Source organism: Chanos chanos, chromosome 14, assembly GCF_902362185.1.
Source record: "Chanos chanos chromosome 14, fChaCha1.1, whole genome shotgun sequence".
NCBI classification, from domain to species: Eukaryota; Metazoa; Chordata; class Actinopteri; order Gonorynchiformes; family Chanidae; genus Chanos; species Chanos chanos.
In genome coordinates this window covers 17,557,001-17,819,426 of record NC_044508.1, presented here as the reverse complement: position 1 = coordinate 17,819,426, position 262,426 = coordinate 17,557,001, and the positions used below count along the sequence as shown (strand labels likewise).

At 41.5% G+C, this 262,426-nt stretch overlaps 13 protein-coding genes across 19 annotated transcripts; 6 read left to right on the top strand and 7 right to left on the bottom strand.

Moving 5' to 3' along the window:
- Positions 1–8,822: 8,822 nt before the first annotated feature.
- On the bottom strand, positions 8,823–29,117 carry ect2 (epithelial cell transforming 2). 2 transcript variants are annotated; one of them, XM_030791646.1, is made up of 23 exons: positions 28,985–29,117; positions 28,754–28,833; positions 25,956–26,138; positions 24,941–25,030; positions 24,745–24,852; positions 23,306–23,379; positions 22,510–22,640; positions 21,990–22,105; positions 21,619–21,681; positions 21,131–21,353; positions 19,913–20,037; positions 19,161–19,280; positions 18,990–19,058; positions 18,773–18,883; positions 17,610–17,706; positions 17,158–17,239; positions 16,968–17,046; positions 16,035–16,154; positions 14,580–14,718; positions 13,395–13,549; positions 12,522–12,629; positions 11,767–11,907; positions 8,823–8,912 (listed from the first exon to the last, which is right to left on the bottom strand). In XM_030791646.1, the coding sequence occupies exons 1-23, from the start codon at positions 29,115–29,117 to the stop codon at positions 8,823–8,825; spliced, it is 2,637 nt and encodes an 878-aa protein (XP_030647506.1). The 2 variants fall into 2 exon arrangements, with proteins under 2 accessions (XP_030647506.1, XP_030647507.1); XM_030791647.1 differs by having other exon boundaries at positions 19,913–20,030; positions 21,199–21,353.
- Positions 29,118–33,897: 4,780 nt separating this feature from the next.
- mcf2l2 (MCF.2 cell line derived transforming sequence-like 2) lies at positions 33,898–99,662 on the bottom strand. Of its 2 annotated transcripts, XM_030791157.1 has the most exons (34): positions 98,315–98,480; positions 89,564–89,647; positions 85,963–86,077; positions 83,063–83,153; positions 82,169–82,282; positions 80,829–80,945; positions 80,376–80,525; positions 79,982–80,106; positions 79,588–79,702; positions 79,317–79,436; positions 76,541–76,732; positions 76,203–76,394; positions 75,803–75,980; positions 74,099–74,202; positions 73,043–73,131; positions 65,078–65,144; positions 64,794–64,909; positions 63,815–63,884; positions 63,599–63,691; positions 61,630–61,722; positions 60,710–60,835; positions 60,150–60,371; positions 57,330–57,422; positions 51,958–52,036; positions 51,155–51,209; positions 50,932–51,032; positions 41,125–41,223; positions 39,585–39,671; positions 38,956–39,027; positions 38,417–38,506; positions 38,062–38,177; positions 36,564–36,679; positions 34,976–35,070; positions 33,898–34,008 (listed from the first exon to the last, which is right to left on the bottom strand). In XM_030791157.1, the coding sequence occupies exons 1-34, from the start codon at positions 98,478–98,480 to the stop codon at positions 33,908–33,910; spliced, it is 3,843 nt and encodes a 1,280-aa protein (XP_030647017.1). In that variant the 3' UTR covers positions 33,898–33,907. The 2 variants fall into 2 exon arrangements, with proteins under 2 accessions (XP_030647017.1, XP_030647018.1); XM_030791158.1 differs by lacking the exons at positions 34,976–35,070; positions 38,417–38,506; positions 38,956–39,027; ... (1 more) ...; positions 41,125–41,223; positions 98,315–98,480 and adding an exon at positions 99,480–99,662 and having other exon boundaries at positions 33,922–34,008.
- On the top strand, positions 69,849–70,979 carry b3gnt5a (UDP-GlcNAc:betaGal beta-1,3-N-acetylglucosaminyltransferase 5a). The gene has a single exon (XM_030791159.1). The coding sequence runs from the start codon at positions 69,849–69,851 to the stop codon at positions 70,977–70,979; it is 1,131 nt and encodes a 376-aa protein (XP_030647019.1).
- Positions 99,663–108,213: 8,551 nt separating the features above from the next.
- Positions 108,214–115,634, top strand: rfc4 (replication factor C (activator 1) 4). Its single transcript, XM_030791948.1, has 11 exons — positions 108,214–108,283; positions 108,533–108,653; positions 109,553–109,631; positions 110,972–111,051; positions 111,966–112,085; positions 112,293–112,436; positions 112,535–112,655; positions 114,778–114,903; positions 115,009–115,089; positions 115,281–115,394; positions 115,507–115,634. The coding sequence occupies exons 2-11, from the start codon at positions 108,541–108,543 to the stop codon at positions 115,600–115,602; spliced, it is 1,074 nt and encodes a 357-aa protein (XP_030647808.1). The 5' UTR covers positions 108,214–108,283; positions 108,533–108,540; the 3' UTR covers positions 115,603–115,634.
- Positions 115,635–116,088: 454 nt separating this feature from the next.
- Positions 116,089–120,820, bottom strand: LOC115827515 (eukaryotic initiation factor 4A-II). 2 transcript variants are annotated; one of them, XM_030791392.1, is made up of 11 exons: positions 120,764–120,820; positions 119,897–119,954; positions 119,663–119,795; positions 119,275–119,414; positions 118,914–119,082; positions 118,687–118,796; positions 118,042–118,185; positions 117,561–117,698; positions 117,371–117,460; positions 116,947–117,026; positions 116,089–116,836 (listed from the first exon to the last, which is right to left on the bottom strand). In XM_030791392.1, exons 1-11 carry the CDS (start codon positions 120,790–120,792, stop codon positions 116,692–116,694), a joined length of 1,236 nt encoding a protein of 411 aa, XP_030647252.1. In that variant the 5' UTR covers positions 120,793–120,820; the 3' UTR covers positions 116,089–116,691. The 2 variants fall into 2 exon arrangements, with proteins under 2 accessions (XP_030647252.1, XP_030647253.1); XM_030791393.1 differs by having other exon boundaries at positions 119,897–119,942; positions 120,764–120,792.
- A 1,373-nt stretch (positions 120,821–122,193) lies between these two features.
- Positions 122,194–123,691, bottom strand: plaat1 (phospholipase A and acyltransferase 1). The gene is made up of 4 exons (XM_030791656.1): positions 123,659–123,691; positions 123,198–123,336; positions 122,635–122,903; positions 122,194–122,295 (listed from the first exon to the last, which is right to left on the bottom strand). Exons 1-4 carry the CDS (start codon positions 123,689–123,691, stop codon positions 122,194–122,196), a joined length of 543 nt encoding a protein of 180 aa, XP_030647516.1.
- A 1,971-nt stretch (positions 123,692–125,662) lies between these two features.
- On the top strand, positions 125,663–136,714 carry mfn1b (mitofusin 1b). Of its 3 annotated transcripts, none has more exons than XM_030791219.1 (19): positions 125,663–125,719; positions 126,789–126,825; positions 126,921–127,046; positions 127,139–127,274; positions 127,578–127,740; positions 128,478–128,602; positions 128,925–129,033; positions 129,962–130,069; positions 130,517–130,655; positions 131,086–131,153; positions 132,480–132,601; positions 132,827–132,953; positions 133,313–133,417; positions 133,729–133,831; positions 134,175–134,401; positions 134,721–134,933; positions 135,294–135,490; positions 135,873–136,007; positions 136,284–136,714. In XM_030791219.1, exons 3-19 carry the CDS (start codon positions 126,932–126,934, stop codon positions 136,351–136,353), a joined length of 2,262 nt encoding a protein of 753 aa, XP_030647079.1. In that variant the 5' UTR covers positions 125,663–125,719; positions 126,789–126,825; positions 126,921–126,931; the 3' UTR covers positions 136,354–136,714. The 3 variants fall into 3 exon arrangements, with proteins under 3 accessions (XP_030647079.1, XP_030647077.1, XP_030647078.1); XM_030791217.1 differs by having other exon boundaries at positions 130,517–130,670; XM_030791218.1 differs by lacking the exon at positions 126,789–126,825 and having other exon boundaries at positions 125,664–125,719; positions 130,517–130,670.
- Positions 136,715–140,555: 3,841 nt separating this feature from the next.
- LOC115827354 (guanine nucleotide-binding protein subunit beta-4-like) lies at positions 140,556–150,587 on the bottom strand. The gene is made up of 10 exons (XM_030791160.1): positions 150,503–150,587; positions 147,124–147,214; positions 146,717–146,755; positions 146,478–146,584; positions 144,644–144,707; positions 144,296–144,458; positions 144,140–144,206; positions 143,621–143,822; positions 142,882–143,098; positions 140,556–141,099 (listed from the first exon to the last, which is right to left on the bottom strand). Exons 2-10 carry the CDS (start codon positions 147,178–147,180, stop codon positions 140,993–140,995), a joined length of 1,023 nt encoding a protein of 340 aa, XP_030647020.1. The 5' UTR covers positions 147,181–147,214; positions 150,503–150,587; the 3' UTR covers positions 140,556–140,992.
- Positions 150,588–154,131: 3,544 nt separating this feature from the next.
- Positions 154,132–159,796, top strand: actl6a (actin-like 6A). Of its 2 annotated transcripts, none has more exons than XM_030791559.1 (14): positions 154,132–154,235; positions 154,919–154,995; positions 155,182–155,356; positions 155,662–155,762; positions 155,935–156,032; positions 156,207–156,301; positions 156,881–156,987; positions 157,640–157,729; positions 157,858–157,919; positions 158,192–158,306; positions 158,393–158,473; positions 158,647–158,742; positions 158,862–158,948; positions 159,201–159,796. In XM_030791559.1, exons 1-14 carry the CDS (start codon positions 154,211–154,213, stop codon positions 159,279–159,281), a joined length of 1,290 nt encoding a protein of 429 aa, XP_030647419.1. In that variant the 5' UTR covers positions 154,132–154,210; the 3' UTR covers positions 159,282–159,796. The 2 variants fall into 2 exon arrangements, with proteins under 2 accessions (XP_030647419.1, XP_030647418.1); XM_030791558.1 differs by having other exon boundaries at positions 156,881–157,002.
- Positions 159,797–159,798: 2 nt separating this feature from the next.
- Positions 159,799–162,060, bottom strand: mrpl47 (mitochondrial ribosomal protein L47). Its single transcript, XM_030791560.1, has 7 exons — positions 161,930–162,060; positions 161,612–161,751; positions 161,379–161,439; positions 161,193–161,289; positions 160,787–160,917; positions 160,494–160,589; positions 159,799–160,303 (listed from the first exon to the last, which is right to left on the bottom strand). Exons 1-7 carry the CDS (start codon positions 162,058–162,060, stop codon positions 160,195–160,197), a joined length of 765 nt encoding a protein of 254 aa, XP_030647420.1. The 3' UTR covers positions 159,799–160,194.
- A 272-nt stretch (positions 162,061–162,332) lies between these two features.
- On the top strand, positions 162,333–164,725 carry ndufb5 (NADH:ubiquinone oxidoreductase subunit B5). The gene is made up of 6 exons (XM_030791547.1): positions 162,333–162,452; positions 163,043–163,128; positions 163,402–163,468; positions 163,758–163,819; positions 164,018–164,124; positions 164,495–164,725. The coding sequence occupies exons 1-6, from the start codon at positions 162,335–162,337 to the stop codon at positions 164,613–164,615; spliced, it is 561 nt and encodes a 186-aa protein (XP_030647407.1). The 5' UTR covers positions 162,333–162,334; the 3' UTR covers positions 164,616–164,725.
- Positions 164,726–166,315: 1,590 nt separating this feature from the next.
- On the top strand, positions 166,316–187,201 carry usp13 (ubiquitin specific peptidase 13). The gene is made up of 21 exons (XM_030791129.1): positions 166,316–166,426; positions 167,976–168,101; positions 169,669–169,729; positions 171,075–171,196; positions 171,981–172,123; positions 172,314–172,498; positions 172,994–173,088; positions 174,404–174,591; positions 174,981–175,052; positions 175,268–175,361; positions 176,325–176,450; positions 177,948–178,101; positions 178,458–178,632; positions 178,936–179,024; positions 179,828–179,950; positions 180,555–180,581; positions 180,953–181,096; positions 183,876–184,042; positions 186,061–186,253; positions 186,773–186,857; positions 187,081–187,201. The coding sequence occupies exons 1-21, from the start codon at positions 166,316–166,318 to the stop codon at positions 187,199–187,201; spliced, it is 2,601 nt and encodes an 866-aa protein (XP_030646989.1).
- Positions 187,202–194,692: 7,491 nt separating this feature from the next.
- Positions 194,693–221,580, bottom strand: pex5la (peroxisomal biogenesis factor 5-like a). Its single transcript, XM_030791410.1, has 14 exons — positions 221,482–221,580; positions 213,817–213,928; positions 211,623–211,832; positions 210,671–210,794; positions 210,319–210,409; positions 209,793–209,822; positions 208,210–208,305; positions 202,041–202,157; positions 201,299–201,442; positions 199,452–199,522; positions 197,251–197,457; positions 196,538–196,703; positions 195,623–195,780; positions 194,693–194,894 (listed from the first exon to the last, which is right to left on the bottom strand). The coding sequence occupies exons 1-14, from the start codon at positions 221,548–221,550 to the stop codon at positions 194,693–194,695; spliced, it is 1,797 nt and encodes a 598-aa protein (XP_030647270.1). The 5' UTR covers positions 221,551–221,580.
- Between the last annotated feature and the right edge of the window lie 40,846 nt (positions 221,581–262,426).

Here is a 262,426-nt window from a genome sequence, read left to right as displayed (position 1 = left end):
TCCAGATGAAAGACCTTCTGCTGGTCTGAATGCACGGGGGTGTACAATTTATGCATAAGGAAATGTGCATGTGTAAATATGCATACATGCTCTTTTTTTATTTATCCATCCGAAATGTACATCAGGCACATGACAATTTGTAAACGGAAATTATCCATGCTACAGGACTACGGGGAAAGAGAAATGCGGATGTTGGGTTGGGATAAGATGAAATGGAAACAGATGAAATGGAAACAAATGGGAGAATTTGAATGAACATATGCATGTATGCATCATTCTCCCGCTTCTGCACGTCAAAATATTTGGAGGGAGACTTTTTGTGAGATCCACACTGCCCTTGGTATTTCTCAGCCTTCCAGTCTGCCCCAGATTAACTGCCTCAGAATAACTGCCCGTGGTATTTCTCAGCCTTCCAGTCTGCCCCAGATTAACTGCCTTAGAATAACTGTCCGCGTCTTTTTGTAGCTATATTGCCTCCGGGTTCTCTTAACACTACACGCAACAATGCTCTGAGCAGCACGAGCTTAGATAAATGTAACATTACATAATAAACCTGCTGTGAATGTTCTTTCTTTTCTTTTTTCTTAAAAAAAAAAAAAAAAAAACACTGTCTCTGAAAACATAATTGTGCACATAATGACCTGGAAATGGTTTGTGTGGCACACACATTCCAAACAAGGTTATGAGGAAAAACTGCACCCTGAAAAAGGCATAAATACGTAGCTATAAACAAGTTTCTGTTCAAAGTAGAGAATGTAGCGATGAAACTTTAAGTGTGGTAACAGCTTTAGCAGTGTGTAGCAGCATGCTCATCTAAATGAACTGACTTTCAGTTTGCGGGGGCGGGGGTCGATGGGGGGGTTCTCGGGAGTTATTTGACGAGGCAGTTAGGAACACACTGAGTAGACACGTTTAAACGGAGTCTCCGTCACTCACCTACCGTCTTCCAATCGATCGGCCACACACAAACACGCGCACACACACACACACACACACACACTCCTCAGGGGCCTCAGTGGGTATTCCTTTCCTTGGCAGTCAGCTATATCTACATTCCCATTTAGCCAACAGTGCTGAAACCAACATGTAGTCAGTTCACTGCTGATTCACACATAGCAAGTTAGACTGCAGCTCTCCCTCTCCTTGGGCAAACCACACCTATAATCCTGGATCCCGCATCTCAAACTGGTTTGCGGCCGTAAGTCCAAACGGTTGGTAAAGGATTAGACAACAATGAAAAACAAAACCGGTCCAAGTAACGTGTCATGCAGTCAACAGGAAGAGCCTCGCATGCGGAGGAAGTGGAGTGTGGATGCAGAATAAACAAAAGGTGTTTATCGAGTGGCCATGGAAAGACAGCGTTTGCATTGTGCAGTATTGGCATGGTGCGGAGATTAATTATGCCCATGGTGTCTCGTAATTGGTAAACAATTATTATAATCCAAGCTTACATGTATAATTCATTCATTCATAAGGAGTGCGGTACTGTAGGAGGTCTATAAAGAGAATATTTAATATGTGGTGTTGTTTTTTTTAATTGCTGAAGCATGGATTTGCTATGTAAATTCCTTCCCGCTGTGTTTTTTTGATAAACTGCATTGAACCAGTACTCATTTTCCGTTTAGTCTCACCACTAAATCATTCTCAGAATCATTCCCGTCAGTAGACGTCACTTAAACATAGACAGCACAAGCCCCATTAAAAGATTACCGTGTAATTAGGCATTTGAAAGAAGTCCTCAGTTAAACACCTGATCATGAATGGGAAATGCCCACATAGCTGGATCCATAAGCATGATGAAGAGACAAGCCCAAATCAACACAGGCCGGTAACTCTCTTCAAACAAAGTTACTGAGGAATCTAAATATTTTGAATTTTGGCCAGGGATAATAAAGCATGCTTTTCAAAGACCCATTTAGGAGTTCTCCAGCCAGATATTACCCCTCCAGTGACACATTTACCTAAAAAAAAAAAAAAAAAAAAAGGACATTTCACAGGCCAGTAGACTTTCAGTGCAATATGTCACACTTAAGGGAAATAATGTCAGGACTGATGAGGTAAGGTGTTTAACCCCAAAATAAGCAATTCTTCATATGCTAAAAGACGGGTCATGTTCATAAAGAGCAACAAATGGATAAGAAGCATGGTTTAATTAAAAATAAAAAGAAGAAGAAAACAGTTCATCACGTGTTGTAGTTTCTCACCGAGCGTGTGCAGAAACAGAGAGGCTGTCTCATGTTTAGAGATGTCACTTTACTCTGGAGGCACATATCATAAACTGTAGTTTGGGAACTTGATGAATATTCGCATGAATACAAAAAGCAGAGGCGGAGAGAAGGATGCTGAATAACTCTGTGACAAGGAAAGAAAGTCTGAGAGTAAAATAGACGGGGGGGGGGGGGGAGGTCGGAGAGAGCCGACAAGCTGATCTGTTTAACTAACGTACAGTTGTTGAGGCGACCAGGCTAGCGCGACTGACAGACGCTGGAGGAGAGAGGGTTCCCTAAAAAAAAAAAAAAAAAAGAGAAAAAAAAGATAAACTGTTTGCTCTGAGCCCCGGAGAACCGACTGGTAAACATCTTGCCTCTCGCGCATCTCCCAGGAAATCTGTACAAAAATCATAGGAGTCTTTCTGATCAGATGTGGTAAACACAACATTGTCATGTTGGGGAGAGTCACGATACTCATTTCTCCACGGGGGAGAAGACAGAAAGCCTCTTGAAATCTGAAAATTGCCTTTGACTGGCTCCAGATGCCAAACACGGTATGTCAGCAAGAAAAAGAAAGGGACTACACTGCCTCATCACAGCAGCAGTGTGAAGATAGAGTTGGATTTGAAACCAAAATGTGGGCCGTGGAATATCAGACAGCTTCAAGAATGGGCGATAGTTTTTAGCCTTGATCATTAAAACATGACACAAAAACTGAGAATCTCCGAGGGAGGTCGTTAATCATGTGTACAGTACCCATAGACCAGGATCGCAGATGAGCATTTCGAAATGTAAGCTTCATGAACACAATATGGTAGAGGAAGAACAGATTGTGTGTGTGGTGTGTTTTGTGAGGTGATGTAATTACCTACAGTCAGATGACTAAGGTCCAGCAATCTGATCAGCTTGGAATGCAGTTCTGTGATTAAATGGGGGCAGTTAGATGCACAACGGTAGAACAGGCAAAAGTCTGAATGATGAATGTTTGGAAAACATCAAGGAAAATGGTTAATATGCAAAGATCCCGGGGCCTCATACTATTAATCAAAATTAAAATTCACATGGCTCAGTCAGCGCTCACAAAGCCAAGCGAATCATGTCAGCATCAAAGCTGCCAGACTTTTGATAGCTACAAGAAATCTCTTGTGGGAGGGCGAGGCATTGGCTGCACATAATAGAGGGACAATTACCGATTATTTTACCCTACTAATCGAGCACTATTGAACCAGCTCACGATGAAACAATTTTACTCTCAGAAATGCCAGCAAGGTTCGTGGAAATTACTCTTCACAATTATTTCTCCTTTTCCTCCCACACAAAGGGGTGAACCGCGGCCCTCGGCTGGAAGACTTCATTCTGCAAGTTCTAAAGTAGCGTTGTACCCCCCCCCCCCCCCCCCCCCCCCCCCCCCCCCCCCCCCCCCCCCCCCAAAAAAGTTCTTTCGCAAACATCCCTGTTAGTAGAAAAGAGGGGGGAACAAGGCTCATCTCTAGGCAAACCAAAAAGCAGTCAAGGTGGTAGAATGTGACAGTAATTCAAATTTTAGTTCAAACTCTGCTAGCACTGTCAACGATAACACGAATAAAGAGACACTTCTACTCTCTCACAAGAGTCTTTAAATAGAATGTTTTGTGAGGGAAAAATGTGTGAGGTTTTATTTATCAGCGATCTTGTGTAACCACACATACTGTGTTTGGCGTGCATTATTACTTTGAGCTGACAGGGAGAGGTAGATGCTTTCTCCTGTGGTAAAATGAAAGGGATTTATTGAACAGTTATTCTGATGGGTAAAGGTAGGACATCTTTAAAAAGCCAGAATGAATTCTTGAAGTTGTTTCCCTTTAATGGCCACGAGACAACCTGGAAGTTTTCTGGGTTTTGTTTTTTTTTTTTTTTTGGAGAAAAAATACATTTAATTGGTAGCATTTATAAACTGTACTTCTGTGCGGCTTTTGTGGCGACGGGACAAGCTAATTCTTGGAGACAAGAGGAGCTCTCTTAATTTTCCCAGCATTCTCTGTCTGGAGGTCTTTATCTTTACCTTCTGAGAGCTAATATGGTGCAAGCCCATTTATGGACAATCACTGTCTTTTGAACTCATAGAGCTCTTCAATTGACTGAGGAACTTTTGCAAGAAGCAATTACTGAGGAGGGGGGGAGTTAAAAAAAAAAAAAAAAAAAAAAAAAAAAAAGAATGAGAGCCAGCTAAGAAACTTAAGAGGCGGAGAGGGAAAAGAGGGATTAGAGAAGAGAGAATTGGGATTCTGCGGTCTGTTTCTCCACTCAAACCTGACTGTAATGAAGGATAGCTAACACTAACTAAATCGTTTCGCGTTCCTAGTTCCCTTCGCTAACAGCGGGTCAGCCCGAGCCTCAGCACAGCGCAGCGCTATTCCGGCTTTTAGATAATCACCCGCGGAGAGAGATCTTCAGTGGGACCCTCGGCGTTCAAGGTGATTGCATCATCAATGAATCATTAGCACCATCAATTACAAAAGACACATCAGCATTCCGGTGAGCATTACAGTTATAATCCCTCGACCACAGAACAAACACTTTGCTCCATGCTCTGTAGTTAAAGTCCATCGGTTATTTGTCTTTAGCCTGCATCCCTCACATGTCTTTTCTTTGTTTTTTTTTCTGTTCATTGTCTCTCTTTTCTCTCACTTTCCATCCCTTATTCCCTGTGGCAGCATGAAAAGGACAGTCAGAAGGGCTAGGAGTGAGTGAGAGAGAGAGAGAGAGAGAGAGACCTCGCCGTGCATGTTGAAGAGTCTGACATCATGAAAGCAAATCCGCGGTGACCAGCCCCAGCGGGTTGCCACGGATGCCGTACAATCACACGGATACGTGCCGCGAGGCGCTAAAGCCAGACAAGGACTGCTGCGTGCCACCTTCTCGTAACTCGCCACGCTAACCGTCCTGCAAGCGCTCGGGCCATGGTCACGCCTCCGCCAAATTCTCCATACCAACCAACTGACGCCAAACAGTGTGAGATCAACTACTTACCCCCTCATTAATGAGCACTATAATGAAACTGAACTGAACTGAACAAGTACAGAATAATGAATTTCTCCAGAGCAAGCCAGCTTTCATCAACAGGAGGTTAAAGTAGCATACACAAGGCTGGTTTATGTAAATACGGATCTGATTGTGGGGTGTTGAACATGTCACTGACCTCACAGTAAAGCTCCATCCATTTGAACTGCTCAGCGTGGAGTTGAGTCTGAGCTGTAACAGTGCAGGTCTCAATCACTTTGGTGTGATGCCATCACCAGTGATGTACAGTATCATCAGTCATATCCTCAAACTGATATTTGTATTGGTTCTTTCATATGGAACGAATTAATGTATAAAGTCAGACTTAAGAGATGTATCAGTAAATTTGTGTATGAATGGATATCTAAGACAATCCAACCAACATGAAGCAAAGCTGTAGCCAGCTCAAAAGACAAGGTAAAAATGATAATTCACCAATACAATAATAAACAGAAAACTAAATGCTATAATGAATCATTGTCGTATAAGGTAAGCATAGTCCATATTTTGTCATCCACTCGATGGCCTGACTTCAGAATAAACTCCAAGCTCAGCGAGATGCCAATAATGTTTTTGGGTGTTTTGTTTTTTTACCTGATGAAGACTCAAACCCTAAAGTAACACATCAATTTTTTCCTCATTCGGGCAATTGATCTGTCTCCAGGGTCTGGATCTGTCATCCAGAAAGCATCACAATTAAGGCAGGAACAGGCAAACTCAATTCCAATATTCTCAGATTCTCTCAATTTGAAACGTGTTAACTGGAACGCATCCCATGAATGTGTGTGAGGAGTATCTGTCTAAATTGAGTTTTCATCAGGAAAGTTTGATGAAGTAATTTTGGAGCTTATACCCAGTGGCTCCATACGAATATGACAAGTCTATTTGAAATCCATTCGCTTTTATAAAGTTGTTTTTTTATTGATTTACTTAATATAGACTATGGTAAATTCACAAACTTATGAAAATGAGTTGCATGCATTTCTTTATATATTTCTTGCTACATTTATATATTTCTTGCTACAAGGGTTTCGGTGCTCCATTGAAGTTGGAGTTTAGTTTATCCATACTAATCTTCAGTCTGTTGAGTACACGTCTGCCATAGAGGTGGCTCAGCTTGCCTCTTTACCGAGCAGGAACTAGACTTTATACTGCCGTTTGTGTTTTTAATTGAACGTATCTGAGATTCTGTGTCATTTGTTCCAGGAATATTTTGGGTTTTTTTTTAGGCTTTGAGCCATGTGTAGACTTGTAGAAAAGTCTTTATGACTTGTGACTAGCCCCTGAGCAGTCACAGACTTGAATAATTTGTGATGTAGATTTTGGACCGACTACACAGTGGACAACAGATCGTCAGCGCCCTGCTTTGTTTTCAAAGGGAGACAAATCCTGAGAGGTCTACTTTCTCCCTCAGGCAGGAGAATCCCAGCACCATCACACATCTTACCAGGTCAAATGGGGAGGGGGGGGGGGGGGTGGATCTCTAGGCACCAGCATGCTCCAGATGTTGATCTAACCTTTAAAGAAAAGCATTTACCCCCCCCACCTGTGACCTTGTCTGGACAGAAATCCCCCCCCCCAGCCCCCCAAAGCAAAGTGCAGCCAGACATCAGACCATTAAAGCCTAACCAACCAGCAACCCCCCCTCCACAGTATCTCTGTCCCCCCCACCCCCTCACCTTAAATGGGCTTTGTTCACACACTTTCATGCAGAAGAAAATGAAAATATGAAAAGAAAATGAATACTTTGGCGTGTTCTTTGTATCATTATTTTACAGGTCTATTATTCCCTAAGGGTTCCTGTGTTGGTTCAGTATCGTGCAGACCATCCATTGTCTGAGCCTGGGAGTCAAAAGAGAAGGACAACCACATGAAGCCAGGCAATGCATCACCGCAACACATAGCGCGGAGAACACACAAAAAAACAAATCAACAAAAACAACAGTCAGCCCACCAAAGGCAGGAAAATAAAATAACAAAATTCTTCCTGCAATATTTACAGGATTTTAAATTACCTGCAAAAAAAAAAAAAAAAAGAAAAAATCCCTGGTTTTGGCCAACAGCACAGCTCAACCAATTTTCTTTCATGGTTTTTCTTTTTTTTTTCCCCCTCCTCTGGTCAGCTTGTTTGCATTGTCTCCTAATGCACTATATCTCAGAGGAGCAAGAAAAAAAACCCCCACACACACACTGAATACGTGGTCCATTGGCGAGTGCTGCATTCAGGATGGACGCAGGACTCACTGGGGCATAACAGTGGGGTCAGAACAAATGAATGGGCTCTGATGAGGAGCTGTCAATCAACATCTCACAAGCTATTCATCATCCTGCTTTACTCTGGTTAAAGCCTGACCTCATATTCTTTGCTTACTTCACCTTTAAACCTTTTATGGCTTGAATCATGTTAAATAAAGGACCACCGAAGCCACTGGATAACTAAGCGGATATCGGTCTGCGTGAAACAGGTTACTGTGGGTTCTATGAACACACACAGCTGAAGAAAAAAAGGAGGGGGAAAAAAAAAAAGAGTTATCAAAGTCTACAGGATTATGCATTTTGTAAAGGCACTGAAAACATCAGAAATAGGTCGATTTCCGCAGAATCATTCGGACCTGAAAATACAGAGATGAGGTTCGTCATCGTATTTCCATAAAAACATAAAACAGTACAACCTCAGAATATGGAAATGATCTCCTTTTATTGAAAACGAGTACATGAGATTTGTTAAAAAGGGATAGTGGGTAATCAGGACACATCCAAACATGTGCTCAGTTTTCAGTGTGGTCCCTCAGACTGGGAAAATTAAAAAAAAAAAAATAACAACAACAAAAGAAACTGACAACAACTGTACACATAGATGGACAAGTGCCTGAGATTCCGAGGCGACAGAATAAGTAAAAAGTAAAGGTAAACCCAGAAATAAGAGAGAGAGAATGAATAAGTAAGACATCATTTCAAACAGAAAAGAAAGGGAAAGAAAGACAAGATATACACTTAAATAGGAAAAAAAAAATCAAGAGACAGTGACAGAATGTATATATATACTATTTATATAGCTTTTTTGAGAATAAATACAAAACTCTATTATCTATCTATAAGTAGCATCGCTACTGTGTAGCCCTTTTCAGAACAGGTCACGCAAACACATGAGACGCAAAATCACTTTAAAATGGACGACAGCCGGCGCTACCGCTGCTCCCATTCTCATCTGTTTGTATTAAAAGTGGTGATAGCTTTATAAAAGCTGGAAAAGTACAGTGACTGCTATAGGCTTTTTTTTTTTTTTTTACCCCCGAAATAAAATGTTAATAAGTACACGAAAATCTATCCCTCTAGGAAATGTCAGTTATTAAATGATTATTTGTTAGTTGAAGGTGACCAACCGTTTTGATCTAAACAAAGCGACGATAACACTTATTCCAAAAGCAATCCTTCATTTATCAAGTCAAAGAGCCTCGCTCGGAAATCAAAACTGGAAGATTAGGATGGCAAGAGACTGTGCCGTACCGTGGTAACAAGCTTAGGAGAGGCAGGAGAGGAAAGAGCAGACGTCTGGGCTGAGGGGGGGGGGGGTTATATGAGGTGTGTGGTAGACCGACTGAAGGTGTGGTATTTTCTCTCAAACGCTGAAGAGAGGTTGACCAGAGACGGAGAATGGATGGCCTAGAGAAAACAAATCACATTTACAGACAAACATGCACACGCGCACACACACACACACACACACACAAAAAGACTCCATTAGGTAACCCGGACACAGTCAAGCTTCATACGATTGATTATTTGTCCATAACCGCAAAATGTGCGTGTGCTTTTTGAAATCATTTTTTTTAATGCGTGTTGCGCGCGGGAAGAACCCTGCACGAGCCTGAGAAGCGGGAAAATAAGCAGTCAAACAGGCAGGACAGGTCTCTACGGAGCTGCTTTGGTAAAAGGGGCCTGGATGTTTTATACGTACCTGTCACATTTAATTACCCCTCCAGACATTGCTTTTAGTACCGTCCCAGCGTTTGGATTGACGGTGGACAACGAACTAATCAAGTGAGTGACACGTCTCTCAATTTGCAATTTCATCTCCTGCGAGCCAAACAGCTGAAACCACTGAAGGCAATAAAAAGCATTTTTCTGTATTATCATGCCCATATTTATTTAGTTTGACAAAAAGGGGTCTTTTCTCCCTGCCCTCTGGCATTCAGCTCTTTTAATGGGATCTATTGAGCAGAAAGCCTTGATTATATGTTTCTGGAGTGACTGCAGAGGTGGAGGTGAAAGACAATGTGTAAACAATCAGGCACACAGACGGCCGTGCAAGGTCCCTCCGCTGACAACGCGCTCAAACACACACACACATTTGAACCTCATTAAGTGCCCCCCACTTCTTCTGAGAACACACTTAATGCAGACACACACACACACACACAAAATATATTCTTCCCTTTTAATTCTACATGGAAATGCAAGGGTAAGAAAGAGGTTGGCTGGAATAGGCAACCAATTTATCTCCCCACCCCCACCCCATCCCACCTGCTTTTGATGTATCCATGAGCACCACACCAGACATGCTCTCGCTGTCTCTCTCTCTCTCTCTGTGTCTCTCTTTGCAGACACACATTCACACAGCAGTGACAAAGGCAAATGCCTCTTACGAAAGCCTCTTAATGAGCCTGGAGCTGGCCTTTGGATCAATAGCGGTGGCGGGAGACGAGCCTGCTGAACCCAGAAGGCCGTTTTCGCTCTAATGCCGCGTGATGCATTGCCAGCAGAGGTGCGATGTCGCACGGCTAATATTAAAGTCAGTTCCCCCGGCAGATGTGGCTTTATTGGACTAATTTAGTGGAGGAACATTTGATATTACTGTCATCACTCTGGCTTTGGCTGTCATAGATCAATGGGTTCGTGGATGGACGCTAGCATGACAGTTACAAATGGACGAATGAGGCTTCTAATATAGCTCTTCGCCGCGGCTAATGAAACATTAGCATTAAACACACGCGCCACTAGATTCGCCCCAACTTTGCCCTCAATCAACATATTCCACCGCTACGATTGAAAAGGCAAATCCAGTTCAGAAATTAGTATTAAAAGGGAACTTCTCTGTAGATTAAAGAGAATATGAGTGTCACCAAAGCCCAGCCAGTGAGTGTTGGGGATAGGGGACGGGGGGTTAGTGTGTTGGGTGTCACCACCAGTTCCCATTGAAAAGTTAGTGCATTAGAGAGCCAGAAGTGCTGTGCTCACATTATGGGGTGGGGGGGGGGTTCTACAGGAGCGTCTCTCTGCGGGGGGTGCCCGGTGCTTTGCTCTGAACGCAGGACACCAGCAGCTTCTGGCACGGACCCGGTGAAGGAGTGGGCGCCGCAGGCGGGGCCGCAGGGCGGGCCGAGGGAGGGGGTTTGGGTTGGGCCTGGGCCTGGGCCTGGGCGGGGCTGGGGTCGGCAGGGGGGCCGTTTTCAGAGGAACAAGCGGGTCGGACAACGACGGGGACGCGAGGGCGCGGGGCGTGGTCCAGAGAGTTGGAGCGCTGCACCACAGCGTTCTTGGTGGAGCCGCTGAGGCTGAAGGTGGAGGCTGAACGAGACATCTGGAGACACAAACGTGCGCCCCCCCCTCCTCCTCAGAGAAGGAGGGAGGGATGAGAGGATGAATAAAGAGAGTTAAGCATTGTCATCCTCCGGCCCTGCATGGTGCATTTAGCTATCTTTCCTTTGAGTCTAGAGCTGGCACTGCAGGGTAACCTCTTGTGGCTCCACGCTCTGTCACACAGTTAACACTAGGATGATTCACCCTCTTCTCTTCACAATGAAAGATCTAGGAGGAGCTAAGAAAGGAAAGGAAAGGAGCCCTGTGTGTTGAAAGGCAGAGGGGTATCGAAGACGACACATTACCGAGACGTGAGAGAAAAAAAAAAAAAAAACACCAAGGAGAAACGCTGAAAGCGAAAAGAACATCTAGGGACAGCACTCAACTGAAAAAACATAAACCGTGGCTTCCCTAACATCCACCCTGAAAGTTTCATAAGGTTAAAAAAGTGTCTTGCAACTACAAACCATTTTCTGTAAAAAGAAGAAAAAGTAAGAAAAGAAAAGAAAAAAAGAGAGAAACAAAAACAATCTTCAACCAAATTACACACTTTTACTACCAAAAAAAAAAACCCATTGTTATCTAAAATGTTATATATGAGAAACTGTCGCCAAAAAAATAAACTTTGTTTGATAAAGCGTGTATAGCTATATGTCCTTCTGTAAGCCAACTTAATGGAAATGGCATTCATAGATGGAAAGACGTGATCGATCCGTATGATCCGTGTGTACCTAATACCAGGATAAGTTATCATGGTATTCCCAAGCTAAGGCCACGTGATTTACATTAGACTACATACATATACATTAAGACTATGTACATACAGACTGTGCTAATGGACAATGATAGCAGAGGATGAGTGAACAGACAGTTGAAAATCAAGAGAAAGAAGGAAGGAAACTGAGGAAAGGGGAGAGAGAGTGAGCGAGCGACTTACAGCCAGGGTGGAGGTACTGGCCATGCGGGCCATGTGTTCAGAGCCTTGTCCAGGGCTCTTGTCATCTGGGGTACTGCTGGCCATGAATGCTCTCTGGATCACGCGCTTTGGGGTTTTAGTGAAAGAAAACGCTCTAGTGACCTGCAAACACGCGCACGTGCACACACACACACACACACACACACACACACACACACAGACACGCATTACAAACACAATTAGTCTAGCCTCCAGATCACTCCGCAGCAATCCTCTGAGTGTGTTCTGCTGGGTTTAATGGGCATTTACATCATGTAGGTCAGAGGAGACACATGTTTATAACAGTGATAAAGTAACTTAATGTGTTTAGTTCTGTGACTTTGCACATTGTCTTTAATGTTAGGACTAAGGCTCAGATAATTACGTACTAGTTTGAGTCACTTACGGCACAATGTGTCTTTTAAATTCATTATTGTGCAAATGACCAGCATGCCTGTGTGCGTGTGTGTGTGTGCGCGTGCGTGTGCGCGTGTGTGTGTGCGCGTGAGAGTGAGTGGGCGTGCATGTGTGTCAGAGAGAAAGTGAGTGGGCGTATGTGTGTGTGTGTGTGTGTGTGTGTGTGCGCGTGTGAGGGAGACTGTGTGAGAGAGTGTGTGTGTGTGTGGGTGAGTGAGACGGTGTGACTGTATGTGTGTGTGAGTCAGACTGTGTGAGAGAGTGAATGAGTGTGCATGTGTGTGTGCGTGACAGACAGGTGTCACGTGGTACACTCCTACCTTCTTTGAGGTCTTCTTGATGGCGCGGGAGGCCCTGCTCAGGGTGCTGTCCATGTCCTTGGTACTGACTTGAACAGAATCCGGATCAGTGCACTGAATCAGATCCTCCTGTTTTAAAATAAAGAATAAATGACGAGACATGTAGACCTTTGTCAAAATACAGAGCGTGTGAAGCATCACTGTTCGTCTTTTTTAATTAGCTAATACTAGTTGGTATTCAAAAAGAGAGAGAGGGAGCCAGAGAGAGAGAGGGAGCGAGAGAGAGAGAGAGAGAGAGAGAGTGTGTGAGAGAGTGAGTGGCTGATGGGGGAGGAAAAACACATAGCAAACACTGCCATCTAGTGGACACATTACAGGAAGCTCTGCTTGACACTAGCAGTCAGCTCCAGGGGATTGGGGAAGCTTGTTTTTTCATTATAAAGAGAAATATCCACATGCGTCTGTAGAAGCCAATTATGCACGGCCGCTTGGCAGGTTCTGAGCCTGTGGTGCTACATCACGGATGGGCTGGGGTGTCTGCAGAACCGCAGCTGGTCCGATAAACTCATCCGTAGTCCTGCGAGTTAAAGTTCAAGTACAATTCTGCTCCTAATTACATTAATCTGTCTCCCAGCTTAACCACTGCGAACAATCTAATAGGATTAAAGCAAGGCCCGAACAGGGCCCTGACGTGGCCGCGTAATTTGTTGGCGTAATAAAAAAACGAGAAGGGGCTAATAAAATAAATAATTGCGCTTCAGCGCACGGTAGCTAGCTCTAATTGTCTGCTGGGCGGAGGGGAGTGGGGGAGGGATGGGTCATTTGAGGGCAGGGCAGGGAGACAGAGAGAGCGATAGGTGAGTGGATGGAGAAGCCAGCGGATGGGTCTCTTACCGCGTCGGCTCTGCAGATCGTGTTGGCCACTTGACGGCACAGCGTCTTCAGCCAGGTGGATTTGGGCGTGTCTTCGGCTGTTAGCTGGAAGCTGAAGAGCAAGTTTTCTTGTTCCGTCGGGGGGTGCACCACCAGGGCGAAAGCATTCTGGCACTCTGGACATGTACACCCAGGAAAGGGGGGTGGGGGTGGAGAAAGGGGGGTGGGGGTGGAATGCAATGAACACAAATCAGAGTGGGAAGATGCAGAGCATACAAGTGATAGAGGAGGACATTTTAGCTCTAACGCTAATGCTACGGTTAATATGGACAGATGGGGAAGAATGACAGCCAGCTCTAAGCCAGTGTTGGACTGGAATGGGAACATTTTCACATATTGCTGCTTTGAAATGTTGACAGGGATTAGGAAGGAAGCCCACGTGGATGAAGCTGTCAGATCGTGACGACAGTAAAATGACCGGCTGTAATCAGAAACAATCGGTTTGGATGAGAAATACGTCCAATCTTACAGACGGAGCTTTACATTTATGGACAGCGTTTGTGAGTCAGTCAAAGCAATACAGACCTGATATCCCTGATCCAATCCAAAATGAGGTCTTGTCTAATGAGCTACTCAAACGAAATTAAAGTTTGCAAAACGCAGAACCTGGCGGCTCAATCCAAACATAAAAGAGTCTCAAAATGTATGTGGGAGGAACAGGACGTTTTGTGATTCAAGTGTCCACTCTTGCTTCCTCCATAAAAGGAAAAGTAGGGCAGACTGATGGATCTGGTCTGATATTTCTCAAATATTTCTCCATAATAAGGACTATTAAGCATTTATATAAAAAATAATTAAAAAGCCACATGAAAAAAGCCACTCATGAAAGACCCTGGGAGAAGCTTTCAAAAGAACCCCCCCCCCCCATTCAAAACCATCTGAGGTAACATTCTCTTTGTAAGGTTTAGAGGATTCTTTCTCCACAATTACATCCTGTCCTCAGCAAATGAACCAGACACTTCAAATGGTCTTTGTTCCAAAATCTTGCCATGGAATCAACTTGAGGGCTGAGTTATTAGAGAGAAGGTGCATGTGTTTGGGGAAACAACGGAACAGCCATATGAGTGACCAATGACTAACGTCCGACCATGAACACAGGTGCGTGAGACTGTGTGTGTGTGTGTGTGTGTGTGTGCGGGATGTTACCCTCCGTGTCCTGCAGGTCCAGAACCCTCCTGATCTGAGACAGGGGCATGAGGGCTATGTGTTTGAGCTGTGCTGGCGGCCGTGTCTGTCCCAGCGGACTCTTAAACGTACTGATCACTTTATGCCTCTTCCTGGCAATCTGCACACGCACGCGCACACACAAAGACACACACGCAGGGAGAGTTAACATTTGCATGTGACATGCCTTTCCGTGTTTCTGTGTTTGCGTCTGCGAGCGTAGCATCGGTCAGTGTGACGAATCGACAGAGCTGTGAATGGAGGTAAGTGCTTTGGCTCATTAATGACTCTTAAACTGGACAGGGCCAAGTTGGACCACACCTGATGACACGAGAAACAACAAGACAATGAGATAGAGATAGAGAGAGAGAGAGAGGGAGGGAGGGAGATATAGAGAGAGGGAGAGAGAGAGAGAGAAAGAGAGAGAGAAGGAGAGAGAGGGAGGGAGGGTGCGAGAGAAGGAGGAAGGAGAGATATGCATACAGAAGAGTTCATCAATGAATAATTGAGGAGAGAAAGCCCACCTCTCCCTGACGTTCATTACTAAGGCAGGCAGCCACGCTGTACAAACAGGAGAGCACACGCTGCCTGGGCTCCAGATAGCTCAGACCCATTCTATCGCTGGCCCTCCCACCCTCGTTAATTAGGACAGAGCACAGAAGCTGTGTCAGCAACGATAGATTGCATACCCATAAATAATTCATCTCTTCTCTCCCTTAGCCAAAAAAAAAAGAGAAAAAAAAAAAAAAAAGCGCGGCTACCCGCAAACTGAATGTGCACTTTTCACATCTCAAAGTCCATCCAATTCTCAGATGAAGGGGAGGAAAAAGAAGGAAGTGAATAAAGCTAAACGATGAGGAGGAGAGGAGGAGGGGGAGAGGAGGAGTTGATTGAACAGTCGAGTTTCTGAAGACGGCGTTAACCTCGAAGGAAGTTGAGAGAAAGAGAGAGAGAGAGAGAGGCGAGAGAGAGGGAGAGAGAGAGAACGACCTTGTGAAAGCCAGACAGATGAAAAGATATGAGTATTAAACACCAGCCAAAGGTAAAGTAGGAAAACCGAAAATGGACTGAATGACTAAAATACCAGATGATATAAAAGTCAAAACCCAAATGAAATGTGTCCTTATGAGTCAGGTAGAGAAAGGGTATTTAACTATTTATCATCAAAAGGGAGGATTCCTACACTGTTCCTTAGTGCCTCGCGAGTCTTTTTACCCAATGCACATGTGATCATTCACATACATCAATAAGTTTATTTATCTGAAAAATGCACCCAGTGTGACTTCAGAAACATAACGCTTGTCTATTTCAGTGACTAAATCTGACTTCTAATTTGTAATAATTATGCTTCTTCACTCTTAACATTTAAAAGCCAACCGCTGAAAACCCTCCCTCTGATGTCTCGTTTGATTAGTCAGTGTTGCATAGCAACCTCACCTCCAAGCAGTCATTGAAGAGGAAGAGCGTGACGTGTTCCCCGCGGTCGCAGGGCTTGTCCCCCAGGGCGATGGTCTCCACACGCAGCACCAGGCTCCGGTGAGACGACAGCAGGTTGGCCTGCGACAGCACCAGGGCACAGAGTGTCAGTCTTACTCTACACACACACACACACACACACACACAGTTACACAAACACACATGGCCAAGCATGGACCCTATATACACACGCATATATATATTGCTCACACAAAATACAGACACAGAGTTAATAACACACACAAAGCTGCTTGTGTCTCCAAAACACACACACCTACACACAAACACACACAAACTACGCACAAACACAAATTGCTGCATTTGCTCCTAAATAAAGAAAAAACACGGAGACCCTTGAAATGGGAAAGAGTAGATTTTTGATTATCCAATCAGACGGGTGTTGTAATGGCACAAACATGGCCAACCTATGACTTGGCTCTTTACATGCTCTTCACTTGTCATTTTTCCCCCTCATCAAAGCTAGATCATATTATCCCCAACCAAACACACACACACACACACACACACACACACACAAAAAACCTGATTATCTAAAGCCATTCACTCATATATTTAGTACTAAGGCACAAGAGTAGCACTTAAGCCAGTGAAAAAGCATTTCCATTCTACCCGATTATCTAGCCAAGGAAAAGCACACCCCCAAAAAACAAGGTTTTAGCAATAATTTCTGTCTAGACACTAAACTGTGCCAGAGAAGGAGGGGGTCTTGGCGTTTAGTGTTTAATAAGTCTGTCTTTTATGAGTAGAGTGGAGAGAGAGAGAGAGAGAGAGAGGGGGAAAAAGACAGATTAACTGTGCTGAGCTGAACTGAGTTCTGAGACAAAATGACCGAACAAGGCGGTCGCACATGGCAAACTGCACAAAACATCTTACAGGGCAGCCGTCCACTTCATAGACCACGTCAAAGATCTGTTTCTGACCCTCCGTTTTCCGTTTGTCCTCGTTTATGTGACTGGTTGATAAAAAAGGGAAAAATGTGTCGGCGGTTTGTCAAAAAAAAACGGAAACTTTACCAAATGAAACAAAAAAAGAATTAGCTGTGAGTGAGTTCAGAGTTACTCACGTCATGACTTCTTTGAGAGACTCAATGGCTTTTTCCAGAGTCACTTTGTCTGGGTTATCATCAGAGGTGTGTTTCCTTATGTCTAAGACACATGAATTTATTCAACGTTTCTGCATTAACAGTGTCCACATTCTGTAATGAGTAACGACTCTACACACACGAACAGCTGAGTCATACAAATGTGTGGCTTCCGGCTCGACTTCACAGCATGACAATTCACAAACCCAAAACATTACAAAACCGGTGAGCATAAAAAGCTGATTATACACTGAAAACTGCTAACTGAATACACATTCCTTTTTCATATGGAAATATTACTTGAGACTGTTATCAGGTCCTGAGAGAACCTTCTTATATAAGCTTATGTTAACCTTATGTAAGTTATAGTGAAAGAGAGTCTGTGTATCTCTGGCTGGTGTGTGCATGTGTGTGTGTGTGTGTGTGTGTGCTACCGTTGAGCAGAAGAGCCACACTGGGCAGTCTCTGAACAGGGCGAATGAGCAGCTCCACCAGTGTCTGCCTCCCACACTCTGGCTTTGCCTGATTGATCTGAAGAGGAGAGGATAATAAAATGCAGGGAGGAATGCAGAGGAGCTCCACATAAACACTCACACACTGCCTCACACTTACTCTCCACATAAACACTCACACATTGCCTCACACTTACTCTCCACATAAACACTCACACACTGCCTCACACTTACTCTCCACATAAACACTCACACATTGCCTCACACTTACTCTCCACATAAACACTCACACACTGCCTCACACTTACTCTCCACATAAACACTCACACATTCTTCCTCTAACACACTGCCTCACACTTACTCTCCACATAAACACTCACACACTGCCTCACACTTACTCTCCACATAAACACTCACACACTCTTCCTCTAACACACTGCCTCACACTTACTCTCCACATAAACACTCACACACTCTTCCTGACACACTGCCTCACACTTACTCTCCACATAAACCCTCACACACTCTTCCTGACACACTGCCTCACACTTACTCTCCACATAAACACTCACACACTCTTCCTGACACACTGCCTCACACTTACTCTCCACATAAACACTCACACACTCTTCCTGACACACTGCCTCACACTTACTCTCCACATAAACACTCACACACTGCCTTACACTTACTCTCCACATAAACACTCACACACTCTTCCTGACGCACTGCCTCACACTTACTCTCCACATAAACACACACATACTCTTCCTCTGACACAGTCGTGCAATTAGGCACTGATACACAAAATACACATCAACAGACACACAAAGACATTCACAAAACTCCCACACACATACTCCCACCTCCCCATCAAACATTCCCATCCAGCTGCATACACACTGACACACACCCAACCAAGCCCACATACACACACACATCCAACTCCACACACACACACACCCCCAAGGCCACATACACACCCATTCAACTCCACACACACACACACACACACACCCATCCTACTCCCCACACACACACACCCACTCAAGCCCACATACACACCCATTCAACTCCACACACACACACACACACACACACACACACAAGCACACAGAAGACCTCACGCACACATGTGGGTGTACCTTTAGAAAAGCGTGGAACCTGGGTTTCTGTTTCTCACACCTCACTATGGTCTCTTTACTCATCTCAAAAAAGTTCACAAACGGAGGGTACGCCTTTACCAGCTCTCCAGACTATGGCACATCAGAGAGACACGTGTCAGTACCACCAGCCACCACAGCGCCAATGCGGGACAAGCAATCAGAACACATTATCATCACGAAGCCTCTTCACACTCACATATTTCAGAATGATGTCTCCCACACTTTTATCCTCGGACCAGTTCATCACCAGCTCCTCCAGATCAGCCTGTCAGGGAGAGGAGACGGGATTAAAACAGGCATTTTCACTCTCCCCACACTGGGTGTTTGCTGATTTCGTCTCTATGCTTCCGTGGCTACGCCTACGCACTTTTATCCTGGTGTGAACCTCATAGATGTCTGGGATGCTGCCAAAAATGGTTTTGATCTCCTCTTGAGCCAGAATTGGCCCCCCGACCTGGCCCTCCTTCTCCAACGGCAACTTGAAGAGCTGAAACGGCAGGAGTTAATGGTGAAACTCTCAAAACTCAACTCCCCGCAAACCTAAAACCAACACAACAAATTCTCTGGAACAGACTACTTGGTACGTCTTCATAAACAGGCCGTGTTCTGCTCACTGGAAAAGCACAACAAAAATGTTTTTAAAGGAGAAAATGATCCGGGCAGATTAAAGACAGTGCGTGATCAGTGAATAAATCAGTGTGACTGAACATACAGCCATTCCGTTAAAAAGGAACTCTGCTTATTTATTTTTTTTTTTTGTTTGGAAAAATGGAACAAATAAGCAACCTCTCTGAGGTCGACGGCTTTCGTCGACTTCACGCTAGGCCTCACACCGAGTCTTGGTGCTCATCTGATAAAGCAGCTGTACACGTGCGTGCACAAACTCAATGTGTGTGTGTGTGTGTGTGTGGTCCAGGTGCTGTGCCACAGGTGAGTGGGCCCTGTGGAAGCCCTGCTGATTCTAGCACTGGGGCTCCAGTCTAATTAATTTTCCCCCCCAATAGTTTGAGGAGCTGGGACACACTGATAAGAGACCTGACAGAACTCAGCAGTCCTGTAGTGTGTGTGTGTGTGTGTGTGTGTGTGTGTGAGACAGCAAGAGAGAGAGAGAGCGCAGACCTGCAGGACCGTAGCGAGGATGTCCACGTAGTTGCTCTCGGTCTGGTATAGTTCCTTTGAGACCTGCCATCGGGCGGACTGCTTGGGCAGGGCTGGCGTGGAGCTTTTGGAGGGCCTGCTGTTCTCTGAGAGGAGCGGCCAGATAAGCAGAGGTGAACACGGAGATAACGCTTCTCAGAAAACATGTCTCTCTCTTTTTTTTTTTCTTTTTTTGTCATTCTTCACCACCACAAAAGAAATGCATTTAATTTCATGGGGATTTTTTTTTTTTGTACTAGCTGATATATATTGAAATTTATGGACTCTGGGGTCTAAGAAGAAGTTGGATAAAGAAATGAAACCCGGTCACACTGAAGAGAGAGTGTCAAACACAATGTACTTCAGAGGCACACTGACAGACCTTGACTGAACCTAAACTCAAATCCGTTTCAAATCCATCTTTTTACTGTACAAATTAGACCTGCTGAATAAGAGTGAACATTCAAAACTTTGTCTTCTCGGGCTACAGGCACTGGTCACACACACACACTCTCACACACACACACACACACACACACACAGCTTTCCTGTGTTTGAATCTTTAAAGTCTTAAGCGTTTGAATCCTCTCAAAACATACTGGATCAAGCTTATTTAACTTTGCATACAGCCACATATCCTTAAATGACTTTATGCTGATTCTGTACATTACACTCTCTTTTACCAAGCTGCTGAAAAAGCTCAACCCTCATTGGCCCTTTCAGATGCTCATCACCTGCAGTCCCGTCCTCACTCCGAAGGCCGTACACAAACACGCCCTCCACAGACGAATCCAGGGAGAACCCCTCCCCCTGAGGAGAGCTGGCACAATGGAGGTGCCAGGGTCCATCTGCTCTACTCCTCCTTCTCCTCTCTCTGCTACTCCTCCTTTCCTTCTTCTGCCTCATCCTTTCTTTCCTATCCCTGCGTTCTACGCTACACTCTGAAAGAGAGAACTCACTCAGTACGCTTCAATATGCGGTCAGACAGGAGAGCAGATGTGGCCCAATCTTTGACTTGAAGTTTGGCTGGTGACTTAACATGCATACAGCTGAATATCTAACGTGGGGTGGGCCTAACTGGCTTTAGACTGGACTGCGTTTCAACAACTGGGTAAAACTGAAGATGGGTGGACACAGGGTGCCTCCTCTCTCTCTCTCTTTCTTCGGCTCACTCTCTCTCGCTCACGTGCGCACTCCTACCTCCCATGGCTTTGCAGGTCTCTGGGGTGTTGGAGATATCCAGGAGGGAGCCCATGGAGAGAGAGTGCTCTGCAGACGGCCTCTTGCGAGGGGGAAAGGGCGAGATCTCCGTCTCCTTGGTGAGCTGGGCCAAGGTCTCACGGAGACGTCGGCGTTTTCGGTTGCTGTTGGGCGTGCTGAGAGACAGCAGGGAGACGGCCTTCTTCATGACCGGGCTCTCCGGCTACAACAGGAGAGGAGAGGCGAGGGGGAAAATATATTAGACACGGCAACGGAACGATGAGCCAGCTACGAAGAGAGACTATTCCAACACGTTCACAAATGATGGTGGCGAGTGAGCGAAAGTGACTCCGCGATCAATGGCAATAACGGTGGGTCACAGTGTCTGACACTTGATATTTAGATATCAAATCATTTACTGGTGAGAAAGTCTATCCTGCACATAAACATTCGGCTGCAGCAATGCCCAGTAAACACGTCTGCCTTACCTTCTCATACAAATACATCGATTCTCCTGCCCGAGCATCCATCTGAATACTCCCCCAAAACCACTGACAGAGAGACAGAGACAAAGCATTGATCAATATCCCAAACGTCTAACACTGATCAAAGTGAAACTATTGTGACCAGCACTTGTGGAGAGTAGGCTAATTCTACAGAGACAGGAGAAAGGCTGGATTGTCTATGTTAGTCTCTGTGAGACCTCTCTGGAACTCTCAGGCAGTTTTTCTCTGCCAATCTGGGGTTTTTTTTTTTGTGTTGTTGTTGTTGGGTTTTTTTTTTTTTACCCTGTCTTTGAAAGGAATAAGCAAAGGGTCTTGAGTTCAGCTGTCCCTCCCTGTCTGTCTCTTTCTCTCACCTCCTGTTTCACAACGTATAATCTCTTGGATGGTACAAAGGGGAGCTCTTTAATGGAGTTCTCCTCCACCACCATGTGGGTGCACTTCTCATCTCCGGCCTCAAGGTACCGACCACCTGCAGAGACAGAGACGGAGCAAAAGAGAGAGAGAGAGAGAGAGAGACAGTCAGTGAGAGGGGAGAGAAAGCCTTAGAGATTTAGCTCAAAAAAGAATGCCACAAAAAAAAAAAAAAAAAAAAAAAAAAAGGGAGGAAAAAATGAATCTGGGAACATTTTTTAAGGTGTTCCAGAAAATTATATTTCAGCGTGCTTGAGTCGATCGTGAAAACACATCAGAAAACAAAAACAAAACTATTTTCACGCCAAACCTTTACAGCATCGAGTGAAAGGGGTTGCTGCATTTGAAACAGCAGGTATCAAAATATTTTCTATATATGCTTTCATACACACAGCACACAGTTTGTAACTTGCCATACTATAGAAACCATTTGTCCTTGTCTGAGGCTCTGGAATAAAGTACCATGCTTTACTGTCCTCTCCTCCATGTTGGCTTTGTCCTCCTCAGAGAAACCCAAGAAACTCAGAACACAGTCCTGAAACGGGGGGACTTTGAATTCTGAGCGGAATTCTTCATCGCCGGCATGGAAATTACTGGAAAGGAACAGAGCCATCAAAAACTGTAGCTGAAATAAAACACTACAGCATTTCATTAAGGTAAACACAGATGAAAATTTAGAAGCCACGCTTTCTGAGAGATAATCTGGGTTATTCTAATATATGTAAGTAAACCTCTTAAAGCCTTACAATGATGTCACAGGACATTTGAGGTAGAAAATGACCCTCGCTTTGATAGCTAATTTGGGCAATTCTAATATATATAAGTAAACCTCTTCAGGCCTTACAATGATGTCATAGGATATTTGTAGTAGAAAATGGCCCTCGCCTTAAGCAGTCAATTTACAGACCTAGAATTTTAAGGAAATGCAGCCCTTGTGTATAATGATTATCAACAAGTGCACTGTCTTTCCCTTACCCCTGACAATTCAAAGAAAATGTCCAAAGACACAGGATTATTGAAGCTGCTGACGGTTAATTCACCTTAAAACGCGGGGCCAAAGGCTTTCTCTTATAATTTTAGAAAGTCCGCTATCTGATTTTGTTCCAATTTCTCTGATTCACCATCTTTTTTCACTCTGCTTATGTAAGTTACAGATATGGCACTAATCTAAAAGCAGCTTGTAAGAGAGCCCATATTTTTTCGTATGAAACGTGTTTGTGTTGAGCGAGGGGCACCATTAACCTCCACACACACTCACATGTCATCTCTGTGCTCCCAGGCTCTATGGATCCACTGTGGGGTGAGGATGGGGGTACCCATACACACAGCCAGCTAGAGCAACAGACACAAGAGCACACTGAGTCAGGTCGCGTCACACACACACACACACACACACACACACGCACACGCCTCACAGCAGGGGTTCTAAATATGCATTCAGCGTATGGTTAAGACTAAGTGAGCAGCCTCTCTTCTGTGCAAGCTGCTTTAAACATGCACGTGTACAATCAAATCATGATCTCCCAAAAAAGAAAGAAAGGAAAAAAAAAAAAGAAAAGAACCAATCACGCGTTTCAACATCAGCCTGGAGAGCGAGCCAGACTTCTCACTTACAGTGAGAGTGTGAGTTGGAGATCAGAGACCAGACAATGCCTCCCATTTATAAATATCTACTGATCCCTCCTGACCTTGTGATAATCAACATTCTCACCCTGAACATTATGCTGAGAAAAAAAAAAAAAAATACAGCCACTCAAATACAGCGCAGTTATACAGTTGAATGATAACAGATTATCTTTTTTTTTTTCCTTTGCTGTTTTTAATCTACATAAACAACAGCGGTAATTAGATGCATTACGCCCACGTAAAGGGTGCAAATGGATTCTTCATCTTCACATCCACAGTCAGGAGGGAGGCAAGTGCGCATATGAAACATAGGTTATTTTAGTCATTCACAGTCCGTCTGTGTAGGCATGTGTTGCCAAATGCAAAACAAAAAAAAATGGGGAGAAAAAAAAAAAAAACGAGGCACATTTGAGCGAGCTGCTGGTGTAGCAGAGCATGGAGAAGATCTGAGTCTTTTGAGTTTTGTGAGACAGGGTTGATTAGATTCCAAAAAGTGAAAGCGAGTGAATCCACCAAAACGAACGCCTCACAGTGATTTGTTAAATCTCTCTGAAGAGAAAAAGCAACCCCCCCCCCCACCACACACACACACACACACACACACACACACGCGCGGTGACACACACACACACACACCCGGGGGAAACTACAGTAGAGGGCTTAGCGTGGTTTATGAGCAGTGCATAACTGCTCAAAACCATGTGATCAGCTCATATCAATACCAAATGGGCAAGAGTGTTGGCTAATCAAGAAAATGCTAGAAAAATCACTATCACAACAAGGGAACAAAAAAAAAGACAAAAAAAAAGTTCAAAACAGACTATGAAGACTTCCCAGCGTGGTAACACAATGAAAACAATTAATAATTATACTGTCAAACTTTAAGGATGGTTTCTTTCCATTCTTAGTCCCATTTTAATTTTAATGTAGATAAACAACTGGAGGGATTAGATGCATTATACCCATATTCATTTTTTTTCATATTTTAAAAAGAACTTTTGAATTTATTTATGTATTTCTCAGCTGTGTGAAAGATTAAATGGGACTGAATGTGTGGGTCTTAATACAGACCCTGTACTTCTCTCCATGTGTTGAATGAGCAATGAGGTGTGTGACTTTGGCGCTGAAGTCTTTGCGGATGGTCCCTCCCATGTGATGGACCAGGTTGACCAGGTTTACCTGTGGAACAAACGAACATTTGAATGGACCAATCAGCTGCAGTGCAAGATGTCAATGACTAACAGATGTCCAATCATTCTCAACTTACCACTTCCTCTTTCTTGCGAAAGCCTGTGAAGCACAGAGCCAAGTTCAGCATGGTGGTGGAGTAGAGAGGACGGGACGAGAAAGGTAGAGGCTAGAGAAAGAGAGAGATAAAGAGAGAGAGGGGGAGAGAGAGAGAGAGAGAAAGAGAAAGAGAAAGAGAGAAAGAGAGAGAGAAAGAGAGAGAGAGAGAGAGAAAGAGAGAAAGAGAGAAAGAGAGAGAGAGAAAGAGAGAAAGAGAGAAAGAGAGAGAGAGAAAGAGAAAGAGAAAGAGAGAGAGAGAAAGGGAGAGAGAGAGAGAGAGAGAGAGAGAGAGAAGGTGAGAGAATGCAGTGATGTTTGACAGCGCATAATGCTTGTAAGATCAAATCACAAGGTTGCAGAAATTACACACGTTATACAACTGAAATACTTTTGCACAAACACATATGGATTTTTTTTTTAAATCTATCCTGTTTTAAAAACAGTTTTCAAACTGAGCGATATCTTAAAGCGAAAACACCTCTAAACAAAACATCTTTAATGCAGGAAAAACACCACCTCATTTCTCATCTTGTAATGTTCTGCCGGTATCTCTAAAGCAGCGGGAGCAGAGTCCGTCCTTGTCCTACTTTTTAAAGCATTTCTCTGTATATCAGCGCTAATCTGGGCACGGCGAGTGATGCAGTGATCTGCCGCTCGGCCGTATGTTCATCTTACGCTGTAATCTGAGCAAACCAAACAGGTGCTCTGTCTCCACCGAGATAACCGGGAAACGTTTTGTTTTTTTTCTTTCCCTCCTCCCCTCTCCAAGTCGCGGGGAACAAACAAAAGTCAAGCATAAATCCTTTTAACTCGGCACCGATTCTTTTTCACTGTGTCCTACTCCACTCCCTGCAGCGGGCGGTGGTGAAACCAGACTGAAGCAGTTAGAAACTCTAATGTTCAGCTGTGGAGGGGAAAATCCAGGGGGTCTGGGCTCTTAGAGTGAGACGCCCGGGCTCTAAACTGCTCCGCGGATGCCCTGTTCCAGGACTTACCTCCTTATTGCTCGAACAGTGAAGCACCACAGGGGGGCCCAGGATGCGGTTGTCGTTCTTGTAAAGGTAGTTGTAGTCTGGAGACTGGAAATCGTTCAGCACAAACACCGTCTCGAACTCAGCGTTTTCCCCGTCGCCAAACTCCCTGACGTTGTCCGTCTTTATGTAAGGTGCGTTTATGTCCTAAACGTATGGAAAGTGGCCGTCAGCAATAGTTAGGGATTGACGGTTGAAGATGCTACACTCTGGAGTGTCTCACCCATAAAGCTGACCTGATGCATCATACACACATTATGCATGATTGACTAGTCCAGTCCAGTGCCCTGACACAATGGTTCCAGTGCCTATTTCCACTAAGTACCACTCACACTAACACGACCTCTGGCTGAAACAGGGGGGAAAACAGTGACTCAGTACCATATACCTGTACTTATCTTTCTTAAACAGACCTACCCTGGGTCTGACAGCTTGAGAATTTATCTGGGAACATTCACTGGGGAAAAATAATAAAGCCCTGAAAATATTATATAGTCTACACCAATATCACTGCATTAGTTCAGATGTTGCCCATTCATACAGGTCTGTATTACTGTGTGTATTATTTGCATCAGGACACTTTGAAGGTGCGTCTCTGTCCAGCGCGAGAAACGTTGACAAACAGACGTTACTGCAGGTTAGAAAGAGGCGACAGACCTGTTTGTCAGAGTGTACATTAGGCAGAAAGACACAAAAGGATAGGACCTCATGTGAATCTGCAGCATTGTGAAACACACACACACACACACACACACACACACACACACACACAGACACACACACACACAGACACAGACATAGGCATGGTCAGAATGAGGATCTCTTACTGAACCGTTTTTCACAAAACGATGCGAGGGAATCTCGACAAACATATCTGTCATTCCTTACATGCCAGAGCTGCAGCTGGCCCACTGTGCTTACTGTACTCTGCGCTCCGAGCACAAAACGCTAAACTTAAAGAATAGTTTTAATCTTACTTAACGACCTTAACAGATTTACACAACGCTGCCCATGAGGCAACCTTTTCACAGTCTAAAACCCACTGAGACATCAGCTTAATACAATGAGAGCTGTTTCTGATGGCCTGCTCAACCTGTGCTCCAAGCACATTATTAAGTTAGGATGCTGAAAAAGATGTTGCACGTTAACTGCACTGTATTAAGGAATGCTGGTCAAGTCAGAAAACTCTACACAGGATTTTAGACTGTAAATAGGGTTCCAAACTACACTCAGGTCTTAAGATTTGACATGTAACTCACAGTCATCCCTGATTCTATAGGTGATCATCATGGTACAAAGCCCAGCCCAATCAGAGACCAAAACCCATATTAAGAGACAGAGACTGACAAACAGAGAATCAGGTTAGAGCACACGGTTAGAATTGTCCTGTTAGGGAACACCAAGGGTTACCAGTGAACTGCAAGGGCAGGGTCTGTGAGGTCACACCAGCCATCTTGGCATCGTGGCTCATGCAAAACGAATCCCCTCGTGTGAATTAAAACATGCAAAAACCCCTCCTCAAATCTTTGGACACATACCATAGTCACTATAGATTTGATCAATTTTTCGCCCGTCTCGGAGCCGGGTTCACCCCCTTTAATCTTTACCACCGGGACTTCCATTACTCTCACGCCCTGTAAAAATGAAGCATTGACGTCAACCTGGCAAAGGGGCTGCAGATGACAAAACGCCCAAACGCAGGAAGGGGGTGGGGCAAGACCCAGGAGGCAGGGACTTCAAACAAATGTCAAGCACAATCCAGGAGGAAAGTTCTGCTAAATTAACAGAAGTTCAAAGCGATGAGAGCTTTTTTTTTCTTTTGTCTGGCCCAATTCACGCTGCAGAAGTTCATGTCCCGATTAAGCCGTCTGCTCGGTGGATCTGCCATTACTGCAGAGTGGCAGAAAGCAGACCTTTTCTGACCAATGGGCTTCTTTCACATGACTTCCAGGTCAGGCAGAGCAAGGACAAAGACCTGGGCAGCACGTCACACTGAAAATCACACATCTGCCTTTCAGCCCCCCCCCCCCCCCAATTATAAGAAGAGACTTCAAATGTGCATATAATGCTGGAGACACATGTTAAATTTTAAGGGAGCAGTACTAAAACTACAGTCCAGTTAGCTCCTTCTGTTACAATCAGCACCTGACTGTGAGAAAACAAATTCTCTGTGCCTGATTAGTTATTTTTTTCACCACCTCTCCTCTCCAAGAAAAACGACTGAGGAAAAACATACAGTTACACTTTACGTTAATGAAGAAATATGGAGAATACACTGTCATTTCCACAGGCAAACAGGAAACATGGCTGTGAATGTGTGCTTGTAAACAACTCCATCAGCCTCTAGCTGTAAACACATTAGAAAACCCTTTATTTTGTGCAGATACTTGATTTCATTCCACTCTCAGAGTGCTGGCATATTTAGGACAACCCATTATGCCTGTACACTGTGGACTGATTTCTCTAACCTGTCTATGCAGATATACAAACCTATTAACAGGTGCACCTCACAGATGACTGATACTAAAAGGAGACGTACCTCAACATAAGTTTTTTTAGTGAACAGTGTTAACATTACAATCCTTATTACCAGAATAAGAAAAATAACATATTTCATTTTATTCAGCAAGGACCTGTATGTTATCTTGAGACCATGTAAAAACACATGTCCCCCCTTTCAACAAACCATTAATACCTAAACCACTGAACTGATAATCTGGATAGAATTCAATTCATCGACACAGATTACAGTGGTACTCTACCTGAAGTGCTTTCACCAGCTCTGCGTTGTCACTCGCTTCTCCTACCAGCACAACTCTGGTCTCAACTCTGGGAAGCATTTCTGAAAGAAAATTCAAAAGACCAGAGGCAAGGTGAATCTCAAAGGAAAGGACCTCTTTTGTTAAATTGAGTTATACAGAGGTACAGTGCTTAGTCTTAAGGGAAAGCACTTGATATCTGACTGATTGAGCCAAGAGGGCATCCTCATTTACCCTCAGCGTCATCTGTCGCCAGACCCACGAATGTGTTCTCCTTGGAGGTCTCAGCCAGTCTGGAGTCGTATACAGACGAGTCCACGAGCAGGCTACGGGCTGTCCCCAATGTAAGTATGCTGCTGTCAGCCATGGCAGGGTGACAAGGGGTGGTGACCCAGTACTCTCAAAGCAATCACAAGTTGAACGACTTCCAAAAGTGAAGAAAAGAGTGAAAGAGAGAAAAAAAAACAGTCTGTCAGATGCCCCATTATTTTTAAAACACTGAAACGTGTTAAACTCCTCGTCAGAGGTTCCGTTAACTCATATAGAAGGAGCTTGATTAAAATGATTCGAACAACAGGTCAAATTGGGGTATTTAGTTGAATTATGAAAACGAACAAAAACACATACATTAGCTAACGTTAGCTAAGTTCAGAAAGCTAACTGACCAGGAATGTAAATTCCTTTGCAAATGACAGCTAAGCAATTAGTTTGAAAAAGCAAGATAAACTGGGTGGCTACAATGTTTGTTAGCAGTGAATTCAATGTTAGTTTAAAACAAAGATCCATATCAGCCGCCTGGCATGCAAAACATGAACATTTCGAACAGGACGTCTTACCGATATTCGCAGGATATTAAGTAGTAGTGGAAGCCGTTCCTTGGTGAAGTTTACAAAAACGTACAATAAGCTGATTGACCTCGCTGGCTAGACGACCAGCTAACCAACTAGCTTAAGCCTGACAGACAGACACTGTCTTTCGCTACTAACTGCAATTATGAAAACGGAATTGAGAATCAAAACATTCCGCTGTAAATAAACGTGGAAATCCCTGTCTTCGTGCCACCGTCTGTATTTAAAATAAGTTATATTTTCCTACAGACTTCTTCAGCTGTAAACCCCATCTTCGTAACATTGTAGTATGGCAGTCAACTCTATCTGAATTATCTGAATTCAAAATGTTAGGCAAACAGACGAGACTCGTAGTGATTGGCTGACAACGGCACGTTTGGCGGAAGTAGTCATGTCCAACCCACCTAATTGGCTGTTGAATTCAAACTGCAACGCAATGCGCCCTATGCAGGTGATGAGGTCATACAGAAAGACCAACAAACTTTCGCAGTGTCTCGCAGGCTAGTCAAACAGCTGTCAAGTCTGCTGAACTTATCTGCAGTTTCTTACCCTCTGTTGCTCCAATACAGGTTTCAGAGCATTTTAGCTTGCACTAATTGAAGATATTTTTATGTTCAAGTAATTTTCCTTACTGAATGTACGCGTAAATAATCAATAATTCAGTTCAGGGTAGGCCTGAACTTGCAAGCGAATTTATGATTAGGTGCATTTCATCGCGTTGCCTACCAATTTTGCTATAATTCTAAAGCTGATCGGTGGTTGTGTATGCAACTGAAGTGACCGTCTGTAATTTAAACTGTGTGTGTGTGTGTGTGTGTGTGTGTGTGTGTGTGTGTGTAAAATAGGTCTTTGAATCCACTGTCTATGTTTAATGTTAAGAGAATAACTTTTTTTTTTTTTTTTCAAATGAGAGACTCTCTTAGAAGTCTCCTTCTTTGTTCTGCCCCTGACTCCCTAGTGCCATCGATGGGAGTTTGTTTAAGGGGCAAAGGCTCATGATGAATTCACCCCCCATCTGTGCTTGCCGCTGTCGGGGTAGTGATGGTGCCTTCAGAGGCGCCTCTGGAAACCTGCGCCTAGCTTGAAGGACAAAGTGATATGCGCTAGTCTCTTTTTTTCTTCTCTCTCTCTCTCTCTCTCTCTCTCTCTCTCTCTCTCTTTCTTTTTAGCCACTGGTCTCTGCATGCCTGTCACATCTCTTCTGCTCTTTGTGCCAGCTCCGTCTCTCCTTTTCTCCCCCTCTCTGGAGCTTGAAAGACAGTCTCTGTAGAACAAAGCTCAATGAAGCAAGCCATGCCCCCTCCCTCCTTACCCCTAAACCACAGTCTCCTCAGGAATGATTGATTGACATAGACTAAATGTTTACTTGGCCAATATGAATCCCGCCAGCCACCACACACACACACACACACAAATTTTGGAAGGCTACTGGATAATTTTCTAGTTTTGATCTGGTGATGGTAAAAAGTTACGGATTCCTCGTGTGTGTTTCATATTGCCTTCTTTTTTGGTGTAAATCGAAGTGCAGAACATTTTCAACCTCATGTGAACCGCATATCGTAATCATTAGTTGCTCTGTCCTCCAAAGTTAGATGAAAGACTCAAAGAGACCCAGCGGTTTAACGTTTGTGACATTTTTTAGCTCTGAAAGAGTCGCTTTGCTTTTTTTTCCCCCTGAATAAGTATTGAGTGCACACTATTTACCTCAAGGCTATGCATATATCCTACAGAACACTGCTTTCCAATCAATAAAAGCATAAGACAATAATGAGATGGAACTGAACAAAAAAAAAAAAAGAAATTACAATCCGTACCCCTAAGAATATAAAGCTTATGAAGTTACAAATGTCCTTTATACAGGGACAGCATAGTTAAAGTTTGATACCAGAAATGTAATCACATTTATTAAATTCACTTCAAAAAGATTTCACAAGGCCTTGAACAAAAAACATATAAGCTCACTCAAACTATCTTAGTTATCATTGAATACATTGGAATTTACCATCTGAAAGCTGGTGATTGATTCACTCTCCCTAAATACCGTGAGAAGGACAGGTCTCTGGTTTTGCTGCGGTCCTTTGTGTAAATCAAGGGGTAAGTTAATATGAAATAATACCATGTCAGATTGTTTTGAGCCAAACTGTGTTTCCACATGATCAATGTCGCCTACGCATCAAACCTCCAAAATGTGAAAAACCTTTTTAATACGCTTGCCTTTGAAATATGATTTCATCTTCACAGACAAAAAGTTTGTGCCAGACACCAACAGAGGGAATATATTATGTTTTAAGTTCAACGTTAATGGCTTTTTTTTTTCTATTCTTGAGAGTGCAGAGATGGGTTGGCAGGAGAATTATAATGATATACTGGCTCCACATTGCCATAACTGAAAGAACGTTGATCACCAACAAAAGGAAAAGTCATGAATGCTAGCTTTTATTGTCAATGTATTTTATGGTCTGATTAAAAATAGAGCTTCTTTGAGTGGTAATTCTCATTTGTCTCCGCACTGACTTTGTCAACAAAGAATGGTAAATTCTTTAGGTCATTTAGCTCTTTAAAAACATTTTCATCTATTAACATATAGCAATAAATCAGAATTAAACAGCGAAAAACGTTCATGACTGAGATTTTCTTCTAAGTATGATACCAGTTAGCAATGAGACACGTTTAACTGGGTGTTGGGCCATCTTATTCACTTCTGTCTTCTTGCTCTTTTCTGAACAGAAAAAAGATTACAGATTGATGACGTATCACAGCCCTTAGAGGGCTTTATAAACCAAACTATCATTCAACGTTTGGTTACTTTTCTACAGATGCTAAGTGGACATACACACATTTCAAGCCTATACATATATATATATATATGTGTGTGTGTGTGTATATATATGTATATGTATATAGATATATATATATACACACACACATACACATATATATGTATGTATGTAGAGAGAGAGAGAGATTAGATATAGATATAGATAGATAGACAATTCAATATAACCATGACTATAATATACAATATACCATTACCGAGTACTGAGGTTTTGAATGTTATTTTTAATAGAATAAGAAGTGAAATATTCTCTTGTATTTGAGAATACAGTACAATGACAGTTTCAGTAACAATTCTTTCATCTGATCTTCTTCCCAGGGTAGTGTGTGTTGGATTCTGTTTACATTAATATAAAAACGAGACCCTTAAAAACATTCTAACAAGGCAGTGCTTCAAAGCCACAGTGTCCCATGAAATCCTTACAGTACAGTTGGACTTGCTGTGCTACACTGATAAGACTCTAAAATATAAGAGGATTAATGGAATACTGTTCAGAGCAAATACTTAACCCTTCCTTAAATATTCGACAGAATAAGGTGCTGTTGCAATGATAATCTTTTTTTCTTTTTTTTCCAAAACCAGTCCGTAAAAGTATTTGAGATCAGCGCATACAAGAGCAATATATGTCAATATTTTAAACGACACAGTTTTACAATGATCAAACTGAAAATAAACATTTACAAAGTAGTTACACAATTAAAATATGTCAAACATATAAAAGAGTATATAATATCTTGCATTACACAGATTTTAGGTTCTTATTTCATTAAAAAGTGCTGTGTTTATGATCCATAGAATCGAAATATTGTTTGAGACTTTCATTTAAATGTCATATACTTCAAAAAAAAAATCTGGTAAACTCGAAAAAATCCACTTGCAAAGTCAGCAGGACAATACAGTCTCTAGACACTTGCTCAGGGCCTTGAAGTATTCAACAGATCCCCGACAAGAAACCGTTTTTTAGCCTATTTGATAATCCCGTTCCATTTAGCATGCATTCCAGTTTTCTCATGGTCCTTCATGTTCCATTTCGCTCTCAGAATGTTCCATTCACAATGTCAGAGCGTTCACTGCAAAGGCAAAGCAGAGAAGCTTAATGAAAGCACTGAGGACAAGTTCAAATGATAGATTTCCGTCCCTTCAGAGGACATGACAGCTCACTGCCTGCGTCATTTGTTGAGCAACATCAGCCACTGGTGCAGAGAACAAGGGTGCAAAAGGCCAAAGATATTCAGAGCGCTTGTAACTCTTCAGGTCTATAGCGCTGGGCGTCTGTCAGCGTGGCTGGGCTGGGCGTAGCAGCAAACAGAAGTCACCTACACTTCTTCTGCAATGCTTTTCTTTTCTTTTCTTTTCTTTTCTTTTCTTTTTTGTAAGCCTTTGCTTAAGCTGTGTAGTGTTCAGGTGTAGGTGGCCTACAGGGTCAAAGCAAAAAAAAAACAAAAAAAAACAAAAGAAAACATCACATCAGGATCAACATTCAAGTCTGTTCTCTGGGGTGGGCTTCATATCAGCGCTGTCGTCTGTCTCCTCTGTATCTGTCAGGGCAGCGGTACACAGGTCACTGAAGACGTCTGAAAAGCAGAGAGACAGAAGGAAAAGTTCAGCAACGCAATCTTTTTGGGGGTGGGGTCACATACAACTCTTTGTATAAATGCTATGCCTCAAGCATGTGGTGCGACAAGACAGTTAGAGCCGTCAAACAGATTCAGTGTGTGCAGCCGTAGCAGAAGCAGTGCCATGATTCGGCACAGGAAAGCGAGGGGTGAAGATGCAGACCACTACAAAACGACTGTGACAGCACTGAGGCCAATGAAGGGAAGCATTAAGACAAACCATTGCTCTAACACTTGCAGACATTAAAGCACCTCATACTTGCAAAGTGTAAAAACGCTAAGTCGCAAGAATGCTAAGTGGTAAGAATGAGAAAGTTCCCAGTAGCACAAAGCACCCAAGAGACGTCCTTTGTTTCTCGTAAAAAAGCTCCTTATCCTACTTTCAGCCTTTAGTGTATGCGAGAACATCCATTCACTGCTACGCGCTATGACAAGGACATGTTGGAGAGACAATGCAGCCGAACAGGTATGTGAAGAGAGCAAGGCCTCGCTTTGTGGGACTCATCGCATGCCTCCAGTGGTGACGCCATGCTCTGGTTGTTCACTTTCTGGCTGAGAGCCTCATGGCATTCCCACACAGCCCATCCAACTCATTCCCAAGACACTTTGCTTTTACAGGATGCCTCGTGCGCGCTCACTTCTGTCAGACGTGTCGGAGTGAAAAAGAGGGGGGTAAGTCACGTCACGCACAACATATCTACGGCACGTTGCGTGTCAAACCGTATGGTGCGAACCATAGGAACTGCTTTCGAAAACAATTACTCAAATCAGACTAAACGGACAAACAAAATGACTCCTCAGCTTATCGCCGAGAGAGAGAATCCGATTTGTCACTCGTTTCACTTACGAAGCGTAATCATTAAATCGTCAGTTACACCCCTCTTACACTCGTCCCCTTCATGGGTTAGTTAGATATACTGTATACCAGTGTCACTGTAAATGTCAGCTCCTCCTGCTGCTGACTGAAGGATAATAGGTGGAACCAACCCTGTCCTCTGAGTAATTACATTCTTGACTAGCCTAGAACATGAGAGAGAACATTTGGTTTAACGGAAGGACTAAAAGAAGTGCAACAAGCCAGGATATGCACACTCAGATTACTCCAGGAGTGACTGTCAAAAAAAAAAAATCACAGTTCAAGGATAAAAATTTTTAGATTTTAAAAATAAATGAATAAAGTCTTGGTTTTAGTCTTGGTTGTCTTGGTGAAGTGTCATTTTGGATGAATTGGAAAACTGAGTGAAATATATATATTTCATCTCCAGCAGTTTTAGCAGGCTTTAGTAAAATATGTCATTCGTCATTTTTTTAAGTAGGTTTTCCTGTTCAGGAGAATGTCTTCATGGGTGTATTTAATCTTCTCTCTCTCTGCCTGCACACCCTAACCCTCATCTATGCCGGAGTGGAGTTGGCCTTTGCCTGATGCTAATGTGACATCAGGATTAAAAAGAATGTCGTCCTAATTTCTGAGGAGAATGAGCCGTCAACAGCAAGGTGAACGTGGGGCTTGCGTGTGGAGAAAAAAAAACAAAGGGTGTGAATCAGACACCTTCGCCTAGGGTCGACGCGTGCACTCCTGGGAGCGATGTGCTAACTTCGAGCCAAACCGTGTCGGTTTGATCCGCCAGCAGAAAAGCACAAAAAAAAAAAAAACCTTAAAAAGCCAACAGAGGTTTGCCGCAGTCATAGCGGGCGAATGTTGACTTGTGTCCATGAAAGCTTACTGCTGAATTCTTTATAAGTTTCAGGATTGTTAGAAGTTGCAGAGGAGTGCGTGTTGCATCACACCCTTTCGTGTTGAAACCCCAAAGATGCAAATGATTGAGGATGGGTTTTAAAGATGAAATATGCATGAGGTGATGAAATATGAGCATATTCGAGGCGTTTTCTAAGTACAGCTTTAATTTCATAGGGTGTTAGTCACCCCGAAAATGCACTACAAAAGCTACCGCCAAAACTAAAAAGACATCCATCCATTCCTCACAATGGGTTCTGGAGGCGATATGTGAGACTAGCAATAACCACTCTTTGTGGAGGAGGAGTGAACTGAATGGAGCAATCTATTATTCATTTTAACACCGTATTTTCATTGCCGTAATAATATACACATCCACTGCAGAAACATTTTTAATACTCCGGATGCTCTCCAAGACCAGCTTTAAGTGGGAGATTTTCATTCGGGAGCCTCCAGTAGAAGAAAGTGAAGCCGAAACGATGATGCAATTTTAATAGGTTTCCTCCTTTAAATCATTAGCTCTATCCGGTAAGTCATTACTGCATGAGTCTTAATGAGGGAGGTGTCAGTGATGTATTTAAGGGTGTCTGAGGATGGGGGAAGGCGGCGGGAGAGGTGCGGCGGATCTAGCTCGCTTTGCGCCGGGGCAGGCTCCGTCCGCCCCCCCCTCCGAATCCCGCGGTCTCTGCAGACGCCCGGTGCATCTCTCTGAGGCCAGAGAGACGGGGCATGCAGGAGGGACCAGGCGCTGAATGCGGAGGGCATAGCCATTACTCACCAGTGCCCATTCTCAGCCTCCTCCAGGAACTGCACTAAATCTCCAGACTCCAGAGAGAGGTCCTGAGCCGTCCGCGACGCATACGTCAGCTGCACCTGAAAGCGATCGTGCTCCCCCTAAGAAAGGAGGAAGAGGAGGAGGAGGATTAAGAGAGAAGAGAGGGAAATAGAAAATAAGTCAAAGACTTTGAGCCATTGAAGGTGAAGCAGGCTGGTCGTTTGAGATAAAGAGGATATGTTGAATTAGATTTTTAGGTTTTTGAAAAATAGACTGTATTTTGTCATTTTGGCTAATTTAGAGCAGCAATTACAACCTAAAACCAAGCCTAATTTGTAAATTCACAACGGAATGGTTTACAGTCACCTTTGGCCCTCATTTCATTTTGAGGTATATTCTGGCCAAAAACATACAGTACTATGACAATTCAACAGCGCCATCTAGTGGTAGGGCTTCAGAATGGCCATGCACATATGAGTTTATAGCAGTGACCCTATCTTTTTCAGATCACAGATCCTTTGTCGGTGGGTTTTCCCCCAGCAAATACATAAATAAACATAATATAAACACAACACTGACCAATATACTTCAAAGCACATGTACAGGAACAAGCTAGAATTGGCATAATTCCTCAGTAATCTTGTAACTCTACACAACATACTGTGATGCATCTTGATTGATGAATTGTCAGTCAAAAATGTTAGTTTGCCTGTGTGCATTTCAGTTTAGTGTGTTAAAAAACAACATTTTTTAACAATTACACAATAATTTCCTCAAAAGCAATCCTGACCCCTGACTCCTTAATACAAACATAATACTATGACACATTAATATGCAGGTTTATAGTTCTCACTGTGATATCTAATATACTAATTCATGAAACGTGATCGTGTCTGGTTAACTTGCATTTTTCCCAGGAGCTCTCTGCATAGGTTTAGTCTAAGCTTAAGGTAATTTGTGCGTTCGTAATCGTCGACTTCTAAACTTTATTATAAACCAATGACCCGTTTTTGCCACATCTTTGGGAGTGCTGGCGCTTACAATACATAAAACATGGTTAAGGCCATAATATGAGAGCCACTGGTCTACAGGAGTGGAAATGTCTTTTTCTCTCAGAGTGCAGTCAGAGACAACGCTCTGATCCCTCCGCCACTGTTGTGTTGACATGATCAAAGTCTTCCATTATCCATTAAAGGAGATCTTCTCCTCTCATAGATCAGGCAGATTAGAATGCTAGGCAGTAGGGATATTTATGACCCAGCTAATCTATTCTTCCCTTTGTCTTCTAAATGTCAAGTCTCTTTAGTTAATAATCAGTAATGCGGGGAATTAATAAACTCCAGGTTTGTTATTCGTGGTGGTACTGTTGTTCTGTTTTCAGAGGGACTGAAAGAAGACTTAATTAACGTTATGGTCTGCATGAAGATGGAGGGGAAAAAAGGTTTTGAGGTAATTAAGGAGCATTCTGACTCACTGCGGAAAAAAAGGGGGAAAAACGTACATTTTTAGCGTTGTTGTCTTCTTCCCCGTCTGAAGAATTGGACAGCTCCTCAGCACTGGACGGAATGGTCTCAAAATCTTCTGTGTCCATTGATGGCAGATGTCGCTGGGTCCAACCTCGATACAAAAACAGAAATGCAGAAATTCACTGAGCAACTACTGGAACTACTGCTCGAGAACGAGGGCTGAAGAAAACAGTTTTTTCAAAAATAAAAAAATTAGGGAAAAAAAAAAACATACCAAATTCAGCAAAACACTTCAAAACCGCACCAAAAAAAAAACAACAAAACAAAACGCATTTGTAAAGAGCTTCTGAGGGCAGTTAATTTTTTTTATTTTTTTCTTCGTGTGGTTACCTGGTTGAGAAGAGGACCTAGGCACAGCTGGCTTGGTACCTAAAGCAGCTTTGTTTCTGCTGTCAGCAGGCAGTGCACCTCGTAAAGTATCTGAGAGAAAATTAACCCTGCGTGGTCAGCCTGGGGTTTTCAAATACAGCATCAGCACGAGGAATAATCAGTAACATGCATTCAAAGTCAACCAAAACAAAACAAACCAAAAAAAAAACAATAACATCCCAACTTGAAAAACCAGGGACACAGCTCACGGAAAACATGCTATTCAACTGAACGAGTATACACCGCAATCACAATTAATGACTGTATCACATCTCAATACAAATAATAAGGGAAAAATAATAACCAAAAAAATGGTTATTAAACAGTAAAAAAAACAGTAAAATCACCCCATGTTGGACACACATGCCAATACCATGCCTCACATAAATAACAACACAACACCATCAGTCCTCAGACAACACCCAAATATAATAAACTGATAAAACTCAATTTCATACTCCATATTCAACATGCACCACTCCCAATACACAAACCAATACCTTCATAGCCAAACGGTGTGGGATCACTCTTAATTTCATGTCTCTTGCTTTTATAGCTAGTAGAGAGAGGACCTGAGTAATATGAAAAAAACATATTAATGACCTCATGATAGAAGTTATCTTTCTAGATAAAAAGAAGTCAGTCATAGCTTAGTCATAGTCATGAGGGGGAAATTACAGAATATACAGTTATAATGAAAAACATCTTTTTTTTTTTTCATCGAGGTACATTCACTTTCTCATCTGCATTCTGCAAACTGCCGCAGCAATCCCCACACTCAACGACATGTGATATTCCAAATGTCAGCTTATCCCGTATCCATGCTAGTCATTACTGATGAGACTTCAATTATCCTTTGTGTGTCACCTCTCTCTCTCTCTCTCTCTCTCTCTCTCTCTCTCTCTCGAAGCATTTACAAACTTCTGTGAAAAAAAAAAATCCTGACATCAGAGAGCGTGACTGGTTTCCAGTTTGCCCATCAAGCTGCCTAATTAACCCCACGTTTGTTGTGTGACAGTAAAAGGGGGCGTAAGGTTGCGGTCGGTGCCTGTTTTTGGGTAGTGTGGTGAAAAGTGTGTGATTGCAGGCAGGTTAAGCTGGGCAGGGAGAAGCACAGGACATCAGGTACCTTTTGTGCGTGCACTGGAAGAGGAGGTAACGATAGAAGAAGCTAAAGAGAAACGACGCGGGACTTCTGCTTCTTTAGGTGCAGGTTCTGAAGGTTAGAAACAAACCACAGCAGGGAGGGGTTAGCAATTAGGAAAGCATAGGACCAGTGGGGGAAAAAAAAAATAAAAATCAAGAGAAAAAGGAAAGATAAGGCAGAAAGGGGAGATAGAGACAGCATGAGGAAAGCAGATAGAAAAGGCTTTCAAAGACTGCAGAACTGAGGCAAGCCCTCTGCCTTGTGGCAGGCCATTGATTTCTGTATTAAACAGGTCTGTGGTCATAAGCTCTTGATTTGTCCCTGGTACCGGCCAGATGTAGCACGGATTCATGAATTTTCCAGAATGTTTTCTCTTTTCTGGTGAGCCAGGGCGGTTGGTTCAGGCACTGCCAAATGCATTATGAATAAAGGAGACAGCGAGATGGAGGGCTGATGGAGACAAACTGTGGACACTCAGCGGAGCTGCTGATTCTCGAGATGAAAAATCGATGGTGGAGATTCTAACAAAGCAAAATTTATAGACACCTGAAGTTCCCAGTCATGTGTTATCTCTGCAGGGTAACTGCTTTTAACATTTTGTGTGTGTGTGTGTGTGTGTGTGTGTGTGTGCGTGCGTGTGTGCGTGCGTGTGTGCCTGCATGTGAATTTCAGAGAATCCAGTTTTTCAGTCTCTGGTCTGGCCTTACGACAGACGACAAAGGGACTAATAACAACACAATCCACAAGAAGAAACCATATTGTTCATGGTCAGATAAAGCGATAAAACGTGTTAATGTAATTTTTCATCCTACCTCATAGTTAATTTTTTTTTTTAATATATTCTGGTTACCCTGACACTGCTAATTATGGATTGCATTTCCTCATTTGAAATATTCAGTGAAAATGAAAAATTTACTAGTTTCGGATCTTCGTTCACTAAGAATTTTGCAAGTTTTGAGTTTCCCTCAAACCAGTGAAATCATAGGAAACACTGAATCAATATATCTTTCTCGAAAAAAGCTGATACTCTGTTAATACGTTTCTTTTTGTAAATGTCAAGAGGCATATTGAAACACGACAGCGTGACATTTTCTTGAGCCCTATGAATTTATCCTTTCTGTTTTTCTCTTTTTTTCTTCTCTTTTCTTTCGTTTTTTTTTTTTTGGCTGAGAGGTTGTCCTGTTTTGCTGAAAATTCCAAGCTCCCTTAAGTACAGTTTAATAATAACATTCATGCTTTAAATATATATAGATATATAAAATAAAATGAAAGACTCTCAATATTTGATTGTTTATCCCTTCCTCAGTGAAGGAGATGGACAAACCAATCCAGGAAGAGTTGACCAACGATGATGAAGATGTGATGAGTTTCTTACAAAACAAACGTTTCGATGGGGAAAAAAAAACCCAACAAAACATGCTGAACGAGAGGGGGGATGGGCGCAGACAGATATGATCGCAAGAGACATGTTGGATAAACCATGAGTCGACCACAGACAGCGCTGCTCGCGCAGTAGCTTTACCTGAGGGTAGAGACCTGCGGTTGGAGAGGCCTTGTAAGGTGAAGCGTTTTCTGGCCTGAGCTGCGGAGCGATCGGGGTTATTACTGGCAGAAGCGTCGGCTAAGGAGGCAAGGGGAAGAGGAAAGGAATAAGCGAGGAGGAAGAAGAGGAAACTCCCGAGGGGAGGAAGAGTGTAAAAAAGTTGAGAATAAAAGTTGTTAAGTGACAGTGGGTTAGATGCCGTGCTTAGAGGCCTGGATCAGAGTGTATCTGAGAGGAAAAGACTAAAGCGTCTTGAAAGTGTGACTTAATACAAGCATACTGACACTCTCAGATTCCTCATCTGATATTTAGAATATGCCAATAGTGGGTGAAGATCTCGTAACAAATCTATCCCAGGTCAGACAAAGAGAGCACACAGTGAGTATTTTTTCATGAGGAGGTTAAGGCAGCTCTGTGTATGCTGAGATCTAAGTGAGAAATAATCATGGAGCCAGTGCATGATGTGATCACTCTTAGAACCAAGTGAAAGAACCACAGTTCTGCTTTTCCTAACAAATTTGCATTGGTGCATTGCTTCCTAATGCAAATTCTTTAGTATGAAGTTCCCAAAGCTGATCTCGCCGCTCTCCCGGAAGGACTATCTAAAATGTCCACATTGTCTTTTTCGGCGTTGTCCCTTCCTGGTTGTACAAAAATAGAATGATCAAGTTTCGAGCAAGTGAATGAGCAGGTTCTCTGAATTCGGAAACAGCTGCACGCTAAACTCCCCAAAACCTCTGTCAGACGTGACAAATTAAGAGAGATGTCATAGTCAGATTGCTCCTCAGAACACAAGGGTTACATATGAAGGCAAGGAACACCATATTTCTGCCCAAGCATTCGCTTTGAATATACAAATGACATTGTTATGCAGTAAACTCACATCACTATGACAGACATACATTTGAATGGATGACTCCTAGCGGTTTTAGTGAAATGCTGAAATAAAAGTTAAAGAATAAATAATAAAAAGTTTACTGATGAAAATTCAAGATCCAATAATAATAACAGAGCTGGTATACTAGCACAGCAAATAGTGCTTAATGCATGCTGGTACAGCGAGCTGTCAGGTATAAGCACACAGCATGTACAAGTGTGGCGTACGCTTACTTAAAGTCTTAAATTAAGTGTTCATTGTTTATTATAATATCGGAGCAATTAATGCCCATCACTGTTAGGCAACATGAAAACATATGTTGCCTGACAGTGTATAAAAATGAAAATGACATGTATGAAAGTGCAAACGGCACAGTTTTGCATCATGCGCACTATTATGTGTTGGGTTCTGTGCTGTTCTCTATGTCCAGTGTTATAACATTGTTTAACCTAGGGTTCTGTGAAGGTGTCAGTATATGTTCTCTGCTGGGCTAAAAGGCTGTCAGAATCAGTTACTCACAAAAACTCCAGTACCCCGCAGTTCACCGCGCTCCTCTATCAACCCCTGCCACGCGCAGAAACCTCAAAGACCTACCTCTTCCCTCCAAAACATCTTTCCCACAGAGAAGAGTCAAAGTCTCTTTTCTTTTTTCCATTCTCTCCCTGCCTCTCTCTTACTTAGTGAATGGTTCTGAGAGCATATCCAATAACTCACACACACACACACACACACACACACACATTCCCTTTCAGTAACCACAGGACACTGTTGGTCAGGTGAAGTCAGTTGGACATTTGCGTTTCCTTCTCTGTTTGTACCAGACCGAGGTTCAAATGGCTCAGGTTATTTAGACTCTCGTCTCTGTTAATGGAATTATGCTCCAATCTGCAGGACGGTTAAAAAAAAAAAAACAGTGGGAGTGGATCCGGCTCCTGTTCCTGGTTCACAAACCTCATATTAGTGGGATGGGACCAACTGGTCTGTGCTTATTTCTGTCAAATTACCAGTCAACAGATGGTCGTTAAGCAATTAGTCAGTTATGGCCACACATAGTACGAGTTTGCTTCGATACACATTCAAATGTTTTGATTTGAAGTAAAACTGACACAAAGACAACAATGTATTGATTTAAGTTTGGTGTTTATTTTATTTTATTTTTTTGTTTGTTTGTTTTTCTTATTAAAGTGGGCCTAGCAATTATGAGGACAAATAATAAAAAAGGACACATAAATCCCAAAATCTAATAGCTAAGCCAGCCAAAATGCTCCAAGGTGTTGTCCAGACACTCAGATGTTCCCATTATTTCCAGACTTGCCTTCACATTTTCACCATGGAAACTGTACTGAGAGTGCAGTCTGTTCATACAAAGACTGAGAAAAACTGGCAAGAAGTCTCTCACCTTCGCCGTATACCTGTCCTTTCAGTTTTTGAAAACTATGAGAGCAGTCTTTACTTTTTGGCCAAAGAACTTTCTGTGCAAAAACTAGGAAGATGCACAACTAGTAAAAACTGATCCGGCAGCAGAAAAAAAAACAGTTAGAGTCTAATGAAGTAAAGGAGGTAAGGGTATTAGCTGAGCATTTTCTGAATCTAAATGTTGATTTAGTAACTGTCTCTTTTTTTGAGAGGAGATTGGCTGTCAAAAGGCTTGCTAACTAAATAACTTATCTAAGCTTAGCAACATTAGCTAGCTATGCTTAATCGATGGTCATGTGCTATTTTAGACAGTGAAATTTAATTGGTCAGCTATTTGTTTTCTATTTCAGACTAGTTTTTCATATATTGGTCAAGTATAAAAATCGGTTCTTCTTGTCCAAACAAAATATATCAAACCCTAAACTGGACAAGTCCCAGTGGGATCTACATCAACCCAATGATTACAGTGACTGTTTGTTACAGTGGATAAGTTGGCCTTTCAGAGCAAACATTATTGGCCCCTACCATTACCATCAATATCTGGACACCATGAAGCAAACAATGTTTTCAGTAAATCACTTTTCATTTCCCTTTCTATACTTCTTATTAGTCTTCAATTCCCTTTATTACTTCCCTTAATTCTTCCTTCCTCAATTCCCTTTATTAGCTGATACTAAGCATTCAAGTTGTGGGAGAGGCGTGACCTTTGAACCAGATAGCCGCGTAGTTTATTCGCTCGGCACAGTTTTAGCTTTAATTCGAATATAACTCCTTCACTGTTGCTATCCCTGGTCATACTTAAACAGCGTCGCAATATCTTGAAGTCACGCTTCGAAACGGTGTGATATTCTCACGAGAGCAAGGAGGACTGCCAACATTAAAAACACAGGAAGTTTTAAGAGTCTTGGCGCCACTGCTAACAACACTAATGCGGCCGCTGACGCAACCATTAGCCAAACGCCATCTATGGACGACATAATGACCAAACTAAAATCTCACCGTCTAGAGCTTTGTGATAAGCGTGATGGAACTGTTACGCATCTGTCTGAAATAGCAAGCAAAGTATCCACCTTGGAGAACACTGTCCCCACTACCAAGAACAGGATCGCGGGCGATGAAGGCCGTCTGGAGGAGGCCTAGGAGAGGATGATGCACCTCGAAAACTCACTATCTGCAAATCAATCTGCTCTTGCTTAGGCCAGTAAAAGTTGCTCTCCTGGAATCTAAGACTGATTATCCTGAAAACAGGGGCCGAAGGAAAAACCCCGTCCTGCTGATCCTGCCATAGTCGGCTAAAGGCAAACATCCGCAGCCAATTACTCCGCGCTTTCTGAAATATACCGACAAAGAAGTGATACTCCAAGCATCGCGACGGAGCCCTGTTAACGTTAGCAATAGGAGGCACATTTAGATAAAGCAAACGTTAGTAAAGCCGGTGTAAGATAACTAACTTGTCTCAAAGTAACTGTAATTGCCTATTGTACTTGTACTTTTTCTTCATGCCTGCCCATGTGCTCTAGCCGCTGGTTGCACATTCTGATGGGTTGCAAAAAATGATAGGACAACGGTTCCTAATTCCCTGCAGCATTTGCACATGTCGACGCTACCTAAGTGGTTAGCTAGCTAGCTAGCTGGCTTTTCTAAATTTGTGTTTTCTGGCACAGCAATAGAGTGGCAGTACTCCCTCTGTCATTCTGTTTTTGTTATTATCATTATTTTGTCCATTTTACCCGGTTAGCTACAACAAACAAAAAGCTATCAGCTTTTGTATCTGTTCATTTAGCTGCAGGAATTGTCGGCTTAAGCAGAGTAGGTACAGGCATTGTTACAGTTTAGTTGGACTGTGCAAGGCAACTGGGCTCTAAATTCCTGTTGTTTCAGAACAGCCTCGTGGTCTTTTTTTTTTTTTTTGTGGCAATAAACGGGAATGTCGGATTATTTGGGAATCTGTCTGGGATGTCCAGGTTCTCTTTGTAAAGTTTTTTATTATTATTAGCAGCATTCATTTTTGTAACTATTGAGAACGTTTAATTTCCTAATACTTTCCTAATAAGCTGTGGCTAGCAGCACTCAATTAAATATGATTTCATGTCATGTAAATGGACTGGGACATCCGATAAAGAGAAAAAAAAAAAATTACAGCCGTTGGAAAAGGAGAGAACAGATATTGCCGTGTTACAGCAGACGCACTTAAACGACACCGAACACGCTTAATTACGTAGACACTGGGTGGGGCAGGTGTATTTTTCCTCTTATAGTACTAATACTAGTAGCCGGGGAACTGCAATCTTAATTTGCAGACAGATTCCGTTCATATTTGAGAAAAATCTATCCGATCCTGAGGGAAGGTTCACTATAATTATTGGAACCTTGTATGGGCGGCCATTGGCTATTTTCTATATATATGCCCCCAGTACAGACAACCCCAGATTCATGTCTAATATGATATCGCTATTTAATGAGCATTGCACGGGTTTTGGATTCTTAGCTGGTGACTTTAACTGTACTTTAAATTCAAATTTAGATAAATCATCACAAACCCAGGCCTCTAACTCAGGCTGCTGAATTAGTGAATACTTTGGGGCAGGAGAGACTGGACTGGTGGATATACGGAGAGAGTTCAATGGCACCACAAAGTATTATGCATTTTACTCAAATGTACATAAGTCATACTCATGTATAGATTATTTTCTTATTCCACAATATTTTGTTAACATCATTCACTCATGCACTATCAGGCCTATGTTTCTCTAAGACATCTCTCATGTAAGGTTATCATTTGATCGCAGTAAAGACATCCCTAAATTGAGGAGCTGGCAGTTCAACAGCTCCCTACTTGCAAATGAGGATTTTAAAAATGAAATGTGTGCATGGACTGATGACTATAAACAGAATAATGCTGATTCCCCAGTTTCCCCTGCTACTATTTGGGAGGCTGCTAAATAGGGTGACCAGACGTCCCTGCTCTCCAGGGACGGCCCCCATTTTTGGCGGCCTGTCCCTGGCTGGAGCTGTCCCCGAAAATGTCCCTGTTTTAAACTGTGAATTAAAACCAAACAGGAGAGAAACACCAGGCAGCGGAGCAGACAGGCAGACGTCTCGTGTTGTGCTTGTTTTGGCCAACAGAGGGGGCTGGCTGCTTGCTATGGCAGCTTCATCTCACTCTTATTCTACTACTAATTCTACTCTACTTCTGTTATACTTCTCTAGTTTTAGAGAAAAATGCTGTGAAAAATCCTGACCAGAAACTTTTGTCAAGTGAATCCACAACATCACCACAAATGTCTTTTCAAGCCAGGAGGTAACTCACAGTTAGAATCAGAGGTGGGGTTACGGGACTTGTAGTACCAGGTGACAGGTAGCTGATTTACAGGCATGCAATCTGCTTGGATGTAGGCTATCATGCGATCTACAAATACAGTGCATCAGTTTCAATTTAACCTGTTTAACATGCGATTTGTTTAGCAGGCGTAGAGGGCGAATGTGGGCCGCCTTGCTGTATAAATTATAGATGGGGAATATGACTGAAAAAATATTCAGTCAGAATTTTTTTTTTTTAATTCCGACTCTATTCTCGCAATATTACGACTTAATTCTCGTAATATTACAACTTTATTCTTGTTAAATTATGACTTTATTCTCAAAATCTCAGAATTGTTTTATCCTCAGTGTGGCCCTAATACTCCATCACAGTTTTCAGTGTCAGCAACAGAACTCAAAACATTATGATCAACACAAGAACGCACTTCAGGTCTAATTAAGCCTTAAACTCTTTTGTTAGAAATTCCCTCATCTCTACAGGACAGCCAACAAACATTTCTCTTAAATAAGGCCATGGATGGGGAATGTCTCGCTGCTCTGAGTCTGCTCCGTCAGCAGTGTTGTCTGGTTCATATCAACCATGTCGCTACGAGTTCTCCCTGTCACAGACAGCACACACTCATCACATCGCACCTTCTCTCCACGGTCGAGTCCCCCTCTCTTGTCTGTTTTGTTTTGTTACATCTTTTACGTCATTTTCGTCTTGTTACGAGTCGTGGGTGATATGCACCAATGGATACACTAAGGTATCGTCTTTTCTGTGTGTTAATGTCCCATCCATTTAGGTTGAAATCTGTCTTGATATTGGGAAGGCGCGCAATGATGCAAAATAAAAATAATCGATAATTCCCCTCAAATGCATTCAAACTAAAGCATCGAGCCTGTTTTACAGATGTAAGGAGTGGAAAGTACAGATATTTGTGTTAAAATGTAGGGGGTAAAAGGTTGTCAGAAAAATAAATACTCAAGTAAAGTACAGATACCTGAAAACTCTATACAATACAGTAACAAAGTACTCGTACCTCATTACTTCTCACCTCTGCCCAGCAGGTTACCAGCTTATCCATCAAAAAAGGAGCTACCAGAGCGAACCATTGCTGCTATTCAGAGGAACAATAATGAATTACGTATGACCCTCTAATGATAAATGAAACTTTTTATGATTTTTATAAGAACCTGTATACTCCTGAATGTGCATGTTCGGCTGACGAGCTGAGCCTGTTTCTGGAAAATATCCCCTTACCAAAAACTGTCTGATCTCAACAGACAAAGGCTGAACTTACCGTTTACATTTGAGGAAGTATGGGAAACTTACTGTCTCTGTGCCATCCCACAAAAGTCCCGGTGTCCCATCATTTTTTGCAACCCATCAGAACGTGCAACCAGCAGGTAGTGTGCATGCGTAGGCATGAAAAAACGGTAAAGCTTATAGAACCAAATGCCCATCCACAATCTGTTGCGTCCTCAGAGGGTAGAAACGGTCTTTAAAAATGTAGGTAAAACTTTTGGAATTGTTGCCCACTCATTCACTCGCTATTTTTAAACAATAGTTTGATAGATAGTGATAATCTCATGTTGGTAGCATTTTCTGACAAGATCTATTTGTTACTGTTTCTATAACATGTCAAAATCATGTAAAAGTTGCTGCCTTCCAGTAGCATTTTTTGACCTGGTAGCAATAATTCATAGACTACGCTATAAATTCCCACGACCGGTAGCAAAATCTGATAAGGACACAAAACATGACCAACTCAAATCTGTTTTCATGCCAGTGTTGTTCGATTTTTGTGAGAATGCAACTCTCCCTGAGATAATGAAATCTGCTTGTATTTAACCTTTATTTAAAAAAAAGATAAGGATCCACTAAATTGCTCATCATATCAGCGAACTACCTTGCTCAACTGCAATCTCACCGCAGCTGGAAATGCTCCTGCTAAAATCGATAAGGCCAGATCAGACTGGGTTTATCATGAACAGGTACTCCTTCGACAACATCAGGCAACTCCCTCATGTAACAGACCATGTAAACTCTCAGTGCACACCGGCTATATTAATCTCTTTAGATGCTGAAAAAGCCTTTGACATGCTCCAACAGGGCTTTCTGTTTGCTGTTTTACAGAAATCTGAAATGGGCCTCATCTTCATATGCTGAATAAAAGCTTTATATGCCAATTGAAGTGCAGTTGTCTCCACCAATGGCTCGAGCTCAGACACGTTTTCACTGGGCAGGAGAACCAGACAGGGTTGCCCTCTATCTCCTTTGCATTTTGTACTGGGTGTGAAGCCCTTGGCAGCTAAACTATCATATGCATACACCACTCTGTCAGAAAGATCATGCTGCTCTCTCGCACCCCTTAGAAAATCTTGGGAGAAAGATTTGGAAATGGCTATCAGTGATGACTTATGGTCAGACATCTGTAAGAAGATATATCACTCACTTACCAGCATAAAGGTAAATGGAATCCAACTATAAATTTATTCACAGATATTATTATGCTCCACTGCCACTCCACAGAATGAATTCAGAAATATCCCCAATTTGCAGGAAGTGTAATTCTGAAATCGGGACATATATGCGAGTATTTTGGACCTGTAAAGAAATTTCTATATTCTGGCAATCAATTTATGATGCTGTCCAAAAAATTTTGGGCTGTCAGTTTGATCTAAATCCTTGTCTATATCTTCTCTACGCAGAGGATGATTTTGTTTTTGACCTCGACAAAGAATACTTATTCATAATTATGTGCTATCTTGCTAAAAAAAAAGGCATTCTTCTCCTATGGAATAGTAAATCCATCCCCTTTTTCAACACGTGGGTTCACCAAATTATGGAATTTCTTCCCCTTGAAAGGCTGGCATACGATATCCGTCAGAAATTTTGGAAAATATGCTCCGCGTTGGTAAACTATTGAGAGCATACCTGTTTGATCTGAGCCCTCATGGTGATGATGAAATGATAGTTATTTTGGGTACGCTGCTATGCCTACATCTCTATCCCCCATATGTCTAAATGTATGTCTATATCTGTGTTGATATGCAATGTTGCTGCTGTTTTAATTCCTTTTTCCCCCCTCTCCAATCGTGTTTTGTGGCTGTTGGAAATTCAAAAAAAAAAAAAAAAAAAAAAAGGACAGGGACATCCCTTTGTTTTTCAAAGGAGTTGTCACTGAAGTAAGTAAAGGAACAATACAGTTCACCGTGTTTATACTCATGGAGAAATCTTAAACAGGACTTTGAAACCTGCCTATGCAGCAAACTACCTTTTTCAAAAAAAAAACATTTCACTTCTCTGTAATTTCTTGGATTCAGAGTTTCAGTATTATTTTTCTTTCGTTTTTCTATGTCACTTGTCTTGAATTTGCTGAGACTGTTACACTTCTCAGAAAGTAAGGCAAGGGAACTCTTTAAGCAAATACTTGATAAGCTCCGAGTTTGTTTTGGGAATATTTCATCAACAGTTGGCCAAGTCATGCCAGTGGACTATACAGTCATTTTATTGTTTTACATAACTCCCATTTCTCGACATCTCAGCAACCAGGACCTTGTCTGGCGTTCGGTGCGCTGTGAATTTCAATTTCCCCAGCTGTTTACCCAACCAAAAAAGGCATTAGTAAGATGCAGACTTGGCTCTCATAACTGACTTGACTGCTTCTACTTGTGCTAAACCATAACTGTTGAGGGTATTCTAAAAATAATGTTTCCAAAGAAATTTACAGGAAATGTGCCCAGTGGTAGACTTTTGAATTCACAAAATAAATGTCTATTTGGCAAAAAAAAAAAGCATTTCAGTAGCAAAACGCTTAATAATAATAATCATAATAATCATAATAATAATAATAATAATAATACAAATTTGTTTAGAGACCAATATCACTATTTATAGCCTCAAAGAGCTTTACATGGCCACAACAAAGTTAAATCAAAATTATATTATCCATAAGTTAGAGAAAATAGATAAAGTTCAGTTAAGTTTAGTTTTAAAGGTATGAAGAGAGTTTGCCTCCCTAATTTCTGTAGGTAGACCATTCCAGAGGAAGGGAGAGCAGTAGGAAAAGGCTCATGAGAGATCTTTAATTTTGTATTCATATAACGTAATCTGTTTTTCAGTATTTGTCACTGGGGGCAGTCAGGCAGGACTTGGGGGGGGGGGGGGGGGGGGGGTTGTCACTCACCTCTTCTCTGTCTCATATAGGGACCAGAGTCTCCACCACGTCTGAGGCCTGTCTCTGGACTGGAGGAGTCAGACTGCCTGAGGGGAGCCTTACGTCCACTCCTGCCAGAGAAAAACACTACAGTAAACTGGTGAAAATCAGTAAAGTATCAGACAGTAAACACAGCACTCCACTCACACAACTGTCCGATCAAACAGGCTTCTAGGAGGAGAACGTACGATACCTCATAGGGGCATGGTAGATGTTCTCTGTGATCCTTTGATGGAGCTGACTTGCCTCTGTGGATTGAGAGAACAGAAAAGGTTCAACAAAAAAAGAGACTGCGTTATGTCTCTCTTACTCACATGTGCCCAGTCATATTTGTCTTAGATCAACATTAATTAATTTCAAGGTACATTTGCTGATGAGAAACATCTCTAGCAACTGCACAAAGAAAATTGACATGTATTTAAATTGGCACTAAAGTTACATGCAAGGCAAGCTACATGTGTTTACTTTGACTATTTGGACTGAGGGTTTGAAGCTGATGACAGTTGAAAAAGCACTGATGAAAAGAATAAAATAAAATAAAATAAATAAAATGGCTTGATTAAAGCAGTGAGTCGAGCCATGGTTGTGGCTAAACATTTCCACATATGTTGCAAACTGGCTTGACCAATGAGCTTCTTTGTCATTCAGTGATGCCATAGCACTACGAAAAAGAGCGTTTTTCTCGATACGTGAGAAAGTAGCCCATAGATCAGTGTTAAATGCGTATCTTTGCATGCGTATGTCAAATTTCTTTTTCCCTTCCTCTTTCACTTCTGCCAACACACACCCAAACACACTCACTCACATACATATACACACACATACTCGCACGCATACAGACAAAGACACAGTGTCAGCAGAAACAGAGGCAAGTGACAGTTTTTGTATATGTCTGGATTTCAGTGTTGATGTAATGTGTGATTAACATTGTGAGTGTGATGCGCGAGTTTTTGCAGTAGCTGTCACCAGGACGCTTCCAAGTGAGTCCAGCATTACCTCTGCAGGCCTCCAGCTGTCCTGTCAACACCTTGCGTATCTCAGACACCCACATGTTCTTCACATCCATGGATGAAGCCTGGAAATACAGAGATAAAACAGTTTCATACTGAAGGCTCAAAACCATGCTCCACCTGACACAGGACCACTCCACGTTTCTTCTCTGAACAGACCAGCAATGCCTCCCAGTGGTCAACAGTGAGATGACACCAAGTCATTTCAGGTACCAGACAATGCAGGTACCAGAAAATACAAGACCAAGAAACACATTTTGACCAATACCAAGCAAAGATAAGGGGTAGGTAATCAAGAAATAAGTTGAATCAGGTGTGATAGCACTGGGCTATAGCAAAAAGTGTTGTCTTGTGGGTCCACAGGACTGGAATTGAGAAACACTGTCATGGCTAAACTAAAAAAACAAAACAAAACACAAGAGTTAGTGATGGATACAAAGCACACCGAATGGAAGCGCTACAGGACAGGTGAGTTTTCTCAGTGACCCTGAAAAGAGGAACTGATTGGTCACATTTGAAAGGAGCTTCGGTGATGAAAACAACTAACTTGTTGATGCGAGACTTGACTGAATCACAAGCCTAACGTGACACTGACGTGGAATTCTGAGGGAAGAACGAGATCAGCTTGGTTTAACTGTGGCCAAAAGTGCATTTGTTTCAAATACAAGGGTGAACAGACCCTTCAAATCAAATATTATTCAAATCAAATATTAACCTAAGCCTATAGCACACAGCTTTGTCAAGAATGGCCTGATGAGAGCTTCCCCGGGAGAAATACTATGGTTGTCATATGCTAAGTCAATGAATGATTGCATGGTGCAGACCAACAAGCACCCAGATGCCAACATACTCCAACATGGATAAGATGGCACTCACCGAGGTTGATGTCTTTGGGTCTTCCTCCTGCCACCAACGCTATATATTATTTATTTTAGCTTTAGTATTTATCTTAAATGTACAGATCACCTACACAACAGTAGAGAGGCGCCCCTGGATATCAGTTAAGTTCACCATGAACTTACCTTTAGCCTTTCTGATTTTGGCTGTATTCTACGCTCACACTCCACTAACTCCAACCGGCAAAGCCCAGCAACACCGGCCTCAGGTGAGCTGACGGACAGAGCGGTCAAGATGGAAGCGTGGCAAGAGAGGTGGGCTACATGCTAGGATAAAGGCAAGGGCTACGTGACCACTGCTATCTAGCCTGCTTCTAGCTAATGTGAGATCAGGCAGTGTTGTGCTCTCATTCTCATGGAAACCTGGCTCTCGGACACCACACCAGACTTGGTGATCCGGCTACAAACACACTCCGTCCACCATGGGGACCGCACATTGGCATTGGACAAGAACAGAGGCAGTGGTGTCTGCATCTACGTGAACAACAGGTGGTGTTCAGACGTACAGACTTTCGAAAAAAACACTGATTTAGAACTGCTGATGGTGAAGTGCAAACCCTATTATCTGCCGAGGGAGTTTAGCGCAGTGTTCATACTGGCTGTTTACGTACTGCCACGGGCGAACTGTGCGACTGCGCTGGGGATGCTGCACGACATGATCAGCAAAACAAGAGACTGTACACCTGGACGCTGTGTTCATCGTAGCCAGCGATTTCAACCACTGCAGCCTGAGCACTGTCCGCCCCAAGTACCATCGGCACATGAACTTTACGATGACGGAGAGCAACGTGAGGGGTGCCCATAAGGCTGCACTCCAGCTGCATTTCAGACAGCCTGACCACATCTCTGTGTTTCTCTACCCATTGAACAGACAACTTCTCAAGCAAGCCCCCTCAGTGAGCAAAACCGTTAAAGTGTGGAATGAAGAAACTGATTTGGTGCTTCAGGACTGCTTTGAAAGTACAAACTGGGATGTATTCAAAACTGCTGCTTTGCAAGAGGAATGCACTGTTGATTTAGAGGACTATGCCTCTGGGGTAACTGGCTACATTAGCACCTGTATTGAGATCGTTGTTCCCACACAACGCTGCAGGAAATATCCCAATAAAAACCTTGGATAAACTGAAGTCGAGTCCATGCTAAGCGCTTGCTCCACTGCATTTGTTTCAGGCAACGCCGATGACTACAAAAGGGCCAGTTATGACCTGCGTAGGTCCAAGAGACAATACAGACTGAAGCTGGAGAGATACTACACCACCGCTGACTCCCGGCACATGTGGCAAGGCCTGAGGCACATCACAGATTACCAGCAGAGGAGCAGGGAGGTCACAACCAGCCACGGCACACTGCCAGATGAGCTAAACGAGTTCTACGTTCACTTTGAGGCCCTCAACGCCGACCGACGGAAAGGGGTTATGGCCACAGAGCGCACACAGAACACATCACTCACTGTGTCAACGGCAGAAGTGTGTAAGGCTGTGAGGAGAATAAACCCACGGAAGGCAGGTGGCCCAGACAACATCCCCAGGCGTGCACTCCGGGTTTGCTCATCAGAGCTGGCTGATGTGTTTGCAGACATTTTCAATCTTTGCGCAAGCTTCTGTGCATTCCTGCTTCAAGTCCACTACCACTGTGCCCCTCCCAAAGAAAAGCTCCATGACTCGCCTAAATGACTATCGTCCCATTGCACTCACTCCAGCTGTGATGAAGTGTTTCGAAGGGATAGTCATGACTTCACATCCAAGAGACCATTCCAGACACCTTAGACCCTCTGCAGTTTGTGTACCATCAGAACCGGTCCACTGACGACGCAGTCAGCACTGCCACTCACACAGCCCTCACACACCTGGAGGGCAAGGACACCTATGTTAGAATGCTGTTTATCGACTACAGCTCCGCCGTCAACACAGTCATCCCACGCAAACTCTCTGGAAAGCTCCTCACCCTTGGACTGACACCCACTCTTTGTAACTGGATGCTGAACTTTCTGACGGACAGACCCCAGTCCGTCAGAGTTGGCAGCCGCACATACAGCATAAGAACTGTAAGCACATGGACCCCTCAGGGCTGTGTGCTTAGCCCCCTGCTGTACACACTCTTCACGCACAACTGCTTGGATCCTAAAACAACACCAGTATCATCAAGTTTGCTGACGACATAACAGTCATTGGACTGATCACTGGTGGAGACAAGACGCCGTACAGGAGGCAGGTGGCAGATCTGGTGGCCTGGTGTCATTACAACAATCTTTCCCTTAATGCAGACAAAACCAAGGAGATGATTGTTGACCCAAGGAGGAGGGGGGAGCTGCACACACCACTGCACATAGGTGGGACAGAGATGGAGACGGTGAAAATCTTCAAATTCCTTTGGCGTCTACACCAGTGAGGATCTCACCTGGTCGCCCAACACACACCACATCATCAGGAAGTCCCAGCAGCGACTGTACTTCCCAAGAAGGCTGAGGAAATTTGGCACGCCAGCCAAATTTCTCAGGAACTTCTACAGAAGTACGGTCGACAGTGTTCTTACCAGCTCCATCACAGTCTGATATTGAAACTGCACCGCTCAGGACAGGAAGGCTCTCCAGCGTGTGATCAAAACTGCACAGTCCATTTCAGGAGCAGCCCTCCCCTTACTGCAGAACATTTACCTCACCAGGGTCATCAGGAGGGTCCACAGCATCATCAGGGACTGGATACCGTACAGCCTCTTCACACTTACAGAAGTGTGAAGTCCAGGACAACAAAGCCCCTTTCATACATGCACTGCAACCCTAAAATAATCAGGATTCTAACCGAAGGGGCTGTATGGGTAAATAAAAATGTCAGAATCAGTCGACTAGGATTCTAAACGGACTTTATTCTACCAGCCCTCTAGTACAAACTCACAGCGAGCAAGTGGGCGTGTTGATGCTGTTTCTAACATGTGACTGGCGCGAAACTAGAAGAACACAAACATCCGAGGATGAAGAAGAAGGGTCATTTACATGAAGACGCCAATGAAAATGACTTACTGGAGAGGCGACGAGATTCGGGAACTTCTGTCGGTAAGGGCCGATGCCGAAATCGTCAGGCAAAAGTCAGTAGCCTCGTCCACCTTTTTCGACTTGTTGTAAACAAAACACTGCGATTTTCGCAGAAGTACTTTTTGCGTCATGTCCTGCCTCCTGCACACTCTACCCCGGCGCCAACCCCGCCTAAACTAAACGGACTATTTCGAGTATGTGTGAAAGCGTCTGACTCGGACTATCTGCTGCTGTGTGCTGCATGTGTGAAAGGGCACCTTCGGACATAATGCGAACTTGATTCTGCGGTTATAGTTCGTAGTGCATATGTGAAAACGGCTCAAGGCTGACAAACGGTTCCTGTCCACAGGCAATCAGGCTTGTGAATGACTCTCTCACACACTGCCCCCTCCCACCACCCTGAACTGGTTGATCTCTGGCTGACACACACACACACACACACATTATTTACTGTACCTTACTCAACTCTGACGTACACATTTATTTATTGCCTCTGTCTTCTACTGTTATCTACAATAATGCTCTCTGCCCTTTGCACAACACCGCACATGCAGCCTTAATTACTAAGTTCACTTATTCTAGATCCTACCCCAGATTTTTTTAATATTTTTATAAAAGATTTTTATTTTTTACATTTATCTTTTTTTTTTCTTTTTTTTTTTGGTAAACGAAGGATAAGCAAAGTAAGAATTGCATTGTACAGTGTAACTGCCTGTTTTGCTGTGCATATGACAATAAAAGTTTTGAATCTTGAATCTAACAGTGCAGGAGTATTTCTGTTCCAGTTTGAGGTGCATTCTCTGGCACAGTTTAAGTCCACTTGTCCCCTGAATGGTCTAATGACATAGGAAACTAAGAGAACCGAATGCTATCGCTATCCGTGACACCAGATATGAAATTGTTTGAACACTTATGGAAATGGTGCCCAAGATAGCGTTTTACACCACCATCAATAAAGCATTTAGTAATGGAATTTCCATGGAAGGATGGTGTCACATCCACCCAACAGCATTGCTGACACTTAAAGAATCTATGCCATGCTCCACTGAGGCTCTTAGACTGGCTCATTGACCAGTTAAATCATTGTATGTTGGTGTTTGCTCTCTTTCGTAGTTCCCAGTAGATTTCAAGATATGGGTGTGTTGTGTTTGCACAGAACCTGTTTACCAGACTTTATCTAAAATAAGGCCACGTGTGAGGACTACGCATGACAGAAAAGTTGGATGATGGGCATTCAGTTGCTGTCTTATCACCATTATCTCTTATTTATATCACCTTACCGTTAATACCATTAATTCAGTACTTGGGTTCTTAATGCTTGGTTACCAAGCCTTAATAACAAGTTGCTGAACAAAGATGTTTTTATGTTTTAAAGACTTGTCATTTCAAATTCAACGCTGCAGCTTCCTTCCAGTAAAGGGACTGGCCACCCACCTGAATGATATAGACTTCCTCTCTCCCATTGTACCAAACTTCGAACTTCTTGTTGTCTCCTTTCACGTTCTCAGTGATTCCCACAGCACTCATCTGCAAAAAGACATTGAAAATAACACGTATTTTAGTGTTTCCTGAGTCTTATTAAAGTTACTTTCATGCCGTTTCTAAAAACCTATGCAGGATCAAGGTCTTTCTCCATTTTGTTTTGCAGTCTGTTAAGAGCTTCCTGCTTTTATGAAAAGATCAATTAGGCATCATTATTTGTTGTGTCTCTGGAGAAAAGTTTCAGTTCCAGACATCAATAGGCAATTACTGATCTGCAGAACATTCCAAAGTCATTCCTGCACCACAAAGACATGCCCGAGGCCCAAAAAAAGGAGTTTTTACACGACATTTTACACAAAAATAAATACACAGAGGGTTTTCATTTTATTTAAAAAGTAAATTATGTAGGTTCACATTATTAACCTGAGTTCAGCTGCTTTTAGCTGTTAAAGTTTTGTTGACATTTAGCATTTAGCATGCACTCTGTTTTTGAGGAAAAATACACCAGCATAGGACAGCAAATGCTGTTTGTCACCAACTGATAAATAAACAAACAAGCAAATAAATAAATAAATAAATAAGATACATGGTATTTCTGTGTTCTATACTGCATGTTGTGTTAACTTGGAAAGAAGAGCAGAAGGCCTTCAGTCATGCTTAATTCTGTGTTTAAAATTGGGGGGAAAAAAATACAAGCACATGCACTATGATGCTTTTGCCTCTCCTCTCCTGACCTGTTCCCCGTTACAGCTGCCACCATAGCCAGGACTACATTTAAGAAAGGTCAAGTGTGAAAGTGAAAGTCAAAATATGTGCTCTCATACCTGTGGAATGGTAGCAAACACAGATAAGCATGTAAATGGATCGAAATATGTGATTTCATATCTGGTATCTGGAATGCTGCAGATGACGTCAAGAGCTCACTGAGGCTGAGGTGTCAAAATGCCCCACAAGTTAATTGTAAAGTTTACGTGTTTTGAGTAGAATCGCAACCAGTAACTGGAAATATTCATATTGGACTACATTGGTACTTTAACCATGGTGATGACATCATGACATATCTAAACATCAAAACACAATTTCTTTTTTTTTTTTTTTTGGCAATAATAACTTATATGGTGCAATTGCATTCGATACAATGTACAACAGTAGCTTCTGACATGCTCCTTTTTAATATGCCGCAATAGTAGCTTTTGATATGCCACTTCTTTTTTAATTGCTTTTTTATTATTATTTTATTATTATTCATCTTATATGGGCAGGTGTGTGTATGCGTGTGTGTGTGTGTGTGTGTGTGTGTAATCATGTGTGGAATGTTAAATGAACTGTTTCAGGAGCTGCACAGCAAATTTCATTGTATAACAGTAAAGGCATTCTGTCCTATTCTATTCCTATTGTTGCAGCTTTCAACTGATAAGTTGCTAGTGGACCGAACAACTCCTGTGAAAACAGGGTGTGGCTGAGTAATTTCCAGAAACATTTATGGAAACAATCAACATGTGTTCAGAAGTTCATTTTGAAACACAAACGCCCAAACAGCAGTAAATCTTGAAGCTTTGGAGAATCTGAGGAGAATTTGAAGTTACAAGAATTTCATGTGAGCTGAGAGTATAGAGCACGCAGATATTTGCTTCCTGGCTCATATTTCTACTCAACGTTTCTAGCAGCTCTGCAGACAAATGCAGACAAATGACTAACCCGTGAACTTTGACCTCCTCAATGTCACACCCTTAAAGTTACAGTTACAGTTTAAGTTAAAGTTTCACTGCTCACTGTTCACGGTGTGTGTGTGTGTGTGTGTGTGTACAATCACGGAGATTTACATTACACTTAAAAAAGACTATTCCGACTAAAGCTAATCAAATATGCAAATATACAAAAAATATAAACACACAACCATATAAATAACGTTAAATGCAACAGGGACTTATACATATATTTAACCAATGTCTATATATGTTAAGCAGTGTTAAACATCCCCATTAAAGTTTTCTGACTAAAAAACAGCCAAAATAAACCTTTTATGGACAAACACATTCTGCAGTAATGACACAACACTGTATAATGAAGAGGTAAAACTTATATCTCAAACCCATGGACAAAAACAGATGAGGCATTCTCAGACACTCTCTGATAAGGCCACATTTTTGACTTTACGGTATGAGCTGACATAAGAGATAGGAAGTGAGGCCTGCTTACGCACGAGGTTGTTCTAGATCATTATCTCAGAGAGTATCGTCACCCTTTTTGAACATATGGGTGTTTGTCTGTACCTCTGACATTTTTTCATCTGGAATTTTAAGTTTTGTACTTCTTGTCAAAAATACTTGATATATGGCTTTTGTAGAATATACTCAGAACTGTATACAGTTAATACAGTTAATGTCAACACTTAAAAAGTAAATGTTTTCAATCAATAAAAGATCTCTTTTTCTGACAGTACATGATTGCCCACAACTGATGTCCTGATGTTCTCATTTGATAGGAGTGGATTATGTCTCCTTCTGTTTTGTAATTACACTCAGATGGACTACAAACTATAATGAGAAGAAACATTAATGCGCGCGCTCACGCACACACACACACACACACATACACACACACACACAGCAGAACTGAAGTGGCCGAGCAACCTAATTCTATCAGGGAGAAAGAACAGCAAAATTGTTTTGCAGTCGACAAGCTTCGCCGGAAATGAGTATAATCACAGGAAGACCCAGGCACATCTCATTATTTTACATTCAGACAGTTGGACAAGAAGCCCAGTCTCACCTTTAAAGAGTGTTTGAAACTGTAAGAGGGGGACTTTTCGTGGCCGTCCGAGGTCTCCTCGCGTTTCTTACAGAACAGAAGCATTTTGTTGTAAAGAAACAGGTGTCTTTGCATGGGTTTGAAGCGGGCCAGGTCCTTGACCTTGTTGTGACCTTTCTTATGGTCTGTCCATACGTTAAAGGACCCCTGCATAAGCAGCTTGCCCAAGTCATTCAGGTTACCCTAGGAGGCAAGAAAATACACACACACACACACACACACACACACACACAGGTGCACAGACAAACACAATTGTGCACACACATACACACACACACACACACACATACACATACACAAACATTCAATGGACCTCTTGTAATGACTTTTCCATACCTAGAACACAATGTCCTTCCACTGATTAGTCAAGCTTAGACTAACACGTGTAACGACAATGTGTCTGGCAAAACGTTCTAGGTTATCATTGCCTTCTGTACTGGATGGGATGTCTTCCTCACTAGTTTTACCCACCCCATTTATCTGTGTATCTGTTCAGAAGTTCAGCTGTAGGCTAAGAATACCTCAAAGCCAGTGATGGCTATCTGGTGCATGGAGTCGTTCACAGACTTAACAATCTCCAGCATGGTTGCTAAGGCCTCCTCCAGCTCTGAAGTTCCTTCCGAGTTTTTACTGCATTTCAGCATCTCCTAAAAAATAAACAAATAAATCAATCAAAAGTAAAAATAAGCTAAAGATGAGTTAAATAATAAAAAATAAAATAAACTAATGCTGCATACACTACAGACAGACATAGCTATATATCATATTTGTCATAGAAAAATAAATAAATAAACAAATAATAATAATAATAGTAACAACCACGTATGTACTCTTTCTTCTTATAGGCTGTAATAATAATCAGATAATTACATAAGTTACATAAATTAGGTTCACATACAAACACATACGTAGTCACACTGTACAGACAAGGTCATGAATCTAGACAGGTATGCAGTAAAATGTAAGTATAAATGTAAGTGTGTTTATATGCAAATAAAATTCATATGCAAAGGCAGTGTTTCCCTGTTCTTTATGTCCCACAGACCTGCACATGTTTTTTTTTTTAATTCTTTCCGTTTTCATTTATGTCAGCGCCTTTACCTCAGAACAGCTGACAATTATTCCAACCTCTATCAATGTCAAAGGCTACACACCTCTGGATAACTGTGAGGTTGATTATCCCCTCAGTCAAGGACTCCCAGCCAATGAGTTGTGGTTTGAATTCACAACCCTCCAGTCACTCCACAAGCTCCCAAACCAACATGCCCCCACAGCCCCCAGAGCAAAGAGAGGGAGATACAGAGAACTTGCCCAGCCCCCATTTAAGTCATCTGGGGTTGAGCCATAACAATGGGCTTTCAGGACTAGGTTTGAGGAACAGTGTGTCAATATGCTAATGCCCAGGTTAAAACTGGGCTTTGGTTAGAGTGACTTAACTTACCTTCAGCATGAGTTGATATTTGGTGATCCTTTGCACAGGCTTGAGAAGGTAAGCATCCAATGAAAGTTTGTGGTCCAGTCTTTTCTGACATTCCTGTATCATTGATCAGTAAATAACAGAGAGTGTTATTGAAACTGTTCAGAAAACAAACAAAAAAAAAAAATACATGATTCTTTTCTATCAATAGTAAACTTTTCTTTTTTTCAAGAGCCTTTTACTACTGCCATTAACAGAAAACAATACATTAGTTTATCTGAACTCGTTTTTTACAGGGGCACATTGAAGGAATGCTTGATAGTTTAGGCTTGCTAAAGATCTACAGCCAAAGGCCAGGTCAGGCCAGGCCTGGTCCACAGGCCCCGTGTGTGGGACCGGGGTTGGGGGAGGGGTGCTCCCACACTAACATCAACTTTGGCCACTTCCCTGGCCGTTCAATTCATTCATTTATTTATTCGGGCCATCCCCGGTCATGTGCACTCTCTCTGGTTTTTTTTTATAACACTAGCAAACATTTAGCAGCAGCTGCAGAAAATGTTTTAGACTTGATAGTTCCTTAGTTTGCCATTAACCAGCTTTGTCCATATCCTTTCCTGTACGCTAATAGAACAATGGATGGAAATGAAAAAGTTTTGCAGTTCACGCTGACTAAACAGGCTTACACAAGAGAGGAGCATTGTTGGTGCCATTCAAAGGAAACATTAACTTAAAGCCATCCACACGGAAATCACACACTTTATTCAAATGGTTTGTCAAAAGAAAAGCTTTTATATGCTAATGATAAGAGACAAAGTCATGACCTATATAGAGCCTGTCAAGAAGTCTGCAAACCACAGAACATGGTCTATAGTGGTGATAAATGAAAGACTTATTTGTGTTGGTCAAATATACTATTTAATTTTAAAATACTATTTTAACTACTATTTACTATTTGCCAATTTAGATTAGTCGCTAACTTCAGTCTGTTGCTGATATTAGCTGGCTAACTGAAAGGCAACAAAAAGCTATAAGAAAATGATCAAGGTTAAATGGAAACTCAACTAAATTTATAAATGAACCCTTCGTGATTTTCACATGACTACATTTTTGTACATCAACCTGCAAAGTGTGGAGGGGCACAGCTCTTTAGAGATGATTTCATATCAGTTTGGCATATTTTTGCATTTCTACTCATTTACTATTTAAAATCTGCTTCTATGCTCATTCATCTATGGTTTGGTCTTCAGAAAGAAAAAGACATAACTAGAAAAATCAGGATAAAAAGTAATCAAACAGACTTTATGGTCTGTTTGAAACATAAAATAATATCCAGTTAAAAACTGTTTAGCTGCTTGATGCTTCCAGCAAAAGTTTTAGAGGCCTAACATATGTAATTAAATATCAATATGCTTGTTTTAATTGGGCAAATTAAAACAGGACAGGAAACACAGAGAAAACAGAGGGAATATACATTCAAGGGATTAAGCTTTTGAATGTGGGCATTTTTACAACAGTTGGAGCAACTGTAATTAGCCAGCACAAAATAATCTCCACAGTAATTAAAGAAGCTCTAACAGGAACTAAAGCTGCTCTGAACATAAACAGCAGCCTAATTGGAGAGTACGTATTAATATATTGATTCATCTTTCCTTTATTATGGATTCCTCCTGTTTTTCATCTGATATTTGAGGTTGAACAGTGATTATGCTATTTATTAATGTTTAATCATAGTTACGTAACAGTTTACAAATACTTCAGAGTGGTCTAAACAACACCAACATGTTTACGTGATACATGTTTTTAAAACAAATATGACATGTTCATCTATATATTTCACCACTCTGAGGTGTTTTGAGTTTGAGGAAAACGAATTTAAAAGACAAAACAGTAGAGAAGGAGGAAGTGGGAAATGGCAGGGACCTGTGTCAGTTAGTTACAGTCTTATCAGTGCAGTGTGCATGGGAGCGCATAAACCAAGAGTGTGACACGGTACCTGAAAGAACAGCGAATCTCCACACTGTCTCCACAGGGCTTCCGAGCGGGGCTTGTTTTGACAGTATTTCTCATAAACCTGTAACTCCTCTTTCTGAAAGCAAACAGAGGACTGTCCTTCAGCTCTCCTTTTGACACTTACCTCTTCAGTTTACATAAAACAGTTTAGCCTGTATCATTTTCATTCACCCATGTTTAGTGTCCAGGAACCACTCACCCTCTTTAAGAAACACGTCCCGACTAATTCCGGCTTTTCGACGCAGTTTTCTAACTCTCTTAGAAATGTTCTGTAATAAGAAATAGTGGAGTTAAGGGAGTGTCTGAGAAGAAAAGAATTTTTCCTTAATGGTCTTGAACTATGAACCTCAAGGTTAACATGTGGCAAAGCAACTGCGCCTGCAATCTTCATTAAAAGAAAAAATAGTGACAGTTAATGCCAAAGAGTTTATACTGCATCAAACAGGAATTTCAGCTAGCACTTCACTGGTACGGATTCTTGGTGAATCCTCAGTGACAGGCCATTGTTTAAAGTGGAGAGAGAGAGAATGCAAGCGGCGCTAAAGCCGGGGTGTAACTGAAACGAGAAGGGGCGCGTTTCTTTGTGCGTGACCGAGGCTCTGTGGAAACAGGCGCTGGGGAGACGCCCCGACGATAGGGCCCACGATGGAATCTCATTGTTAAGCCGCTCATCTGTTCTTCCTGTAACTCTATCTCACCTAGGACTGTGCACCGTCAGGAGGAGTGAAACCTTCCATGAGGCCAACCAAACAATGCGACCCAAACAGCCTGAAGGCAGAACCAAACAACAATAGCCACACTAGTCCATTCCCTCCAACTGGTGTCTGAGGGAATGTTTGTTTACATGGTACGAGGTACCTTTGACAGGGAGAGAGTTCTCCCATATGAAAACACAGAGCCAGGTGTGTATTCAAAAACAAACAAACAAGACAGTTTACTAGAAGATGATATGGGGGGGGGGGGGGGGGGGGGGCGCGCAAAAGCGAAAGGCTCAAAGCAGCTGTTACGCCTAACCGCCTATAGCAGTCAAACCACGGCAGGAATGCGTCTCGCAGGCACAGAGCCGTTGGTGCTGGCAGCCAGAACTGGAGCATCAGAAAAGACAAGTTTGTCTGTTTCCTCTCCCCATACACAGAATAGAAACGGAGCTGGACTACTTTTTTTTTTTTTTTTTTTACCTGTTGTGGAAGTCATAGATTTCCTCGAGGTTTCCAAAGAGCACATCTTTCTTGTTTTCTAGTGCGGCTGGGATGAGGTGCGATAGTTCAGCGTTGTCCAGCGATGCAGCATATCCCTATAGCAATAAGAGAGTTTGTTTACCAACAAAATACAAACAAATGAAGGAGCTGGCATAGCGCACGTAAAACCAAACAACAACTTATTGTATTATGGCAAAGGCAAACCTACATGTCAATTTTAAGTTGGAATGCTGAGAGTCTATTTAATGATGAGATTTGTGTACCTCTATGATGCTTTGGAGCTCTTCAACATATAGTCTTTCTGTTTCTATCAGTTCGTTTATAATGTGTCTGTAAGGAGAAACAAAGCAAAAGGTTATCGGCGTGGCTATGGATACAATTAACCGACGTCCATAATTAGGAGCTACAGACAATCAACAGTCATCATCAATATGATTAAGAAAATAACCCTCAAATATTAAGCGGTGGAGAGAGAAACTGTAGTGCACAGCCCTGTTTGGCTTCTGTGGTATGTCACATGTGGTTTAATTTTAGAAAGAGGTTTGTGCGTGGTTAGGGTTAGCATTGGGTGTGGGGTAATGAAGGGGGCCTTTGAGTGTTTGTACAGGATTCAACAGAAAATTAGAAGGCAGATGAAGCTGTAAAACAAAGCACTAACATTTCCCATCTTTAATGAGGCCTGTAATGGACACATTTGTATGACTCCCGGGGTTTTTATGCCCCCTCATGAGATTGTCAGTCTGCTCCATGCCACTCGGATGGACGTCCGCATTTTTACTGTCAAATAAATGAACGCTGCCGCACGCACGCACACACACACACACACACATTTTTCATTCCCACTGAGTTGGATGTACATCCGTCCCAAAGATCAGGCGAGACAGTAGATGATATCATATCGTAACTCTCCCTTATTACCATACCCAAGCAGTCACTGACAGTTATTACCGGGAACTTACGTTGCCTGGTTTTCTCTGTTTTCTCTCGCTGGCTGCACCTCATTTCCATGGGCTGAACTGGCTTGGAGATAGTGTTTACATGAAACATATGAGGTTGTTAACCTAATAATTGTGACTTATTAAAAGGCGGTGTCTAACGACTGAACAGACTAGCTTCTCCATTTGATGCCTTAACAATAAGCACATGCATTTCAACACCATCAGCAATAAATATACCACAGATTAAGATAAGGTGTTGTCAGCACGCCGACACAGTCTATATTGTGTAGACCTTGTTGGGCTGGTTACAATCTTGGCTTGAATTGTGCTCCTTATGACCAGTGAATTAGACTTAATGTGTTTCTTTCTTTCTTTTTTTTTAAAATATTTTTCAGATGACAAACATTCCATTCCATATTGTGACACAGCCAGCCTCAGCCAATTAAATCTGAACAGCACAGAAGTCTACAACCAAAGGTAGTGGGAAGTAATATTTAATAAAAAAAAAAAGGGAAAGAAAAGGCTAAAAAAAAATAGGAGAGAAGGAGAACCTCCCCAAACAGAGAATGTCCACTCCTCCCTCCAACCACTCCCCTCCACTTTCCACTTACAGACTGACGCAGCCCTGGCAACAGTCGTGCATTCACGACTCAGAGAAGTACAGCCAGGCCTCTGATGGCTCCTGGATCTCTCACAGAAAAGCAGTCAGAGAAAGAAAGTAGAGAGCAGAAGCCCAGTACTTTTCCAACAACATGGATATACTCCTATACATCCTGGTGAGTCACATGAGAGCAGAGCTGTTTATTGTTTTGGGGGTTTTTTTTTACGCCAGAGGCATATGTACTCAGAGTGTGAATGGGAGAAGGTAAAACGAGAGAGAAGTCAGCTGTACAGCGCACAACCGTGTCTTTTTTAAATGTGTGTCAACTTGTGTGAACAGTTGGAGTTTGTCACTGATAGGCTGTGAGTCTGATTAGGAGCACGGACAAACCTTTGTAAAGGGAACACTGGACAACACCCTTAATGTTCCCGCACCTACAGACCACTCTCTTCATTCTGAAACCCATAAGCCTTAAATCTTCTGCACTGTTAAAAGTGTGTAAAAAAATAGACTTCGGTCTGGCTTGTTGTGGTCTGTTGATTTTATTTTGGGTGGGGACCACCGGTCGCAGCACCAAAACATCTATCTTTTGTTGCAAATGTTTTTGGACAGAAGCTCTTAGCTGGTAACCAACTCCGACCTAAAAATATTTCTTGAACTCGCTCAAAACTCACGGACGAGGTATTGTGACAGTTCAAATAATTTTACCAAAGTGGAACCAAAGCAAATAACAAGGAACGCTTTTCACTGGGTGTTCACTGGGTGATTTCACTGGGTGTTTGTGAGATCTGGAGGAACACAGATGTGTAAGTCAATCTGTCAGGCAGTATGCTAGTGGAAGTGTCAGAAGGAGAGAACAGACAATGTGCTTAAACAGTACTGTGGAATATTTTCATCTCATACAGCTGTCCTCTAGAGCCCACAAACTATTCCTTAAGAAACGGAAGTGTTTCAGTAACTGTTAGTTCATGAGGGAAAAGCTAACACATATGCAACTGAATAAATATTCCTCATTCCTGTTCTTAACGTTGTTCATTAATAACATAATAAATAAATAAAAGCCTACTTATACAAAAAGCATAATCTGATCTGACTAGTTATACTGTGCTGACAAGGTTACGGCACATACACAGTCACACGGACATACACTATCTATCTATCTATCTATCTATCTATCTATCTGTCTGTCTGTCTGTCTGTCTGTGTGTCTGATTATGTGTATATACTTATATATCTGTGCATGCGTGCGTTTCACAAATATCAAATATTTACGAGAATTGCTAAAAGCTACTATAACAAGACCCCAGTATTAAGCTTGAAATAAAACACTGTCTTTAAAACTTACAAGATCTGAAAATTGACAGAAGATTTTCAGTTTAAATTTTCTTTTTTTCAAATCAGATCTTTAGTTCAGAGCAGTTTTTTTTTTTTTCTGAAAACAACGAACAATTTCTTTACACAGACTGGTTACATCAGGCTTCATAGGAGATGATCCCAGCAGAGATCCGCATGTGACAAGCCACAGCGTTAAGTGAATCTGCTGTTGTAATGATCTTTTTTTGTTGTTGCCAGTGTTTTTGCATAGCACTCAGCGGTTCCGTGGGGTACGTATTAAAGCCCACCATTATCTCCCCTAAAGCCGGCTCGCCGAAGGCTTTCAGTCCACAACTTTCTGCGTGTTCTTTTTTTGTTTTTTTCCCTCTCCCCTACACACACTGCCCACATATAGGGGTCAGCATGTTTGTGAAACAGGTCTGTGATCTATAAAATCTGAATAAAAAACAGACACACTAATTAAATTATTCACATAACAAATATCATTATCATATCTCAATTGTTTTTGTTTTGTCCTCCCGTGAAATAATATGTACAGGCCATGAACAATACGAAAGAAAAACTAGTTTTACTGGATCTATCACTTCCTCCCTGTTCTCACACATGAGAAATGACTGTTGGCTCATTTGCTGGTTAATACAAACGAGAGCCTCTGAAAGCAAACATATTAAAAATGGTCTTACTTTTGACTTTTTCACAAGCAGATATTGCATCAGGTAAAGCTTCAAATAACCTTAAACATTTTGCAAACTCAGTTGACAAAGAGGTATTTTTCCCTCTCTTTATCAGCACATGTGATTTATTTTCTGGCTGGACACATGTGATGTAGGAGAGCATAATGTAGCATGCACACAATTGTCCTTCACAGATGAAGCAGGGCAGCCCATACATGTAAAAATACTCGGAACTGGGGAACACAATTGTTCCACGGAAAATCATTTTAGAAGGTTCTAATTTCCCAGACCAGTGAACATGTTCCCACACATGTGTCTGACAATTACTCATAGCCATCTTAACAATCATTCCACAGAAACAACAATCAGGTGGTGTAGTTTTATGGGCAGATTTGTAAAAGGCAACTTTGGAAGTTGATATAATCTTACCTGACTGACCTATAATGACCCCATGAGACTTTATCTGAAAGTGAAACACTGAAATGTCTAAATGGTCTGACACTCAGCTCTCTAACCTTGTAGATAATATAAACTAGTAATAGTAATGGTATTTTATCTACCTCACATACCTAAAAAAAGAGTCACCAGCGTGTCTTTCTAATTATGATGCACAGAGTTAATCATACTTTCTCTACAACTTCTTTTGAATATTGCACTTGTCTCTTTTGCAATCACCAGATGAGAAGCAAATTTCTCTGATACAGAGCGATCTGATAATGCAAATGTCACAACTAGGAGAATGCCTGGTGACTCAGATGACTTAATACAGTACACTTAGATCGCTGGTCTAGGTCCCTACCACTCAAAGTAATTCAGATAAAAAGAAATTCATTCCTGGCTGCTATCCACGTTTGATTTCAAATGGTGTGTCTTAACCTGCTCTCTACTTAAAAAAAAATATTGTGGCCTTTGTTTTTCCACACCTTATGTTTTTGCTTTTGTTTTTTTTTCTGATATATTTTACCTTTATTTGCAGAGACAGATACCCAGGCTTACCAAGTTTAAAAGTCCAAGTTAAAAGTTCAGATACCAGATTGTTTGAAGTTCAATAGGTTCTAATTTCAAAGTGAGGTTATTTTCAGTACAGCTGAAAATAACCTCACAACATTCTGAATGTTGTGCTCACAGGCACACAATTTAACGGTCATTATCTTCTCCTTCCCTTCTCAGACAAATCTGTGACCAAGCTCCTGATGACACGATGAGCACAAAATTGCCAGTGTTTGATTATCGGACTTCTACTCTACTGATTTTATGATAGAATCAAGAAAAATCATTCTCAAAGAAGAGAAAGACAACTCGTGCATTGTTCCTCCATGACCAGTGCATGCCCAGAGTGGATGAATATGATGGATAGATCCGGAAAAGCTCAACTCTGGGGTAGCACTTACGGCAATAAACAGGGCTTTGAAGAATTGAAAACCAAGGCCTGACAGAGACAAACAGAAGAAGGAGACCACTGAAAGACTGAAAGAAGGACAGCAGGATGTTCATGAGAATAAAGAAATGTCAGTTTCTACAGCTGATCTCAATGTGCTGTGTTTTCTCAGTATTAATGGTCTGCTGGGAAGATGTGGATCACCACGTGGTTAGTCATATGAGGTCTTATTCGTACCGATACTTCATTAACAGTTACAACTTCTTAAACAAGAGCTTCAGCGTTAGCCGTGAGGAGGCTAAGAGCTTCAGCAGGTTCCCCTATCTCATCAACCATAAAAATGTTTGCAAGGGGTCAGAAGTACTACTTATTCTATGTGTCAAGTCTTCTCCAGAGAACTTCAAGAGAAGACAAGATATCCGTGCTACATGGGGTAACGAGACGTACATTGATCGGGAGCTTGGGGTTTCTGTGAAAGTAATCTTTGTCATGGGTGTCCACCACGACCATCACACGAGAGATGAGATCCAGAAAAAGCTTGTCAGGGAAGACAGGATCTTTGGAGATCTGGTGCAGCAGAACTTTCTGGACACTTTCCACAATCTTACCTTGAAGCTACTCCTTCAGTTCCACTGGGTACACAGCAACTGCGCCAATGCACAGTTTGTCATGTCTGCTGATGACGACATCTTTATTCACATGCCAAATCTAGTTCACTATCTACAGGAACGTAGTCGCCAACAAGTTAGGGATTTTTGGGTGGGCCACGTCCATAGAGGATCCCCTCCTATTCGCCGCAAGGACAGCAAATACTACATGCCCTTCGACATGTACCAGTGGTCATCTTACCCAGACTACACCGCAGGAGCTGCATATGTGGTCTCCAAAGACGTGGCCGCCAAAGTATACCACGCAACTTTGACGCTGAACGCCTCCATCTACATCGATGACGTCTTCATGGGTATCTGTGGCAATGCTATGGGGGTGTCCCCCCAGGAACACGTGTATTTCTCGGGTGAGGGTAAAACAGTCTACCACCCATGCATCTATGAGAAAATGATGACCTCACACGGGCATGACAAGGACATTAGGTACTTGTGGAAAGTGGCAACCGATCCAAATGTAAAAGGTATCTCTTCTGGACTCTTAGGGAAATTGTACTGCACGGCCGTGAAAGTGACCCTCCTCTGTAAGCCGTATAATGTTAACTCATATCCCTGTAGAGCTGCTTTTTCATAGTTCAGTGTGAGCTGCACAACAGGAAAATGTCGGAACGTCTTTCATCCTCTGGTTCAGTGTTGCAGGTGAAGCAACTATAAATTAACAAAGCTTAAGTCATGTACTTCTGCACACGTTTACAAAGCCTTTACATTGGAACATGCTGGAAACTTGAAATGTGGATCAGGGAATAGACATCTGACTGACACCCTCGTTGAGGTGAGGGAATATTCAAATGGATTGTTGTATCTTTTGTTAGGAAGTGTCTCAGATACTTGGACTTAATGCCAATAAATAACAAGTTTTTTTTACTGTTGTTTTTATAAAGTGGTTTTTTTTTGTTTTGTTTTTTTTATGCTGCTGCTTGAAATTAAATTGCCTCACCGTGTGCATTTCATTGTTTGTCATTTCCTTCCTTACTTGTGTGTAACATACGCTCTTTTCTGTTTCTCCTCTATGTCTCTCCCTCTTCCTCTCCATTCTCTTCCACATAGACACCAAAACCAACAGAAGGCATTTCCTGCCACTGGTATTTTCCACAACATCACAGAGCTCTGACAGCCCACATCCTGCCCCCTAAATCTTTCCACATGAATTCTACAAGTACTCTTATAGGTGCCATCTGGGCTTTAAAAAAGGTAATAAAAGGAATGTGGAAGATTTTGTGGGTATTTACAGGATAACACAAATCACTGGTGATTGATTCTGCTGATGCTTATGAGGCCTAATGTGGGACCCTGAATGTGGATCACACATAAATAGCAGATTTATGCTAATCGTCCTGAGTTCATGTTACCTTATATGGTAGCCAGTCAGTACTGAAGTTAATCCAACATATCCTGATGAAAATGAAGAAAACACACATCCAATAATGGCAGTTACAAAAGAAATGACAGCCTGTGAGAATTTATCATGGACTAGAGAGAAAGAGCTGCGTTTTAAAACTGTACAAGGGTCACAAGTTTATGTCTGTACTGTAGTTTTACTTTACTCAGCATTCAGCAACACAGTGATGTGCTATCACGGCTCGTCACAATGGCAGCACAGCCTTAACACATGATGCTTGACCCTCTCGGTGATAGTAGTGACCAAACCTATGTGCTATGTGTGTCCCAACTATTTTATCTGTAAATGTAGCAGTAGGAAAATCAGACTGCATCAACCATTACCCCTATTACCCCCTACAATCTTGTTGTGGAGAACTGAAATCGAAAAACTGCTAAGGGGAACAAGGATGTTAAATGATGGGCTCATGAATGTCACTTTAATCATTTCAAGAAATTTGCTTTCATACAAAATTAAAATGAAAGAAATGTATGACTTGTTTGACGCATCATTGTCAGAACGGATATTTATCTTTAAAAATGATCTTTGTATGCTGATCTTAAAGCAACCTCCTGTTCTGTTTGATGTTAAGAACCTGGCTCTTTCTGTCAAAGGAGACAAGAGTGTCATTTGACATTTATTTGAAACTGATTGCAGTTATTTCCCGTTACTTGGCTTAGAAAATCTTGAGTGTGCTTTCAGGCAGCAGTAGATGTGTGTGAATTAAAATGATTTAGAGAACCAGAACATCATTTTGTTAAAAAAAAAAAGCCAGTTGAAAAGAGTGAACATTAATGAGCTCGCTGGGACACTGACATTGACTGAGACTCAAATGCAGTGGGTGTATGGTCACATGTTCCAACATTATGATCTCAAAGACTTATTTTGACACCATTTTGTACTTCTGTCAAAAATCCTACACTCAGTGGTGACAATATTGCTTAGTGAAAAATTGCTTTTAGAAATTTTTGCCTGATTAATGGATAAAAAAAGTAAAAAAAATAAAAATCATTTTTACATTGTATCAGCAGAAGCAAACAACTATTGTTCTTCACAATGGAATGAGTCACAGGTTGCCAGAGCACGGTGCATAATAGTGTTAACTCAGCAGTCTATGCGGCAATACACATACACATGCATCGCATGTGACAAGCTAAGACAAATAAAATGAGTCTCTCAAATGCGTGAAATTATTTCAGGCAGGTGGAATAAGTGGTTCTCAGTCCAACTATGTATGTAGACAAAAAGGAAACACTTACTTCCGTCGGTTGGTCAAATTCTCCTCAGACTCATTCGTCATCAGCAAATGACTTGATCCTCCCTGACTTGCCTCATGCACAACTTCAATCTGAAAAAAAAAAAAGACTCGTTGTCTCATAGAACTGGTTGGACAAGAAATAGAAAATATAGGTCTACAACTACACCACCTCCAACTGTACAAACATTTCACTCTCACACTGTATACTCTGCCAGCAGACGGCATGAAAACCTAGATATAAGATGTGTTGACATGGTATAGGTGTATCTGTTTTTGTTTGTACTACTCTACAGGCAAATGGAATGGAGTCATTTCCTTAGAACTGGCCAGCTCCAGGAAATACAAGCTATGTTAACATAAGTCGGAGAAACAGGCTGTAAGTATTACTTTCTGTGTTTATTTGTTGCTTTGCTGTGCATTGCTGTAACGTCAACACCTCAGTACACAGTTCATAATGTGTGTTATGATTCTCATATAGTCATAACTGTCGTGAATTTATACAAATGCCGTTTACCACCACACACATTCAAAAGAAACAAGTCGCTTCCCATACAGAGTCCCAAGTGATAGGGGAAGCATAGCAGCTGTCATTGCCGCTTGCTACAGCTGAAACTGTGGACATACCCTGTCAATACTTCATAGAAGCCTAAAGATAAAATATTGATGAGATTATCATCTGAGCAATGTGGAGTCTTTTTTTCTCCCGATTTGCTGGAGGGAAGGCAGCAGTAGATTATGGTGCATTAGACAATCCCCCTGTCCAAGTGTAACACTATCAACACTGACATAAACCTATTAACAACAGGAGGAAAGACAGCAAAAGTCACTGATTTTTGGCGTTATTCATTTGTTTGTTTGTTTTTGTTTTTGTTTATTTGTCGTTGTGGTGACAAAGAGCTTCTCAGACAGTCATGAATAATTTAGTAATCGATGCCAAAAGCATGCTAGCCCAACACTGCAGTGCGAACATTTCATTGATGAGTTACTGTGGTTTGGGCGGAGTCTTATTTGGATGCCTTATGAGCAGGACACAGAAAGAAGTGACCTAATAACTCACTTTTATCCCTCCCTTGGCTTTGCGAATATTCTTCTTCTTTGCAAGTTCTGCTTCAGAGGCCTGTTTGGCAGCACTGGAGTGTTCAGAAGCTCTACGATTTGGTGCTGTTCAAGATTGGGGAACGACAAGAACGAGAAAAACGTTAGATGGGGAACTTAAACTAGACAGAACCTCAACAGGACATTTTCTTCTCCACAGGGAAACAGACAGTTTTCATTTCATGTACGGGAAAAAAAAAAAAAAAAAGAACAGGCCTATGATCTCATAAAACGTTTAACACCGTCACACATTCCTGTCTGGGTGTTAGCACACATTCCACACGAAACACTTGAATCATCACATGCTTGCCTATTCAGTGGTCCCAGGTGAAACCGTGCCCTGTTCTTATATTCCAATGGCTTGTAATGCATGACCAAATGATTTGCAATGGACAGATATTATATACAGTTTAAAAACAGCACAATGATTTATTTTTATCTTACCTTCAGTTAACATTTACTGTTTTACTGCTTTACTCCTTCATATTTAATACTTCATATCCTTTTTCTCCTTTATTTTACTGTTTTAATGATCTATACTTTTACTTATTTGTTTAACCTTTTAAGTTGTTTAACCTTTTATTTATGTCAATGTCTCACCAAGCTTCTTAATATGCTTTTTAATCATATCTTATAATGTTACAGACAGTAACCTGAACAGGAAGTGGCTGTGTTATACCTATGAAAGATGGACAGCCCTTTAGGTGAAAAGGAGATGAAAATTAAGAAAAAAGGTTAAAATAAATAAATAAATAAATTTAAAAAAACATTAAGGATACATTGCATTTGCATTCTTACACAAAACCCACTCTACATTTTGCATTCCCTGAAAACAAAATGATTCGGGCTTCCCGGTGCCTCTGGGAAGTCTGATTTGTTCAGGTTTGTGATCTGAACAAGTCTGCCGAGGTTAAGCTATATATTATACTTTACTCTGAGTGTGCACTTCAACATAAGGGGAAAATGTAAGCTCTACAAATGACATTTTAAACTGCAAAGGACTAGGTACAGTCAATTAAGAAATGCTAATCAGGTTGACAGTAGTAGAAAGCAGAGAATATGCTTGCAGTAGTCTTGATACTGATGTTGAGGTAGCACAATGTGTTGCCAAGCCAAGTTCCCTCAACTCAACTACATTTTTGTAAAACTGAGTGGTATTTTTCTAATCACATCTTTATCAACTGTTGTTACAATGAAATTATTAACACAGAAGCTTAGCTGACAAATGACAAGAAAATCACTATTTTTCCAAACAATTAGGCATTACAACAGAAAACAAAAGCAGACTCAGACTTAGAGGACTCAGTCTTTTGATCTGAGTCCCCTAAAGGACTTTGTGGTGCTGTTTTATGTCAGCGTGATATTTCTCACACCATGTGAAACCAGTGTGGATCATGTAAAAACAACTGAGACGTGGGAAATAAGTACCACATATCTAACATATCCTTTTCGTGTTGCTGATGAATTTCAAGAGTTGTCTGGTTTCAACCTCAGGCTGAAACTTTTGCTATAGGTGCAGAGCCCACTGGTTCCTCTAAGTCTGGGTTACCACCATGGAAACCAAAGCGTGCACAGTCAAATGGTGCACTGCAGCACTCAGGAAGTCAACATTGTGATCGTGAGGTGTTATGCATTTTAGTCCCCTAAAGGTCTTAGTACCACTCACCTGGGCCCGGGGGGCGAGGTGTTTTAGGTGAAGGGCGTTTAGGGGAGGATTCAGGTCGAGGGGCAACAGGTTGAACTGGCCTGGTCTGTTTAGCGGAGAGCTTCTTAAGACTAGCGTGTCTCTTCTCAAACATTTCCTGAACATCCTCCAACCTCTTCAAAGTCCTCTGCACATTGACCTAGATGCAATAATATCACAGATCAACTGCTTGAAAGATCAGATAATGTGTTTTTCCCCTATTGAGATTAACTCTTGAGTTTAAACTGTACTTGTAAAATATTCTCTAGGCTAATTTTAAGTTTAACCACTGATTACAAACCCAAACTGAAGCCTCCCACCAGACTTTGGTGGATTGTTTTGATGCTGAGACATGACGTCTGTTGAAAAGGGCTTGTCATACCTTGATGGGCTCAGAGAGGACGATCATGTATTGGTTGTGAAGATCTTTGAGCTCATTGAGTCCCTGCTCCAGAGCAGTGTTCATATATTTCTCAATATCCTGCAAAGCTGCCTCTGCTCCTTCCTGAGACTGGCACTTATCTACAGCCTGGGAGGCCAACAGATACACACCAGCCTCGCACCACTGGTTAACCTGAGGACACACACATACACACACACGCACGCACGCGCACACACACACACACACACACACACACACAAGCTCATTCAAAAACATGTTTGGATTTGTTCCACTGGTTTCTACTGGTTCTATCAAGTTTTTCCACAGCCATTTCTGACCTTGTCCATAACTTTGTGTATCTGCAGAGACTTGGACAGAATGTCGTATTTCTTCTTTGCTTCATTGCTAAAATCGTCACAGATTCGTCTAAGCTCCACACACTTAGGTCGTATGGAATCCACAGCATAGTGGTTGCTCTGAATCAGTTGATCGCCATGCGACGCATGCAGCTGGGCCTTCTCCAAAGATTCCTGTCAAAAATTCATTGCCCAGTACGTTACTTTTCATACAGCAAAACATTACAGCAACAGCAACATACAAATCAAAATTAATAATAAGTTTATTTAGGGCCCAGTATCACTTTTTGTAGTCTCAAAGGGCTTTACATGTCTATAACAAAGTCAAATCAAAATTATACTATCCATAAGTTCGAGAAAATAGATAAGTGTTTGGTCTGGTTTTAAAGGTATGGAGAGAGTTTGCCTCCCTAACTTCTATAGATAAACCATCCAGAGGAAGGGAGAGTGGTAGGAGAAGGTTCGGTTGCCAGCAGACTTCTTTTTAACTCTTGGAACGACTTATAGTCCAGAATCTTGAGGGCGCAGGGTGCAAGGTGGGTTATAGGGTGTAATTAAGTCAGACAGGTAGGAAGGCGCAAGCCCATGTAAAATTTTATATGTTAATAAGAGGACCTTAAAATCTGCCCTTGCATGAATGAAGGGAGGCCAGGACAGGTGTAATGTGATCAGACTTCCTTGTTCTGGTCAGAATTCCGGCAGCAACATTCTGGACCAGCTGAAGACTTTTGGTACTAGAGGCAGGCAGGCCAGAGTACAGAACATTGCAGTAATCGAGGCGAGATGTGACAAACGTGTGAACAATGGTTTCTGCATCGGCCATACTTAGAAAGGGCCTCATTTTAGCAATATTACGTAGGTGATAAAAGGCAGTTGTGGTTGTGTTTTTGATATTTATAACTAACGAGAGACTAGAGTCAAAAATTACACCAAGGTTTTTAGCTGAAGAGTTTTGAGAGACGATGCAGTTGTCAAAATTTAGGGTAAGATCACTAAAAAGATGCTTATGCTTAGGACTACCAATGACCAGCATTTCAGTCTTGCCTGCGTTAAGCATCAGGAAATGAAATGAAATGAATGAAGACATCCAACCCTTAATAGCACAAAGACACGCCTCAAGGTTAGCCAATTCAGAGTGGTCATTGTGCTGGATAGGTAAGAAAATCTGAGTATCGTCAGCATAACAAGGGAAGTTGACGTTGTAACTATGAGTAATGTCACCCAAAGGGAGCATGTAAATAGAGAATAGAAGAGGGCCAAGGACTGATCCCTGAGGAACACCATAGTTAAGTTCACGGTATTCAGAGGTCACATTATTACGGTGGACACACTGTTTTCTCTGAGAGAGATAAGATTTAAACCAAGAGACCACCAGGCCACGCATGCCAATTTGATTTTCCAGGCGCTTTAACAATATAGTGTGATCAACCGTGTCAAATGCTGCACTCAGATCAAGCAGAATAAGAATAGAAGTAGCACCAGCCTCAATGGCTAATAAAAGATCATTAGTTACTCTGGTAAGTGTGGTTTCAGTAGAGTGAAGCCTGACTGAAATATTTCAAACAGACTGTTAGAGGGCATATGGGCTATCAGCTGAACAGCTACAATTTTTTCAAGTATTTTTGAAAGAAACGGGAGATCAGAGATCGGCCTATAATTATTTAAGGGCTCAGGATCAAGGTTCATTTTTTAAGTAAAGGCCCGATCACAGCTGTTTTAAAAGCGGAGGGTAAAACACCAGATTTAAGTGACATATTTAGAAGGTTTATCATTGTTGGGCCGAGAACCGAGAAAAGCCCTATGTAAAGTTTAGCAGGTAGGGGATCAAGGGGGCAAGAGGCTGGTTTAGCAGAATGCACCAATTTAGACAGCACAATTTGGAGAGCGTGCAGGCAGTCTGATTTGAAGTCTATTTTTTGTGAGAAAAAATTCAACAAAATCGTTTGCAGTAAAAGGGCTAGATTGAGGGGAGTGATTCTGGGTAAGTTTAGATACTGTATCAAAAAGAAACCTGGGGTTATTTTTGTTAACAATGATTTTCGAGTAATACATGGATTTGGCTATGTAAAGAGTGCATTCTAAAGCTGAGTTAAAAGAAGACATAAAATGATTAAATATATCAGCTTTTGTTTTCTTGTTATGATTATAGCTGTCACAGGGTATAATGAAAAATTTTTAAACAAAGAGTTATGAAAGGGTTGTAACTACTTATCTGGAAAAGCAAGAGGCCAACATCAGGGTAATCTCTGCCAAAAACCTGAACAACCTGAGGTGGTTGTTTTTGGGTTTTGGTATTTGACTCTGCCATTTTACATTATCAGTTGTATTCTGACTAGGGGTGCACCGATCCACTTTTTTCAGTTCCAATCTGATTCTGATACCGGAATGTGGACATCTGCCTATACCAATATTGATACCGGTACCAGAGCTCCTTTTCCTTGAATATTATTGTTAGCATTATTATTATTATTATTATTATTATTATTATTATTATTATTATTATTCGTGGTGGTGGGATTATGTGTAAGGTTACATGAGGCTGTAGTAAACCACACAGCACCTTTTATTCAAAGAGCAGAGAATATACAAAAATGCATTAAATTTACCACTGTATTTAAATTTTTAATATACCTTGGCCCTGAATGCACGTTCCAACAGGCTGCAAAATCCAACATTTTCAACGACAGATAGTGATTGATCACTGAGTATGATGAAATTGGGCAAATTCTCTGTTGTATCGACGTGAGAGGAAACTCACCTGAGCTGTGTCTTCCAGAGTTTTCAACTCCTTCAGTAGCTGTTCCACATGAATGACACAATCACCAGTGTCAGAGAGAGCAGCTAATGTCTGCATTAGACTGTCCAAAGACACTTTCACCTTCAGAGAAGAACAGCAATCTTAGTATGATTTTTTTAACACAAACAAGAGATTATCAACAAAAAGTGAAATGTAACTAAACAAGGATTTTTTTAAATTTTTAATGCAGACAGTAAACAGCAATATGGGTAGGCTGAGCAAGTATTGGTACCTCTCTGAAATCTTGCTCAAAATGCCTCAGCTGTAGACAGTGCTCTAACTTGAGATGATGTTTGGACCAGAACTGCTCAAAAGCATTTTCTGTCTCATCCAGTTGTGCCAACAACCTGAGACAGACAAATGAAATAAAATATACATTTCTTTGTTTTCTTTCAACATCTCAGGAAAATATATGTAAAAGAACGCCCGTTAACATGATTGTGATAATGCAGATATTTCTTATGGGCATATCTCTCCAAACTGGAGGAAGGTTTTGGGTTTTTTTTTTTTATTGCTTGAGAAGTCAGTTGAAATTGACAGCACTTAACCATGCAAGTTAAAAAGAACTGAGAAAAAAAGAGAAGAAAAACAAAGCAGGTGGGGGTGGGGGGGAAATGAGGCCAGACCTCTCGACTGTGGAGAGATTTTCCGTTTCATCTGGGTTTAGTTTGTGACTCTCACTTTTACTCGCTTGGTCTTTAATGCAAGAAAGCAATGTTGTTCCTTGTTTCATTGCTAACTTAAGTTCATCCTGTTAAAAAAAAAAAAAAAAGTGATCACCAAACTTATTCATGTCAAATAATAGATAATAGTAAATCACCATTCTGGCTGCATGTTTGTTTGTAAATCTATATCTATAAATGCACAATTAACATATCGAAGAATTATTTAGCTAAAACATTTTTTCTTCTTCACTCGATGCAATTGCAATAGGAGAATGCACTTTTGTAGTGGGGTTTTTTATGTTTTTATGTGTTTTTTATGTATTTTATGTGTTGCTCAATAGTTACATTTACTCACTTTGAGCTTATCATGTTTTTCTGTGTGGGAAACGAGGAGATCTTTTGTGCACTGCACATCATTGGGCAGCTCAGTTTCCGCCAGTTCACTGCCAAATCTCTGCAGCATTTGCCCCGTTGATTTCACAGTCACAGCAAAGTTTTCAATAGCCTGCCATTGCAAAGTAAAGCTTTTTATGAAAGTCACATCTGTCATGATCAGAATCAAATAAATAAAAGCTCGAAACATTGCGTTGAAGTCACTCTGAAATACAGATAATGTGGAAAAAATTATGAATGTCTGTCGAAGATGACAGTAAGTGCATTGGACTAAATTACAGTAAATTTGCTTCAGGTTTATAGTAGTCTTTCCCTCAAGTGTGAATGTAACACAGAATCAGGGTGCAGTTCAAAAGAAGAGAGGAGAGGAGAGGAGAGGAGAGGAAAGGAGAGGAGAGGACAAACTGTCACTCACTGTGCGATGATGGATCCATTGGCTGTGACTGTATTCCAAACTTCCTCCTAGCTCACACGTCAGCTGGCTTTTGTCCACATAGCCATGCAAGTCAGATAGGGAGTTCAGCATAACAATCTGAAAAAGCAGGAAGAATCACTGAAAAAATTCTTAACAAAGTAATATATTTACACTGAGACTTTGCTGAAGTGCTTAATCATTGGCTAATGGTGTTAATCGGATAGATAAACTATGTAATCATTCCCTAAAGCTGTAACGAGGGAGTCAATTTTGGTCTATTTCCTTTTCATGCTTAGAGCTAACAGACTGGAGCTTTTTTTATATGTAAGATAGTAGGTTCAGATCATGTAGTGTCATTACCATTCTGTGACAGACACATATAAAATTCAGAATGTAAAGTATTGTCAAAACAAGTTACAAAAGCCATTTTGGTATGAAGTGGTGAACATGTGGGTTTTGTTTTTCAAAAATGCTGAGAATCAAGAATGAGCAACTTCTTTCATCATAAGAACAACAGTGCGCTGAATGAATTAGACTTGAACAGAAGCACAACAGAAGCGGCAGAGTGTTAAAAAAAAAAAAGACTTGCTAGAAGCTCAGCATGTTTTCACACTTCACACTGCAACCTTCAACACATCTTTTTTTTTTTCATTTGCGTGTGATTTTTTGACTGCGTGTTAAGTAGGAGAACGGCGCGTCAAGTTCTTTACATCCAACGAATGCTAACAAAACAGAGATAAGTCATGAGTCCACCTGTTAGATTATATTTTGCTATGTTTCAATTGTTATGTTTACAGGGGTGGAAGAAAGTAAAAGTAGAAATACTCTTGCTAAAAAAACTACTTTAAGCAGAGTTAAACTGACAGCCGTTTTTGTAAATTGTAAATGAGTGACTATTTTACTCTTACTGAAGTATTTTTCAAGTACTTGAGGTACTTTAACTCAGAGTATTTTTTAGCCTCTACTTCCACCCACGTATGTTCATGTTTCTTTCTTTATTGCTCAAAAGCACTGTTGACAACTGATGCATGAAATATTTGCATATTGTGAAGAGAAGACAGAGACTACCTATTGAAGTCTGTCATACAGTCTTTCCATCATGCAAATACAAAGCGACATGAGATGCGAAAGCGCCATTTTCACAGACTCTAGCACGCTTGGGTTTTGAGGTCTTCAGCGTCATGTTTCAAGTTTCCTCTGCATCGAGCACAACAAGAAGTTGATGCAATGTGACAGTGAGACCTGTGAGATTGTCACAGAAGGTCTTCTGCTAAGGCAGAATGTGCAGGGAGGGTTTGTAGAGAAGAAGAGCACTCTCCAGAGGCAATGGACACCAGTACCTTCATTTTAAAGTCATCGCGGTGTAACCTGATGCCGATGTCGGCGATGGCTCTTTGGATAAAACGCGAGGGCCTCAGCACCAGGACCTGCTGCAGATTCCCTGGAAACGCCCCCTGTAAAACATTAAAGCAAATTACACCTCCTCCTCATCCTGTCGGAAAACGTCACCTTATTCAGGGAACTCATTCAGCGATCTCAAATCTGTCTGTATGCGACTTAAAAATGCTGTGTGATGTGTTTCAGTACTTTGGTGTTAACAGCCCTAAATCATGTTAATGTGAACATATCCGTTTGCAACTAAGGAACGCGAACTTGAGCATCTTTCAGGTTCGCGTGAGATTCGGAATTCTCCGGGTGTCGAAAACACAGAGCGCACATGGTTCACTGTAAACAACACTGGCTAGCTTAACCATTTTTTTGCAAAATGGCCAGTGCAAGTGGCGATTCAGACAATGCAGCTAGCGGTACTGCTGAGGTCAGTTCATATCATTATTTGAAGGAGTTTTATGAATTAGTCAGTAGAGATTTTGAAGGAAAAAATCTCACATTTTTATGCAAATTGTTCCCACCAAGTCTGAAAAAACAGGTCTGAGCGTCAGCCACATCATCATCATCATCAAATTTGAAATGACACATCGATTTGAACCATCCGTCTAGTCTTGGGAAATGAACTGGGACTATGAAGCTGTTCAGAATTCAAAACTGTGAGCTATGAACGTGAACTTGCTCGTTTTAATCTGTGTGAATTGAACTTTGAGCTAGCTCTTGTGAAGGGTGAACTTGCACAGCACTTTTCAAAACCACATCTGTTGTGTGCAGTGTCCTGCATAGAGCCATTCCACAATAGACATGATGACTGATAAAGTATGTGAAAAAAAACAAAATGGACAAACCGCAATCCGCGCCAGCGAAGACTTCACTGCGCTCCATTTGTCCCGACGACGATCTATGATAATAATGAAGCCAATGCTGGCAGCATCCAGACTACAAAACAAATAAACAAATAAACAGACACTTTGGATTTAAATGAATAACAGTTAAGCATTTATGAAGCATAAATGAAAAACATCCTGAGAGTTTAAGTATGACTTATTTTGACAGTGAACTTGGACATTTGATCTTTTTGTGTCACACAAACAGGAACATCTGAAGAGGAAGAACCAACGGAGTAAGTTTTGGGGTTTTTCCCTGTATAACTGCACCTCTGTATCAGATCACGTCCATACCCCCTGTGTAAGCTCTCAGAATTAGAAACACAATCACATGGAACATATAAGAGTAAAAATACAGAAAACAGTGGGCCTCTTACAAGCAGCCAAAAGAGGTAAACTGGTTCACTGGGTCTCACCAGAGGGTCTGTAAGGCCCTATAACTCGAGGGATATCTATCTATCTATCTATCTATCTATCTATCTATCTATCTATGTGTATCTTTCTCTCTGTCTCTCTCTATATATACATATATATAAAAAGATATAAAGATATATATATATACATATATATATACAGAGAGAGAGAGAGAGAGAGAGAGAAGAAGAAGAAGAAGAAGTACTTTATTGATCCCCTTGGGGAAATTTGTCCTCTGCATGTAACCCATCCTATATATATACTAGAAGCAGCAGGCAGCCACGAGCAACACCCAGGGACCAACTCTGGTTCTTCTGCCGGTGCCTTGGTCAAGGGCACTGATAAGATTATGAACCCTAACACACGTCTTTTACTATGTGTATAACCAAAGGGAAATATGCGTAGAAGAAAAAGGACACTGAACTCTGTGTGTGTGTGTGTCACAACCTGCACCGCCATTTTGGACTTTTAGTTTGCTATGTCTTTGTGCTTTTGCTGTGTCTGTCTCCGCCCCTCACCTGTTCCTGTTTGTCTAATTATTAACCTTGTTAATTTCTACCAATCCTGTGTTGCCCTCTTTTAGTTCTCCCTCTATTTATGTCCTAGTGTTTGCCTTGTCCATTGTCTATCGTTGTTTGTGTTTTGCGCACACTGTTATGCTGCACCTTTTTGTTATCGGCTTTTGTTATCAGTTTGCACTTGTATTTTAATCTTCAGTTTATCAGTAAAGTCTTCCGTTTTGTCACTTCAATCATTGTGTCTTTGCACTTGGGTCCTGCACCACACCACCAGCGTGACAGAACGATAGACCAAACAAGGACCCAGCAGACACTTCTGTCCCCCGGGCAGAGACGGCTCCAGCTCCTGACCTGGGTGCGGCGGGGCTCCCTCTCTCAGTAGGTTCTCCAGCCCCTAACCCGGGGGGGGACTTTTTTGGGGGGGCCTCCCAGCCCTAGACCCAGGCACCACATGGACTGTGGTGCTGGGCCCAACCATCTCTAGGGCTGTGTCTGCTCCTGGGTCTCCTGTCTCTGCCACCCTGAATCCCCCTCTTCAAGCAGTGATTCCGAAGGCACCATGGAGGGTGCGCTGCCCAGCACGAGGAATGCGCTCCCCGGCGCACCATGGAGGGTGCGCTGTCCTGCCCTGTTCCCGAGGCCGCTTTCCCGGCCCTGGTCAGCTCCCATGCTGACGCCCTGTCCTGGTCAGCTCCCATGCTGACGCCCTGTCCTGTTCCCGAGGCCCTTTCCCCGACCCAGCTCAGCCCTCTAGCCGACGTCGAGGCTGTCTTGAAGAGTCTGCTCCGTTCCTGTTCCTCTGCCGGTTTGGAAAGTCTGTTCCAGCCAACCCCTCACCTGCTCGGCCGCAGAGGGGGCCCGTCGGCTGCAGCACCTTCGGTCATCCCTCTGTGCGCGCCCCCCCCCCCACCCGGTCTGTTCTGGACTTTGTTTTTCTTTTGGGCCGTCTGGGAGCCACCCCTTAAGGGGGGGGGGGGCTCTGTCACAACCTGCACTGCCATTTTGGACTTTTGGTTTGACATGTCTTTGTGCTCCTGTTCTGTCTGTCTCCGCCCCTCACCTGTACCTGTTTGTCTAATTATTACCTTGTTAATTTTATCCAATCCTGTTTTGCCCTGTTTAGTTCTCCCTTGTATTTAAGTCCTAGTGTTTGCCTTGTACTTTGTCTATCGTTGTTTGTGTATTTTTGCGCACTGTCATGCTGCACCTTTGTTATTGGCTTTTGTTATTAGTCTGCACTGTATTTTAAGTAAAGCCTTCCGTTTCGTCACCGTCAACCATCGTGTCTCTGCTCTTGGGTCCTGCACCACACCACCAGCGTGACAGTGTGAGATATAACCAAACTTCCATGAAAAATTCCAAAATTTGGTGTGTTGTGCGTGGTATGGGGGGGAAACACTGTCTACAGCAACATTCCAGAAGCTTCCATAGATGGTCTCACAGTTCGAGATCAGGTGACTGAGAAAGCTGTGTCTAATGCTTTATGTTTTCATGCCTGTTTAACCATTCAGTGACCATTGGGGCCTGTAGAGAGAGACACACTGCTTCACCACAGGATTCAAATGATTGCTTTTAATAATTCTGTATTTACTGCCGTTTATGTGTGCACAGTCTCCTCACCTCGTGAAACAAACACCCTGCTTCAGGAGCGTTGTTTGGTTTGAACCACAGACAAAATGGTGTGATTACTGAGAACTCCTGTGATGTGGCCCTTATTTCCTCTTGTCGTGGTTCACTGTCCCCATTCTTTATACCTCTTTACTGTTCTAATTTATTCAAGCGCTTGCCTCATTTTGGTAGTTACCTAGAACTGTTATTTGCTCGTGTGTGAACATCACCCAAGCTTTTCTCACTTAAGAAAACCACATTGTTCACAGTATTTATATCTGTTCACAGAGACTGATACAAAGTTAGACAGAAGAGTCTGACCTTGGTATGCTCGTAAGGTATGTCACCACATTGATAAAATCTTCATCAGAAATGTCATTAAAGCCAGAGAATTCTGGGAAGGTGATGATAGGAGCTCCATCTTTTCCTCGCCCTCCTGCAGAGAGAGAGAGAGAGACGACACAACTTGTGTAATATAAAATCCAGTCATATCCCAAACATAATGTTTTCACCTTCTGCGAGATTTCTCAGAAAAGTGGCTTCCTAAATCATTAAACCATACAAAGAGATTTGATTTCAGCAAATGAAAAAATACATTACATTAATCTGAACATGCGTTGTCTGAAAATTACCATTGTTGGCATGGTGAGACATTAGGAACAGAGTGTGTGTGTGTCTGTTTGTGTGTGTATGTTTAGCCACTAGAGGGAGATAAGGGGCAAGATAATGCATACCATGCCCTGAGGAATGGGACAAGACGAATTACAGAGGCTTTTAGTAGAAGTGCTGTTCAGTTTAAAAAATACAATCAAGTTTCTGTAAACATTATAACCGGCCAAGAGCCTCACTTTAAATAAATAATTAAATAAACATAGTCCATGGGGTCATGGCTTTGTCGTCGACAGAAAACTTTTAGATCTTCATTTGGTATGCACACAGACACGTTTGATTTTTTCTGTGGAAACTGGTTGGGGAATTCTGTGAGCTCTCTTCTGGATTCAGTTACTAAACTAATTTTTCTCCTGTTTGATGAGCTCCTTCACCGCCCCTGTTATGATTTTACTCACTGATCACAGTGATTTTAAGGGATTTAGGACTGATGTCTACAGTGTTGCAGACTCATGATGAGGAATTCAGCTAACGACAAAAAAACCTGATGAAAACTTCAGTGTATATTTGGGCAATTTTGGTCTGACCTCAGTCCCCCCTCACACACACAAACACATGCGCACACACACACGCACCCACACACACAGTCACACACACATGCAAACGCACACACACACGCACCCACACACACACACACATACACACACATGCAAACACATAACAGGCAAACACACTCACACACACAGAGTTCAATTTCCTTTTTCCTCTAAGCAGCTTGAGCACAGCATGCAACCTCACCAACCACTCCTGCCAAAGACACACTTCCAATTAATGGAGCAAACTGGGAAAAAAAATCGATAGATAACAAAGATGCTCAAACAGTAAATGGATGTAGGCCTACAGAGGACATCAAACTTTGCACACAGGTCCCTGACCTTGGATTACAACCAGTGTGCTGAATCCTACCCACAACCACAGCATACATAGCCCTGTAAACTAAAACTTCACAAACCGCACGAACAGAAAGTGCCAGCCGAAGCTACACGTTCCACACGCTTCTGAAGGCCGAACTTGTATGAGACTCTGTTATAAATGTCGTCGTCATGGAGATGTCCATCTGAGGCAAATAAAGAATGAGCTTCCTCATTCAGAATTACACGTTTACGATGTTAATCAGTGCTGACTCATCTAAGTGTTAGAGAATAACCAACGTGCATTGTGACATTCAGGAAGAAAGACACTCTCTGAAAACTGAAAGGTGAGGTTACATTCGATTTTGTTCAGCATAGTCAAATCAAGCAGGACCGAGAGACACGTATAAAGACCAAATAAAATCAACTGACTACATTAGCTCGAGGCCCGTCGGGAGAGGCAGGGAGAAGCCATTTAAAGTCGAGTATGTAAGGTTTGTTTCTCTCCCAGTAACATTACATAACGTTTTTGTAGTCATGCTGGTCCAACTCATCATCCGTTCTGTGAGAGGCTCTCGGTGAACTGGTGGGGACACGGACCAGTGCCAACACGGCCCTAGTGCTTCTTACATGACTGTAAAGGAATGGAAAAGATCTCTGTGGAGCAAAGTGTCTAAGACTGCGTGACCCCACCCATCAACAGTCACTGCTCTCTCAGCAATTCTGCCTAACTACTCACCATAGAGCTAAAAAAGAAAAAGAAAAAGAGAAAAACCCTCATCATAGAGCTAAAAAAAACTAGACGTGTTTGAGCAAGAGCAGCTATGAGCAACTTCAAAGACTGCTTTAATTGCTTATGGGAGAGGGAAAAACCATCACATTTCTTTTTATACTGCATCAGTTTGTAGATTTACTTTTGAGAGCACGTTGCCACCTGCTGGCGTGACTGACTGCCCCAGAAATGGTGCTTCCATCATCACCACAGTGGAAATCAGAAGGCACCAAACTGTGTTCTCTGTGTTGTTGTTGTTGTTGTTTTTTAATGTATGTTGCTTGCAAGGTTATATCATTCCCTAATGACAGCAGCCACACACAAACGTGAGGAATCATCAAACTGAAGTATTGGTGGGAGGAACATCTGTCTGCTAATGTCTTTCATGAAATTATGTTTTTCGTCTAATTATGTTTTTTTGGTTTTTTTGGTTTTTAAGCATCTAACAGAATGTCTCCCCTATAAAACCATCACTCAAGACAAGCATCTCTGTAGTTCTCTCAACAAATCTGACCTTTATCAAGCTCATAGTTTTGTTTTGTTTTTACCCCGGACTGTGTGTGACAAGGAAGCTGCTCTCCTATTGATTTTTCCATGAGGTAACATGTGGTTGACATTGGAGGAGGTGACAGGGTCTCCAGAGAGCAGTCAGTCTTACAGTGTCCAAGACAAAGATCTAAGAGAGATTAGTGCTGAGTGCTAAGTGTGTTTTGTATCCCTGTGTCAGTGTAGACAAAGACTACACTGGGTCCTCTGAACGAATCTGACATTACTGCTGTTAGAGAGAAAACAGAAATACCATAATTACCATGCTGTTCATTTTGCAATGAAAAAAAAAAAAAGTTTTGCATTTTGGAGGAACAACGTTTTAATATATTTATTTTTGCTGCAGAGATATGCATCTTTAAGACTTTTACATGAGAAAGAGGCAATTACCACAGGGCAGTGTTCCTGTACACAATATCTCCATTCATATGCTCTAAGGCTGTTCTCAGATATATAATGATGTACAGACAACCTCACCAAATCAGATGTGCGAGACATCTCCCCCTCATTAAGTGGGCAAGGTTTGCGCTCCATGCAGGAATAAACAGCCAGGGTAGAGACAAACTCAGCCAGGAAATGGGAAATGCGTAATCTAATAAGAGAAGCAATACTGTGGAGAAGGACCCTAGCTTCAGCTGTGAGACGGTAAGTCATTAGACAGCATTAACGCTGATCACCGCTCATCATGCTAGATTCTAGAAGCATAGAGAATATTCTTGTTCACTCCCGCCTCACTCAAAAGGTCCAGGAACATCCAAAGGCCGATAGGATAAAAGGTAATAAGTCTATGCCTGGAAATGAGTATCATCAGAAGCTATTTTTTCCCTTGTGCTGCTCCAAACTGACGTAACTGTGGAATGTGTACTCGTTAAAGGCCTCAGACTGCAGCCTGTAGACAGCCTTTGGTGTTTAGAGGATAAAAGACAAAACGCATGCACTGTATGCATGTCAGTAAATGCTCGTACATGATATCAGATCACTGCATATTGTTTCTAGCTGCATAAAACAGAAACACCTGTGAGAAAAAGAGGGAGAGTCAGAGAGAGAGAGAGAGAGAGAGAGAGAGAGAGAGAGAGACTCTTACCTGAGAGCATGGCAAACTGTCTGTGGAGTTGTTCTATGATGTCAACAGCCAACAAGGGCCGGATCTCCTGTTGCATAATCTCATCTATGGAATAGTGAGAGTGAGAGAGAGAGAGAGAGAGAGAGACAAAACACTGAGTCAGATAGATCAGCGGACACACCTACACCAGGACTCCCACAGATCTCCCCACAAAACACAAACACATCTCACAAACACATCTCCTCACAAATCACAAACACACCTCCCTACAAAACACACACACATCTCCTCACAAATCACAAACACATCTCCTCACAAACACTTTTCCTCCCAAATCAAAAATACACCTCCTCACAAATCACACACACACATCTCCTCACAAAACACATACACACCTCCCCACAAAACAGACACACATCTCCTCACAAACACACCTCCCCACAAAACACACACACATCTCCTCACAAAACACACACACATCTCCTCACAAACAGATCTCCTCACAAATCACAAACACATATCTCCTCACAAACACTTTTCCTCCCAAATCACACACACACATCTCCCAACAAAACACTAACACATCTCCCGACAAAACACACACACATCTCCCAACAAATCACAAACACACCTCCCCACAAAACACAAACACATCTCCTCACAAACACTTTTCCTCCCAAATCAAAAATACACCTCTTCACAAATCATACACACACACACATCTCCTCACTAATCACAAACACATCTCCCCACAAATCACACACACATCTCCTCACAAATCACAAAGTAGAGCCCGACCGATAAATCGGCGTACCGATATTATCAGCCAATATGAACTAATTGCAGATGAATCAGTATCGGCATTTATAACAGCCCATAAATGACAGTTAAAAAAGAGACAGAAGATGGATCCTTCAACCATGTTATGACATTCATGTCAGCCATGCCTGGCTTCGCTGCAGTAACGTGAAAGCCTGTACAGTCAGTCAAACATCAATATTGCATTTAACATTATGGTAGTTGAGTGGTGTAGACTAAGCTGTTGACAAACTTGATTGTAGGTTTATTTATGAAACAGCGTGGTAGTTCTAGCGAGTAAACAAACAACGGTCCTGTCATTTCTCCCTCATCTCTTTTAGAAATTCTGTGGCAACATCGCTTACAGCAGCTCATAATGCTGTCCATTGCTAAATTAGGTTACCAACAAAACAAGCTAATGCCATGTTTATCAGTGGAAGACCGCTAACGTTCATGAGCGATTTAAATGTAGCGTTTAACTTATTCTGCCTACATAAAGCAATAGTAAATATATCTGCAACTCGCATGTCTGTAGTTTCCGTCGGCACATTGGAAATTATTCAACCAGAGGGGACACATAAATTAACGTGAACTCAACAAGCAACTAACATGGCTTGGTAGCAAACCGATATCAGCCGATCATTATCGGATATCATTATCGGATTTTTAAATCATCAAATATCGAAATCGGTATCGGTCTGAAAAATCCTATATCAGTCGGGCTCTATCAAAAAGCACTTTATCAGGCGGCACAATTCACAGCATCATACACTCAGTCATCAGATAATGTACTGTGGGGAAAAATTAGGTCAAGGGAAGGAATTAAGCTGGACAGGAGTTTCCATTTTCCAGGATCCTTAGCCATGAACACAGCCCTGGTTTTGTTGGTCTGTTCTAAGGGAATCACTCTTTCAGACAAATCATCCATTCATGGCACTTATTCCAAAGAAACAGAATTAGTTGACTCTATTCATCTAGAGCTCCATTCTGTGCTGAATCAGTGAAGATCACCCCAAAGTGCAGTAGAGTTTCCAGAAAAACAAAACCCCTTCTGTGTAGCGCACAAAAAAATGCATTAAGATTACATTCTATTAAAAAGCATTAAGTCTTGAGACAAGACACATCTGTGCTGTATGCTGGAGGCAGTTTTATTCATAACTGGATTAAAATACATATGGAGTAAGCTGGAAACTGTCAAATAATATAAAGCATAAAAAATCAGAGACTACTGATGCAGAGAGCATCTGCACTACAGAGAATAGCAATACTTTTGCAAATTTTTTATCACAATAGTATTACCTCTGTCTCTATCTCTCCATCTCACATACACACACACACACACACACACACACACACACACCCTTGAAAGTGCTGTGTATCAGAGGAAGGTCCATGTGCGTCAGGGACTATGTGAACTATAGATCTTATCTGCCCCGGGATCAGCAGCGGACAAGAAACCAGGGAAAGGTCAAACTATACCACTCCCTGAGGGAGAACAAAGACAGTATCTACCCCTACAACACCTCACGCAAAGGGCTATTCCATCTGCAGGAAATCCATAATACGGAAAAGCAGCATCAAACAGACTGAGGTGTCTACCTTTGTTTAAAGTCAACACTGAGTACACATTACATCATCTCAGGTTATCATTTTCCAGCTGTCACTGTTAAAATTGCATACACACACGCTATATATAAGCGCAGATTTTTATTTATGTAGCAGAATATATGTATATACACATATAGGTAGCTGTGAGCTGCTCAAGGTTTGTAGCAGGTTGTGTGAGTGAATTGTGGGTGATGGGAATACTGTTGGCATGGAAACGTAAACAAAAAAAAGCTGCTCCCTGCTGTCTGGGCACACTGTTCACCTCAGGTCTTGTTGCCCCATTGCTCCACCCATCTGTCTAATGATCAGCCTGCCACTCAGAAACAAACCCACTCTCTCTGCTTTTCATGCTGACACCTGCCTCACACAGATATAAAGCACAGTGTGTGTGTGTGTGTGCGTGTGTGTGTGTGCGTGTGTATTTGTGTGTGCGTGTGAGAGAGAGAGAGAGAGAGAGAGAGAGAGGGAGGGAGGGAGGGAGAGAGAGGGGGGAGAGAGAGAGAGTGAAACTTAAGATGGGTTGACTTTGAAGACAACCTCATAATTTTCCAAACAGCAGAGCAGCACTAAAAATGAACAATCCAGTACTAATGTAAACCAGTCTTAGTGGGACTTGGTAAAACCATGCTGACCTATAGTTTGTGAGAGTTGAGCAAGACCTGTAAACACCTCAAAAGCAAGGAGGGCAAAACCATGACAGTTACCTCTGGAGGAAGATATCTAAAAACCATCTCACTGTCGCATTAAAGTTAGGTTGAAATGAAAATTTTACTTTGAAATCCTTGCTATGTGTGAGACATCATTTCCTATGTTAACATCACCCCTCCCATTTCCGAACAACAACAACAACAAAGACAAGTAAAATGCTTCAACCATATTTCTTGTTTCCACTTCAAGCAAAAAAATTCCTGAACCTTTCACATTTAAGAGTTACAAAACACAGTGGGTCTAGCAACAGAACTCCCACTCAAAACCACAGACCAAGTGAAACACTTTGTCTTCCAGGCACCTCAAAGCCGACAGAAGCAGCTTACAGCTTACTACAACTTCTGGAAAGAAATCCAGGGAGTATTTTACTTACAATACCAATTCTCTGAGTCTAGTTAAAAAGCATGTCTAGGTCTACTTCTCAGTCCAGCCCCAAAGTCAAACACTGTGTTTATGACATAAACAGGCACAGAACCTCTTACCTATTACGGGTCTAGTTTGTTTGATCATACTTAAAATCACAGGGATCCAGGTGTGAAATATCAGATCCTTTAAAAATTCAGCAGAGCGTTTGCCAAAGCTGGACCAGTGGCTCCACCATCCTTGTCTTTCACTTCTCTTTCGTCTCCCTCCCTCAGACAGCGCAGCAGCTGTGCCGAAGCCTCTGGCAGGAGCGGGGAGGCATTTTTGTGGAAAGCCATGCGTATTTGGTCATTTTTTCCAGCCTTCCTAAGTCCTCCTCTCCCAGAGCATAATCTCTTAAGGGCTTTGGGCGCGAGGCAAACACAGCCTGGCTAACCTATCAGGGGTTTAGAGAGGGGCAGGGAGAGAGAGAGAGAGAGAGGCAGCAGCGGCAGACTTCGGTAAAAAAAAAAAAAAAGCAGAGGGGCGGAGAGGCTAGACCACAAAAAAAAAAAAAATCTCTTTATTTCACAAGTTGTGTGAGTGTCTTGGGGCAAGAAGGAGAGACACAACTGGAACAGTGCACAGGAGGAGAGGGGAGCCTGCTTCCGGAGTTCTCGTTCCCTGGCAACGGTACAAATGAAAGTCACGTGCTGCATCTTACCCACCTCCATCCCTCCACCACCCTCCTACCCCCTCTCTCTCAACCCCACCCCACCCCACCCCTCTACCCCCTCTCTCACAACCCTCCACCCCCCTCCAACCCCCTCTCTCTCAACCCCACCCCACCCCACAATGAGTGTTTTCTGTGGATGAATGAACGTAAGCTAGGCCATTTAAACCCCGGACCTTCAGCGTCAGCCGCTGCCTGTGAGCACAGAACTGTTTATGATCCTGGAGGAAGCATTTCCCCCAAACACCAGTCACCACCGCTTAAGCATTGTCTGCGAAACAAGCCCTTTTCCTTCCTGTCGCTAACTCCGTTTACAGAAACGGTGAGATTCAGTGACACGCCGAATCTCATGTCATGGCTTTGACAAGTCCGCCGCGTCCGCATGACAGGACAATGGACAAAAGCAGACACCCAGACCCGCCCATAACTATATCAGCATCTGTTTCGTAACACAGTGAGATACACGATTTGACGCGTTTGGCTTTGTCCTAGCTGAACGTATTAAGCCCAATTAGCACCAGCAGATGAAAACTCACTTGAGAGGCTAATTGCATACGATGCAAAGAAAAGGACTTGTTAGAGCCAGCAGTGGCTATGCCACACAAAGGGGGAAAAAAAGAGAACCGATTTGATTCGGCATGACCGGATAATTAGCTAGGTGTTTTAATCGCTCTTCTAGCCAGCACCAGTTCATAGTGTGAGGCTCAGTGGCGTCCCGTCGTCCAGCCTCAATTCTCCTGGCCTTCGCACCACCCTGGACCTCCAGAACCACACAATGGACGTTTGTGTCTGAGCCTTACGTAACGGCCGAGTCGTTTTACAGGGCAGAAACGAGGAGATGGGCACACGGAGAATCGACGCGTTAATGACAACGAGGCCTCGTGCTTCACTAAAGCACGTAAGAAACTCAGTAAAGCCTTAATGTTCTGTACGCGCTGAAGAGGATCCCTCACACGTCCGCTCCACACTAGCCTCATTCATCCAAGCCAGGCAAACCTGGGGTTACAAGTTCAGCCTGAGGGGAGGATGGGTCGTCTAAAAATAGCTAACGCGTTAGAGCAATCTTCCAATGAGCGCCCTAAGGGAGAATACCCAAAACAAAAACTTCTCCTCAGCTTCACACAAAGCCATACCACTGCTTAAAAGACGCCTCAGACATGTGACAGGAGAGACTGAACCAAAAAAAAAAAACAAAAAAAAAAACTGAAACCTAGAGAAGGCTTCATGGTCTTATGATCCTGTTCATCCTGGTACCGAGCGGGCTCTGCTCCGAGCCAGAGAAAAACGCAGGCCTGGATTTCTCATCTTGACGACAGTCCAAACCTTGATTCAGACGCCAGACGCCGTTGCGTAATATCATGTAAACACGTCTTCCCTGGGACACACTTGTATTTCACAGACAGATGGGTTTGTTCGTTCTCTCCAACTCACATATCAACGGCAGATTTTCAATGGCATCCGCAAAGAATGGCTGCAGTGTCACAATGTCATTTGGATAGGCTTTTCTAAGGATACAGTCAGAAGGATAGAAGAAAAATGATACAGTTTTCAAAAACATTGGCAAATCAAACTAAAACACATCATTTTTTTTTATCTCCCTTTCCTTTAGATTTCAAAATTTCTGCTAGTGCATGCTAGTGTAACGCGACATATGTAAAATTATGAATTTAAACAGGAAGTTCACTCCTATTGACACACAGGCACATTCTAACAGTTACGATCATGGAATTAGCTTGGTTTTTTTGGATGTGTTATTTCAGTAGACTAATGTTCAGCTGTTTTTCGTTGTTGTTGTTCGTTTGGTTGTTTGTTTGTTTAATTTTTAAAGTCAGTACGCGTATAAGCTCGTAGCTTTACAGACTGAACATTTCAGAGACAATGATTTGGATGTATTGTTTTGGATAAAAAATACAGGCAAGCTAACAATCCCTGTGAGTGAAATAATCCGAGGTAAAGACAGATAACTGTCTGACATGACAAACAAACATAACGGTAAACGTCACAATGAGCATGTAAGTTAAAAAGCACAAGCTTTCTGCTAAACCACAGAGGCAAAACTGCTGAAAATAAAATTGCATCAAATAAAACTCAGGGCCTTGTGATCTTAATTCTATTTTATGGCAGTCAGTACACTAGAATGATAACAAAAGCTTCTGCACAAGGAACTGCTGTTTGCTGGCCTGGACCAAACGCCTCACGCTCAAAGCAGGGCATGAAATAAAAGAGAGAGAGAGAGAGAGAGGAGGGGAGAGCAAAGCGAGTGCCTCTCCACCACCACACACCCAGAGGAGCAGTACACACATATGTGTGGGAGGAGTGGCACACACACACACACACACACACACACACTCATGTACACACATGTACACACGCACACACACGTACACACGCACGCACACACGCACGCACACACACGCACACACATACACACACACAGGTACACATGCGCACACACACACACACACACACACATGTACACACATACACACCCACACACACACACACACACATACTGGTTATGTTTATGACTCCCTTAACCACAGTAGCTCACACCATGGTGGAGGAAGGTAGAGAAAAAAAGGGGCCAGGTTTCACTGACTGCGCTCAGCTGCAGGAAAAGTCAAAGCCTCTGGACTGTTTGCGCTGCCACAGTTCAGATCAGATTGAACTGTGCTTACAAAAAAAAAAAAAAAAAAGGAGAAGAATTTTGAGAAATATAGATATAATACTTCATATCTGTTTCACTATAAGAACTACAATTCTTCAGGCATGATCCACGTTAATTGTAATATATCAAGGAAGGAAGGCTTCTGCAATATCTTTTTTTTTTTTTAAGTGAACAATGAAAAACCTCCTAATCGGTATCCTCTGAGCATTGCCCAGGAAAAAGGAGCAGCAGAGCACACACACACACACAGTAACAATAATAGGATGTCTAAGACAGGGCCATTTATCTCTAGGGAAGAAAGCACTGCTGAAAACGAGCCCTGCGCTACAAAAAGCCAGAGTCTGTCCATGCCTAACAATTAGTCTCTCCCAAATACAGGGCATGTACTCCAACACGGTAACCCAATGAAAGGAAGATAAGTTCCCAGGAAAACATACGTATATGAAAAAGGACTCATGTGCTTCTACATTTTGTATAAATCGTGTTTCTAGATACAGCTTTTCTCTGACGCTGCATCCACATCCTCAGGGAAAATCTTCAGAGGCTGAATTCTGTGTGTCTGCAGTGTGTGTTTTGCATGCATGTGCGTTTACACACACATGTTACATCTCTATAGGCCGCATTCCTGAGGTCTAGCACACATGGTGAGGTTTGTCTGACCAGGTCTATACAGATGGCTTTGATTAGGATAGTCTATAAGTGGCTTTCCAGAGAAGTGGGAATGTGTTTGAGGAACAAGGCCCCAGAACCGACCACAGAGAGAGACTTCCACAATGCCAAGCATACTGAGGTCTAGATTACAAAGAAACATACAAACAAGCCTGCCCTTAAAAGAGATGTGACCAGAACACACTGGAAGGTGCCGGACCCCTAATAAAAGGCATCTTGCTTATTTAAGGTGTATTAAAAGCAATTGGCTTTGATTGTTCTAAAGGTGACTACAAAACGCATTTAAATTGTCTCAGTGAGGTACTTTGTGATGGAAAAGGCAGCCCTGCCCGACTGGTCACAGTAGCAGCATTTTCACTAGGAAAAAAAATTTCATAATTGGTTATAGTAACTGTAGTTTAGTAACTGTAAGTATAATGCTTTAATAATGTTAAGTTCTTGTAATATATAGACAAAATACTGAGCATAATCACACAGGAGGATTCTGAGAGCATCGGGGAAACGTCGTATTTAACATAGAGAAGGACCTGATGAATACTGCTCAAAGCTGTTAAAACTGAATGGATATAAAAGAATGGAATAGTTGTATACAGTCCAAAAAGATCAGGAATAGATTGAAAACGGAAATGTTTTCTTCAATACAAGCTTTTTCTGTCTGAGTCAAATCTGTAACTCAAGCCAGTAAAGAGAGGCTCTGCTGTGCTGAGTTTTGCTATTAGGAAAGCTGTTCGAAGGTTAACAAGACACATTATCAAACTCCTAAAATTTCACATCAGACTGGCCTGTTACGAGAAAACCCAGAAAGAAGTCTTTCTGTTCCTGCTTGGCTCATTCTGTTTCCTGAGCACAGTAACTGCTTTGATAAACGCTGGCTCTTTCCACCTCTTAATCTAATCCACAGCATGAGGTTATAACTGTCAACGCTCCAGCTTACACACACACACACACACACACACACACACACACACACACACATAGACACACTTCACAGAACGCCCACCTGTGGAACTCTTATTATCACCTTCAACCTCAAACATTTCTCTAACATTTCTCTGACACTATCAGAAATATACACACTTCTATTTTAATGAGTCAATCCACAGCTCATGTCTAAAAATACACACACACACACACACACACACACACACACACACACACACACACACACACACACATACACAGATACACAGATACCTGCACTAATGGGAGAGAGGGAGAGGGAGAGAGAGAGAAGTCGAGGACATACTTCTTCTGGTGGCTGAATCCGTCCCTCGGCACACACTCAGGAGATGATGGTACGATTCCATCTCTCCGATAGAAATGTGCACAGTGGAGAAAGGCGAGCCACCCATTCGCCTCCCGCAAGCCGAGCATGGTGTCGGGAGCGTCTGGTACTGTGGTATACCCTCCATGCTACTCCACAACGCCAGACAATCGTTTCAACGGCATGCATGCTCCGTTAGCCACTCTCCCAGGCTCTGTTTGCGTGTGTGTGTGTGTGTGTGTGTGTGTAAGGGGGGGGGGGTTCCTGAGCTTAGAGTAGACTGCTTAGGCAGTAGCGGCAGTAGTGCTGCCCAGTTGATCCAAGGTCAGAGCAGGTAGAGCTGGGAAAGATGAGGCAGAGTAACGTCACTCTCTCAGGTTAAGTCAATTAGTCCTGCATGCTGTCTCTCTATCTCTCTCTCTCTCGCTCCCCCGCATGCTGTTTCTCTATCTCTCTCTCTCTCACCCCCCCGCATGCTGTCTCTCTATCTCTCTCACCCCCCCCCCACTCCGCATGGGGCTTATTCACAGCCTGCTCAGCCAGCGTGTATGGTTTCTGTCAACACTCAGCATCAACAACACTTGCACAAACACACACAGACACACACACACACACACACACACACACACACACAAGCAAGTCTTGCTGTGAAATGCAAAACTGCACCTCTTGCCCTGATGAAAAGAAGTCGTTACTGAAGTTGCATACCTTAAGAAATATGTATCATGTTTCTTTAAGTAGAAGTAGAGCATTCTGCTGATTTAAACACAATGCGTTGTTAGACTTTCAGTTTAACGTCCTCTCTTACGTAAGGCAGCGGTGTCACAGGTTCTTCAGGTAATAACTGGGAACTTTTCTGGGTCTCATAGCTGTGGGTATTAACAGTTATTAGGCACCCAGAGCTTCTCACGGAGAACGTCACCAGGAAACATCACCCTATGCAACACCACCTCCAGTCTAACACTCCTTAATTATATCTCACCAATTAAAATACCTACTTCACCCAGCAGGCAGACAGAGAGAGAGAGAGAGAGAGAGAGAGAGAGAGAGTGGGAGAAAGAGAGAGCCAGGGAGAAGAGAGAGAAAGAGAATGAAAGTTCTCCTTGTCAAGCAGAACAGTTTAAGCGCCTGGAAAGTGTTGACTTACAAAGAATGGAGCCCATCGCAGTGAAGAAAGTTCCGGACTCCGTGTGTGTGTAATGATGGTCTGGAGAATCACAGTGGCCAGAAGATGGCCTGTTTTCTTTTTCTTTTTCTCTTACTCTTTTTCTTTCTGTTTTTGCTCCCTCAGTAGAGCTTCCAGACAGCGGTGTGTGGCTATTCCTCAGGACTACGGCACACATTGGCACTGCGTATGTGTGTGTGAGTGTGTGAATGTGAGTGTGTGTGTGTGTACACAAATATTCCTCAACAATGCCTGAAGCTTCGGGGGCTTCCCTTTCCTCTCCCACCCAGTGAAGCATTCATCATTGTGGACCCTGAATGTTGTGCGTCAGGAGGAACCTTTCACAAAGACGGACTGCTTCTTGTTTTTCTCCACCTCTCTCTCTCTCTCTCTCTCTCTCTCTCTTTTTCTCTCTCTCTCTCCTCCATTTCTCTCATTCATAGCCCTCTCTTACCCCTCCCGGTACACACTCAGCATGCCAGCACAGAGTGTCATGTGGCCTTAAGTGCTATTAAACTAAATCAAAACCTGTGGACTAACCATGCAACTCATGTTATAGAACTATTTAAAGGCTTTTACGAGTGGAAAAATACACAATCTGTTTAATAAGCAGCGTAACGTGTCCTTAAATTAATTTGTTTTTATAAAAATTAAAAATAGCGTTATGATGTCCCAAAATGAAAATTCAAGGCAAACCAAAGGAAAGAAAGAAAAAATAGCTCATATTTCAGAGCAAAACATAATTAAGTCGCACTAACTGCTCTGCTGATACATTCCTAAACTTTGCATAAAACCTAAGAAATAAAGGCTAACCTATGTCACTTGAGTAGGAGTGCTGTAAAGCTACAAAAAGTATGTTTGAAACAATTCATAATTCACTTCCACTTTCATAATTTACAATTATGAAAGTAGAGTTTGAGCGTAAATAAGGACCTAGGCACATGTGATGGTTCTACTCAACCTCATCAGCCAAGCTGCATCTGTACTTAACTAAAGCCATTCCACGCAAACCACGCTGCCTGTAACTCTGGTTAACCAGAGATTACACTAAACACTTGACGGTATTTTAAGGTAATCTCTGAGTAATAAACACAGGGCCTTGCCTTTAATCTGATTATAATTTTCTCTTCAAGGAGACTTTCACTAACAGAGGTATGTTTGGCATGGTGTTTACCTCCATATGCAAATTATTGACTCAAAGATCATTGGCTGACCAGACGCCTTCATTTAATTAAACATACACTTTAAGACAGTGTCTGACATACAGTGTACTGTCTCTGCTATAAGACCCACAAACTGTAAATATGAACGAAATGAGAAAATTAATGTAAATAGAAGGACACAAGGAGCCAGACGACATTTAATTAAATGGGTAAATCATACAAATAAACTGTTATCTGCCACATTTAACCAACCTCTTTACTCTTTACTCCATCACTCCTCCAGCACATTTAACCAACCTCTTTACTCCATCACTCCTCCAGCACATTTAACCAACCTCTTTACTCTTTACTCCGTCACTCCTCCAGCACATTTAACCAACCTCTTTACTCTTTACTCCATCATTCCTCCAGCACATTTAACCAACCTCTTTACTCTTTACTCCATCACTCCTCCAGCACCACGTACCCTGTGAGATCAGTAGGGCGGGCACACGCTCACATACGACTCCCACAGAGAGGAGGAGAGTGACGGAGAGCAGAACGATCGTAATTGTGGAGAGGTGGATGAAAGTGGCTGGAAATCTAATAGACTCCTCTAACCGAGCACATAAACAGAAATGGATGAGGTCATAAAACCCTACAGCTGGGGTCACCACAGGTCAGTCAGTTGCCATTAATCCTCAGTGGCAGGTATAATATGAATAGCAATCTCATATCTTTGGGGGGGGCTGCATTTAAAAATTGAACAAGCTCTAATTCCCAAAGGGCTGCACCACTATGTCCAAACAATACCACAAATCAATGCAAGATATCCTGACTCTGCCCTCTGCTAACTCAACTAAGCCTGTGCCATGTGACGATACATTTGAAATAAAATGTTTAAATTACATTCTTAAAAAACGTATTAAATGTGATAATACAATGCAATTTACTACCCAAAAGAGGGCAGAGGTCAGAGTTGTGCTGGCATTTATACTGCTCTCTGTCATTTCGGTGTTATGCTCACACTGACATCTGTGTATTACCCACTAAATCACGGAGCAAGTGACATCATACGACTTTAACAGAGGAGACAGAGACAAATGACCTTTGCTATTCATCCGTTGTCGTTCATCCGTGTGCAGTAAAAAGATGCAAACAGGAATACAAGGCTTATTAAAAGTAACAGGCACTAGCTTGGATCCGGAGTTTGTGCTTCCTGTGTCTGCTACCATCCCCTGTCTCCCATCTCAGCCAATAGGAAAGGATCCCGTCTAAAACAGTTAGTTTCCTATGGATACGTACTGTCCCTTCCTCTGCAGCAGTGTCCGCTCACATGTACATGCACGCACACACGCACACACTCACAAACACAAACACAAACACATGTGAGTGCGTGCGTGCACTTACACACATACACTCACACACTCACACACACACACACACACACATATTGAAGACACAGACATACTGAGAATGTAAGATGGCTGTGCAATAGAAGCAAAATTGAATGAACTCAACATTTTCATAATTTATTTTCATATCTAACTATCTAATCATGTCATTAAAGATCTTAATAAATATCTTGGAACAACTTCACATGGCAGACAACGTGAGTAGACACTGGGCAATACCATGTATATACACTGCCTGGCTAAAAAAAAGTCGCCGTTTGGATTTGGAGCCTCTGGAGGCAGTGTTATGATCTGGGGCAACGTTACATGACAACAAAATGAAGTCAGCTGAGTACCTTAACATAATGAATGACCAGGTTATCCTATCAGTGGGGGTTTTTTTCCCTGATGACCCGGGCATATTCCAGGACGACAATGCAAAGATTTATCAGGCTCGAATTGGGAGAAAAAAGGTTCAGGGAGCATGAGGAATCATTTTCACATATGAATTGGCCACCACAGAGCCCTGACCTTAACCCCACTGAAAGTCTTTGGGATGTGCTGGAGAGGACTCTGTGGAGTGGTCCGACTCTCCCGTCGCCAACACAAGGTCTCGGCCAAAAATGAATGCAGCTCTGGACGGAAATAAATGTTGTGACATTGCATAAGGTCGTCGAAACGATGCCACGGCGAATGCGCACTGTAATCAAAGCTAAAGGTGGTCCACAGGCAGTGTATAAGCAGTATGTTAATGATTAATACTATCAGTATATATAGACACAACTTGACACATTTATGGATGAATAAAGCATCACTTTTTACAAACAGCAGTATTCCCCATCATAGCTAAGATGGAGGTAGAGTTTGCCCAGCCTGTGGCACTGTGTTTACACAGGTGTGGGATTTACAGCCCACAGATCACAGACTGGTGAATGTGCCTCAAACTAACTAACAAAGGCCATGGTTATTAAATGCCATGTGCCTTCCAAAGCATTTATGGCTTTGAACAAAGACAAGTGTTTAAACAACTCTGTTACAAAAGCCACACGTAGTCAAAGCCTTACACAGGCAAATCCAGAAAGACTACATTTCAATTGTATGGACAATCTACTGAATTTGATTCACACACAAAACGGCCTGAATTATGAAGTATTAATATTGCTGTTGTTGTTGTTATTACATTTAGACCAGTTTTATTTTGAGGCAGAATGATTGTACCAGTGTCAAAAACCTATTTCATTCAAGGTTAAATGAAAAAACCTACTTCATTTAAGGTTATCCTGTTCAGTATCCTGACTGTCACATTATATTAATGGCAGCTGTAATGACTGGTGTGTTTTCAGCATAGTGTGAAACACCTTGAGCAGGTAACCTCGGGATTATGCCCTTCTCACACACACACACACACACACACAGATGTTCGCGGTGGGTTTAGGATAGAGGGACGGGGGAAGAGATGGAAGTCCTATGACCTTCCTATTGTTCACCTCCTGTGTTCTCAGTGAAACTCCTGCTTCCCACCCCCCATCTCGGTTCTGGGCCAAGGTCTGCAGATGAGCTAGTGCCTCTACAGAGACCTCTACCCAGGGTGTGTTTCTGTTTATAGGACGTTTTCACCTCAACCCCAGCTGTTAGACACATCAGATGCCAAGACAGTAAAACACTGATTACTGTGGGGGGTTTTTTCCTCAGCAAAAGAAAAGAAAAGAAACCATCTCACAAAATTCAAATTTGTACTAACTTAATGGTGCATAATTTATGTAGTGACATGCTAATACACAGTGTAACCTAATTAAGGTAGTGCATATCATTGTAAATATACTAAACTAATAAACTAAATCAAAAGTGTATGTTGGTAATTTTCATGTTTCATTGATGCTATGCCTCCAAGTTTTTCAGTTAGCACTGACTAGGTTGTAGCATTGCACCAACATTCAGGTTTTGGAATCTGCAGCCTGATACTCATGTATAGCATTTCCCTACGCAATTTCCCAACACATATGCGAGAAATTTGCTTTAAAACTAATTGTCTGTCACATATTTTCCAACTTACTTTGATATTTATACATTAATTTATCTTTTATTGTTTTGTCCACAAGGTTCCTTTTTCTAAACACCTAAACTTTGTAAAGCTAACCCACATTTAAGAGTGTTCTCTTAAAAAAATAAATAAATAAATTTAAAAAAACCTCCAGACTCTTTTAATTCCTTGTGCTTGCAGTGGTGCCATAGCCTACTTTAAATGGTCTGACAGTGTTAATCCCCTTAGCCTAATTAGATAGGAATGACTGAACACCTACTTCCTCATTATTTTGCGAAACTGAAAGCAAAAACTATATTTTATTCAGCTAAGCCTTTGCCATTTCACATGTCCATATGTACCCAGCACTGATGTTTCCTATAAAGACATGAATGTTCGTGTGGATGGGGTGTCTTTAGTTCGAACAATAAATGTTGTTGTGCCACCGTATGATGGAAACGTTTTCACCCTTTGAAAAGTGCACTGGAAACACAAGAAATGACGTGAGTGTGAAACCAAAGGGAATGAATTTCACTGTGTTCATTGTCTCATCCTGCGTACGTTCCACAAATTAAAAAACAACTATTTCGGTATTGACTAAAAGATCTGAAGCATTTTTGCTAACCTTAGGCTTTTGACATCCATTTTTGCCTTCGCCAGAATGGCATTGCTTTTATTTTCACAATTACGTTTTTACATTGATCTGGAGGTGACCTCTAACAGTAAGCTCTTACTTGTAAGCTGCTCTATTGACAAGTGCGGCTGTGATATATGTTCACACACTGAAATATTCATGATCTCTATATATTCAGTGGTTTATCACACTGCCTTCACACTCTAGAAGGATAACATCACCAGCAACCAATCAAAAAGCAGATCCTGCCAAGCGCTCCTCAGTGAGTCATCTGTTTTAGGGTTGATCAGTCACACCTATGATTCATTTCACTTCCAATGATTTCATCACCCACAACACCCATTGGTCAGTTCTAGAACAACACATTTGCCAGGCAAATATGTCAAAGTGCTATCACTGAATCAAGTCTATCACTGAATCACAGTATCACTTAACACTGAAATGAAAGAACAGATATGAGATACACAAAAAAACCAAAAGGCTAATTTACTATAATTCATCCTCACGCACAGTTTCTCAAAGGTCAATGGGGGGAGAGGGCGGGGTCATATTTCCTTAATGATCTGTTTAACATGATAAGCGGTTTGAAGGCATTTAGGTCAAACTTGGCATAAATGCAGCACAACGGCAGGCGTGTGCAATGCTCAGGCTATAATGCATTACGGGTGAGTAGCTATGGGCTTACTGACCGTAAGGAATCGGGCTCCTTTTTTTAGATCACTCATACAGGGAGAATGGAGTGATAAAGCTGCAGCTGAGGGACTGGTTTTAACACAAAGTTAATTAAGATAATGGGGAATCCCTGATGAATTAGGGAAGGGAACAAGAGGAAGCAGCGCTGTAAATTGGACACGCCAGTCAAGGCTGCTGCCGTGAATCAATATGGCGGGATGCACAGGCACATCTCAGTTTCCATGGAAACGGTCTCTTCATCTCCCTGAGGGGCTGATGCAGAGCTGAAGACTCAAATACGAATGACTATCTAACACTGTGGCACAATAACCTACTTCCCTTCTCTAGTCTTACACACACACACACACACACACACACAGCGGCAAAGATTTCTCTGGGACTGCTTCTGCTGATTTCTCTGAGACAGCAAACTAGATGTTACCATAATATTTTAAAAATGAATATGCTTAGTATACAGTTAGATGTGTCACCAGTAATGGGGCAAATTCAGTTAATGATGTCTTTTTTTTTTATTTAGGGTTTTTCAAATTACGACAACTCTCAGAATTAAACGACACCAGAAATCTGATGTGAAAAAGATTTCAGTGACCGTATCAAGCACATTACCAAAGCGCAGATTGTCCACTTGGTTTGTATTCTGCTCAAACAAATTAAGCATTTATTTAACAGTGTAATGGGCATGCATCTCTAATTCTGATATGGGGGAATACTAGTAATTTGAAAACTCACCACAAAAAAGAAAAAAAAAAGAAAACTGGAGTAGCTATCTGACAAGTCAGGACCACACTATGTGCTGCATTTAAACACACACACACACACACACACACACACACACACACACGTTATTATCCCTCTGTTCATATGTACTGTACTTACTGTACATGTGAAATATCACTACAGCAGGAATCAGTGGAACTGAAGTGAAGAACAAAATTAATGTAAACTATACTGGTCACTCTACAATGTGGTTTTTTTTTTATCAAAAAGACCAATATTTCCAAAATGCTACAGTACTCTTGTAATCAGAGATCTCAGTGTGGTACTAGAATCAGCATACCCCTTTTCCGTCTCAACATGCCCCTTTTACTCACACCGCACATCAAACACCATCTGGACACACACTCAGCAGCAAGGAGCAATTCTGAATAAAACACTCACCGACATGGGTAATGACACAAGTCACTCTCTCTAAAAGCTCCTGGAGAGACATCTCTTCCTCTTTTAGCCAGCAGAGCATCTCCGGGGCCAGCGCTGTATCCGTCCTCCTCACCTCCTCCTACACACTCTCTCTCTCTCTCCTTTATGCTATATTCTTTTCTCCACTGTGACGCTGCCGCTCCCGCACTGATGGGCTCCCCAACACATGCACACACATGCACGCACATACACACACACACACAAAGCACACTGCCACGCCCAGTTCCCAAGCACCTTCAAAGGATAACAGAGAGAGAGACAGAGAGAGAGAGAGAGAGAGAACGAGAGAAGATATTCTAATCCTTCCAAGCAAAGTGGCTGGCTGTGGTATGTCTACAAAGAGATTTTCCCTACTGAAGAGAGAGCGCTTCCTGTTAATAATTCAAATTACCCACGCATATCTAAGTGATACTCAAAAGGATTTTGCTTAGCTCATAAGCCGGTTGTGGGCTTTCTGTCATAATGGGTGAGTCAGGCATCAGGAGACCAATCAGGGAGCATCTACCTGCCTTTAGGGAGACCAGGGCATTCTGGCTCCCCTCATGTAAAATCTGGAACTGGACAGCAGATGGAATGGAGCCGGCACTCACACTACACAGAGCCAAAAATAATAACACAGAAAGATGGCGTTAACATTGTTAACTCTGAACTCTGTCATATGAATTTATTTTCAAAGTTTGTCGAGTGACATAAGGACATCACAACCTAAAACAGATTTTTTTTTTTTTTTTTTTAAGTGGTAAATAGATATTTGCTCATTTCAGAGATACTTACAACGTAGCTCAGGAATTTAACTGTGAAAATGAAAAATGTATTAAAATGATTAAAACCATCGCATAAAGTCAGTTTCTTCGCTTTTCTTAGTGAATAAAACTGCATTGTGTACGGGTTCGCATGTTTCTCATTTACTCAGCGGTAATTTAGAAAGAGGTTCGAGATTTCGTGTAGACTCTGTTCCATATTTTATCGCAAACAAATATGTAGCACTGGCTATATTATCATCTTCTTTCGCCATCACACTTGGGAAAGTGACTATCGCCTTGGAAACGACCAGCCGGGAGACGACAGCTGCGTCCTCGCAACTCTGGACCACTTATGAACATGTCTGGCGATGCTAAGCATATCTCGCAAAAACTTCAACATTCAGACATGGCTGTGGGTGTATATATGTGTACATATATATATATTGGGGGGGGGGGGGGTAAATCAATTAAATTTAAACTGCCCATTATTATTATTATTATTATTATTATTATTATTATTATTATTATTATCGTTGTTGGTGTTGTTGTTTTAATGTGCTATTATATTACGTATCATAGATTACGTATTGAAAGCAAAGTATCTCAGCTTTCTTTTTTGTCGTCTTCTTTCCTCGCCTTTCTTATAACATTTAATTAACATGGGTAGTACTGTTTAAGGTACTATTCAATTACTGTGAAATAATAGTAATAGTTTAGGTTCCATCTGTACGAAGCAATTGGTTTAATTGTTGTATTTAGAATCCTAGCAGTATGCGCAGAAACACGTTAAGAGAATACCACCAGATATTATTTAGTTGCCTTATTGTTATTATTTGACGGATCCTGCAAGCAAAGGGACGTAGGCGGAAGTCGTACGTCATTTGTGCGACTGGCGGGAACCTGCCGAACTGTGGCGGCTGCAAATGTCAACAATTAACAACTGTGGTTTCCCGTTGTTTTAAGGTATGAGTTGAACCTTTTTGGTATGAAAGTCTCTAAAAGATCAACATTTTCATTCTCTCCGGTATTTTGCTGCCATTGCAGTTTGAATTCGCAATATATCTCTGTGTTTTTACGAGCCGCTCATACCTTTAGCTCTGAAATGACTGTCTCCCGATAGTAAGGTTAGTCCGTGGTTGTCTGGCCTGTTCAGTTTTTCATCATTTTTAGTCTGTTACTGAGTTGTAGAATGATCCCTTATCTGTCTCCTAGGAATAAACATGCAAGCATTTTTGAAAGGAGCATCTACCCAGAGCGTCAAACCGCAAAAAGACAAATCAGCTGGAACTAGCGGAGAAAAGAAGCCGCGGGCATTGCCATGGGTAGAGAAATAGTAAGTTTTCGTCCTCATAGATCCATGCGTATGCGTTGTGCAGTAATAATTAGTGTGTGTTTAAAGTTCATATGAAGCTAGTTGAACCGCGTGTCGCACGAGCAGAGTATTCAGTATTCTGTCAGAGGTGTTTGTATTGGAGACATGAGCACGGAGACCATGTATTGTATTTCTTGAATAGTCACGTTGCATTGATCCCATGCAACGTATCAGCATACTTTACCGAAACCAAGCAAGAGGTTAACATATATGCTTGACTCATTTCTTCAGTAGGCTTTCTAATTTGCTCAGCCAACAACAAGAGCAACACGAGTCATCACATACGTTTGGTTCCCTCCACTTTGGTCCGCAGTGTTTGTTGCATTGCTTTACAGCTTAGTCTAAACTATTGTAATTTACTCCTTATCCAACCTACTTGAAGAACATTGGTCCAGGCCGGTTTAATGTATACAGTACACTATATGTACTATAGTATGTATATAGTAATATAATATTGTGTAATATTTATTGAAACCTCCTTTGTATATTTGCACCAGTTTAACCATTCATCTTTTTCTGCTTGAATTCAATTTATGTTTTCTAGGTTAACCCTCTTCATGTGTACTGTGCACATCTGTTTGCTTTTTGTCTTTCTGGCCTTGTTTCTTAGACTGGTGAATACTGGTGTTAATGCCAGGGAGGATAGTGAGAGTTAGTCTGAAAATGAGTGTTAGAAATGGGGTAGCACCCCTTGACAGCACCTTGACTTGGTGTTATACTTTCAATGACACAAAAGCAGCCTGACGTCATTGGTGCAACTGACGTGAACCAAGATGACAGTTACTTAACAGATATCACACAAATGAATAGTCAGGATTATGTACATAATCTTATAAGGTTTTGTTACTCTATTTTTTCAGTAGGCCAAAGTGTGTGGACGAGGTTGCCTTTCAGGAGGAGGTGGTTGCAGTACTAAAGAAATCCCTAGAGGGCGCTGATGTGAGTATTTTCTGAAATTGTCCTGCAATCTAATTCTCCTAAAAGTAGTGTCACTGCAAGCTCTTTGAATGATTTTTTTTTTTTTACTTTTTTTTTGTTTTGTTTTTGTTTTGTTTTTTTCTTTTGAGTTGTCTCTTATACCCAAAAATGTCCTATTAATTGTCCTTCACATTGTCCTATCACTTATTGCTCACCTGCTGTCCAATGTGTGATTTTAGCAACTGAGTGGACAGTTAGACAATACCTGCTATGCTCTTATCAGCAGCCAAAGGCACACGGTCTGCTCAGGGTCAGGCGGTCTGCTCAGGGTCAGGCGGTCTGCTCAGGGTCACACGGTCTGCTCTGGCCGTCTGCTCAGGGTCACACGGTCTGCACAGGGTCACACGGTCTGCTCTGGCCGTCTGCTCAGGGTCACACGGTCTGCTCAGGGTCACACAGTCTGCTCAGGGTCAGGCGGTCTGCTCAGGGTCACACAGTCTCCACAGGGTCACGCCGTCTGCTCAGGGTCGCACGGTCTACCAAAGGTCGCACGGTCTGCTAAGGGTGTCTCTTTGGTCTCTTTGAGCTGGTTGGATTGAGTTATCTTCTCTGTATGTGTGTTCCTAGATATCTTATTTACAGATTCAATTCTAAGCAGCACATAGTTTGTCCTAGATTAAACTGCATTTAAATTTGTATCCCATTTGTAAACATCAGTTTCTCGTTTCGCTAGCAGAGTGGTGCAGTGTAGGCAAGTTGATATTGCTGTAGATCTGCTGTTATTATTTATAGAATTATGAGAGTGTGATTATGCAGAGGTGGATTTGGCCCACCTGTCCTGGACTATCCTATATTGGGTTTCTATTGGTCTATTAATAGTCAGGACCCGTGTCCTGCCCAGGCTTGTGAGTCTCCCTTCCCTGGCCATGGCTGTAATAAAATCCCCATGGTGTGGAGCTGCAGCGACTTCACAGTTTCTTATCCTCGCCAACACTAAGTCTGTCTTCTCTGTTAACTAATCTGTCTAGACATCTGGCCCCGTAGTGTTGTGTTGTTATGCTTTCCTGAGATTTGAGAGCTAAATAGTCTTGTTCTGTTTGAGACCTTTGCATAATTGACTCTTCATTTACATGAAACAGACAGAACACAGCCCATTCAGTGTCCTTAAAGGAAGAACTAGCTAGCTGTTTTGGTTATGTTTGTTATTATATTGTATAATACTGTGTGTCAGTACGTACAGTTTTCAAAATGCCACCCCCATGTTCACTCAGAAATGTCAATAACTGAACTTTCAGCGGTTATTATCGACCCTTCTTTTTATTGATACGCGTTTTAATTTGTCTCTCTCTCTGCCTGTACAGCTGCCTAACCTGCTGTTCTATGGCCCACCGGGGACAGGAAAGACGTCCACCATCCTTGCTGCAGCCAGGCAACTTTACGGGTAAGATCCCGTCTACGGTCTGGGCTCCGGCCATCGGGTTTCTGGCTTTCCCTCCACTTTTTCACCATAAACGTGGAGTATTATTTACTTAAGTTCTTGTTCCACAAAGACTGCAGCAGATCCCCAGCGCCATACTGGAGTGTCTGTGTAATGCCTGTCCCTTCCAAATGGTGAACAAAACTAGTCCGTAGCTGTGAAAAACTAGCCGTGAGGGTAGCCAGGGACGGTCGTTCCTTGGTTTACGCCTCAAAGGCGCTGTTCTCTCAGTGCTGTGGTATATCGTCTCCAGCCTGCTCCTCCTTTAAAGGAGCACTAAGAAGGGGAGCAACTTCAAAAGTGAAACTGTTTAAGCCTCAAGCTGTGATGAGCTCATCTTGGTAATGACTTGTAGTATGCTGCATACTAATTACAGAGCGGATGATGAAACCATGCTGTTTGTTTTTGTGATTTAATAGACTCATGATAAACTTTTGAGATTTATTACAGTGTCTCTTTCAGTCATTGTAATGTCACCACATGTAGGCTCCAAGAGTAGGTGCTCACGTGTGTTCTACAGGCGCACACACCCAGGCTGTTAGAAATGGGTCTCTAAAATCTGAACAGAACAACATTTGTGGCATTTTTGAGGTATTTAATTAGAAAGAGCAAAGCAATATCTCTTCTGCTAAATGACTGATGTTATCCTTGATGTCAAAGTTAGCCTGCTGGTTCTGGTAATAAAATGATTTCATACTGGAAACCAAATGAACTTTTTGGTGTTACAGTTTCATTCGGAGCAGAATGCTCCTGAGGCTATACAAGGGTCAAATATATATTTGTGAGACTGATAATTATGGAGAAACATTGCGATGACATCTTTGGCCATGCGACTGAGTCCTGCATTAACGCTCTCTTGCCCTGTGTTACACCTGCAGACCAGAGCTGTATCGTCAGAGGGTTCTGGAGCTGAACGCCTCTGATGAGAGAGGAATCCAGGTGGTTCGTGAGAAAGTGAAAAACTTCGCCCAGCTTACTGTGGCAGGAACGCGGCCCGAGTGAGTCACACTGTCCGCGTTTGAACCTCTACTCTTTCCTCATTCAGCTCCTCTTCATTCATCCAACCATCAACCTCACCTACACATCCATCCACTCGTCCCATGTTTTTTATTATTATTTATTTTAGTTGGTTTTAAGCCAACGTGCTGTAAAATAAACCGATTAGACGATTTTTCTCTCTCTCTCTCTCTCTCTCTCGTCTCCAGTGGAAAACCCTGTCCGCCGTTTAAGATCGTGATCCTAGATGAAGCTGACTCCATGACCGGAGCCGCCCAGGCCGCTCTCAGACGCACCATGGAGAAAGAGTCTCGCACCACTCGCTTTTGCCTCATCTGCAACTACGTCAGCAGGTCGGTGGAGCACAGCGCACCTCACGGGCCAACACTGACAGATACCCAGTCAAATCACAGCTTTTTAAACGAATCTTTTTAAATGTCGGATGTTTCAGGATCATCGAGCCCTTGACGTCTCGATGCTCCAAATTCCGATTCAAACCCCTGGCCAATCAGATTCAAGAAGAGCGTCTGCTAGAGATCTGTCAGAAGGAGAACCTTAAGTACAGTAAGGAGGTACGTATCACCCTGATGCAGGCATATCTCACACACATAGGCTTCATCTCCTGGCGACAGAAAGGGGTACGCTAATCTGATGTGTATGTTCAACTGCATGTTCCTTTAAAAGCCAGCCCACCCCCTTTTCTCATATGGACTGGTTCTGTCATTTGACACTGCCTTAGGATGTCTACTTTTAACATGTTTTTTTCCATCAGTGCCTTGGACTGTATTTGATTTTATATGCAGGGGTGCACATAAGTGGTGCGGATGAGCGCATGCGTGGTCAAAATAAACGATGCACAGTATTTATTACAATAAGTAGCGCTTTTGCATACCAACATTTTTGAGACACAGTTACCTACTAAAACATTAGAATATTCTCTCCATGCATCACTGGTAAGATAGCCATTATGACAAACGTATTAATGTTAATCATCTGTTGGTAATTGTGTAACTTGTAGCCTTTGTCCTTGATTTAAGTGGATGTATTTTTTTTCCAAGTTACCAAGGTTATTGCTAGCGAGTAGTTAGCTTACGTTATAACTAGCTTCGTGCAGCAGGCTCGACTTTGACTCGCGGCCCGTCACTAGCCTGCATTCTTTATAACCTACTGCTGAACTGAATGACAGGTCAGACACCCCGTATCGCAACTGTAGCGTACTCAATAACCAAGCCAGTCCGATCTTCCGTTCTTTGTTTGCACTGAAATGGAATATATAGAAAACAACAAAATACTGCCACAGTTTTATACATCAAGCACACTTTAACCAGAAGTAGCGTTAAACGCATGCCCTGTCACAACAATGCACAACATAAGGCTGTCCCAACACTAGCTGGGTTTCCATTTTTTTTAATGTAAATTCAAGCTTAAACCTTGCATGAAATCTTTTAAGTCGCATAAGAAATGTATTCACTGGGAAGAGGTGATTAGTATCGGGTAAAGTGATACTGGTTGATGGAAACAGGTTTAGACGAATCAACAAGGGGTTTGTTGCGATTTTATCACGTATTTCCATTGAAGTTGCCCTAGACGAGTTTTAAACCTGAAGCTGTTCGCGATTCCTCCCACGATGAGGAGAGAGTACATTTTTAATCCGCATAACACAGCTGATGGGCACAGACATTTCCTTCGGCGAATTTTCATGAATGCGCTTAAAATATACGAATGTGTTGGGTAGAAAACCAGCTACTACCTCCTGTTGAAGGTTTACATTACTGGAACTATAAAGTCAAAGCCAGACATACTAATGTCAGTCAAACCCATCAAGCATTATACAAATAAAAAATTAGATCACATTTTCTTTATTTCAGGAGCGTTTGTGATGATATCTTAGTTATATTATCAACCAATTTAACAAACAATCACCTATTATTTTTTAGTATTAAATAATTCCATTCTAACTGTGCATCTTTTGGGTGGGCCTAGGCCTGCCAGGCCCGTCTGTTGGCTACGCCCCCGTCATGCGGTGTAAAAGGTGAGCACCGAGCAACATCTTTAGGTGCTCCTTTGAGAACCACACCAAAAATGTTATGTGTACCCCTGTTTATAATTATATTTTATTTTAAAAAATGTCAGTTACTTGTTGTGGTCCAGAGCACACTCCCAATGGCACTGACTGACCATATTGTGGTTGGTCAGTGTTTCAACTCTGGATTCCCAAATGAACGTTATTGTTCAATGTTAATGTTCAAAAAAAAATAGTTCCAGTTCAAGCTGGTTGAAGATGGTGTATATGATGTGTAAACTGGTCAATGATGTTCTCGTTCAATCTAACATGATGTGGGGTAAATCAGCCTGTTTTAGTTTTGATGTTTAAGACAGCCTGCAAAAATCATGTACAGACATGCTACAAGGATTCCTAAATGTTCACACCGAAAAATTGGTTAGATATTCTTCTTCTGAAATGACCTACAAGGAAAATAAAGTGGAATTTTCCATTACAAAGAAATAACTGTTCAGATGTGTTTCCATATCAACAAGCGTGAACTTGCTCTTTCACGAGTTCACTTATTGCACCGACGTTTATTTGAACCGAGTCCTAAATTTGTCTGGAGCAGACTTTATGAGGCTGCCCATGCAGACAGCAGACTGTTGTTATTATTATATGAGCGTGATGGTCTGCGTTCTCTCATCCAGGCGATTGATGCTCTGGTCAGAGTGTCAGAGGGTGATCTGAGGAAAGCCATTACGTACCTACAGAGTGCAGCGAGGCTGAACAGTGACAAAGAAATCACAGAGAACAGCGTCATAGAGATCGCAGGGGTGAGTCTTTCTCTCATAACATTAGCCACTCTACTGTTGAAACACACTCATGTCAGCGTCTCAGACTGAATTGATGGGTTCTATGTTGTTGTCTTTTTTTTTAAGGTGGTCCCCCCTAAATTGATAGAAAATCTGCTCCAGATTTGTTACAAAAGTACCTTTGAAAAGCTACAGATTGCTGTAAAGGTAAGCAGGTCCTTGATTTAATTAACTTACATAGTGACACCTGATTTATTTCCCAATAGACACTGAAGTTTCCATAGTGCTGGTACAGTATCTACTCTGACCGCTCTTCACAGAGAACACTGTACAAGCTGTAAGTGGAGGCTCTTATTTCACTCATCAGATGACACAAAGCTTTTTGTTTTGTTAAATAGAACATGATAGATGAGGGCTACGCAGCCACACAGATTCTTAACCAGTTACACGACGTCATCATCCAGGAGACCCTAAGCGACAAGCAGAAGTCTGTCATCGCTGAGAAAATGGCTGTGAGTGATATGGGACCACAAAACACAAAACCACTGCTCTGTTGTTGACATCTGGGCTTAGCAGTGATTTCTGAACACCTCCTGCCCGTGTGTGTGTGTGTGTTTCTTCTAGGAACTTGACAAGTGCTTAGCAGACGGAGCAGATGAGTACTTGCAGATGATGGGTCTCTGTTCTGTCATCATGCAGCAGGCGGCACAGACTGACTGAACTGACCAGACCAGTCAGCTTCTCTATGGGACCACAGACACACTGCAACTATCCAAAAGGGCTCCATTTCTGCCTTTGTTTTTCCATGTTCTTGTAACTTCAGATTCTCTAATTAAAATCATTGTTTGCTATACACGTTGTGTTCCGAGCACTGTGTTAGACACGCAGATGTATGGGTTGCGGATGATCACTTTTAGATGTTAGTTGATTTGGTTAATTGAGTCAAGTGTTGTCATACACCCATCAACACTTCAGCAAACTCTGATTATACCGCCATCCCATAATCATCTTAACTATTTAAAAAACAGAAAAGGGCTGATAAGCCATCCTGTTTGTGTTTTTCGTATGTTAACAGATCCCCGTTTTAGTCTTATGCCACTGTGACCCAAGAGGCTGCACCATTAAAGACTTAAAGATACAAGTACTGTCATTTACCTTGACCACATTCAACCGTCTGACCTCCGACTCAGAGAACAATCACAAGGCGCCATATTACTCTTTATTTTTCAAACGGGTCAAATACATTTCAAGATGAAGTGCTTTGTTATAAACCTCCATGTTTAAAAAGAGGTTTTTGTTTTTTTTCTTTTGGATATATTGGTTATGCACGATTAAATAGGTTATATACAGACACAAAATTAACTGGAAAGTGCTTAAATAATTTGGAAGGCTGCTCCATCTGACCCAAAACCTACAGTAACTGCAAATATGTTAAATTCACAAAGTTGGCAGACTTGATACAGCACTTATACCTTTTAGTCCACAAGTAAACTATTAAACGATAGAGAACATCTAGTACACACACCTTTATTGGTCTAGGAAAAAAATACCTATGAAAGAATAATTTTAAAGACCCCATATCTATAATTCCCACCCCAGCAGTCTAACGGTGAGGAGGACCGTACTCTACGACAATCCTCACGAGAACCCGCGACCGGAGTCGCTTCAGTTTGCAAAACCTTGAGTTTCTGATCCGCCTTCAGCATTGAGACAAGATTGGACAAAATTGTGGTCTGGTAAAAGAAGCAAAATGCACCTGTTTATTCAGCAACAGCGAGCACCGCATAAAAGAAAAACCAGCCCGGGGAGTTAAATCAGATCGGCCACATTCATAGGCATCTCCTCCACAGTAGTATTGTAAAAAGTCTCAATGTCGCGCAAAATCCTCTTGTCTTCTTCAGTGACAAAGTTAATAGCAACTCCTTTTCTGCCGAAACGGCCACCTCGTCCGATTCTGTCAAACGGAGGCAGAGAGGCACAGACCCATGGCACCACGTTAAAAAAGCATGCCAGCCAAAGGAAGAGAATATGGAGAGCAGCGTGCCAGAGAGTTTGGGCACATACCTGTGGATGTAGTTTTCTCGGTTGGTTGGTAGGTCATAGTTAATGACTAGAGATACCTGCTGAACATCAATGCCACGAGCCTACAATGGAAAAGGATTCAAATCAATTCTAACTGGTCTTCGTTCATCTCCGACAGTAAACCTGACGGAAAGGCAGAGGGGTGAGGGGTTACGTTCTGGAATCCTGGTGGAAACCAAATTAAGACTGTACGGTGTGGTAGCACCCAAAGCTTATTTTAAAAAAAACAAATAAAGCTCAACCAAAGAGATTAAAAAGGACATTTCTGATAATGGCATGAACTGCAGATGCATGAGAATGCCGAGCAAGCAGCGGTTTAATTTTAATAAGAACCATCTACAGTACCAGCTTATTAAACCACACTCAAGGTGTGTTGTATACACTACCTGTCAAAGTTGAAACTTACCAGCAAATCTGTTGTGATCAGGACTCTGCTAGATCCTGAACGGAACTCCCTCATGATCACGTCTCTCTCCTTCTGATCCATGTCACCGTGCTGCAAAGGCCAAATTCACCATGAAAAATGACAAAACCGTGTGCAAACGGTGTCAGCCAAATAAGACCTCGGAAAAAGTGAACAAAGCTGGACGTCTTACCAGAGCGGAGACGGTGAAGTCACGTGCGTGCATCTTCTCGGTGAGCCAGTCCACCTTTCTCCTAGTGTTCAAGAAGATGACAGCCTGGGTGATTGTCAGGGTCTCGTACAGGTCACACAGAGTGTCCAGTTTCCACTCCTGCAGACAGAAAAGGGTTAAATAATCTGTCAATGCTAACCAGAGTGCTACCCTCTAATCTCAAAAAAGACACTCCATCAATAAGCTTGCTTTCAGTGCGGTCCTGTCCTGCTCTTCCTCTTTGGTGTGCCCGTACTCACATCACAAACAGAACACAGCCACGGAGGCTTTGATGTGTGCCTTGCATCTCAGGGCCTTTATTGTTTGTTTTTTGTTGTTGTTTTTTTTTTGTTTTTGTTTTTTTTTAAGTCTGAAGAGAGTTTGTCTGTTTCTTCGTTCTCTTACAGTCTGAGCAGTAGAAGAAGGGGTCTGAGTTTCAGACGGGGGTTGCCGTGGTATTCACCTCACGTTCAACATTGATGTAGAACTGCTTGATACCCTCCAGGGTCAGCTCCTCCTTCTTCACCAGGATGCGAACGGGCTCTCGCATGAATTTTTTGGTCACCTCCAACACGTCAGCTGGCATCGTGGCCGAGAGAAGCACTACCTGCAAAAGATGTGGGGTTTTGTTCCCCCGTCCCCGTCAGCAAACTCGTAATGCCTCAATGCCCACCTAAAACAACTCAAAGCTCCATCCACAGTATCATGAGGACTGCTAGAGTAATAAACAAACATGCAAGGCAGTGTCATTAACGGCACCTTTTTTTTCAGCCCTGTGACTGGGTCAAGAGCAGTTTCTGACTCTGCTCTGGACTCACTACCACGCTAAACTACAGATTGTTTGAATCTGTGCCACCAACACTGTGTAAGCGTGTGTGACTCATCTAAAAATTGGTCCTTGTGAGGAGAGAGGACATGAGTTAATCATCTATGTTTGAGCCCAAGATTAAAATGAAACAGAGGATCTGATTCTCTCCAGAGGAAAACAGGGCAGAGGTGTAAACCCTCCCTCGGCTTGATCATCACATGGGATTTTACAATAAAAGAGCTGCTGTGTTCAAAGTGCTGGCAGAGAAGAGAGAAAAAAAAAAAAATTCCAGGCACTCACTTGGATGTTGGTGCTTAATTTTTGAAAGATTTCATAGATCTGATCCTTGAATCCTCGACTCAGCATTTCATCGGCTTCATCCAAGACAAACATCTTGATCCACTTAGGAGCTGCACAGAGGAAAGAAAAGACACTTAATGTCACTTTTACGACTAAAACGTACAATACATGGGCATGCTGCCAGAGTGATGCAAACCATGCTTACATGTTCAGTTCTTTGTACTCACAGAGGTATCTCCTGTTAAGCATGTCAAAGACACGTCCAGGGGTCCCCACTACTATGTGGTACGCCTCAGCTTGGAGCTTCTGCATCTCATTTCGAACATTTGTGCCTCCGATACAGGCGTGGCAGGTGGCACCCATGTAGTCACCCAGGGCCAGAATTACCTTTTGGATCTGACACACACGCGTACATTTCAATGCCTACTGCATTAAAAGTCCATAGGTTCTGCCAAAATCAGTTTTGCAAAAGGTTAATAACAACATAAGCCTGTCAATGATTACACATCATGTGTCTTATGTCAACATCATGTGTCTTGCATACTCTCATTGTATTCTGCCGTATGAGGGTCTCTTGAAGGGGTTTACCTGTTGGGCCAGCTCTCGGGTTGGAGCCAGAACCAGGGCCTGAGTCTCTTTTTGTTCTATATCCAGCTGCTGCAGGATGGAGATGGCAAACGTAGCTGTCTTGCCAGTACCTGACTGGGCCTGAGCAATGACATCATATCCTTGGAAGATAAAGGAAGGGGGAAAAAAACAAACAAACATATAGCTATGATTCTGAGTCTCAAACTTCCTGTAGAGATCACATACTGTTCTAAAATCCACACAAAACTGTTAAACTCCTTCAAGCTGACAGCTGAAACAGGCAAATAAGGTAACCGTCCCATTTCAGGTTAGTCCTGAGGGACAAGCTAGAGAGAGAAGGCCACCAGGTAACTTCCCCAACAGGAAAAACTAATAAGCATTTCCTTACCTTTAATACATGGAATGATCGCCCTCTGCTGAATAGCTGATGGTTTCTCAAAACCATAAGCATAGATTCCTCTCAAGAGGGTTTCTTTCAAATTCATGTCATCGAAATTATCTGTGATCTCGTTCCAGTTGCTCTGTAAAGACAAAAGTTATAATTACGTATTTAAACGAATGTTTTGCGTTCTTTTTAGACAGACACATGACTAACTTACAAAGTACGCTATGGTATACGCACCTCGATGACACCATCAGGCTCCATTCCTTCGGGGCCTCCATGGTCTCTGTCTCTAGAGCTGGTGAAAAGAAATCAATGCATAAGCTGACACGTCCAAATGAGCACCCATACACTGGTGATGCCAACGCTATTCATCTTGGGGCTACGATGAGGGGTGTGGACTTACGACCGCCAAGCTGACAGCTACAGCTAACTAAGCAAACTTACATGGGTAACGCTAGTCGGACAGTCGTTCGTGTCGCTAGAATGTTTTCAGTTGACAACAATACGTGAAAGTAGTTCATTGTGCTATTACCTACTCTACAACAATTACTGGCTGTCTGAAAAATAAGCTGGTAACGATAGTGGGCTTTCGGGGTTCAGTCCCAGCTCATTTATTAGAGAGTGGCAGTCATGAATGCAAAGAGGTACAACTTGTACCATGTAGTCGGGGTATACAGAGGTGGGGAGTGTCACATTTGTATACTTTAAGTTTAATCTGGGGGATGACAGATGAGGACCAATTCTGTGCTGGCCGACGTTAGACAACCATACATTACAGTGATTGCCGCACTCTGGTTCTAATCAACTTAGTTACACATTTATCAAACGTCCATCCGACTATCTGAAAAGTTATCCACAATTCCACAGCTTTCAGGCTTCTCCTGCCATCACATTGCGTAGTTGGCTGACGTTGGCTGCCCAACGTTAGTTAGCTTGTTAGCCTGCTAACCTTACCAACCAGGCATTGCTAGCCCATGTAGATAACAGATTGCCCTGTACCCATTAATGACCGCATACGAAGGTATTAACACTTAAAGACAGACTCCCTTTGGTAAACCGAGGTTTCAGAAATTCCGTTTTTGTTTGCATTTATGTCATTCATACCTGTTAAAATCCGCAGAACCGCTTGACATGATCCGACCGATGCTTCAGCGCTCGATTGAAGAGGAAGTACACTGCAAGCGCAGAACATTTTAATCAACCGGCACTTAAGCTTCCGGTGAACAAAAAATGTCCACCAGTACTCAAAAACTGGTTCCATCCCTTTATACAGACATATTCGTTGGAACAAACTATCCATTGCAAAACGACTCAATTTATTAAAACGAAAAGTTTTATTGCTGACGCTTGTCATTATGAACTATATCTTCTGGCGGAAGGATATTGCAGTAAAACACATTAGTCTTTTTGGTTACTACGGGGTTTCCCTCGACCCACTAAATGCAAGGGCATCGGAAAGTGCTTCTTCAGCATTATGGGAAATGTAGTATCATGGTAATATTTATCTTTTGTAAAAAGGCCATCTAAAATATATTGTTATAAGATGCTAAAATGCAGGTGTTGCAGCTGAGCCAGTGAATAAGTGACTCAAGTTGTAATTTAAATTTCAAAATAATACGTAAAGTTATGATATAAAAAGGCCATCCTATGCCAACATAAACTCTAGGTCCCTACATTTTGTTATGAGGCTCTAGAAAATGACCTTTTCAAATGAAGTTCAGGGTGGACTCATTGAACACAAACAATCCATACTCTTCAGTCTTTGGTTTTGTTTTTTATTTTGTTTTATTTTTGGCTTTTTGTTCCCTCGCTTTCAAGAATGTAACATTGCTTAGTTATATCACCATACAATTTCATTCATGCTTCAAAATTCAGTCTGTTTAAAGGAACAAAAATAATAACAGTTGCACGCAATATAAACCTATTATATTTATTCACTTATTCATTTTATGGGTATGTGAGCGACTTTTAGAGCCTATATTTAGCCCTCTCCACAGCCAACAAATGCCAACAAATGTGTTTCAGAAAGCCCTCACTGCCGAGCTGACTTGCTCTGTAGTCCTTTTCAGGAGTTCTGCTTTTTCTGATCATTCCACAGCTGACAACTACTTAAAAAATTACACTTGTTTGTTTCCGTTCAGTCAGTGTGGAAAAGCAAATAATGTACATGTATTGTAATCTATGCACCCCATGTCAAAACACCACCTTTCGTTACAAAAATTTTCTTAAAAGATCACAGCTCACCATTACTTATGGCAAGTCACATACTAGTGTATTAGTAGTTCACAGTAAGAATTCAAATCTTTATTTTGCATGTGGTGTTACTGCGGATAGACTGTAACCTGTAAAGAAAGTAATTAGAAGTACATTTCAATACAAGAAGGATTTGGTGGTCTCCAGTTCTCCCTCAGGCAAAAGAGCACAGATCAGGCTATGGAATAGTTTTCCCTAATCTTAGCCACTATGACAAAAGTATGGCTACTGATCCCAGATCATAGACCAGAGGTAGAGTGTGTCTTCTCTGTGTTGCGGTGTTAGAAAGGTCTATTTCTGGAGCGGGTGTTGATCAGTCCAAGCACAGAGAAAGCACTTGCTGCAGCCGTCACCAAACTTATTGCCCCTATTGCCCGACTTGCCTGTGAATACAACATCAGAGACATTATAAAACAATGCAAATCCACAACACTGAACGAGCTTATGTTTATTATTATGTATTAGCATGACATTTCCTGATCTACATTGTGAGTGAAGAGGGGGGGTGACTTAGTGACTAGAATTATGAGACACAGACATGTACAACTTTTATAAATTTCTTTGTGCAAAACAATAAAAGATCTGCATGTATTTTACTGTTAATAACGTGTGACAAAAGGAAAGTTTACTTCTGGTGCTGCAAGAAACATCCGCTGTGAAAACAATCTAAGTTCAAAATCATATGTGAAAAGAAGCCATAAATAAACAGAGAAAAAAGAGACCTGCTCTGATACACCCTCTCCATAGCGCAGCAGTGTCACAAAGTGTTCACAGTTACTTCCCAAAAGGTCATAAGAAACCTCCTGGTCAATGAGGTTTTGAGCTCGCTGAATGATCTCAGAGACAGGCAGAGGGGTGTGGTTGTCATCATATTTGTTGTTGACACGGTATGAATCTCCCCCCACCACCTCCTTGAGCAGCTGCATGCGGACAACCGCCTTGCGACTGAAGACTGACTTTACGCTGGACATGGCCGCAGCCTGGCTCTCATCTGAGGGAAAAGCGCAAAAAGGTTGAGTGAAAAGCACTTATGGTCAGAGGTAGCAAAAGCAAAAGAAGAAGTATTCTTGCCAAAAAAAGAAATTACTCTAAGTAGAGTTAAAATATCCCTCTTGAAAAATACTTAAGTAAGAGTAAAATATTCACTCACTTACAGTTTACAAAAACGGTTGTGAGTTTAACTCTACTTAGAGTACTTTTTCTTAGCAAGAATACTTTTACTTTTGCCACCTCTGCTTATGCCAGAAAGATCAAAGAGACACCCAAATAGACACTCTGTACTGACCAACTGGTGTTAGGTTGATGATATAACCATCACCTAGATACAACGCCCAGTGCTGATAAGCTGGTCTGAAGATCTCGATGAGGTCACCAGGCTGAGGTTCCCCTGCAGAGTCACTGGGATCAGGTTGACTGGAGGCCATCTTAGAAAACAAAACAAACAAACAAAAAAAACATGACAGTTACAAATATATAATTCATGATAATTGCATAAGAAGCCAATATATGTTGATACCATACCACTATACTCTCGAGAACTACGCCAGTGCGGAAGGCAGAGGTCAGTAGTTTAAATATATCACATATCATGTATCACTTTCATTCCCTGTCAGCTACGGGGGTGAAGAGGATAGGTTCGCTAAACTGCCGAACTTGATCAGTTGCCTTAAATCACTGTCAGTCTGTTGAAGTAAGTCTGTAAAAAAATAAAACTTGAAATTTATTTTAGAAACGAATGTAACTCACAATGTTGAATGTCCGAGGTTGTCTATCCATCATCCCACATCATAATTCTATACATTCTGAAATGTTAATGAAAATGGAAATGTTATACTTAGTTTTGACAAGGTGCCGCTAAATAACATTCTTTAAACACTCTCTCTCCATATTGAAAAAACTCTGGGAGATAAAATAATCACATGTAATTCAGAATCATGACGGTGACTTTCAGGCCATTTGAAATTGGCGAGAGAGTTCTGGAATATCAAAGGACAATGAAAAGAGGTCGCTAACGTAACACACATCTACACACACCACACAAACACACACAATGCATAGTCTCTTACGCTGTAGTTACAATAGAAAGTAAATAATAGAGAAACGAGTGGAAAATAGCAAACGAAATGTTGCTATTTACCAGAAATAAAGGGAAGCAAAAAATATCAAATGAAAGATAAGTATCGGAAAACATCTCTGCTCACGCACGAAAGTTGCTCAGCATCATTCAAATAAATATGATTATCAAAGGGCAATTTTGCTAACCTGGTTTCTTCAGCGCGTTTGAGGAGTAAAACTGAAACGCTTTTTTTTGTTTTTGTTACGGAGGGTTCTCATGGTAAGTCGCATGGGTAACCAGCGTGTCTAATTACTCTATACGCGTATAGTTTTCATGCTATTCTAACCGTCATGGGAGAGTTATTTAGTAAGCCTATTCCCCTTAGCTCTCGAAAATGACATTCAGTTAGTTAGAAAGCATGTTAGAACATGAAACCACTGTTTTTGTTTGTTTTTTTTAACCTCACGCAAAGCAACAGTCAATAAGAAGAATTCAGTAACTCTTGACTCGTATGATAATACTCTCTGATTTATACCAACAAGAAACACCGACAGCGTGATGTCCTCAAATAAAGTAAAACTATCGAAATGCTTACTTATATTCGTTGATCATCTTCCTCCTAGTTATTTCACCCCTCCATTAGAGACCCACTCGGCTCAAAAGAAACAACTGGTTCCTCCACTTAATGATATTAATTTTTCTGTCAGTTCAGAAGGCAATTCAGTCCGTTTGTGTACAAGAAAATAAGCGACGTGTGAGTTAAACAACCTCTTCGAACCGTCAGGAACTTACACTGATGTGAGTTGCTGTGACTCAGCTGTCATTCATAAGTGAGTGCTTGACCAGTGATGAAAGGCGTTCCCGTTTAGCTTTCTCTGAAATATACATCAGAGTAGTCTTGTCTGTTTGAGCTTTCTAGTATGTTTTTCCGAATTGGAAATAAGCCTGACTCCATATACATACATACACACACACACACACACATATATATATATAATGCTAAACCCAGGCTAAATTTGTCTTAGTTAGTAAATAAATGAGCTGTCAGATATGTGACAGGCTACCGGAGAAAATTTGTGAGGCTGGAAGGAAATATTTATACCGTATTTATAGTGCCCTTGAACTCGGTTTAGCAATGGCTCGTGAGATTAGAAGTGATTTATTTTCTTAACCCTATCTGGAGTTGGCAGTTATCAGTTTGTGGCAACTTAAAACACTGTCTCCTTAACATACATCCTTATCTGAGAGAAGAGATACAGCCCTGCCATGTCAAATCATACATATATAAACGTTTCTATATCTATGTGTCAAATGGTTAACCGAAACGACCCGAACAGGTAGAAGATGCAGTGCAAATTTTGCTCTACTGTACAACCTCTGGCTGACTCTACAGCAGAAGAAAAGGAGTCACAGGACAATAATTACTATCTTCCCCAGAAAGAATGCTCAAAACCTTAGAGAAGCAATCAACATTAATTAACCTAAACATTAGTTGAAATTCATGTAAGGTGCTTTCTTCCCACTTTTCCAGTGAAATGCTTGTGCTCGTGGTGCACTTCCACCGCCAGCCACATGTGCGCGTGGAGGCTCTTTTCCAGTCCAGAGGGTGGCGGTAATGCTCCAATCTGCTGTAGTGGAGCAAATGAAAGAGGAAGATGAATGACACTGTTCCAAAACACCGCAGTCGGACGGGGGTTCGAACGCGTGAAGCGGCATGAGTTACATACTTTGCCTCTCTAAATAAAGAGTCGGTAAGACAAACGTTACTGTATTCTTTATGTACTGTTTACCAAGGTTCCTTATTAACCAGTACATGTTTTGTGTTTTGATAACGAATATTTATTGACGCTCACGTGCAATGACATTTGCACTCGTTACGTTCACGTTTTACTGTTTCGAGTATTATCAGTGGGAAGTCATGCTGCAATCTGCAATGACATTGGTATTCTTTGTATACATGGCTGATACTACCTCGCGCTAGTTCCGAAGATCAAGTGGGAAGGTTTCTTTGCCAGTACCTAACTGTTTCCTATTCTAGCTAAAGCAATGTTAACAGTGCAGTTATGCTAGGTTGCTAACTTAACATACCGATACTGGTCGCTTTCTAGCAGTACTTCGCTTAATGCACAGAACCTGATGATCGTCTGTTTTGTCACGAGTTAAACTTTCTAGCTTGTTGCGCTGTTCGAATTGTTTGGTGTTTTTTGGACCTGTGCTTGCTTCATTCTAGCGTGGGAGACGGCCAAACCATTGCTAATGGTTTCTGACTGACTAGCTAAGGTTACATGTATCAGTTTCACAATGACTCCTTGTGCGGTGCCCTTGAGTAATTAAAGTATGTTTTAATTTTAGCCGCTGACTTTGAACAACAGTCTGGATACAAGAGGGTTTTGGTAGTTGCGCTTTCTGTGACTTGTGACCTTTCACAAGCACTTTTGATAGTTACCTAACACGACGTAATGGGATAATCTCGCCTAGCAATGAACGGTAGAAATGTTTAGGTTGGTTTTGATCCTCAGTGGTGACTTAACCGTAGCCCCGTGTTTTAATCGCTGACCTACAGCTGTGATATCGTTTTAGTTTCTTATTGATGAACTTATCCTTGTTAATGTGCAATATCGTAATTTCTTTGTTGTCCGTAGTACCTAACGTCACGTTTTGAAATTAATTCAGGATTATGTCATAAATTTGATGGTTGTGGCGGTTTAGTTTGAATAGTATTTAGCAACATGATTAGTTCACCACATACAGTGTGTACTGTTTATTGTATAGAGAAACGGATAATAGCTATTATTAAATTCTTTGTCTCGTTTTTCGTAGGATCTGACTGAGTGTTTCTTATGCTGGGGTTTTGAAAGTAAGACAAAACAAATATTTAACGACAGAGTTTTAAAACATGTAATATTGATGATAAAGCATCTCAGTGTATAACTGAATGTATTGACTTTGCAGATCTGGGAAATATGGACCACGGGGATGCCTCTCCACTGAAGCACTTTGTGGTGGCTAAAAAGAAAATCAATGATATATTTGAACAGTTACTAGGTTATGTCCAGGAAGGCACAGAGTTTGTCAAAGGTGCGTAAATGTCAATCAAATCAACTCTCACAAAATGATTATCAGCAAAACGAAGGCTTTCATATCTCTGATATTCACTTTCATACCAACAGATACCTGTCAGAATGAGTCGTTGGAACATATCGCCAGCAAAGACCAGCTGAAACAGATTGAGGCGTACACTAACAAACTCAGTGTCATCAGAGAGGTTTTAGCTCGCCGGCATATGAAGGTAGCCTTTTTTGGGAGGTGAGTGAGCAATTTAGTTTCGCCTTTCAAACTAAGCCGTTTATTTCAAACGGATCTCGCAGTTCGTACTGCATGTGTCATCCCGCAGAGTTGAAACAGAAACCACTCAAATGTGAACTATGGAGCATCTTGTCTTAGGCAGCATTTCACGAATGAACAAACCAGACTTGTTCTCTATGAAATATAGCTCTCTTTCCTCAGCTCTTTTATAGGCTGAAGTGCCTCTGTTACCAAACACATAATAGTTAGCCTGAGCTGACAGGACCGATCTGTATGTTCCCATGTTCTTATTGGCTTTATTAGGACGAGCAATGGGAAAAGCACTGTTATCAATGCCATGCTACGTGACCGGGTGCTCCCGAGTGGTATCGGCCACACCACTAACTGTTTCCTGAGCGTGGAGGGTACCGATGATGACAAGGCTTATCTCAAGACTGAGGGATCAGAGGAGGAGAAGAGCATTAAGGTGAGAGCAGCTGGTACAACAGCGATTCGATTTTTATCAGCAGCTCTGCCAAACGCAGCATAAAGAAGGGGTTAATCTGACAAGCTACACTGGTCACTGATAAGACTGACCAATCATACGCAGTCTTCCCGGTTGGTGGCTGAATAGCATTGAATGCTCTTCTGCTTTAATTACAAATTACTCTTAACTCTGCGTCAATACAGTGAGAGAGATTGTGAAATGTTTCTTACTTGGCTGCAAGTTTTGCAGTTATGCCTTGAAGCCACCAGTAGTTTTGGCTGCATTCAAATAACTGTTGCAAATGATTTCCAGGAAGGAGGTTCTAGTTGACAATCATTGTCCTGTCCACTGAAAGAGTATGGTATACAGTATTATATATAAGTATGATGTGCAGCTCATGCCTCAGAGTCCTATTGCTTTGTCATATCATGAGATGAATTCTGTTTTCATTATGTCTGAGTAATTGTTCCAACGGCTTAGGCTACCTCTGAGAGACTGGGCCTCAGCTACTCTGCTATTATTGGAATCTCTGTCGCATTTATTTTCACAGTCATCTGATTACAGCTTGTTGAAAATGTGTTAGTGATAAAACATAGCAGTCACACGCGACACTGAGGTCCAGAGAGGGTGACATATCAAACAGTCACGCGATGGCCCTAAGGCCCTGGACCATTAATGTTGTTCTGTATTATAAATAAATCCAACACAGATCTTACCCTTATCTCTGTTCTCTACAGACAGTGAATCAGCTCGCCCATGCTCTGCATATGGACGAGAGCTTGGATGCTGGCTGCCTGGTTAAAGTCTTCTGGCCTAAGACTAAATGTGCCCTCCTGAGAGATGACCTAGTCCTCATGGATAGGTACACTGCCGGGAAACTCAATCTCTCTCTCTCTCTCTCTCTCTCTGTCTTTCTCTCTTTATCTCACTCATTCACTCCCACGTCCATTCATATTCCCTGTAGATAAGTAAGTAACTTTCCACAGGTGGTGTAAGTTTCTGTGGTAGCTTCCAGCAGTGTGAAGCTGCCTATTGTATGATCAGTCATCCTCCATACAGCATGTTGTCTGGGGAGGAGCAGTATGTTGAATGACTGACTTTCAGATGTGATGTTGAATGTTTAATCAGAGTATTGAGTTTGATAATAGGTAAATGAGTAGGTCATTGATCCTGTGTCCATACAGCCCTGGAACCGACGTCACCACGCAGTTAGACAGCTGGATCGACAAGTTCTGCCTGGATGCTGATGTGTTTGTGCTGGTGGCTAACTCAGAGTCCACGCTAATGAACACGGTGAGGGAGAGCACCACACGCAGCTCGATTAGACCATTCAAACAGATGATAACTGTTCTTAAACACAACAGAGTGAGAAGAAAAAAAAGTGCAGATAAGACTTTGAGAAACTTAGAACTAGAAATTCCAGTGCACTTATCCGATATTTACTAAACCGTCAGGGGTTAGCAGGAAATGTGGGAATGCCACCAACCATGTGTTTTATCTGTCACAAGTTCTGACTTATGCTGCTGTTTGTCTGACGCAGAACCTGAGGGGTTGAGTTTAGACTGTGGTCTCTAATATGGGAAAAGTATGAGGCACGGGGGAGGGGCAAAACTCTGCTGTTTGATTTTTTTTTTCTTCCCATTGGTGGAGAGCTAAGGGAATGCAGACTCCCATTTTGACAGTGCTCATAGCCCCTGTTTAGAGCAACTGAAGCATGTTGGCTATCCTGGGGTGCTCAGCCAATCACAAAGGCCATCTCTTAAAGAGACAGTGTCCTCTTTCTTACCGGCCAAGATCACAAGTTCATCTGTGTACTCGCTGACATGGATTTCCATAAGACCAAATTCAAATGACTGTTTTGGCTTTCTTTTATTTAACGTTATACAGAGTAATAAAACACAGTCACTTGACCCAGTACTGGTGTCTGTGGACTTTCCCCTATCACTTGATGTCTGCAGTCCATGCTGCACAGAGTAGGCTCTCTTTAGCGTTGCATGTGGAAGTTTTGCTCTGGTTCTGGTGACACCAGTATATCTCTACTGCTTGCCTGGTAGATAAGATAACCTACCTACCCTGTGTATAAACAGACCGCCCTCAGGTGATCTCCCTGTGCATGTACAGTCGGTGGTGGGTGTGGCTGAGGGGTGGAGTTATTCCACAGGTTCTTTCTTGAACTGTGAGTTTGACCTTTTTGGCTTTTTTCCCCCCCATGCTTTTAAAGGAGAAACATTTCTTCCACAAAGTGAACGAGCGGCTCTCCAAGCCCAACATTTTCATCCTGAACAACCGCTGGGATGCGTCTGCCTCAGAACCTGAGTACATGGAGGATGTGAGTGATGTTTTATCTCTCTGTCCGCGGTGTCAAAACAGGCTCTTGTCTCACATAGACACTGCTTGGCTTTTTGCATATGGTTATGCATGGCAGATCACAGTTTGCCGTGTTGTTTTAAGGTTACAAACAACAGCACAAGCCCAATTCTGCAGTCTGTTTCACCCTTATTTAAAAACTTTGACCTAGACATATACATTGCATAATTGATTAACACAAGTTTAACATCAGAAATGTGTTTTTTCTTAAGAAGGAGGTAGTTTTCTTGAGATCGTATAGTCAATAAGTAAATAGCTTTAGACAACGAGGTCACAGACACAACTGTGCGTTGGCGTTACGTGAAATGACGCGTACATTACCGTACGACTGCCCGCTGAAAGGTCCCGCTGGCGATCGTACAGTTCTAGAAAGGGAACGTCCAGAAGTTTCCGTCTCTTCTGTGCCCAGGTGCGGAAGCAGCACACGGACCGCTGCGTAAACTTTCTGGTGGAGGAGCTGAAGGTGGTGGACCGCACGCAGGCCCCCAACCGCATCTTCTTTGTGTCGGCCAAAGAGGTGCTGAACTCACACATGCAGCGGGCGCAGGGTATGCCAGAGACTGGTAAGCACACGGTCACGCCAGGGCTCACCGGACACTGCCCCCCACCCCCACCAACCACCGATGCCAGCCTGGCATAGAGTGTATGTGTGTGTGTGCACAGAGTCTCTCACCTGTGCCATAATTAGAAACTATTAACAGATTAGCTATCTCCTCTGGGGCGTGATGAAACCATCCATCCTCTTGAGATGCTGTTAAATGGTCTCCCTGCTTGATTGGCTTGAGGGTTGTGAGCCTCTCATACTTAATGCCTCGTGCTCCCCTGAAATGACCTTTCACTGCTGTGTGTCGTCTCTGTGAGTGTTGGCATGTCTGTGTTGCAATGATTCTTAATAAATTTAATAATTTATTAATTTAATAATTTTTTTGTTCCTCCCAGTAGATTTTTTGTTCTAAAGTTGAGTTACTTTTTTTTTAGGTGGTGCTTTAGCAGAAGGGTTCCAGGAGAGACTGCAGGAGTTTCAAAATTTTGAAAGAACATTTGAGGCAAGTTAAAAAACAAAAAAACAAAAGAGGAGACTGTGTGTAAGTTCGCTTTGTGTTAATGTCTGTATCTGTATGTCTTTCATTTGTCTTTGGATAGAAACTTAAAGGAATGTGTATCTTCCCACATGAGAGGTAAAAAAAAAGAAAAAGAAAAAAGACAAGAATCACTGTTTTTGCTGAGCTTAGAAGTAAGTTATTTTTAGTGGTTGGTAAGTTATTAAAAACAAACAAAGGTTCAGACCAATAGATTTCAGAAGAGAACTTATTGTAATCAGGTGTTTTCTCAACGCGTAACAGAGTCGTAGCGTTATGATAATTTGTAGGTCATTACATGTAAAGGTTTGAGCGTGATAAGCAAATGACCCTAACCAGAGTGCTCCAGACTGATTCTAACAGCACTGAGAAGGTTCGTGATTTCTGACAGAGGGTTGGAATGTGAACCCACGATGTGATGTTTCCTTCATCTCTGGAGGACAGTAATGGCTTTCTCTGGGATTAGGGTCCAATCACCCCCACGAAAGAGAAAACACGCACACTTGGCTGTACAATCTGTCTGCTCACCGTGACTTTATATCTGAATGCATGCTATACAATCTGTCTGCTGACTGAAAAACACAACGTGGTACTTGGACGTTGATTGCAAGGTTTCCATTCAGTATTTAAAGTGTGAAGCACAGAATCCCCTCAAGCAAAACTACGAGTAAAGTTAGTCACTGGGCCGCTGCATATCTTTTGTCGAGACCGTTCCCTAATCTTGAATCAAGCGTCTGCCAGTCTCTTCCCACCAAGCTAGGGCCAGCCTGTTTGCAGATGTCTACGTAGGTCCACCGATGTGCATTTTTCCATCAACCTGTGTCTTCATTGCTGAAGTCTAGATTTACTAAGGCGAGGGCTTCCGTCTCCTCAGTTTCATTATATTTCAGTTTCATCTTTTCTTCCCGCCCTTTCAGTGTTCGTTTTTCTTTGCCGTTTTGTTGCACCGTGTCTATTGTTTAATTGTCTGTTCGTATTTTATTTCAGTTTTTCCAGTTAACGAAAAAAGTTTTGTCTAGGTTTGAATTGTTTTGTTTTGTTGTTTTTTTTTTGTTTTGTTTTTTTGCCTGTGATTTTGTTTCTGCTTTGTGGTCATGTTACTGTGGAGTGAAATAAGGAGCCACTGGTCTCAGGGTACAGACCTGCTGCTGGCTCTCCCTCTGGTTTGGTTTCTTTTTGGTTTACGGTACTGTCTGAGTTGCAGTAGCAGGTCTCTATCTTGTCCTCCATATCTTCTCGGATGGCTCTTTGTCACGGTAACATGAGAGTGTGTGTGTGTGTGCGGCCTCGCAGGAGTGTATCTCGCAGTCAGCAGTGAAAACAAAGTTTGAGCAGCACACAATCAGAGCAAAGCAGATCATTGAAACGGTCAAAAGCATCATGGACCACATCAACATCGCTGCCGCGGAAAAGAGGTGGGTCCACTTCCCTCTGACGTCCTTCCAGAAAGTTCTTCTTGGAAATTTTGTAGAAATGTGCTACGCATTGTGCATTGTGTTTTCAGATGACTGTTTATGTTTGATTTGATTCACACGATGCCTATAAGAGTAAGAATCATTCTGGTCAATCACTCTTGGTGTCTCCTGTGGGTCTGCCCCCCTCCCTCCCCCAATATTCTTCCGTGTTCTGACTACTCTCAGGGTTCTCTCTCTGGAGGAGCGGGAGAACCAGATCGACCGCCTGGACTTCGTGCGTAATCAGCTCAATATCCTCATCGAGGAAATCAAGAAGAAAATCAAAACGGTCACTGAGGAGGTGGAGCACAAGGTAAAAGACACAAACTCTGCTCTCAGCCGCTCTGCAGTGCCTCTCTCTGGGTAAAGGTTTTCTACAGGGTTGGAATAACTGCTTCTGCTAAAACAAAAAAAGGGTTAGGGTTAGATGTAAGATCATGTAAGAAGTCATGCTGCATTTCATAAAACAACTTACTAAATGTCTTCTCTTGTGTGTGTGTGTGTGTGTGTTTTTTTTTTTTTTAGTTTGTTTTCTTCTTTTCAATCGTCTTAGTCCGTGGAGACAACACAAGAATCCGTCCAGTGATCTAACCTGTCCAGTTGTTTATGTTGTAGTTGCAATGTCGAAGGGCTCCGTGTGTGACCTGTGACCTCTGTGTGTGTGGTTTTCAGGTGTCCAATGCCATGGCAGATGAGATTTGCCGACTGTCTGTTCTCGTGGACGAGTTTCACACAGACTTCCACCCCTCCTCTCACGTGCTCAAACTTTATAAACAAGTGAGTCGTCTCTCGCTAAACCTCTGTCACCGCCTTACAGGGGCCTCAGGGCGGGAAGATGTCTCCTGTTGTATATGCTGTTGAGAGCACAAGCTCCAATGCAAATTGTATTAAAATAATCCAAACAGGCTTTGTCTATTCTGTAAATATATCCACACGGTTTATAGCTTGGTTACACTGTCAACAGTCTGATCAGCAGCACACCCTTGGCCCCTGAGCAAGCATACATCGGAAGGTGGAAAAAACAATGGTTACTAGACAATCATTTGTGCTGTAAATGATTGACCTCTCCTGTCTGTTGTGTTGACCAGGAGCTGCTGTCTCATGTAGAGGAGGGCATGGGGAAAAACTTAGCCTTCCGCTGCTCCGACGCAGTCAATGCTTCTGTTCAGTCCTCCCAGAAAGACATGATCGGTACGTAACAGAGCCGACCACTGCCCCGGTGTCACCCGTTACAGGTCACTAATGATTAAGTCAAGGACTAATGTATAATGTTAGAGAAGTGACATAACCTCCAAGTCTGTCAGGTGTGGCTGGTACTCAAGTCTGTGTGCTGTATTTCAGTAACCAAAGAGTGTTAGGGAAACTGTGTGGAGGGTGGGCTGTTTTGTGGCGTTTATTCAATGTGTGTCTGAGCAGATCATGTGCATTTGTGTATATGTGTTTAGTGGGTGTGTGTTTGTATTGAGCGTCCTCGTGAGTGTGTGTGTGTGTGTGTGTGTGTGACATTGACCTCTCTGTTGCACTCTCCTCTTAGAGTGTGTGCAGCCTCTGCTGCCCCCTGCTGTCCAGAGCCAGATCAACATGCTGATCCCCAGTAGGAAGTTTGACCTCAGCTATGACTTGAACTGTGCTACGCTCTGCGCCGACTTCCAGGAGAACATTGAGTTCCAGTTCTCTCTAGGTTGGACGTCCCTGGTGAACCGGTTCCTGGGCCCAGCCAACGCCAAGCGGGCCCTGATGCTGGTGGATCGGAGCTTTCAGGTACTCACAAACATGTCTAACTGACAATAAAGTTTGAAACTGAGACTCCATAGCCAGTGTCAGTTACAACAATGGTATTGTGTACTGTGCAGTGTATCCACCAGGTTCGCTGTTAGCAGATGGCAACTTGGTCCAAGGTTTCAATAAGGAGGCATACCGGTGCTGCCAATAATTAGAGTTAAATAAGTTTTGCTAGGGTTTTTTTTTTTGCCTTTTCATATCTATTCATCGCTACATCTCTCAGCGCGAATTATAATGTCAGACTGATTTGTTGTCATTGCTGTTGATGTATTCCTCTGTGTCTCTCCCTGTGTGACAGGTTTCCCGTCCTCTGGCCACCACTCCGTCAGGCCCACTGGTGAGTCAGAGCGTGCCTCCGCCTCCGCCCGTGTCTGTGGGTCAGGTACAGGTACAGCCCCACGGCCAGTCCCAGGCCGTGATGACCCAGGAGGAGCTAATGATGACCATGATCAACAACCTGGCCTCAGTCACCTCCCGCACCTCCATGAGTGTGATCGTCGTCGGAGGAGTGGTGCGTCACCTCCATCTCTCCCTTTTTCATATGAAGAGAGGGAAGAGCATTCCCTCTCTGCTTTTCAAGTCATGTTCCTCCAGGTTCATAAATGGGCATTCAGTTGATAGACAAGCACTGCTTCACCATTAAATGATCAGTTTGTGTCATTTCTCATGAACTAGGACATGCCAGCCAACCAAGACTCAGTTTGCCCACTGCAAAAATTTGTTGAAGTCAGTCTGAAATATGGATGCTGAGAATCTCAGGGTCTCTACTATGTGTCATAGCTGAGTTTCCTATAAAGTAATTGCCTTCTGTCTCTCTCTCTCTCTCTCTCTCTCCCTCTTTCTCTCTCCCTCTTTTTTTTGCATATTAAAGGTGTGGAAGACGATTGGCTGGAGACTGATCGCTCTGTCCATGAGTCTGTACGGCATGCTGTACCTGTATGAGAGACTCACCTGGACCACTAAAGCCAAAGAGAGGGCCCTCAAGAGGCAGTTTGTGGACTATGCCACCGAGAAGCTCCAACTGATCGTCAGCTTCACCAGCTCCAACTGCAGCCACCAGGTCCAACAGTAAGTGTGCTTCCAGTCCCCGCTCAGGACCAGTGGTTGGGTATTTATGACAGGACGTTGGTTCCAACACTGAATATTAAAGGTTTAGGCCGAAGGATGTGGTTGTATTAGGACGGCTACAAGGGTGAATATGTTTGAGAACATACATAAACATGCATGAATTGAGTTTTACTCATAGTTGTAAACTGATGCTTTGGAAACACTTAAAGCTCTACAAACCACTTTGATGCACCAGTGTGGTTGAGATATAGATATAGAGTATGGAGTTTGGACCAGAGTTTCACTCATGTTCACTGGTGAATCACGCATTGCTGGCATTCTGATCCTTTTCATGGGCGTAGTGCTGGATGAATAAATGATGTTTGGCCTTTGTGGCATGCAGAGAGATGGCCAGTACCTTCGCCCGCCTGTGCCAGCAGGTGGATCTCACCCAGAGAGAGCTGGAGAAGGACATCAGCAGACTGACAACCAAAATCCAGCAGCTGGAGAACGTGCAGAACCGCTCTAAAACCCTCAGGTTAGAACATCACTCCATCAGTTGTCACAGCAGATCCTGTTGGCTTTTAATCTCCCATGTGCAATGTTGTATTTCACTAAGACACTAACCCCTGGGTCCATTCGTGTGGGCTTCAACCTTCTTAACACACGTGTGTGTCAGCTTTGGCACACTTGATTGAGCCCATCTACTGATCTTAAGGCTGAGTTTGATCTCAGACGTTCAGTCCGTGCAACATGGGTTAAGTGATGCGTCTGAATTCTGGATATTTCTTTGTCTGTTTTTTTTTTTCTATAGGCATAAAGCCACAGATCTGGAGCGGCAGTTGGAGAGCTTCACCTCTCAGTATCTGGAACCTCAGCACTGACGTGCTCCTTGGCCTTTCATACAGATCTCCCTCAGACTCTGCGTCCGGGCTCCCGTCTCTCAGTTTAACTGATCCAAACGTCACACCCTGTTCTTTAGGGAACTCTCCACCCCTCTGCAGGTGGCTGGACACAAGGCTTTCTGAAGGGATTTATCATTCGGATGTCTGTCAGAGTTAGACTGGGACGGTTCTGTTAAGACTCATGTGTGGAATGATGGAATGGTTTGTCACACTGGTAATAATACTAGCACTGTAATAACATATAAGTACGGCGTAAATGCTAACACTATTGTATGAACCGTGAAAATATGTCGATGAAGAGATATTTATCTATGTTTAAGCAAGTGAAGAACCAGGAACCATCAGCAGGAACTCAGATGTAGCAACTGCTCAAGTTTTTTTTTTTTTTTTTGCAGTGAACGAACTGGGTTGCCTTGGTTCGTATCCAGTTGACTTCAGTCCCCCACCCCTCCCACACCCACACCCACACCCACACCAAGACCTTTTTTCTCTCTTAAAAACAGTGAAAAGAAACCCAGTCCTCAGACTATGGAAAATCTTTTTTGTAGATGGACTTTTACTCAAAATGCCTTTTTTTCTATAAGTTCCTCTCTAGCCTTTCTATCAGTCTGAACCTCTTGAAAATGTTTTCCATTTTGTAAAACTGTTGGTCACTGATGTCTTTTTCCTGATCAACCACAGCCCTTTTAAAACATTAACAGTTCTCTTGATGTATGTTTGTGTTTTCACACATGCACAATCTACCTTTTGAATTATTTGTTTGTGGATTCTTCAGTATAGATTTTGGTATGTCACAAAAGAAACCCTAAATAAATAAATAATGAATGGAACAGGAACACAGACGACTACTACTACAACCATTGGTTAAAAGCGTCCTTTTTATTGGTTACAATATCAACTTATGACAACATATCAGTATCACCAAGCCACTGTACAAATACAAAAAAATCTGGTGTGAAAAAAAGACTATAAAAAATTATTTCTGAAGTGATCATTAGTTCACACGATGGCACGGTTAAAGAACACAAGGCACCACGTCCCTGGTTGTACTGGCTCAAAAAACATCAAAATAAATAAGAAAAAAAAAAAACCCAAAAACAAAACCCAAAGGAAATAAGACTTTGTTGGAACACGTGTGAGCCAAAAGGCAGTTCAATACAACTAAATCAGTGTTGGAGGCTTTTTAAAACATAACACTGTTGGTGTACAGGAAAGCAGTGAATTGAAGCAAGACCTTAAAGTCATTCCCCTTGATTCTTAAAGGGCCTCGTCCAATTTGACTGTTGATATCACAAGTGTTTACGTAGTGTTTCTTCCCTTACCAATTGTCTTGCGTTTCTATGTGCAGCCAAGCTCTCCATCTCAAAGGTGTCTGCTCAAGGTATAGACTGACTTAATCCAATGGCTTAGCACTCAGGGGAAGAGTAGAACTTTTAAGACCAAGTGCCCAGCCACATAACCTACACTACCAGAGAACTGCACACACGCGCACACACACACACACACACGCTATACAGCTCAGAGAGTGAACAATTTCCTGTTAAAACTACAAATACTCGTACACTGTGGAACAGCCCAGTATGTTAGCTAGTTTCTACTCAAACACATCCCTTTTTATTAAGAGCGATGGTATGTGTATTTAAAAGAAAAACAAAAAAAAGAAGGCAAGGCAGAAAAATTGGCTACACGGAGGTGAGGTCAGAGGCATCAAAACTGTAATAAGAGAAAGTGTCGGTTTTTGGTCTTGGCTTCTTTTTCAAGAACAAATCTTCACCAACACAACACCTCCTGTTATATTTGGCCATATCCATAGACTTTGTAAATATTCAAAACCAAAATACTTGTGCTGGATCTAACACAAGATTGAACATTTAATTAATACGTAGGGAATGTTTTTTTTTTTTTTTCCAGATATAAAAGTGATTTGTGTTGTAACATAGCTGGACTTGGCACTTGATTTACCCAGGTAACTTTTACACTGTATGGAACTGTATCCGAAGCCACAAAAAAACAAAACAAAACAAAAAAAAACAATAATCAGTTTTAAAATCAGTTTTACCTCAGAACAGAACCAGAGTTCTAGTGAACTGTACTTTGAGCACGCAGGCAGTGAAATATTTAGGCAAGATCCTCAGCTCACAGCTTAGTTTAGGATGATCTTATTGGCACAAGTAAGGCTGTGCAATAAAGAAAAGTCTTGTTAAATAGGCCAGTTTCCAACAGAACATTGACTTACTAATCCTGAACAATCCTTACCACAACTGCTTTTTTTGTCATTTGTCTTACAACGACTTCGCTCTATTGGCCTGACCATATTCCCTTGCAGCTAACCACACTGTACTGGTGATACATCTAATGCTCAAAAACAACATACCCAGCAGATCACCAGTAAAAATACACAAATAAAAACTGCCACTCTAATCATGATTGTGACGTGCAACGAATTAGAGCCAAAAACAAAACTTTAATAAAGAAAAGAACTAACAGCACTAAACATATGAACTAGCAGGAGTTGGGCAAGTTGGTAACGAGCCTTCCATCTCATTAGTAGTGTTTTATATTCTGTTGCTTTTTTTGATTCTGTGTTTCTCTGTCCTCACACACATTTGCATGATTCCTATAGCTGAAAAAGGTGTTCACCAAATCATCCAAAACAGAGAATTACAGGAAATTAAATCTTATAAGAACCTGGTTATTCCTTTAAAGGTACAGTACTGTACACTTGAGTTACAGAGAAAAAAAAAAAACAGTAGCTCTACTTAACAGACTGTGAATTGTTTGTGAAGTAGTAGAAACCCCTATTGTGACAATTGACAAACCGACTCTAACACTGTATCATTACTGTACACCGGCTCCTCTGTGTGTCAAATATTATTGGTTGAGTTGGTTTGACAGTGACTGTATGCTGAGGTGAAGAAGTCATTTCACCAGGTTAGATTCTTACATGTCACAGGAAAAACAACAACAACAAAAAAAAAAAGAGATAAGAGTCTGTAAAGCAACGTTCAACTGAATTTCGCTCTTTGTATTAAAAATACGGAGTACAACACGAAGCACACCCAGCAAAAGCCAACACATGCAAATTCAAACTCCCCTAAAACCCAGCTCTACAGACAGACGTAGACTCCGCACGGGAATAAAGACAGGTCGCCTTAAGGCATCAGCTCACTCTGGTATCTCCCCCCACAGAATCAAAGCCCGACCGCATGTGGCGTCCAAAAAAGGCCTTTAGAGTGGCAAACTGACTATATACGTCTTCAACTAAAAAAAAAAAAAAAAAAGATTCACAGTACTGAATGTGTCATATCCACAAAAAGAAAAACATACACATCTTAAAAAAAAAAAAAAGAGAGAGAGAGAGAAAGAAAAAATACTCTAGACGTCTCTGGGAGGTGGGGCAGTGTTGAAAAGCTTAGTCGGAGACGTCTATAAAGTGTTATTGAGTGCACATGGCACGTGCATATGCTGATTTGTAAGCTGTAAGGATAATACGATGTGGCTTTAAAGATTACGTGTAATGGTCGGGAGAGGAAACAGTGGAGTATAAGGCCTAACACCCCAGACTGGCTGCTGGGGTCTGCTGAGCGCTCTTCCAGCAACTCTTTACCCCCTATCCGAAAAAAAAAAGAGAAAAAAGAAGAAGAAAAGGCTGAATCATTTCCTACCTTGAGAAAGACACAGGCTTTAAAAAAAAAAAAAAAAAAAAAAAAGATCTTTCCCTTCCACCAGAACAATGTCTCTAAAGGACTTCAAGCACCATTTAAGAGCGAAGAAAAGCTAAGAGAAAGTCAGAGTACAGTCTGATGGGTGTCCTCAACCCATTTTCTACTGATATTCTCCTTACAGAGTTGTACAGTTGGTTGTAAATGCACATGTACTCTATGACTATGTATGAAAATCTCCTCAGACAAGTTTACCAACTCACACATGAACTCATGGTTCCCATCTTATCTATGCTGTTTCTTCATAGCACTGTTTTTTTTTTCTTTTTTTAATCTATACATATAGAAACATGTCGAAAGCCTGGAAACATAACCAAATCATGTCTGGGAAATAAACTACAAAAAAATATATACATACACATTATGTATGCATATATGGAGCATATATACACACATAATGCTATACATATATATATATATATATACTGATTTTATATTCATATACATATATATTTACATATTACACAATGACAAGTCTGTTACTCCTTGCTAACATGCTGTCTGGTCTCTCATTAAAAAAAAAGAAGAAACAAACAAACAAACAAACAAAAATGAGAGAGTGGTAGTTGGTCCTTTTGTTTGGCCATCTCCTCGACTGACTGGACTACATATTGAAAGCTGTTATGTGTAATAAATGAATACAAAAAAAAAAAACACAACTGTTTATTGGAAATGGTACAAAGGAGGGTTAGTTTTCCCGAGGCTGCGGGCTGCAGTGGCGGCAGTGTGCGTGTTGGGGTGGCAGACACACACTGCTGAACCTTGGGAGGGAGGGCGCCGTTACAGGGCTATGTGTGTGTGTGTTTGTATGTTTCTGTAAATACATGTGCGTGTGTGTATGTGCATGTGTGTGTGTGTGTGTGTGTGTGGAGAGAGTGAGAGAGAGAGCGGGATGGTCAGTTCCAGATTCTGAGGAAGCTGTCCCAGGATCCTGTAGCCACAGCCATACCATCATTTGTTACTCCTAAACAGCTGACCCTGTTGTCATGGCCTGCCAAGACACCTAGAGGAGGGGGGGGGGGGCGGGGGGGGGGGAAGGCAGAGAATCCAGAGAGACACTGAGCTTCGGGAAATTCCAACATTCCATTTCCATGACGTCTCTAACAAAGACATCCCTATCCAGTTTCACTTGCGTCTGGAGCTCGAATTACACAAAGAATGCACAATGCTCCTGCAAACATGTTCAAACAGAGCAGGGACCGTTTTAAATCCCCCCCCCCCCAAAAATAAAAATAATAATAATAATGCATTCCCTATTAGAGCAAAACAGTAGCATTTTAGCCTAGAAGTAATGCTGTAGAATTAAAAGTCACATATGCATAACTTTCAGAAAACATTCACGAGAAACAAAAATTTCCCTTCTCAGTAACCTTAATATGAATGCATGATTACTACTGCCCTGAAGAACCAGAGTATGTTAAATAATATGAACTGTTCATAACTGTTCAAAGAAAATTCTTCATTTTTGACCCATCCCATTTTATACTCAATCCCCATTCATAAAAATTGAATTCACAATAGAAATCGCTATGGCAACAGAAGCATCTATCTTCAATACAGTTCATGTATGAGCAACCACACAGATTTCATAATATGTGGTCTTATATGAGAGCCACATATAACTGTAGCAATGTGTACAGCGCTGTAAGAGCAAACATAATGGAGAAACCATCAGAAAGGCTGCTGGGCCAGGAACTTTACAAACAACTTCAAGTGTGACTCTATTTACAAGCATTTGGCACTGTGCTAGACTGGTTTTTTTCCCCACTGTTTGGTTTTTTTGATGATGTTGGTGGAGACCACATTCTCTGGTACCGCTCCAGAATCTGGGTTGGGTTGAGGTCTGGTGACTTGAGATGGCTATGGCTCATGGGTAACGCCGCTTTAATGCTCATCAAACCATTCAGTGACCATTCCTGCCTCTTGGAATGATACTGGAAAAGATCACTCCCATAACGATAGAAGAGCTTCACCATTGGCTTTGTATTTACTTGTGTTTACCTTCCTCGCTAAGCCACGGCTACACAACCCAGGTCTTTGGAGCCCGAAACTGAACGGTTTTTGTTTCCACTAACCACGTACCATGTAACACATAACATGTCTCTGATTAACTGAGGAATTGATAAACTTGCTTTACGGTTCCGCATCAGCCTCTGATAAATATTTATGAATATCTATGTGCTCTGAGGGGTTTATGCCCATTTCAAGCCAATCATACTATCGCTTTCTGAAATGTTCTCAATGAAACTGCCTGCTCATACCCCAAACTTATATTTTCAGTCAACTGCTTAAACGTCAAGAAGAAGTTGCGCGACTGTTTTGCTTTGCATCTTGAACCAAAGCATGGACGTCATGGTGATGGAGACAGGCCTATGTTTCTGACAACAGTTAACCCCATCTGATGACATCTCTCCCTCAGTCTTCCACACCAGCATCACCATAGTAACTGTTCCTCACGAAACATCATGATGACCCATCTTGATGGCTGAAGCTCCTCCCAAATAATCCTCGTCTTTCAAAGTCACTGAGATCTCTTCCTAACAGCAACAGTATCCAAAATAACAGATGACTACAACCGTCCAGAATCTTCATAAAAGACTCTGAGCATGACAGGATCTGAAGAATTTAATAGCGTTGAGGCATCTGTTTTCAATAGACTTTGTATCCCTCTTTGACTTGCATGTTTCCTTTATTTTGGCAGTTCCCTGTACACTCAGCGAAGCCGTTACACGTACAGCATTGACAAAAGCAACACAAGACAAGACCGGAGACTATCGCCACTTACCCGCTCTCTCTCCTTTCAGGGTGTCCCACACGTTACAGTTGAAGTCGTCGTATCCGGCCAACAGGAGGCGCCCGCTCTTCGAGAAGGCCACGGAGGTGATGCCGCAGATGATGTTGTCGTGAGAATACATCATTAGCTCTTGATCGGCGCGCAGGTCAAACAGCCTGCAGGTGGCGTCGTCGGAGCCCGTGCAGAAGGCGTTGCCGTTGGGGAAGAACTACGCGACGGGAAAGAACTGGGTTAGACCGAGGAGAAAATACAGCACCGGTGACAAAAAAAAAACGGGAACCCAGGGAATTATTAGAGCGGGGTGTATTCATTAGCGAAAAATATTGTCATGAAATCCAGAAAACAGGTTCAGACATGAATGGTAAGTGTGCATACCACAACTCCACGACTGTTAAGACGGACAAATTAAACGTAATACACACACTTATTTTGAGAACTATGCTGTAGTGCTGCACTTGTACCACAAGAATTTTTATTAGGAAAAAAGAAAAACTATTTAAAAAAAAATACAATCTTTATGACTATTTGGCGCCAAGAACAAAATCATATCATTGTTCTGTAAAATCTTAACCATTCCATAAGATCCTCATTGCAGCCCATCAGGCTAATCAAAGTAAAGCCAAGACAACACAAAATAAAATAAAGACTTGATAAGAGTAATTAATGAGAAAAGTCAGGTGAGACTCATCTTAAGGACAGGTGCAGAAACCTGGAGGACCCTCATACTCACACAGACGGCGTTGATGTCGGACACGTGGCCCGTAAACGACTGGCGACACATGCCGTCTCGGATGTCCCAAAGTTTAGCCGAAGCGTCGCATGCACCCGACACAAACGTCTTTGAGTCTGGACTCAGAGACAAACTCATCACGTCTCCTGTGTGACCTGTGAGGTTTGTCGTCTGCTGGCCTGTCTCTATGTCCCATAATGCACTGCGAGAAGACAAGGGCAACCATCAAAGAGAGGTTGACAGACTGAATTCCTCCTGATCAGAATATAAATAGTAGTAGCTCCACAGATATGAAGACTGCCTGAACGGGGAATTCTACATAAATATATAAATTATAGAAGAAAAAAAAAAAAGAGAAAACACAATCGAACTATGTAATGTAACGTGTGTAATGATTATGACAATGAGAAAAGCATATTGCCAAAGCCTGAGACAACTAAGAGTCTTAAGGGCTTCTGAAGATGGGAAATCATGAAGGAAAATTCTGAAAGACAGAGCCACCAAAGAGACTTAACTCACCAAGTGGTGTCTCCCGAGCTGGTGACAATCTGGTTGTCGTCCAAAAAGCGACAGCAGGACAAGTATCCTGAAAACAGAGAAACGGAACGCGTCCATGTCATACGCTTTCACTCTATCATGACTAAACTCTGTGTAAGAGTGGGGCCACGCGGTTACCGGTATGCCCGGGCAGTTCACGAGTGACTCTGACGTTTCCCTCCCGGGTTTTCAGGCTGTAGATGGAGCAGATGTTGTCCAGGCCTCCGCACGCGACGTAGTTTCCGGATGGAGCGTAAGCACAAGTCATCACCCAGGACGACCGCAGGGGAATGGCATGGATCTGAGACGTGCCACAAAAAACACGCGCACGCGCACACACACACACACACATTACTGAACACTCAAACACACTGTACAGCACTGGCTCAGGTCACTTTCTGTCAGCGAAACGGCCATGACTGTTAACAGCACGCATACGTGTATGAAATATATGTAAATCATTTAGGCCTTTCACATCATAATTACCTTGTTTGTTGTGTAGCTGTCCCATATAATCAGTTTGCCATCTTGAGAGGCACTGACTAGTAACCTACACAGACACAATCATAAATGAGTACCCTCATACACAATAACCATTCACAGGTAATTCAACTCACTCCAACATCTGATAACACATGTGGATGCCGGATCCTACTTAATGCCGATGCGTAAAAGAAAAGGAAAAAGTCCCCACTGTGTGAGCTGGCAGGACAAGCCTAATGACCGGATCACAGCAAGGGCGGTTCAGGATCCCAGCCACTTTGGAAGTGCCACAACATGTAATATTCATGATATGCAGTCAGCTAAAAATCTCTCTGGTCTAGAGGGAAAACCCATATCACACGCACTCACACACACGCACACACATACACCTCTACCACTCCTCCCTCTCCCTCTCTCTCTCTCTCTCATTTCTGAGACAGGAAGCAGGGTGGCACTCCTCAGCAGCCAGCCGGCAGCAGACCAGTGGAAAACTGAGCCACTGAAATGTCATGGGTTGGTACTGTATATACAATAAACACAGTCTGCTGCACCTCCTCCCTTAAGTTCACCCTAAGTGCACCTCACACCACTTTCTTCAGCACAAACATACACACGGATACACGCTTTAGAACTAACAGAACGGGCTACTGCTTATTACTCAAGTAGCTGGCATGCGTCAGTTTGACTTCAGACCTGTGTCTGGGTTGGTTCTGTGGTTTGGGTTATGCCCTGTGGAGACCAGTGTGTTACAGGTAGGCCAGTGAGCATGGTTCTCCTCAGTCAGAATCTGAAGGTTCTTCTCTCCCCTCTTCAAAACCATGATCCATACTTGGGAAACCCTTGTCGGTTCTGGTCTCTGGATCGCACCTGACTGTAGAGCATGTCTTCGGGGATGCAGCCATCCTGTATGACCAGTAGCTAATAGTGAGGTCTCAACACTATCTAAGCAATGTGTCAATGCTGGGAAGGCGAGCACTTGTGAAAATCACAGAGTTGGGGAATGGCTGTCCGACAAAGTGATCTTGAGAACGCATCGAAAACTACGCAGATAGAAGCTAAAGGGCTTCTTCACCTGCTTTCCATATGCAGTCCAGGCCTGACTGTGGTACAAATGACACATGCATGGTATGATGTCATCTGTGAGCCTGTTGTTTTGCTGGACATGCTCGATGAATCAAAGCAACTTTTCCAGCGCGTTTGACGTGTCATCCAGAGACAGGCTGTTACTGATTGTGAATCTAAGGTGCATGAGGTAGTGGACAACTTCCATAAAGGAGTTACTGATAACATTGATAACTGCTGGGAAACGCATCAAAATCGTGACCTATCACATAATTCTACTGTCTGTCTGAAGTCTGCTGGTTGATTCTACCAAAATCAACGGCAAATTACCAACAATACAGCTAATCCTGCTCACATGACACATCCACCTCATTGCCACTCTTTACTTTTGAAACGGCTTTAGCTAAATTAGCTAAAACTGCTAACTTACAAAGCAAAAGTGCTAAGATTAGTACAAATTAAACACAATCCAATAAAACAACAACAGCAGCAGAATGTTTATGTCCCCTGGGCTTTCTTTTTCCACATGGTTCCTTTTCTGGCAATCAATGTCCAAATTTCCACTGGTGTTCAAATCCTGGACCAAAAAGGCTAGAACTCCTACCAGTAACTGACAGCCTTTCTCTTCATCTTCAGGAAACCCCCAAAGTACTGTTACATTTTAGTAATAGTCTAGTAAGCGTGGTAACTTAAATTACACTAAAATCAGTGCCACTCATAATGGAACTATCAATCAAAGTGTATGGTTAGGATACATCAATGACTTTTCCCCTACCTGGAGTCACTGCCCCAGTGCATGGCATAGATTTTGGCCAGATGTCCCCTCAGAGTGCGTCGTGTCCTCATCTGTATACGGCCCACTGAGTCCAGTCCAGCTGTGATCTGCCAGAAAAAAAAAAAAACACGACTAGTCTTTTAACATCCCTGAATGCTGACAAAATCACCATCTCTATTCAATTACGTAAAAACAAATGTGATTGAGATGACATGCAGTCAAGTAAATCAAACCGGTACCTGAGACAGAGTAGAGTCACTGCAAGCCTTCCGTGCATCCTGAGCATTACAAAGAAAAAAAAACAAAACTTTTTTTTTTTTTTTTTCTCAATTAGGAGTGAACAAGGAAACATTTTCAGCCACACCCAGCTATGTCTGAGTGAAGAGAAACCACCACTGATATTCTGCTTTCAAATCGACATTCACTCCGTTGTAGGAGTCTGACTCACATCTACACACAAAAACCACACTGGACTGGCTTTAAAGGGGTTGAACCTGAACAATCAGTCTAGCATAGTCTGAGCAAATGAAATATCTGAAAACTCTAAGTAGGCATGCACAGGGAACTGCATATTCATATACATAGAGAATCAATGCATTGTTGGCATTATTCAGGCCTCGAGGTATGGAGATGGCATTCCTCTTACCCGAATCTGGACACGAAGCTGCTCAGCTTCATGCCTTAACTGTTCCAGTTCACTCATGGTCTCTGTCCGAGTGATGCGATGGGGTCTTCGCCTACACCATTAAAAAAAGAAGACGAAGAGAATTCCGGGTGAGAGCCGCGGGATAAACAAATTTCCATCTGAGAGGCTCTCCCATTCACACTTTATTGTCTCTCACAAGTCAATACGTCCTGTATACCAGTTACTGTAAATCACACCCAAATGAGCACACACACACGCTCAAACATGCAGAAACACACACACCCACACACACACACACACACAATGTTGTACCTCACCTAGGGTGGCCTAGGCTCTTCAAAACCCTACCGACCGCTTCCAAATGCCAGCCACACGCTCTCTGACCTTTCCATGAAAACAACCCTCTTTTTTTTTTTTTTTTTTGAGGGGGGGGGACTTCTCCACCTCCCTTTGACTGCATATCAATGCGTCAGGAGGCTGACAGTTGAAGGTTGCCATTATAAGGTTTCACAGTTTTCAATGGACTCATTGTGACCCAATTCCACTACTTGCTGAGCACTTGGCTAAAATTACAACTGAAAATTCCCTCCACGCTTCAGATTAAAACCTTTTGAGGATACAAAGCTTATCATAATTCCAAGACTGTTGCACAATGCTGACTGAGTCATTTTAGCCTTACATAATTCAGGATCTCCCCTTCCTCTTACCTGAATGAGAACCAGTAGCCACCCTGGTGATACATAAAATGTTAACGCATGCTCAAACGTACTGCGCAGGTCTTGCTAAGACACAGACAGGCCACTTTTTGACAGGACTCAGACAGTTGAGGCAGTGTACTGTGCAGGCTTTCGGGTGGGGAGTGACGCAAGCCCCCCCCACAGACCCCGACTGACGTCAGCAAACTGGTGATGTAGATTATAACCACAATCTGTCCCTTAAAAAAAAAAAAAAAATCCACGCCTCTGTCCTTCAGGGAAAACAGGCAGGTTGACACCATCGCTGAGCCGAGACTATTTAGTATCAGATATTGATCCAGGGCAGTCATTCAGTTTGTCAGGTTTTATTACACTACAGAAGCACATAAAACGAAAGGGGCATTTAAGGACTCAAATACATAGTACGTTTGGGTAATAAACCAAGCGCTGCTCCTCCAGCGATGCCCGGGCTGGTGGGTGGCACGGCTGACAAAAGCGGTGCTCCACGCTGGCTCGCCATTGTTTGGTATATGATGGCGGCGCTTGGCACTGCGGAGTCAGGCACAGTTCTTGCCGTGGTGGCTTCTGCTCGGCCAATGACAACGGCACAGCTAGTTTAGTCCCGCTAAAACACACGCAGAGACACCCTAGGCTATGGAACAGGGGTGAAACTAGGACACAATATGCTAAGGGAATTCACCACCCGTCATCAGCTATCTGGACGCCTCTCCACTGCCTGGCCCTGGCATAACACATAGATGACATCACAGGTCTTCAGCATGTGAGGCATCAGAGATTGTCCTGGACTGTAAATATTTATTGTTGACAAACACTCTGAATTCTAAACAAGGCTATGAACCTTTTGAAACGTGGAATTCCTAACAGAGGAGTTATTCGTTTTTTCGATAGGGCCAAGAAAGGTCCCTTTACTCCTATAGTACTTGTTAAAATATTTTTTGAAAAACCAAAGAAAAAAAAAAAGATAAAGAAAGAAGAAAAAAAGGGGGGGTGGAAAGGGAGGTGTACCTTCTCAGTCTGTCTGCTTGGAGGAAAATAAATATCAGAATAAAGTTGATAAAGGCAGCGTGTTTTACACTGTAAAGATCTTCAATTTATGGAACTGTTGTGTGCATGTGTATATATATATATAACCTTTGTCCTAGCACTCACCTAAGCTTTGGAGACACGAGACATGAGGTGCGATGAACATGCCTCCAACAAAATGCCTTTTATCTCATAACTTTTAAGTCTTATAGAAGTTACCTGTAAACCTCTTTTGTTGGGCAGCGTCAAACAGCCAGATGCCAGAAAAAAAAACCCCATTAAAACACAACGCTCTTCAGTAAGTACAGTTCAGGTGTGTCAGAGTCAAATAACTACATGGTAACTACATCTGACTCCAGTCCTCCATCACATATGGCAGAAAGACACAGCTCTCTGCTTCAGGTCATGGGTAGATTCTAGTAAAATGAAATTAACTAGCAAAATACAACCTGAGTTATGGGAAGTTTTAGACTGGTAACAATGACTGCAGTTCAAGTCAGCCTGCTTATGTTGAAGGTAAAGCTGAGGGAGCCAACGGAATGGTTTCAGGAAACACGGTTTACTCGTGGTGTGTGTTTGCATGTGTGTGTTTGTGTGATTAATTTTTTTTTTTTTTCAAAATAAACATGATAGAATTCTTCATACATAATTCTCTTCTGTTTTTGATCACATGGTCTGTGAAACTGTTACCTGTATCAGCAATATTTGCATTGGAAGCTGGACATTGCCCTCTGACTGACATTAAGAGCGAGGTGTAAGCAGTCTAACACATGCACTTCACGCAGTAGAATAGAGCTCATACTTGTAAAACCCCGTGACCAGTCTACCAAATCTGACACTTCAGATAAGACGGTTTTCCGAGATTTCCCATTTATTTCAATCAAAATGACACAAAATTTAATTCAGGCTAGTTCGCAAGACAGAAGATAACACGTAAAAAATGGGAAAATTCGGTAAAAAGCAACTATAATTTTGTATGGAGACGAACACATCTACCGAAAGGATCTGTTGACTACCATCGTCAACCTGCTTAAAATCAGGCTGCATGCCCACACAAGTAACACGATAAAAGTGTAGTGATCGCTTATATTTGAATATTTTGTATTACAACATACAATATGTTGCTCAAGCAGCCCACTTATCAACAGGAGCTTTAATGCTTCCGGACCCGACTACAATAGTTATACATTTTGACTTCTTGCACCAAAAGTAGTCTTCCCAGAGCTCGCTTCTTGACAAGCTCATCAAGTGAGAACTATCTGAACTAACCAAAATAAACGATTTCCCAGTCGATGACGGAAAAACGCCGAAAGAAAACAATCTCACTAAATTAGCCCAACTACAGACTACATGTAGTAGTCTTCCGTTCTGTTTAACGTTGTGACAGGCCTCACAATTCTCGCCGACAAAACCCTTTAGCCTATAAGGAAAGTATTTGATAATTAGCTATTAGACAACTATTCAACAACCAGTAAATTACTAAAATACTGTATGCACAAATTAAGCAGTCCCCATGACTGCATTGTATCTACGTTTTAATCTGTAACCTAAGAATGTTTCCGAGTTTAGCGTTTCTGAAAGCAGGAAATAGGACAGAAAATGTCAGAAAAGAGAAACAGACAGCTTGCGAATATTGTTACCTGTAAAGCGCTTGTTTCGAGAGTTCACGTCGTTCAGATCACAAAAACAACTGACGCCTTTAAAGTCCGCGCATGGTGATAACTGTAAAATAAAATTTAAAAAATAGCTATTAATTTAAAGAAATTTGAACAGATTTAAAGGGCCATACACCCTCAACAGGATTTGACTCAGTTTTCAACAAGCAATCTAATCACCACACCCATAAAGAAACTGGGAACATGGCAACAACCGTGGCTGGGGGGTGCGCGAGAAAATATCATGTTTCTATAAATACTTAGGTTCATTGGTTGTTAGCAATCGTAATCAGTCATAAAGTGCCGAACTGTAACGATTACCTTATATAAAACATATAGATTCTGATATTAAAATATAAATATGTTTAGGATTGGTGTCAAACTAGTTTTGCATTACCTACAGAGAAATGGTATTGTCTGGCAGCTGCCTCAACAAACCGAGGGGATGAGAAACAGGAAATGTATCCGCTACGTGGTAGGAGACAATCAACCTTGTTAGGAAATATCCACTGTTATAGAGTTGATTTCTATACTGCTGAAAATACGATGATTATTCGTTACACATATTTGTGAACTGACATTAAAGCAATCTGCATACTGTAAGCAACGCACAGTGAACAGTTGAAGACGTGAACACAGTTACTTATTTACAACTTGTAACTGTCAAGTCTCACTCAGTTTCATGGATGTATACCGATGTGCAAAGAAGAATAAGAATTCATTTTAAACTCGCAGTGGAGAATAAAATGTTTCCGTTATCTGGGGATTCTACATTGTTTTTATTTATTTATTTATTTATTTTCAGAGCTGATTCTAAGTACTAAGTTAAACTTGACTGTAAGACTGTAAGAAACAGCACAGCAAAGAGATAAAAACAAACATACAATGCATTTTGTTACATCATCTCAACAAATTCATATGAGAATTCACCTATTAAAATCCTACATTAATTTAAAGCATTTCATAGTCGTGATTTATGTGTTAGACATGACTGAATCATTTGCTCAATCATGTTTGCCTTCTTCTTTCAATGTAGTGCCACAGCGATCTACCAGTCTTACTGCAGTTTAAAGGGTAAGTAACACTTTAAAAAGAATTCTGTCCCATTAGGACATCTTGAAATTTTAATGATGTCAATGAAAGTGAACAGTGGGAGAGGCCTAACCTCATCTCTGCATGAACTACAATCAATGAAAAACAGATGAAAGGGACCCAGTCCTGGCACTCTTTTTGGAATAGCATGGGGTCAGATTATGCTTAATTGAATGTTTTAAAGCAGCAGCGGGTTTGTCAGATAAACTCTCTTTGTTTATTTTAAAATGCATTTGAGGTAAATTATGGTGTAAAAAAAAAAAAGTACACAGATATTCATATTACATAAAAAAAACATGAAATGTTTCTCTGTTTGTTGTTTTACGTACATTATTTTCCTATCGGCTCATTTGATGGAAGGGCAGGCTGAAGTGTATTTATAGCCAAATACAAACAAACACACACACATATTTTCTATATTATCCCAGCTCTCGACGTTTCATTGCACAGGATGGCGCTCACCAAACAAACACCTCAAGTGAATCAGCTTGCAATAATCAATTGGTATGTGACATGTTATACTATACTGAATGACCAGGCCACATAGATAGACCTTTTGTTTGACAATTACACACCAGTCATTTTGGACCTCACAGGTAACTGTTATCCTTCCATGGAACAGATTTGTTGAAGCAATTTTTACGTATCAATTTTTAAACAGATCAGATCAATTTAATCAGGATTGTAAAGCACACACTTCTCCAGTCAGGTCTTTTGTTCGACTGCTTGTAAAGTAAAAGAGGCAAGGGGATCAGAGTGTTGTCAGAAATAAAACATCAATAGCGTGCACTCTAAAAAAAGATGCTCCCGGAGATATAAATAGCAGTCTGAAGATGATCTCCACCATATAGCATATCTCTGTTGTTCTCCGTTATGGTAGATAACCTTTTGTACACATTTAGACCGATCCTGGCAAATAGAGCTGTGTACTGCTGTGACTTGTCATATTCCCAGAATGGAAATTTGTCATACTGGAATCATGCTTGAAATGACGTTAAAGGGTAAACATTTTAATTCACAAAGACGTCCTGACCCTTTTATTATTTTCCACGTTTCCAGGCTCTGATAGAGGTATGAAACCATTTAAACACTGGGAGTATTCCCAATATTTCAGAATGAATGCTAGGTAAGTATCAAGCTACGTGTGTGGCCTAATTTTTGAGCAACACCAGTTGGCTTGGGGAATACATTCTGTTAGTAAGTGTTACACCTCAACTGAGAATAGTTATCACATTATGTGTATGTACAGTGAAACCTTAAAAGGCAAAATCAGAGCTGTCTTATCCACCAGACATATCTCTAGGGGAGGCTGGTCGTTGCCTTGGCAACCCTCACAAATGGCAACTGACGTCAAGAAAGTAGGAGAAATACCACAGAGAGCTGGAGCTACTCTGCGTAATGAATGTCTCAGAGGCGTTTTCTGGAGAAGTGCTAAAGTGACTTTAAATATTTGGGACCCTAGACGCCTCGCCATCACTTTTCTAATAAATGGGCAAGAACATAACAGTGGTGTTTTGCACTGTAACAGGAAACGTATCATTCAAATTGAAGTTGTGATTTTGAAAAACGAATATGAGAGAATGAAAATGAAATAGTTCAAAAGGGGTCTTCATTTGAGAGGTCATTCTACTGGAATTTACCAAACTGCATGTACTTACATATTTTTAATTCTTAAGAATTTGTGAAACCAGATTGTAAAGCATCCACAGGGAGCTATGTAGATATAAAATAGATATATCAACTGAATAAAGGCTTAAACAAATAAACAAACAAACAAACAAAAAAAACAGTAATGTCTTCAAATGGTCTTGCTACAGTGCAGAAACTGCACCAATAACTGCTCTTGAGGAGTTAATTTTACTAGTGGGAGGTCTAAACTTTGTGTTAGATTTTGAAGAGAAGTGAGAATAAATAGTGGAAATGTAGGGGAATACCTGGCCCTGGTCATTTGCATAGATGACACTGCATGTTCTCCGAAATTAGAATTTTGCAGCACATACAGAATCAATAGTTTTGCAGAATGAAGTGATAGAACCACCAATCACGGTTTCACCATACAGAGACACTTTCATTATAAAAAACATAAGATAAAAAATCTCTTGTGTCTTGATCTTTGGATATCTCTGACAGACTTTTGCAGACTCCGAAGTAATTTTGCAAAATTTAAAGTGTTGAAATGCTAAACCTCACGGTGACAATGCACTTGAAAAACAAAGCTTTACAAAAAGGGGGAAATAAGACTCGTCGTATCCAATATCCATGCGTCCTTGTTAGCTGCGTACATGTTCGGTGTAGAGGATTTGGTATTCGCCCATAAAAACTGTATTTCATTTGGTTTTCAGTGCGTGCCCCTGTGCTTACCCCAGTGATTCGTCATACAGACGTTGTGTTCTCAACCCATCTTGTTGATGACGTCGGCTATCTGTTTTGTGGCTGCAATTTGATTGGCTGGTTTTTGTCGAGGTTATGGTTCTGGGTTAGATTGTATGTGATCAATTCATTTCTTTTGTTGTGATTAAACACTTTGTGCAGTTGTTGTTTCTTCTTACACTGTCGCAGTGAGCAGTTGCCATATTTTTTCTACGTTCATAACCCAAAAGAATGAGTGGCGGCGTGTATGGAGGAGGTAAGTGTGTTTTTTAAGTCGTGAAATCAATGAGCGCGCCACGTTTGGCCACAGACTTGGATGTAGCTATAACGTTGGCTAGCTGTCGAGCTAGCTAACAAGATAGGAAGTTTAAGAACTGCTATTTGTGCATTACAGTTGACTTGAGTTTCTCTGTTCGGACGTAGTCAGTAAAGTATCGTACTAGGTTATTAAACAGTGACGTATTTGGTTAGTCAATGTCAGTTTTAACAAAATTACTTAGATAGCCGGCAAATACGTACTAATTCCATGATCAGTTCGCTCTCTGTATACTGATGTGATGCTTTGCTGAAGCTTTGCGAAACTTTACACACACGCTGAATTTAAACACATTGTCCAGTTTCGTAGTGCTTTTCAACATTTGATGCTGCAATGCATTATTCTCATTTAGGACGTGGTTAAATGCCGCTTCTGCCTTGCAAATCAAAAATCTTCGAACATAATATATCTAAGTTACTGCCTCTCGCTTCCTTAGCTAAAGAACGTTTCTAAATTCCCTCGTAGGATTTTAAACGTTAGTTTTGTTTACAAAATCGGTTTTCTATAGTACAAACAAAAGTCGCCGGGTCATGACTTCCCCCACGCCCCCCAACAAGCATGCCTCAACAGGCAGATGAGCAGTCACCTCACTGGAAGTTTACTGAAGGTCGTTTTTTCCACAGATGAAGTCGGAGCCCTTGTCTTCGATATCGGTTCCTATACCGTGCGAGCCGGCTATGCAGGAGAGGACTGTCCGAAGGTGAGGGACTCAGCCCCGGCCTTCCTCAATATCTGTAGACATAATCGCTAAAAGCATACCTTAGATAAAATTCTAATTATACGATTTTTATCTTTAGCAACCCCTTACACACAGTTGTTGATAGACCTAGCAGGAGAAAAATATCAATAAACGGTTTGGATTGACAGTGTTACTGTCTATGCCTAGGCTGATTTTCCTACGGTGATTGGAGTTACACTGGACCGGGAAGATGGTACCACCCCGATGGAGACAGACGGTGATAAGGGCAAACAGAGTGGTACAACATATTACATCGACACTAACCAGCTGAGAGTGCCCCGGGAAAACATGGAGGTCATGTCACCACTCAAAAATGGCATGAGTATGTATGTTTACCTCCTTATCACCTGCAATTCACTTCTGAGTTCTCTATAGTGTTTTAAATATACTTCGGAGACTGTTAACCAAGGGGAGTACATTGCTCAGGAACAATTTAACCATGAGGTTAAAGGTCGGACCTACTGATCTAATAAACAGCTGTCCATGGTACTTTTTAAATGAAGATCAGCGAGTGATAAAAAAAATTGCATGTCTGACAAAAAAAAAATCCTGAAATAAGTTACAGCCTACTGATCTCATTTTTCTTCTCCTTTCTTTTCTTCACTTGGTTTCTCTTGTCGTGTAAAGTTGAGGATTGGGACAGTTTTCAGGCCATCTTAGATCACACTTACAAGATGCACTTCAAATCAGAGCCCAGTTTGCATCCTGTACTGATGTCAGAAGCTTCGGTATGTATTCTACTGGTTAAGTTTTGTGAAACCTTAATGAGCCTGTTTTGTTTGGTTTATCATTAATGATTTATGGGTGATAATCGCTAACCTACGACATCATGCATCCTTTGTGTTGCCTGAGGAAACCCTCTCGTTAAACTTTTCTTGTTGTTTCTCCTGTCCATTTCAGTGGAACACACGAGCGAAGAGAGAGAAGCTAACAGAGCTCATGTTTGAGCATTACAACATTCCCGCTTTTTTCCTGTGTAAAACAGCTGTGCTGTCCGCGTATCCTTCTAATTACAAGTGATTTAAAAAAAAAAAAAAATCCTTGCTCAATTATTTGTACTTGCCTGTTTTTCTTAAACTGTCATTGCTCAGTAAAATGTGTGTGGAGTTAAATATTATCATTTAGCTTGTTAATGACATGAAACACCATGCCCTTAACTCTGAGGATCTCAGCTTTGCCAATGGACGGTCTACTGGTTTGGTATTAGACAGTGGAGCAACTCACACCACAGCCATTCCTGTGCATGATGGTTATGTGCTGCAGCAAGGTACATATTCTCCTTACAACAGATGTTATTCAGTTACATCACTTGTGAATGCTTTAAATGGCAATGGAATTTTTGACCTTGGTTTCTGATTGTCTTGCCTTGGCCCACTGATGTTTTTGCCTGTTGAAGTTCAGCATTTGGAAATGTTGTGCAGCTGTTGAATGTGATCAGTGAGATCGTTTGAAGGTGGCTTATCCATCAACAGATATTTCCTTCCACGGAAAAAGAACATTGTGGTAACTGTAGCTAATGCATGTTGGTCTCAATTAATGACCACATTTTCTGCTGAATCATTTAGATTAATGTCAGTCTGAAAGCTTTTTTTTCCCCCAAACATTACACTCACATGTACTTCCTGAACAAACAATTTTTTTGCTTAGACAATTTTTATTCCTCCTTAAATTTACGCAATTTTTTAAATTTATAATTTCAAATATGTATACACATGTATGTTCAGTGAATTCCTGAAACCTGACGTTTCCAAGGAAAAACAACAGTCTGTCTGGGTAAGACCACCAGAAACTGTGATATCTGTTTTTTTTTTTTGGTAATTTTTGTCTTCTCTCTCTTCTTTCCCAGGCATTGTCAAATCCCCTCTTGCAGGAGACTTCATGACTATGCAATGCAGGGAACTGTTTCAGGAGTTAAATGTTGAAATAGTGCCTCCATACATGATTGCATCAAAGGTGAGACCTGCCAAAGTAAGTCCATCTAATTCATTTCATCTATATCAATTTCACTCACACTGGGATGTTATTTTCTGAGTCACGGTGGTGGGGAGTAAGTAAAGAGGATTCCTATCACTAATACATTTGCTTCCACGCGTTATGGTGTTGAGACGCATGCATGACTGAAACGCATCATCCTATTTAGAAAGGCTGCATTATTGCAGACCATTTCATTGCATCCTCTCGCATGTAGTAGGCTTATACGGACCATCCTTTTCTAATCTTGCATGTTTATTTATTTGTTTGGTATTTATCTGTACAATTGTGTGTGTTGTGTTGCTGTGACTGAATAAACATGTGTTAGCAGCACATAATTTGAATCTCTGACGTTTTATGAAAACAGACTGTCCATGAATGCCAAATCGCATGTAGGTTTGGTTGCTTTTTTGCAATCCCTGTTTTGTTAGTGAGTGATGAACGTGTAGTCTGTTCTCGTGGAGACCCCCCGCAGACGTCCATTGTCTTCTACTTTCATTGTAGCTTTACATTCACAGTGCCATTTCTCACTTTGTATGTGTGGTTTCTTGTGTTATTTAATATTATTAATGAGGACGGTACTTGGTCTTCCGCTGGTACGGCAAACTGCCAACATGAGTGTTTGATCTTGCAGGATACAGTGCGTGAAGGTGCCCAAGCCAATTGGAAGAAAAAGGAGAAACTACCTCAAGTCACCCGTTCATGGCATAACTACATGTGTAATGTACGGTACCACCAGTTATCCCATGTGGAAATATAAAGACTTGTAATGTCATGCTGTTTTTCCTCAACACTATAACCAAAACTGACATTAAAGTATGGAAGATATTCTTGATTTTGTTCTTCTTTCAGACTGTAATTCAGGACTTCCAAGCTTCAGTTCTCCAGGTCTCAGATTCACCCTATGATGAACAGTAAGTCTTTTCGTTCACCACAAATCACTTAACACTCACAAACCTCACATTATCACATTTGGCTCGACTGAGACAGTCGCTAATTTGACAGTTAATTTGGCATTGCTGAAGGCTGGTTAAAGTTCTAGACACTTTCCTGCATACAGAACAATTGCTCCTGGGCAAAAGCCCTCATCAGATACTGAAGACTGGGGTGGTGATGGCTGTTTTCCAGTCTGTCACTGATTGATTTGTAAAGATCCTGTAAGAATGACTATGTGCTTTGTGAACAGAGTGGCCGCCCAGATGCCCACAGTTCATTATGAACTGCCCAACGGGTATAACTGTGATTTTGGTGCCGAGAGATTAAAGATCCCTGAGGGGCTTTTTGACCCTTCAAATGCAAAGGTAAGAGCCGCCGCACCCCCCCTCCATGCTGCACTCCACTCCGAGGGCACGTTCTCTCGTCACTCACTCTCTTTGACTCGTCGCAGGGTTTGTCAGGGAACACCATGCTTGGAGTCGGCCACGTTGTGACTACCAGCGTGGGAATGTGCGATATCGATATCCGACCGGTGAGAACCCTCGGCGTTTCCTTTTAACGTGCATAAGGAAAGAACTAGAACTTTTACAGCAGTACCGCTGCTTCCTGAGTGCATCGTAAGGTTTGGGTATTATCAGACACGTGACTACAGGATCTTGGAACATGGGAAAGGGTTGATGTTAATGGCTGTTCTGACTTTTTCAGGGTCTTTATGGCAGTGTTGTGGTTACTGGTGGAAATACCCTGATCCAGGGCTTCACAGACCGACTTAACAGAGAACTCTCACAGAAAACTCCACCGGTTAGTGATGGACTAATACGAATATGTGCCCTGAGATTTAAGCGTTGCTGAATTTAGCCTGTTGGACTAGGATTTAAAGAATGGCCTTCAGACATTTTTCTTTTTTTGCTTTTGTGCAGAGCATGCGTTTGAAGTTGATAGCCAATAACACCACAGTAGAGCGCAGGTTCAGTGCCTGGATTGGAGGGTCGATCCTGGCTTCACTGGTAAGTCTTCTCTCTAGCTCTGAATCTTCATCTAAACCACCTGGGATGGGCTTCTCACTCATTTCCTCTCTTACAGTAACAGATTTGCTTGTGAATAGCGCACTTTTGGCAGCTGGCACCTACAGTATTAAATACTGTCACACCATAAATTTGTCTTCCTGTCATTTGGTTACTGGCATTTAATCTTACATGTTAAGTAATTGGCTAATGAATGACATTTTTAAAGCGAATATGGAAATGTTTCTTTTCTAGGGAACTTTCCAGCAAATGTGGATCTCAAAACAAGAGTATGAGGAAGGAGGGAAACAGTGTGTCGACAGGAAGTGTCCTTGAACTGACCTCCATCCATGTCTGGCTGCCTTTTGAAGAAAAGAACAGTAACACCTCTGATTTGAAAAAAAGCCTTCAAAGTGGACTCAGGAACAAAAACTGGACATGTACTGTCTTTTTTTCTCCCCCCAAGAGAACACCTGTCCTTTGTTTTGTTTCAAAAGAATTTCCTACTTCTACCAGTCTCTGTTATTAATTGCTATTTTCATAGAGAAAACAGCCACGTTCTTTTTCTTTTTTTTTTTTTACACCTCACAAGTCAATATTTTAATAACAAATTTGACAGGGTTCAGGAAGACTTCCAAATGTGTGTCTGACGTTGTGTGAGTAGCCTAAAGCTTTTTGGTGAATAGTCATATAAATGTGAGTTTTCAAGCCCTTTCTATCACTGTCTGAAAGAGAGATTAGTATAAGCAATATAAACGTATGCCATTGTGGTGCTTAAGTGCACACTGGACAAAATAGCTGTTCACTGCAAACTGTTTGTTATGCTTTTAATTATTGATGGGCTTTTTTGAAACAAAAAAAAAATAAAAGTTTTTTTGTTAGGTTTTTGGTCTTCATTACATTTTAACACTTGTCATCCAATCTATGAGATGTTAAAGATGGAGAGATTTTTTTTAAAATTCCTTTCCACTGCTGCCAAAGAAGAGATTGATCAATTCAGTGGCATAGCGGAAATCTCATTTTAGTGCTGTTCCACTAGGTTACAACAGTATAAATTGTACAAGAAAGGTCCAACTTCCCTGGTGTAACAGGTTAATAATGCCATCCAGGACAGACAGCACGCAGCATTTACTATACAAAAAACCTCTCTCTCTTGTTCTTGCAAATATTTTATTCTGTTGTTATCAGTATAAGCACTGTCAAAGCACCTTGGACAAAAAAAAAAAAATCTTAACCATTTTAAGCCATCTCATGCATGTGCAGACGTCTTGGGAAAAATCTTAGCGAGTTTCTGTCGCTCTTGGCGTTCCCTTCTCTGTTTCCTCATTTTAGCCTTGAGCTGTTTCTCGATAAATAACCTGAGAAAAAGAGTCAAGACTTCACTGTTGACATTCATTTTTTCTCTCAGTTCATGTAAATTAATACAGATGTGTCAGTATCTGAACACAGAAGCTACCATAAAGAACAAGTAGTTATTCTGACACAGTAACAAATAATGATGTCCACACTGACAGAGTTTAAAGGTTATTTTACTGTTCAGTGCCTTACCTTGTATATGGGCTTACAAACGATGGTGTGAAGTAAGAGGTCCTCTTGTACCTCTTATTCAGATGCCATGGGATTGGGTACTCCTTGAATCTATGCCTGTAAGACAAATTTACAATATGTATTTAATGAGAATACAACTAGCCCTCCCTAATTTACATTTATATATTTTTTTTGCAAAAGAACCCTGAAATTGGATGTTGCAAGTGTTCTGATGAATGCAATCTTAAGATTCCTTATGCTGTTTGTGGTCATTAAAAGAAAAACAAACAAAAAAACAAAAGAGCTATGCTTACCAGAGGTTTTTCCCAAACATATTTTTTCTCCATGCCCCTGGCCTTGCTTTCTCCTGCCCTGTCTGAAGCAATCGGAGAGCATCCTCTCTCTCCTGCACGACTGTATCCAACCTTGTCATAGACCTTTCAACCTACAGGTCAGACTTCATGTAAGACTATACACTGAAAAGTCGATTTAATCAAAACACCTTGTACAGCTGCAGGCATTACTGATTTTAACTTGCTTACATATTTACATATTAACGCACAAAATGTTTTGTTTCCCTAAAAATTTCAGTAGATTATCAAGTACATCAAGACACAAAGGTTTTCATGAGGACTAACATATCATTTCATATGTAACATTTAGAAAAAGCCAGCTGATACAACAGTTGTTCCCTCTGATCACTGTAGCATACGTAATTACCTTCTTTATGCGTTCTGGACTGGGCATCTGGACACGCTGCCGTTTTGCTTCCTGTTCAATACTGAGTAACATGTTCTTTTCTTTCAAAAGAACATACCTGAAGTCAACAGATGAAGGACCATGAGATCTCATTCAGTCAAGAGTAATAGACCAGCTCTTCGAGGACAAGAAAAAATATTTGCTTACCATAGTTTGTGTAAATCCTCATTGCTTTTAAGTCTTAGCTGTTTGGCTGTCCACGGAGCACCTGATCATAAGAAGAACACGTAAAGGAATCAATGTCAATACATTTTGTCATGTCTGAACGGCATTTACTGGAGGTTTGGAGACAACGCCAAAACAGTGTAACTACACACAACAAAATTAAGCGTAAAATTAAGGATAGTTTAACCATGAGCGGTGCACAAACGTCTTAATACCGGATTTGACTGTTGGTTCACCCCAGTTTTCGGGTATATCAAAGAATTCTTCAAGGCCCATCCTTATTGTGGATGTGTGGAGAAGTCGACACTGCGCAGAATTCCCTGTATTGCTGAGCCATGGCGGTTCACAAAGCTGCCTGTTGATGAACAGCGTGAATCAAAGTAAGAAACTGAAAGTTTTCGGAATGCAACATCACCTTAAGTACCTCCTCTGCCTCGCCATACCAACGCTTACCCGTAGGATAGCGATGCTAAGTCAGCTCTGACTATTTAGTTTATATTGATACTTCCATGCAGATATATAATAAACATTACCTTTTTGAAAAACACTGATATCTGGTCAAAGTGTGCGTTGAGTATTGAGCTTGGACTGGAGCGGATATGTTAACAACACGCTGAAATTGTCTGCAAAGTGTGACAAGACGCCCCATTGAGGACGCGGCCATCTTGAAGTAGCAATGTCAACTTCCTTCCCATTTACCCAGTATGCATTGTCGGTCCTTAAAAAAATGAATTTTTGATACAGTTTTTAAGGTACCACAATCATTATTTATCTATAATACGACAAATGTATACTGGTAATAATTTCTATAATTTTAACACAACATGCAATCACAATAAAACTTTGTTTGCCCTCAATATCAATGGCTCATTTGCCTTCACGTGGTAACGGAGTAGCCAATCGTTTAATTTCTTGTCAAATTGTCAACCATAACAGCTATGGTGGGGATGAGCGTACTACGGTCGGCTGCTACATTAGCAGCCCGACTTAATCCACTTGGACGACCAAATCATCAAGCAAATTTGCTTGCAAGGGCTGTTTTACGCTCAGAGCAAGGTAATGTACAAATTATTTGCGTTTTGTAGTGATATAATCATCCACTAAATTATTCTCAACGTTGACCTTGTGTCAACTGGTTGCCTGCTAGCCATTCAAGCTAACAGTAGTATGGCCAGAAGCTAGCATGTCAGTACAGTCTTGTCACCGGGTAACCTTCCCTGGTTAGCTAAGCTAAGAACTTTGCTCTAGCTATTAAATTACCTGACTTGCAAAGCAGTGCGTTGTCAGTTAAGTGATAACAGTCACAATCTAGTTTGAAATGTACATCACCTGCACTTCGTGCAGAGCTTTGAATTATTTTCAAATGCATTAATTGATTATATGTTTATTATTATAATTGTAATTACTCATTATTGCGATAGCATTCGATTCTAATCAGAAACCGTATTCATAGAGCTGCACTCCGAGTCATAATTAAAACGTTTTCCTTGGTCACTGTTTAACATTCTCTCGGGGTTTTTTTTTTTTTTTTTTTAGAACAGTTTGAATCGTTCTTCAGCCCTCATGTAAAACTGTGGTTGCACTGTGATTGTTAGTGTCAAAGTAGTGACGTCCTGGTGTTGTTGCCCTCCAAATCTGCTTTATAGTGACAGTCCGTTACGGGAGCCATGGAAAAAGGATGTTCGTGATCAAGCCGACTGATTTCTACGATAGGAGATTCCTCCATTTATTGGTAAGAGCTCCAGCATCCTACTAATGTAGTCTGGATAACTGCCTCAGACTACGGAGTATTGGCTGTTGTGCTGTAAGATATCTTGTTCAGTTACAGTGAGCCCGTTCAATAAGAATGTTCTTACCTGTTCTAATCATACATAGCAGTGACTTTTGACTCCTTATGCCTCAGGAGGCAGACATGAAAAGGGGACTTAAGAGGTATTATTTCAAATTCAGCAATCAGGTTAAAATGGTGTCTCTGCGTTTGTTTCTCTCTCTCTCTCTCCTCTAGAAATACTACATTCTCCTGACTGGGATTCCAGTTGCAGCGCTTGTGACCTTTGTGAACGTGTTTATTGGTAAATATGCTCTTTGACACCTCACAACATTGCCAACATGACAGTTATTTTGTCCTGTAGAAATTTGGTATATCCTTAATTTGCCCCGCCCCTCCCCCCTGAAGTAAATGAGTAGAACCTGTTCATATAAATTCCTTCAAAAGAGAGGGTGCATACAGAGTGGGTCATAACCAGGTCTGAAAACCATGTAGCCTAGATTGCCTTTAGAAGAGTTCTAAAATATTCAGCTAGCACTGCTCTATGACTAAGTAACACAAAAACCAAAAGCTTGTTGGATTTTGTTTACAAGGTGAAGCAGAATTGGCTGAAATCCCAGAGGGCTACGTACCAGAGCATTGGGAATATCACAAGGTATGTTGTCCATCGCATTTTAAAGCAGTACTTATATTGCATTGTGATCTCAGTCGAAACAGATTTTTAACAAGTATGAGTAATCAGTGAATCTGCAGACCTAAACTGGAGAAGACAATACTGTGACACAAATGAGCTCGTCTCTGCTCAGAAGAATATTCCCATTAATGTCGTCTCTTTTTTTTTCTCCGACTGAAGCACCCCATCACTCGATGGATTTCACGCACATTTTATGACAGCCCAGTAAAAGACTATGAGAAGATGATGGCTCTTATCCATACTGAGGCTGAAAAGGCAGAGATGAGGTAAGCTGTCAGTTCATGTCTTTTTTTTTTTTTCCTATGTTTTATTCATCGCTTTATTATCAGCCTCATTTTAATCAGCCCAGCAAACTCCATTAAAAGTGACAGTGATATTAAAATCTCAGTGGCATAGTTGTACTGCTGGCTTGTTGCCATTTATTTGCAATAATGACATATATTATTGTACTTATCAACTGTTCTTGCTTGGATGCTCTCAAAGCCCTTTTCTACAAGTTCAGACTGGTGGTGTAATGTATTTTTTGATGCTGTCCGTACATCTTGATACGGCACTTGGCATGTTCTTAGTGGTTGCGTAGAGCCTTTTTTCATAACTTACAGAAATACGTGTGTGGCGTCTCTTGTCTGTTTGTAGGCTAAAACAGCTGGAGGTACGCAGACATATGCGACAAAAGGGAGATGGACCATGGTTCCACGCCGAGACTATGGACAAGAACCTCATTGATCAGAGTCTCAAGGCCACGCCTGATAACTGAGCCTGTGTAGGCCAGCCGTCTGTTGTATCTATAACAAACTTCACTCTCAGTAATGTACGTTGATATCCCTGCATATATATTTGTCAATAAAGTATGTGTTTAAAATTTAACTGGTCGTACTGCGTGTCGTTCTATGTCTCGCAATGCATTTCGCATACGTTCACGAGAAGGAACTAATTTTGTGCTCTGTTTCTCCTTGTTGCATTAATTTGTACATTCGCACAGTGAGAACACTGTAATAATGCTCAAACAGACAGACTCTGTTAGTTATGCGTAGATTCTACTTTCTCCATTATTCATTTTGCTCTGCCGCCACACCCTCACAGTACATTTGATTTTATGAAACACAAAGACAGTAGTTAGCTGTATGTGGTATATCCATGGAAAAACAATGCAAATATATATTTATGGAGCATTGCTTCAGAGGCATAGCATTTAAGTCTTCTTAAGTCGTAAGAGGAAGCAATTTAAATGTAGGTAAATAAATGTCTCAGTAAACGACTTTATATGGGTAACTAATTAATGTATTGCCACTCTGGTAAATTGTCACCGAGACATGGGGTTTCAAAAGAAGTTGCATTTCAGAATCCTTTTTGTTGAAGGTAAATACATCAAACAATATAAAATATAAGTGTAAATGTTTTTATAAGTGTAAATGTATTCATGCTCAAATTTGTGACAATATTTGCAACTACCTAAACAAAGGGTATAAACAAACTTTATCAACAGGTAAATCTGTTTTCAAGTTTTAACATGCTATCATTAATTTGACACACTACAGAATAGGTAAATTCAGATGCTTTTCCTTTATGTTGGATCACCTTCCAATGGGCACTCATGGAAGTAATGATGGGATAAAATATTGACCTGATCTCATTCCCAAAAGAACTTCCTTTGTGTTTTCCTCATCACATCCACGGATCCTACAGGAATGTCGGGCAGTACCATGAGGTGAGCCCCAATAAGCCTCAACATTTCATAAATTGGGCCGTAGATGGATCACACATTTGCCAAAATAAAAGTCTTTTACAATGATACGCAGGATTCATACCCTACGCGTCATTAAGGTGATTTCAGTTTAATTGTGAGGTAGAGTCACTTTAATATATGACTGTATATTTTTAGACCCTCTGCCATCAAATCTCAGCCGCACACTCTCCAATATCACGTTTGACTGGATTTAATTATGTTGATGACACCTATAGACAACGTTTCAGTTATGAATTGTTTCAATTTGGTATTGACTACGGTGCTTACGGTCTTTTATAGTTGCAGTATCCCATGATTACTCACGACATTTTGTAATAATTAATTAATAAATTATAAATTATTAATTAATGTAATAATGATTACAAGTAATCTTTGCAACTGAGACTCGCTGTTATATTTTATTTTTATTTTTTTATGTATTTATGTATGTATGTATTTATTTATTGCGGGACTTGCATATAAAATGTTGTTTCACATGTACATATTTTCTTGTTATAGAAAGATGTCTCAATATCTCCAGCGGTCAAAAGAGACTTTTATATTAAAATTTTTGATCTGGGGCGGTCGTCTTGTAAATATATTATCATTGCCAGCTTCACACTGCTGTCTCGGGTCTGTATGATTTAAAAATAGCATCATCTCATCTTCTCGCTGACAGCCTGCTGGAGTGACTCTCGCAGCACAGAGCTGCGAGCAGTAGGAATGCGAAGATGGCTACAGATCTAGGAGAAGTACTGGTCCCGTATATGCCCACCATAAGAGTTCCCAGAACAGGAGACAGGGTCTTCAAGAGTGAATGTGCCTTTTCCTACGATTCCCCTGTGAGTAATTTCTCCTGGTTTTGTTGAATGTGTGTCTGAAGTTGTGCCAGTGCAACCTGCAGCTTTTCTCCCAAACACGTGAAGGGCTGCGTAGCTGAAGGTGAGATCCAGGGAGTTCCGTGACCACCATTCGCACAAGCGTAAGACCTGAGAAATAATTAAATAAATGCGAGATGTTTACATCCTATCGTCTGAAGGGATTTCCTTTGTCCCCGATGTGGTTACTGCACTTGATTCTCTAATGCCTATGACAGAATAACATTATAAACGAGTAAAGCATAAATTGTGTAACATTTTGCAGTTTGACGTGATATTTGGCCTTGAATTTTTCTGTTAGCAACTGCAAGCAGGCACTATAGCGTTTTACTGTGGAAAGAAAGGTGGAAAGAATATTCGTTTACAAATAACTTGTGTGACCACCTGTATAGATGTATAATAATTTAGAAAAATACTGCGTCATTCAAATAAAATGCACTATGTCTCACTAACCAACGACCGTCAAATTAGCGCGCAAGTTCCCCTTTGTATTGGACTGAGAGTGGGTTACTTATCAAATGTGACCTGTCAGAAAAATCCAGGTCATTGATAGTCTTAATTTGATTTGACCACAAGAGAAACGTGAGCGCGGAATAAACTACAAAATGGTCCCTGAAATCTCAGTGATTAAACGAATGACCATCGGCTGTTTGTCACGTTTGTATATAGATTTGCGATAACTTCTCGCCTGAAACATATTTAAAGGTGACTCAGCCGTGTGGAGTTCATCATGTCAGACTGAAGACAGGTTATTTTTACATTAGCGCTGTGGAGGCTCGTGTGTCACTTCGAACTACTTTAAGGTTTGTCATGGACTTTTATGAGGCCGTCTCCCTATCCTAGATATAGGTTAGAATAGCTGCTTAATGTGGACAGGCTTGTTTTTTTCCAAGAGTTCAAGAGCTGTGGCCACAAGACCATTATTTTGTTTTTTGTTTTGTTTAAACTGGGCAGGCAACGAAGTCATTCTAAAACGTGAAGACAACGATACGTTTTGAAGTGTGTGTTTATCTTATTGTATTTTACTTTACTGTATTTATTTCTCATTTTTTACACTGAGTAAATGAACAAGATAAAATCCTTGTAAACTCGTACACTGAACTTCAGAAAAATGTCAGATGATGGATAAAAACGATTTCATGAGCAAAAAGAAAAACAAACAACCCCCCCAACAAAATAGAAAACAACAACAACAACAAAAACAATAATCGGTCACAGGAAGCGATAAGGTGGCTTTGGCAGTTCGTCTTTGTTTACATGCAACGTAGTAATAAAAGCATTACAAAAAATAAAGAATGTGCATAAATTACACCTCATGAAAATTGTTTCAAAATGTAAAGTAATATTTCAAATTTAATCAAACCCCATACTTTTGCCAAGTTTTTGGAACATTAGTTATCTGTGAATTTAAAGCCTTGTAGAGAATACCTTGAAACAATACACGGAATGTATGAGAACTTGATGATCTATGTAATTTGAGTTTTAAAGTAACTGTATTTGTATTTTTTAACAGGAGTCTGAGGGGGGCTTGTATGTGTGCATGAACACATTCCTGGGCTTTGGAAGAGAACATGTGGAGAGACATTACCGCAAAACTGGACAGAGCGTTTACATGCACCTTAAACGCCATGTGAAAATGGTAAGAACTGTGTGAGAGAGTGTTGCTCTCTTCTCTGTTAAGGAATCTTTGCACTGTTACTATACTATTATACTTAACAGCATAAAATTAAAAACTCACAATCAGCAGGTTGTTGCTATGATATAGGTTACAGCTTTCTTTATTTTAGAGGATTTAATTCTGTCAGAGGAGAAAAGGCACACAGCACTTTTTTGTTGATTGGTGTCGCACAATTAGAGACAGTAATTAATGGCAGTGAATAATTGCTGGTTCTCTCTTATACTGTGGTCTGTCTTTAATTGGAGTGATTTTGTGGTATTCCTGTTGACAGTACCTTTGTATTGTTGAATATGATGAAGATGCAACTAGTGTCCATCTTATCATATGAATGTGGTTTTCCAGCCTAGTTCTTCCCAGTGTTGAAATTAATGGGAAAGTTGTTCAAAACTGATATAAACAGTAATGGGGCCTTTGTTATACCTGTTATATTTGTATAAAATATAATGCTGCCATGGAGACTTTATGCAAGTTGATATATTGCTAACTGTGGTAGTTTAAATTAATATTTGGTATTCTATGAATATATCAGTGGTGAGATCTGATGAAGTTCCTTTTTTCTGACATGTGGCTCTACTGCATGTTTTGCTTGAGACTGTAACCTATAGTGTGTCAAAACACAAGCAACCATGTGCTGCTAAGACTCCTACACACTGAGGTGTGAGAGGAGCAAAATTCGATAGGATTTCTGATGTTATTACAGGATTATTACAAGTCCGGCTGATGTGGCTGATTTTTGGCTGGAGTGTTCTGATTTTGTTGTTCTGGTCAAACCTGTGAATCTGAAGCCTCTGAAATACGTAAAGGCCTGTGAATAAGTTAAAATAATTTTAGGACACCAGATATCATGTTTTGAAGGCACGTATGACAGCTTAGCGGTCATTTTTTGGAGACGTGGTGCTCTTAACTGTTTCCTCTCAGCCTTAATTAAGCGCAGATAAAATGAGCAGCCCCTCAGTAAGTGCTTCTATTTTCATGTCTGGTTCTGTCCAGTAACAGCTGGCCGCATTCCTACAGCTCTGGTGTCTGCTGTTTTCCCATGAAGCCACTTGATCTCAGAACGTGTCAGCATTCTCCTTGGTCATTCAGTTCCTCGGCTCACTCCACAACCGATGGGGATTTCCCTCAGTTTAACTTAATTAAGCTCTTTTTCATCTTTTTAATTCAGCTCTCAATAAAGCTTTTTTCCCCTCCCCTGTCACCTCCTACAGTAGCTCAGCTACAGCAAAATGTAATGGTACATTAGCAGGCTAAGGATGCTGCATGTAGGTTAGCTCTTTGAGTGGTTATTGGTCAACCTAGTCCTCAGTGGTAGTAGTAGTATTACTGATGTACCCAAGCGACCTTACAAAATAATTAGTGACACTGTGGATCTTCAGAGACCTTAAATAAAAACTAAAGGCAACGTTCATTGTTTTGTGCTTTGTTGTTGGAAACTTAAATTCAGATGAATGAGCTGTGGATTAGAGCTGTTCATAATCACTTTCAAATTGGCTTATTACTCATTCTGCTGATTATTGTTTTGCAACAGAAAGCAACAGGTGCTGCAGGAGGTGCGGTGCCAAGAAGAAGGAACGGCAAAGTGTTTTTAGGTAAGATTGACTAAATATCTCTTTATACACAGGACACACATTCAAAAAAAAAGTTGTGTCTTTCAAAGGACAGTGTGAGAACACTGTGAACTTGCACACCTTTGGCCAAATTAAACCAAACATTCGAGCCCTGAGATATTCCTCAAAATCAGTTTTACATTGTTTTGTCCTCAGAGCAGCCTTTTTGTTGTTGTTGTTGTTGTTGTTTTTGTTGTTGTTTTTTGCTGATCCTGAAGAACAATTGTCATGTTACAATGATTGTGTTATCTGTAAAATATATTCCCATGTTCAGTGGCTACACTCCTGTCCTGCTAGCTGACTATATTTAGCTCATTTATTTGTATATGCAGTTAGTAACCGTTCTAAATCTGAAGTGCCACATGCCCCGACTGGCCTACTCCCCTTTGGAGAGGCTTGGTTTACAGTGGGCTGCCTTGACTGCTTCCAGTCTGCCCTCAGCTGCTGTACCCTGTCAGCCCTCGCGGCTGACGCACTTCTGCCGGCGGAGCGATGACGTTGGTCGCTTTGAATCAGGTGGCCGTCCTGTCCGCCCTAACGCTGGTTCGGACGCTTGTTACGTCGCCGCTTTTGTGCTTCTGATTCTGGAACCTTCCGTACTTCTTATCATTTCGCGTAGGAAATCTGGCTTACAGGAGATAGAATAGACGCTCTGTTTCAGATAAACAAAAACACATTTTAAGGTAGAGACAGCCCGATCTATTCTGGTGGAATAATGTCACGCATTTGTCAGGATCTGGGCTGACCCTTTTGTTTTTGGCTATGGAGGACCTCTAATCCCCCCCTCCCACCCTCCCCTCCTTCTCAATGAGACTCCAGTCCAGTGGACTGAAATGTTTGTTTGCCATTTCCATACCAGTCTGATGATCTAATCAGCTAACAGCCTCTCTCACACGTCATGGAACATAGACCACAAACGATGGCCCGAGAGCAGGAGGCCAGATATGCTGAGACAAAAAAAAAATGTGTAGAAATCATTTGTAGCTGTAACTTTTATAGCTTGGGAAGACATCTTTCAGGAAAACTGTCCACCTTAAATGTCCTCCAGTGCTAATGTTCTTGAGTTCATTCTGTTGAGATAACTGACCATATCTGCCCCGTATGTCAGAGACCCCTCTTAATTTCTAATTATAACCCTCACTCATTGTTTATGGGAACATCTGATGATTACCATGGAGCTACATTCCCTATTGTTACTTTAGGAGCTGAGCAGCAATTGTGGATGGCAGGTGTGACACGCATAATCAATCAGCAACGTTAGCACGCTGTCAAGGCAACGCTAATGCCAATGTTGATGTAACCTGATATCTGCTTCCTCTTTTTGAAGATTTAGAACTTAACCGTGATTTTAACGGGGATGATTATGAGTACGAGGATGAAGCCAAACTCGTAATATTTCCAGATCACTTCGAGATCCCTTTGCCAAATATTGAGGAGTTGCCCGCTCTGGTTAGTGAGTGTACATGTCGCATGCCTAAGGGCTTTTTAAACATCTGACTCAAAATGAGAGTGGCTTTGCAGTGCTACTGTGTGTGTTTCTATAGAGCTTGCTTTACGCCTGTTCTGTGCCATTGGAACTCTCTTGCGTTTATGAATTACCGCATGCATGCTCCCTGTTTGTTTTCTCCATTGTGTACGGTGACCTCAGTGTAGTCAAGAAACATGTTTGTGCGCATGTAAACATTACGTCTTGCGTATGGCTTTTTTTTTTCTTCTCTTTATTCACCAGGTGTGTCATTTCACTGTCTCAGATAAAAATACAAGAAAAGGAATTTACTGTCTGTAGATCCTTTTCACCATTTATGGATGTAATGCATTATTTGGCTGAAATTTGGAGAATCTTACCTTTTCTTTACGCGCTATGAAGCTTACATAAACATTTATAAGTACTTAAATATAGTAGGCTCAAACAGGCACGTGATCTGTTTCTCTGTCAGAACTGGCACTAGAAAGTTCAGGCCTCTGCTCTGATAGAGTGAGTCTTCTTGTCTTTTTTGGTTGGAATATCGTTGTGTAGTCATCTGCATGACTTGCTTACTCACTTACTTTTGTCTCTTTCACTTTCGTCAGTCTAGTTGGTTCTTGTTCAATCCTGGCTGTTTTGATGCAAGTATAACCGCAAGGAACACAAGCATGTGAAGTGTTCTGCCTAGATTCAGTGTTTTGGTGTGTTTTGTAGTTCCACACTCATAAAGCCAACAGACATAGCTAACACATCTCTGGTGACACTCAGGTGACGATAGCCTGTGATGCAGTTCTCAACGCGGCCTCAGCGTATAAAAAACAAGAACTGGATTCCTGGGGAGAGGAAATTCAAGTGTCCAGACATGCTAGAAGTCTCAGGCAGCAGGACAACGGTGTCCGAATCCCACCCAGGTTAGTCACGTGGTCCACAGGCCCACTGACCGACTGCCACTCCAGGTTTTTAATGAGGTTTTTGTTTTTTTCAAAATAAAAATGTGATTGTAAAAAAAGCCAGCTTCTTGTTAAACCCCAGACTCTGGGGTCAGATCTTGGGAGTGGGGGACCAGGTGTGTTTAGGTGTGCGATATGTGTCTTCTCTCAGTGGCTGGAAGTGTGGGAGGTGTGAGATGAGAGAGAACCTGTGGCTAAACCTGACAGACGGCTCGGTTCTGTGTGGGAAGTGGTTCTTCGATGGGAGTGGAGGAAATGGCCACGCACTGGAACATTACAGAGAAACCAACTTTCCCCTGGCAGTCAAACTGGACACAATCACCCCGGATGGAGCAGGTCAGTAAAAATGAAGCATTTTGTTTCCCATTGCTGCTCATTATTAATTACACCGCTGTCACTATTACTAGCAGTTATTATTGTTACCATGGAAACAGACATTGCTACCATGACTGTTGTACTTGAAGGCCTGGTTAAATTAACCCATAATAATAAATTGATAATTATTTGAGATCACTATAATAATGACAATTATATATTTCTCTACTGTCATATACAAATGTTGGGTGATAACACCACCCTTGTCTCGCCACACCCCTCGTCAGTATCTGATCATTAAATAAACATATCAATTTCAGATTTTTCTTTTGCCCGAAGCTCTGTGTAGAGTTGTTTTTGTTGCAGTCATTTTGCATGAATCATGGGATTTTTAGGCTAGGCCACCAGTTGACCGATGAAAGGGGCTGAGAGTGTTTGAGTGTCGACAGGATTTTTTATGCAAAGCTGCAATTTGGAATTGAGGCAGAGAAAACCCGGCGTTCTCGTTCTTTTCAGACATTTATTCGTTCGATGAAGAAGAGGCAGTCCTTGACCCGCACATCTCCGAGCACCTGGCGCACTTTGGTATCGACATGCTGCAGATGCAAAGGGTAAAATTTGAATCGAATGCCTTGATTTTGCATTGTGATTCTAATCAATGTATGAATGCATAGTAACTAATAAGGAGTCTGGTTTTACGCTCAGGGCATTCTTTGTCCTTTCTTTGCAAGTATGAAAATTTAGAACTGTTTCCACTACTATAGAGGAAAAAGAGAAATTCATTTATTTCCTTTCAAAGTGAAAACAATTTATTTCTCTTCAAAGAGGAAGGGCTGACATGGAAATCCGGGGACCTGAGATTCCCTTAAAGGAACGCTGATGTTTAGATGTGGTAGACGGGGTGAGAGTTTGACTTTGTCCCATGTTAATGAAACCATTCTTGAATCCACTGGTGTGAGGACAGTGGTTCAGTATCGCCTAAAGTGGCTCCGTTGTCCTTGGCTGTAAATCGACAGTGCTGAGTCACCCAGCTCAGTGTTCCAGAACATGGTAGTTCCGCCACCGTGTTTAACAGTTTGGAACGTTTTAGGTCGAGTGATTCCTTTGGCCGTCTCAAAACATAAACTCGTCCAGCGTTAAGGGAAAAAGAATAGAACATGACTCACGCCCATCCACTGCCCTGAGGAGAAAAAACACCGAAGTTCAGAATTTGTGCTCTTTTTACGCCAGGCTTTGTGGAATTGTGCAGTGGCCCTGGATAGCAGTAGTTTTCCAACGGCAGTCCTACAAGTAATATCATGACAGAGTATTTTTTCAGATGTAACTGAAACATAGTGATGCATATTTGGTCCTGTGATCATTTTTGAGTCCGTTGTTGTTTTGATTTTAGCAACTATCCTATTAAATGTCCATCTGTCCCTATTGGCAAGCTTTGACCTCTGACCACTTTTTGACCTCCGACCTCTTTGCTGATGTGGTTATTTCCTGTTTAGCACATGCTGTCTTTTTCTTTCCTTCTTTTCTTTCTTTTTTGACCATGTTCCCCTGAAATGTTAAAATATCTTAGAAATTCATTAGCTGATGCTTTTATAGTTCAGCTATCAACTATTTAATCCATTTTAAAGTCTGCTGGACTTTGTGTTATTTAAGAAAGCCAAGTGTTTTTAGGATTTGAGTATGTATTTTGTAGTTGAAATGTATTGGTAATTAGTGCTAAAGTGAATATGAAACATATGTAGAATCCTTTTTAGAATCCCTTCCGTCACACTAATACCATAAAAGGAGTTGTTTTCATTAGGTGTTCCTGTAATTTTGTTTACCTGCTGTGTAATTGGATGTCGAACTGCGTTGTTACTGTTTACTCCAGTCTCGTATGTCGTCTGTGTCTGGAGAGGAAGTGACCCGTGTCTCTGTCTCTGTCCACAGACAGAAAATGGGCACACAGACAACCACGTTGAGCCGCGTGTGAGTGAGTGGGAGGTGATTCAGGAGTCTGGGCTCAAACTGAAGGCTGTCTTTGGTTCAGGTTACACGGGCATTAAAAACCTTGGCAATAGCTGCTACCTGGGCACTACTATGCAAGTCTTGTTCAGCATCCCAGAGTTTCAGAGAGCGTGAGTACCCCTTAAACATACTTGTCAAATACCAGGGACTGCATTCAAATGTCAGTTTCCAGTAATTTTCATCGTTGTAAAGGAAACCTATGTATATGGCTTCGAGTCCATATGAGATGCAGTGTACCATCATCTCTCTTGCTAGTAATTCGCTCACTCATTCACAGAGTTTTTAATGGTATGTGTCAAATGTTAAGTGCTGTTCTAGGTTGTTAGTCCAGCCTGACTAATATCTCAATTACTTTTCCTCTGTGACCCTCTCTTTTAACTTCCCTTTAATATCATGCACCAAATATGCTGTTCAAATAAAGACTGTTTGATTGATTGATGAGTGCTTATCACTCTTCTGTGAATGTGAACATGTTGTGGTCGTTACTGTACGTCTCCAGGTATGTTGGGAATCTCCAGAGGATATTTGACTACTCTCCCCTAGATCCCACACAGGATTTTAACACACAGATGTAAGTGTAATATCGCAACAAAAATCTTTTTTTTAAAACATGTGATGTAGTCCAATAGAAATAACCCGCATTACCTTTCCAAAATATGCCAACTCATTTTTCTTTTCTCCATCTCTGTGTCTTTTTCTTTTCTTCTCATTTGCATTTGCTTTCCCCCTCTCTCTCTCTCTCTCTCTCTCTCTCTCTCTCTCTCTCTCTCTCTCTCCGGACACAAGGGCGAAACTCGGCCACGGGCTGCTCTCGGGACAGTACTCCAAACCACCAATGAAATCCGAGCTGATTGAACAGGTGATGAAAGAAGAATACAAGGTATTTGACTGGAAGTGTCCTGCCTACACACTAGCAGTCCATAGCCCTTACTGACCCTGTCATGCTGACACTGTAAGGGTTATTCAGCATTACGGAAAAAAATAACCCAGCGGGTCTTTTTTTTCCCCAGTCCTCATATTTGCTTTTAATTGCTATTGAGGAGTGAGTACAGTCAGTTCTTACTGTAATTGCGGTGAATGAAGCACCATAGGGCTTGCATGCTGTGCTAACACTATCAGCACTGGACATGGCTAGCATATGTTTACAATCATTTTAGGATTATTTAGCATCACTGGGTACAAAAGTATCTTTATTTATCTGAAGGTACTGACCTATCAGCCCACTGTGCATGTTTATTTTGAAAATTATGTATTTGACAGTGATGGAGTTTGTGAAATAGTAATGGTTTAGACTGCAGTGTTTGTTAGCCTGAAAAAAGTGTGTATGTGTGTAGTTGTGTGGGATGGCGCTCTCTCTCTCTCTCTCTCTCTCTCTCTCTCTCTCTCTCTCTCTTTCCCCCTCTCTCCCTCTCTCATACCCCTCCTTCCCTCCCTCCCTGTGTGTGCGTGCGTGTGTTCGAGTTCATGTTCGTGTGTGTGTGTGTGTTTTTCTTGGTGGAGATAGAGATTAATTTTTTATGCAGTATGTCTTGAAGCAGATTTCATTCCAGCCCATGTTTGTTAAGAACAGACTACATATCCCATAAGCCTAAGGCGTCTTCATGCATCCCAGTGGCTGATTAAAACAGACACTTGTTGAAATAGCCTTGAAAAAAAACCCCTAATTGGTTAAATGTTTTCTAATAGCAGAGTTAACCAGAGCATGCCTCTCTCCTGGCATAATGAGATTCCAAATTTAGCGCTCATCATTTTGTTAAAGCAAAGTTTAGTTTGGCAAACATTACCATAGCTGGAAAGGAAATGCCAATCAATAATATTTAAATTTGTCTTCTTCCTTTTCCAGCAGCAACAGAAAGGCATCTCTCCCAAGATGTTCAAAGCACTCGTCAGTAAGGGACACCCAGAATTCTCCTCAAACAGGCAGCAGGACGCCCAGGAATTCTTTCTGCATTTGATTAACCTGGTTGAGGTTTGGATCTTTTCTTTTGATTTTGTGTGACTAATATTATTGTTATTCAGTAGGAAGATCATGTGAGCTTTCTCTTTCTGTGTGGATATAGTTTGGCTCATCTCTTGCCTGGTTCTGGGGGTTAGAGACACTTTTCACCACCACCCTCTGCCCCAGATTTGGCAGACACACACACACACAGGCACACACACACACACACACACACACACTTGTGCTCTGAAGTGACTTTCTCAACTGGGTTAAAATTAGACCACCCATATCAGTTACACCGTGCAGATAAAGCCTCCTGTTTTCCTCAGCCTTGTGACCCATGGCCAGCATCAACCCCCCTGCTCCCTTTCCTTGAAATAAAAACAAACACTTCCAGTGGTCTTCTTCTAAACCTATATGAAGGAAAATTAAAAATATACTGCATGTATGTGGTCATATTAACTTAGTCGGTCAGTCTGCTTTGTGCTCTGTGATACTGATGAACCTGACGTGAAAACACAGACAGACACGTCACATATAAACAATATTTGAAATTTACTTTAAGGCTGGGGATCAGATTTAGCTAAATGATTAGTGGTTAGTTTAGTGAACAGCTGTAACGTAGTGCTTTAATATGCTTGGCTATATTTGGGTGTGTCTGCATGTCGCAGGTCTGGAGAGGCAGAATAATCCTGGACAGAGAAAGGCTTTTCAAGCACGCTTCTCCTTCATCAGCAAGTTTTCTCTGCCTGGCCATCCAGGCAGTTCCCATGCTTCACATCCAGAGCCTGCTGGAGGAGGTTTAGAGACAGTGTATTTCTGTACACTCTTAGAATAGTGAGACTGCTTTGGTTTGGCTTCTTACAAGATGGTACCATAGATGTCTTAATTATAGTTCTGCTTCCGTTTGGTTCCACAAAAAAAAAACATGCTGAGAGTTTGACTTGAATTCTCTTGTGTGCGTGTGTTCAAAACTTTTTGAATTGATCGCACGGATGAGTTTTACATCTGAGCTGACAGTTTTATGAGATCTGTCAGCTACACTATTCTATATGCTGGTCATCTGGTCATGACACCCTACACCCACAGAGCACACGTGAAACGGATAGTTTGCTGTGAACAGCAGAACTGTGTGAAATAATACTGGTGATATTTACACTGTTTTGTTGCCATTCTCCATCCCAGACACCTTCCATATTGAATCCTGATCCTGTTCATTCCTTCAACCCCAGGGGGTCAGGTGGTTCTGTCTGGTCAGGTGGTTCTGTCTGATGATCTGTCTGGTCATCTAAGAGCTCACATTCTTCATTGTTTATGATTTATTTAAAGTCTGTAAACCTGTTTCTCTGTAACTCACCTGGTATAATTATACACAAAAAATATAAACTGAACAATGTTTCTGAGATAATACGGCCATATGGTAAATGAAGTGAGACTCTTGACCATTCCATTTCTGTTTCACGTGTATTTTTATTCATTGTCGGGGGCGTTTTTTTTTTTTTTTTCTGGTGGATTTATTTGACACAGAGGAACAGTGGAGGAGCAGAGAACCCCAGCGACGTGTTCCGGTTCCTGGTGGAGGAGCGGGTGCAGTGTTGTCAGACACAGAAGGTGCGCTACACCCAGAGGGTGGACTACCTCATGCAGCTCCCTGCTCCCATCGAGGCCGCAACCAACAGAGGTAAACCTGCAGAAAGCGATCGCTCGTCTCGACGTTCCTGCCCGCAGAAACGTCTCGGCTTGCTTAATATGAAATATTCTGGACCTTAAATAAGAATTACGGATGGAGATTCAACAACTTTGTCTTTTTTGCCATTGAGACACAGAACTCACCTCCCATCTGTATTGCACCATGTGCTGCATGAATAACCTCAAAGCTCAGAACTCAGAAAATCAGCGCTGTTGTTTTTTAATAGTAACGCTATCAAAGTGGGTTAACTGGCAAGATATTTCACTAAAGTTTACTCATTTTTGTTGTTATTGTTTTTCTGTTTTTTTTTGTTTTGTTTTGTTTTTTTTTTCCTTTTTTGGTCACAGAGGAGCTTATAGCCTATGAGGCCAAACGGAAGGATGCGGAACAGAACATGCGGACTCCTCCAGACCCTGTGAGGGCCCGCATCCCCTTCACGGCATGTCTGCAGGCCTTCACTGAGCCAGAGAACGTTCCGGACTTCTGGAGTTCTGCGCTGCAGGCCAAATCAGCCGGAGTGAAGTAAGCCTGGTCCTGGTCTAAGACCTGTGAGGGGCGTTCTTAGTTCTTAGAGACCACTGATGCAGACAGCTTTGTATTGCCCTCAGACCTCTGTCATCCAGACTATATTATTTTCAGTTGTTCAGTTTAAGGAGAGCTTATGAACAAACAGGCTTGTAAAATAGCAGAAGTACCTTTAACTGTTTCGTTGCATAATTTGTATCACTGTATGAGTGGATTCATTACTTTCCAAACTCCTTCCAAAACGGTACGCAAGATGCACGATTTTTTTTTCCTTCTAAAGTATTGCCTCTTTTTTCCTAGGACTTCACGTTTTGCATCGTTTCCTGAGTACCTGGTTGTGCAGATCAAGAAGTTTACATTTGGGGTGGACTGGGTTCCGAAAAAGTTAGGTACGAATCGCGCACAGCGTTGGTTTGGCGAATCTACAGAGCCTGCACATAATCCTGTAGATTATTATGGAATAATGTATGGAATTACTCTGTGATGTAATGGTTTTACATTTATATCTTATGACCTCACTCCTCCAGTTTCACAAACCGCTGAACAAACAAATCACTAATTTACAATTGTTATGTAATGATTATCACCTGCGGCTGCCTGTCACTAGTTGTCTTGTGGAATTTAGGCTGGTATGTCCGTCACAAGCTCTCTTGTGCAATTTACACTATCATTTCACAGACTCTCTTGAGCAACACGCCAAGTGAAGTCGCCTGAGTGGGGAGTCACCAAACTATTTTTCGGAGTTTGTAGTTACACTTACATGTACGTCCAGCAGAGGGCACTTTCACTACGTTATTCAGGTGCCCTTGGAGGGAGAAAAACTATTTCTGTAGCATTCGGTTTGCTTAAATTGAATCCTGAAAAACTTCCATTTCGATATTCTGTGGGAGATTCATTATTTAATGGAGGCAAACTTTGGAGGGGATGGAAGTTGTCTGCTCTTGCTATTTGCCCCTGAGTTAACTGTCATTTCAGACTGTACTCTCAGATTTGATTGTTCTAAGGCTGTGAGAAGAACCAAGAGTTCCTTACAAAAAAAAAAAGAGAGAGAGAGCGCAAAAGTTAGCAACGTTCTATATTTAAGGACCTGTTCCTTACCATCATCATTAATTCATTTTTGTGTATTTTAGATGACAGTACAAAATGACGAGTGAAATGACACGTTTGTCTTACTGACGCCTTTTCTGCACAGACATCTCCATCGACGTGCCGGATTTCCTCGACCTGAACCGTCTTCGCGCCACAGGGCTCCAGGCGGGTGAGGAGGAGTTACCCGACATCACTCCACCTATTGTCATTCCAGAGGACACCAGAGGTAAGAGAGAGAGAGAGAGAGAGAGAGAGAGAGAGGGGAGATCTTGTAGTGTTCCGTACCGCACTGTGTCTTCTCAAACACAGCACACACTGTTCTGCATACATGAATAAGAAAAATCGCTGCACTGAGTGTGTGCTTGACTTTGGTATTGAGCCAAAAGAATGTGTGTTTTTTCCTCTGATGCCCATACTCAAGGCAAATAACTACATGTGGGACCTGTTTTTTTTTTTTTTTCCTGGTGTGGTAAATAGCACTGTATTTTGAATGAGCTCCTCTCTGTTTTATTCATAAACTGTGTGTTCCCATGCCTTGCAAGAGTTTGTATTTTATCGATCGGAATATCACACGTCTGAATGTTTTCTTTGTAGCTTTTCTCTGAGCCTCTGTCGCAGAGGACAAAATTATTTTCAATAACAACATTAGAAATCATTAGAACAGATCAATGAAATGTAAGTGAGGGGTGGTTCCATAAATCATTCTGTTTAAATAGATGGATGTAGTTTAACCTTTTTCTGCTCTTATGAATAAATATTTCACATATGAATTTTTCACCCCACTGAGATTTTTATCTTTTTTTTTCTCTTTTTTTTTTTTTTTTTTACAGATAGCTCAATGAACAATTCTCTAGAATGTAAGTGCCTTTCAACTTCTAAAACTCTTAAGTCATAAATAATACATACAGAGATGCTCACTGTTTTAAATATGTAAGGCATAGTGTCTTAAGAAAATAATGTAGTGAAAACATTTTTTGCTGTTCTCTGTAAAATCGTACTTCTATGCGATTGCTGGGGAAAGTAAACTTTTTTTGCATGGTTGGCTTACTGTTAGTGATTCGGTTTGATTAATATACCTTCTTTGACACAGATCCTTGGGCGATTTGTCTTAGGCCCATCTTTTAATGAGGCCCAATGAGAGAAGAACAAGCTCTACGTCAATTCCAGAATGTTCTTTTTTTTTGTTTGTTTTTTTGGATTGTGATTTTTTTTTTACGTCATCCCTCAGCTCCAGAAATAGACGAGTCCTCCGTGATGCAGTTAGCTGAAATGGGCTTTCCTCTGGAGGCCTGTCGGAAAGCCGTGTACTACACGGGGAACATGGGAGCTGAAATGGCCTTCAACTGGATCATAGCCCACATGGAAGAGCCTGGTAAGACAGATGTACACGCTTATCCACACAAACATGCTCCTAACCCCCCCAAACATACTTATCCACACAAACGCGCTCCCAAAACCCACAAATACTTATCCGCACTAACACACTCCCAAAACCAACAAATACTTATCCACACAAACACACTCCCAACCCCTATATATTCACACTAACACACTCCCAACACCTATACATACTTATCCACACTAACACACAAACATTCTCCCAAAACCCACAAATACTTATCCACACAAATGCACTCCCAAAACCCACAAATACTTATCCACACAAACACGCTCCCAACCCCTATATATTCACACTAACACACTCCCAACACCCAAACATACTTATCCACACAAACATGCTCCCAACCCCCCCATACACTCTTATCCACACAAATGCACTCCCAAAACCCACAAATACTTATCCACACAAACACACAAACATGCTCCCAAAACCCACAAATACTTATCCACACAAACACACTCCCAAAACCCACAAATACTTATCCACACAAACGCACTCCCAAAACCCACAAATACTTATCCACACAAACACACTCCCAAAACCCACAAATACTTATCCACACAAACACGCTCCCAACCCCTATATATTCACACTAACACACTCCCAACACCTATACATACTTATCCACACTAACACACTCCGACACCTATACATACTTATCCACGCTAACACACTTGAACACACACTCCATGTCCCCCGGGACAGAATCTTCAGGGAACATCACCACAGATAACATTTCTATAATGTGTTACCTTGTGTGTGTGTGTGTGTGTGTGTGTGTGTGTGTGTGTATGTGTATGTGTATGTGTAAGCATGCAAATTTCAGGATTAAAGTAATTTATTTAGTGATACTCGTGTGGCTTTGCAGATACAGTGCGGCTGCACTATGTACATGTGTACATGACCATATGTACATATGTGCATTTTGAATGTTACAACCTGCAGGTATGATTTCTTCAATGGCAAATTAAGTGTTCAGTTGCTACTGCGGCCAGTGACCTCACTCTGCCCAGTTTGATGGAGCTGAACATATCCACAGGTTGTGCCACACTGAGAAATAAGGCTTTGCACAGCCGTTTTATAGTTATGCCAGTATCAAGAGTATGTCCTTCAGGATGTACATTGCTGACATCAGAAGGTTCAGTGTAAGTCAATCGCATTTTCCTCTTCTCTTCTACAATGGTCACCTAGAGAATGAGCTCTGCTCTGCATTGTTCATACTCACTCTGTGTGGCCTTGCTATTCTGTTGTAAATCTTCGTAAATCTGCATACTGTTAACTGAATCTTGAAACAGTAGCAGGGTTTCGCCGAAATCCCAAGGATATTTCGGAACTGAAGAGTGTCACACCATTCATATTTCACGTGGGCCTTTCACAGGAGAGGAATACGGTTTACAGTGATAAGAATGACTCCACCATTGAAGCTTCAGCTGTTTTTTGAACTTCGTGTCATTTTTTAAACATTTTTTAAACTCAGCTATCAGAGAAACATTGACTGACTGTGCAGCGAAAGATAAACTTGCGGACGGCAGTTTTTCATCGTGTGCACCTTCAGATGATGAGAAACAGCTTTAAATATCAGGCCTGGAAAGCTCTAAATTTTTAGCTTAATGTTCAAAGAGTTCCCATAAAATGAAATGGTGACAATATGAACTAGATTAGCTGCATGTGGCACAGTCAGTGTAATGCAGGTAGATGCATATTTGTGTAGGACGTTAAGATGCATAAAGAATACTATAATCATGTCAGCATCCAACTTAACACAACTGGGCCAGTCAGTGAAAGTCGCCCAAAATACAACAACCCTCCCACCCTCTGAAATAACGGTAATAATTTTACTGACCCCCGTAAGAGTATACGCTGATGTGACAGACACACAGGCAGAGAATGTTGTTTCCTCTCCTCTCCTCTCCTCTCCTCTCCTCTCCTCTCCTCTCCTCTCCTCTCCTCTCCTCTCCTCTCCTCTCCTCTCTCTCTTTCGTTCCCGTCTGCGTTGCTCGCTCTGCCTCACACCTCCGTCACCTGTGTGCCGGATACTCTCCACCTGTCCTGCTGTCCGTGTCCCAGTTAAGCAGCCACCTGAGACCCAGTGCAGGCCCAGACAAACACCAATCCTGTTGGTTCAGCATGTGGGCACGGGGCCCCCGGAGGACTGGAGGCCATTAGCATAAAAACTCAAAGGCTCCTCTGCTTCGTGCCTGCTCTGCAGACAGAACTGAACCCACACAGCTGAGCGTCACCTATACTCCACTCCGTCATCGTTTGGCTTTTTCCACCGTGCACTCTTCAGTTTCATTGCATTCTGGTGTTAGGACACGCTTCTGTTGTGAATGTCGATAAATGTAAGGTCACATTAAGAATAAACATAAGAGGATTGAACTGGATGGGCTTGGACTGAATGTGAGCGTACCGTGTGCGGTAAAATCCCATACTGTGAAAGACATGGATGTTGTTTTGTATGCTTTGAAGTGCATCTCAAAGGAAGGCCAGTACACTGTGTTTTCAGTGCCCGTAAGAGGCAAGAAGAAAGCAGAAAACACGTAGAAAAAGAAGCTGTATGGATCCACAGACTGTATGAAAATACTTAGATAAACATGATGTGTCAGGGAATCGTCACTCTTCAGTGCCTCTCGCTCCATTTTCTCGGAGGACAAAGGTTCATGTGTTTACTGGGGTCAAGTTCTCTGTTCGTGAAACACTTTTTCTCTGTTTGTCTTCTCCTCCTCCTCCTCCTCCTTCTCCTCCTCAGACTTTGCGGAGCCTCTTGTAGTGCCTTCCTTCATGGAGGCGGACCTGCCCAGCCCCAGCCTCCCCATGGCCTCCCCACTAGATAACCAGCCTCCAGAGGAGAGCATTGCCATCCTCACCTCCATGGGCTTCCCCAGGAACCACACTATCCAGGCCCTCAGAGCCACCGTGAGTACCCTCTCTCCCCCTCTCTCCCCAGCCCACACTCATACCCCCCCCCCCCATGCCCCAGCCTGCTGTGGGGTGTTCTGGGCAGGATTCGCTGTCAAAGGCCTGTAGTCAGACTGCTGTGGATTCCCTTTATTGGATTCTTGCAGTGAAATATTTGGCTGCCTTGTGTTTTGTCAGAAGGATGAGTGCTGTGGACATGCTTTTCCTCCAACAAAACTCAAGAGATACACCATTTTTATGTATTTCATTAATTTCATTTTTCATTTTTTGATTAGTTTTAATTGAATAAAGTGTTCAGACGGTAGGGCTATGGTAACACCAAATATGTTTTTAATTGAACAGCAAGGGCTTGTTAATTGCAATTTTTTTCAGATAATGTAAAATCCCTCCACAAATGTAATTTCAGCATTTTTGTGAGGTTGTTGTGTTTAAGAAACTGTCAGGATGCCTTTAAGTGCACAACAATTCATGACAGCATGCTTACCATTGCCTGCATGCTTTTGGCTTGTTTGAGCATTCAGAAAATGGCCGTTCCAGTCAAGTCTAATCTAATCTAATGTAATCCACGCACAGAATGGAACTCCAGAGTTAATATGTCGCACAGACATCTGGAGTTACCGGGTAGGAAATGTACATTAAGTGTATTACATCTCAAAAAATCCTTTTAAGTTTTTCAGTTCTCCCGTTACATAGGCAGAATCCAAACATGTCTAGCAGTGTCACGGAGTGCAGGGCACATTTCAGTTAGCTAGCTCTGGCTCACTGGCATGGGTGCCCGAGAAGTTGTCTTGGCTATAAACAGGTTGACTGACCTATATATCGCTATCATGTGTTACCATTTTAACAACAGCTGTGTGGACAGACAGTAGACCTCTCTGTTCTATATGTTGTTTGGCAGTAGCCCTCCTTTGGCATTGTGTGACATGTGAGACAATGTTATGATGCAGTGCTCAATTACTTTGTTTTTTTTTTTTGTCCATTTCTTTCTGGGCTTGTACAACTTTTATTTTAAAGGGCACCGCTGTCGAATCTTTGAAACAAAGTCCCGTCACTTTAAATTCACACCCAAAAATGAGTACATTTGTAGGTAAAATGAGTATTTCTAAATATTTAATGAATAGCTATAGAGTATGTGGAGGTGACCCTGTGGTTAATGTGCTGTGTCCTGACAGGTAAAATGTGATAGGAAAAACATCCCTGTTTTTGGCTTTGTACCTCAAAACAAATCAGTATCTGAGAGGCATGGATGGAAGAATGAGAGAGGAGAGGAGCAGGAGGAGGAGGGGGGGGGGGGGGGGGGGGGGGGGGGGGTGGTGTGAAACAGTGTGGTCTCACGGGTGGACCAATAATAGCTCGGTAACAAGAGGAAGACTTCACCCTCGGTGGCCCACACATGGGTGCCAGAAAAAGTCAACAGCGTCAGGTCACATTTGCTTTCCACCCAGGCAGCCACGTCTGAATCACGCTGCTATTTCAGATTAAGACCTAAAGCCCAAATGAGACTTTTCGACCACATAGAGGAGGGCTATTGCTGTGTTAGAAGATTTGTTTTGTTTTGTTTTGTTTTGTTTTATTTCTTGTTTATCTGACTTTTCATGTTTAAATGAGAGAAATTATGACCTTAAATTTTCGATTCAAATAGACTAAGGATACATTTAATTGAAAAAAAGAGTGGTAATCTTGTACATTTTGTAATAACAGTACTTTTTTCAAAACCCAGTGCAGTTTTGTTATGCAATGAATTAAGTGAATAAAGGGACAGTCAATATGTCTCTATCTATGTTCTCTTAATACTCACACCAAAACACTTGGATAGGTGGTATTGTGTGCATGATATGAGACTTGCTCATGTCTGGGGAGAAATGGACTAAAATCTGATTCTCAACGGTTTTAGCAGTCAGTGTTAACTATGTCTAATACAGCCGTTGTATTCTCATTAGCCAGTGCCGAGAGAATACAACTACCACTTAAAGAAATTATGAGGAAATGTTACGTGTTTGTTTGTTCGTTTGCAGAACAACAACTTGGAGCGAGCTCTCGACTGGATCTTCACCCACCCAGAGTGTGAGGACGAGAGCGAGGCGATGTCAGACATGGCGGACACGGAGCCCAACGACAACGCCTTCTCCAACGCCAACACCCACAGTGACTCCTCCCTCTCCCCAGACCAGGACCCCTCAGGACCCCGCATCAGAGACGGCCCTGGGCGTGAGTCTTGCTCTAACTGCTGTACATCTAAAGAGCTTCAGTTCAAGACCAAGATAAAGACGCAGCTTTCCTCAGCAGTCATATCATCTTCCAGAAAGGGGCGGATGTCTTGAGAGGAACCGTGTTCATGTCCGAAAGCAAAACGCTGCACGATTAAACCGCTTTGAAATTTTGTGAACCAAAAAATTTCAAGACGGATTAATCTCACAGCGTTTTACAGCCTAGTAACACGTTTAGACCTTCTCTCGCAATTACATTTATTACTTTGCATTCAGTCTGTCTCTCACAGCTAGCCCAGAGGGGGAATATGTCTCTGCCTCAGAAAAGCTGTGTCTTCGCTAGCTTTCACTGGCCCCATTTTCCATGTAGTTGTACCTTTCAGACAAAATCTCATTTTCATTTTCCAAACCATCTCATTTATAGCGGGGGCCTCTCTGTGTGACAGGAATATTGATATTCGTTTTTTAGCCATACGTGTATTCTGCCCTGAATGTTCTCTGTTGTTTTAACCAATTACAGGATATGAACTGTTTGCTTTTATAAGTCACATGGGAGCATCCACGATGTCAGGTCACTATGTCTGTCACATCAAAAAGGAGGGAAGGTAAGTGGAATAGACTGGATGTAACTCACTCATTATTGTTTAACACTAACGCTAATATGAACAGCTAGAAGCAAAAACCGTTAATCCACCATCACGTTCTCCTTTCCCAACTGGTTCTAACCTAGTTACTGAAAGAGATAATGATCAAGTGTTGCTTAGGAGTGGTTGAGTCACTCACGACTCTAAGCAACCGAATCTCTCTGATGTGTTTTTAATTCCCCAGATGGGTGATTTACAACGACCACAAAGTATGTTTGTCAGAAAGGCCTCCGAAAGACTTGGGCTACATCTACTTCTACCGACGACTATCTTCAAGGCCAGGACCTTCACACCTTCATCCTTAGGCTCCTGTATCGTCCTGGCCGGAGAAGAGGGGGAGGAAGAGAGGATGATGGCGACACTGAGGAAAATTCTGGAAGCGTTAACACACCTAAGCGAAGAGGAAAAACAGCCCTTTAAAGACCAGCGTGGAGGCTTACAATTCAGGCATGGTTTGAAAAGGGAAAAAACAAGGTGGTCAGTCTGTGCGTCGTCTGTTGTAGGATGTTTTTGTTTGTTTATTTGTTTGTTTGTTTGTTTGTTTGGTTTTCTCATCTGTTTATGTTGAGGTGTACTTCCTTTCTATATTAGAGGTACAGTGGGATGTGTGCAATTTTTGAAGTATGCAAATTTATATCCTAATATATACACCATATCACTTTTTAGATCAAATTTTTTTTTCTCTTTCTATGTCTTGAGCTGCTGTGCCAGTATTTTTGATGAGGTACTATTTTTTTTTGTAAACACGTTTTTTTTGTTGTTTTTTTTTTAATTTTTTATTTTTTTCTCTTTTTTTTTTGCCCAGATTGGTAATGCTACTACTGCCAAGCGTGAAGTATGCTCTGTATCAAAACTACCCCATGTTTCATCTCATTTGCCATCTAATTAGCACTGACACATCTTATCCATTACTCTAATGGTTTAGACAGAGAAAGAAATGGCTTTTGAGGTGCCGGAGTACCTGGCATGGATTTGACACACAAAGCCAACCCTTCTAAGTCTCACAGATCAACATTAATGTAATTAGAATGGATGAATGTGCGATAAATGGTATGAAATGGTCTAAACAGCAACAGAGTCAGTTAATTGATGGAATAGTGCAATTTGCACTCAGAACCATAAATTACCGTGCTTCTGAATGGTGTAAACATGCACTGGTGTATTGAATAAGTATTACTACCATCCTAATGTTGGCCCTCAGCTGAAAACATATCACTGCCAATATTTTGTTTTTCATCTCTCCTAAGATGTGGGAATCCGTCTGAAAGGTAACGGAGAACAGAGAGAAAAGCACCGGCAGCTCTTTACGTTCACAGTTTCAGCTAGGTGAACTCACCGGAAATCTCTGTCCTGTTGCATACCCGAGGGGGGCATATCACAGCATTCAATACCGCCAATGATATTTATAACTATTTTTTTTTATTTTTTTTTTTTGCTTATCTGAGACACCGTTTTTTGGTTTTTGAATTTATATCATCAATATTGATGAAACAGTTCAATGAAAATCAACTTTTGTCCCTGTTCAGATGTGTTTCTTTGGGAACACGTCTCTATACTTTGTAAAGATATTTCTCCTGCCCAAAGCAAGTGAAACTGGACATTTTTGACTTGATGGAAAAAGCCTACGAGGCCACGGCTGTGGAGCCATCATAAACAAATGCAGGATAGTTCACAAAAGCACTTTTACTTATAGGAAATCCATTGTCCTCTAGGTAGTAATTGCACACACTGCTCCAGTCCTGATGTTTTAAGGGAATGTTCTTTGTTTTATGTTGAATGTGGCAAAAAAAAGATCCTGTGAATGAAAGTGTTAAACACAAACCAACATTAGGACTACTCTTCATAATTGTCTGGAAACCAAGCTTTGGACTACTGTCCATTTTCATCAGGAAACAACTCTTCGACCAGCCTAAAAAAGTCATGGACTTACATCACCATGTGTTTTCCTCTACGCTCTAGGAAGGACTTTTTTTCTCTTACACAGAATGATTCGTCAGTGTTTTATGGCTCCCCACTCAGATTGAAGGATATAAGAGTTGGAATATTCAGCACGTCTTTTGAAAGCCCTGTATAACTCCGTTCTATGTCTTTGATCTTGCAAGAACACATCTCTTCTTTTTTTCTTTTTTTTCTTTTTTTGATTTTTCATTCTTTTATTCTGGAGACTTTGTAGTCCTTGTATTATCACTGACAGAGAGTGATGTGGATTTGATTTCAGTAGATGGATGACTCAAGTTCGTGAAACGCACATGGAGAAAGAGTTGTTTAAACACTTAAGCGGTATCAAAGAGGGAAGTCCCGTGCAGTTTCAATGCAATATTGCTTTAAATTCAAAAGCACACTCTGCTTTCAGTGGCACAAGTCTCTGATTGATTCGGATTCAAAACCCTGTGATACTGGGCTTATTTATACCCTTTGAAAGCATTTACACTTCTCGACTTAGCTCTCACCACTAATTCTTTCTCTCTCTCTCTCTCTCTCTCACACTCTCTCTCTCTCTCTCTCTCTCTCTCTCTCTCACTCTTTCTTTCTCTCTCCTAGAGTGGAATGTATCATAATTCTGAAGTGCACAGACTCATTTTCATCCCCCTGTTTTGTTTATCCCCACGCCTAAGCAATATTTACTAAAAGAACTGGAACTGTCTTTCCTGGAGGGTAACATCATATGCACTTTATCACATGAAAAAAAAATATGACTCTTTAAGATGCAATGTATGGCGAATGTATTCGTTACGGTGCTCAATGTTACCAAATCTCTCCAAAGCTTTAGGGGTCAAAACTCTACCATTGCTGTTAAACACTAGCATTGCTAAGTGTATCCACGCTAGCTTTCATTCACTTGACTGATTCTACCATACTGAATCAGAGACTACACAGCTCTTGTATTGTTTGCTCTGTCCTGTAGCTTATTGACCTGTAGATGTTTTTTGTAACTGGTAGTGGCCTTGTTGGGTGCGTTACGAAGCACTGATGGAAACTTGGCGCATATCCACCAGCATGGCAGTGCCATCTAGAGCTGGCAGAACTGGAAGTAAAAGCCAAAAGATCCGAAACCGAAGGTCATATCCCAGGTCGAGTTTGTATCGTCACTACGTCGTTGTGTTTTCGGTGTAACTTTAGCATCTCCGTGGGTTCGGTCTTTCACGTCGGTCTGAAGCTGCCGTCTGAGGACATTGTGCTGCTGTCTACGGCTTGTCGCCTGTACAGTCGGGCATTTCAGAGGCTATGCAAGTCTTGTTTTCTGCTACAGACGTGCTTCTTCTCCACCTTCTCCTCTTTTTGACGTCGGTTAAGGGCAAGAGACGGCCTGAGACATCTTGCTCTTTCTCTCAAAACGTTTTTGATTCAAAAGACACGTCATGCCTTATTACACATCCCCTCTCCTCCCTCCATCTTTTCCTCTTTCTCTGTCTCACTATCCCTCTTTCCTAACGGTTGGAAAATGTAAATGTTTTACCCTCTCTAGCTTCAAACATGCCTTTGGTTATTCAGCATGTGCACTAAAACTCAAAACCGTTAAGTCATTTGAATTGTATAATTGATCTTCTGAACATCTTTCGTTTTTCAACAAACTGAATGTTCAGTGATACATGTGTTCTTACTGTTTTTTCTTCCTTTTTTTTTTTGCAAAAAAAGAAAAAAAAAAGATTATGTTTGTGCCAATTCTGTAGTTGTTATCTACAGTTTCTCAGCTGTTTATTCAAAGTTTTTTTTTGTTTGTTTTTTTGTTTTTGTAATGTATTTTCCTAAGCAAATACTGCTCAGAACCACATTATAACTGGAGGAGAAAGAGCTCTAATGAACAATATCTAGCCAGCTACACTGGTGACTTGCTATGTTTGGATAGTTCAATAAAACACACAATTATTCATCTGTGTGAATGTATTTTTTTTTTTTTTGAATAAATCTGTACACTACCCAAAGAACAGATTTGTACAGGTGCTATATATTTAACACATTAGGAAATACCCAAGCCAAAGGGACAGAAGAAACGACTCACCTCATCATAGTTTTAGTCTCTCAAACTTTATTGCCTTGTGGAACTAATCAAAACACCGAAGCATTCCTAAAGCAGCTGTAAAAAAACTGTTTATATAAAAGTAATAAAAAAGCGAAAATAAAAAGGAGATATAAAAAGGACGGACACTCATGATATATTCCAAGTCTTTATTTTAAAAGATTAACTTTCGTACACATATCTGCAGGATTCCTATTTTTGTAATGGTTACATATATTGTGTCAGTACTATGAATAAGTACACTATAAATACAGGCAACTCCCAAAGTAAAGGGAACAAGAGAGGGACAAGAGGATATTAGGATAACAGGTACTTCCACACAAGCTTTGGTTCCTGAGTTAATTAGGAAATTAACATCCTATCAGGTCTAAGGTAAAGTATGAAATTGCTGGGCAGGTCTAGCCACCAATCAATGAAGAGACTGGGGTTGAGATCTCAGTGACTGAGAGAGAGAGAGCTGATTGCTTTAGAGTGTTGGACAGCAGTTTCAGCAATGGAACTTCTGATGCTTCATGAGGAACATTGGCAGGTGTGATGCTCACGTGGACATCAGAGAGAAAGACATCATCAGCTACAGTCAACTGCGTTGCACTGCTTTGACATACAAGGCAAAAACAGACGGGCAATTGCCAATCAGTTCACAGCTATCATTTATCTAGGACATGAACAGGCAGTTTCATTAGGAAAACATCGGTTTGGAACTTTACAGAAAGGGATGACATGAATGGGTGGCAGTGCATAAATTATTTATTCACTGAAAAATGAACATTATCAAGTTAAATGGTGGAACGAACCCAGGCCGTGGTCTACTTCGTGGTGGAAAAAAGCCATGTGATCAGCCAAGTGATCCGTCATCTGGTTCTCAACAAGCAAGCCAAAAGAAAGAGCAAATTCTCCACCGTTGTCAATGAAAAACAGGAATTTCTCATGAAAATGTTGGTGTTGTATCCCTTCAGTAGAGTTCCAGACTATTTCAAATGACACACAGGGTCTGTTCTTGGGACTCATGCTGACTCAACACTTTTATAAGACACTTCATGTTTGTGTTTCCTTTACTTTGGCAGTTACCTGTAATTTGTCTAGTTCTTGCATTAAAACTGATATTTACCTCTATATATGTCGCATTTGTTTAGATATTCATAATAGTTCAAGACCAAAGGTGCAAATGTAAAATAACGTGATTAACCTGTAAGTTATATAAATTTAAAGAAAGGAAGAAAAGAAACATGTAATTGTCATGCATACATTGTAAATAAATCTACATCAGCGCTGTGGATTCAGAAAAACAAACACCAAAACCCAAAGGGTCTTCAGCTTTCTTGTCGAAAATTAACATGATGTTACAATCAACCATGTTGATCTCTGTAGTTGAGAAACTTCATGACTTGCACTCAAAAAGGTGCTCCTTCTGTTGATTTCAGTCCATCACAACGTCACAGTTTCCTCCCAAAAATCCAACCTCGTATCCAAACTGATGCGTAAAACTATATGTAAGAGACAGATCAACTATGCAGTCCTGTCCGAGTCCGGAGTATTACTGGAGCATGCTAGAGGTAGCACACACCTGAGGGGGTAAAAAGTTCTAAAAAAGAGATTTTTTTTTCTGCAGGCATTCTAAATACATTAATCTAATCTTTACGTATGGCCTGAAAAGACCAGGTAAAATCCAAAAGCAAAATTTAAAAAAATAGGTTCTGTCCCAAGTCCCTATTGTTTTCTTGAAAATGCGGAAAAAGCAAAAGCCAGTCCTACTTTTGTACACAGAACATATTATACAGAGGATCCCGGTACTAGTTTTATTTAGAGCTACTGACAAGGTAACGCATTCACCCTAATGCTAGGAGTGTGGCAGTTAAGCTGGAAAAGATCTGAAGATGCATGTCGCATGCTAGCAGTTGAGGAGGGAGCAGTTGCAGAGTTATCCAAGGTGCTCAGTGCATATGTGTAATCCAAGGGTCAGAAGGCAGACCTAATATACAGACTTTGCATCAATGAAATCCATTGCTGATAGGATCTAATCTTGTATGATAAAACATGCCAGCAGCCCAACTCTGTTTTTCTCTTTAGGTGGGTACAAAATTCGAATGATGTGAGCCCACTGAAATGGAGGTTAAATACATTTTAAAAGGCTTGACTGGCATGCTGTTGGTTTTGGTCACTACTCTTTTTTTTCTTCGTTGTACGAAACAAGTTGTTTTCACCTCATTAGAAACAAATAAGGCATCGAAGCAACACCTATTAGCATTTATGAAAGGTATGAAATGTCTTGGAGTTACATAGAAAGTATGAACTCAAACAATACAACAGGTATACTTGGTCCTTTGTGTCAAACTGGGGAAATCAAACAAAAGACAGTAATGTAAATCAATAGATATTTGCATAGGATTCCTGAACCACACGCCTTATTTCTGTTTTATAAGTGATACTCCCCATCAATATCATTATGTTCTTGATAGCCAATATCAAATTATGTCAGGTATTTTCTTTCTTTCTTTCTTTCTTTCTTTCTTTCTTTCTTTCTTTATTTTTTCTTTCTTTCTTTCTTTCTTTCTTTCTTTCTCTCGCTACTATCAATTATGTCACTATTTTGTATTTTGAAAGATGGTTAACAAAATGGAATGTTATCAATTCAAATATCAATGGTTATCAGTCAGCTACTGCTATGAGCTTTGATTATGTAAGGTATCTGGCTGTGTTAAAAAGAAAAAAAAAAAAGAATGAGGTAAGATCATGGTTATGAAAACAAACGCATGTCCTTGGTTTTACTACATGCATCCAAGGTTCTGTAGAAGCATAGCAGAAGCACGCTACCTCATCAGTCACACAGGCAAACGCTAAAATGTGGAGTGGTCAGGTTCTGTTGTGTGTGTTGCCCAAATGAGTCAGCGATTTCAGTGCTTGACATATTGTGATGCAAAAGAAAGCTTTAAGATGAACTACTGCACTTGTAATAGAGTAATACAAATAAGTTTTCTCAAGAGGTCAAAATGTGGCAGGGAATGGCTTACATTTGGTATTATAAAAAACGTCTGAAATAACTAGATCAGCTAAGCATGCATTTGGAGTAAGGCTTTACAATCTGGCCTGCAAGGCTCAGTAAGAGTAGAAAAAGAAAGTTTCTGTCTAGCAATGCTGATTTCAGGAGGATAATTCTTTTTCATGTTTTTTAATCCCAGTCCACCAGTGTACCCAAGCTCTACTGAAAATAACTTTCATGCATTGTACAGTTGCTCTCAGAGAGAGGCTCATTTAAATTATACAGAAATTCTACGCGGCAAAGTTCTGATAGAAGTCTTAGTGACTTAATGATGTGATGATGATGGAGATCCTTTGATCTTTTTTGATGGTCGAAAAACATCAATCATAATTAGGTCTTTTCACTCATAGAGTACAGGGACTTCTCAAAAAAAAAAAATTTCCTTTCCTTTTGGAAATCATTATCTCAGAGTTCCGCTCAATGAGTTATGTTTGAATTAGGGAAGTTCTCTAAGGCATACTCTTACAATCTTCTTCAGTCATTGTGCTCTTCAGGGAGATGACAAACTACAGTGCAAATCCATCAGAAAAAGTCTGTCCCTGCCCTTACAGTCCACAGGACTGCAACAGTGCTTGGGTAAAAAAAAAAAAAACCCAAAAAACAAAAGACAAACAAAAAAACTAACGTGTTCTGGGACATGCTAAGGAAACCAGCTCTAACGACACCTGTGGCTCGTTCGCCTACTCTTTTAAAGAACTTTTGGCTCTTGGCTTCATTCCAGGGACGTGGAAGATTCTCCCTTCACAAATCCAGGTTGAAGGCCCTCATGAGAAGATCCAGGTCTCCGATGTTAGCTGCCTGGAAGAGTTCTGGCTGGTCCATCATGGAGAGAGCTATCCTCAGAGCGGCCCAGATGTTACCTGACATAACCTGATGGGACAGCTGTCTGCTCCGACTTTTCCTTTGCAGACCCAGCGCTGTCAGGAAATTACTTGCTGCCTCTCTGTACAAAGAATAGTGAAAAATGTGAGCATAATTTGGGATTTAAACGAACTCACCTTCAAAAATCTAATAAATGGGAGTTTCGTTTACACCCGACCCCTAAAAGAAAGACAGAAAGACCAGGTCTAACCTGTGAAATAAATGTCAAATATGATTGGTGGACAAATGTCAAAATTCAAGTATAAATGTCAATAGTTGACATGATTGCGATTTCGTACTCTTTCCACTGAGGGTTACTGTTTCTAATTTATCAGTTCTACCGTTCATTTTTAGAAGGTCTCCAAGAGCTCACTAAGTTGAAAATACTACAGACCAGGGTCATATGAAAAATGTAACAGATAGTGTATGTTATTTTAGATTAAGATAAGGGATGGTAACTTTTTATAGGCCTGTTTGAATAATTTCACACAACTATGATGCAGAACATTTCACACAGAACATTTCATATGACTGTGAAACAAACATTTTTCAACAAGATTTTCATGTCAAGTATTGGCATTTTTGAAGATGTATTTGGAAATTCATTTCGATATTTTTTTTAGCCATTTTCATGTGATTACACTAATATTACTAAATATTTACAGCTCCCCAAAGAGCAATTTGTGTTTAACAGTTTTCAAAAACAGTAGCTTTCTACATAGGCCTATCTCCTATCTCCACTTTATTTCCTCAAAGCAAACCCAGTGGAGCTATTGTTACCCCCCCTTGCTCTGTGGTTTGTGTATTGACCTGTGTGCACCCAGGTTGATGCAGCTTATGCCAAGGTTATAGCGTGATCTGATGAAGCCAGGCTGCAGCTCCAGGGCTTTGGTGTAAGCCTCCACAGCCTCCTCACTGCGGTCACCGTTGGCCAGTGTTGCCCCCAGGCGATTCCAGAGCAGGTAGTCCTATGACACAGAAGCGACAAGGCTTTTTTTAGAGTCCTCCTTAAGCTCCCTCAGCCTGGACCTCCTATAGGAAGATATCTGATGTCTCTATACAGCTGCTGTCCAGTGAAACCATTAATAAACCATTATTCACCTGCTAAATTAAAGCAGTGACGTTCTTCCATATCGTCTGCGCTAAATCTGTCTATCTGTCCGCCACCTATGTCTGATATCCATGGAAGCCCCTCACAGATGCAGAGGAAATTAAATAGGCTTTTGTCTGAGGATTTGAAGGTAAGTGCACGATGTTTCGTTTTTGGATATGGACTTTGCCCTTGGGCGTGACGTTCACCCAGTGATTCAGTATGCATAGTCACTGCTAAGGTTTGCGCTGTATGCTAAGTATGGCGGTGGGAGCCTCCATGTCACAGCGGTATCGCCATCCTACTATTACCTCCCATTGTATTCAGCACTGTGCCCTCAGCAGGGTAGCAGATATTACCAATTCAAAACAGCCTCGGGAAGATTTTCTATTGGGTGCAAATGCAACCATATCACTGCAGTACCAAATAGAACTTAGCGAACATCAGTCCCAGACAAGGTGAACTGAGGGGCTGGATCTCGCAGTTTAGAATAAAACTCCGTCAAGTTCTCATGAATTTGGTGACAGTTTTTTTATCTGCTCTAGTGTCTTTTCTGACACTTTACGCCCTTACTCACAAACCGTCGGGGGAAACGCTCTTACGCGTGAGGTTCGGGCGAACTGACTGGTGCCCACCTCTGGCCGCACTGACAGCGCGGCATTGAAGGCCTCCACGGCTTTGTTGTACTCAGCACTGAGGTTATAAAGAACCCCCAGACCAGTCTGCAGGTCCGGGTCGATGGAGTCAGAGTTCTGTTGGGCAGCTTCCAGAAAGAGTTCTTTCACTTCGGACAGCAGGGAGCTATAAAAACAGAGAGATAGGCTGAAATTTAGTGACCGGCAGGCAGCAGAGCCTCTGCCCTTGAGAAAATGTCCTTTTCCCTCCCACCGATATCGAGAGAGAGAGAGAGAGAGAGAGAGAGAGAGAGAGACCCCGATTTGACTCTTTTCATCAGAGACTACACTGGACCCTTGGCTTTCATCTTCTTCGATTTTAGGTAACATCAAGCTAGACCACTTGTTTGAGCAAAACACAAACAAACAAACAAATGTGGGATTTTTTTATGATAAATATCATCTTAAAAGCATTAGCTTTTCAGTATGGACACTCCTCAGACTACAAAGTAACCTTCTCTTTTGCTGCTGATAAAATACTGGCTACACTAAAACAAACAAGAAATATTCACTCCACTTTCAAAAAATGAATACTGTTAAAAAGAAATTGTTTTTGGAAAACCTGTTATCATATTTGACACTAGAAACTATGGCCTTACTTCATCAACGACATACTGAAATACAAAAGTATTACCTGCTCAAATGAAAATCAGGTCTTCTGAAGTTCATCTCACCTGACCGTGGATGAGACATGGGACATTCTCCGAGAACTCGGGGAACCTGGGAGATGGCTCCTATTCTTCAGGAGGTGTTTGTATTTGGGATTGTGTCGGAGCCAACCTAGGAGAGCTTCACACGCCTCCTGCTTCATGCCTGTGTTGGTCAGGCTCACTGCCAAAGCCATCAAGGCCTGGAGGTTGTTGGGGTGGAGCTCCAGACACCTGGAAACACACACGCACCGGGGTGGCATCAAAAGGACCCATGCTTTGATGGACACTAATTAGCACCATCCATGCTTAATGATAGTCACACAGCACCTAATGATGTCTGAAGCAGGGCTCTGGGAATGCTCCCTTTGTGTCTTTCCACAAGACTGTGTTGGATCAACCCTTACAAATCCATTAGTCTTAGAGGAGCTCGACAGTGTTTCATAGGGAAAATCAAGGGTCTGCTTGGTTCATTCCTCATCCTGTTGTTTTCTGTCTCCCTCATGAGTATGTAAAAAGAGGACGTCTTTGCTTTGTTATTTGCTCTAGAACTTAAGCAATTAGAAAAATGCATGAAAATAACTATTTAAAAAAACAGGGATAAACTGAACATCTTGAGGAGAATAATATTTGTATTTGACACATTTAAAAAACATACGACTTGGATTCATTAAGTGCTTCAGTAGCCTCAGAGGCTTAGACTAGACAATTTTGTTGAAATTGTTGAAATGGCCTCTTAATCTTGGTATTATATAAACTTCTGCCCACCTCAAAAAAGCTAAACGTAATTCTGTATTTAAAAATGTTATCTAACAAAAAAAGGTTTTTTCCCTAGGTCTAATCCAGACCTATCAAAAAGAGAAAATTTTCTCTCCAACAGGGCGGCTGTTACAGAAACAACCGGGATTACACGTAAAATAATCTGTTTGACTGTGTAAATGTATTATATAACTTTGTATACTTTACAGATATAGATTTTATGTAAAGAAATGATGAACGTGTTTTAGGGGTGTTTGGGTGCACCTCTGAATTTAAGACTGAAGGTAGCATGGAGGATTGCTGTACAAGATTAAGCCCACTCTATCTCTGCACTTTCCCAGAGGTCTCAGCGCTTATGAAAAGCAATTTAATTGGATCACTGCTTTATTATTCGCCAGCTTTAATGGAATGTAGGGGATGAAGCAGCAGAGAGACAGTCATCTTCTTCCTGAGTGTTACCAACACCCAAGAATGGGGAACTTGATTTCAGACACGGTCTGACTTTGGTGACTTTCAATTTGCTCGTTGTCTACAGTCACGGGGGGGGGGGGCTGATCACAGGTGCCGCAGGGCTAAATTCTGACCGAGGCGAAAGCGCGTCGTTTCCGTCCATACGGACTGATACTTTAAGAATGTTCTAGCAAAAAAACAAAACACCAACAAAAAAATGTTTCCCTCCCCTCTGCAATAACAACTTGTTCCAAGCATGAAAACATGTGAAGCAGCATCGGTTCCCAAATTTTACTCAGAACTGCACTTAAGCTCCCAATACACCCAAGACATACAAGCAATATCAGCAGACTTTGAAATATGAAACATTTTTTATTGTGTGTCTGTATTGATATGAATCATCTTGGAACTTGTCTGCACCAGGGATTTTCCAATATTTTCTTTCAGTGCAGGTTAGACTTCTGCACACACACACAGACACACACAGACACACACACACACACACACACACACACACTTACATACAGGAGAGCTGAGGAGAACACATTAATATTGCTGCTACACCTGAAGGAAATACACTGAAATGTAAGGGTATCCAGGAACCAAGTCTTAAAGTAAATTAAAATATGCCCATCACTCTGCTGAAGCAGCTGACTGTTACATAACGCCACCATAAAGTTTGTGGGCGTGAAATCTGCGGGTTTACTGTTTTAGAAGACAGGCAGACTGGACATTACTGACCTTAAAGAGGAGTTCTTTTCCAACCCTTTTAATTGTACAAATAACAGACTGCTACCCACCTGACAAGGACCCCAGGGAACTGTTACTTCACTTTTGACTATAACTCTGCCAATGCAGTTCTTGCTCTTTATTTTTCGGTGTTTTTTAAAGTTGTTGGTCACCTGAATTAAGTGAGACTACATTCGGTCTAAATTTAAATTACCATGCTGCACACTCCAATGCCCTCTCACTAGATTTGAATTTGATGCCCAGAGGTTCCAGTAGTTGCACCTCCTTACCTCTGGAGGGAGACAATCGCTGCCTGCTCATTCTCATTTTCTGCCTGTGTGGTCCCCAGCACTTGCCAAGCCTGAGAAAACAATGAGGATGGACAGAACACAAAACAACAACAGAGGTTATCACCTTCACTCCAACTGAGCCATGGCGTTCTGTAGAAGCCGCTGAGCTATTCCTGGAAAAAATGATTCATTCGCATGGCTGATAAAAAACTCTCTGATGACTGCCAACTCTAGGACAACTGCTTCCAAGTGTAGCATGGGGGCTTACGAACCCAGGCCAACACAAACAGTGTTTAAACTAATTGTTGTATTGTTGCCTCAGTTAATTGGAATTAGATGTCGTGGAAGATTACTTCACAGTCTTGTCGTCCCCATTCAAATGTTTCTATGTAGCCAATTAAAAATTATCGCCATGCTAACAAGGACTCGCTGATTGAAATACCTGGTAGGATATTTTTTCCATGTCATTCAGGTAATAAGTGTCCTCTCCTCTGAGAAATGAAATGATAATTGAGGTGAGGACTTTCTCAGGATATTGGCAACAAACCAAAGTCATAAAGTGAACATGCTGATTCATTCTTAATTATTGCTCAGTGAATCGTGTGGACTTGATGGAATCTGATAGAGAAACTAAGTAATTGGCGGAGGAGGATGGCCCATTAGACGTGTCTGCAGAGACGCTATTGTGAATCCCCCTTTTCAGCGTTCAAAGACAGGCTAGCGTTTCATACCTAATATTACAATTCAGATTTTAATCATTAGTCCACTGAGTGATTTATGAATCCACAAAAAGAATTTTCCATGTTCCTTTTTAGAACTGATTCTTTGGAACACCATTCTGTGTCTCAGAGATACATGTAATTTATCTGTAGGACTGTCCGCCATGGCTTGTCTTACTACATTTTGTACACATTCCACATTTCGTACAGAATATCTAAGAGATTTTGGTGCACTTGGATCAATAAAGCTGAAGGTAATTCTGGTGGGTGTAATTCTAGAGGAGCTTCCTTCAGTAATACAAAACATAAATAATTCCTTCTGCTTAAACTAGTACTGTATGTATTCTCTTTATAGCCTGATAATACTCTACAGAGATTAATATAACTATGTACTGCACGGCCAGTTTCATCTAACAAAGAAAGTACTTTGGATTTTTATGGAAAGCTGTTCTAGTGCCAAGTTTATTGTGGTTTAGAGTTGACGTAAGGGCCAGGTGGGGTTTACATCAAATGTGAAACCTTGATTTATTATAAATATTGAACTTGTAGCACTGAAGTTACAGAAGGCAAGGATGGCCATCTGGAAGGGAGTGCTGGCCCAGGAAGAATGTAGAGTGAACCTATCTACTTATTTATGATTTGATAGAGAGACCCTGATGGACCGTCTACTAACTACTCTTCCTGAACTGTCATTCTGCTGTCAGAAAAGTCTATAAAAACATCAATATCCAACACAAAACCAAACACCAGCAACCAAAGTTAATCACAGCGTAGCACCTAGCATTTACAGACAGCTTTGACACACCTCCATCATCACCACGGCCCATGGCTTAATCAAGCACAGATCGTTCTACACCTCACTGCAAGCCAGAGACGGCTAGAACTCCCTCCTTCAGGGCTCATGAGAGCGTGTGATTGTTAAAAAGTGCATCCGACGTGGGAGAGAACACAACCGGTACTTTTCTCTGTGTGAACGGCGCAGATCACGCTGCGGGATTGACTGACTAGCAGAAACGGAAGAATGCAGTTGTGTTCTCGATGTTGTCATCTGCTGCCAATATAGATAGTGCTTCTACTTTTATTTGTTCGCCCGGGCTGTTCATCGTTCCCGCGTTCGTGGACGTTCACCTCGGAGTCCTGCGGATCCTGCAGCACGGCAGCCTCGAGCAGCAGGACGGCATTAGGCAAGTCTCCTTCGCGAGACTTCCGAACACCCTCTTCAAAAGCGTTGGGCCAATCTTTGTAAGGGTTGTCTGTGTGGAAGTAGTACCCCTGTGAGAGACAGAGAGAGCGAAAGAATGCCTTCATCAATATTTGCCTTCTTTGTCCTTCAGTAAATACAGACCAATATACAAAAGGAGTTAAATATTCATGGGGAAAAAAAAAGTTGAGAAAATTGATCGCATACTTAAATCCGTTTCTGTCAGCACCTCTGATGGGTCCAGCGCGGAACCCTGTTTAATGTTAACCTCTGCATTTTGGCTGTTAAATTACCCAAGTGTGTTTCAGAGCACTGAATGCATTGACTTTGTAGCAAGCTTTACTTTCATTACCGTTTGAAAGGTGTACTTGAAATGCTACAGTTATTTCCTTTGAAATGAAAAGCTATTTTCTCTCAAATGAAAAGTGCTCTGAAATAAAAAAAACAAAACAAAAACAAAACAAAAAGAAAACAACCCAAAATAAAAGGTGAATTCCCTTCATGTTGCCTCAAATCTAATCCTTCAAACTTTATCTATCTCTTACGTAACTAACAATGAGCATTACTGCAAAAACTGTTTTCTCTAATGATAGACCTGCTCTCAGACCCCTCTTTTAACACCAGGGTGCTTGTTCTGGTTCTTTGGGGGATTTGGGTTTGAAGATGTACCTTTTCGTGAGGCGAGACCGTAGAGGGGATTTGAGGCTGCTCGTTTTCTGTCAACCAGTTCCTCCTTGCCAGCTCCTCCCATTCTGCCTGCATCTTATCCCAGAACTCGGTGTCTGACTGCAGGAAGGTTTTGCCACGGCGACGGACAGAATAAGAAGATGAGGTGAGGGAGAGATCGAAGTGAGGAAAGAACATATCAGTGGCAAGGCACAAGTACTGTTTTTTTTTTTTTTTTGTGTACTACAATATCTGTTCCCTCAATCTCTGGTACGAGCGTTGAGTGATGGGAGAGGGAGAAAAAGATGATGAGTCATTGTGCTTTGCAGGTGTTTTTGCGGCACTCAGAAGTTCCAAATCTGTATCGACAGACCTCTGAACCCACGGCGCTGGAGAGGCTGAATAATGAATTGCAGGCGCATGAATATTGAGGGAGACTGGGGATGCATGGCTGAGTCACTCAGGTCCTCAATCATATGATTACTGAAGTCATACTGGTATTACGATTCAACTTTTGATTTTCAAAACGAAACCCCCCTTCGCCCCTCATCATGCGTATCAGTATGACTATTCAGGGAACAAAAGTTGTAAAGAAAAGAAAATTCCATTTACTGAAGGTGCACACCAAACACGATGAATTGTACTTAAGCTACAGTCGATTTTATTTATTTTTTTTTTTAATTAGAGGTCTGTGACCCCTGATTAATCAAACATACAAAAATAACATTCACGAGGAGAGGGACTAGAGTTTGTGCAAAGAGTATTTTTGCTGATACCACTTGCCGCGAGTCTTTGCCATGTGTATCGCCCTTCACCTTGCAAAGCCACAGGCGGCAAATCCTGCTGAATCTACGGCAGTGATTAGTAGGCCCCTAAAGGAGAGAGTAGGTCCCTGCTTTTAAGGAGAGAACATTTTCAGTACCTCTAGAGACTAAATCTGTTCTTTTCAATGAGTGCTTGTTGTGCTTTGTTCGAAGCTATAACAATGTTAAGGAGAAGGCATTTTGTTCGGTGCCTCCCTCTGCTGTGGCGGATAATTGCTCCTCAAGCGTTTTGAGGTGGGCGTGTGACTCGCTAAGTGGCCAATTACTCTAATTGGGCAAGACAGTGACAGCTTAGCGCTGAAGCACCCCGACATATCAAAAGTTCAAAGTTCAAAGATCATTATCTCTGTCACCTTATTGCGGCTCTCCTGGTTCAGGCTTTCACAACAGGTTAAAATTAAGTCAGGTTAATATGAGTACCGCTATAGATCTTTCGCAGACAGGATGAATCTTTGTGTCTCTGAGACTTTTCTCACCATTTCAATTGTTCCTCAAAAAGAATGAGGTCCATTCCTACTTTTAGACACAATACAACAGAGCTTCAGGAAGGAAATTCACTTGGTCAGTTGATTTGTGAATGACGATGTGAGAGAACTGCCTATCCTTGACTGACATCTCAGTCAGAAAAGTCCAGAGCCGCTTCCCTGAGAGAATAATGAGCCACGCTTGTGGTTTTCCTTGACTCTGGCTGGCAGGCGCTTTTTTTTTTTTTGTTGAGGAGCATCTTGAGCGGATCAGACACCACGTCTGTCATTTAACGCCCCCCCCCCTTTGTCTCTACTCAGCTCATCCCTCGGTTACCTCATGGCTGGCTGTCTTTCTGTCAGGGAGGGGCTGCACAAAACAACTTGTATGCGTGTGATAAAGTCAGGAATGCGGCGAGAAGAAATCTAACAGGGATGACAGGGGTCTTAAGGTCCTAAGTGGAGTCCAACCCTGCTGCGGACAAGGGTCAGCATTTCACTCTCTCCTTCTTTCTATCCCTCTCTTTTGCCCTCTTTTTCTTGCTGTTTGATAAATGACCAGAGTTACTGCTTCCTGCTGGAGGGAGGAGACTGCATTTAATTGGTTGTTGCTGCTGAGATAAATTGGCTGTAAGATCACAACCTGGGGGGGGGGGGGGTATTTCTGCTGGGGTCCTCTGGGGAAGACAGATTCTGGAAGCCCCCAGGGGTGTTAGCACAGTTAAGGGCAGGGAGATAGCGGCAAACTGTTCTTTAGGTAGGAGAGATGATGGTTGTTTGTTTGTTTGTTTGTTTTGCTTTTACTATTCAGAAAGCAAAACCCTGTATCATCAGCCTGTGTGTTTTTTGAAGTGTCCCGGTACAAGGAAAAGTGCAACATTTTCAGATCAGTTAACATTGTTTGAATATCAAGCATTTGCAAATGCAGCAAATGCAAACGCAATTCCTCTGCCAACTATGCCACCTTCCTACCTCACACCCGCATTAATTCTCAGCAGTATTACTGAGGAGTGTAATTTATGCTTCTCCATATCCACCTTCACCTTTGGAGCCCAATCCGCATATGCATCAACACAGCCCAGACCCTTCCGCCTCCCAGCGACTGTAATTTTAGTGACTCTGATGAAGTGGAAATGTGGAATGCAATGCATACAGTGTTTATGTGGCGTCTGCCAAAACATGTCAGACCGGCATCGAAATGAACTCCGAGATTCATAGCCTACTTCATGAATACATTATTGCAGACATCAGTAATTATAGAAATGCCAGATGAAATAATACCTGTCGTAGCATTTGAACACCAGGCAAGTCTAGAAGCTGCAGACTTATAGTGTGGCCATAAAATGTAATTAGGAATACATTGCTTATCAGCAATTCAGAAGCAATTTATAAACTTGACTGGCCAAACTTTGGGACCAGTTTGCTGCATGCAAATGTGAAAAGGATCGTGATTATTTATTTTATTTATTTATTTATTTCTATTTTTTTTTGCCTTTGCTGTTTCAGCACTTAATTTTGACAAAGATGGGCCGAAACGTTTCTCTTCCCCAATTAGCACTTCACGTCTCATAACTCAGCGGTATTCCATTCCAGAGAGAGTATGTACTTATTGGATACATTAGGCTCCAGCTTTGCATTGAGAAACAGATGAATTGATAAACTGTCAGGCACTTGGTACGTGGTGGGGCCTCCCTGTTGTTAAAAGCATTGCTTGTCACTTGGCATCAGCATAAATGAGTGAGCCTGGCGGTGGAAAGGCGACAGCACACTGAAGCGGAGCCCTGAGCAGAGATATGCTGTAAGACAAGCCCCTGTCTTTCCCCACTCCTCCAATAGATTTCTGTCTCCTGTTATAGCACTGGTGGGTCCCCAGCTCGCGTTACATTAGCGGAGATGCCAGGCCAGTTGCTTGATCTCATCTGTTTTGGAAAATGGTCATTGGGATAATTGCCTGGAAACCCCTGACGAGGAGCTCCTGGAGTTCCTTTTCATCCCTGGAGTTTCTTTTCTTCCTGGGTTTGTGATATCTGATGAAAGGAAGTTTACCCTGAAGGAATGGAAATGCGGGATTGGAATTGGAATGATTAGCTAGCGTCAAACATGGATCATGCCATGCCATTGCCTATCACAAAGAGTGTATTATGATTATAATTGTTGAAGTTGTTTGTTACATGAAGTCTGCTTTGATCATACTTCATGTTAAAATGTCTGTTACTCTGCAAATGACTTCACTGTGTGTTAAACACCTTTCATGTTACTCATGCTATTGATGCAGTCCTTATTGAAGGTTTATCTAGTTTGTGAAGATCAAATTTATTACAACATCTAATAATTATGATGTATCAGCTGGAAGTGCTCTCATACAAATGTTATTTGATCACTCTGTTGGGTCACTCATCAGTCAGTCAAGCAAATCATTTCAGTCACATTGGCCTCAACATAACACAACACTACAGTGAGTGCTGGCACCGACTTTTGCTTTCACCATAGATCACTGTAAGACACAGTAGTTTCCGCAAGTATTGCTCATGGTGCGTAGTCATTTAGTTTAGCTGACAGAAACTTTTGAGCCTTTGAAAAATAGGCTGATATTTGATGTCAGCAGATTTGAATTAGATCTGGATGCAGAGAACCGTACACAATCCATTAATGCCCCCAAAGAGTCAACGACTCTTTTAAAATTTTTAAAAGGTGTGATTAATTCTCTCAAATCCATGCTAAAGTTATACTGTCATAGGCGGGAAAGAAAGTTTCTTATCTGTTCAATGATATATACACTACCCCCCAAAAACTCAATATAAATGAAAAAATATCTAATTTGTGAGAAGAGGCTCGAATGGTTAAGTTGGTCTTCGCTACGCTAATGCTACGTGAACCTCTGGGCAAAACAGCATACCTCAGCACCTAGTTCCCTACTCTTCCTGCAGTGTCTCCATGGTTTTAATGAGAATGCTGTTTCTTCATTAGCACATTCCTTCTCCCCCATCCACAAAGAACTCAGCTGGACATGACCAACACCCTCCTTTATCATTTGCCAACTAAATTAAGTATAGGCCATATATTCAACAGTCTTTCTCTCTCTCTCTCTCTCTCTCTCTCTCTCTCTCTCTCTCATATTCTCTCTATCCATCTGTCTACCCATTTTATCCCACTGTCACAATGGGTTCATATGTGGTACATTGTATTAATATGACCCAGTGTGTATGTGTGGGTCTGACAGGACAGTCAATCAGTACCAGGCTCTGCTTTTAAGTGCTATTCAGTTTTTGCTCTCTGTGCTTTTTCTTAATTTCTGACTTCCAGCAATTAGGCAAATGAAATGGATTGGAGGCTAGCCTGGGTGCCACTGAAATAAGTTTCCAAACCAGTTGAGCCATCTCTCCGGCTCTTAATCAGAATAAATGCGCGCGGATGTGAGGCTAGTGGAGAGGACCAAGGAGCTTTAACAGAAGTGACCTCAGACAGAGTCAGCTGTTCTCCGGGTGAGGGTGAGTGTTCAGACCTCCCCAGTCAAAGGCCACGCGATCGGGTTACTGATCAATCCCCTGACTGTCCTTCTGCATTTCTGAGTGACGCGATCCGCTGTCACTTCAAAATCAAAACGCATCTATGGCGACCAATGACCAGAGGGCTCTAGATGACCGAGGTCATTAAAGTTGGAAAGCTTTTTCCTTTAATGGCACCAACTTCCTGCCGCTATTTCATTATTCATTTGCTTTTGCAAACACCCCTTCCCCGCTTCGTGTGCTACATCTCACAGTACATGGTCGCTGTGACACAGGGAACTGAATAGTCGCCGATTGTCTTACAGTGTCCGGCATGGACCGTGTCCAGCACTTTAGCTCAACGGCAGTGGTTTTCATGTGGTCAACCCACAGGATTTACAGGTGGTTACTGAACGGTTTAGGCTCTTGTTTGTACATTAACATTGCTTGTGACCACAAAAGAGCCAGTGAATCCCAAAGAAGGAAGGGTACCTCTCCAAACAGCAGATGTTCTTTTGGCAACAGCATATGGCAACATCAACATATGGCTTTCTAAGGTGATTGTGACACTGTGACGGACGCAAACGAATGGAAATGTTTTGTCAGCGCCGATAATGAAACATGTTGAAGACATGTTGAGACATTTTGCACCATTACTTGTTAAACCCTTTGGAGTTAGGGATAGAGAGATTGTTCAGCAACGTTCAGTTTTTCTTGTTTTTGTTTTTCTGCCTTTGCGTCAAAAGCCTTAATCAGTTTTGACCCATGTGTTTTTCTTACCTTGAAGATACATTAGGTTGTTTTGACTTATAGTCAGTGACTAGTAATGTTACCTACTGGGGCAAAACAAGTATTGCGGGATCCTCAGGTGAAAAGCCCCTATCTAATTACTGTAACCATAATCTCCTCTCTGCAACATAACGCTGTATGTCTAACTGAGAAATTACTGACCTATTTACCCCTCCATTGTTAGCTGACGGAAAATTGGATCCTCAAATTTTTTCTAGGTCGGCCACCCTATGCACTAGAAAGCGGACTGTATATTCAGTGAATTATTAATTAGATATGACTGTCAACATATTGTTCTTATGACAGGAAGCTGCACTCATTCAAATGCAGCGGAGCAATGAAAACAATGACTCAGCGAATTGGATGAATAACTTCTCCTCTGTATGAATGAGTGCGGTGACAGATCACACGTGACTTCAGCTTCCAGCACAACTTTCCAATACTCCAGTTCTGGCATATATTCTTACGCGTCTAACTCGTAATTAAAAATGTATTTTGTCTCGAGTTACTGAATACCAATGTGTGCGGAACAGACAGGACTGAAACTGTCCTGCTTGTGTTTGTTAGGTTCCCCTTCAGGTTTGAGAACCAGAACCAAAACCTGCTTTACCTCCACAGCTGCCTTGGCGCGCTCAAACTCCTCCTCCAGCGACTGGTTCCTGGACAGGAGAGCGCCTCCCCATCTTTGGTCTTTGCTCAGACAGCCCTGTTAGACCCAGAGCCGCAGTGTGAGTCAAACACAAATAGCAGAGCACTAAGGTCATCCATCCCTCCATCTCTCCATCCTCGTCTGACAGAAGGACAAGAAACAACAACAACAACAACCACAACAACAACAACGACGACAGCGACGACAGCAACGGGCGACGACAAAAGCCCGCCTTGGCAAGCCCCTTGTACATACCTAGGCAGCATGCCAGCAGCAAGAGCAGAAATGCCAGCATAGACAGTACCCACCTCGCGCCCACTCTGTGCCCACATGCCCCCACCTTCTTCCTCAACCCTCGACATTACGCAACCATTTGTCCTTACACAGCGAATGAGAGGCCTTGATGCATCCTCTGATCTCTAAATATCCAAATACTGCATGCGTATTCATAGCACTGATCCGAATCGCCAGAAAAGTAGGCATGCTACACATGCGATAAGCCATGTTTCCTATTATAATACTAGTGATATACATTTTTTTTTTCCCTCCATAAAAGCGAATAAGGAACAATGGGAGAACTAACTGTAATTGGCACCTGTCACAAAGGGTCATTAATCAATAAAGCGAGGTCGCAGTTATAATGGAGAGAAAAGCCCTAGAAGGGCAATCAGTCTTTCCTACTCTACTGTAGGCTTAGTGTGCAGTTCTGATGACTAATGAGATCTGTCAAGACCTTATGTCTGCGCAACAATTGCCTTTAACATCGCACTTTCCATTCCCACAGCCAATCAGATTAAAGAGCCTGTCAGAGTCAAATTTAATTAAAGCTGGCGACTTATTTGTATATCAACCACTCTCTGCGGGATCAGACCTGTGCAATTTCCTGTACGTTTTTATGTAATGCTATTAATGTTAAACAAGCTAGTTAAGAAAAATACTGAGAAGTGCAGTGGATTGCCATATTTAAATCAGGCTCTTGTGTCAGACCGGCGTGCTGGGAGTGAAAACACTACTCCATATGATGTAATATAGCACGCTGTACACCCGCATAAGCAGGAGGTCACTACAGAAACAGAAGCTGCTGTCAGAGGTGACTACATCCGACTGAGTCCTTGTTCTGGTGGGAGACAAATTTAGCATTTGTTTGTGTGTTGTTCTTCATCTTTAGACACTATATTTAATCCCTCCTGTATGTTTTATTTAGCAGGATGTTGAAAAGGTGATGTATGCCCATGCCTGCAGTGGTAGACACCCTATACTGTAATGGCCGGAGGAAGGCTACTGAATTATTCATGAGCTATTAATCTGATAACGACAGACAGCAACAAGGGGGAGGGGCAAGCCCACCAAGTAAAGCAGTAGGGTGGAAGCTTGTAACATTTGTACCTTGTAGCACCACAACAACAAAAACATATATGTAATTGGTTGATGCAATGATTTTTTTCCTTCCATATCAGATTTGATTGGATGGTATGGTGATGCAACTAGCATGGTGCAAATGTATGAACCTTTTTTAATGCAAAAGAGTGCAGAGAGAAGCTTACATGTCTTCCACTAACATACTGCTTGTTGAGCTGAAATGAGAGAAGTCTACGTGTTAGCACAAAACAAATGGGTTTACACACGTAGGGTCACAAAACAGTGAGCCAGTACTTTTAACGTTCAAATGGATGGGAATTGTTTGGCAAATGTAAAAACAATTCCCCTCAAACATTTTAGGTTTATGACAGCACATTGCACCAGGGCAGCTCAACTCCGACCGATGAATTCAAAAGTCCTGCTGGTTCCGTCTCTGCCCACAAAATGTCAGTAATTGACTGAAAGATTGGCCACACCAATTTCCCAGGGAGAAAGTAGTCTTTAATCAAAGGGACAGGACAAATCTCGACAGGACGTCTGAGTTTAGGGGAGTTGAATAGCCCCGTTCTGTGCTATGTTGATCAAACTAATCCATTAAAGTAATGTATGAGGTGTTCAGCTATGACAGGGTCTGTTAATATGGATGACAACAGTTATGATTTTTTTAATGACTGTTTGTATGATCATTTATCATTACTAGTGTGCACTTACTTGAGTAACAGGGTTCGCCTCAGCTTCCACTTTGGCATTGATCTCCAATGAGGTTTTGGTGCCTGTATCTAACTGTGTTTTGTCTATAGACCTATAGGGAGGCGTTATATAAAACACAGATATGAGAGAACAAAACAGTTCATTTCAGCCTTAAGTGGCTATGTATCAATCCAGTGTATCACTATTGTACAACTCTAAAAGTGTTTGGGGGTTAACAGCACAGCATTAATTGTTTGCTGTTGAAATTATTCGACCAAAATGCTTTTATTAAGAATGCCTCATTAGAGCAGAAATAGAGGAAAATTCTGGAAGGTATCTCTGGTTTGAGGACATAGAAAAAGAAGAATCTGACCACAGCAACTCGCTGGATGCGTTTTTTGATGAACGCCGTCTCTCCAACTTCCACTTCCTGCTACCGTTTCTTTCTGGGTGAGTGCTAAGCTCCTCCCATTTTTCCAGTGGGGAGGGAACATTTACTGTAAACAAACAAAGAAACAAACAAACAAAAATATATAGATGCAACCCTGTTTATCTGTGATTTAACATGAAAAAAAAAAAAAAAATCAAGCATTGTACAACTTAAAGTGTGACAAGCTCACAGTTAGTCCAAGATAATAAAAATATTTGATTGCTTTAGCGAAGGATCAAGTTAAATCTATGATAAAGAGATTTCCATGTATTTTTTTAAATTCTCATTTCAGTGGCAAACAATCATAATCCTCAGTTTTTGTGTCTTAATCACACACACAATAGCAAATCAGAAAAGCATTACAGGAAAATAAAAAAAGATTAACCACAAGGCTAAGTAAAAGTGCTTTAAAAACTCCCTTTGGAACACTTGAAGACATGTTTAAATGAGGTGTTAAAAATGCTTCTTCTTTTCCATTTTGATGGTTTGTTGATGTGTGTGTGGAATAATATGGTTTCTAATGCCACTAATTGTGGAAAGTAGTTCAAATGTAAGTGCTCACTGATATTTGTTGTTATCTCATGCATTTCTTCCAAAACATTTAGCAATTTACCTTCCCGATTTGAACAGTCATAAAACTCAATGGCCTTTTCATCTTTTTACCATTAAACTGAATATAATGATTTACGTTTAGATTAGTGTAGAAAAAATGTTGGCTCGCATTTCTCTCATTACTAGGAGAATTATGTAAACTTGTAAAAGACGTAGTGCTGTATTTAAAACACACATGGAACTTTGAACTCGAAAGTTTAAAATAATGTCAACTTAGATATTAGAATCACCATCCTTTCATAATTTTTGTTTGAGAATCACTGTCATGTCGTACATCTGGTACCTGAATCCAATGAGATCTTCTCTGGAGTGCGGGAGCTTGGTACACTCTGTTCCACGTCCACGTGGATCAGCTCTGTGTCTTCTACCTTCTTCCGATGTGGTGTGCACTTTGACGGCTCACCTCTGGAGGACAGCGGGCTTTTTCTGTCTTTGCTGTACCTTCTCTCACCAGGCTCACTCAAGTCCAACAGGTCCAGGGTGGAGGACAGAACTGGATAGAGGAGACATGGTGCAAGAAGATTAAACAGTTGATGCACAATCATCATTATACAACTGAGAAGCTGTCGCTTGCTCTTTAAGCAGTGTTTATTCTAACAGTCAGAGGGATTCATATATCTGTATATGTGTATATATATATATATATATATATGTGTGTGTGTGTGTGTGTGTGTGTGTGTGTGTGTGTGTGTGTATGTGTGTGCTCTCTTGTATACCACAGTTTGTGATATCTGTATTATGTATGAAATACATATGAAATTTCTTCCGCTGTAGATTTTAGATTTACCACTTATGCTGAGCAATACTGTCCCCCTCTCACTGGCCGAGGTACACTTGCCTAGTCTGTCACCATACTGTGAAAAACACTCGTCTTTGGAAACAGCATGAATCCTGTGCCCTCAGTCAAGACAGCAGGCCTATGATTGGCTGATGGCTTGCTAGTTGGAGGTCCAAAATCCTCTTTAGTGCTCATCAGTGTAACTTTAAGTGTGTATGGGATTGATATGGCTTTGACGTAGGCGAAGGCCCCTGCCCATGGAGGATGTTGTGTGCTTGGTCCATTAAGCAATTTCCGTCTGAGCTGGCAGAGTGCCGGCTGTAATTCAACCCCGAAAGCCTCCCCTCCGTTCTCAGTTCATTGTATGGAAATGACTCCTCTCTCTCTCTCTCTCTCTCTCTCTCCCCCCCGCCCCCCCCCTCTCTCTCTCTCTCTCCCTCTCTCCCGCTCTCTGTCTAAACTGGAGGAGTGGTTTATGCCTTGAAACTTTGAGGACTGACTGAAAACCTTCATTAGCGTGTGCTGTCGAAGGTAAGCACCGTGCCAAATTAGTGCATCAATCCACAAGCATCTGAAGCCTTCCGCCCTGAAGCAATATTCCACTTTCCACCAGCTCATTAATATACTGTAAAATGCAATGGGCTGTGCTCTCATTAAATTTACTTATGGGGAAGCTTGCACCTCTGAAGGTGTTTGCTGGAGATCGACCCGTTAAGTTTCTCACAAAGAGGCAAAACATGTATTTTACGTTAGCGCATGCGTTCAGTAATACTGAACGGAATCGGTGCAGTTAAACCACTCGGCGACTGTCCTTCCTTTTAATTTTTTATTTATATTTTTTTTGCTGTTGTTTTTTTTTGTTTGTTTTGGTCAGATCTGGGAATGTTTGCTATCAAGTCCTTGTTCTTGTAAAAAAAAAAAAAAGAGGATTCTGTAACAATTTTGTATTTTTGTTTGCAGAGAGCTCTGCTTTATAATTTTCATCTCTTGGTGAGCTCTATGTTCAGAGCAATCTCCCCCGTAATTAGCAGACTGCCGTTTTATTACAAACAAACGGAGAAATCCTGTGAATGTAATCTGTTGCCAATTAGAGTAGCTCGTGTTCCTTGATGTCTTTTGCGTTTCTCAAATGATAAATGCAATTAGGAGTCAAAGGAAGCGCTCTCGTGGGAGGAGGAGGCATCTAAATGTAGGGTTTGTGTTATCAGAGGAAACCTGTGTTTCCTATTGATGCTCTTAATATTTCAGTATCCAAGCATATACTCGAAATGATGAGTCTGTGTTGCAAGAAGACCCTTCAAATCACCTCCAGCGCCATTTAAATCAGAGGTGATTTTGTCTGTTATTGTTGTCTCAGTGACAATCACTGATGCATGGATGTAGAACGTCTATCAGGAAAAAAATTAGGACAGAGACATTTGATGATCTCAAAAAAAAAAAAAAAAAAGGAACAGTATTTGAATACTTGAAAGGAATGCTTGAAATGATTACTTGTCGTCAAATTCCTAGAGAAAAAGAGAGCGAGATCACTGCTTTTCACCGAAAAGAAATTACAAAGGCGCACAAAATGAGTTGGACGCTACCTTTGAACCTGAGCAAAAGCACACTTGTCTATTGTTATTAGTATCAGAATGTGAACTGGTCAGCGGGGGGTTGTGGGAGGGTTGGTCAGTGAGTGGGGGGTCCGTGTTACCGGTACCTGCTGTGTTGGAGGTCACTGGGCGTGCAACTCCATCGGATTTAGTCTCACACAGAAAGTCATCGATGGAAGGGCTTAGCAGGGGACGACTCTCTTGTTGTTCACTCACCAGCTGAAAGAGGAAGCAGACACAAGAACTCAAATCTCACTAAAGCTTTACTTTTTTTTTTTCTTTTTTTTTTCTTTTTCTTTCATCCCTCCCATCCCTCCGTTGAGCGGAAGCAAAAAGGACGCCTCTTTATTAGGGTGTGTCGTCTGTCATCGGGCGATTTGTCGGTGAGAACTATCGGTTCCCAGGACGGAGCCTCTGCCTTGTTACAGAGGGATCCCTCATTTTCACCCCTCGTCCTAGCGACAAACACACTTCAGAAGACGCTCTCTCACACACTCCTTACTTTGTTCTGACAGAGGGAAAATTGAACCAAAGCATTGTGTGTCTGTGGCCGAATTGGTGGACTCTGTGTGGACTGTGGGAGAATGCAATTAGGGACATAGCCTAGCATAGCTCAATCAGCCATGCTAGACCTTCCGAAGCTGAGTACCCTCTCTCAGTCTCTCTCTCTCCCATAGTGTTGTGTGTATACATATATATATATATGTGTGTGAGTGTGTTTGTGTGAGTGTGTGTGTGTGTGTGTGTGTGTTTGTCACTAGGGGTTGTTTATGTTATGTTTCTGCTCATGAGGTGGTCTGGCACGTTACTGAGAAGACAGTGGGGACCAGGTATTTTAGGCTAAGATGCTTAAACCAGAACCAATAATCCTTTCATCTTCTCGAAAAAAAATGGAATCAAATCTATCACTACACAAAATCCTATCAAAGGAAAAAGCCCAATTCAGATATTTTCTTTCCTAATGAAATCTCATCCACAGCATTATGGAGTGAAATTGCACCGTGTATGCGGTGCTTACAAAAAAAAAAAAAAAAAAAGAAGAAGAAAGAAAAAAGAAAAGAAAAAAGATGTTTGGCATCTCTGTTTCTCTCTGCAGCTGTGATTCACTCGGAGAATTCCGATAAAGGTGCTGAAAATGAATTAGCAGCAGCGGTATCAGAGTGCCATGTGACCTGAGATGGGGTCACGTGCTTCAGTGACACCACCCACAACGCTGTGAGGCGGGATCTTAACTATGACGGATGTTGCTGCAACGCTGCCAGAATTAATGAACTGGAGAATTGTTTGTCATTCATGCCAAATTGGAAAGAAAAGTGAACCATATCAAAAACATTGACCCCATGCAGATTTGTTAATTACAAACTTCGTTATTAGTGCTTAACAGATTGTTGTTGTTTTTTTGTTTTAATGTTTGGAGAGGGTTCACTGGCTCACTGCATTTCTGAAATAAAGATTAGAATTAAAAATGTAGGATGAGTGCAGCTTTAATGGAAGGCCATTATGGTCCCAAAGCTTAGAAGATTTGATGAAACTTCTCCTTAAATAATGAGGATACACATGATTCCACTTTTTTACCCCTTCCTTCTGAGGAAGAAAACAAACCAAGAGACAAAATATACAAAGACTACTCCATGCTATCTGTTATGACAAAAAAAAAACCCAAAAACCCTCAGATAGTCGCAAACTCTCAGAAAGACCCAAATGGAATATTTGGGAGGAATATTTGTCTTCTGGTAGGTTGGAGCATTTGCACTTGTGTGCGTGTGTGTGTGTGTGTGCGTGAGTATGTGTCGGTGTGTGGTGAGAGTATATGTGTGTGTGCTTGTGAGTGTGTGTCGGTGTGTGGTGAGAGTATATGTGTGTGTGTGTGTGTGTGTGTGTGTGACTGTAGTCCTGGATTGTAGAGTTCTTGTGAGTTTCCCCTCTACAGTTCTGATGCAGCGGAGTTAATTGAGTTTTGGGAGTAGTCTGGAGTCAGGCAGTGTTGGTGTGTGGCTGATTTGCCCACACAGCCCAGATGAAATAGATGATATTACCTGACTTCACCTCCTGTGCTTGCATCACCCTATACAAGTCTGAGACAAGTTTGAGAGAAATGCTGATGTTTTATTATGGGCAAGTCACACTTAAACAAATCTACCTCAGTCATAAACAGTGCACTGCAGAAGTCTGATAGCAGACTGAGTCTCATTCCAGAATTTCTTACTCAAACAAGTTTTCTATCTGAACAAAGGCTAATCAAATGATATAAAGTCATATTGTCTGATTAAAGAATAATCCAAAAATATAAACTGAGACAATATGTGCCTTTAGTGCCATAAGAGACATATCAGCAATTAACAAATATAATGTGTATTTGTTTGCATGTGAACATTAGATTGAATACGGCTGGGTAATGTAGAGAACATGGTCTTTCAGCGGCCGATGCTGCCATTTGGGGGACATTCACATTATTAGGCCCTCTTACTCATATTTTAATATAGCATAACTTCCTGTTGTCTGAGTCTCAGCCAAGACATAAGCCTTAATGAAAGAGCCGAGCGATTAAACACAAGTCTTTTAGGACACTGACACTTAATTGGATGATTCTTCTGCTGTATTCAATTAAAAAAAACTGCTCTGCATTTTGGCATGGATTTAGAGAGGACTGCTGACTGTAGCAGGAAGTCTTTTTGGGGTGGGACCCATCCTGGTAATTAGCAAAGATGTCTTCAAACCATACTGCAGGAGAATTTCTCCTCTCTTTAAAGACATGGAACAACAAACAAGTCCTTTCCTGCTTGAGTTTTGATTTATTCATCGCAGGACTGTTTTGTTGAAAGGCAGGCGTTGGCCTCACGGGCCACTTTTTCTTTTTTTCTTTTTTTTTTTTTTGTCAGGAATCGGAACTCGGAAGCAACAGCAAAGAATCTGCAGCTTGTTGGAGATTTGCAGTGTGCTGAATCCTGGTAAAACAGACAGGCCAATTTTCCCCTGCCTGACTTTCTTGTGATACCAGCGGAGTACGTTCAGAACAGGGACCAGTGGCTCTTAATGTCCTAAAAGGCTCAATGACTTTATCTCACAAAGACAGATGTCTGATGTGTAAACAATGCATTTGACAAAATTGACACCATCCAAACACAAGTTTACTTGTGCTTCTTATTTCCATTTCAGAGGAGACTGTGTGAAGCACAGCAGCTGTAGGATTTTTTAAGCCACAGTGAGTGAAGCAATGCAGAAATAAAGTTCTTTCAGAGTGATGATAAAGGCTTTGTTGTTGTTGTTGCTGTTGCTGTTATTGTTGTTGTTACCATAATTAATATTTCTAATAATGAATTTCCATTCATTTGTCTTATTATTACCATATATGCACAAGCTGCGATGACTTGCAGATATTTGTCAACAATGTAGTTGACAGGGTACGTAATGATACACACACACACATACACACACACACACACACGCATATATATATATATATATATATATGTCTATATATGTCTATATATGTATGTCTATATATATGTGTGTGTGTGTGTGTGTGTATATATATATATATGTATATATACACACACACACACACAGATATTTGCTTAGGAGTGATACATCAAACAAGATTGCATACAAATTTCTAAAGAGTACAGAGAACGATTGCAATTAAGATAGGCCTTCTGGGATGCCTTGTATCTGTTTAACATCAGATAAGAGAAAATGAAATGCCAAGATCTAGTCTGAAAGTTTGCATGAGAGGAACTTTTTCCTCTCTCACTGAGTCATCACTCATCCTCCTGCCGAACTAAATCCCCCTTTTTCTGACACTCGTCTGTTTACCTGAGCACCCCGCCCATTCTTAAATGTCAAACAGGTAAAGAACTCACAACATCAGCGAAAACCCACGGCCGGTTAAACGCCAGTGACGATTCTGTGCATTACCGCGCACAGGAGTGTGTTAAGGGTATCGGGTGCTTAGAGCAGTTTATTTATTAGCTCCACGACAGTTCAGGATACTCCGCTGAGGACAGTGAGTCAAGGTCACATTCAGAGGGTAATTGGGCTGGGCTTATTAGGTGGTGCGAGGTTTTCGCTCGCCTGGGAGTTTCTACGTGAAACGGGCTTTTTATGTCCCTGCCTGTCCCTGACATGGTTCTTCAAAGCACTTACAGTAATTGGCAGAGACCTCTCTCTAAATAATGATATAGGTTAACCTTTCCACGCATCACAATAGACCTCCACAACTCCATCACTAATCACCTACTTAATAGGCATCGAAAATCCACTCAATTATACCGTGTTGAGCAAAAAAACAAAAAAAAAAAAACCCCATGAATGATGCTGACTGCCTGCACTCCCACCAATTAAAGGAATTTGTCCTGGTTCACTCTTGAAGACAAGGGGAATTTTCTTGAGTCGACTTTCTAGCCTCTTTTTTTTTTCTTTTCTTTCCTAGCCTTTGGCGACAGAACCTATTTCAGTGCGTTCATCGCCTTGGACTTTTTCTTACCCCTTTATTTCTGTGCAAAGCTTATCATCACTTTGTTTACAAGAGCTCTAGGGCTAATACAAAAATTATATAATGGAAAACTTTGGCTAATTGCGCCACCTGGGCATGACTCCAAGTGAGATCTCTTAGATGTTGTTGTCAAGGGAACCTGGAGCCGATTAAGCTCACAGGAGTCTTCAGAGAAGTGTGAGGTGTGAGGAGTAGGGGAGGCGGCGGGGGGGGGGGGGGCGGGTGTTCAAGGCGTGGAGTAAGTTCAAAAAAGCATTTATTTTAAACAATAGAGATCACAATGTGCTTTTTTTTTTTTTTTTAAATATGCTGTCAATTACCTGATATGTTTTTTTTATCATATGTTGTCTCCTCTTGGAATAAATGGAATTTAACACCTTTGTTCAGTGGCGAGGGTATTATTATGTATGTCTATAACAGAGTCAGATTAAACTACAGTTGCTCTATGTAGAATATTTCTATATTTATAACACTGACAGGTATGATTACATATCTGTTCTGGAAGGACTCAGAAACTAAAATATACTTTCATTATTACTTTTATACTTTATAACTTATTACTGAAAAAAGCCAGGGAGCTGTGGGTTTTACTGACTGCGAGGAAGAGTATACAGTGGATGGAGGCAGAGACATGTCCATGGTTTTTTGAACGAGTGTACAGTCGATGGAGGCAGAGCACTCTTTCACAGCACTCTTTCTCTGGTTTCTCCGTCCTTACAAGGATGGCACCACCCCAGACACCAAATCGCTCCAACTAAATGTGACAGGGAGCGAAACCACTGAAGAATCTGTATGTCTAGACCTTGGTGCTTTACACACACGCACACACACACACACATATGTGTGTGTGTGTGTGTGTGTGTGTGTGTTGCATTAATTATGAATATGAAAATGGGAAAATAAGTGGTAGCTCTACCGCTACAGGGCTTGTAAAGCGGAGCCACAAAAAACTGGCTTGTCCTACAAACGACTCCCAGGGACACTGGGCTAATGTCATGGAAAAAACGTCTCTGAAACCAGTCGACAAATAATGTAATGCCATGAAAACGTGCCAGATCAACCTGGGGGATAAATGACCGTATCAGTAAGAGCCAACTCTTCTTTTCTCTTAGCCTGTTCACAGTTCTGTCTCAGCTGTCCACACAGTCAGGTATCACCCTAACTTCAGTGGATACAGTCATCCACTGCTACTGAAACCCCTGTTTTGATGCCTGATTTGAAAATAACCAGAAATAGGCCTGTGTCCTGTCCTTTACGTAGTTCAAATGCACCAGAGGAATGATTAAGTGAATCCATATCAGAAAGATTGACTCTAATAAAGCAAAACCATTATACATAAACTCTAATGGTCTGTAACAAATACCTACATATAATAGCAAAAGCTGATGATCTGTTAGTCAATAATCTCATGTGCTTTTCCATGAGCTTAATGTTGCTTAAAAAAAGTAAATGAGAAAGTGTTTGAAAAACAACTTCTGAGGTCCTATTGATTTTCATCAATTTCCCACATTTGGCTCAACACACAGAACCAAATGTGACCAAACTGTCAAAACGTGTACAGTTTTCCTTCACGCTCTCTTCTCTTTTTTCTCCACAGTTTCAGACGTGCTGTTCTAAGTGAAATGTATAGCTGACATAATAAATGGGGTGCTCAGAAAAGGGCTTTTGCTGAAGCCACACTGTCGTCAGTGGAGAATATCGGTCTGTTGGCACCTTAATTAAAACAGCGGAATGTTGGTGTGTTGGTGCTCTAGTGATGTGACATATTACAGCTCTGTGTAACACCAGACCAACATGTATACAGCAAACCTTAGTGAGACGTAGGTCTCTGTAAGATAACAGATTCATTTTGCCTCAGTTTCATGCTATTTTGTATTGAGAATGCTGGATTCATATTTAATATAGGAATTTATGAATACCTTCCATTCCAATCCTAGCATAAATGACTGAAAATCATGAGGTACGAGGCATCCAACTTCCCAACATACACTGAGTGAACACCCACCCGCTGACAGATATGTGGGGAGAAGTACTGAAATACACTACTAAACAGTGGATCAGGTTATGGCATCATTTCCGTTTTACGGCTGACTGACTGATAGTTTTCTGTGTGAGTGAATTAGTGCTATAGATCCAGGTTGAGGAAACAAGTGCTAGTCCATGAAATATATTTGTCATTTAACCTCACTCATCACTCATTAGTATGAATTATATATTTACAGCATGCAGCAATACCTAACAAACCTGAAACACACACACACACACACACACACACACACACAGTGTTTAGTTAAATAGTAATAGAATACAGACACACAAACAAACAGCCAGGTGTTGAGCTGACAAAAGCACTGATGCTGAACGCATGCTAGTCAGAATGAAGCACAGATAATGACTGAGAAACACACTGGCATTAGCATTAGCATTAGCGAGGAGAGCTAAGGCACTCAATGAAACAACTTCTCATTGAGTCTCATGCTTTACAGAATTACTTTAGAGCTGCAGAATGTGTCAGGAAAAGCCACCAAGTTTAGCTGCTTATGAGGTGTAAAAAATTCAGTTTTATGAACTATATGTCTCACCAAGAGTAGGAATAGCTTAAAGAACATTACGGAGAAAAGTTCATTCTCTCTGATTAAATATAGCAAGACAGGAAAGGTACTTTACGACTGTCAGGGCAGCCATTTCCTGTTATTAAACTAAACTAAAATGTCCAGGCATGCAGAAACCTGTTCTTATAAAGATACGATTACTAAAAAAAGAAATTATATAGATAAAGAATACCCCCCTCCCCCCAGCCCCCCCCCCAAAAAACAGTCACGAATTGTGATCGTGGCATACATTGTGTGTGGCAAAGATAAGAAACGTCTGCAGGATCCATTTAATTAGCTGAAAACCAGATGGAGCGAACCATATGACAAAACGTTATCCAATTACATAAACTGCTCCCTTCATCTGACTCAACATTGTGGCTGTTATTACAACAATCTCTTATATGAATAGTGAGCGGCTACATTTTATACCCCATAGAGCAGCTTAGACATAAAAAAACAAAACAAAAAAAAAACAGGACAGCATGTTAGACTTGGTTTTTGCTGTGACTTTAAAATTTTGATAGAGGTAATTTATTTATTTACTTGTTTATTTATTTGTTTTTTGGTTAGATTTGCTAGTGAAGGTCAGATGTGGCATTCTTAAAGGCTTGCCAATGATGGACGTCACCAGCAAAAAATGGAGAGTCTCTCTCTCTCTCTCTCTCGACTGTGATTGGTCGGCCCACCTTGGTTGTCACCGTGAGGAGGGGCTTCCCTTCTGATGACGCCTTATTGGGTATCTCCTTCAGCACCATGGCAACAGCCTTATCTGCAGCCCTAGAGTCTTTCCCCTACAACAGTGAAATCAACAATGACTCGTGTCAGAACAAGAATGTCCAGGTATTTCAAATGGGCTTTAATCTCCTATGGGGTGTCATTACAAAAACAAACAAATAAAAAAACATTAAAACAAAAACCAAAACTGGGAAAAAAAAAAAAAAAAAACTTTATTGAATGATGAAGGAGCCACAGTGTGAACATTATTGGATGTTTGAACTATCCACAGCACACAACAATATGGATTTTTACACATTATCTAAAAAATGACAAGCTGCAGGATAAGCGTGAAAACACCTTCTCTCTCTCTCTCTCTCTCTCTCTGTCTGTCTCTTACTCATGTGCTTCCTGTCTGTCTTTCTCTCTCACATGTTGACCTCGGTTTTACTTTGCCTGATGAATGTCTGCCCTACACAGGGGTCAGTGGAGTCACAGAGGTGATTTGGCGGTTCTGCTCAGTTAGCTTTTTTATCGCGACTGATGATGAAGAACATGCGTCTGTTGGATACTGTCCAGAGGTGAGGATGTAAAGAGTTAGGGAAATGTTACAGTCACTTTACAGTTGAATCTATGCCCAACGGCCACTTCGAAGTGGTGGGAAGGTCTAGTGTTTTTCCAGTTGTTCCCATTCTGTTACATAAGACAGCTCTGAAGAGACCCCAACACTACACTGTCAACGATCTTTTCTGTAAGAGGACCACTCACACACTATCGTGCCAGAGACGTCTATTGTGTTGCTCTGTCTTCACCTCAGAGTCAATTGCCTGTGCATGTTCGGAGGGACGTGACAGCTTTGATTACATCATAAGCCCTCCAAACAAGGGGGAAAACAACTCGAAATGAAAACAACTTTTAGTTACATCTTTAAAAACGAAAAATGATTCCCTCGGGCATTGAATTTTCTGGTCCGGCTGTAGCAGCAAAATGACCTTTACTGTCTCGTAAATGACTTAAAAACATAATTCTTTTTGGAGTTTTCTCCCTCTCCTTTAATGGTCCCCTTATAGTATAACATTATAGCACAGATGTGTGTGTGTGTGTGTGTGTGTGTGTCTATGTAAGTGAGTGAGTGTGAGTGTATGTGAGTGTGTGTGTGTGCGAGTGTGTGCACATGTGCCTGTCCTAAAGGTAGTGTCTCTGAAGAGCTTAATGCCTCTAATGGTCTGACAAAGCCACCTGCGTCCAGACAGACAAAGTTAGAGCCAAAGTGTGCGTAAAACCAACAAAAAGAGCACAGCTCTCACACAACTCACACAGGAGAAGTCCAGAAGGCCAACAGTGTCCCTGTCTTTGCAACTAGTCTGTCTTTCAACTTTTTTTTTTACATGAAAATAGGAAATGTAGGGACACAGAGCTGAAAGAGAAAGAAAATCATCACTACAGGTTTAGGACACTATGTTCAACTTGTTCTCCTTGCCATGAATACAAAACAGGAGTTTACCTGTAACTCACGTGGACTATATATGGAGTCATTTGGAATTTAATGTCTTTGCCAAAGAAACATGGGAATCAGTCTGGCTATTTAGCGAAAGTGCGCCAACAATTACCTGATGTGACACCTCACTACAACATGACCTCAAATAGTTGTATTTCACATAAAACAACACAGCTCCTGTAATACCGAATGTGTCACTTCTCCACTGATGGCATATAGGAAAATGCTTTAAATGCGGCAGAAATGAGAGATTTAACGTTTGTTCTTGTAACGTATGTGGACTAATGTTCTCAAGCGTATCTGTTTGGGTATTTATGGGAACAGCTGAGTACAGTGAGAGAAAAACAGGAGGTTTCAAAAAGATGAAGAGAGCAAAATTGAATTGATTGAGGAGGGACTGCAGTAAGCTATCCTCTCGACTGTGTTTGCACTCGCTGCTCACAGCGGTAACAGTCGGCTGAACCCCATCAGAGAGATGAGAGAACGTACGCTCTGAAAAATCCGTTCCACCGAGAGTTGCCATGGACAAAACAACCTTGGCTCTTTTTCGATTTTTTTGCTGGTGACATTATTTCAAAGGATGCTGCTGATAGTTTTCCTAATGAAGATGTAGCGATGCAAGCAAAAGGCGAATATTTTATCAGAACTTCACGTTATTTGATCTCTTTTGCCTGGAATGACGCACAGACAAGTTCGATCTCCTGTTTCTAATAATGCCATTCACTGAAAGCGTGTGAATATGTACACAGGGTAATCAAATAGTGTTGTTAATTGAATGTGTTGCTCTTGTGAGTGTTTACAGAGTACATAAAGTCATATTGTCCTGGTATCAGATGGAACCCGTCAAGCTGAACTAATAGATTTCCTGGTGTGGAGAGTAACATCTTGTTCTGAAAGCCCACACCACTCTTCCAAGCTCCAAAGAAAAAAAAAGAAAAAGAAAAAGATCAATTTCACGGCTGGTTGAATTTATGTTACCACCTCCTTAGAAACCTACAGTTTCTGTAAAACAACTACTGTCTGATTATGGAAGACATTATTTATGCTAGTCCTTCCCCAAACAAGCTCTGTCAGTTCCATTTTATGGTAATGTTAGCCATGGCCACAGAGAGAGTCTGTCAGAGGTCAAAGAAAGCCACTGATTTCTACAGTAATTTGAGTTGCAAGAAACAAACAATCAACAACAGCAATTCTGAATATAAATAAGCCAAACGATCCAAAATATTACTCTTCCACATATACTATTACAGAACAAATCTGCAATTTGTTACACCATATAAGTATGAAATCAATTAACATCGTAAATGCGTAAAACTTCACTATCTGAAGTGTAACAACGCAATAATTAAAGATGCTGAATGATAAATACATTGTTTATCAGTGAGACTCTTCCAGAGATATCGAATAGGGTTAATCCACTTAATCAGTTAATGCGTTCTCAATGGTCGACACTAATTACACACTCATTACACATACAGTAATTAAACTGGATTTCTCTTGCCTCAGTGAGAATAACCCAGACTTTTTGCCAAAAGGATTGCTGGTCACTGTTTTCCTCACGGTGCCCGGATTACGTAACCGCAGCATGGCTAATACACGGGTCTGTTTTATGCATCTCCAGGACTGCTCTTGGCCTGGCTTTTTTTTTTTTTTTTTCGCCTTTCAGATTCTCATCCAGCTTCAAAGGAAAATTGCATGAAATGGCTTTGCCTCAGCAGTGACGGAGGTTTATGCCGGCTTGAGATAAATACACAGCCTACAAAACATCTGACGTCGCCTTTGAGCTGAGAGATCTCTATTTAGTTTGGGAGTGGAGCCGTGTGGCATAACCACTGCAGACCACTCTTAATGGACCCTGTAGAAATGCTTCTGAAAGTCCCTGCATTTCACTATAGATAGAAGAACGCTTTCCTTTCCTCCTACAAGTTCCTGCCCCTGAACAGGGCCTGTCACAGATCAGTCTTATGATGTCAGCAGAGTAAAGAAAACCTCTACTTAATCGTCTCCTTCGCTGCAGCTCTCGTCACCGCATGAGGTGACAATGAAGATTGGGCCCTTCGTCCTAGTGAGTTAACTTGCCATAGTTTGAAGTGCGCTGTATTGTACCTTGGCTTTGTTAGCATGGCGAAGGCTTTTTTCTCTCTTTCTTTCTTTCTTTTTTTTTTTTCTTTTTTTGCAAAGAGCTCCGGAAACGGCCCAATCTGTCAGAAATAGCTCATCTGTCCACCTTCAGGCTTTACTGGAGCTGACTTACAGCCTGCCTCCTGCCTCTGGACGTTAACGGCGTGACACAAATTACAATGTTAGAATGCTGTCGCTAATCTCTTCACAGTGCTGTAGCTGCCTCTCCTCACTTTGCACCGGACACATTAATGTCCTTTTGTTTATATCACCCACTGTCTCCTTATAAAATTAGCTGGCATTCATCCAGTAACAGAACAGATTCATTAACAGTCATAGCTGATCCTCACAAAACACTATGAGTGCTAAAAAAGGTGTCGTATGCCGTCCTTCCGGAAGGAGTTTATTTTAGTAATTACCTGACTGAGAGCCTCGCGCAATGGAAAATGATATGAATTTAACTGCAATAAAGAAAGTGTCACCTCGAATACGCAGAATTATTAGGGCTTGTACACACACAAGTTGTAATAATAATTTCTCTGTTAATGATTTGGATTTCCTCCATGTCCAAGGAGGAGTACTTCAAGTGACTGATCTAATTATGTTAGCTTCAGTGCAGTCTGCATCAGCCTCAAGGTATGGAATACTTTGCATTTGAAAGTGAATAAAATAGGATGGAATCTGTCTGTGTGGGAACAGTGTCTGTATGTCCCTGAGAACAATGATAGATTCATTCAAACTGTCTCTTTCTTCAGTGGGAACTTCTTTATTTATTTATTTTTTTTTTAGGTCCATCTAATCTTGGAACCGAAGTCTTTAACCTTTTTTTCTTTATCGATGAGGTTGCCTTGCACCAGGTCACGGGCACAGAAGCAAACTAATCCGTGATCTCAGCCCAGTCTTCTCTGAATTATTGAGTGGATTTGAAATGCTTGCATTTTCAGATTTTAAAGGGTTTTTTTCTTGACTGCAGTCATAATAGATCTGGTGCCAGCCTAAATGAGAGTAATATGAGCCTGAAACCAATTGTGCTCTTTCATTTTAATAGCTTCAAGATTAGCAAACTTTTAGGAAGCTGTTTGGAGTCATTACGAAACAGAACTTATTTTCATGTAACAGAATAACAGAAGTTATTCTCATCTCAATTATAATGGAACTCTAGGAAACATGTCTTTTAAAATCCTCTTTGTCCTACTGTACTTTTTTTTCCAATTGTAGGTGTACAGTGATGGGTTTAACCCTTAATGGTGGCAGAACTGTTTACCTAGCAGCAAAGCTTCCCATTCTTGTGGGGCAGACCAAAAGATAAGCCTCCATACAGCTCTAAATCCTTCTGTCAGCAAAGGATTTTGATGCGATTTGTTAAAAGCTGCCGGTGGGGAATGTTTGTCGGTGTACTTCTGCTTAACTCTTGCAGGGTGCTCAACCAGAGCCAATTTACATGTTGTGCGTTTGTGGATGGAGACATATGTCAGGGTCACCATAGTTCATGTCTCTTTGGTCAAATCTTTGAGGATCTACGGCAGTCTATTATTGTTCTGTTTAATATCATGTCCGAGGGTTCATTCTTGGGCTAAGCCGGCAAAATTATCTTTCATTTTATCCTCTTAAAACATTCACATGAATGTGCTTGCTTTGCTGTAGCTCTCTGCCTATTACTATCATATTATTCTCAGGTCTTATAAAGCACAATATCTGACAGGACCACACTAGAGTGCCCCTGAGAAATCTTTTTATTTCTTTTTTTTTTCATCTTTTTTGGAAACCTGGCAACAACGTTTAACTTGTCACTGATGAACAATGTGTAACGTGCCAGAAACAATTGTAACCACCCTGCCTGAGCTTAAAATTGTCCCCTCTCTTTGTTTTGGGAAGACAATACCATCTGTTCCCTGGTGATGAATGTTTTATCACCCGAAATTACCCTTTTGTCTGTAGCAGAACACCCCCGACTAAAGCTACACTTGGACTGGAGATGCTCCTCCAAAGTAATGGTAAAAGTTAGCTGAATGTGTTTGTGACAATATGAGTTGTGAAGACATCATAGAACATTAGTTGGACCTCAGCTTGGGGCACTAGCACAAGGACATTACCACAGTCGCTGGTGCCCAATCAGTATTCACAGTCCCTCCCTTTAGCAGGCTAACACTGACAGATTCAGAGTTAGCTCCTGTGAGCCTAAACTTTGCCTGTGGTCTGCACACTGGTGGCAGCCATCAACCCACCACAGAAGGTCACGATGGGAGAAAAGCTGAAGGAAAAATAATTTGGAGGTCACGCTAAGGTCCTTGCAGCTCCCTATCTCTCAGATGTAGAGCCTCTCAGCATCTTTCCCATGTGACGCTCGAATGCGCAAGCACTTGCATTCAAAGTCATTTAAAATGCTGGTTATGTAAGTCTGTTTTGACTTGTGAAAATTTCTTGACAATTTGAAATCTCATTGAAAAGGCCTTGTGAGAGACAATTGCGTGGTAAAGGTTGTATTGATTTTCCAGAACACATTGTTGATTTGAAGTATCTTTTCCTGTTATTGTTGTTAGCACAGCTCTGGTGAAAGTACATGAGAAAGACAGAAAAGATCAATGTAATATTGTCTACAGGGGGGAGTCCGGATAAAGGAATTATGCAAGATGCACTTCCAAATGGCACAAACTGGGCACGATCTGAATGACAAATTCAGGATGAGTCACTCCAGCAAAAAGACAATTTTGACCTTAAACGGTAGACTGCCACTGAGATTGGCCCAGAGGTGGACAACACATCAAAACATAAATGGCCATGATAACACTCAAACTACATCACCAAGTCATAATGACTGGTTTAATGCAAACTGAAGAGTGTTTTCATTTTTGTAACTAATATGTTTTTTGTTCCAAATAAACACGAACGGGTAACTGCTTCTCTAAGCAGTTGTGGTTAATCATAAAGTCCATGATATACATATGCATATTCACAGGATCCATTTGATTCAGGCTCAAAATCTGATCGTATTATTTGCAAGTTCAATACATTTGTGTATACACGATATGTGTCATTGTGATGTTTGTCAGGTGGACAACAGAGCGTTCGTCTGAAATGTTTGCCTCTCTTATTAAAAAGAACAGTTGAAAATTGAATTTGGATGTGTAATTATGGAAGCTACAGCTTGTTTCAGCTTGTGAATGATAAACAGTGTGGGAAGAGCGATTCATCTGTTTACATGAAGTAATTGGTCCATGCCTCTGCATGCAACCGCAGCATATAGATGAATGCAGAGTGGAAAATTAATCACACGTTCATCCGTTTTTATGGTATGGAGCTACCACGATTTGTGTAGCAGGAAGTTTAAGAGTTATGGATGCTCTGAGTAATAACAAGACCAAGATACACAAAAGAATTACAGATGCCTATCTTTACCACCTCTCCAAGCACTGTTTGTTAAAAACTGGAGCTCAAAGCTTGTATTTTACACAAAGTGTACGTACAGCCTGAGAGAAGCCGTTCAATGTTGCATTTAGTCTCTTTAGTAGCTCTGAGTCTATTTATGCTGAGTGACTAATATCTGTCCAGAGTTAGTTGTGAACCGTTTGAAGAGACTAAAGTGACATGAACCCCTGGATCACAGTTGGGGGATCACAGAATGTGTGAATATGTGCAGTTCATCTTTTTATTTATTGTATTTATTATAAATGGATTTTTTTTTGTGGCAGCTGAATATTAACGAGGCATTCCAAAATTGGGCGAATACAAAGGGACAAATGTGTAAATCTGATATCTCCTCACTGACAGAGCATAGGGGATATTCTCCTATGCTCCATCAGTGAGGCTCCTTGGTAATTACTTAGTAATGCTTAATCATCTAGCTACCCCAGAAAAGTATGTTTAGCTTCATGGGGTCTCTTTTTAATCGATATCCAGTCTTATTCCTGTTGGGATTTGGGAAGGCAACTGGACCATTGGAATGGACCTGTCTGGGACTGTCCTACAATGACTCTACAACCATCCCAGGGGAAAAGAGCCATTCTCGAAAAGGGGAACTGCCAACATACCTTGTGCTGAGCTACTGATGGCCATAAGGTAAAGGAATTAATGATACAATTCATATCCCCAGGCGCTACTCCTGGGCAGACATTGAAGAATTTAAACTTATCTTTAGAGCTATGCGGCAATTCAGAATGCTCCTACTGTTTGATGACATGTGATTTTGTCCCTTTCATTTTTTGGGCAAGGCTTTGTTCTGGTGGTGTTCAAAATTGCAAGGAATTCCCTGAGCAAGAACCTGCAGTGTTCAATTCTCACAATACACACAGCAAACATTAAGAGGTGTGAACAGCAGGTCCAGACAACTACTGGAGTTTGAATTGATGCTTTGGATCTTTCAGACTGCTCTTTTGGGACCACTTAAAGTGTAACCTTTCATCTGAGACATTAAGAGCCACTGTGTGAGAGATTGCTCAGAGTCTCTGCACTTGCAGTAAAAATTTCGAATTCCCTGCACAGCGTGCAGTCCATATTAGGGGACAACAAACAGCATATTTTGCGTTTTTTAGCCCTGAAGAAAATCTGTAATCCACCTTATTACAAGCTGTTTTCATAATCAGGAACATTCAGCAGTCCAATGAAGGAATATTGCATTTTTCCCCATAAAAGTTTCCATGAATATTACTGACTCCATTAGATTCTCAGGAACGTATACACCTATGAAAGTTTTGAATAAGGAGATAGTATACCAACATCTCTAACATGACAAGGCTTTTGACTAGATTATTCATGTATTCCTAGATGTGAGTGTACTCCTTAAGGGCCTAAAACATACTTAAGTAGACAAGAGCATTGGTTTGAGAAGCCGTGGGTTATGATATCGTACGTAGTCCATCTCAGATCTCATGACAACAGATCTAGAGCACAGATCAGAAGACTGTCAGGGTTCACACGCTGCCTGCCCTCCCTTTCCACTGCCCCCGAGAAAGACGATAATGAAACCTGTTCATTACAGATTCATGAAGATGCTGTGTCTGAAAACATGTCAGTTTTTAAACAGTTCATGCTGTTACTCTGGGAGGCAGCAAGGGTCGAAGGTCGTTTCTTGCGCTATGTATTTTAATACATCAGCACTCCTGAGATGCATATTGCGTTTGCCAGAGACTCCCGGGGTGCATATTTTACTGGTCAGAGCAGGATGCTACTGAAGATAGTGCTAGATTAGTGGGAATTTCAGTGCTGAGGAGTTCTTAAAGGGCTTTGATTCCATACATTAAGTGCGTCAGATACAGAATGAGCTTGACAGATGACTTTGCCAGGGTTTTATCCCTGCTAGTTGAGTACTTAATTAACTGGAATTGGCTTTTGCTATAAAACAAACATAGAGAAAAAAAAGAAGAAGAAGAAGAAAAAAAAAGATCTATCCACAGGGTCTTGAGTTCAAGCACCTCATGTCAGCTAAGGTTAGTGAAAAAAGAGCTAAGATGTAATGAAACATAATGGGTTACGCTGCTATCGGCCTCCGTTTCCAGTGCTTACTGCAGCGAGTAATGGTATGTGTTCTTCGCTGGTGATGTGGAAGAAGAAGAGGAGAAGGAGGAGGAGGAGGTGGAGGAGGAGGTTGGTTATGCCCAGTGTTAGACTGGAGACTGGCCTTGGGCTGCACAGCTTGTTTAATGAAGACAGTGAGACTCTCAAGTAATTAAAATGTCAGGCAAAACACCGAGCCTGTCTTGTCACTGCGGCTCAGGGTGGTGTTTCTTATATTGATGAACCCAGATGTCTTCATTGAACTTTCTCTCCTAAATGAGAAACCACACAGAGAAAGTACTAGCCACTATCAACAAATCTTTTTTTTTCTTTTTTTTTCCCACTGAGCTCACCTGAGATTTGAATATGTCCCACGAGAGACAAAGGATGTTCACGAACGATGGACAGATGTTCCCGTATAATGTATTTTAATCATCCTCATAATTCATGTGAAGTTTCCTCATGGGAATGATAAAGTGTGTGCCCGATTCCCTCTGCCCTTCCTGTCACTTTTTGTCTAATTTCTGAAAAAGCTGTGGATGAAGACGCTGAAAAGCCAGAGGTAATACCACCCCCCCCCCCCCGTCTCTCTCCACACAAAAAGGACTCCCTCCTAGCCCATATGGCCATCTATCTCTGTCTGATTTCTTTGTCCATTTCTCCTTTCTCCTTTGTTCTCTCTCGTCTCCTGAGAGAATGGGAAACCCAGTCTTAGGCACTGTGGCACCAAATTATCTGGCCTGTGTCGTGCTTCCCTTCCGGGAAGCGGGAAGATCGATGACCCACACCGTCGCTCGCTCCTCGTGTCGAACCGCAGGAGAACAAGCATAACTGAGTTTCCGGTTCGTCGTCCGCTGTTCTGTTATCTGTCAAACTCACGAGACAGCTATGACAGCCTTCTCACGGCCAAAACCCAAGCTTTACTTTGATGTACTGCAGTGGAGCTCTTTCTGCTCAGATGGCTTTTCAACAGCTTTGACCATTTGCAAGGGCAACAAGGCATTCCCTACAGTTTAACCAGACATCAGAAATGGACTGGGGTCTTGAATTAATCATTAATTCCAACCCTCTGCCCTTCAAATGGCCCTCTGGGTCTACTGTATGGTCAGGGTAAGCTTAGCTACACAGGCAGGTCATTGTATTAGTGACAGGTGAACGAGATTCTTGTTTACTCAGACGAAAAAACAGCCAATGCCTGACAGCCCTCACCCCTCCTCCACCATCTGGAATCCAACCCTCAAAGTCACTGTTGGAGTGTCCTTTGGTTTACCACAGAGACCAGACACTCGGGGTCTGAGCACCCTATGGTTAACTCTGCCAAAGTCAGCATTATATTCATCTACAAGCTATGTGTCGACCAACTGCACCCATTTGCGAAGTAAGAGAGAGCGTGATGTTTTCACCAATGGTGGATACAACCTCACACAGTAGGCTATGGAACAGATGTGTTGAAAATAAAAATCGCCAACATGGCAAGGCTTTGTTGTTATCTTTTTTTTTTTTTCTTTTCATTTCGGGGCTGGAGGAGGGCATTGCATCCTCAAGTGTATTAGCATGACAGATGAGTATGGTCTTTCTGCAGGCTTGCTGTCTTTGGTTTTCACAGATGGCTAATGTATTTACAAGTTCTAAACTCCACTTCCCAAAGACGAAATAAAAACGCAAAGTCACCGAAAAAGTTCTGACTCCCATGAAAATGTTTGTCTCCCATAAAACGAAATCCTGTCTCTCCCCAGTTGCCACACACACACAATATTTGGATTATTGACACCACAAGTAAGGTGAAAAGTTGCTACTTTCTCCAGGTATCATCGGAGGTGTCAGCATATTTCTACTTGTCAGGTCTTGCCTGTAAAATTTCACAGAATTGATTTGTCTCCACCCCCCCCCCCCCGCTTTTTTTTTCTTTTTTGGAGGAGACCAGCACATCCAGGATTTTACCTGCAGTCCTAAGGATTTTTATCATTTTGTGGGATCTTATTACCCTGCAGATTTGCGGTGCAGCCCCTGGCTGACCTTTTGTGCGCAAATGGAGCTTATGTGTCCGTGATGAATTACACCTGACTAACAGGACGTGAAAGATCGTCCTGTGTCGTACAGCTTCGTGACTGAGAATGGATGTAATCTGTTAGAGCCAAAGATGGTCTAATTTTTAAAGCTGTTTACTGGAGATGCAGAATGGTCTTATAGTGCTCAATTCCAAAAAAAAAAAAAAAGCTTTTGTAGTTGTACTTTTCATGCTTAATTGAATGTCGGAATTTCTGTGGTCCAATAGTTTGGTGACCGGGATGAGATAGTCCTGTTTGTGCCGTGACAGCCTTGATGTGGTGGTCATGGCGATCGATTGGTTCCTGTCAAGCGGCGTTACCACCTTAGTGACAATGACACTCTATCATTTTGAGAACAGTTGTGGTGTGTGGTAGATCCTGCTCTGTTACAATTCAGAGAACCACACATTGTGTTCCCACCAGTACTCTAAACTCATATCACCGGTCCCTGTGGTCTCTGTAGCCCAAACAGACAAAGACATTTTGTTAAAGGGCCTTACTTTTAGATCGACAGCTGTTAAATCACATTAGCCAAGTATTTTTGACACATTCTTACATATTCATCTGATCATCAACAAAATATTCCTATACTGACAGTGCCTTTCAGTTCAGATGGAGCTGTTTAATATCTTGCTCATGAGGCAGGATCTGCTGGCTCGTGGAGAATTTGCATGTTTTCTGTAAGGTAAGTCAGGCAGCAGTGTCTGCACTCAGGATACCTGCTCCTGTGAGGCCATTTAGTTCACATCTGCTTCAGGGCAGAGAGGCCACACAGAGTCTAGGAGAAAGAGACTGGATTAACACACACACACACGCACACACACACACACACACGCACACACACACACACACAGATTCCTTCCTTTAATTCAGTCCATCCCTTACCTTTCCCTAAGCTAATGGCTTTGATCACATCGCATCCCGTCTCTTATCGACTTGTGGGCGATGGCCAGCCCATTTCTTTTCCCCATTGGTCGTCTGAGAGGGGGCCACTCTGCTGTCTTAGTGGGAACTCATTACACCAGCTCTCCTCTTTCTGCTCATGCGGCACTTTTAACGATAAGGAATAGCTGGGCACTAGGAGTGTGAGTTCTCTGTTGGGAGGGACCTTTTCTCTTTCTCTCTCTCTCTCTCTCTCTCTCTCTGTGCTGTGCTGTGCTGTGCTGGGTGTAACCTGATTACCTCGCCTTAGAAAAAGGCAATTCATTCTCATCGGAGATCTTCCATTCTCTGTGTCCTAGATCTAAGTAGCTCTGATCTTTCTTCCTCTCTCTCTCTCTCTCTCTCTTTCTCTGTCGAACACAGTATGGGGCCTTACTTCCTTTGTGGTGTTTCTCTGAGCCCAAATTACTTGCAAGGGTAGAATATTAAAGGGTGAGCTGCATGAAAGTACATGGTTTACCAAGTGATGAGTAGTTGAGTAGTTTCATGGTCTTAAATAATCAGTGCTTAGCAAAGAATTGGTTTTAATTGTGGTCTTTTAGCTCTTCTTTTTCTGTAGCATGTTAGCTGTTCTGCTCATCTCCACCCCATTCACTTCTCACTTCCCACATGAAACAAAACACTTTAAAACCATCCTTTAGTCCTAGCTAGCTAAACATAGCAAACAAAACTATTATTAAAATAGGCTCTATTTTAATTGATAACTGCTCTGATGCATTGGGAACTTTTAAACTTGATTTAAACTCTTGATTTGTTACTAATTCTCTAATTCGGCTAATTCTTGACTGAGAGATAGATTCCACCATTAAAGTCTTGTAAAATTAGCTGCTCAGTCTTCCAGTCTGACTGCGCTGGATGCACATCACTGCCACAGTGTCAGGCATTCGATGCAATCAACATTATTTAGTATTCTGCATCTGGCCAGCTGCAGTCATTTACTGTATCATGACAGGTTTAGATGGTCCGTTTGGTTCTGGCAGAAGACGCTATCACTGGATTACAAAAAAAAAAAAAATACAACCCCATCAATTCATTCTATGGTCCCAGTCTGGGAACAGGTTTCCTTTGCCTTCTGTTCAAATCTGTGTGTGATGTTATTTGGAATACTAATACAATGAGCTTAAACTGTGTAAGCTTGTTCCATCAAAGTTAGGTTGTACGTTTTGACTTTTTTCTTTTTTTTAGTACTTGTATCATCCATTCAACTTGATGAATATTTTGATGGACTTGTTAGGATTCCTTTTATTCCTTTTATGTGTATACCAGTACAGTTCTGAAGAAACACTCCTCACATACAAAAGATTCTTTTGGCTTTTTCTGTAGTTCAGGTGTCCTCAGATGGTGCTTTGCACAGGTCAGATACACATGGAACCTTCGATCACTGCAGAGGTGCAACCAGGATCATCTTTCAATGTACCAGGTGCAAAGCCTGGCTCTGCACACTCCACTGGGCATATATGTGTGCGCGCGTGTGTGTGTGAATGTGTATGTGTATGTGTGCATGTGCTGGGATGTGTGAGGTTTGAGGCAAACAGGAAGAGGGAGAGATAGAGAGAGAGAGAGAAAGAGAGAGAGAGAAAATAAAGGTGAGAGAATCGCTTAAACCATCCTTTTTTCCCCCCTGATGGTGGTGTCGGGGGCCCCTTTACATTGAGTGACTTTGTACAATTAAAGATTATGAGAACAGCATCAGTCAGGCCGGGTCAGGGGAATAGGGTGTTTTATGCTGGCATCAGCATCCCCATGTCCACCCCCCCCCCCCCCCCCCCCCCATCCCTCTGTCAAATCCTGCCCCACAATCCTTAATGACTGATGAGACTGCCTGGCACTGGAGTTTATTGTCTAGACCGGCCAGACATGCCAATGAAGCTCAGAGTATTATTGCTTTTTAATGGAAAATCAAGTTTAGACATCTATGCATCTTAAGTTGTCTCGTTATTTTAAAGCAAGTTAAGCAGACAAAGGCAATGTTTTACAGCATCAGAGAGTACAAGATACAGAATTCTGATATAGAATTTTGTCATATTGGCTAAATAATAATAATAATAATAATAATAATAATAATAATAATAATAAACGCCGCCACCACCAGCAAAAACAACAAAAAAACTTGGCTGTTGCTGCTCTGACCTTTTACCATCTTGAAAATGAGTGAAATGACTGGTTTGTCATTTCTGACAGTCTGTGGTACGCTAAGAGCTCGGATTGAATGCAATTTACCCAGATCACAGAGTGGTGGTTTTGAGGAGGTTTTTTTTTGAGGCTGCAGCGCAGAGCGGGATCCAAGTGATTAAGTAAACGCTTTTAAAACCCATCAGCCCGAGCGGCAAAAACCAGACGCTAATAGTTTAGCACAATAACTGCACGCTGGCATTCTCGTCGCACTCACTAGCTGCCAACTGTGCCTCAGAAAAAAGAAATAAAGAAATAAAGAAAGAAATAAAAATAGGGCTTATTCGTGCCATGCAGAAAACTATTCTCTCATTTAAAAGTGTCAAATTACAGGTTAGCGAAACGCCAAGAGCTGTCAGTGTTGTTTCACGTCGGAGTAAACAATGTTTTAATTCTACGTCTGCAAATCAGACAAAGACGGAATTTCTGCTGTTTATACTGATTAAGGTGATTAAATGTTTCATGCTTCCATTTAAAAGGCACACAGTGCATCCTTGGTAATCTAGTTTGATTAGATGGAGTTTGTAAAGTTCACTGGGGTTTTTTTTTTTTGTCCCCTCCAATGCAATTACATCGGCTGTTCGTTCTGAAGCTAAAAATTGTATTCTTTGTTTCCCTGTCAACAGTGCATTATTGTTGACATTTAAGTAATGGAGTGAGTGTGTGCAGTCTGGCCTTGCGTTTTTGGTCTTTTAAGAGCAGGGAATTCCTGTCACAGGTCATTTTTCTAGGGTTACATTGTGTTACTGAAAGCTTGCAAACACTACTAGGGAAACAGAAGAATATTATTTTTATGCTTTTAGTGTGGATCACATGGTGATCCTAGTTATTAAAGCTTTACAGAAAAGATCTACGTAATCTTGATAATCTCTGATCCACTCAGTAAAAAGCACGCTTGGACATTTTTCTCTGATGATTCAGACCCTCGTTGGAAAAAGCTTTCCATTAATGAATCTGCTCAAAGATTTCATTCCACTGGGTGAAAGCTTCCATGGAAAGGTACGGAAATAGAAGAGTGTCTGAAAAAGAATCTTAATGGTTTCATTTGAGGCTGCGCTCAATGGTACGGGGAAAAAACCCTAAATTGTAAACGTTCTCAATGAGATATTTCGTTAATTCCTCAAAACGATATTCGATCAGTAAATCAGCCAGAGGAATTAATGTAGACGTTTCTAGAAAGCTCCATGAATTTAATCACTGTGAATATCAAGAAAGTCAGTCCTCAGAATGAAAGAGAAAAATAAATAGTTGTAACCGTGAGTCATTCTTCTGCTTCTTGTTCAGCACAGGCATGTCCATGAAATCATTTTTTCACAAGACAGGAGTGAATTCTTCTCTTTCCTTTGTTGGTGCTGTGTCCTGTATTGCCACCCTTGATGTGGATGTGGATACAATGGGCTTGGTCTCATGAGAATAAAGAATAATCTCACATGGTTCTTCTGACAGGAATGAATAGATATGACATTTTCACATTCACAAGTCGTTTAATCTGTTTCCTTTGTCTGTGTGCACATGTGCGTGCATATGTATGTGCGTATTCATGTGCACACACACACACACACGTATGTGTGCGTAACATTAGCTTTTAGTTAAAAATAAAAGTAAATGTATCTGAAATGGTCCTGACCCAACGTGTATCTGATGTCATTGCTTTCAGACAAACAAACATCACAAACAAACAAAAACAAACAAACAAGCAAACAAACAAACTAACTAAAAAACACAATAAGAAAGCCTGAAGCCTATAGCAAAGCAAAAATATTGACTCACCTCAGAAAATAAGTAAGCAAGTAAAAAAAAAAAAGAAAAAGAAAAGAAAAAAAAATTGAAAACAGTGATTGTGGGAATTGTTGTCTGACATTTGGCCATCTCAGGTCAGTGACCACTATCACCAGCAAATTGACCTCAATTCCTTTTTAATCCCTTTTCACACTCCAGACAGACCCGTGCCAGGCCCGTGGTGCTGCACTGTCCATAATAAAAAATCAGCCATGTTGGGAGATGTCACAGTTTGTCAGAGGAAAAAAAAAAAAAAACAAAACCCCCCAAAAAACAAAAAGGTTTTCACCAGCTGGGTGCCTTCCATTCTCAACCTCCCATCCAAGCATCTTGGCTCTGGATCAGCCTGTGCACCGCCACCCTGAAAGCGAATGGCCGGTGCCCTGGTACGGCTGTTTGGTGCCTCACATCTGGAAAGCAGATTAGAGAGGAGAGGGGTCCTTTCAAACGGAGTGCTGTGAGGATCCAGATAGCAGCGTGAGTGCTTTATGGTCTCTGTCTCTCATCAGGACGCCGAGAAAATCACCCAGCCGTGTTTCAGACACACAGCGGTCCATTCACCGGTTATTACCCTCCATCACATGCAATGTGCTACGTATGGATATTGTTTAATTTCTCTCCACTTTCAAGCTTATCGTCTGAGTTTTTTTTTTTCTGCCTAAGCTTCTTGTTTCCCATGGCCTGTATTGAGCAAGACGCATTGACGGCTAAGACACCAACGCCCCCCCCACTCCCCACATCCATCCCCCCCCCCCCCCCGAGTAATTACTCTAATCTATTCAAATGGCCCCTTTGGCTAATACTCATTTGCAATTTTTTGCTTACATATCTGATTATCTGCATTCGGTCTCGTGCTTTGTAAATGCCTCAGGTTATTGATGAGGCAGAGGGTTTACAAGGCCTTTTAATGGAAGCACTTAGTAAACTCGGTCTATTCTGGTCTTTCCTCTGTTACTAAAGATAGCCAGTGTGATCAGTGAGCCCCTCCTTTGCCAGAAACCTGTGAAAATATTCGGATTTGCTTCAGCTTTGATCGATACCGTGTTTTGTCGCCGGGGGCCTCGGAATAAGGATACGCGATACCCATTCGGGGCCTCAGAGGCTCGGATTCAAAGGCATTCCCCCTCTTTCCCAGATTTGGAGTTGCTGCTGCTGGCTTGCGTCCAGGCATTGATCTACAGGTGTGAGGTTACCAAATGGCTTTCAGGTGCGCGGCAGATAATTCTGGGCCTGCGTGTCCACAGGGATGAAAGAGAACAGCGTTCGTTCACCACCCTCTTTCTCTTCCTCTTTTTATCTTCCTTTCTCCCTTCGTCTCCTCCACTCCGTCAAATCCCGAGCTCTCGACAACAGCCCTTTACTTTATATTACCGTGTTCATCAGAATGCCATTGTTCTAACTGAAAAGGAGGGGAGGAAAAAAAATTGGTGCTTCATGGCAATCAGTCTTCACAGAGGATGGGGCGTAAATTTTGAAGGGCAAAAAGTGTGGATGAAGGATGGTCAGAGCCGGAGATTCAAGGCTTTACTCAAACTCCAGAGCTCTTCTTTTCTTTTTTTCTTTTTTTGGGGGGGGTCGGGGGGGGGGGGGGGGGGGCGGCAGGGTGCTTCACTCTCTCCCTGTCCATGCAAATGTCAGACTATCTGCACGCTAATCACCCAGGGTCTCTGTGAGGGGCTCATCACCATGCGCCCTTTGCTCTGAGTTTTCCGTACACCCTGCCTTGAAGGATAACTCTTCATTCAAGATGAGTGAGTACCATAGTCCTGATTGCGCACAAAGTTCTCAGAGAAAAAAAAGAGAGAGAGAGAGACACAGAGAGAGAGAGAGAGAGAGAGAGAGAGAGAGAGAGAGACTTCTAATCACACCATACATTCTCATTCTGGAAATGAAGCTACAAAACTTAAGAGAGAACGGATGCTTCCTCACAACCAAAATTTTAAGATGTTTACTCAGCAAGTCATTCAGACACACACACACACACACTGCATACCCTTCCTGAAAACCATTGAAACATCAGTATTATTGTATCAGTTTACCCCAGTTTGTGACAGGATTATTTACAGAGCTGGATTGTATCCAGAGACCAGAACAATGGGGAACTTAAGGATGCAGTATTGTCTGCCATTTACTCTGATCTTCACAAAAACAAAATCTTTGGAAGTTTTCACAAACACATGCACACACACACACACACACATATGCACACATACACACACACACACACGTTTCTATTGACATCCTAGCGGGGACTTCCCATTGACTCCCATTATCCTGTAACTAAAGCATACTGACCTATCCCTAACCTTAACCAAAGAAATGTTTTGACACCTTTTGTTTTATCAATAACAACAATATAGTTTAGATAGACGTTCTCCTAGTGGGCATCAGCATCTTGGTCCCCACCAGGCACTTTTGTCAGATTATGCTATTTTACTGGGGACTTTTGGTCCCCAGAAAGATACCAATACATGGTGTACACACACACACACACACACACACACACACACAACTAACCTTTATTATTAAAATAATAATAATAATGATAATAATAGTAATAATAATAATAATAATGAAAGCAACATAGCAATTCTGCATGGAGAGAGTTTAGCTGAAAAAAGCAAGAATATTTGTTTCCTGTGTTTTAGAGCTGCATAACCCAAACTCTTAATTGCTAACTAATGGCTGTTTACGCCCGTAATCCCAAAACATCCCATCAGGAGGATCAGAAGCTATAGCACGAGGGGGATTTGGAGAGGATTAATAAATAACACACTGGGCTGCTCTTGTTTTGCTATTAATATATCCAGTGCTCCCTGACAACAGGGCTACAGCTCAGGGTTAAGGTCAGGACTGACTTTTTCCACCGCCGATTCCCTAACAACTGAAGTGAGGGATATCTGTGCCGCGGGATACAAGATAATTGACAGGACGAGTTCACCGGGGCTTTGGCAGGCAGGTTTCAAAAAATGACGAGTCAAAATCATTGCAATAACACATCTGTGTGATATTGTTTTGCCTCCCCCCCCCCCCCCTTTTTACCAAGACAAACGAAGAATTTGGCTGTTCTGGACGTCGTCAGTTAAATATAGTGTTACTAATATAATCAGTCACGAATGTAAATGCCAAACGATATCTGGTTTGCGATCAACACTGTGAAGGATTGGGATCTGTAAATGTCACTTGAAATTCCTGAGGTAGATCTTTGTTTTGGCAGCTTTATAGGCAATATTTCATTTCTCTTCACTGAGTTGAGAGAATTTTCTTTGACCTTTTCACTGAGCTACTTCACAGCTAGTTTACTTTTCTATGAAAAATGATTGAGTGTTGGTGCTTAGGTCCCTTTCGAGCATCTGTTTTACTGATACAAAGCCTCTATTTGATGACAAAGAACTCGCCAGACCTGCGTTGTCTTCATCCTAAAAGTAATCACGTTGTAAAAGCCAAACTTTTCGTGTAGATGCCTTCACATGTTTTAAAAACAGAAGGATGCAGAGATTTGGAGTCAGATATAAACCACAGGAAGGTGTTTTTTTTTTCTTCTAGCTGTGCTCGTTTGATTTTTTAAACTTTAGACTAAATCAAATCCGGGAGCTTTATTGTATGTTTGGGTCCATTTTGTCAGGCTCATTAATCATTTTAAAGCACATTGATAGGCAGACTAATACTGTGTGAGAACAAGTCAATCAACTCTACAAATAAAGTTTTGACAACCCCTGATTACCGTCATTAGTCCAATCATTACGAGCCAGAGAAAATGTCAAAATAAATCACTCACAGCCGGTCATATAACTTCCATACAAATTACCCTCAAGAAAACCAATCTTTGCTTAACTTCAAATTTTTGCTTTACCCTTGTCAAAGCACAATTCATAAAAACAAACAAAATTAGCGCGATACCCATAATGAGGGTGCGTGCGACAGCTTTGGGTGAAACAACTAAAAAACTGGGAGTAAACGAGGAAACACAGGGTTTACTGAAAGAAGTTGCTGGTTCACAGAGGTGGTCCAAATGTAATAACCATCCTATCGGGCTTAAGATCAAGTTTAAAAACATTGGGCTGCTGCAGACATTCATCATTTTTATTAGTGTTGCTGTAGAGGGCCAGTAGTTTGGAAGGAGTTTCAGCGACGAGAGTTGTTCAGTTTGATGTTTAACAAGAGCCAGTCGCCAAAGTGATGTTGGTTTGGAGGTCTGAGGGAGAAACATTACCCCGTGGGGTGCATTTTCCTGGCCTTGCACATGTCCACTCAAGGTTAATGCCAATAAATACAAACTGAGTGACCTTATGGTGAAGCTTGTCTTTCCCGCTGAGACTGATCTTTTCCAGGATGAGAGTGCCACTGTCCACAGGGCTTGCATGGCCCCTGAATGATTTGGTGAACATGAAAACAAAAATAAATAAACCTCATGCCATGGCCATATCAGTCACCAGATCTCAATCCAAAGTGAGAACTAATGGGAAGTGCTGGAACTGTACCTCAGATATAGTTCTATGCCACTGACGAAACACCAAATGATGGAACTTCTCATGGGAAATTTGTGAATGCATTCCTAAAAACAGAGCTCAAGGGACTTCCAGAACCTATGCCAAGGTGCAATGAAGCTGTTCCAGCAGGTTCCGTCTGTCCAACACCCTATAAAAACACCTCCGATTGGTGTTTCCATTACTTTTGCAGGCAACTATATATAGGTGATGCGGTTCATAAACACAGGAAAAAAGAACTTGCAGGTAAAGATTTATAGGTGTGTCTGTGTTAATTTGCTGACAGTGTCTACTCTGAGGATAAATGGACTTGGCTGGGAGAAACAGGCTGTTTCAGCAGCCGGGGTGGGGGGGGAGGCCCAGAGGGACTTGCACATTCTAGAGCAGGGCACCCAGCTACCTGAGAGAGCCATGCGGGGACTACGGCTGGTCTCAGCCCCTTTACCACGGCCACCATCTGCAGGGTGAGGGTGGGTCAGACCGACACACAAACACACACGCACAGTCACACGTACACACACACACACACACACACACACACGGACGCACACACGCACACAACCAGACATGTGCGCGCGCACACACACACACACACACACACACACACACACACTCACTGTGCTCCAGCTGGCGTGCACTCTTCCTACTTGTAGGCTTTAGAGCAACTTGTGTGCTCCTTGTTTTATGATTTATGAAGCTTTAAAGAAAAGAAATTGAGATAAACAATAAATAACAAGGCAAACAAGTAGGTTCTTTGAGGTTCTTTGTTATCTAGTCCACAGAATAAACATCAGAGTAAGACGACACCTGCAGAGTTGTCATATTATCTGGTTTGATAAAGAATAGTCTTCAAAGGGTGATAATGAAAAGATGATTTTTTAAATCAGCTGTCAAACTGCACTTTGGTGAGAAAAGATCTAAATGATTCAGTCTCACAGTGTCAATCCACCTTTCTAAAAATGGAGCATACACAAATAATAAACAATTGATTAGTCATTTGTCTTTATCAATTCACCAATATCATGTTGCCCTCAAAATCATTGCTCTCTCTCTCTCTCTCTCTCTCTCTCTCCCTCCCACTATCTTACACACGTGCACGCACACACACACACACACACACACACACACACACACACGCACGCACACACAACTGTCTTACAGGGGCATGTGCACTCACACACTCTAAATGTTCAAATGATCGATTTCCTTCAGTTAGTAAGCCCTGACATGGATCTCCTCACTTTAAGACTGGAGGAGATTAATGCATTAGACCAAACTGAGAGATGGACCATCTCAGCAGACCGAAATAGAATCACACGCTGACGTCTGCTGTGCCTAAAAACATACGTTTGTCATGCCCTCCATAGCACCTTCATTTGTTTTCTCTTTCTGTCCCTTCAAAGAATTCAGCCTTGCTAAACAAAGTACAGTAATCTCGTTTACCTCTGCATTTGACTCAGTGAGAAAAGGTGTGAGAGACTAGAGATGAATGAGTGAAAGCCTCATGGAAAACAGTTACCTTAATTATATTTCAAGGCTCCTTGTGCACTATGGAAGCCTACATTCTTACGATACTCATCTCTCTCTCTCTCTCTCTCTCTCGCTCTCTCTCTCTCTCTCTCTCTCTCTCTCTCATTGTTACCATCAGTTCCCATCTTTCTTTCTCCCTCTCTCTTACTCTCTTTCTCTCTCTCTGTTTCTTTCACTCCTACAAATCTCACCTCTGAGTCACACCTATTCCTCCCCCATTCTACTTTTCATCACCTGTTCCTCCTCTGTCACTCACCACCACACTCTCTCTCTCTCTCTTTCTCTCTCTCGTTCTCTCTCTCTCGTTCTCTCTCTCTCTTTCTCTCTCTCTCTTACTCTGTACGGACTGCGCTTACGATGTTTACCTCCACATCCCTCATTCATGACAGGGCGGGGTAGGAGGAGTGTAAAGGAGGAGAGCTGATGCCCTTTGACCCCTGCTGGAGCACATGACTGTGGCCTCCTCTTGCTCCTCCAAGGGGAATATTCATCATTCAGTCACCACCTGATCTCTCAGAGTGCCCAGGCAGCCAGCAGTAGCAGATGGGCTTTGGCAAAGGGTCCGTGGTACAGCTGGGTTTGGGGGCAGTTTCCCAGCCTGGTCACCTTCCCCTCAGACAAAGATTTTGCTACTGTACCCTTGAACGAAAACTACCCCCCCCCCTATTTATTTCCCCTGCAGAGCTACCCCCACTGCCCCACCCTCTGAGTCTCATTCGCTGTTGATCGCTGTACCGTACACTACGGCTTTATTTAAAACCCATTAACAGCTGGTACATAAAACATTCGCTTTGTGCTTTTTTTTTTTTTTTTAATGAAAGTCTTCAAATAATCCTAAAATCCTACAAAAAAAAAAAAAAAAAAAAGAGGTCAATTTAACAAACACACACAGCGACCCTTCTCAGTGATAGGCAAATAACAAGCGAGATGGGGTCCAGGCCACCACGTAATGAGACGTAGTAATCTATGTTGCTGTGTTTCCAGATGGATGGCGTTTATGCTTTGGAATGCGGGATTTAAAGGGCATGGCATTACTGCTGGGGAAGTGTTTCTGACGGACGTGCTGTAATTCGGCCTAAGCAGCGAGTATGCTTTTTAGTGCTTCAGAACGTTTCATTCAACATCTGTGCCTGTTCTCCGCCTTGTTCAGTGCTCCAGACGAACTACTGTTTTGCTTGGAATTATGAAATTCAAGTGTATTCTTCTCATCCACTTCCAAAAACATTGTTTTTTTAGGTTTTTTTTTTTCTAAGGTTTCATTACAGTTCAATCAATGTCAACAACAGCAGTGTAGTTTTTGTGTTATTGTCCACAGATCTCTCTGTGGTAATTATCTGGGTCATTTCGAGCCCCTCTCAGAGAGCTGCGCCTTTTTCCAATCCAAACATTGCATAAAAGCGTTTGGAGACAAATTATTCATTTGTGTCACAACTAAAGCCCTTAAAAATTAATTTGCGCAATTATTGAAGCCTCTTTTTGTTTTTGTTCAGATCTCAGCTGAATTCATTTGAATATGACCAGCCTCAGTTAATTAATAGGGGGGGGGGGGGGCGCGAGAGAGAGAAAGAGGAAGAGAGAGAGAAAAAGAAAGCAAATGAGAGAGAAAGAGTGAGAGAAAGAAAGAGCGAGAGAGAAAAAAGAGGGAGAGAGAGATTGGGGTTACCATTGTCTTTAGTGATGAGATTTAGAAAAGAAGAGTTTTCTTTTCATATTTTTTCGTCCATTTTCTTGACCTTCTTTTAGCTAAATGGCCATTCAGAAATGGCACAATTGGGTTTAGCCAAGTGGCACAGACGTAAAGGAACCTCCCGACAGGAGAGATAACAGTCATTTCAAATCAGATTCGGGGGATAGGACAGACCATTGTTTAAAGCTTTAAATACTAGATTTAAGTTCAGGGGATCTTAGGGCTTAGTGCAAAATTGTTACACAGAGCTCTCCATTTCAATTGCCAACACCTGTGTCTGTGATCTCTCTGGCTAAAGATGGTACAATAAGATGTTGCAGTACTGTAGTTATAGACTAAACCAGTCATTCTTAACAACAACCATGGAGGCCCATCCAGATGCCTAATGTTTGGTTTACCAACACACCCAACTCAATTTCAAAAGAACAAAAATATTTTAAATAAAGGAACAAAAGGTGTTGTCCTTTCAGTTTTGGATTCAGTTTTTGTGAATCTCCAAGATTCTTCCGGTGCTAAGAATCACTAGACTGAGCCACGCACAGAATGAGTGTTACTGTGTGAATGAGGCCAATTTCCCCCTAAAGCAGATCAGCAGAGCTAGATTATTTCAGTTTGCATATTCATCTACCTCCTCATCTCCATCTCCAGAGCCAGTAAACATTCCAGGAGAAAAAAAAAAAAAAAAACAAACTCCCTGCTGGAGACAGCTTTGCATGAGCAGTGCATGTTATGTGGAGCATGTGACCTCGCTATCAGTGGGGCTCTAAAAGACTGACGAGCTAACACACAAAGGAGATGGTGTCTGGCCTAGTTCTCAGAGAGAGTTAATGTTTCAGGCTCACAGGGACCCTGTACAGATGGAAAAAACAAACCTTGTTGCACATTACCACAACCCCCCCCCCCCCCCCAACAAAGGCACCTGCCCAATAAGGCATCTGCTGTGAGCACGCCAAGTCTTCACACAGTCACTCTACAGCAAACCACATCTGATAGGAGGTAAACTTAGGTATGAAGAAGTTGAGTGAAGGATTTCCAGTTCCAATTGGAAACCCATTGGTTCCCATTGGAATTTAGAAGACATCCTGTCTTTTTTGGAGGACTAATCGAATCATAAATTGAGGTCTGTTTAGTGATTTTGTAGAAGACAAACAGACAATAGTTTTGTTTTTGCTGAAAGTGATATCAAGATAAGTATCATTTTGGAGAACCATGAGGGACTGTTGGCTTCATTTACCTTGATACTGTCTCTCAGAGGAACAAAAGCCTTTGACAGGTGCAATCAGAATTAGGACACAGAAATCTGACAATAATAGCCAACTACTTGCTGCTATCAGATGTTTTTGAGTGATAATTTGTATAGGGTGATTTTTCATATTCCAATTGCCTTTGCATAGCTGTATGATTTTAATAGACCAGGCAGTTGAAAATATGAAAAATAAAAGCACTGAGTACTATTTATCAGTGGATGAAAAACCATTATAAAAAAAAAAAGAAAGCTCTTTATCGTTTAAAGCTGAACACAGAGAAATTGAATCATACACAGGGATGCTTTGTACCTTGAAACACCGCTGTTCTTGAAACATCCCTGTTCTTCAGAATTAGGTCAACAGGTCTGCTTTCTTCCTCCACACAGAAGAGATTTGATGAATGAGTGATTTCTGAAGAAAAATCTCTTTCATTTCATAATTTGGTCTCAGTCACAGGCACTGTTTGATTTTTTTGTTTAAATATAACAGATTATTCACGGGGGAGGGGGGGGGGGGGGGGGGGGGGCGGGAAACAACACATGTTGTTTTCAACCTCTGTGAGAAAGTCTTGGGCTCCATTCTTCACTGTCATTGGAAAGAACAATGGGAAAATTGGTCCCTTTGGTAATGTCTGGGATTGCAGTGCACACTTAAACAATTACACTGGTGTTATACACTCCATCTGTGAAGAAATACCTGACACACTTTCAACTCAGCACAATGTCTTTGTGCTCCCTGGTATTCCATGGTTATATGGAGAGGACACCGTAGAGAACTGTGGTATTTCACAGCATAATAACATCTGCCCTTCAGCTCTTCAGTTAGTGAAAAATCAACGACAATTTAACCTGATCCCTTCACAAGGGGATATCTGCATGGAACTGCACACGCTAAGATGTGTGCCGGATTATATTGATAATCAGATACCAGAGTACATGATCACGGAGCCTAAGACCACTCATTAGAACAGGGATTAACTACATCTGTTGATGAATATTGAGAGATTAGAGAATACCGCGCTGTGTATGAGATCATCAAATGTGCCTTTAATGACTCACCTTCACCCACTCAAAGTCCTTCTAAATTTTAGCTCCAAATGTACTCAAAGATGATATTTAATTATATATATATATATATATATACACACACACACACACATGCATACATAATTTATATTTAAGAAATCTTATCGCCAACAGATACTGCTTTCACGCGTTAGGTTAGCTTCCACAGTGGATGAGCCGCTTAAAGGATGAGATGCCTAATGGGTTTTTTTTTCTTTTAAACAAGACAACCCAAGTGTGTTTAACTCTCCATATCTGAATACGTCACTAAAATCTTATATCACTGCTACTATGGTACCAAATAAACAAACATCTTTGCTGGCATTCTGGAAAGCACTCATATTTCATTTAAATAAAGAAATAATACATTAAAATATATCTTACGTATAATAAATTCATCAGACTTTTTCCTCTCTGTGTTCTTACATAACAACTGGTGTTAACATCTCATATTAGAATCATTATTTATTGAAGGTCTCCAGAGACCTGGCTTGTTCTGAAAGAGGCAAAAACTCCGAACAGGCAGATAGGGGAAATAAGCCATCGTGCTCCTCTAGGACACCATGAACTCTGTCACTTTTTTTTTTTTCACGCTGCTCAGCTTTGCTCCTCCTTATTATTTTCCCCCAGGAGTACTTCCTGTTGATTGTTTTTCTCGCCGGCCTTGAGTTTTTGTCCTCTTAGATAAGTGGCTTTGGGAGAGGTGACACACTCATCCAAATCAGTTCACTCAGGTAGAAACGAAAGAGAGAGAGAGAGAGAGAGAGTGAGAGGGACAGAGAGAGAGAGAGAGAGAGAGAGAGAAAGAAAGAGAGAGTGGGAGAGAGAAAGATACAGGGAGTGAGAGGAACCGAGAGAGAGAGAGAGAGAAAGAGAGAGAGAGAGAGAGAAAGAGAGAGTGAAAAGAAAGAGGAAGAAAGAAAGAAACTAAGAAAGAGAAAGAAGAGGAAAGGAGAGGAAAGGAAAGGAAAGGAAAAGAAAGAAATCCCCTCATTTCACTGCCATATTTATTTAAAAATTGAATATAAGATTTTTTTTTAATGGTGAGTCAGCTATTTTGTACATCCTCATTGAGATGTAAATTCAGATGAGATTGAATCTTTATCAGCATACAATCCCCAGTGTAGGCTCTAAATGTGGCAAGAGATACACTTCCTGGCAGGTTTGTAGAGCCTGAGTGTGACAGATGGTTTGTTAATTTTGTGTGTGTGTGTGTGTGTGTGTGTGTGTGTGTGTGTGTGTGTGTGTGTGTGTGTGTGTGCGTGCGTGCACGCTTGTGTGCATGTGTGTGTGTGTGTGTGTGTGTCCAGAATTGTTATCTATATCTTTTTAAAACACTTGGTTCAGTCATTACATCCTAATATGGCCATGTACCACTGTGTTAATGTTTAGTCTTGGGGAAGGCTCGTAACTGTGCATGGAGGACTGTGTATTTGTTGACAGCTGACCAATGAACAGATTGATTCTTTAATCTCTAAGAATGAGAAGTGACACGTAACTAGATTAGTTGCTTACACTGACAAATTTACAGTGGCATTTTTCTGAGCACTGTTATGATGCAGCCCTAACCACAGAGTGCTTATGATGTTCACACAGCCAAGTACTACAACTATCACAGAACTAAAACTATATTTGGAACCAGTAACACCTCTTAGCCACCAGACAAACAGTCCTAGTAAAGTTTTTTTTTTTCAACACACGATCTTTTAGTAAGTATACCAACTTAAGTTCAGACCATCAACTGAAATCAAGCATCAATGGGGAATTCTAAGGCAAAGCAAGCATAGTAGAGCTGAAATACAGTACAGTATAGTATAGTATAGTATAGTACAGTATCTGCATGCATACATGGCTTTTTGCAACTATGTACTTTACAGAATGCAAGCTCAGAGACATTTAAATCTGTAGCTGAGAATATTTTAGTCTGTTTGACATTTTGACCAAAACAATCTCAGAAATCCATTAGTATTTATTTAAAAAGTATGATTATTCAATAATACTCTGCCTGACGGCAGGTGGTAGGAGTCCAAACAATTAACCTCTCACAGATGGAGCAATCTTTTCTTTCTTTTAAATAAGTTATGGATTCACTTAGAGAAGACTTCAGTTGTAAAGGGCTGCGTCTGTGTTTAAATATTGAAAGCTGAGACACTTGTTTCCTATCTTTTTTTCATATGAAATATGTTCGGCAATCAAAATGAAGCCTTTAACTCACAAATCAATATTTCTAAACAATCTTTATGTCCCTTGAGGTCACTCATGACCTTTGCGTTGTGATTGAAGAGATATTCATGAGTTATGAGAGTTCTGTTGAAAAACAATCAGAAACAGGATACACCATGCTGCCCAACCAATACACATTTCACACCCACATCAAACAAACGTGTGTGGTCCTGTTTTTCACCGAAGCCCTGATGACTTGCTGTTCACTCTCTTGGTGTGAGTCGTTGCACTGTTTCTGCCAGAACTCCATAGCCATGAAAACAGCAGCACTGAGCCGTAGGGCTGTGATGCCTGTCATGCTATGTGAAAAGCAGGATGCATGGAAAATTGCCCCATCGTGACACGGACGAGCGGAAGCGCTACTGCGCTTTCGCTCAGTTTCGGATCCAGGGATATCAAAGGGGAATGTGCAGTTCAGGACTGCTAGAGAGCCCAAAGCCTTTTATTCAGTTATGTTTTTACACAAATGAAATGTTGTGCAGTAGGACAACGATGTGCCCCCCCCCCCCCCCCCCCCCCCACCCCCCCCCCGCCCCAGCCACCAATCGCCATCGCCTTTACAATATCTCTCCATGATCATTTCGTTGCGTAAGAAATGGAGTTTTTTTCCAATCAATAAGAGGCTGCAATACCTTTGCACTTGATAACAGTCATTTCTGACAACAGGCACAGTTTGTTCTTGGTGTTTTGGGTTGGAATTGGCAGACAAATAACTGATGAACCAGGCCTAGCTTATCTGGTTTTATAGACCCTGATCTGTCCAACCAGAATTACACTGAGGCTCTTCCCTTAACACAAGGAACCATGGATGCATCCCCAGCATTAAGTAAGCGGTATCCAGAGAAACGGCTGCTCACAAGAGAGTCTCTCCAGTGGAGCACAGAGGTTGGTTTGATATTCCAGTTAGATCACCAACATCCAAACTAACATCCATTAGGACACTGAACAGGAGCGTAACTATCTAAAGAAACCGGAAAAAGGTCTAAAAATTTGAATTGAAACACCCTCGTTTTGTGCCACAATAACTTAATTCACAGCAGACAGTGCAGGAGGATCTGCACTATCATCAAAACACTAAAATCAAATCTTTCTGTTTCACCAGAATTTTATTCACTCCAAATAAATTGCTGCAAACAAAACCTTACAGGTGTAGCAAAGACATCACAGGACAATATGCAGGCTGATGCACCATATTTGGCCCTGTTTGGGGCTTAGATGAGACATTTTAACCAAACATCTTAGATGTGAACTGACGTGGCCCAGATACTAGGAGACTTTGTGGAACAGTATACAAAATGCTGTATTTGCTCTGTTTGCTGCTGCTAATTAGGGTAAATGGGAAGGATTACTGAGGATGGAGATTCCAGCTAGAATACGGTAAGGCACTCTGTCAATGCCAGGCAGCTTAGTGGAAGCCAGCGATACCAGGCATGAGATAGAGGGAGAGAGATTAATCACTTAGACAAACTGATTCTCTGACCAAATCATAACGGGCAGATTTAAGTGCCCAAAGCCTGTGCTCTTTGTTAGAATACTTCATCCCTGCATATTCTCACTGTCTATACCACAACATAACATTCACCTAACCCCAAGTAACTGGAGCTATTTCTAGAAATAATCATATCGCACATGCTACATGTTTGTTTCAGCCGTTAAGTAATCCTCCTCTTTTACTCGTTGACTTTTTGCTAGAAGGAGTGCAGTTTGAAGATTTGAGAAATTAGCTTTACGGTAGATATTTAAAAAAAAAAAAAAAAAGTTGATATATCCCAATGAGATCTGGTTTTGTGGTATACACCTTTCCTTCTCTGGCTGCTGTCTTTCATTTCAAAATATATTCAATCATTGAAAACGAAAACGTTTATCCAAGCTAGCAAATTTGCTTTCAGCATGCTGAAGAACCTGCGACCTTATATCGCTATGGCAATAGCATTCTTCAGTTCAAATGAGAAAGTCTCCATTATGTCACTAAACGGTCTATCCAAACACAATGCTCTAGTCACGTAAGGTGACTTCATGGTCTCGGCCTTCACACTGCTGAGCTCACACATTTCTAATGGATACAATACAGCAATGCACTTCTTTTATCTCCACATATGGATATTTTCTTTAAACTTAATGAGTTGGAGTATTGATGGAATAACCAAAAAAAAAAAACCCCATCTTCAAACACACATGAGTGCTAATATTGCTATCATTTATAGGGGTAGTTGAGCTGTATACCGTATAATAAAAATGTTAGTTCAGAAACTTGAAATTTCCTCCATTTCACAAGAGGCATTCAGCCACACGCTGACAATCAAAATAGTAATCAGCACACGCTCAGAGGCTCCGGTAAGAAACAAATGATTTCTGTCAAGCTAAGTGTGTGTCTTTTTTTGAGAGCATGACGACTGAGAGCATGGTGAAGGACAGATCAAGAATGAGTGAATGTGTCCTCTTAAATTACCCCTCCAACTGACAGGGAAAATGCGATATCTTATTTTCTCACAACCCCTCACTACTGACTGAAATAAAAGCCTTCTACTTGATCAATGCAGTTATGAGCTGGGTCATCTGAGATGCTTGTAACGTGTCAGATAACCATAATGCAGCAGTGCATGTGAGTCCTCTCAATCCTCAATACATCCACATCCTCTCAGAAATGCATTCTTTCAACACACTCACACACACAGAGAGAGAGAGAGAGAGAGAGAGAGAGAGAGAGAGAGAGAGAGAGAGAGAGAGAGAGAGAGAGAGAGAGAACGTGTGTGTGTGAGAGAGAGAGAGAGAGAAGGAGAGAGAGAGAGAGAGAGAGAGAGAGACAGAGTAGAGTAGGGTTGACTCTCTGTTAACAATTTTCCACATTGCTATATTGATATTTAGAGGTACATTCATCATGCTAACAAAAGCAGACACTGCTATAAAACAAATCGCATTGCTGCTGATTGCACCAACATTTTGACAATTACTCCCTGGCTCAGTATCTTGTGAATCTCAGGATTACCGTAGTGGCCTGTAACATTAAAGAAACTTTGTTTAGACGGAAAACTCAAATGGAATTTACGTGATCAAAACTATAGAAGCGATAGAAATTGTTCCGATGACAGACCTCTCGTCCTACGGAAAGTTGACAAAACCTGCTTTTGTTTTCCTAATCATCGGTTCAAGATGCTGGACACGAAAGTTATCAAATATTTAAGTTGACTCATCAACCTTAGTTCAGCCTTGTCTGCGTCTGCTTTACAGTTATATAACAGCAGACAATGAAAACTGCGCAGTTTTATGTATGTACACTGAATTGAACACATAAAATTTCTCTTTTTATTTCAAGCCAGTTGTGCGTCCATTACGAAGAATGAACCTAGGACCGCAGATAAATACTTATTGTTAAGAGGTACAGAGACAGACAAGGATGTACACTGTGCAGTTTGCATGTAGTCTCACAAATGACGATCACACGTCTTTCTTCAAGGTAAAACATACTCGACACCTTTACTTTAGACAGGCTTGCTTTCGATTATTCTGACTTCACGAGAATACCCGATGAAGATAACAATTATTTAGTTGTACTTAGTCCATCAAGAACAACCTTTAGACTTGTAAGATATATGGAAGTCTGAATAATCAAAATAACGTGAATTCAGCATTTAGTCCCACGCACGCATGAATGTTTTGGCACGCTGCGCTCGAGGCAATGGTGGTTGCCAAGGTTAAACTGCTGCACGCGCGTTGGTGTTTACATGTGGGACCTTGAGTCGTTCAAAAGCGCCCTTACTCGAAACAATAGTTGACAACAGAGTTTCTTCTTTCTTTTTGTTACGTAAGATGGTCGTCTTGGTGAAATGATTTTCATGACTTTATTATGTACTTTAAGAGGGAAGGTACCAAACTGACGAATAGCTGTCTGTAGGATCTATCTGTTCTATATGCTCCGTTTTGCTTAGTAACCCCTTATGTCCATGAACATCCAACAGCTCCCCGACTATTCCAGACCAGGACAAAAATGAAATGAAGCGACACATGACGGTGAAATGTAGAATATATACTTCTATTAAAATTTATTGTCAGCTATTTTACATAGTGATTTCAGATCTTCGTTAAAAAAAATATGTACTTGTCTCAGTATAGCTCATTACGTAGGTGAAACTCGGGTGGAATGATATTAAAAAGCTGGGTCTTACCTGCAAATGCCCCTGGTACATACTGAGCTGAAAGTAAAAGTGCTGTTTTCCAATGCTGGATGTCAGTTAGTTGAACGCTTGAGATATGTCGATCGATTCACTATTGACGTTCATATGTGCAAAGTGTTCTGGAAACTACTGAGCAGATGCTTTCGCTTTTAGCGCAGAAGTGCACTGAAGTCTCTGAGCATCAAGCGGGACAATGGAGCTGTCCTTGTGTCAAGTGCTGAAATCAAGACAACTAGCTGAAAGCCGCCGATCCGGTGATTCGCTCGTGAGAGGAGACGCGAGCGCAGGCAAAAATGAAAGAGAGTGCCTTAAAAGCTCTGCGCTGCTGCTTCGAGCCTCTGGATGCGCTAGCGTGTCTGGGCAACAACTTAATCTCGCATTAAACGCACAACGCGGTCCAAATCATGTCTATGTCGGAGACAGTGACCTCCTGGCCCCTCCTGCAGGTCCTGGCGTAGTTGTTATGACGCTTCGAATCTTCTTCCCCTCCTTTTAACTCACTCCTCACTTCGGGTTGCTGACTCCACTCCCCTAAACCCAGCCCTCCAGAATTAGGCGTCGCTGGAGCCGCCTTCTCCTGCTTTCTCCTCTCTCACGTGCTAGGTCTTCACAAGGAGGCACAATAACACGAATGTAGCGCTGCGAGCGCAAGAAGTTTCGGTGATTACATCTCCCACTTTTACGACAGTCCTGTTATTCAAAACCATCGTGTGAACTAGATCTCCCTTTCAAGTCTCCTTTATAGCCAGTTTCTTCCCTTAAGTCAGAAAAAGCTTAGTTAGTGGAAGGTAGCTAATTTGCCCAGCGTTACATAATACTGCTAGCTTCCTCCACGGTTATTTCAGCGATATAATGAGCTGAATAAAACAAAGAACTAAATAAACCCTCATTAAAATCATGATGTTATCCATTCATCAGTAGATGAAAAGAGTAACCTATTTAAATTCTTATAACTTTGATACGGACCTTGAACAAACAAGGCATTCATATCAGGTTATTATAAAACACTGGTAATACTGATATGATTAATAGTTTATATATATATATATATATATATACATATATATATACACATATATATGACTGTCATTTTGAAAGTTGTCAGATAATCAGATCTGTCAGGCTAGCTTTAATCCACCAAACCCTCCCAACCCTCTATCCAGAAAGTTGTCTTTCCAAAAAAAAAATAAAAAATTATATATATATATATATATATATATATATATATATACAGTATGTAGACATCAACATCATGCAGCTTCATGTGGTCTGTATATAGTCTGTGTATGATGTGATATCTATACCACATTACATGTGTACTCATGATTTACATAAACAGAGAGAGAAACACACTCTCATACACAATATATTGGCCACTGTCCATTGTCAGATGGAACCGTAGGCCAAATCAATATAGAGTGCCGTCTTTACTTTCAAGCCGATCAAGAAATCAATAAATCCTACATGTCAATTATCTGGTGTTGAGTATTGTACAGTTTCTTGGACTCTCAATACCTTCTTTTGATACATAAGATGCTTATGGTGGACAATTACCCAACAAAACTCTGCTGCCTTTGAAAAGCAGAATAGTGCAGGTGCAGCTTTTCGATAGTGATGAAAAAGACCTCATTCTTGTTTTCAAGGTAACACTAATATTCAGCAACACTCAAGCTCTCCTTGATTCTTTCTCAGACCTCTCACATTCCTCTGTCTGCTTTTATTAATGAAGAACAATTACACGTTCACTTTTGACTGGAGTGAATCAGGCACTTACAAACACACTCTGTGGACTTAATGTGTAACCAAGGAGCTGCATGACACTACAAACCATGTTTTTCCAATAGATTTGTCCTCACAAACTGTATGACCAGAGGGTAATTGAAGATAGATCGGTAGAATTTTGTTTCTTCACAAACAGACAAACAAACGGTGGGCTGTAATGGAAAAGGGAAATTTGAAAAAAACAGAAAAACACAAAAACAAAAAAAAAACAAAATGAGAGAAAATCAATTGGGAGAGAAAAAAACCACCGAAACCCCAGCCTGAGCTCCTCCTGACTACTGTAGATGATTAATGCAAATCAGGCCTTTCTGTTGCTTCAGTTAAAATAGTGAAATAATTTCGGCCAGTCTTGGTTACAACTTGTCATTTCAGCTGATGCAAAAATACGTCAGCTCAAGAGAACGAGCTTTATTAAGATGCTCCGAACAGTTACAGTATCAAATGGTAATTACATTCTTTCTTCTTTATGATGTGTTTATGCATTTGCATACGTCATGGCATCAAAAAGCCTGTTTTTTTTTTTTTTTTTGGATGCAGTATTTATCTGGAGGAACCTAGGAGACTATTTTTCTTCATGCAATGTTACAAAGGGAAAAGAACACATCTAATCATTTAAGATTAATCTTGGAATTACGCTGAAATATGCCAGATATGCAGACATCATGGTGGAATTTGGAGATTAGCTCAATAAATATTAATATCTGGGGATATGAATAGATATCTGAGAATATTCTGGAAATCCATCATGTACATAACTGGCCCCACTGTACTCTGCATGTGATAAATCTAACTTTTTTATTAAAAATGCAGAACTCTGTTATAGTTCCCCCTAATGTCTCTCAGATATCTGCATTATTGAACTTTTTCTCTCGGCTTTACATTTCTGAATATTAAAAATAGCACCGCACGTAATGCGACAGATGTGGAACTGAGCCATCATTCAGTCGTAACAAATGTTTCAACACTCTCATATTTATATATTGATACTGTATGCATAAATCAGTTGGTGATTGCTTCACCTCTTAAAAATGCAGATATGCCTCATTTGTAAATCAGACTGTTGATGATGTTTAAGTTATTCACTGTGTCTGTCAATGTAATTCCATCATGATTTTGGAGTGCCTGTGAAGAGAGCGGGTGCAGGCTGGGTTTGGGCGGCCTGCTGTTTAATGATTAGAGGGTGTGATGTCAGAGTCATGGCTCTAGCGCTTGACTGAGTGAGGCTCAGCAACGAGACAAGAGTTTCCAAGCCTGGATGGGAATACTGATGTCACTCAGTGACACTGGATGTGGGCAAACAAACCTTTTAGAGCCAGAATGGAGGTGGAAAGAGCAGCTTGTCCCCTCTGCTGTCATCAGCGTAAATTAGGTTTTGCTGTGCCTCCAGGTAAGACAAACAAACAATGCACCAAATTAGGGTTCTCTTCAGATAAAGATATAAACAGAGGTGCTGGAGCATCATAACAGCCAGCATAATTTATTTCTGCCCCCCCCCCTCCCAAAAAAAAATAATAACACAAAACCCTGGTTGGTCATCTTTGTTGAATTTAGTGTTTCCCGTATATATGAAATATTCTGATGAAAATTCTTAATGAAGGACAAAATATCAACAATATAACCATGGACTGGAAGAATTTTGTTCAAACAAGATTTGTGACTTTTGATATTCTCGTAATTAAATGCGCTTAATTCAAAAGTAAATAGATAAGAAAAAGGTATTTTTTGTACATGCTGAAAATGGCCCTTCTTGTCACTTTGAAATCTTCTGTGCACAAACAAAGAAACAAACAAACAAAAACACACCATCAGACAAAACACTAGATTTTTCATTTTGCGGTGAAAGAAGATCTATTTTGAGGTCCATCTGTAGAAAGTGACAGGACATGATAATGATAGAAAACGAATCAATCGGCCCAAACAAATCAAGCAATGTGATGTGATGATTAGCGTCCATGACAAACTCCACACTCTCAAAGCCTCCATAACCCTCCAGGCCATCACAGAATGGCTCTCGGAATTTTCAAAGGCATTTCTGTTTTCTTCAGTTATGTGAAGTTGAATTGCAGTGATATTGCTCCATGTCTTGCTTTTGATTGCAACAACTGTTGTCTTCTTTTGATTTGACCATGAAGTATCTCTGGATAATTCAGTATGGAGTGGTCGTCTGAGTCTCCACAGCAGGAGTGCAGTGACAGTGCATACATGGTGCAAACTGTCTGTCACAGTCATACATACATATAAAGTAAATTAGGACCGAGAGAGAATATGCCACAATGTCGAAATATAAAATAAGATGAGGGGTTGGTCTCAGTTTGAGTTGGTTTTTTTTTTTTTTTTTTATCAAGAGAAACACACTTTCATGCAAGCATACACCAATTAAAGAAGTTGAGGATTATACCTTAAAAAAAAAAAAAAAGAGACAACAGGAAAATGAATCACTGAGCATTCAAAAAGGACGCTCATTGACACTAAATGATGGACGACGCATTGAAACTAAAGGAAGACTTCAGGAATGCCTCAGGATTTACTTACTCGCTCACTTACTTACGTACTTATTATTTTGTTGAATATCGTCAGGTCATATAGCTGTCTCATATTGTTTGTGTGGGTGGATTTATGGCGCCCTGTTTAATGCGGCCATGAGTTATCTGCAGAGAATGCAAGGTCTTTAAATATTTACAATATTCACTTACATCATCTGCTGTATTATCAAGATCTGTACAGTGCACGTAATTCATAATTAATGTCTCTCCAAAAACATACACAGATGATGGAAAAACCAACACAGCAATGCTCTTCATTTTCTCACCTAAATGCCACCGGCGTAAGGTTGAAGATGAAATAAATCAGGCTAAGTAATGGCTAAACTTGTAGTAATGACAAGCAGTTGGGTATACTGTCATACGCCCTGTCTAAGACTGAATTAAAAATCTTTGCACATTTGCTGGACCCTTTTAACAACAAGTACAACTTCTATTTCGATGTCCTACAGAATGACAAATGTCCTCTTCTCAGTATCTCCATATTCTACGTATGTTGTCGTTTCGTCGCTTGGTCTCGGCCGTTCCCTGGATCTTTCTCAAACTGCCGTCCTTAGTTGACACTGTAGGACTGATGAATGGGGGCCAGTCGGAATTAAAAAATGATATTGATTCACAAACAAGTGTGGAAAAGTGTGGAGCCAACAAAAGCTCGTCCTTGGGTCAAAATTTATGTAACTGAGCAGAGGGACGACGAGAGAAAGTCACTCTATCTATCACTGTAATGAATGCTGTCTACCTCCCACTGCAAACTTTAAGAACTAATTTCATTCGCCACTGATGCTTTAAATTACGTGTGTAACAATAGGACTGTTGTCAGTGTGTCATACGTTCTCGCTGTAAATGCAACCTCATTGGTCACTGTTTGTCAAGTATTCTCACGTTAAATGCACTTCCAACTAACTTATGGTAATGAGATGAACCGGCAGTTCTACAATTCCTGTTATTTCTCACGAAAACCACTGCTATGCTATTAAAAAAAATTACATGTACTCTTTACAGTGCAGTTACTCATACTGCATGTAAATATAGCCAGGCTGGATTTAGTTCAAAATCATATGCATGATTTTCCTTTGGTATGATATTAAAATACTGAAATGTGTATCTGAACATCGTGTTCTCGTTAAGACAAAATCAAACAGCTATGTTTAGTGTTGGACAAGCATGCTCATATAGTCACGGTACTGCTGTGATCAACACAAGTGAGCACAGTCAGTCTACTGAAGAGTTATTTGATGAAGGTGTGATACCTTGTTTGGAAAAGATAAGGGGGAGTGAGGGAGAGATGTGGGTGAGACAGACAGACAGAGAGAGAGAGAGACAGAGAGAGAGAGAGAGAGAAATGAAGAAGAAGAAGAGGAATACAGGAGGTAACATGGAAAAGAAAAGAGAGGAGTAGGCACGGCCACAGGAGGGGAGGGGACGGGGGGGGGGGGTAAAATAAGGACAATGAGGAGGAGGAGAGAGTAAGATAAGGAGAGGAGGATGTAACGTCAATGTGTAGTGCCCGTTACTCCCCAAGGAGCTGAAACTACTGGACTGATTTTTGAGTCTCTCTCTCTCTCTCTCTCTCCCTCTCTCTGTCTTTTACTGTCACCGGGGAGCCAATCACAGAGCGGGCTGTCACTCAGGGACATTCCGCTGACCTCTCCACCAGCAAACTGACACAAGCATAATTAGATGTGTCTACTTACAGGCCCTCTTTACCAAAATCACACTCAGACACACTCAGACACACTCAGACATACAAAGGTACGAATAACTGAACTGAGTTTATGCACATTCTAATAAAACAACGAATCAAATACAATTAGTTTTACATCAGATCACACAGAAATAAAAATTAATACATGAACACATGCACTAGGACTAGATGAAATTATGAAACACCGTATGATGAGGGATCCACAGTATGAGGTAACTATGTTTCACACTTATTTGAATTGCAATTACCAACATATTCCATTTAAGCTGTAAAACACAGACAATACCTCGAAACATGAAAGACGCAGCAGCTTTGAGACATCAAACAACTGCTATCCAAGAATGTACTGCAAATTCTTTTGGACTTCAAAGTTTTGAGGAATTCAGTGGTGGTGAAAGGCTTTTTTGCTGGTCTGCGATGTAGGGAGGAGAGAGGAGAGAGCCCTGGTTGTGTATGAGAAAGACTAAGGATATGTGCTGTCTCAGTATTAACCCTCTCACGTCAACGCTGTCGCAAAAAAAGGGAGTTATCAATAGAGCACTGAGCATTTACAGAAATAATTAAACTTTTTTCACATTTTTCTTGGTACATTTTTAAATTAGCAGCTAGCTACTGTTATTAACATACATTACAGAAATGAACTAATAGAAACATGTTTTTGTTGAAAACCTTGTGCAATATTTTGCTAGCAACTCAATGTGCTCTGTAACAACTGTAACAAAAACAAAAACAACAACAAAAATGAATTCCTGTAAATTGAAGTCCATCAAACTACTGCAATCTGTTTAAAGTAATTTTTTGTAAAACATTTTTATCAGTTCTTGGTAGGTTACACATTGACAGTTAATATTGATTTTTCTTTTAGTTGCAAGAGTGCTCCATGAGTTTTTTTTTTTTCTCCCCCCCAAAAAAAGATGTTTCCACATTCTGAGATGATCCCATACCCTCACAGACTGTCAATGAGGATGAAACTGAACACCTTCCATGACCTTACACACAACAAACCAGTTGGTACATTCTGTAGAATCGAAATTTTGTTGTCAGAGAATAACTTAGCTAAAGTGTCTTTGGGAAGTGAAAAAGAATCAGGAAGTTCTGAGGACATCTTCATAGACCAAGATACTTTTACTCTTTGAAATATGACTGAAGTTCTTTACTAGGGGCATAAAAAAAGACTTCAGAGTCAAAAGATGACAGAATCTCCTCTCACATAAAGCAGCTTAACCTGCCTTCATCAGGGCAATATCTATACGGTCTCCCAAATCACCAGATCTAAACCTCAGTGAACTCAGTGGCAAAATTATGAAAGATTTCTTTAAAGCTTTCTCAAAAAAACCAGCAGCTTTTCTTATTGAAGAATAGTGCAATACTCCACCAGAAACAGAACGTGCAGTGTACCAGAGGGGGCTGTGGTTCCTCTTCGGCAAACAGTAGCTCCTTATTAGTTTAAAAAAAGATTCAATTATTGTTTAGCATTTCCATTATTCTGACCAAGCCTTTAGATTTCTCTCTCTCTCTCTCTCAAACACACACACACACACACACAGGTAGGTTTCTTCCATTACAGTCACTTAAAAAACAATATTGTCTTTTCTAAAAACAAGTAAATTGCTGTGTCTCTAAAGTTTGATGATGCACTGGTCTCGTCACGCGCCATGAAACACCCGAGCCATTCCTGTAAAACTGAACAGAGTAGACACTCGTCGCCGCAGCGTTCATATTCTGAATTCATCAGCCGTTAACCGCGTGAAGTCGTCCATGTTATCTGACTTCTATCTCTTTTTATTTCATCCGTTTTGAAAGGGAAATAAAACTCGGACCGAGGGAGAAGTTTAGATCTTACGGGACTTAGGGCGCGTGATCTCATTCGGAGAAATATTTTTAAAGCCCAGATGATCCATCCAGGGCCTATAAATCTGGCAAATAGGGTACACACACACACGAGGAGCAATGCTGAAAGACTGGAAATGACTGGACGTGAAGTGTGCAGCGCCGCTAATGAACTTTGAAATGACAGTGAGAGCCGCGAAAACTATCAATTATTATAACAGCTCCCCTCTTCCCCTGTTCTCCCCTCGCAGAGGAGTCTGCATATCCGTCTCCCATTACCATTTCACATCTTTCTGGGCCTCATTAAGCCGTTTCCCTCTATAAAGTGGCCTGGTATTGTCCCAGCCTTTGGTTTGAATTGCGCTGAACTCGAGGATCCGCTCATATTTCCATAGTAACGCGGAGTCACGTGTTGGTCCGAGCGTCTTTACGTTGTTTGCGACCTTTGTGATACAAACTGCAGGGACAGTGATGCTTTCTTCATTATCTGAACCTTTTTAAATGTATCACCCTGACCGTGAAGCCCTGCTTCTTTTTGAAAAAAAAAAAAAAAACGTTTTCAGGCAATCAGTAAAGCAGAATTTCGGGATTGAAATTGTG

Bases quoted from the DNA above. Each gene is read 5' to 3' on its own strand.
- LOC115827354 (XM_030791160.1), bottom strand. From the start codon at position 147,180: ATGAGTGAACTGGAACAGTTAAGGCATGAAGCTGAGCAGCTTCGTGTC. The intron at 146,585-146,716 runs GTACCGGTTTGA...TTTTTCTGGCAG, and splicing joins GTGACTCTACTCTGTCTCAG to ATCACAGCTGGACTGGACTC. The intron at 144,459-144,643 runs GTAATTATGATG...GGCACGTCTCAG, and splicing joins ACAGCTACACAACAAACAAG to ATCCATGCCATTCCCCTGCG.
- ect2 (XM_030791646.1), bottom strand. From the start codon at position 29,117: ATGGCTGACAGCAGCATACTTACATTGGGGACAGCCCGTAGCCTGCTC. The intron at 23,380-24,744 runs GTCTGTATTAAG...CTGTTGCTCTAG, and splicing joins CACATGGAGAGAAGTACAGG to CTGGCTGTGTGTATGGGTAC. The intron at 19,281-19,912 runs GTCTGCGCTCTC...CTGCCGTTTCAG, and splicing joins TCCTCGCTACGGTCCTGCAG to CTCTTCAAGTTGCCGTTGGA.
- pex5la (XM_030791410.1), bottom strand. From the start codon at position 221,550: ATGGTGCTGAAGGAGATACCCAATAAGGCGTCATCAGAAGGGAAGCCC. The intron at 210,410-210,670 runs GTCAGATTCTTC...GCCTCCCTATAG, and splicing joins GCATCCAGCGAGTTGCTGTG to GTCTATAGACAAAACACAGT. The intron at 201,443-202,040 runs GTACATCTTCAA...TGTCTCTCACAG, and splicing joins CGGTCTCGCCTCACGAAAAG to GGGTACTACTTCCACACAGA.
- LOC115827515 (XM_030791392.1), bottom strand. From the start codon at position 120,792: ATGTCAAGCGGTTCTGCGGATTTTAACAG. The intron at 119,796-119,896 runs GTGCGTATACCA...TTGTCTTTACAG, and splicing joins AGCCTGATGGTGTCATCGAG to AGCAACTGGAACGAGATCAC. The intron at 117,699-118,041 runs GTGAATACCACG...TTCTGTCTGCAG, and splicing joins ACATCAATGTTGAACGTGAG to GAGTGGAAACTGGACACTCT.
- actl6a (XM_030791558.1), top strand. From the start codon at position 154,211: ATGAGTGGCGGCGTGTATGGAGGAG. The intron at 155,357-155,661 runs GTATGTATGTTT...TGTCGTGTAAAG, and splicing joins ACCACTCAAAAATGGCATGA to TTGAGGATTGGGACAGTTTT. The intron at 158,949-159,200 runs GTAAGTCTTCTC...TTTCTTTTCTAG, and splicing joins GGTCGATCCTGGCTTCACTG to GGAACTTTCCAGCAAATGTG.
- plaat1 (XM_030791656.1), bottom strand. From the start codon at position 123,691: ATGATGGATAGACAACCTCGGACATTCAACATT. The intron at 122,904-123,197 runs GTCAGTACAGAG...CTTTTCCCTCAG, and splicing joins CATCAACCTAACACCAGTTG to ATGAGAGCCAGGCTGCGGCC. The intron at 122,296-122,634 runs GTCTCTTTTTTC...TTGTATTCACAG, and splicing joins GAGAGGGTGTATCAGAGCAG to GCAAGTCGGGCAATAGGGGC.
- rfc4 (XM_030791948.1), top strand. From the start codon at position 108,541: ATGCAAGCATTTTTGAAAGGAGCATCTACCCAGAGCGTCAAACCGCAA. The intron at 109,632-110,971 runs GTGAGTATTTTC...CTGCCTGTACAG, and splicing joins AATCCCTAGAGGGCGCTGAT to CTGCCTAACCTGCTGTTCTA. The intron at 115,395-115,506 runs GTGAGTGATATG...TGTTTCTTCTAG, and splicing joins TCATCGCTGAGAAAATGGCT to GAACTTGACAAGTGCTTAGC.
- b3gnt5a (XM_030791159.1), top strand. From the start codon at position 69,849: ATGTTCATGAGAATAAAGAAATGTCAGTTTCTACAGCTGATCTCAATG.
- usp13 (XM_030791129.1), top strand. From the start codon at position 166,316: ATGGCTACAGATCTAGGAGAAGTACTGGTCCCGTATATGCCCACCATA. The intron at 176,451-177,947 runs GTTTGGATCTTT...TATTTGACACAG, and splicing joins ATTTGATTAACCTGGTTGAG to AGGAACAGTGGAGGAGCAGA. The intron at 179,025-179,827 runs GTACGAATCGCG...TTTTCTGCACAG, and splicing joins CTGGGTTCCGAAAAAGTTAG to ACATCTCCATCGACGTGCCG.
- mrpl47 (XM_030791560.1), bottom strand. From the start codon at position 162,060: ATGGCCGCGTCCTCAATGGGGCGTCTTGTCACACTTTGCAGACAATTT. The intron at 161,440-161,611 runs GTATTAAGACGT...TCTTATGATCAG, and splicing joins TGAACCAACAGTCAAATCCG to GTGCTCCGTGGACAGCCAAA. The intron at 160,918-161,192 runs GTAATTACGTAT...TCTGACCTGTAG, and splicing joins GTCCAGAACGCATAAAGAAG to GTTGAAAGGTCTATGACAAG.
- mcf2l2 (XM_030791157.1), bottom strand. From the start codon at position 98,480: ATGGAGGGTATACCACAGTACCAGACGCTCCCGACACCATGCTCGGCT. The intron at 60,372-60,709 runs GTATTCTTAGCC...CTTGCCTCCTAG, and splicing joins TAGCCATCACTGGCTTTGAG to GGTAACCTGAATGACTTGGG. The intron at 35,071-36,563 runs GTGAGTAATGGC...CTCATGTTCTAG, and splicing joins GAGGCTGAGAATGGGCACTG to GCTAGTCAAGAATGTAATTA.
- mfn1b (XM_030791217.1), top strand. From the start codon at position 126,932: ATGGACCACGGGGATGCCTCTCCACTGAAGCACTTTGTGGTGGCTAAA. The intron at 128,603-128,924 runs GTACACTGCCGG...GTGTCCATACAG, and splicing joins GACCTAGTCCTCATGGATAG to CCCTGGAACCGACGTCACCA. The intron at 129,034-129,961 runs GTGAGGGAGAGC...ATGCTTTTAAAG, and splicing joins AGTCCACGCTAATGAACACG to GAGAAACATTTCTTCCACAA.
- ndufb5 (XM_030791547.1), top strand. From the start codon at position 162,335: ATGGTGGGGATGAGCGTACTACGGTCGGCTGCTACATTAGCAGCCCGA. The intron at 163,129-163,401 runs GTAAGAGCTCCA...TCTCTCCTCTAG, and splicing joins GGAGATTCCTCCATTTATTG to AAATACTACATTCTCCTGAC. The intron at 164,125-164,494 runs GTAAGCTGTCAG...GTCTGTTTGTAG, and splicing joins GCTGAAAAGGCAGAGATGAG to GCTAAAACAGCTGGAGGTAC.